Genomic DNA, 238,023 nt, shown 5'->3' with positions numbered 1-238,023 from the left:
CCCTATTACGATGGAAGAAATTGGGGAGGCAATGAAGGCCATGAGTAAAGGCAGGACCCTGGGACCGGATGGTCTACTGCTGTAGATCTATTGACAATACAGAGAGGAAATCGTGCCACGCTTGCTCTCTTTATGCAAATATATATTTGAGGAGGGCTGCCTCCCGGAATCCATGTTGGAGGCTAGCATCGTGCTTATTTTAAAGACCGATAAAGACCCGGTGGACTGTGGGTCATATAGGCCCGTTTTGATATTAAACATCGATTATAAGATCCTCACTAACATATTGGCCTGTTGCCTGAATCTAGCAATAAAAAAAGTCATACAACCCAACCAGCAGGTTTTATTCTGGGAATGTCTATCTCGGATAATATTAGAAGGACACAGGTAGTTATGCAGGTAGTACAGGAGGTGGGGGTCAGACTGGGCCTTGGGTTCATTAGATGCTGCCAAGGCATTTGATTCTGTTGAGTGGCTATATGTAATAGAGCAAGAGAACAGGACTAAAACTGGCAGTGGAGAAGGCGCAACATTCCAGCTAAAAGCAAGTAGGAAGTGACCAAAGGTGTAGAAAACTTCTCCTCTTATTTAATAAACCACGTAATCAGCTTATGAAAATATGTTTCGGGGATAACCCCTTGATCAGTTCAGCTGGTGTTTAAAATATACAAGCAAAGGGTGAGTCCCAAAAAGGGTTAATAATGAGATCCTGTTCAGTACTTCTCCTGCTCCTACCCTGGCTGCCCCTCACTACACAAGCAAACAGGATCTCAGGCAGCACCTCCACTATTGAAGTTACCACTCCACTCTCCTCACCACGTATGTAGTATCATTGTTCACAACAAACACCACTGTATGGGTTTTGCTCCAAACCTCTCTTTCCTCCTCGTCCATATTTAATAGAGGTACTTTGGAGATTCGAATTTGGAGAATCATTTATTAAGTTGATCTCTATTCTGTAAAGCTCTCCGGCAGGGTAACCATGGTCATGGTGAATGGTCTGGCTTCCACCTCCTTTTCCCTACATACTCGGCAGGGCTGGCCACTCTCCCGCCTCCTGTTGGCTATTGCAATAGAGCCTTTGGCTCTAATGATTCGGCGGCAAGGATCATACGAGGGCTTTGGGATTGGAGCTAGAGAGGATAGGATAAGCTTGTATTCTGATGTTTTAATACTGTATATGTCTGAACGTAGGAACACTTTGCCACTGGCTATCTCTCTAATAGATGGGTTTGGGAGATTTTCGGGCCTACGCATTAACTGGCAGGAGTCTGCTTTTATGTCCCTGAGACTTGAGGGCTGGCAGATAGAGGAGGTATTCTACAACCTGCAGATCACTTCCCAATTTAAATACTTCGGGATTTATATCTCTAGAGATCACGCACTGAGCTTTGCTTTAAATATTGCCCTCCTGTTAATGTCTATGCAACGAAAACTCAAAATATGGAGTACCCTACCATTATCTGTGGCCAGCAGAATAAATCTTATTAAAAAATGACTGTTCTCCCCAAATACCTATATTGCCTAGAACATGCAGACACAATCATACCCCAGAAATTTTTCAAAAAGACCAACTCGTCAGTGTTGTTCTTTGTTTGGGGGAAATCTAGAGCCAAGCTTTGCATGGAGACCCTACAGCGCCCTAAAGACATGGCGGGAATGGCACTACCAGACTCTATACTGTATTATTTGGCCGGATAAGTTAGGTATATTTTTGCCACTGGTTGTCAAATGCTTTCCTCCTAAACTCTGAACACCACCTAATGGTTTTTCTGTCCAAAATCTCCCTCTGGATTGTTCTGGAGAAACCAGAGCTATTGGCCAAGCAGATGCTGCCTATTCAAAAACTGGCAGTTATAGAGTGGAAGACATGTAAATCACTGACTAAATATGTAGGTACCCCTTTAGAAACTCCTTTGTGAATCTGGGAATCACTATATTGGAACATTTATATATTAATGGAGTACTGGCCTCTTTTGAACAGCTCCAGCAGCTGTAGCAAGTGCCTAGGACTGGATGCTATAGATATTTGAAACTACGGCACGTTCTTATGACAATTCCTAGAACCAAGACAACCATTTTTCTGTACCCTCTGACAGGCATAATGCGTACTCAAAACCCCAGGGGGTCTGATATTGGCATTGTACACCCAGCTGCTGCATTCTAAAATTTTTGATGCGCCAATGTCGGTGTTCGATAGATGGAAGGGACTTATCCCCTCCCTTACTGGTGGGCAATGGCATGTCGCGAAGTCATCATACACAATGGTATCATCAGCCGCAAACAATAAATTAACTCAACTATATATACTTCACCAGTGCTATCTAACCCCAACTAGGCTCTATAAAAAGAACAGGGTATCTACCAACCAATGTCATTGATGCCGAGTACCGGGTGCAAATTTCAACCATTTAATATGGAGTTGCCCAGATATTTACGCATACTGGAGGGAGGTTACAGAATTTCTAAGCCAGCTAATTGGCATGCCAATTCCACTTGACCTGATCATATGCTTGTTGGGTGTTTTGGATAAAGGGCTAGCAATTTCACGATCAGAAAATTCTTACTAAGGTGTTGTTCCTGGGCCGCAAAGCGATAGCCTTATGCCGTATGAGAACATAATCTATAAAAATGCCTGGGAAAGTTCCATAAGGTGTGGGGGAGATGGTGTGGCTCAATGGACACAACTTCCCCATAGGGTGTGCTCCAAAGTTTGTTGAATAGAGCTGTATCTAGGGCTATTCAGTAATGTGGGTGCTAACTGGCAAATTCTACGGACACCATAGTCTTAACACACATATATTGTACTTATATGTCGGTTGTAAACAATGTATCTGTGTAATTCTCCCTCAGCTTGGAACACTTATGATACACACCAAGTTTTCTTTTCATATACTATATGGTATATTTATTGTTCAATAAAGCAAGTTTAAAAAAAAATGTGAAAGAGCCTGGGGCCCAATGGATTGACTCCTAGATTCTACAAAGCATTTCATGAAAGTTTATCAGTAGAGATGAGCGAGTATACTCGATAAGGCACATTACTACAGGGAGTAGTGCCTTAGCTGAGTATCTCCCCGCTCGTCTCTAAAGATTCGAGGGCTGGCGCGGGTGACAGGTGAGTTGCGGCGGGGAGCGGGGGGGGGGGGGGAGAGGAAGAGAGAGATCTCCCCTCTGTTCCTCCCCGCTCTCCCCCGCCCCCTGCCGGCCCCCGAATCTTTAGAGACGAGCCGGGAGATACTTGGCTAAGGCACTACTCGCTCGAGTAATGTGCCTTTGCGAGTATACTCGCTCATCTCTATTTATCAGCCATGATACTGAACACATTTAATGCGGTCACTACAGGCTCCCATCATTGTGATCCCTAAGCCAAGCAAAGATCCATCATCATGCGGTAGTTATTGCCATATTTCATTAATAATGACATCAAATTGTTTTAAAAAATGCTAGAAATTAGACTCAACCCACATATGCCCCAGCTTATTAAGAAGAAACAAGTTGGCCTTGTCCCTGGAAGAGATGCCAGAGACAACACCGTTAGGAAGATGTCACTGGTTACAAGGTGCCATAAGCTAGGAGACCCACTATGCTTAATTTTAATTGATGCTGAAAAGGCATTTGATAGGGTCAGGTGGGAATTCATGGAGGCGACATTGGGGAAAATAGGCTTGGGACCTAAGACTGATCAAGTAGATTATGGCACTGTACTATGGCCCCTCGGCGCAAGTGAAATGAATGGGGCGACTGTCTCTGCCCTTTCAAATCAGAAATGGAACCTGGCAGGGCTGCCCCCTTTCTCCTTACCTGTACCTATTGGTGATGGAGTCTCTGGCTAACACCATCAGAAACAACCCTACCATTAGAGGGATCCATATTAATAACTGTTAGGTGCACTGTTCAGACACAATCCTCCGCTTCTGTGTCTGGCAAGCGAGGGCGTCATCCTGCTCTCCCTGTTCACTGAACTTACATTTATTCTCTTCCAGCATTCCTAGGGTTAATTGCTTCTAGGCCTTCTGCTCAGCTGATGCACCTTTTCTAATCACCTCCCTATATAGCTGCCCTGGGCCTTTCAGATAGTGCTGTAGTGTTGTTGTGTGATTCATGTCCATAACTCCATGTTTAGCTGCTGCTTCAGCAGTTTCCTTCTTACCTTGCTTTCTGCTTGTGTTCTGTGTCCTCAGTTTGTGTATCCAGCTCTCTGTTATCCTCGTGAGTGTGCTTCTCTGTATATCCTTGTCAGTCTGTGCCTCCTTTGTTCCTGTACTCCCCGGTATTGTTCTGTCATTTGTTTTATAGGTGTTCTGTCCTGTCAGGGTCAGTCAGCGCCTAGAAGAATACCGTGGGGTTGTCCTTATTGGGACGAGTGCTCTGCCTGTAGGCAGGGGTTCCCTCTCCTGGTCATTAGTTCAGAGCAAGATACTTTCCTTAGTTTCCATCTGCATATGGGGTTCATACATCTGGTATCTTACCTCCCATTCTGGGGTTGGCTGTCAACCATGCTGGATTGGATCATCACCTACCTGGTAGGTTGACACAGTGGCTCCACATCCACAGTAGTTAGAGTACACTACAGCCATGGATCCCACTGGCTCCAACCACGGAGCTCACCTGAATTATCTTCAGTGAGTACCCATCTTGGTAATATTTCCCCCACCATAGCGGTTCCACAGCCCTCCGCTGTTGCAGCAACTACTGCACTGTCCCCACTGGCAGCCTCTGTTTCTGGCTCAGCCCTTGCCTGGCGGCACCACCTCGAGATGATGGATCCCAGACCATGTCGCAGTTTTGTTAACCAATGTACCTTGCACTTTGAGCTTTTGCCACATTTTTTCCCGTCTGACCGCACTAAAATGGCATTCATAATGTCTCACCTTTCTGCCCAGGCTTTGGCTTGGATCAATCCTCTCTGAGAGTGCAGTGATCCACTGGTTATTAACCTCGGTCTGTTCATAGAGTCTTTTCGAAAGGTGTTTGATGATCCCGGTTGATCTTCTTCAGCTGCCTCTGTCCTGTTGCATCTCCATCAAAATAATCTCACTGTGGGCCAATATGCTATTTAGTTCCGAACATTGTCCTCAGAGCTAGGGTGGAACAATGAAGCTCTGGTAGCAGCATTTTGGGAGGGAGTAGCAGGGCACATCAAAGATGAGTTGGTGGGTCGTGAGGTCCCTACCTCTTTGGGCGCTCTGATTTCTCTGGCTACGAGGATTGATCTGCAGTTCCAAGAAAGATCTAAGTAGGTTATGCAAGAGAGGTGATCAATCCATCTGGCACCTTGGTTCCATAGACCACTTGTTCCCCTACCGACCTTTACTCAGTCTAGCAATCCTGAGGAGATTCAGGTGGATCGGCTTAGACTATCCGAGGAGGAGTGCGCACATAAATGTACTAAGAATCTTTGCATGTATTGCGGTTCTCCAGGTCACCTTGTTTGTGCTTGTCCCCTCAAACCGGGAAACTCCTCTACATAGGGCCAGTTGGAGAGGCTACCCTAGGTGAGGATTGCTCCTCTCCCAGGCTGAAATTACCTATAACCATGGTTATTTTCAGTTTCCAGGTTTCAGTGGCGGCTCTCTTCGATTCCGGCTCTGCTGCCAACTTCTAGGTTTGCCGTGGCTCCGATTACATTACATAACCTTACCTTGGACTGGAGTACAGGTGAGGTATTAAGTTGGGGTACCACCTGCTATACCAAGTGCTTTCATCCTGTTAACTGGGTCACCTTACCATCCAACCTCCAGGGCCTACCAGAGCCTTATCATAGTTTTGCAGACATCTTCGAAGAGAAAGTGGCTGAATGTCTGCCACCGCATCGCCCCTATGATTGTCCTATTGAACTTGTGCCTGGTTCAGTGCTTCCTCACGTTGGAGTATATCCTCTTTCTCTGCCCAAGCCCGAGGTCATGGCTAAATATGTTAAGGAGAACCTAAACAAAGGGTTCATCCATAAGTCCTCATCTCCTGCTGGAGCCGTTTTTTTCTCTATTAAAATGGAAGGGTCGCTACTGCCCTGTATCGACTATCGTGGCCTTAACACGATCACTGTAAAGAATAATTATCTGCTACCCTTGATCTCGGAGCTATTAGATCGCCTGCGTGGCGCTCAGATTTTCACCAAGCTTGACCTGTGTGGTGCTTATAATTTGATCCGCATCCGCAAGAGAGATGAGTGGAAGATGGCCTTCAATACTCAAGACGTACACTACAAATACTTGGAGATGCCATTTGGTCAAAAATTTGTTAACGATATTTTCGGAGATCTCCTTTAGCAATGCATTGTCGTGTACTTGGACGATATCCTGATTTTTTTTTTCCTGGATATACACTTGCATCAAAGACAGATTCCCATGATGCTTCGGCGATTAAGGGAGAATCCTCTGTTTACTAAATTGGAGAAATGTGTCTTTGAATGTGAGTCGCTTCCTTTATATTGGATATATTGTCTCCAGGTAGGGTTTGAAGATGGACCTTGAAAAAGTCTGCACTGCTGAATTGGTCTCGTCCCTCCAGCCTTCGGGCAATCCAACGATTCCTGGGCTTTGCGAACTATTATTGACAGTTTATTCCACATTTCTCCTCCCTGGCTCCTCCCATCTCTGCTCTCACACAAAAGGGAGCTGATGCCAAGCAATGGCCGTCAGAGGCAGAATCTGCTTTTCAAGCTCTAAAGGTAGTTTTCACATCTGTGTCCGTGTTGCAGCGTCCAGAGGGTACGAAGCAGTTCTTTCTAGAGGTTGATGCTTCCTCCTCAGGTGCAGGGGCAGTCCTACTGCAAAAAGGTGTATCTGGCAAGAGGGTGACATGCTTTTTTTCATCTAAGTCATTTTCCACAGCAGAGTAGAATTACTCTATTGGGGATCGCGAGCTACTGGCTATCAAGATGGCCCAGGAAATTTGGCAATATCTGCTGGAGGCAGCTTCTCATCCCATTGTAATCTACTATTAGCAGGGTGAGAAGTGAAGTGAGGGACGGAAGGTATATATCGTGGAGGTTACTAGCGTCCGTGATGTAGATCCAGTCCGTTCCTCACTCCGGTATGGCGTTCCACCTGAGCAGGACAGGTGGTGGACATAAATTGGTGTAGCTGACATCTTCAGAGAGAGATGTCCTGTGTGAACAGCAGAGGCTGAGAGTGAGAGCCCGAGCTGGAGACACCACACCACGCTGTAGGGAAGGTTTGCTGAGACTATGCCCTATTGAACTCTAAAAGACTTTTGTGTTTGCTTTTGCTCGACTGCTGATTTAAAAGGACTTTCCTTGCATGTTCTGTTATCTGGAGAATGCCAGTACTTTTTGTTATGTTCATCAAGTCTGAATAAAGACAAGGCGCTCAGCATTTGGTCGTGGCTTTGTGTGTTTCCACCTGCACTGCTACAATTGGTGGAGGATGCGGGCATTAAAAGACCCACGGTTATATGTCCTAGGAGAAAGCCGCAATAAGAATGCAAGCTGCCACGACCACTATGGAGGAATTGGTGAGCAGCTAATGCAAATGAATGTGCAGCAACAGCAAGCGATAGCTCAGCAGCAATAAGTGCAACAGGAGACAAACCTCCTGGTAAAGCAAATGACCATGCTGACTGAGACCATTCAGACTGAAGAGACTGTAGCTCTCTCCAGGCAACATGCCGGGAGGGACATTTTGAAGACAGTAAGAGGGGCATTGCAAAAAATGACCCCGCAAGATGATGTGGAAGCCTTCCTTGCCATTTTTTAACAGGTGGCGGAAAGGGATACGTTGCCTCCAGAGCAGTGGACTGAGGTGTTGGCCCTGTATTTAATCGGAGTAACCCCAGAAAGCACATAGAGATCTATCATGTAAACTTGTTAAAAGCCTGGAAGGAGCAAGACTCTCTGGTCTGTCCTTGTTTGGCTATGGAGTCAGGATGTGGCATCCAAGGCGCGATGATAGCCGAAACACTGTCAAGATCCCAGGCACAGCAAAGTAGAGAGTTTCTGCAGCGCAATAAGGATTTGTTCACTGAACTGCCTGGTTGCGCCAAGATCATTGAACTTGAGATCCTTACAGACCCTCAGGTAAAAGTCTGCCAGAAACCATACCGAATCCTGGAAGCCTGTAGGGAAATGGTGTCGGTAGAAGTCAAAAGAATGTTGGAACTAGGGGTTTTGTAATGACTACAGGAAACCCAACGAGGTCTCAAAATCAGATGCCTACCCCATGCCTAGGGTGGATGAGTTGCTTGAGAGGCTAGGGTCCGCCAGGTACATAACCACACTGGACTTAACAAAAGGATATTGGCAGATTCCTCTCTCAGCAGAAGCTAGGGAGAAGACGGCTTTTTCCATCCCAGGAGGCTGTTTTCAATATTAGAAAATGCCCTTTGCGTTGAAAGGTACCCCGGCTACATTTCAAAGGGCAATGGATAGGTTGTTAAGTCCCCACAAAAGATACGCAGCAGCTTCCCTGGATGACAATGTCATCTTTAGCCAAGATTGGGAGAGCCATCTGAGTAAAGTCCAGGCTGTACTGGATTCAGTGGCTGGGTTCACAATAAACCCCCAAAAATGTGCCTTAGGGATGGAACAGGTCAAGTATCTGGGCTTCATCGCGGAAAGGGGTTTTGTAAAGCCCCAACTCAATAGAGTAGAGGCTATACAGAACTGGCCCCGGCCCCTGACAAAGAAACGGGTGAAAGCTTTCTTGGGGTTAGTGGGCTATTACTGCTGTTTTATCCCCAAATTTGCTACAATGGCAGCCCCGTTAACAGAGCTAACAAAAGGGGGAAATCGGGAATGGCGCACTGGTCACCAGAAGCAGAAGAAGCATTCATGAATCTAAAACATGCGTTGTGTCAGCAGCCCGTGTTGGTGCCGCCTGACTTTACAAGAACATTTGTAGTCCATACGAATGCATCAGATGTAGGGCTAGGAGCAGTAATGTCGCAGGAGGTTAACGGCTAGGAACATTGTGTAATGTTTTTGAGCCGAAAACTTACGGCTATTACCTCCTGGGAAGAAAGTTCAAGCTGGTGTCGGATCATGCCCCCCTGAAATGGATGTACAAAAGGAAAGGGAACAACGTCAGGATAAAAAGGTGGTTCCTTGCCTTACAAGAGTTCGACTTTGAGGTTGAACACAGGCCAGGAAAGGCAAATGACAATGCGGATGCCCTGTCAAGGGTCAGTTGTTTGGTAGAGGTAGGTGCCCAGCCCCACGACTTGGGGCAGGAAGGGGGGGGGGTATGTAGCAGGTTGAGAGGTGAAGTGAGGGACGGAAGGTATATATCACAGAGGTTACTACCATCCGTGATGTAGATTCGGTCCGTTCCTCGCTCCGGTAGAGAGTTCCACCTGAACAGGACAGGTGGTGGACATAAATTGGTGCAGCTGACATGTTCAGCGAGAGATGTCCTGTATCAGCAGAGGCTGAAAGTGAGAGCCCTGTGCTGGAGACACCACACCACACCGCACGGAAGGCTTGCTGAGACTATGCCCTATTGAACTCTAAAAGACTTTTATGTTTGCTTTTGCTGGACTGCTAATTTACAAGGACCTTTCTTGCATGTTTTGTTGTCTGGAGAATGCCAGTACTTTTTGTATGTTCATCAAGTCTGAATAAAGACAAGATGCTCAGCATTTGGTTGTGGCCTGGTGTTTCCCCCTGCACTGCTACACTACACTGACTATAAAAATGTGGCGTATCTTCAGACTGCACAGCGGCTTAACCCCCACCAAGCTTAGTGGGCATTGTTTTTCGCACGGTTGGATTTTATGTTGTATTTTCAACCTGCCGACAAGAATATTAAAGCTGACGCGCTATGCAGAGCATTCGATTGTATTGACACTGAGGAGGTCCCGCAATTTATCATCAAACCTGCTAAATTGGTAGCAGTAGCTCCTGTTCGGGTCAAGGATATCCTGCCTGGGAAGACATTCGTGCCTGAGGCTAAGCAAAGAGGTGTCTTGTCCTGGGGGTCACTGCTCCAAATTCGCTGATCATTCTGGGCAACACAAGACTAGCAAGTTAATTCGCCATCGGTACTGGTGGCCATCCATGATGAAGGATATCCACGATTTCGTGTCTTACTGCACTTCCTGCACCCAGTATAAACCACAGAAACTGAGACTCGCAGGTATGTTGTGTCAATTGCCTATATCTGAGGCCCCATGGCAGCATATTGCCATGGACTTTATTACAGATTTACCTCCGTCCAGTGGCTGTACCATTATTTGGGAAGTACTGGACCGATCTTCTAAAATGGCTCATTTTGTGCTCTGCCTGGTTTGCCATCCACCAGTCAACTTGCGGAGAAATTCATTGATCACATTTTTCGTCTCCATGGTTTTCCTAAGCATATTGTATCGGATAGAGGGGTGCAATTTACATCTAAATTTTGGAGATGTCTTTGTAAATTGATGGATATATCATTACACCTCTCTTCGGCCTATCATCCACAGTCCAACAGACAGGTGGAGTACACCAACCAAATCCTGACCGGACACCTCTGCCTTTTTACCAATGCCCACCAGGATGATTGGGCCAGCCTACTGCCGTGGGCGGAGTTTTCTCATCACCAGCACGTCAGCGACTTCTCGAAGACTTCTCCCTTCTTCATAGTATATGAGCATCAACCCAAAGTTCCCCTGCCAGTCTCCACTACTTCCGAGGTTCCAGCAGCAGCCTCTTCAGCAGAGAGCTTTGCCAAGATTTGGCAGAAGACCAAGGTGAATCTGGAAAGGTTACCTGCTTCCATGAAGGGGTTTGCCAATTGCAGGCATCGGTCCTTTTTGCAATTGGTCCTAGGGGATAAAGTGTGGCTTTCCTCCAAACATATCACGATGAGAGTTCCGCCTTATAAGCTAGCCCCATGTTTTTTGGGTCTGTTTGAAGTGTTGGGGAGAATTAATTCTGTTTGTTACTGGCTGCGACTCCTTCCCCCCTCCGTATCCCCAACTCCTTCCATGTCTCTCTCCTCAAACCACTTGTGCTCAATAGGTTTTCCAAAAATCTCAGACCAGTTGCCACTCGGGTCAGTTCAGAGAACATCTTCGAGGTGAAGAATATTTTTGATTTAAGAAGGTTAGAAACAAAACCTTTTTCCTAAGGATTGGAAGGGTTAAGGACTGGAAAAAACCAAATGTCCATCCAGTTTAGCCTCTTTCCTTCCCCCTTGTTGATCCAGAGAAAGGCAAAAAAAATCCAATGAGGCAGAAGCCAATTTACCTCATTTTGGAGGAAAAATTTCTTCCCAACTCCATAATGGCAGGCAGAATAATTCCTGGATCAACTTTTGAAAGTTCCTAGCTGACTCCAAGACGGAAATCAACAACCCCGCTGGTTATTTAATGTCTATATCCTGCAGTGTTGCAGTTCTCTAAAAAGTTGTATAGTCCCATTTTAAATTCTTCCATTGATTTTGCAATCACCACGTCCGCAGGCAGAGAGTTCCATAATAAATAACCTCCTTCTGTGTTGTTGATCAAACCTTCTTTCCTCTAGACGTAGAGGATGCCCTCTTTTTAACGTTGCAGTCCTGGGTATAAACAGATCATGGGAGAGATCCCAATTATGGAATGGGAGGAAAGGGTATTCCAGTCCTACCTTTCTATTTATTAATTTAGTTGCCTGTCTTTGTACCCCCTCAAGCACTGCAATGTCTTTCCGGAGCACAGTATTCCATGTGAGGCCTACAAGAACCTTACATTTATCAATGTTGAACTTCATTAGCCATTTTTCTGGCCAAGCCCCCGGCTTATTTAGGTCCATTTGCAGCCGTATATTGTCGTCTGTTGTATTAATTATTTTGTAGAATTTTGTATCGTCTGCAGATATCAATATTTTACTGTGCAGTCCTTTTCTCAGGCCATTGATAAAAATATTGAACAGAAAAGGACGGAATACTGAGCCCTGCGGCACCCCACTAGCAATGGTGGCCAAATCAGAGTACAAACTATTACCACCCTCTGCTTTCTATCTTTGAGCCAGTTCTTTACCCAGCTCTACAAGTTAGTCCTTCCACCCTGTATTTCTACCCATAGAGATTCCACATGTTCATATCCTACACCTATATCTTCTTGTAGCCTTGGAATTAGGTAGGATTTAACATACAGACATATCCCCACCCCCCACCCTTTCTGGTTCCCATGGTCTCTTCTTAAGAGATTGTATCCTTGTAAGTTCACTACTCAGTTGCATTTTTCATCAAGCCATGTTTCCGTTGTTCCTACTATGCCGCAGTTTTCTTCAGACATTCTTGCTTCAAGCTCATGCACTTTATTGACCAGACTTCTTGTATTTGTAGCCATACAATATGCATGGTTGAGGTTATGGTTTGAATTTATTATACTACTTATAGTCCTATTTGCTGCTTTGTCAGTTCCATCTGTACTACACTACACTCCCCCCCCCCCCCCCCCCCCGCCCGTCCAACCCCCATTTCCATTCTTTAATCCTAGAACTCTGTCTACCTTTCTACTTCACTTGTTGCCTTCCCCCCAGTCCCTAGTTTACACACTCCTCCAACCTTCTAGCCATCTTCTGCCTCAGCACAGCTGCACCCATCCCATTAAAATGCACCCCGCCCCTACGGTAGAGTTTGTAGCCGACAGCAAAGTCAGCCAAGTTCTCCAGAAACCTAAACCCCTCTTGCTTACACCAACTCTGGAGCCACTTGTTTACCTCCCTAATCGCCCGTTACCTTTCTGCTGTGGCCTATGGTACAGGTAGTATTTCCAAGAAAACTACCTTGGAGGACCTTGCTCTGAGCTTAGATCCTAAATCCCTAAAATAATTTTTAAGAGTCTTCCATCGACCTCTGACTTTGTCATTGGTGCCCATGTGCACCATGACTGATGTATCTCCACCAGCCCCTCCCAGTAATCTGTCAACCCGATCTGTGATGTGTCGAACTCGAGTGCCAGGAAGGCAACACACCATTCAATGATCCTGGTCTTTGTGGCTGTCTGTCTGCTTAATAATTGAGTCCCTCACCACTAGGACCTGTCTAGCCTGCCCTGCGCTTCCCTTCCCCTTCTTATTGGAGCAGTCATCTCCATGACAGTCAGAGGCCATGTTGTGCTGCAGCACTGCTAATCTTGTAATTGCATCACCCTCATCTTCCAACTCTACAAACTTGTTGGGGTGTGCCAGTTCAAAACTAGCCTCCCTGGTTCTCTTCCCTCTACCCCTCCTGTCACCCAGCTAGCTGCCTGCTCATTCTGCATTCCTGAACTACCCTCCACCCCCACATCTACCCCAGCGAGTGCCTGGTCAGTGAGCAGCAAACTCCTTTCCATATTGCCACTGTGTTGCAGTGTTGTAAGTGGCTCATTTAGATCCAGGATCTGGGCTTCCAAATGCGCAACATATTCACATCTCGCACCGCAGTATGCACCCTTGAACTACTCGTCAAGGACTGCATACATTGCAAAAGATGTACACTGAACGGCATCGCCAAGCATGGAGCACATGCTAGTGCAGATCTAAAATTTAACCTAAAAAAAGAAACAAAAATCAACTAAATCACACTTCTCACGTGCCTCCGCCCATTTGCGCTTCCTCGCGTGCCTCCGCACCTCTTTTTGGGGTTATTGTAATTTTATTCCAGAACTTTTACCATCATGTTGTTTTCATGCTCACGTTTGAGCTTCACTACCCTGGGTTGAGTTTAGTGGATGCTCAATCAGTCTGCACATGAACATTTTTGCTCCTCCTATGTTGCAATCTGGCTTGCTGCCGCTACCAGGTTAAACGGCAATTGAGCCTTTCCTATAGTTTATATCATGCATCTGGCTTCATTTTCTGTAAGTCATGTATTTGAGCATTTTTTTCTCACCTCTGTAATTTTATGTAGTTAATTGTGAGATAGCATAGGTGGCCTTGCCGTGGGGCGCCAGCTTACATGTTCTGGGCCTAAAATACTAACACCCGCATTTATAAGTGTTTTTGTTATGCATGCGGTTTGCTATAGATGCTTGCGGAGCCCAGGCTGGCGTGCCTGTGTGACATACTTTTTTAATGCAGGGCAATCCACTGCTTAGTCAGTGTGGGTTGTATGCCTGTATGTGTGGTGCACCCATCTATGGCAATCATCTTGGTATCAGTTCATATTGTGCAGACTAGGTTTGTTAGTAGGCACCCCTCCCCTACCCTGGGTGAAGTTTACAGTCTGCACATAAACATTTTTGCTCCTCTATATTGCAATCTGGCTTGCTGCACCAGGTTAAACAGTGATTGAGCCTTTCCTGTAGTACATATCTTTTATCTGGCTTCATCTTCTGTGAGTTGTGTTTAAGCTCTGATGCAAAAATATAAAAGATGACTGAACCATATGAGGCAAATGTACAAGAGAGGTAGGTAGGATTCTATGTCCAAACTCTTCTTTATTTTCAGGGAAAAGACATCATGAAAGATAAGTTGTCAAGGAGCTGGACGCGTTTCGGCTAGTCCTGCAGTCTTTTTCAACAGCTCAGGTCTAGCCGAAACACGTCCAGCTCCTTGACAACTTATCTTTCATGATGTCTTTTCCTTGAAAATAAAGAAGAGTTTAGATGTAGAAGCCTACCTATGTCTCTTTTACATTTGCCTTGTTATCCACTAAAGCTGAGTTTTTTTCTGGTTTAGGCTTTGATTACCATCATCGCTCGGCTGTGGGGTCCCTGCTATAAAGGGTGAGCTCTATTTTTTCTTACTGAACCATATGAGTATTGATTCTGTAATAAATTGAACAGACGCTATTATTTATATAGAAAAAAAAGTTATATTGTGTCAATCTTCATATAAGGAAAATGTAACGACATACGTATGCTTATTGGATCTGTCTCAACATAGCGAGGATTTCAACATGGATTTTAGTACAGTTTTTGTCTAAAGAAAATCCACAGCACCTGTAAAAGTAGTTGTATAATTGTTCTGGCTAATGCTAAATAAACCCCTCCTATCTGACCTAATGGCTCACTCATTTATGTCACATTATTGTAATGCTGCTGGAATAATAACATTTTTTCAGTGGCAAACTTGTATTATCTGTCAATAAGACAAGTTTCGAAAAAAAATTCAAAATGGCTTCTTCCCTGTGTGAGTTCTCTGAAGATGCGAGTTTCTGAACATAAAAATGCCCATCAAAAATGTCAGAGAGGAAAAACAGTTAGAGCTGACTTATGGATAAATCACTTTCCTTAACAGTAAAAGAATATGGCTTCACACGTGTGTGAATTCTCTGATGTTTAACAAGAGTTGACTTTCGATTAAAACATTTCCCACATACTAAACATGAAAATGGCCTCTCCCCTGTGTGACTTCTCTGATGTCTAACAAGATGTGATTTCCGATTAAAACAACTCCCACAATCAGAACAAGAAAATGACTTCTCCCCTGTGTGACTTCTCTGATGGCTAACGAGAACTGATTTGTCTGCAAAACATTTCCCACACTCTGAACAAGAAAATGGCTTTTCTCCTGTGTGAATTCTCCGATGTCTAGCTAGATATGATTTTCGATTAAAACATTTCCCACATTCAGAACAAGAAAATGGCTTCTCACCTGTGTGAATTCTCTGATGTTTAACAAGATCCGATTTCCAAATAAAACACACGCCACATTCTGAACAAGAAAATGGCTTCTCTCCTGTGTGCGTTTTCTGATGTGCATGAAAATGAGATTTATCTGAAAAACGTTTCTCACATTCTGAACAAGAAAATGATTTCTCCCCTGTGTGAATTCTCTGATGTTTAACAAGAACTGATTTTAGAGTAAAACATATTCCACATTCAGAACATGAAAATGGCTTCTCTCCTGTGTGACTTCTCTGATGTGTAACAAGATATGATTTCTGGGCAAAACATTTCCCACATTCCGAACATGAAAATGGCTTCTCCCCTGTGTGACTTCTTTGATGAGCAGCTAGAGCTGAGTTTTGGTTAAAACACTTACCACAAACAGTACATGAATATGGTTTCTCTACTGTGTTCATTTTTTGTTGTCTAACAAGACCTGATTTCTGGTTGAAACATTTTACACATTCTAAGCATGGAAAGGACTTCTCTCCTGTGTGAATTTTCTGATCTATAACAAGTTGTGATTTCACACTAAAACATTCCCCACATTCTGAACATGAATATGGTCTCTCCCCTTTGTGAGGTCTTTGATGTTCTCCCCTTCTGTGACTTTTCTTCTGCATATGAGTCAGATATGAGTCAGAAGATGGGCCCTGTATAAGAGGATCAGATGATGGATCTTTGCTGTGAAGGGCTGAGGGGATATCTGGGATAATGGCAGGTTCTTCATATGTATCCTGTGAGATACCACAATCTTCTGCTTTACAACCTGCAACTATCAGACATCTCTTTGAGCTTCCAGTAACGCTATCTGCTGAGAACAAAACTGAATTACTTTTTTTGAATATAACTAAAGATCATATTGATATTTTAGAACATTGGTATATAAATTACAAGACATGTAGCAAAATGTAATTAGTAACCAAGACAAGTTTTAGGCCTAATTCCCATGGGCGGATTTCTGCTGCATATCATGCGGTGGAAATCCATGGCATTGCCCCGCAGCTATTAGGTTCTATTGAACCTAATAGCGCAATGCTCACGGTGCGGAATTCCACCTTGGAATTCCGCCCCGTGAAAGCACCCGTAATTAAGCGTATCATGTTCTATTTGCCGCGGACGTACGCGCGGACGGCTTCCATTGCAGTCAATGGAAGCACAGTGGAAGATATGCCACGGCCGACACGTCATGTGATGCTGTGGGCGTGTCCTATGACGCTGCTGGCGCATCACATAACACTGCCAGTGCACCATGCGCTGTACTGCGCATGTGCGCCGGCACAGGATGCGGGATGTCAGGCAGCGCATCCAGAGAGGAGTATGGGGTCTCTGGGGGGGGGGGGGGGCGCCGTGATGGACTCCGCTGCGGAATCCCGCTTGCGGAGCCCGTAACGGCCGTGAGCACTATGCCTTATTGTTCTCAGTAAGGTAATCTTGTAGATAGGATACCTTTTAATGGCTTTTAAGCACACTTTACTGGCTAACACAGTACCAAACCTTTTTCTTCATAGTAACCAAGACAGTGATAGCAAAACAGATCACAATCAGTAGACCTCATTCTGAGGACCAGCAGACCATATTAGGCCATTAGATGTGACATGGGACCAATGGAGTTCCAAATGGCCTCACCCCAAAGGTCTGGACAAGCAGCACAAGTCTCTGTGTTACCAACAGTCTTGTCCGTATAGATGCTGCTTTTCTCAGTGCAGAGGCTGTCCACTGCTCCCTTTTCCATTACTAAATATCCCATGAAGCAGGATTTTAGTAAAACATGGTGTACAACAAATATAGAACTTCTCATCTGTAAAACTTAGTACATACAATAATTGCATATGTCAGACCAAGAATATGGCCACTAAAGACATGTCAAAGTAAGACCCTTACATTAAGCTGACATCACATATATTGTGGCCCCATACAGTGAGAATGGTGAGAGCCCCAAAGCAGGGGTAGGGGATGGTATTGGAGTCCTTGGCAGGAGTTGTTGAGCAGAATGTTGAGCTTCTTAAAGGGTTTTCCCTGAGATATGATAACTATTATTAATCTGCAGAGTGCTCACTTACTTGACCCAGAATATCTTCATATCTTTACTGGCTGTCAATGCATGATGTCAGACCTGATTGACTGTGATCAATATAATATTGATTATATTTACAGATTCATAGCTTGCACCACAAGAACAGCATGCATGGAGAAATATTTTAGGATGCCATAAAACTTACTATATAAGGCATCTCTGAGGATGGAGGAGGCAGCAATAGAAATGTTTAACCAATGAAATATTCCCCACATTTACACTTCTTGGGATCCATCTTATCAACAGATCCTAATCTTTCCTTTAAGTTTTTTCAAGAAGAAAGGCAGAATGCTGGAAAATGCTTTATCCTATTTCTCATGTTCAAGGTTCAAATCCTTTATCTTATCATGGAATCATAGATTGGTAGAGTTGGAGGGGACCTCCAGGGTCATCGGGTCCAACCCCCTGCTCAGTGCAGGATCACTAAATCATCCCAGACAGATATTTGTCCAGCCTTTGTTTGAACACTTTCATTGAAGGAGAACTCACCATGTCCCGTGGTAACCTGTTCCACTTATTGATCACCCTCAATGTCAGAAAGTTTAATATCTAATCTATGTCTCCTCCCTTTCAGTTTAATCTCATTGCTTCTAGTCTTTCCTTATGCAGATGAGAATAGGGCTGATCCCTCTGCACTGTGACAGCCCTTCAGATATTTGTAGACAGCTATTAAGGCTCCTCTCAACCTTCTCTTCTGCAAGCTAAACATTCCCAGATCCTTCAACCGTTCCTCATAGGACATGATTTGCAGACCGCTCACCATCTTGGTAACTCTTCTCTGAACTTGCTCCAGTTTGTCTATGTCTTTTTTTAAAGTGGGTTGCCCAGAACTAGGCCCAGTATTCCAGATTAGGTCTGACTAAGGAAGAGTAGAGGGGGGTAATGACCTCATGTGATCTAGACTCTATGCTTCTCTTAATGCATCCCAGAATTGTGTTTGCCTTTTTGGCTGCTCCATCACATTCTTGACTCATGTTCAGTCTATGATCTATTAGTATACACAAGTCTTCTTCCACATGTGCTGCTGCTTAGCCCAATTCCTCCCATTCTGTATGTGCTTTTTTCATTTTTCTTGCCCAGATGTAGAACTTTGCATTTCTCCTTGTTAAATGCCATTCAGTTAGTTGCTGCCCACTGTGTAAGCTTTTCTAGATCGTTTTCAATACGCTCTCTCTCTTCCCTAGTGTTAGCCATCCCTTATTGCTTTGTGTTGTCGGCAAATTTGAAAAGTTTCCCATCAATTCCCTCCCCCAGAGCCTTGTGGTACCTCACTTGATACATTCTTCCACTTGGATGTGCAGCCATTTATGACCACTCTTTGACTACGATCACTCAGCCACTTGTGAATCCACCTAACAGTTGCCTTGTCAATCCCATATTTGATCATTTTTTTCAATAAGTATGGTATGAGATACTTTGTCAAATGCATTACTGAGGTCAAGATATAGTATATCCACCGCATTTTCCTGATCAACCCAGTCAGTGATACTATCATAGAAGGAAATTAGATTAGTCTGGCATGACTTGTTTGTTACAAACCCATGCCGGCTCTGGTTAATTACTCCATTCTCATCTAAGTACTTGCATATATGCTGTTTAATAAATCCTATCTTCACCTGATGAAATGGCTTCAACAGAACTCTCCTTCTGGATAACATCACCCCATCCAAAATTACATTGCTGGAACACAGACATCTTCTCAGGGCACAATAACTTCTAATTCATATACCAAGGAATTTACCTTAATCTGGGTCTACGTCTCCACGTTCCAGATCCCTTTCCCTGGGTCTACATCTGCACGTTCCGGATTCCGTTACCTGGGTCTATGTCACCACGTTCCGGATCCACGGACTCCACAATGCAGATTCTGTTGTCATCAGGTTCATGTCTCCACACTGCGGATTCTATTGTTATCCGGGGCCATGTCTCCACGCTGCGGATTCTATTGTTATTCGGGGCCATGTCTCCATACTGTGGATTCTGTTATCCGGAGCCATGTCTCCACACTGCGGATTCTGTTGTTATGCGGGGCCATGTCTCCACACTGCGGATTCTGTTGTTATTCGGGGCCATGTCCCCACACTGCGGATTCTGTTGTTATTCGGGGCCATGTCTCCACAGTGCGGATTCTGTTATCCGGAGCCATGTCTCCACACTGCGGATTCTGTTATCCGGGGCCATGTCTCCACACTGTGGATTCTGTTGTTATTCGGGGCCATGTCTCCACACTGTGGATTCTGTTATCCGGGGCCATGTCTCCACACTGTGGATTCTGTTGTTATTCGGGGCCATGTCTCCACACTGTGGATTCTGTTGTTATCCGGAGCCATGTCTCCACACTGCAGATTCTGTTGTTATTCGGGGCCATGTCTCCACACTGCAGATTCTGTTGTTATCCGGAGCCATGTCTCCACACTGCGGATTCTGTTGTTATCCGGAGCCATGTCTCCACAGTGCGGATTCTGTTGTTATCCGGGGCCATGTCTCCACAGTGCAGATTCTGTGTGTATCCGGAGCCATATCTCCACACTGCGGATTCTATTGTCATCCGGGTTCATGTCTCCACACTGCGGATTCTGTTGTTATCCGGGGCCATGTCTCCACACTGCGGATTCTGTTGTTATTCGGGTTCATGTCTCCACACTGCGGATTCTGTTGTTATCCGGGGCCATGTCTCCACAGTGCAGATTCTGTGTGTATCCGGGGCCATGTCTCCACAGTGCAGATTCTGTGTGTATCCGGAGCCATGTCTCCACAGTGCAGATTCTGTGTGTATCCGGGGCCATGTCTCCACACTGCGGATTCTGTGTGTATCCGGAGCCATGTCTCCACAGTGCAGATTCTGTGTGTATCCGGGGCCATGTCTCCACAGTGCAGATTCTGTGTGTATCCGGGGCCATGTCTCCACAGTGCGGATTCTGTTGTTATTTGGGGCCATGTCTCCACACTGCGGATTCTATTGTCATCCGGGTTCATGTCTCCACACTGCGGATTCTGTTGTTATCCGGAGCCATGTCTCCACAGTGCGGATTCCGTTACCTGGGTCTGTCACCACGTTCCGGATCCACGGACTCCACACTGCAGATTCTGTTGGCATCAGGTTCATGTCTCCACAATGCGGATTCTATTGTCATCCGGGTTCATGTCTCCACGCTGCGGATTCTGTTGTTATCCGGAGCCATGTCTCCACACTGCGGATTCTGTTGTTATCCGGAGCCATGTCTCCACGCTGCGGATTCTGTTGTTATCCGGGGCCATGTCTCCACACTGCAGATTCTGTTGTTATCCGGGGCCATGTTTCCACACTGCAGATTCTGTTGTTATCCGGGGCCATGTCTCCAAAGTGCGGATTCTGTTGTTATTTGGAGCCATGTCTCCACACTGCGGATTCTGTTGTCATCCGGGTTCATGTCTCCACAGTGCGGATTCTGTTGTTATTCGGGCCATATCTCCACAGTGCAGATTCTGTGTGTATCCGGGGCCATGTCTCCACACTGCGGATTCTGTTGTTATCCGGGGCCATGTCTCCACAGTGCAGATTCTGTGTGTATCCGGAGCCATGTCTCCACAGTGCGGATTCTGTTGTCATCCGGGTTCATGTCTCCACACTGCGGATTCTGTTGTTATCCGGGGCCATGTCTCCACACTGCGGATTCTGTTGTTATTCGGGTTCATGTCTCCACACTGCGGATTCTGTTGTTATCCGGGGCCATGTCTCCACAGTGCAGATTCTGTGTGTATCCGGAGCCATGTCTCCACACTGCGGATTCTGTGTGTATCCGGAGCCATGTCTCCACAGTGCAGATTCTGTGTGTATCCGGGGCCATGTCTCCACAGTGCGGATTCTGTTGTTACCCGGGGCCATGTCTCCACAGTGCGGATTCTGTTGTTACCCGGGGCCATGTCTCCACAGTGCGGATTCTGTTGTTATTTGGGGCCATGTCTCCACACTGCGGATTCTATTGTCATCCGGGTTCATGTCTCCACACTGCGGATTCTGTTGTTATCCGGGGCCATGTCTCCACAGTGCAGATTCTGTGTGTATCCGGAGCCATGTCTCCACAGTGCGGATTCCGTTACCTGGGTCTGTCACCACGTTCCGGATCCACGGACTCCACACTGCAGATTCTGTTGGCATCAGGTTCATATCTCCGCAATGCGGATTCTATTGTTATACAGGGCCATGTCTCCACGCTGCGGATTCTGTTGTTATCCGGAGCCATGTCTCCACACTGCGGATTCTGTTGTTATCCGCGGCCATGTCTCCACACTGCGGATTCTGTTGTCATCCGGGTTCATGTCTCCACGCTGCGGATTCTGTTGTTATCCGGGGCCATGTCTCCACACTGCAGATTCTGTTGTTATCCGGGGCCATGTCTCCACACTGCGGATTCTGTTGTTATTCGGGGCCATGTCTCCACACTGCGGATTCTGTGTGTATCCGGAGCCATGTCTCCACAGTGCAGATTCTGTTGTTATCCGGAGTCATGTCTCCACAGTGCGGATTCTGTTGTTATCCGGGGCCATGTCTCCACACTGCGGATTCTGTTGTCATCCGGGTTCATGTCTCCACAGTGCGGATTCTGTTGTTATTCGGGCCATGTCTCCACAGTGCAGATTCTGTGTGTATCCGGGGCCATGTCTCCACAGTGCGGATTCTGTTGTTCTCCGGGGCCATGTCTCCACAGTGCAGATTCTGTGTGTATCCGGAGCCATGTCTCCACACTGCGGATTCTATTGTCATCCGGGTTCATGTCTCCACACTGCGGATTCTATTGTCATCCGGGTTCATGTCTCCACACTGCGGATTCTGTTGTTATCCGGGTTCATGTCTCCACACTGCGGATTCTGTTGTTATCCGGGTTCATGTCTCCACACTGCGGATTCTGTTGTTATCCGGGGCCATGTCTCCACAGTGCAGATTCTGTGTGTATCCGGAGCCATGTCTCCACACTGCGGATTCTGTGTGTATCCGGAGCCATGTCTCCACAGTGCAGATTCTGTGTGTATCCGGGGCCATGTCTCCACAGTGCGGATTCTGTTGTTACCCGGGGCCATGTTTCCACAGTGCGGATTCTGTTGTTATTTGGGGCCATGTCTCCACAGTGCGGATTCTGTTGTCATCCGGGTTCATGTCTCCACACTGCAGATTCTGTGTTTATCCGGGGCCATGTCTCCACACTGCGGATTCTATTGTCATCCGGGTTCATGTCTCCACACTGCGGATTCTGTTGTTATCCGGGGGCCATGTCTCCACAGTGCAGATTCTGTGTGTATCCGGAGCCATGTCTCCACAGTGCGGATTCTGTTGTTACTCAGGGCCATGTCTCCACAGTGCAGATTCTGTGTGTATCCGGAGCCATGTCTCCACAGTGCGGATTCCGTTGTTATCCGGGGCCATGTCTCCACACTGTGGATTCTGTTACTCGGGGCCATGTCTCCACACTGCGGATTCTGTTGTTATCCGGGGCCATGTCTCCACAGTGCAGATTCTGTGTGTATCCGGAGCCATGTCTCCACAGTGCGGATTCTGTTGTTACTCAGGGCCATGTCTCCACAGTGCAGATTCTGTGTGTATCCGGAGCCATGTCTCCACAGTGCGGATTCTGTTGTTATCCGGGGCCATGTCTCCACACTGCGGATTCTGTTACCCGGGGCCATGTCTCCACACTGTGGATTCTGTTGTTATTCGGGGCCATGTCACCACACTGCAGATTCTGTTGTTATTCGGGGCCATGTCTCCACAGTGTGGATTCTGTTGTTATCCGGGGCCATGTCTCCACACTGCGGATTCTGTTGTTATCCGGGGGCCATGTCTCCACAGTGCAGATTCTGTGTGTATCCGGAGCCATGTCTCCACAGTGCGGATTCTGTTGTTACTCAGGGCCATGTCTCCACAGTGCAGATTCTGTGTGTATCCGGAGCCATGTCTCCACAGTGCGGATTCCGTTGTTATCCGGGGCCATGTCTCCACACTGTGGATTCTGTTACTCGGGGCCATGTCTCCACACTGCGGATTCTGTTGTTATCCGGGGCCATGTCTCCACAGTGCAGATTCTGTGTGTATCCGGAGCCATGTCTCCACAGTGCAGATTCTGTGTGTATCCGGAGCCATGTCTCCACAGTGCGGATTCTGTTGTTACTCAGGGCCATGTCTCCACAGTGCAGATTCTGTGTGTATCCGGAGCCATGTCTCCACAGTGCGGATTCCGTTGTTATCCGGGGCCATGTCTCCACACTGTGGATTCTGTTACTCGGGGCCATGTCTCCACACTGCGGATTCTGTTGTTATCCGGGGCCATGTCTCCACAGTGCAGATTCTGTGTGTATCCGGAGCCATGTCTCCACAGTGCGGATTCTGTTGTTACTCAGGGCCATGTCTCCACAGTGCAGATTCTGTGTGTATCCGGAGCCATGTCTCCACAGTGCGGATTCTGTTGTTATCCGGGGCCATGTCTCCACACTGCGGATTCTGTTACCCGGGGCCATGTCTCCACACTGTGGATTCTGTTGTTATTCGGGGCCATGTCACCACACTGCAGATTCTGTTGTTATTCGGGGCCATGTCTCCACAGTGTGGATTCTGTTGTTATCCGGGGCCATGTCTCCACACTGCGGATTCTGTTGTTATCCGGGGGCCATGTCTCCACAGTGCAGATTCTGTGTGTATCCGGAGCCATGTCTCCACAGTGCGGATTCTGTTGTTACTCAGGGCCATGTCTCCACAGTGCAGATTCTGTGTGTATCCGGAGCCATGTCTCCACAGTGCGGATTCCGTTGTTATCCGGGGCCATGTCTCCACACTGTGGATTCTGTTACTCGGGGCCATGTCTCCACACTGCGGATTCTGTTGTTATCCGGGGCCATGTCTCCACAGTGCAGATTCTGTGTGTATCCGGAGCCATGTCTCCACAGTGCAGATTCTGTGTGTATCCGGAGCCATGTCTCCACAGTGCGGATTCTGTTGTTACTCAGGGCCATGTCTCCACAGTGCAGATTCTGTGTGTATCCGGAGCCATGTCTCCACAGTGCGGATTCCGTTGTTATCCGGGGCCATGTCTCCACACTGTGGATTCTGTTACTCGGGGCCATGTCTCCACACTGCGGATTCTGTTGTTATCCGGGGCCATGTCTCCACAGTGCAGATTCTGTGTGTATCCGGAGCCATGTCTCCACAGTGCGGATTCTGTTGTTACTCAGGGCCATGTCTCCACAGTGCAGATTCTGTGTGTATCCGGAGCCATGTCTCCACAGTGCGGATTCTGTTGTTATCCGGGGCCATGTCTCCACACTGCGGATTCTGTTACCCGGGGCCATGTCTCCACACTGTGGATTCTGTTGTTATTCGGGGCCATGTCACCACACTGCAGATTCTGTTGTTATTCGGGGCCATGTCTCCACAGTGTGGATTCTGTTGTTATCCGGGGCCATGTCTCCACACTGCGGATTCTGTTGTTATCCGGGGGCCATGTCTCCACAGTGCAGATTCTGTGTGTATCCGGAGCCATGTCTCCACAGTGCGGATTCTGTTGTTACTCAGGGCCATGTCTCCACAGTGCAGATTCTGTGTGTATCCGGAGCCATGTCTCCACAGTGCGGATTCCGTTGTTATCCGGGGCCATGTCTCCACACTGTGGATTCTGTTACTCGGGGCCATGTCTCCACACTGCGGATTCTGTTGTTATCCGGGGCCATGTCTCCACAGTGCAGATTCTGTGTGTATCCGGAGCCATGTCTCCACAGTGCGGATTCTGTTGTTACTCAGGGCCATGTCTCCACAGTGCAGATTCTGTGTGTATCCGGAGCCATGTCTCCACAGTGCGGATTCTGTTGTTATCCGGGGCCATGTCTCCACACTGCGGATTCTGTTACCCGGGGCCATGTCTCCACACTGTGGATTCTGTTGTTATTCGGGGCCATGTCTCCACAGTGCGGATTCTATTGTCATCCGGGTTCATGTCTCCACAGTGCGGATTCTGTGGTTATCCGGGGCCATGTCTCCACACTGCGGATTCTGTTGTTATCCGGAGCCATGTCTCCACATTGCGGATTCTGTTGTTATCCGGAGCCATGTCTCCACAGTGCGGATTCTGTTGTTATTCGGGGCCATGTCTCCACACTGCGGATTCTGTTGTTATCGGGAGCCATGTCTCCACCCTGTGGATTCTGTTGTTATCCGGAGCCATGTCTCCACCCTGTGGATTCTGTTGTTATTCGGGGCCATGTCTCCACAGTGCGGATTCTGTTGTTATCCGGAGCCATGTCTCCACCCTGCGAATTCTGTTGTTATCCGGGGCCATGTCTCCACACTGCGGATTCTGTTGTTATCCGGAGCCATGTCTCCACACTGCGGATTCTGTTGTTATCCGGGGCCATGTCTCCACACTGCGGATTCTGTTACCCGGGGCCATGTCTCCACACTGTGGATTCTGTTGTTATTCGGGGCCATGTCACCACACTGCAGATTCTGTTGTTATTCGGGGCCATGTCTCCACAGTGCGGATTCCGTTGTTATCCGGGGCCATGTCTCCACACTGTGGATTCTGTTACTCGGGGCCATGTCTCCACACTGCGGATTCTGTTGTTATCCGGGGCCATGTCTCCACAGTGCAGATTCTGTGTGTATCCGGAGCCATGTCTCCACAGTGCGGATTCTGTTGTTACTCAGGGCCATGTCTCCACAGTGCAGATTCTGTGTGTATCCGGAGCCATGTCTCCACAGTGCGGATTCTGTTGTTATCCGGGGCCATGTCTCCACACTGCGGATTCTGTTACCCGGGGCCATGTCTCCACACTGTGGATTCTGTTGTTATTCGGGGCCATGTCTCCACAGTGCGGATTCTATTGTCATCCGGGTTCATGTCTCCACAGTGCGGATTCTGTGGTTATCCGGGGCCATGTCTCCACACTGCGGATTCTGTTGTTATCCGGAGCCATGTCTCCACATTGCGGATTCTGTTGTTATCCGGAGCCATGTCTCCACAGTGCGGATTCTGTTGTTATTCGGGGCCATGTCTCCACACTGCGGATTCTGTTGTTATCGGGAGCCATGTCTCCACCCTGTGGATTCTGTTGTTATCCGGAGCCATGTCTCCACCCTGTGGATTCTGTTGTTATTCGGGGCCATGTCTCCACAGTGCGGATTCTGTTGTTATCCGGAGCCATGTCTCCACCCTGCGAATTCTGTTGTTATCCGGGGCCATGTCTCCACACTGCGGATTCTGTTGTTATCCGGAGCCATGTCTCCACACTGCGGATTCTGTTGTTATCCGGGGCCATGTCTCCATACTACGGATTCTGTTGTTATCCGGGGCCATGTCTCCACACTGCGGATTCTGTTGTTATCCGGAGCCATGTCTCCACAGTGCGGATTCTGTTGTTATCCGGGGCCATGTCTCCACACTGCGGATTCTGTTACCCGGGGCCATGTCTCCACACTGTGGATTCTGTTGTTATTCGGGGCCATGTCTCCACAGTGCGGATTCTATTGTCATCCGGGTTCATGTCTCCACAGTGCGGATTCTGTGGTTATCCGGGGCCATGTCTCCACACTGCGGATTCTGTTGTTATCCGGAGCCATGTCTCCACATTGCGGATTCTGTTGTTATCCGGAGCCATGTCTCCACAGTGCGGATTCTGTTGTTATTCGGGGCCATGTCTCCACACTGCGGATTCTGTTGTTATCGGGAGCCATGTCTCCACCCTGTGGATTCTGTTGTTATCCGGAGCCATGTCTCCACCCTGTGGATTCTGTTGTTATTCGGGGCCATGTCTCCACAGTGCGGATTCTGTTGTTATCCGGAGCCATGTCTCCACCCTGCGAATTCTGTTGTTATCCGGGGCCATGTCTCCACACTGCGGATTCTGTTGTTATCCGGAGCCATGTCTCCACACTGCGGATTCTGTTGTTATCCGGGGCCATGTCTCCACACTGCGGATTCTGTTACCCGGGGCCATGTCTCCACACTGTGGATTCTGTTGTTATTCGGGGCCATGTCACCACACTGCAGATTCTGTTGTTATTCGGGGCCATGTCTCCACAGTGCGGATTCCGTTGTTATCCGGGGCCATGTCTCCACACTGTGGATTCTGTTACTCGGGGCCATGTCTCCACACTGCGGATTCTGTTGTTATCCGGGGCCATGTCTCCACAGTGCAGATTCTGTGTGTATCCGGAGCCATGTCTCCACAGTGCGGATTCTGTTGTTACTCAGGGCCATGTCTCCACAGTGCAGATTCTGTGTGTATCCGGAGCCATGTCTCCACAGTGCGGATTCTGTTGTTATCCGGGGCCATGTCTCCACACTGCGGATTCTGTTACCCGGGGCCATGTCTCCACACTGTGGATTCTGTTGTTATTCGGGGCCATGTCTCCACAGTGCGGATTCTATTGTCATCCGGGTTCATGTCTCCACAGTGCGGATTCTGTGGTTATCCGGGGCCATGTCTCCACACTGCGGATTCTGTTGTTATCCGGAGCCATGTCTCCACATTGCGGATTCTGTTGTTATCCGGAGCCATGTCTCCACAGTGCGGATTCTGTTGTTATTCGGGGCCATGTCTCCACACTGCGGATTCTGTTGTTATCGGGAGCCATGTCTCCACCCTGTGGATTCTGTTGTTATCCGGAGCCATGTCTCCACCCTGTGGATTCTGTTGTTATTCGGGGCCATGTCTCCACAGTGCGGATTCTGTTGTTATCCGGAGCCATGTCTCCACCCTGCGAATTCTGTTGTTATCCGGGGCCATGTCTCCACACTGCGGATTCTGTTGTTATCCGGAGCCATGTCTCCACACTGCGGATTCTGTTGTTATCCGGGGCCATGTCTCCATACTACGGATTCTGTTGTTATCCGGGGCCATGTCTCCACACTGCGGATTCTGTTGTTATCCGGAGCCATGTCTCCACACTGCAGATTCTGTTGTTATCCGGGGCCATGTCTCCACAGTGCGGATTCTGTTGTTATCCGGGACCATGTCTCCACACTGCAGATTCTGTTGTTATCCGGGGCCATGTCTCCACACTGCGGATTCTGTTAAATGGGTCTATGTCTCCACCCTGTGGATTCTGTTTATAAAAGTTTTCAGGTGTGGCCTAACAGGAGCCAATGGTTATCAAATCCTGAAATTGGAAAAATACTTCTCCCTCATCAGTACTAACAGCAGATGATGACGAAATTGGCCTTGCTCACATAGGTATATTTCATGTCTATATTCAGCCTGCATTTCCCATTCATAGTATAAATGCTCATGTGTTATCTCCTATAACAGTAGCACATTGTCAGACATTTTAGTTTGTACTCCGGCTGAATGGGGGGAATATACAGCGGAAAATCTGACAGATCCCAGAGCTTATAAATCTACATAACTATCTGCAGCCGGTGACCGAGGAGAATCTGTGACTCTTCTCTGCTGTATGTAGTGGTTACTACTCACCTGGGAAGTTACCTGTAGGAATCTCCTCTTTACACTCCTGTTTGATCCTCACATTTATCTCTGTAGTATTAATATTGGTCAGATCTTCATCCTCATATAAAGCCTGTGAGACAAATATTGTAAAAGTTAGTAGATAGTTGGAAACGTTATGAGGAATTAGAGGCATAGCAATAGGGGTCATAAGAGTCCCAAATGTGACCAGGCCCTTAAGCTAGGGGTCTCAAAGGCCCCTCTCACAACTAACATTGTGGGGCTTTGCTCCAGATGTTTCGCAACCTGCTCAGGACACTGACACAAAGCGATTATCATTCAGTTTATCGCTGGATCGTGTGCAGCAGAACAATCACTGTTCAATGTCAACACTGCCCACGACTGAACGATAAGTGATAATTGGATCGCTTATCATTCATCATTCAGTTTATGCAGGCATAAAACCAAGGACCAAAAATGGGGCTACGAGGAGCAGGTGCCGGTGAATACATGAATGTTCAAGATTTTTATATAAGGGGTGCAATAATTAAAAAAAAAAATTAACTAGGATATCCCCTTTAAGGGACACAAAAGGGACCACTACTACTTTGTGAGCATAAAGGGGTATTACTACTTTCCTGGGATAAAAATGGGCATTATTAATTTGTAGAACATAATAGGGTATTATTACAGTGTGGGGCACAAAGAAGGCACTATGGGGGAATTATTACTTTTTGTAAGCACTATTACTTTTACTACAGGATGCACTGAGAGAAGCATTGGTGGTAGCGCGAGGATGGGCAGAGTGCGCAGTTGAGTCATAGTCTTAAGAAATCTTCATGGCTATGTCGGCCAGATGGAGAAGAAAAGAGAAAGTTGACAACACCAATCAGAGGATTCACCTGTGATCACTGCAGATAACTGCACTGCAATCACTATCACTGTGTAAAACTGGTATATGACTATTATATGATGACTGCGTTATGTAAAGGTGACTACAGCTTATGTATCTAAACCGTTGTCATGAATGTTCTCTTAAGATAGATAGATATAGTTTTTGGGGGGTGGACCACCCCAGGTATCTATGCAGAGTAGCTGTGAGTGGGGCCAAGCTGAACATTTTGCACCAGGTCCAATGCGCCTTTAGCTATGCCGGTGTGGAATGTTTTACATGATCGGAAAAGATCAAAAATCATCATGACCAAAAATGACCTGACAGCAGTAGTTATCTGAGGTACATATCTGCCGGACATAGATATTAGATGGCGGCTCAATGACCCCTCAGGAACGTCATACACATGTATATCCGGCATGGCTAGACACGCTGCAAGTTGTCTCAGTGAAGATCAGTGTCTACCAGACACATCCGCTGCTTGTCTCGGGGAAATAAAGGAGCAGATAGATATAAATCCAACCTGTTGGCTCCTTATTCCCACCAGCAGTCTCCACTGCCAGAACACTGGGAGAAGATCCAGACAAGATGTTATGTCTCTGGTCAGCGGTAATCCTGCCATCTCCACCGGCCTCATCACACAAGGAGAAGACATCTAATAAGACTGAAGACAAGAGCTTCACAGCCTTCTACAGATCAGAGGGACATCTCCATCTACCTGATGGTCCTGTGGAAGAAGAGGACAGGGACATCTCTCTGGGGTTCTTCTCTTACTGGATGGAACTGCAGGAAACACAGATGGACACTGAAGTCATTCTTTATATACAGATAATACAGTCCCCGTGGATTTAGTCCTGTCTATTACCTGGTGATGGGAGCGGGTGGCGGGTCTCCATCATGGCCTCCTTGTACAGATCCTTGTGTCCTTCTAAATACTCCCACTCCTCCATGGAGAAATAAACAGCGACATCCTGACACCTTATAGGAACCTGACAACACAATATACAGTCATCACCCAGAAGCCTCCAGTGCTGTTACTGTATAATGTCCCAGCATTCCCTGCAGCGTCACCTCTCCAGTCAGCAGCTCAATCATCTTGTTGGTGAGTTCTAGAATCTCCTGTACATTGATGTCCTCATGTATCAGGGGGTGAGGTAGGGGCCCCGGGATTGGGCTCAGAGGTCTTCCCCATCCATCACACACAGGGGCCCGACAGCCATCACTAGAGATCTTCTTACCTACTGTGTAATTCTGCATTTGGGAAGACAATAAATATCACTACAGACATTTCCATCCCCTCTCCAGTGACATCATCTGTTGTTACCATAGATAGGAATGATGTAATGTGACATCATCAGAACCTCTCACCTCTCCAGTAAGCTGGAAGAATATCTCTAGGGTGAGATTAAATATACTTTCCACCACCTTAGTTCTGTCCTTCTCCATCCTTCACGAATTGGTCAGGAGAATTTTCTTGTGTAGTAGATATCAGAGGATTCTGTATTGTAGGACCTGAATGGAAAGAAGATGAGACAATAATAAAGCCACACAAAATCCATGTAAAAATAAAATTACTGGAGAGAATAAGGGGAAACATCTGAGGAGATAACCAATGACCCTGGAGGTCCCTTCCAACTCTACCATTCTATAAGATACTACATTGAATCCGTTAGGAGTTTTATGCTGCCTGATTGCTAGATATTGACAGCCAATCCGAGTGAGGAGAGATTAGCAACAATCCAACCGATAACTCTTCTCCATATTAATGGCTACTTTTTAAATATTTTTTGTAAAGCTAAAATTAATTTCTGTTACTAATAGGTTAAAAAATACACATAAGGTGACTAAATTTTATGCAAACTAGCTGATATACCCAGCTTTGCCTGAGTTAATTTGATACAGGTGTTTACATGTTGTTTGCATGGAAAGTGTTATGAAGTCAAGGTTACTTTAGAGGAACTAAGGAATAAAATACGTAAACACTTAGAGGAGCATTAGATTCTCCTCAGACTGCATGTACTGATGTCCCTCTGCTGAATGTGCCACCCCTCCTATTCTCCTCATTTAGGACCTAAAGAATGATTGCGCCAAATTTCACACTTGTACTATGCCGGAAGTTACATTACACAGGGGTGCACTTACTTTAGCAATTAGCATTGAATAATAGAGTTGTGACCCTATTACTTTTCTTATTTAGGACGTAAAGAATGGGTGTGCCAAATGTCATGTTTTTACGACACTGGGAAGTTAGAGAATTAGATTAGGTACATTACATAGGGGTGCCAATACTTTTGCACTTAGCATTGAATAATCGAGTTGTGACCACTTTACTTTTCCTATATAGGACATAAAAAATACTCCTGCCAAATTTCATGTTTGTACAATACTGGGAAGTTAAAAAATTAATGGCAAGTCAGTCAAGGGAGGGCTTTCACCTTTTTATATATACTGGCTGATATACCCATCTTCGCCCGAGTAAATTTAATACAGGTGTTTATGTGTTGATGGCACAGAAAATGTTATGAAGTCACGGTTACTGGAGAGTAACCGAGGAATAAAATATCTATACACATAGAGGAACGTTAAATTCCCCTCAGGCTGCATGTACCAATGTCCCTCTGCAGAATTTGCCACCCCTCCCACTCTCCTCATTTAGGACCTATAGAATGCTTGTGCCAAATTTCACGCTTGTACAACACCGGGAAGTTACATTACATAGGGGTGCACTTACTTTTGCATTTAGCATTGAATAATCGAGTTGTGACCCCTTTACTTTTCCTATTTAGGACCTAAAGAATGGTCATGCCAAATTTCATGTTTGTACGACTGTTAGGCGGTTAATATACAGATAACCTTATAGCAAATTATCTGTAGGGTGAATGAAAAAAGGACAAAACATAATTTCACTGCGAGGTAAAAATGACACTTTATTCCCCGGCTCTGTAAGATTATAAGGTTTCCAAATTTATATAGGTTTTTTGTTTCACTATTTTTTATTTTTTTTTGCTTTTGTGTTGCTAAATTATAAGACCCATAAATGTTTTGGCAGTTTTTTTGGAGCTACATGAGGTCTTGCTTTTTGCAGGTGCAGTAACTGCTGTTCTCCTCATCACTTAGCAATGCTTCTCTTCCTAATCCCTGAACCGCGTGCCCATAGACTTAAAGGGGTTGTCCCGCGAAAGCAAGTGGGGTTATACACTTCTGTATGGCCATATTAATGCACTTTGTAATATACATTGTGCATTAATTATGAGCCATACAGAAGTTATTCACTTACCTGCTCCGTTGCTAGCGTCCCCGTCTCCATGGTGCCGTCTAATTTCAGCGTCTAATCTCCCGATTAGACGCGCTTGCGCAGTCCGGTCTTCTCCCTTCTGAATGGGGCCGCTCGTGCTGGAGAGCTGCTCCTCGTAGCTCCGCCCCGTCACGTGTGCCGATTCCAGCCAATCAGGAGGCTGGAATCGGCAATGGACCGCACAGAGCCCACGGTGCACCATGGGAGAAGACCTGCGGTCCACCGTGGGTGAAGATCCCGGCGGCCATCTTCGCAAGGTAAGTAAGAAGTCACCGGAGCGCGGGGATTCGGGTAAGTACTATGCGGTTTTTTTTTAAACCCCTGCATCGGGTTTGTCTCGCGCCGAACGGGGGGGCTATAGAAAAAAAAAAAACCCGTTTCGGCGCGGGACAACCCCTTTAACATTGGGAACTTGAGCAACTCTAACAGGGTACTCACTGTATCAAACTTTAATTTTAGGATTTTAAGGTGGTGGTGCTAAGAATGGTACAAATCCACTGACACCAAAATCAGCCTCCAAAGGTCTCTCAAAGGGGGTGCAGGAAAGAGCCTGTAGGCTTATTTATATTAGATGTGAGAAATGGTTTCTAACATTTCTTTGTAGTTTCACTATAATTTCTGATACGATACACTAAAATACTTGTGTATTGCATTGCATTGTGATTGTGCCATCATCCTATTGAAGCAATTATACCACAAAAGCAACCATAGAACAGTGCTCCGATGCAGCCTGAAGTAGGGGCAGGGGCAGTCACACATGCATATTACTGCTACATTCATTTCATCTGGGCTGCTAGAGATTAAAGGGGTTGTCCTGCGCCGAAACGGGATCCTCTCACTCGGTGGACCGCAGGGCTTCTGTGCGGTCCATTGCCGATTCCAGCCTCCTGATTGGCTGGAATCGGCACGTGACGGGGCGGAGCTACACGGAGCCGGCATCCAGCACGAGCAGGCCCATTGAAAAAAGAAGAAGACCGGGACTGCGCAAGCGCGGCTAATTTGGCCATTAGACGGCGAAAATTAGTCGGCTCCATGGAAACAAGGACGCTAGCAACGGAACAGGTAAGTGAAAAACTTCTTATAACTTCTGTATGGCTCATAATTAATGCACGATGTACATTACAAAGTGCATTAATATGGCCATACAGAAGTGTATAGACCCACTTGCTTTCGCGGGACAACCCCTTTAAGTTCAAGCGCTTTGCAGTCTTATTGATATGAATAGAGTGACAGTCATAGGTGTAACCGCCACCGCTCTCCGCTCAGGACACACTCTAGAATAGTGGGGGATCCGACAGTCAGGCCCCTACCAATTAGCAGGTTATCCCCCATACTGTGAATAGCAGATAACTTGCTTTTGTTGGATAACTCCTGTAATGTTTTCTCTCTTTCTGATCATTCTGAAAATTGATGCCTAATTGCACGAGATTTTGTCCCCCTCTCCACCCTCACTGTCTAATATCTAATTTCTGTCTCCTCCCTTCCAGTTTCATCCCATTGCTTCTAGTCTTTCCTTGTGCAGATGAGAATAGGGCTGATCCCTCTGCACTGTGACAGCCCTTCAGATATTTGTAGACGGCTATTAAGTCTCCTCTCTTCTACAAGCTAAACATTCCCAGATCCTTTAACCGTTCCTCATAGGACATGATTTGCAGACCGCTCACCATCTTGGTAACTCTTCTCTGAACTTGCTCCAGTTTGTCTATGTCTTTCCTAAATTGGGGTGCCCAGAACTGGATACAGTATTCCAGATGAGGTCTGACTAAGGCCTCATGTCCACGGGTGGGTAGGATTCCGCATGTGGAAGCCAGCAGCTGAATCCCATCCTGTCCGTGGCAGGCGCATACCCCTCTTTTACCGGGACATCTTCACTGTGGGTGGTCCGCATGGCTCGCTAATGGACAAGCGCAAAAAAAAATCTTCTGCCGTCCAGCAGGATCAGCGGCCCATACGTGGGTGCCCTGCACGGATTCTGCAATTCATTTCCACCTGTGAACATTGGGCCTTAGGAAGAGTAGAAGGGGAAATTACCTGATGTGATTTAGACTCTATACTTCTCTTAACCCCTTGAGTGGCGGGTTTCCTACCTCCCTGTCTTGCCCATCAGGGCAGGTTTTTTAAATGGGCCAATCATTTAATTTCAACTGATTTTGCAGTCGCGCTCCAAGAACCATAACTTTTTCATTTTTCCATTGACACGGCCATGTGAGGGCTTGTTTTTTGCTGGAGAAGTTGTACTTTTTGATGGCATCATTTTGGGGTATATATAATGTATTGCATAACTTTTGTGAAAAAATTTGTAGGGAGATTAGGGAAAAAAAGTAATACAAGTTAAATCACCCCCCTTTGCCATATCTATAATAAAAAAATCTAAATCATGAAAGAAAAATACATATTTGGTATCACCGCGTCCATAAGTGTCTGATCTATCAAAGTAGTGCATTATTTACCCCCCCACGGTGAACGCAATCCGAAAAAAAAAATAGAGAACGCCAGAAATGCACTTTTTCAGTCACCCTGTCTCCCAGAAATAATTGCAATAAAAAGCGATCAAAAAGTCGTATGTATTCCAAAATGGTACCAACGTTAATAATAGGACGTCCCGCAAAAAACGAGCCCTTGCTCAAGTCTGTCGATGGAAAAATAAAAAAGTTATTGCGCGCAGGAGATGCAGCAGAAAATAATTTTAAAAAATTAAATGTCTTTGAAAAAAAAATACAAGTGCTATAGTAAAAAAAAGTATAGACATTTGGTATCGTAGTAATCGCACTGACCCGTAGAATAAAGTTATCAGGTCATTTTTGTTGCAGTTTGTGCGCCGTAGAAACAAAACGCACCGAAAGATGGTGGAATGTCATTTTTCTTTCATTTTACTCCACTTAGATTTTTGTAAAAGTTTTTCAGTACATTATATGGTACTTTAAATGGCACCATTGAAAAATATAACGCATTCCGCAAAAAACAAGCCCTCATACAGCGGCGGCGATGGAAAAATAAAGGAGTTATGATTTTTTTAAACGGGGGGAGGAAAAAAACAAATGGGGAAAGAAGAAAAAAAGGGACCGTGTCATTAAGGGGTTAAATAATGTACTAACTTCCTTCTCTGGGTTATTACGACACAGGGATACCACGTGGGTAATTTTATTTTTAATTTTTCACAAAGTAAAGGGAGACAAGTGTTTTTAATTTTATTTTTTTTATTTTTTTTAATAATTTTTTCCTTTTTTTTAATTTTTGTCCCTTTTAGGGGACTTCCACAGAGACCCATCAGGACTCCCTGATCACATTCTGGGGGGGGGGGGGGGGTCCCATGGTGGCAACCATTTACATGCTGCAGTCACATAGACTGCAGCATGTAAAGGGTTAACACAGCAGAGATCAGAGGTTTTCTCTGATCTCTGCTGTAAGAGCTGGTACCTAGCTGTCCTCTGACAGCCAAGCACCAAGCTCTCCCTGCAACAGAGACCATCGGCTTGCTTCTGACAAGCCGATGGTCTCTATGGCAACCTGTAAACAAAGCAGGACATTTGAAGCAGGAGATTGCCGGCATATCGGCAATATCTTCCTGCTTCTCAACGTTCTGCTTTGTTCTCTCTGTGGGACTGTGCAGGCAGAGCACAATGCCACAGCCTGTGGCATTGTGCTGTGCAGCTCCCATAGTGATACATAGCCAGGAAATCTTCCGGGCTATATCACTATCGGCAGTGGAGCTCGTCCCGGAAAATTTCCGGGCGTGCCATTCAAGCGGTTAATACATCCCAGAATTGTGTTTACCTTTTTGCTGCTGCATCACATTGTTGACTCATGTTCAGTCTATGATCTATTTTTTTCAATGATCTATAGTTTTTCAGTACATTATATGGTACATAAAATAGTACCATTGAAAAATACAACTCCCACAAAAGAAAAGCCCTCATACAGCAACGTCGTTGGATAAATAAAGGAGTTACAATTTTTTAAAAGGGGGGGGAGGGGGAGTGAAAATGGGAAAAAAGGTCCCTGTCATTAAGGGGTTAAGAGGACATGATAATGACATCTACTACGCTCTTACTGTCTGTCCAGAAAACTATGTGTTGATTTTTAAGTCTTGCTGTCTATAGCTGTACTGCAATTCTAATAGTGTCTGGTTGCGTCCTGGCCAGGTGGCCTGCAATGATTCTGGCCAGTTCTCTGCACACCACCACCCAGCATAATATACCATGAAGCTGTAGCATCCCAGGGTGTCTTGTTATGGAGTTTACTGCCATCTTATTGTAATCTTGGAGGAGGGTTTACCATACTTTCAGGTCCTTGGGACTATGAGTCTTGGGATTATGATTTTGTGGAATGGTTCTCACTCCAGCTTTGCTTCTTTGTAGTCTTTTGCAACCCCCCCCCCCCCCAAAAAAAAAATCATACCCATGGAAAGGACTCTGCATGGAAAGTTTTTAGTGAACCCATTAAGGACTGTATTTTTACAGCGCAATTTTTTTTACTGTCCGCTGCTTCTGCTACATTTTTAAACTATCGCACCCTATCCTCTGGCAGTCTGCACAAACTTACCCTGAGTCAGTTTCGACTCCCAAGCAAACTGACTTTGTTGTGGGTTCTACTGTCTTGTCATAGGCCAAGGTGACTCCAAAGTCCACGATGAGCACTAGGAATTGTTGTTTGAAGGACTTGCATCTGGGGGAGCCAGCTAGGCCTATGAGAAGGAAGTCAACCAAGTAGACGTGATGTGTCTCCCGGCTGAATACCTCTTCAAGGCACCAGTGTAGGAAGGAAATGAATGTTTTGAACAACTTGCCTGATACAGAACATCCCATTTGTCCATCTGATACCCTCCTTCAAAGAAGTAGTCTATGAGCTTAACGTTATCTTCTCGCAAAGGTAAAAGGCTGAAGGTGGATTCTATGTCAACTTTTGTCATCAATGCTCTTCTCCCAAGGAACTTAAAGGGGTTGTCTCGCGAAAGCAAGTGGGGTTCAGTACTTCTGTATGGCCATATTAATGCACTTTGTAATGTACATCGTGCATTAAATATGAGCCATACAGAAGTTATTCACTTACCTGCTCCGTTGCTGGCGTCCCCGTCTCCATGGCTCCGTCTAATTTCGGTGTCTTCTTGCTTTTTTAGACGCGCTTGCGCAGATGGGTCTTCTCCCTTCGGCTTGGCTCGGCAGCAGCGGCGTTTTGGCTCCGCCCCCTTGCACGCGTCATCGCGTAGCTCCGCCCCTGACACGGGCCGATTCCAGCCTCCTGATTGGCTGATGTCTCCCTTTAACGTAGAATAACTCCGTAAAGCTTTTGCATATCCCAGTGATTCTGAAATTGTTTTTTCACCACATGTTGTACTTCATTTAGGTGTAAACATAGATGCCAAAAATGGGGAAAGTTTGAAAAAAGTTATTTTTCCACATTTTCAACTGTAATATCTCAAATATGTGCAAACATACTGTACACATATTGATATGATATATTTCCATCTGTTTACTTTATTCTGGATGCACATTGGAGAAAAAAATATTTTTTTCAAGCATTTAGGAGACGTACAAATGTAAGATTACTGAACAACATTTTGAGGAACACTTTGTTTTCCTGCACCAAGCCAAGATTTCAAAGGCTCATAGGTGTCAGAATGATAGATACCCCCACAAGTGACCCCATTTTAAAAAGTACATCCCTTAATGTATTCACTGAGGGGGTCAGGAGGATTTTGACCCCCACTATTTTTTTTCAGTTGTTAATCCAATTTAGAGGAGAAAAAATGAAATGTCATAGTTTTGCAAATATGTCATTTTAAACACATTTTTTTTCCTATAGTGTGCATGAAAATGAGGATTTACACCCCAAAATGGATTCCCGTTTGTCCAGTGTTGAAAAACATACCCATTGTGGCCCTAATGTTATGTCTGTATGCACAACGGGGCCCAAACCAAAAGTAGCAGCCGGTGGCTTTCGGAACAGAAATGTTGCTTGAAGGCCTTTTATGCCCCATGTAGACGAGGAGTAAAAGAGAGGGGTGGAGCAAAACCCATACAAGAGAGTGAAGTGGTAACTTCAATAGTGGAGGTGCTGCCTGACCAGATGAAGTTGGGGAAAGGTCCCGTCAGGGAACATCACTGGAGGCCTTAGGTAATTAATTTCACCTCCCGTCTTGAATCAGATCCATGACGGGACATGAAATTTTAACTTTTTCTTACTTTGACGTGATCGCCATTATCCATTGGATAGCGGTGATCACGGACCCCCGTGAAATCTCCAGGCTCTTGGCTATGTTTGGTAGATGTGAACATGCGCAGAAGCCGGGGTAAGGTCTGCGGATAAATGCAGGGGCCTTAGGTATGTAATTTCATCCTCCCTCACGAATCATATAAAGATGAAGCTTTAACTTTTTTTTTACTTTACATGATCGCTGTTATTCAATGGATAACAGTGATCATGTGACCGGGAACCACTTACAGCGGTCCCCAGTGACATGTCTCTGCTCGCAGCTACACATGCCAGCCGGGAGCAGAGGGATTTTAAATCTCTCGATCCATGAGGAGAGGTGAAACTTTTTTAAATTTTTATTTTACTTTAACTTTTCCCCGGTGACATCTCCTGCTTCCCGGCTACCTTCAGTACCTGAGAGCCAGGAGATTTCAAATGTCCCACGCTGATCCGGTCTTCTGTGCATGCATCACCATATTTCCTCTGGCTTATATATGTAGAACATGGCTGAAGGTCCTTTTTGGACCACATCGTCACGGGACATCATGGAGGACCGGGGTGTGTAGTTTCAGCGCCCCTCATGGATGCGATCTGTGAGGGGAGCTGAAACTCTACGTTTTTTCACTTTTTATTTACTTTCATGCGATCGGTGCTACCCATTAAATAGTGCCAATTACATGACCGGGGTTGGATATCCCGGCCCCCCATGACAGGTCCAGACTGTTGGCTACCTCCTGTCACGTCCACAGCCTTTAATCCTCAGAGGATAGCTAGGACATAAAAAGGCAATGGGGCCATCACTAAGGGGTTAATATTACCAGTGACATAGCCGCTTGTTTTTTTGTAGGATGAGGCGTATTTTTTGATGGTTCCGTTTAATGTATGGAAAAACTTATTTTAAATTTTAGGTACGGGAAATGAAAAACAAAAATGCAATTGATACCAAAGTTCTGTCCAAGCCCTGGGTGCAGTGCTCATCTCAGTCTTGTCACACGTCTTATTCAGGGGGGTCCTTATTGATATGACGCTCTCTTTGTTGTGAGCTCGAGCGTCTAGAGTCGATCCAAAGGGCAGCTTCATCTTTATAAAGGCCAAATTTAACAATGAACCTGGAATAATCCTGTTATTATAATCCTCCTCCTGCTTCCATCTCTATACTGATGGAGGGCATTTCATTTGCGTCTACTTCACCCGAAGCATCTGTAATTTGTATGGGAGATATGGATATGATAGTAGACCCGGCCATGGATAGATTCGGGGGCAGTACTAGTTAGCGAGGAGCTGCGGGGTCAACCAGATTGACATCTGCAAAATCGGTTGTAGACTGGATTGATTTGTGGCGAGTATTCCATCCGAATTCACAGGAATTCTCATGCCACTCTGCTTATAATCACCCCCTTAGGCCTCCTTCCCACGAACGGATTTCCGCCGCGTAATTCGTAGCGAAAATCCGCTGCGGTGCCCGCAGCTATTAGGTTCTATTGAACCTAATAGCTCAGGGCACACGGTGCGGAATTCCACCGTGGAATTCCGCACCGTGAAATCTCCCGTTTTCACCCGCGGCATGCTCTATTTGCCGCGGGTGTACGCGCTGACGGCTTCCATTGCAGTCAATGGAAGCCGTCCGTTCACGCTATCTCCCGCTGTAACACAGCGGAAGATAGTGTGAAAACGCTTTCCCGCCTACCGCCGCGTCATATGATGCGTGTCATGTGACGTGGCGGCGGTGGGCGGGAAAACGTCATGCGGGACCCAGAACGGCGGATCCGCTGGTAAGTATGGGGTCTCTGGGGGGCGCCGTGATGGGCTCCCGTGTGCAGCCGGCCTTAGTCATATAGACTATATAATTGGGTCTCTATTCACAAAAGTTTGCTGCATCTTGTATCTCCAGAGAGGAGTTTTTGATCACTTCCCAATTTAGCTAGCTTTAAAATCCCCTGATCCGCCCCCACTGAAACAATGGAGGGTACATCCATTCTGGCCAGTGGTGTGCCCCGGCGCTCGGACCGGTGCGCGCCACCGGGGGGAGGCTGCTTTATAATTCCCTATGGTCGTCATATGACTTCACCCCACCCCTCTGGGTTCTGCATTTATACCTTGCTGGCCCAGACTCTGGTTGCCAGTGTTTGGTTTTGCCTTCTCTGCCTACACCCACAATTATTGACCTGACTTTTGTGCGTTCGACTTCGGCCTTTCATTTGACTTGCCCTCCTGTACTCCGCGCATATCTCTTTCTGTTTGACCCTGCTTGCTTCACGACTACTCTCTGGTCTGCACATTTGTTGCTTCCAGTCAGCTACGCTGTGCTCACCTGCCGGTCTCCCTGTCCCTCCTTTTTTGGGGTCCCTGTCAGTCCCAACTAGTGCAATGGGGGCAGGGTTGCAGTGAGTATTTGGTCCCAGTCCAGGTGCATTCCACTGAGTGTAATGTAAGGGGGTTACCTCCGTATATTAAGGATTTTTCTGACCTTTTTTCGAAACAACTTTCTGAGACGTTACCTCCGCACCGTGAATGGGATTGCAAGATTGGTCTTATTCCCAGGAGCAAGATCCCCAAGGTGGGAATATATACTGTAACAGTTCCTGAACGTGAAGCGATGGAGTATATTACGGAGAGTCTCACCAAGGGACAGATACTTCCTTCCGAATCACCCGCAGGGGCAGGGTTATTTTTCGTGGAGAAGAAGGATGCTGGCCTTCGGCCCTGTGTTGATTATAGAGCCTTGAACAGGATAACCATCAAGAATCAGAACGCTTTACCCCTGATTCCTGACCTCCGCAACCAGGTTGTAGGAGCCCGTTGGTTCTCCAAGCTTGATCTTCATGGTGCCTATAATCTCATCCGTATTAGAGAGGGGGACGAATGGAAAATGGCATTTAATACTCCTTTGGGGCATTTTGAATGTCTAGTCATGTCATTCGGATTATGTACCACGCCAGCTATTTTTCAAGGTTTTATGAGCACCATTTTCTATGACATTCTGGGCACGTTCTTCGTTGTATATTTGGATGACATTCTGATATTCTCTTCTGATTGGGAGAGCCATGTCAAGCATTTACGGACAGTTCTTTCCTGCCTTCCAGCTCATAATTTGTATGCTAAGTTAGAGAAATGCCTTTTCGGGGTACAGGAGATTGGGTTTCTTGAATGTCATTTCTCCATCAGCCATCCGGATGGACTTGGACAAGGTCAAGGCCATCACTGAATAGGTGCAACCCACTATCTTAAAGGCGTTACAATGCTTTTTGGGGTTCGCAAACTTTTATCGGAAATTTATTAAGAACTTTTCGGTGGTGGCCAAGCCCTTGACTGACCTGACCAAGAAGGGGGCTAGGGTTGATTCCTGGTCGCAGGAGGCTGTGAAGGCCTTTACACTTCCCAAAAGGGCTTTTTCCACAGCACAGGTTTTGGCTCAGCCAGATCTAGATCGCCCGTTCATCATTGAAGTGGATGCCTCTGAGCATGGTGTGGGGGCAGTCCTCTCGCAGGAATCTCCCGGCTGACCTGGTCTCCAACCCTGTGCGTTCTTTTCCAGGAAGTTTAATCAGGCAGAATGCAACTATGATATTAGCAACAGGGAATTACTGGCCATAAAATGGGCATTTAATGAATGGAGACATTTCTTAGAGGGCGCTCGTCATACTATTACTGTCCTCACGGACCATAAGAATTTGGTTTATCCAAAGTCCGCCAAGTGCTTGAACGCTCGTCAGGCAAGGTGGGCATTGTTTTTTTCGCGCTTCAATTTTGTAGTCACATATGTGCCTGGGTCCAAAAATGTCAAAGCTGATGCTTTGCCTCGCAGCTTCGGGGTACCCGAGGTAGAGGCGCCTCGGCCGGAGAGTATTCTGGGCCGGGGGTGGTGGTAGCCGCCTTATGTCCAACTCCTCTGCTTTACTCCTGGCAGCTCAACAGTCCATTCCCAAGGGCCTCCCTGAGGGGAGGTTATTTGTTTCCCATACCCTGCGGCTCCTCATATTGGAGGAAGTTCATTTGTCGGTCTTAGCAGGTAGTCCAGGAGTCGGAAGCACCCTGGAGCTGTGTGGCAATATGTATTAGTGGCCACAAATGTCTCAGGATGTCAGGGAATTTGTCAAGTCCTGCCCTATTTGTGCCCGAGGGAAGAGTGTACAGAGACGACTTGAAGGTCAGCTTTGTCCTCTTCCCGTTCTGGAGAGACTATGGACCCATCTGTGGATGGATTTTATTACCGACATGCCCAAGTCCCAGGGGTGCTCGGTCATCTTGGTAGTTGTCGACAGATTTTCCAAGATGGCGAATTTTACTGCTCTTAAGAAGCTTTAGTCCGCTCCTGAGTTAGCCACCATATTTATCAAGGAGGTTGTGCGCCTGCATGGGGTCCCCAAGGATATTGTTTCCGACCGGGGAGTCCAATTTGTTGCCCGGTTTTGGAGGGCCTTTTGTAAGAGTATCAGGTTGTCGTTTTCCTCTGCCTCCCACTCGAAGTCTAATGGGTAGACGGAATGTATGAACCAGGAACTAGTTCAGTTTTAATCGCAGAAGCAGTAGTCTAATCTCGATTAATTAGCCCTTCACAGTCTAGACTATTCTAAAATTAATATTTTATTAATAATTGATTAAAAACATATAGCACCATAGGGCACACCTGACAAACCAAAACACAAAACAAATAACGAACTGGAACTGTTGGCCGTCACTTATGTGTATTATTAGTGAGTCACCAAAAATAGGTTTCCATATTTTGACTGGTGTATTATTCGACTGAAATTGTTGGCCATCATTCATGAGTCACCAACAATAGTAGGAGGCAGCAAAGTTCATAGATGTTTATAGGATCTCTGCTCTCCAGATTAATATCTAATGTAATATCCTAGATCTTTTGAGGGAGGCTCAGTATGTAAACAGGAGCTTCTCCTCATACATCAGGTCAAGGATATAGAGAACAGCAAAATATCATTGATGTCATAAGGTCTTTGCTATCTCTACATTACATAGATTAGTGTGCATATTTCAACTTTTTTTCAACGTGTTTCCCCGTAAATGACACGGATCATCAGGAAGTAATTGTTCTTGAAATATCTACAACTCGATAAGCTGACAGAAGATAGTTGAGGCTGCTACCACACCTGTCAGCAAATTTTCATGAGGCTTTGGACAGACATATACGTACTTTGATAGCACTTGTGCAGTAAACCTTATAGAGAAAGGGGGCGGGGGGGGGGGACACCAATGGCAGTCGTTCAATTGGGGTGTCAGTATTACTGACAAAAATAGCAATTACTACAATGAAAATGTCAGTGCTTTTGACAACTAGTTTTGTAGTACACTATGAGGGTCACACAAGTATATTGCTAGACTGTAGTAGAATGGAGCAGATATAATCCACCCTCCACTTAGTAATAATGCTAAAGAACCCTCAGACTTATATCAGGTTCTATAATGACTGTTTGTTCCTGGTGTAACAGCATAAAACGGCATAGAGCAATAGCTGGTGTATCATGGTCACCATAATGATCACGTGTGTGTGACGGTACTGACACACACTGGTTCAGTACCTCAGAATGTGCGTGAGTGATTGTCAGAGTCTCTGGGTCAATTATTTAGCGTTGGCTGAATTTGCTATCAATACCCATACACATTAGGCATCTGGCGTGTCTCCCTTCTTATGTAATTTTGGTTTTAATCCCAGTTTCACAGTGTCTTTCCTCTCCTCCTCTAACAATCCTTCTGCAGACGCTCGGGTTCAGGACCTGCGGGAGGTGTGGGAGAAGGTGCGTGGCAACTTGGAGCAGTCCAGGGGTGCGGTGCTAAGGAGGAGTAGAGGTACACATACTATTTCTGAACCTTTTTCTGTGGGCCAGTTGGTATACTTGTATACTTCTAAGAATCTGAAGTTAAGAGTGCCTTCTTTGAAGCTGGCTCCCCGATTTGTGGGCCCTTTTCCAGTAACCAGAGTGATTAATCCTATGGCGTACAAGCTGGCACTGCCAGACACGTGGAGAATCCATAGAGTTTTCCACAAGTCGCTCCTTAAGAGGTACATCCCTCCAGTGGCTAATAAATTTCTGCGCAGGGGCTATCCGAACAGATTGGTTCAGCAATGTAGATCAAAGGCACGGTCGAAATTGATAAATGAGCTTTTACATCCTAAACAGGATAAATCGGCCACTAATCGGGTTCCATTTTGTTACCATGTACTGTATTGCAATCTCTGAAATTTCCAAAGTCCCGAGAAAGCATTGGAACATATTATTAAGCTGTCATCTGGATATTCAGGAATTTAAAAAAAACTCCCCTCATGTCTTATCGTCGAGACTACCACAGGGGAGTAACTTTGATAGTACCCTATTTGGGACCAAGAGAGGTTGTTATCCCTGTATGGCGTGCACCTCATGTGGGAACCTCCTTAAAGGAGAAAGTCTTACTCATCCAAGAACAGGTCATAAATACAACATAAAGGGTAGATTTTCAGGCAAATCTTCTTTCGTGGTCCACATGGTGGTCTGCCCCTGTGGTTTGTTGTATATAGGAGAGACCACGATGGAGATACGTCAGCGCACCTTCAAACACAAGAGTACAGTACGCACCAGAAACGCGGCAGTACTGGTGGTGAGGCATTTCTTGGAGGCCGGCCACTCTGTGAGCCAGCTTCACTATCGGGTTATCGATGAGGCGCCCAAACTATATAGAGGTGGGGATCGTGAGGGCAAGCTGAAATTACTCGAGCTTAGGTGGATACATGAATTGGATACACTGACGCCGGGAGGACTCAATCTCGAATATAATACTGCTCCATTTATTTAGGGGATATATTGTAGTTTTGTTTATGGGATTAGTTTAGGGTGAGTTATATACTGTAGTATATAATATTGGATGATTCAATTTTGGGTTATCATAATGCAGTCAATTCGTTATATTCCATATCTGTGATGTTTTTATAGTAATTTTATGTCATTTATGTTTTTGGTTCTCTGTATTTGGAACATGCAGCGCGGATGTTTCGTTCACCATGGATCTTTAAACCTCATTATGGATTTAATAATTATTAAGATGACTATTGCACAAATTGTAAAAAAAAGTCTTTTCGGTATTGGAACTGTATATAATAAAGTGTGGTTGAGCATATGTTCGGTCTTCCATTATATCGGAATATTTATGGTGTTACATTACTGTAATCCTTTGGATATTGCTAGCCTTCCCTACACAGATGGGGTTTAGATAGGCTTAGACATCAAAGGGGCTGCATTGCCTTGATTACAAGTGACATCTAAGGTGGTTCATATGGGCCATAAGGCCATTAGAGAGATAACATTGTTCTCATGTCAGTGATTGATCCATAAGGATTTATCTCAATCGGTGCATAGGTTTTATGTGGATGCGCACGAGCAGGGAGGTACACCTTTGGGGATTCTGGTGGGTCCAAACTGATTCCCACGCGTGCGCAGTGGCCTCTGTGATGCAACTACTGGCATGGGCTTAGACATGATTAGACATTCATTCCTATGAATGAATGGTCCTCCTTGTGTGTGTAGTGGCTCTGCATAGGCGCAATCCCATGTTTAGATACAGGGGGGTACAATCGCCGGAGCTGGAGAGGATCTCTCATGAGTTAAAGTCTCGCGCATGCGCGGTAAAGATCTCGAAGTGACTACTGGTATGGGCAGTGAATTGATTGGATGCCCGCTTGCACATGCACACTTGACATGAGGGGACGCCGGCTATTAACTACGGAATTACATAACATTCTCATGAACGCATATGCTGAGTATTGATCCAAGATGGTGAACATCTGTGCTGTGTGACTCCGGACCAATTGCAATCTGGTAGGTGGGGGTGTCTGTCTCTTGTTTGGTTTGTTGGTGTATGTTTTTATATATATAGCTGTATTATGTCCATGAGCTGCATGCTTGAAAAAGACCTAAGAGGGTCGAAACATCGCAGCCTATTCTCTTGCTGAGGAAGAAAGATTTATATATTTGGAAGAAACTCCGGAGTGCTGGTCCATCCGTGGGATATTTCTATTGCTGTGAAAATGGGTCTTTAAGTCCGGACCGACTACAGGACCGTGCACCAAATTCTGATTCCCCATTTTGCGACATTGGTTGTGCTGCTTTCCATTTACTTTTCATTCGGACCCAATTCCGGATAGACATTGGAGTCACCTCCTTGGAGCATGTATGCATTAATGGAGTGATGGCCTCCTTCGAGCAGCTGTAGCAGCTTTACTAGATCCCCAGAACCAGCTGTTACAGATCAAACTCAGACATGTGCTCAACGGCCAATTCCCAGAGCCACATCCATCCCTTTCAACCTATCCCATGATAGAAGTTTTGGGCACACAGAGACCTAGGGGGTTAATCTTGCAGATATATATGCACCTCATCCAAGCTGAATTTCATTCGTAGAGCTGGAAAAGCTAGAAAAAACTGTAGACCTGCGCTGCTTTACTTATCAGAGACCATTTTAGATCTCAGAGAAAGGCGTATAATACGCCGAAACGCGTCGCAAGGATTTATCAGGTGTTTTTTTCATTTTTATGAGGCTCTGACCTCTTATTGTATGTATAAATAAATTCTTTTGTCTCTAATTTGAGACTGATTATATATTTTTTTCTGAGATCTAAAACGGTCTCTGATAAGTAAAGCAGCGCAGGTCTACAGTTTTTTCTAGCTTTTACTGTACTTTGTATTATCCGACCTCTTATGAGGAGCAGAGTATTATTGTGACCGGCAGCTCTCCAGAGCTCTGGATTAAAGGGGTTGTCCCGCGCCGAAACGTTGTTTTTTTAATTCAATAGGCCCCCCGGTCGGCGCGAGACAAACCCGATGCATGTGTTAAAAAAAAAAACGTTTAGTACTTACCCGAATCCCCGCGCTGCGGCGACTTCTTCCTTACCTTACCAAGATGGCCGCCGGGATCTTCACCCACGATGCACCGCGGGTCTTCTCCCATGGTGCACCGTGGGCTCTGTGCGGTCCATTGCCGATTCCAGCCTCCTGATTGGCTGGAATCGGCACACGTGACGGGGTGGAGCTACAAGGACCAGCTCTCCGGCACGAGCGATTAGACGCTGAAATTAGACGGCACCATGGAGACGGGGACGCCAGCAACGGAACAGGTAAGTGAATAACTTCTGTATGGCTCATAATTAATGCACAATGTACATTACAAAGTGCATTGATATGGCCATACAGAAGTGTATAGACCCACTTGCTTTCGCGGGACAACCCCTTTAAGTCGTTCCAATGATCTAACGATTTGCTGATTACTGGATAAAGTAACTGCGATAAGCCTATCTGGACATCGGGTGCTGACATGATCACCTTAGGGTGACATGTCTGGCGCCAGGTGAGTGATTACATTTTATCACATTAACCACCGACTAAAAGGTGCTTGGCGCTCTCCTTGATTCTGATCTTTTTTCTATTCGTAGAGCTGGATGTCTTGGACAAATGGTGAGAAATGATCCCGTGGCTCTCTGAAGAGGAGTGTCGTACCGCAATGTCCTCCTACACTTCAGTCTCACCAGCAGCTACCAACAAGATGATCCAACTATACATTATACCCCAACGCTGTCTGACACCAAGCAGACTCTATAGGATGAATAGAACCCCCAACACACAATGTCATCGCCGTCAGACACCCACCGCTAACTGTAACATGTGATGTGGAGCTGCCCGGTGGTATACTCCTTCTGGACACAGGTTACAGACTATTGGGGGCGCCGCTCCCACCAAACCCTGCTGACTGTCTGCTAGGTATACTGGATGAAGAGCGGTGGCAACTCCATATCCGCATTTTTCTTAGCGAGGCGCTGTTTCTGGCCCGTAAGGCTGTAGCATTACGCTGGATGGACAGGAGCCCCCCGATGCCCCCCAATGGTGTAAACTAGTCAATCCTATTCTCCCATATGATAAAAAAAAGTATATAAAAATAGTGATAAATTCTATAAAATCTGGGGAATTTGGCGGCTCCCCAACCACGACCCACACGCAAAACGCATTCCAGCAATTGGTGACCAAATGAGGTTTTTGACCATCCAGGCGCCATTTAGCCCTTCGCAGGTATGATAATATCCTGACCTCAGCGAGCCACCGTTACCAATACGCTGTGATACAATGTACATTGTTTTAGGTCATTGTAGCCCATTTGTAGGCGTGAACCGCGTTACTCTCAGGTTTATCACTGAGTAACACAATTAGATATGTTCTATTATTACCAATAAAACAAGTTAATGAACATTCTGGGTGTCGCTGCGAGACGTGAGAACAAATTTATACAGTTTTTTTCTATTTTTGAAAAGTAACCTAAACTGAGGAGAGCGCAGCGGGGAGCTCAGCCGGGGAACCCTGCAAACCACGAGGGAGGGAGGATGAACATGCAGCACTGAGCTGGTATACAGCAGAGGGACAGATAGAATGTAGCCAGCAAACGGCCTGGGGACCCGTGTAACCCTGCAACCAACGGTTTCAGGGATGCCCCTCCATACAGACCCTCCTCCTCCTCCTCCTCTTCACCTCCTCCTCCTCACCTCTCTTAAAAGCTTCCAAAATTGCCTGGTCTTTAAGGGGTTAATCATCGCCTCCCCCAGCGGTCTTGACATGAGAGGACACAAACCTGCACAGCCATGGCGAGCAGCAGTATGCTTCTAGGACCTGTAATGATGTCATCATCATGTGATCACATGTGTGGGAGGAGTCAGGGATCACTTCACCAGAGGAAGTTCAGTATATGCAAGACATGCTGTGGTGCTTGTGATCCCTGCTGGAGGAGCTGAAGGGCATCAGGATATAGTAGAGCTGTGTGTCTAATGTGTGGGGGTCAGGATGGATGTAGGAGAGCTGTGTGTGATGTGTGGGGGTCAGGATGGAGTAGAGCTGTGTGTGATTTGTGGGGGTCAGGATGGATGGAGTAGAGCTGTGTGTGTGATGTGTGGGGGTCAGGATGGATGGAGTAGAGCTGTGTGTGATGTGTGGGGGTCAGGATGGATGGAGTAGAGCTGTGTGTGATGTGTGGGGGTCAGGATGGATGGAGTAGAGCTGTGTGTGTGATGTGTGGGGGTCAGGATGGATGGAGTAGAGCTGTGTATGATGTGTGGGGGTCAGGATGGATGGAGTAGAGCTGTGTATGATGTGTGGGGGTCAGGATGGATGGAGTAGAGCTGTGTATGATGTGTGGGGGTCAGGATGGATGGAGTAGAGCTGTGTATGATGTGTGGGGGTCAGGATGGATGGAGTAGAGCTGTGTGTGTGATGTGTAGGGGTCAGGATGGATGGAGTAGAGCTGTGTGTGATGTGTGGGGGTCAGGATTAGTGGAGTAGAGCTGTGTGTGTGATGTGTGGCGGTCAGGATGGATGGAGTAGAGCTGTGTGTGATGTGTGGGGGTCAGGATGGATGGAGTAGAGCTGTGTGTGTGATGTGTGGGGGTCAGGATGGATGGAGTAGAGCTGTGTGTGTGATGTGTGGGGGTCAGGATGGATGGAGTAGAGCTGTGTGTGTGATGTGTGGGGGTCAGGATGGATGGAGTAGAGCTGTGTGTGTGATGTGTGGGGTCAGGATGGATGGAGTAGAGCTGTGTGTGATGTGTGGGGGTCAGGATGGATGGAGTAGAGCTGTGTGTGTGATGTGTGGGGGTCAGGATGGATGGAGTAGAGCTGTGTGTGTGATGTGTGGGGGTCAGGATGGATGGAGTAGAGCTGTGTGTGTGATGTGTGGGGGTCAGGATGGATGGAGTAGAGCTGTGTGTGTGATGTGTGGGGGTCAGGATGGATGGAGTAGAGCTGTGTGTGTGATGTGTGGGGGTCAGGATGGATGGAGTAGAGCTGTGTGTGTGATGTGTGGGGGTCAGGATGGATGGAGTAGAGCTGTGTGTGTGATGTGTGGGGGTCAGGATGGATGGAGTAGAGCTGTGTGTGTGATGTGTGGGGGTCAGGATGGATGGAGTAGAGCTGTGTGTGTGATGTGTGGGGGTCAGGATGGATGGAGTAGAGCTGTGTGTGTGATGTGTGGGGGTCAGGATGGATGGAGTAGAGCTGTGTGTGTGATGTGTGGGGGTCAGGATGGATGGAGTAGAGCTGTGTGTGTGATGTGTGGGGGTCAGGATGGATGGAGTAGAGCTGTGTGTGTGATGTGTGGGGGGTCAGGATGGATGGAGTAGAGCTGTGTGTGTGATGTGTGGGGGTCAGGATGGATGGAGTAGAGCTGTGTGTGTGATGTGTGGGGGTCAGGATGGATGGAGTAGAGCTGTGTGTGTGATGTGTGGGGGTCAGGATGGATGGAGTAGAGCTGTGTGTGTGATGTGTGGGGGTCAGGATGGATGGAGTAGAGCTGTGTGTGTGATGTGTGGGGGTCCGGATGGATGGAGTAGAGCTGTGTGTGTGATGTGTGGGGGTCAGGATGGATGGAGTAGAGCTGTGTGTGATGTGTGGGGGTCAGGATGGATGGAGTAGAGCTGTGTGTGTGATGTGTGGGGGTGAGGATGGATGGAGTAGAGCTGTGTGTGTGATGTGTGGGGGTCAGGATGGATGGAGTAGAGCTGTGTGTCTAATGTGTGGGGGGTCAGGATGGATGGAGTAGAGCTGTGTGTGTGATGTGTGGGGGTCAGGATGGATGTAGGAGAGCTGTGTGTGTGATGTGTGGGGTCAGGATGGATGGAGTAGAGCTATGTGTGTGTGATGTGTGGGGGTCAGGATGGATGGAGTAGAGCTGTGTGTCTGATGTGTGGGGGGTCAGGATGGATGGAGTAGAGCTGTGTGTGTGATGTGTGGGGGTCAGGATGGATAGAGTAGAGCTGTGTGTGTGATGTGTGGGGGTCAGGATGGATAGAGTAGAGCTGTGTGTGATGTGTGGGGGTCAGGATGGATGGAGTAGAGCTGTGTGTGATGTGTGGGGTCAGGATGGATGGAGTAGAGCTGTGTGTGTGTGATGTGTGGGGGTCAGGATGGATGGAGTAGAGCTGTGTGTGTGTGATGTGTGGGGGTCAGGATGGATGGAGTAGAGCTGTGTGTGTGATGTGTGGGGGTCAGGATGGATGGAGTAGAGCTGGGTGTGTGATGTGTGGGGGTCAGGATGGATGGAGTAGAGCTGGGTGTCTAATGTGTGGGGGTCAGGATGGATGTAGGAGAGCTGTGTGTAATGTGTGGGGGTCAGGATGGATGGAGTAGAGCTGTGTGTGTGATGTGTGGGGGTCAGGATGGATGGAGTAGAGCTGTGTGTGTGATGTGTGGGGGTCAGGATGGATGGAGTAGAGCTGTGTGTGTGATGTGTGGGGGTCAGGATGGATGGAGTAGAGCTGTGTGTGTGATGTGTGGGGGTCAGGATGGATGGAGTAGAGCTGTGTGTGTGATGTGTGGGGGTCAGGATGGATGGAGTAGAGCTGTGTGTGTGATGTGTGGGGGTCAGGATGGATGGAGTAGAGCTGTGTGTGTGATGTGTGGGGGTCAGGATGGATGGAGTAGAGCTGTGTGTGTGATGTGTGGGGGTCAGGATGGATGGAGTAGAGCTGTGTGTGTGATGTGTGGGGGGTCAGGATGGATGGAGTAGAGCTGTGTGTGTGATGTGTGGGGGTCAGGATGGATGGAGTAGAGCTGTGTGTGTGATGTGTGGGGGTCAGGATGGATGGAGTAGAGCTGTGTGTGTGATGTGTGGGGGTCCGGATGGATGGAGTAGAGCTGTGTGTGTGATGTGTGGGGGTCCGGATGGATGGAGTAGAGCTGTGTGTGTGATGTGTGGGGGTCAGGATGGATGGAGTAGAGCTGTGTGTGATGTGTGGGGGTCAGGATGGATGGAGTAGAGCTGTGTGTGTGATGTGTGGGGGTGAGGATGGATGGAGTAGAGCTGTGTGTGTGATGTGTGGGGGTCAGGATGGATGGAGTAGAGCTGTGTGTCTAATGTGTGGGGGGTCAGGATGGATGGAGTAGAGCTGTGTGTGTGATGTGTGGGGGTCAGGATGGATGTAGGAGAGCTGTGTGTGTGATGTGTGGGGTCAGGATGGATGGAGTAGAGCTATGTGTGTGTGATGTGTGGGGGTCAGGATGGATGGAGTAGAGCTGTGTGTCTGATGTGTGGGGGGTCAGGATGGATGGAGTAGAGCTGTGTGTGTGATGTGTGGGGGTCAGGATGGATAGAGTAGAGCTGTGTGTGTGATGTGTGGGGGTCAGGATGGATAGAGTAGAGCTGTGTGTGTGATGTGTGGGGGTCAGGATGGATAGAGTAGAGCTGTGTGTGATGTGTGGGGGTCAGGATGGATGGAGTAGAGCTGTGTGTGATGTGTGGGGGTCAGGATGGATGGAGTAGAGCTGTGTGATGTGTGGGGTCAGGATGGATGGAGTAGAGCTGTGTGTGTGTGATGTGTGGGGGTCAGGATGGATGGAGTAGAGCTGTGTGTGTGTGATGTGTGGGGGTCAGGATGGATGGAGTAGAGCTGTGTGTGTGATGTGTGGGGGTCAGGATGGATGGAGTAGAGCTGGGTGTGTGATGTGTGGGGGTCAGGATGGATGGAGTAGAGCTGGGTGTCTAATGTGTGGGGGTCAGGATGGATGTAGGAGAGCTGTGTGTAATGTGTGGGGGTCAGGATGGATGGAGTAGAGCTGTGTGTGATGTGTGGGGGTCAGGATGGATGGAGTAGAGCTGTGTGTGATGTGTGGGGGTCAGGATGGATGGAGTAGAGCTGTATGTGTGATGTGTGTGGATCAGGATGGATGCAGTAGAGCTGTGTGTGATGCGTGGGGGTCAGGATGGATGGAGTAGAGCTGTGTGTGTGATGTGTGGGGGTCAGGATGGATGGAGTAGAGCTGTGTGTGTGATGTGTGGGGGTCAGGATGGATGGAGTAGAGCTGTGTGTGATGTGTGGGGGTCAGGATGGATGGAGTAGAGCTGTGTGTGTGATGTGTGGGGGTGAGGATGGATGGAGTAGAGCTGTGTGTGTGATGTGTGGGGGTCAGGATGGATGGAGTAGAGCTGTGTGTCTAATGTGTGGGGGGTCAGGATGGATGGAGTAGAGCTGTGTGTGTGATGTGTGGGGGTCAGGATGGATGTAGGAGAGCTGTGTGTGTGATGTGTGGGGTCAGGATGGATGGAGTAGAGCTATGTGTGTGTGATGTGTGGGGGTCAGGATGGATGGAGTAGAGCTGTGTGTCTGATGTGTGGGGGGTCAGGATGGATGGAGTAGAGCTGTGTGTGTGATGTGTGGGGGTCAGGATGGATAGAGTAGAGCTGTGTGTGTGATGTGTGGGGGTCAGGATGGATAGAGTAGAGCTGTGTGTGATGTGTGGGGGTCAGGATGGATGGAGTAGAGCTGTGTGTGATGTGTGGGGGTCAGGATGGATGGAGTAGAGCTGTGTGATGTGTGGGGTCAGGATGGATGGAGTAGAGCTGTGTGTGTGTGATGTGTGGGGGTCAGGATGGATGGAGTAGAGCTGTGTGTGTGTGATGTGTGGGGGTCAGGATGGATGGAGTAGAGCTGTGTGTGTGATGTGTGGGGGTCAGGATGGATGGAGTAGAGCTGGGTGTGTGATGTGTGGGGGTCAGGATGGATGGAGTAGAGCTGGGTGTCTAATGTGTGGGGGTCAGGATGGATGTAGGAGAGCTGTGTGTAATGTGTGGGGGTCAGGATGGATGGAGTAGAGCTGTGTGTGATGTGTGGGGGTCAGGATGGATGGAGTAGAGCTGTGTGTGATGTGTGGGGGTCAGGATGGATGGAGTAGAGCTGTATGTGTGATGTGTGTGGATCAGGATGGATGCAGTAGAGCTGTGTGTGATGCGTGGGGGTCAGGATGGATGGAGTAGAGCTGTGTGTGTGATGTGTGGGGGTCAGGATGGATGGAGTAGAGCTGTGTGTGTGATGTGTGGGGGTCAGGATGGATGGAGTAGAGCTGTGTGTGATGTGTGGGGGTCAGGATGGATGGAGTAGAGCTGTGTGTGTGATGTGTGGGGGTGAGGATGGATGGAGTAGAGCTGTGTGTGTGATGTGTGGGGGTCAGGATGGATGGAGTAGAGCTGTGTGTCTAATGTGTGGGGGGTCAGGATGGATGGAGTAGAGCTGTGTGTGTGATGTGTGGGGGTCAGGATGGATGTAGGAGAGCTGTGTGTGTGATGTGTGGGGTCAGGATGGATGGAGTAGAGCTATGTGTGTGTGATGTGTGGGGGTCAGGATGGATGGAGTAGAGCTGTGTGTCTGATGTGTGGGGGGTCAGGATGGATGGAGTAGAGCTGTGTGTGTGATGTGTGGGGGTCAGGATGGATAGAGTAGAGCTGTGTGTGTGATGTGTGGGGGTCAGGATGGATAGAGTAGAGCTGTGTGTGATGTGTGGGGGTCAGGATGGATGGAGTAGAGCTGTGTGTGATGTGTGGGGGTCAGGATGGATGGAGTAGAGCTGTGTGATGTGTGGGGTCAGGATGGATGGAGTAGAGCTGTGTGTGTGTGATGTGTGGGGGTTAGGATGGATGGAGTAGAGCTGTGTGTGTGTGATGTGTGGGGGTCAGGATGGATGGAGTAGAGCTGTGTGTGTGATGTGTGGGGGTCAGGATGGATGGAGTAGAGCTGGGTGTGTGATGTGTGGGGGTCAGGATGGATGGAGTAGAGCTGGGTGTCTAATGTGTGGGGGTCAGGATGGATGTAGGAGAGCTGTGTGTAATGTGTGGGGGTCAGGATGGATGGAGTAGAGCTGTGTGTGATGTGTGGGGGTCAGGATGGATGGAGTAGAGCTGTGTGTGATGTGTGGGGGTCAGGATGGATGGAGTAGAGCTGTATGTGTGATGTGTGTGGATCAGGATGGATGCAGTAGAGCTGTGTGTGATGCGTGGGGGTCAGGATGGATGGAGTAGAGCTGTGTGTGTGATGTGTGGGGGTCAGGATGGATGGAGTAGAGCTGTGTGTGTGATGTGTGGGGGTCAGGATGGATGTAGGAGAGCTGTGTGGGGGTCAGAATGGATGGAGTAGAGCTGTGTGTGTGATGTGTGGGGGTCAGAATGGATGGAGTAGAGCTGTGTGTCTGATGTGTGGGGGTCAGGGTGAATGAAGTAGAGCTGTGTGTGATGTGTGGAGGTCAGAATGGATGGAGTGGAGCTGTGAGAGTGATGTGTGGGGGTCAGGATGGATGGAGTAGAGCTGTGTGTCTGATGTGTGGGGGTCAGGATGGATGTAGGAGAGCTGTGTGTGATGTGTGGGGGTCAGAATGGATGGAGTAAAGCTGTGTGTGTGATGTGTGGGGGTCAAGATGGATGTAGGAGAGCTGTGTGTGTGATGTGTGGGGGTCAGGATGGATGTAGGAGAGCTGTGTGTGTGATGTGTGGGGGTCAGGATGGATGTAGGAGAGCTGTGTGTGTGATGTGTGGGGGTCAGGATGGATGTAGGAGAGATGTGTGTGATGTGTGGGGGTCAGGATGGATGTAGGAGAGCTGTGTGTGTGATGTGTGGGGGTCAGGATGGATGTAGGAGAGATGTGTGGGGGTCAGGATGGATGTAGGAGAGATGTGTGTGATGTGTGGGGGTCAGGATGGATGTAGGAGAGATGTGTGTGATGTGTGGGGGTCAGGATGGATGTAGGAGAGCTGTGTGTGATGTGTGGGGGTCAGGATGGATGTAGGAGAGCTGTGTGTGATGTGTGGGGGTCAGGATGGATGAAGGAGAGCTGTGTGTGATGTGTGGGGGTCAGGATGCATGGAGTCAAGCTGTGTGTGTGATGTGGGGGTCAGGATGCATGGAGTCGAGCTGTGTGTGTGATGTGTGGGGGTCAGGATGCATGGAGTCGAGCTGTGTGTGTGATGTGTGGGGGTCAGGATGCATGGAGTCGAGCTGTGTGTGTGATGTATGGGGGTCAGGATGCATGGAGTCGAGCTGTGTGTGTGATGTGTGGGGGTCAGGATGCATGGAGTCGAGCTGTGTGTGTGATGTGTGGGGGTCAGGATGCATGGAGTCGAGCTGTGTGTGTGATGTGTGGGGGTCAGGATGCATGGAGTCGAGCTGTGTGTGTGATGTGTGGGGGTCAGGATGGATGGAGTCGAGCTGTGTGTGTGATGTGTGGGGGTCAAGATGCATGGAGTCGAGCTGTGTGTGTGGTGTGTGGGGGTCAGGATGCATGGAGTCGAGCTGTGTGTGTGATGTGTGGGGGTCAGGATGCATGGAGTCGAGCTGTGTGTGATGTGTGTGTGTGTGGGGGGGGGGGGTCAGGATGCATGGAGTCGAGCTGTGTGTGTGATGTGTTGGGGTCAGGATGCATGGAGTCGAGCTGTGTGTGTGATGTGTGGGGGTCAGGATGCATGGAGTCGAACTGTGTGTGATGTGTGTGTGGGGGGGGGGTCAGGATGCATGGAGTCGAGCTGTGTGTGTGTGATGTGTGGGGGTCAGGATGGATGGAGTAGAGCTGTGTGTGTGATGTGTGGGGGTCAGGATGGATGGAGTAGAGCTGTGTGTGGTGTGGGGGTCAGGATGGATGGAGTAGAGCTGTGTGTGGTGGGGTAAGGATGGATGGAGTAGAGCTGTGTGTGTGGTGTGTGGGGGGTCAGGATGGATGGAGTAGAGCTGTGTGTGTGATGTGTGGGGGTCAGGATGGATGGAGTAGAGCTGTGTGTGTGATGTGTGGGGGTCAGGATGCATGGAGTAGAGCTGTGTGTGTGATGTGTGGGGGTCAGGATGGATGGAGTAGAGCTCTGTGGGATGTGTGGGGGTCAGGATGGATGGAGTAGAGCTGTGTGTGGGATGTGTGGGGGTCAGGATGGATGGAGTAGAGCTGTGTGTGATGTGTGGGGGTCAGGATGCATGGAGTAGAGCTGTGTGTGTGATGTGTGGGGGTCAGGATGCATGGAGTAGAGCTGTGTGTGTGATGTGTGGGGGTCAGGATGGATGGAGTAGAGCTGTGTGTGTGATGTGTGGGGGTCAGGATGGATGGAGTAGAGCTGTGTGTGTGATGTGTGGGGGTCAAGATGGATGTAGGAGAGCTGTGTGTGTGATGTGTGGGGGTCAGGATGGATGTAGGAGAGCTGTGTGTGTGATGTGTGGGGGTCAGGATGGATGTAGGAGAGCTGTGTGTGTGATGTGTGGGGGTCAGGATGGATGTAGGAGAGATGTGTGTGATGTGTGGGGGTCAGGATGGATGTAGGAGAGCTGTGTGTGTGATGTGTGGGGGTCAGGATGGATGTAGGAGAGATGTGTGGGGGTCAGGATGGATGTAGGAGAGATGTGTGTGATGTGTGGGGGTCAGGATGGATGTAGGAGAGATGTGTGTGATGTGTGGGGGTCAGGATGGATGTAGGAGAGATGTGTGTGATGTGTGGGGGTCAGGAGGGATGTAGGAGAGCTGTGTGTGATGTGTGGGGGTCAGGATGGATGTAGGAGAGCTGTGTGTGATGTGTGGGGGTCAGGATGGATGAAGGAGAGCTGTGTGTGATGTGTGGGGGTCAGGATGCATGGAGTCAAGCTGTGTGTGTGATGTGGGGGTCAGGATGCATGGAGTCGAGCTGTGTGTGTGATGTGTGGGGGTCAGGATGCATGGAGTCGAGCTGTGTGTGTGATGTGTGGGGGTCAGGATGCATGGAGTCGAGCTGTGTGTGTGATGTGTGGGGGTCAGGATGCATGGAGTCGAGCTGTGTGTGTGATGTGTGGGGGTCAGGATGCATGGAGTCGAGCTGTGTGTGTGATGTGTGGGGGTCAGGATGCATGGAGTCGAGCTGTGTGTGTGATGTGTGGGGGTCAGGATGCATGGAGTCGAGCTGTGTGTGTGATGTGTGGGGGTCAGGATGGATGGAGTCGAGCTGTGTGTGTGATGTGTGGGGGTCAAGATGCATGGAGTCGAGCTGTGTGTGTGGTGTGTGGGGGTCAGGATGCATGGAGTCGAGCTGTGTGTGTGATGTGTGGGGGTCAGGATGCATGGAGTCGAGCTGTGTGTGATGTGTGTGTGTGTGTGGGGGGGGGGGGGGGTCAGGATGCATGGAGTCGAGCTGTGTGTGTGATGTGTGGGGGTCAGGATGCATGGAGTCGAGCTGTGTGTGTGATGTGTGGGGGTCAGGATGCATGGAGTCGAACTGTGTGTGATGTGTGTGTGGGGGGGGTCAGGATGCATGGAGTCGAGCTGTGTGTGTGTGATGTGTGGGGGTCAGGATGGATGGAGTAGAGCTGTGTGTGTGATGTGTGGGGGTCAGGATGGATGGAGTAGAGCTGTGTGTGGTGTGGGGGTCAGGATGGATGGAGTAGAGCTGTGTGTGGTGGGGTAAGGATGGATGGAGTAGAGCTGTGTGTGTGGTGTGTGGGGGGTCAGGATGGATGGAGTAGAGCTGTGTGTGTGATGTGTGGGGGTCAGGATGGATGGAGTAGAGCTGTGTGTGTGATGTGTGGGGGTCAGGATGCATGGAGTAGAGCTGTGTGTGTGATGTGTGGGGGTCAGGATGGATGGAGTAGAGCTCTGTGGGATGTGTGGGGGTCAGGATGGATGGAGTAGAGCTGTGTGTGTGATGTGTGGGGGTCAGGATGGATGGAGTCGAGCTGTGTGTGTGATGTGTGGGGGTCAGGATGCATGGAGTCGAGCTGTGTGTGTGATGTGTGGGGGTCAGGATGCATGGAGTCGAGCTGTGTGTGTGATGTGTGGGGGTCAGGATGCATGGAGTCGAGCTGTGTGTGTGATGTGTGGGGGTCAGGATGGATGGAGTCGAGCTGTGTGTGTGATGTGTGGGGGTCAAGATGCATGGAGTCGAGCTGTGTGTGTGGTGTGTGGGGGTCAGGATGCATGGAGTCGAGCTGTGTGTGTGATGTGTGGGGGTCAGGATGCATGGAGTCGAGCTGTGTGTGATGTGTGTGTGTGTGGGGGGGGGGTCAGGATGCATGGAGTCGAGCTGTGTGTGTGATGTGTTGGGGTCAGGATGCATGGAGTCGAGCTGTGTGTGTGATGTGTGGGGGTCAGGATGCATGGAGTCGAACTGTGTGTGATGTGTGTGTGGGGGGGGTCAGGATGCATGGAGTCGAGCTGTGTGTGTGTGATGTGTGGGGGTCAGGATGGATGGAGTAGAGCTGTGTGTGTGATGTGTGGGGGTCAGGATGGATGGAGTAGAGCTGTGTGTGGTGTGGGGGTCAGGATGGATGGAGTAGAGCTGTGTGTGGTGGGGTAAGGATGGATGGAGTAGAGCTGTGTGTGTGGTGTGTGGGGGGTCAGGATGGATGGAGTAGAGCTGTGTGTGTGATGTGTGGGGGTCAGGATGGATGGAGTAGAGCTGTGTGTGTGATGTGTGGGGGTCAGGATGCATGGAGTAGAGCTGTGTGTGTGATGTGTGGGGGTCAGGATGGATGGAGTAGAGCTCTGTGGGATGTGTGGGGGTCAGGATGGATGGAGTAGAGCTGTGTGTGGGATGTGTGGGGGTCAGAATGGATGGAGTAGAGCTGTGTGTGATGTGTGGGGGTCAGGATGCATGGAGTAGAGCTGTGTGTGTGATGTGTGGGGGTCAGGATGCATGGAGTAGAGCTGTGTGTGTGATGTGTGGGGGTCAGGATGGATGGAGTAGAGCTGTGTGTGTGATGTGTGGGGGTCAGGATGGATGGAGTAGAGCTGTGTGTGTGATGTGTGGGGGTCAAGATGGATGTAGGAGAGCTGTGTGTGTGATGTGTGGGGGTCAGGATGGATGTAGGAGAGCTGTGTGTGTGATGTGTGGGGGTCAGGATGGATGTAGGAGAGCTGTGTGTGTGATGTGTGGGGGTCAGGATGGATGTAGGAGAGATGTGTGTGATGTGTGGGGGTCAGGATGGATGTAGGAGAGCTGTGTGTGTGATGTGTGGGGGTCAGGATGGATGTAGGAGAGATGTGTGGGGGTCAGGATGGATGTAGGAGAGATGTGTGTGATGTGTGGGGGTCAGGATGGATGTAGGAGAGATGTGTGTGATGTGTGGGGGTCAGGATGGATGTAGGAGAGCTGTGTGTGATGTGTGGGGGTCAGGATGGATGTAGGAGAGCTGTGTGTGATGTGTGGGGGTCAGGATGGATGAAGGAGAGCTGTGTGTGATGTGTGGGGGTCAGGATGCATGGAGTCAAGCTGTGTGTGTGATGTGGGGGTCAGGATGCATGGAGTCGAGCTGTGTGTGTGATGTGTGGGGGTCAGGATGCATGGAGTCGAGCTGTGTGTGTGATGTGTGGGGGTCAGGATGCATGGAGTCGAGCTGTGTGTGTGATGTGTGGGGGTCAGGATGCATGGAGTCGAGCTGTGTGTGTGATGTGTGGGGGTCAGGATGCATGGAGTCGAGCTGTGTGTGTGATGTGTGGGGGTCAGGATGCATGGAGTCGAGCTGTGTGTGTGATGTGTGGGGGTCAGGATGCATGGAGTCGAGCTGTGTGTGTGATGTGTGGGGGTCAGGATGGATGGAGTCGAGCTGTGTGTGTGATGTGTGGGGGTCAAGATGCATGGAGTCGAGCTGTGTGTGTGGTGTGTGGGGGTCAGGATGCATGGAGTCGAGCTGTGTGTGTGATGTGTGGGGGTCAGGATGCATGGAGTCGAGCTGTGTGTGATGTGTGTGTGTGTGTGTGGGGGGGGGGTCAGGATGCATGGAGTCGAGCTGTGTGTGTGATGTGTGGGGGTCAGGATGCATGGAGTCGAGCTGTGTGTGTGATGTGTGGGGGTCAGGATGCATGGAGTCGAACTGTGTGTGATGTGTGTGTGGGGGGGGTCAGGATGCATGGAGTCGAGCTGTGTGTGTGTGATGTGTGGGGGTCAGGATGGATGGAGTAGAGCTGTGTGTGTGATGTGTGGGGGTCAGGATGGATGGAGTAGAGCTGTGTGTGGTGTGGGGGTCAGGATGGATGGAGTAGAGCTGTGTGTGGTGGGGTAAGGATGGATGGAGTAGAGCTGTGTGTGTGGTGTGTGGGGGGTCAGGATGGATGGAGTAGAGCTGTGTGTGTGATGTGTGGGGGTCAGGATGGATGGAGTAGAGCTGTGTGTGTGATGTGTGGGGGTCAGGATGCATGGAGTAGAGCTGTGTGTGTGATGTGTGGGGGTCAGGATGGATGGAGTAGAGCTCTGTGGGATGTGTGGGGGTCAGGATGGATGGAGTAGAGCTGTGTGTGGGATGTGTGGGGGTCAGGATGGATGGAGTAGAGCTGTGTGTGATGTGTGGGGGTCAGGATGCATGGAGTAGAGCTGTGTGTGTGATGTGTGGGGGTCAGGATGCATGGAGTAGAGCTGTGTGTGTGATGTGTGGGGGTCAGGATGCATGGAGTAGAGCTGTGTGTGTGATGTGTGGGGGTCAGGATGGATGGAGTAGAGCTGTGTGTGTGATGTGTGGGGGTCAGGATGGATGGAGTAGAGCTGTGTGTGTGATGTGTGGGGGTCAGGATGGATGGAGTAGAGCTGTGTGTGTGATGTGTGGGGGTCAGGATGGATGGAGTCGAGCTGTGTGTGTGATGTGTGGGGGTCAGGATGGATGGAGTCGAGCTGTGTGTGTGATGTGTGGGGGTCAGGATGGATGGAGTCGAGCTGTGTGTGTGATGTGTCGGGGTCAGGATGCATGGAGTCGAACTGTGTGTGATGTGTGTGTGGGGGGGGGGGTCAGGATGCATGGAGTCGAGCTGTGTGTGTGATGTGTGGGGGGTCAGGATGGATGGATGGAGTAGAGCTGTGTGTGGGGGTCAGGATGGATGGATGGAGTAGAGCTGTGTGTGGGATGTGTGGGGGTCAGGATGGATGGAGTAGAGCTGTGTGTGATGTGTGGGGGTCAGGATGGATGGAGTAGAGCTGTGTGTGTGATGTGTGGGGGTCAGGATGGATGGAGTAGAGCTGTGTGTGATGTGTGGGGGTCAGGATGGATGGAGTAGAGCTGTGTGTGTGATGTGTGGTGTCAGGATGGATGGAGTAGAGCTGGGTGTGATGTGTGGGCATCAGGATGGATGGAGTAGAGCTGGGTGTGATGTGTGGGCATCAGGATGGATGGAGTAGAGCTGTGTGTGATGTGTGGGGGTCAGGATGGATGGAGTAGAGCTGTGTGTGTGATGTGTGGGGGTCAGGATGGATGGAGTAGAGCTGTGTGTGTGATGTGTGGTGTCAGGATGGATGGAGTAGAGCTGGGTGTGGTGTGTGGGCATCAGGATGGATGGAGTAGAGCTGGGTGTCATGTGTTGCCTTATGGGACCTACTTTCTGGTTAAGAAGGTCGATGAGTGCCCGAAAGTTAGTTGGGAAGGCAATATTACAGTGGCCCCCGAGGTCACTAAGATAACGGCGAAATTGTTAATTTTATTTTCAGTTCTCGCGAAGATCCCTTTTGTTTACTTTTGATCCCTTTTGTTTACTTTTGATCCCTTTTGTTTACTCTTTAATTAGGACAATTTCCTAGGCATATAATAGGATCCTATCTAAAATAATATTGTAACCAACAGGAATTACTATAACTCAGAAGCTGTGTACTTCGATAAAGTCATGTTACTTTATTTCAACTGAAAGAGCAAAATTGCATATATGTTCTTATCCGAATACAAACATGCAAGAATATGTTTGTAATTGCTCTGCAGAATGAAAATGTTTTGACTAAAAAGAGATTTAATAAAAACATTTTTTTAAAATAACAACAATATAGGGTAAATATAAATCTTTTCGATTTTGCAAAAATTGGGACAATTTATCGCCCAAGCAATCAAGATGAGCAACACTACTGCTTTACTTTTGCGTGCAAATATAAAATCTGTAAGGGACAATGAAGTATCATTTAGGATAAGCCGTTAACAGAGGTTGAGTTGGGAAGCATGGCAGACGCTTTTGATGAGCCATCATTCCCAAATTTGAGAGTTTCACCAATGGATTTGGTCCACAAGAAAGAGGTAGGCAAGTTTCAGTTTATTCGCCATTTGTCTTAGCCGCCAGGCACCGCAGTCAGCGGTGTTGTATGCATTGTTTGACCTGGCAATTGATTTGGTTGGGCAGGCAGTGGTCCAGGTCTTGCAAAATCATAGAATCGTCATTCCGCTTACTTCTTGTTCATCCTGCTTGTTTTCACCTGTTGGTTAGAAGGTAGTTTCTTCATGGGCATGTGCTTGCCCATAGCTATTCTATTTCATGTTATTTCTTTGAGCTATTTAGTTCCTTTTTAGGGCTCCTGTCCACGGACGATGATTCACCGGCGATAAACACTGTCTGAAACACTTTTTGTATAGCGTTTTTTTTTTTTTTTTTTTTTAAATTAGGTATTTTGGTAAATTTGGTATTTTGGTAAAGCGCTAGCGATATTTCGCCTCGGCCGTGGGCAGGGGGCCTTAGAGTGGTTAGTACGGTACATGACAGGGTCTTTGCCAGTAACACATTACTTTACAATTTTTTTATTTGTTGGTCTCAGACACAGCTATGTGATCACTTGTTGATGTTTCACAGTTTGCTGACAGAAATAGATGTTCTATTGTCAGAGAAAAGGACCATGGGGCCAACAAATATATTTGTAGTATGCCAGAGTGGGAGAAGCTAGTGTCACGGTGGCTACAGTCCATAACCCCTTTACGTAGCTGTACTACAGTCAATGAAGAGCGACTTAATGTTATGTGGTGGGCTCTGCTCCTGCGGTGCTGCCTACAAGGAGGAAGTAAGTATATGGATTGGGGGGCTATTGTTACTGGAGCTACTATGGGCTTAATATTACTGAGGGGGTTTAAATTACTGGGGCTACTTGGGGTTAATGTTACTACTGGGGCTACTGTGGGGTTAATATTACTAATAAGGCCACTGTGGGGTTATTATTATTACTTGGGCCACTGTGGGGAACACGATTACTAGTGAGGCCACTGTTGGGGTCGCTTTTACTAGTGAGGCCACTGTTGGGGTCGCTATTACTAGTGAGGACACTGTAGGGGTCGCTATTACTAGTGAGGCTACTGTGGGGGACACTATTACTAGTGACGCCACTGTGGGGCGCGCTATTGCTATTGGGGCCACTGTGGAGTACGCTATTGCTATTGGGGCCACTGTGGGGGATGCTATTGCTACTGGGACCACTGTGGGGGAAGCTATTGCTACTGGGACCACTGTGGGGGAAGCTATTGCTACTGGGACCACTGTGGGGGAAGCTATTGCTACTGGGACCACTGTGGGGGACGCTATTGCTACTGGGACCACTGTGGCGGACGCTATTGCTACTGGGACCACTGTGGCGGACGCTATTGCTACTGGGACCACTGTGGCGGACGCTATTGCTACTGGGACCACTGTGGCGGACGCTATTGCTACTGGGACCAGTGTGGGGGACGCTATTGCTACTGGGACCAGTGTGGGGGACGCTATTGCTACTGGGGCCACTGTGGGGGACGCTATTGCTACTGGGGCCACTGTGGGGAACGCTATTGCTACTGGGGCCACTGTGGGGGACGCTATTGCTACTGGGGCCACTGTGGGGGACGCTATTACTAGTGGGGCCACTGTGGGGGATGCTATTACTAGTGGGGCCACTGTGGGGGACGCTATTACTAGTGGGGCCACTGTGGGGGATGCTATTACTAGTGAGGCCACTCTACATGTGGCAGAATACCTCAAGGTGACTTAAGGTGTGTTTACATGTGGCAGAAATGTGGAATGTCCGCAGCAAAAATTTCCATGACCAATTCTGCAGCACTTCCGCATCCAAAAAACTGTCAAAATCCGTACCATTGGTGCAAATTTTGATTGGAAATTAACCACATAGCCATAGCTGATTTCATACTATTTGGTGCTCCCCCTAACCTGCTCCGAAGGCTTCCTGCCATCAGCGCCCCCGGCTTCCTGGTCCTAGCTTTTAGCTTAGTCGGGTGCGGTGCTGCCGCTGGTCTGGTGAACCAACTACAAGCCACTAGGAACCAGAAGCCGGGGAGCGCTGACAGCGGAAAGTCTTCGGAGGAGGTGAGAGGGAGTGCCACATAGTATGAAATTAGCTTCAGGAATAAAGGTTGATTTGCAGTCAAAATCTGCACCAACGGTACGCCAGTGGGGAAAAAAAACACCGGGCATATCTTCCTGCCTATTTTGAAGCGTCTTGTCCTTTTTTTTTTTTTTTAATGACGGACGTAAAAATCATACGTCATGATAAGCCCCGCCCCCTGATGTGTTGGCACTTTTCTATAAATATGTAGGTTTTGGGTTGCAATTTGAAACCTCGGTCTCTAAAAGGTTCGCCATCACTGGTGTAGATGTTTATGTAGTAGTACTAGTTCATGCTGCATTCGCCTTGGCTTTCTTTCAGCTTGTGTAGAAGTGATTTGGCCCCGTTAGTAAATGCCCCATTTACACGGAAAAAGCTGTCAGGCAAGTGATGTCCGACACTCGTCCTAGTGATGTTCGCTCATGTGCTGTTACACAGGAGCAAGTATCACGGGCATTGCTCATAGCACTACCGGCATGGAGGCAGAGCAGGCCGGGGAGCGTTTTCCCACCCGTCAAATTTTCAGGAAAGTAGTCAAGGTGGGATTGGAGGAAATGCACTTTCAAACTCATCAGGCAATCTAAAGCTTGAAATGCTTTCAGCGTTCGTCCGACGATCCTTTGTGTAGTCAGGATCTTTCTTATTGCCTAAAAATTTCTCTGCAACCTCTTTAGATGCAATCCACCCTTCTTTTTGAGAATCCATCATGGTATTGACAATTTCTTGATCAGCTATAAGCCTTCTAATGTCTGGTCCGACAAACACACCTTCCTTCAATTTTGCGTCAGAGAGGCCTGGAAACTTGGTGACCAAATATTTGAAGCATTGTCCATCTCTTGGAAGTGATTTCACAAATTGCTTCATCAATCCCAATTTTATATGGAGAGGTGGTAAAAGAACTTGATGTGGAGGTACCAAAGTTTCTCGGAGGACATTTTTTTGACTGATTGTGAGCACCCTTGGCTGCCAACTCTTCTTGATCCAGTGATTTTGTCGGTCTCGACTGTCCCATAGACACAGAAAACAAGGGTTTTTGTATATCCAGCTTGTTGCCTGAGCAGCAACAAGACCTTTAAATTCCCACACACTTGCCAATTGTGGTCTTCATATTTAAGTTTACGCAAAACCAATTCCAAGTTCTAGTAGGTTTCCTTCAAGTGTACGGAATGACCTGCAGGGATGGAAGCGTACAAACCGCCATTGTGGAGCAAAACTGCTTTGAGAATTCTTTTTGAAGAATCTATTAAAAGACGCCATTTCGTTGAATTATATTGGATTTTGAATTGACCCATCAAACCTTCGACATTGATGCTATAAACCAACTTGTCTTAGCAAAGTAAGAAACAAACAAACTTTTCACGATGTCTGAACCATGAAAAAGATACTCCTGGCAAAAATAAATCCCTGCTTTTGAGTCTTGAACCGAGTAGTTCAACGGCATCTTTGGGAAGATTCAAGTCTCTTACCAAATCATTCATCTCCTCCTGGGAAAAAAAATTTTGGTTTTGTATCCTCTTCAAAGTCAGAACTTGATTCGTCATCTGGTTTAGATATGACTCCACCTTCATCGGAGCCAGGTATCTCTTCCAAGGTAGCAGGGGGCTTGGGTACTGGTATATTTGTGCCATGGGAGATGGGACGATTGCTGAGTGAAGATTGGGGTATGAAATGGAAGGATTCCATTTGGAATTATACCCTTTCACATCACATGAACAAAAGTAACAGTCGTCATTTATGGTTCTTTTGCTCTCACCATACTATAGGAATCCTATAACAGAAAACTTTTTTCTTACCCTTGAACCAATTTTGGAGGTCCTCAACACATCGTTTGCACACTTTAGGAAGTGCCCAAACTTTATCTTGATCTCCAAGTTTGTTTGAGGTATGCAAAGTATGCTTTTTTTCACAAAGTCTGTAATATTCAGCTGTTGCTTCAACACTGTATATTCACCACTAACGAAACAGAAACTGTCAGGCGAATTAATACACTTCTGCAGAGCCATAACGCTAACTTAGGGAAACACGATTTAAGAATGAAGAGCTAACACAAAGAGATTGTGGGAGTTACTCCCTTTCTTTCCGTTTGTCAGTGGCCACAGCAGCAGAGAACCGGCATCACTGGCAGCGGTGGCAGACACTAAGCAGGAGAGCAAGCTGTTAACAGCGACACCAGCCGGCGTCTGGGACAGAGCTGAGGGGCGGCACAGACACGTCTGTGGAGGACGCTGTGAGGGAGCAGATATCCAGGGAAGATGCTCTGCCGCTTCGTAAGTCACAGCGCAAGGGCTTCGCCAGGGGAGATGGGAGGGCACAGCCTCAAGGCAGGGGAATTCCTAGAGTGGCTCCAGTATCACATTGTCAGCGCAGGTGCCGCCTAGCAGTTCACCATGGGAAGAAGGAAGGGAGACGGCTGCTCCAAGTGAGAGTGATTGCTGTGGCGTGCTAGGACCTTGCTCATGACAGCCAATCAGCTCCTAGGGGCGTCACCGCCCTGTCAAGCACCCTGTGTCTTGTCTTCACCCATACTTCTGCTGGCATCAAGATTCAATAGTACCAAAGGTGAGAAGCAAGAAAAATAAATTGAATCAAGCCTGTGCATGTCAGATCCTGCTCAGTCAGCTTGCAACATGTTGATGTTGGTTTCCATTAGCTCACTCTGGAAGTTCTTTTCTTTGAAAGTTATGTTTTTTTTGGCATTGTATATCTTAACTGCACTGATGGGAATTAATAAATAGTAATTTTGAATTTAAATTTAGTTAAAATTAGATTAAAAAAAATAAAAAATTTTAAAAAATGGGCAAAATTTGAAGAGAACTTTGCATTTTGTGGTCAATCCTGACGTCTAGGATTTTTTTCAAATTTATTTTCGTTTTCAGCACACCAAAATACATGGAAATTAGTTGAAAATAATCAAACAGCTTTTTAGTCGCAGATCTGTGTTATTGTTAAAATTCCTACTGGAGATTGAACGATTCTAAACAATAATCGTTCCGTGTAAAAGGGCCATAATCGTAAAAAAGGTTAGCTGGCAGCGGGTGATGTTTTAATATCAGCAGGAGGTAAGGGTTTGCATTAGAAAATCCAAAAACAGATCAGCTAAGCCTTGGTGTGCGGATTACAATTACAACATTGGGCTCCATTTTTTTGGCTCATGATTTTCAAAAAATGCGTGTAAAAAGTGAGAATTTTCTGGTGCAAAGTCATCCCTTTAAAACGATCAGTCTTCATCAGTTTTGTGCGTGTGCGAGGGAGTTGGGTCTTAATGCAGGGAAATTTGGAACATATTTATGTGAAAGAAGTGCAGCAACAATGGCAGATGTGTGCCATTTAAATGAGGGAGGGATAAAGAAACTAGGACGGTGGAAGTCTCAATGTTTCACGTCGTAGGTACGGTCGAACAGCACAAAGACCGTGAAGTTTGTTCTTGTGTTTTCTACTGTTTTGTATTTATTTTACAGATGCCAACCTGCCCAGTGTGTGGATAGTTGGACATCCATAGGTTTACTGGGAAGAGGAGAGGGCAGAAACGATTAGAGTCATATTGAACTGGGTGAGCTTATCACTATGATCAAACAGGACTTTTCACGTTTCGCTGATTTGTTCAACCAGCTATTCGTGGTTAGAGATCGTTCCTAGAAAAGTTTGGACAGCAAAAAGTAGTTCTGAGGCTGTTAAACGATGCAGGAGATTTTTAAAAGTTCAGATGTCAAAACCCGTCTGTGCAATCGGTGCAGTGGCCAAGGGTTGGGAGGTGACAACGCTGACCTATTGCTGCAAGATGGGGCACATCAAATTTAATCAGGCTAGATATTTTTCTGTCAGGGATTCAGAATGGCTTGATAAGGGCCTGCTGTTTGCTTGGCCTGTAGGGAGTTGGGGATGTAGTTCTACACTACCTCCAGTATTCACATGCCTCACATCAAAGTTAAGGAGATCGACATGCCTGCCGCCTTGAAATAGCGGTGACATTCGGGCCTGATTGGACAGATGTTTAATGAAGATTTGGACTTGAAAAAAACAGATGTGACAATGAAAGTTTGGAGTTCAACATGGCTTATGTTAACTGTGACCTACCCTACTTAACCACATAACCGTCTCTGTGTATTATGTTAATGGGTATGGGTGTCATTTAAAGGTTTTCATGCATCTTCACAAGGTAAAGGTCCTTTTACATACAACAATTATCACTCAAAACTTACTCAAAAGCCATCTTTTGAGCAATAATCATTGTGTGTGAATTTGTGCCCATTGTGCACTTATGCTGCACTTTTCGCCCATCGCTGACTTCAGGTCCTCATGAAATCCTCCTTCCTCAGGACAATAAGATAAGACGGGCCGCATGCTGAGTTTGCTGTGGGCAGTGCTGATAACGGCTGATAACATTCTTTTAACAGCTGCTGTTCTGCTGGAGAACAATAGCGATGTATTTAGAGAACAGACCACCCGCTGTTCTCTAAATAAAGGGCTAATTAGCCCATTAGTACCTATGCAAAATGAACACTCAAAACTGTCAGTTTTTGACAAATTTTGAACGCTCTTCTGTGTGTGTAAATGCACTTTAACGTGCTAATCATCCATGCAGTCTTTTTGGTTTGCAGAAATGAGGATTAACTTCTTTCCACAATTCCCTTTTAAGCAAGAATGTGAGGGTAGGGAAGGTCAGCTATTCATCTACAGATGTCATTGAGATTTAGAATGCCCATTGGAATTTAGGCCAATCCCAAATATCCAAAAGAGACAGCCAATTTGCCGTACTTCGCAATGAGCTCGATAGGATAGCCCCACGGGCAGGGAATGTCTTTCTTTCAACAGCATGAAAAGGTGGATGAACCACTCTGTGGAGTTGGAGTGTTTGGTGAGAGAGACATTTGTAAATTGGTGCACTCAACCTCAATGCTTTTTCTGTCTCACAGCTGTACACAGACTCTATGTGGTACCTTAAGTGTTGCAGCGTTCACTTAAAACCTCCATTTTTGACCGGTATTTGCCCCAGCCTTGAGTCACCCTTCCTACAAGAACTCCTCAATAGGCATTAGAAACTGGAAAGCAAGGGCTGCCAGAGTCCTTCTTAGGCAATAAGAAGTGTGCACTCGGAGATGACTCCAAGGTGGAAGACCCATTAGCCATCTTGAAAGCTGTACTTGAGTCATGCACAGTCTAGAAAAAAAATCTCTGGATTCCAGTATTTCATGACTTTTGGAGAAGGCAATGTTTGGTCTTGACTGTTTTGTGAACCATGGTGGATCACTGAGCAATGTTGGCTAAAGTTTTGACGATAGTGAGCACCCTGGGAGGGACAGAGCTAATCAGCAGCGCTCCTCACTCTTTCATAACAAAGTCACGCTGCTCCATGAATCTCCTTAGATGCTACATTATCTAAGGGTTTAACCCCTTAGTGACCACCAATATGCCTCACTAGATGGGCTTCAGGGCTCATGCCCACGAGCGTTGCAGGATACACCGCGGGAGTACTGCGATTAAAAATGTGATAGTGCCTCCAAGTAATTGGGAAATTCCGCAGTCTCCATTAATATGCTATATTAATGGAAACCTCCCGCAGCGTAAATCCGCGGCACATAGAGCATGCCACAATTTATTTGCCGTTGCGTAAATGCACGGCAGAATTCAGCAAGTGAGCATTGGCAGGCAGAAAGCTATTAGGTTCAATAGAACCTCATAGCTGCATAATTCACATGCGGATTTTGCAGTGGGAAACACAGTAGAAATCTGTCCGTGGGCATTCACCATTATTCCACACGGCTATCAATTGACGGCCTCACTGTGGACTGAAACCCCAGGGCCCATACGGGTGACCACTCCCTGCTATCGGCTGCCGGAGGTGAGCTATAGTTTTTATTGAAACCAATATGGGATACATACAACTTTCTGGAAGGGTTAAAAAAAAGCAATTCTGACATTGTGTATCATTTTTTTTCTTACAGTCCTCAACATTTGTGAAAAATAATGAAAAAAATAAATATTTTGGACCTTTTACAGATGCTGTGATATCAATTGTATTAGCTTTTTAGGTAGATTTTTTTAATGTGAAAACTGCGAAAAGTGTTTTATTTAACCATAGCAGCTAATTGGTTATAATCAATGGCAAGCCTAGAGGCAGAAGAATCCAGGCTGCCATAAAACCCCTCTACATGCCATGATTGTATTGTGCAGAGGCTGGCAGGATGCTGGAGGGCCCCTCCCCTTCCTGGCTAGCTGCTTAGTTATTGCTGGCCACGGGGGATAAAGTGAGCTCTAATCGCAATATCAATATCAATTTCGGAAGGGCTGCAGGTCGGACGGCTTCCATTGACTTTGATTTAAATAGAGCATGCTGCGATTTCTCCTCTGCTCGCGGAAATCGCAATTCGATTCCGCGAGAGTGTAGGAAAAAGCACTTTTACATAGCATGTAACGAACGGTATTTGCTGCGGATCTGCGGTGCGGACGCCGACTGTGGATTCCACAATTCAAATCCGTTCATGTGCCACTGGCCTAAGAAAATATGATTTCAAGAAGATGTGAGTTTCTGAACATGACGATGCTTTCCTCTGTGAAATCTTTAAATTAGAATGAGAGCTGCCCCATGGATAAATCACTTTCTTTAACACTACACAAATAGGGCTGTTCCCCTGTGTGAAATTTCTGATGATCAACAAGATGCGGTTTCCTATTTAAACATTTCCCTCTGAGGTCGGAGAAGAGCTGATTTATGTGTAAAGCATTTCCCACAGAATGAGCATTAGAATGGCTTCTCTCCTTCTGTGTATTTACTGATGTTTGACAACAGCTGATTTAGGCGTAAAACATTTCCCATATTATGAACATGAAAAAGTCTTCTCCACTGTGTGAGTTCTGTGATGGCTAATATGAGCTAATGCAGCAGTAGAGAATTTTCTACATAGTGAACGTGAATAAGGCTTCTCCCCTGCGTGAATTCTCTGATGTTTAACAAAAACTGCTTTCCGATTAAAACATTTCCCACATTCTGAACATGAAAATGGCTTCTCTCCCGTGTGAGTTCTCTGATGTTCAACAAGATATGATTTATCTGTGTAACATTTCCCACATTCTGAACATAAATATGGTTTCTCTCCTGTGTGACTTCTCTGATGCTTAACAAGATGCGGTTTTTGATTAAAACATTTCCCACATTCAGAACAAAAAAATGGTTTCTCCCCTGTGTGAATTCTCTGATGCTTAACAAGATGTGATTTTTGATTAAAACATTTCCAACATTCTGAACATGAATATGGTTTCTTCCTTGGGTGAGCTCTTTGATGGTCTCCCCTTCTGTAACTTTTATTTGGCTTATCAGTCTGTGATGAATCATAAGATGGGAACTGTATAAGAGGATCAGATGATGGATCTTTGCTGTGAAGGGCAGAGATGATATCTGGGATAATGGCAGGTTCTTCATATGTATCTTGTGTGATACCCCAATCTTCTGCTTTACAATCTGTGGCTAGCAGACGCGCCTTTGAGCTCCCGATACAGTCATCTGCCATGAATGAAATATATTATTTGTGAAGAATATAACATTAAGAATATCGATATTTTAGAAACTTTCTATAGATACATTTCCATTCCAATTACAAGTTGTATGGCCAAAATCAATTAATTACTAAGAAAGTGGCAAAACACAACACAATTTTAAAGTAGGCCTCAGAGCGCGGACCAGTTGATCATGATGTTCGGCCAGCAGGTGGTTCTCTTTCACTTCTCCCCTTCTGTGGTGAAGCCCCCATCTTCACAGGGTCATGCATTAGTGTACTTGCCACCACTCTACTGGTAAATGTTCAGTGGGGAACCATAAAGGTTCCTATGAGTCAGTCCCATTAGGTGTTGTCTGTATTCCCTGACTGCTACAGGCGCTTTCTAAACGAACAAGAAGCAGCGCAGCAGAAAAAAATCATTATGCTCTCATCTCAGATAAAAATCCTCATTTTTATTAGAACCATCAAAGATAAAAATGGCAGAACACAACGTTTCGGCCGACGCAGCGGCCTTTGTAAGCTTGACAAAGGCAACTGCGTTGTCCGAAATGTCGCGTTCTGCCATTTTTATCTTTGGAGGTTCCAATAAAAATGAGGATTTTTACCTATGAGGTGATACCATACGGACTTTTTTCTGCTGTGCTGCTTCCTATTCGTTTATGGATTGCTTGTATTGAGTCCACTGAAGTCTGGACCTTTAACGAAGCCTGCACGGACCCACAAGCCGCTCCCCCATTAACGTGGTATTCTCTTTTAGTGTGCTGCTGTCTCTCTTGCTTATTTTGCTACAGGCACTTTATGGCAGAGGGCAGGAGCAGTATGGTCATGTATGAAGAAGTCATAGGTTCCTGTCCCTGATAGACCAATGAGCTCAAGCTAAATAAATAGTATATTCCATACAGAAAGAGTTTAACTATTTCTGCACCAAGATTAGTTTCGGTTGTTCCATCAAAAGAAATCATAGAAAATCTCCAACGAGGCAGGATGGCAGTAGCACATGCTGTACAGCAAATATAAAACTGCTCATCTATGCAACAGCTTAATACATACAATAATTCCATATGCTGTTGTGTCTGACCAGGACTATGACCACTAATGTGCACCCTGATGTGTCAATAAGGGACCATTATATACAGTGGGTTTTGTTAGAACCTCAAGGGAGAGGTGGGGGATAATCTAGGAGTCTTTAGCCGGAAGGAGGAGGGAGTCAGAATGAGTGGGAAGCACAATAAGTTGTCTTTGACCCCTAGGGAAGCTTTTCATGAGATTTAATAACCATTCATAATGTGAAAAGATGAATCCACAAAACAAAGGTTGAACCAAGGAGATATTTCCCACATTGATATTCTGTGGGATCAATCCTATCAACATACCTGAATTTTTACCCTAAGTCTGTACACAGACAAAACTAGAATCCTGGGAGATAAATAATCTTTTTTCTTAGGTTTAAGGTTAATCTTCTGTACCCGATGAAATGGCTTCAGCAGAACTTTCCTTCTAGATAATATTACTTCATATTTCATAATTACATTGCTGGGACCCCAACACCCTCTCAGGACACCATGACTTCTAATTGACCCTTCAAAGAATTGTCTGTTATCTGGGTCTATGTCTCCACGTTCTGGATTCTATTAATTGGCTCTATGTCTCCATATATTCTATATATTCTGACCTTACCATGATATGAGCCTAATACATACAAGCCAACTCTCTGCAAAATTTCTGGTCTTCCTCCTGATAGCAGTAGCTCTTTTTCATTGGGCCTCGAAATCTCCACCTTTTTCCATACTTGTATTGCCACAGCAATACCCCAACTCTTTTCCCTCTCTCTGTAATTGTGTATCTAGACATCTCCCAAAATCAGAGCATCTGGACGCACACTTTTTGTGTAGTTACAGTGGAAGACATGTTTTTTTTCTCCTGCCACTTGATCAACCAGGTACCACTCAGCTTAGCCATTAGAGTGTGGATGGTAAGCAGAGGAGAAGTAAAGCTCAACATCAGGTTGATCCAGGGATTATTCTGATTGCCATTACGGAGTCGGGAAGGAATTTTTTCCCCGAATGGGCTAATTGGCTTCTGCCTCTTGTTTTTTTTTGCCTTTCTCTGGATCAACAGGGGGGTTGAAACAGGCTGAACTAGATAGACATTGTCTTCATTCAGCCTAACAAACTATGTTAGTCGTACTATGTATCTAACAGTTTGTACAGTGCCCTCCCAAGCCTGCAGATGGGCTGTACTTTTCGATTGTACACTACGTAGAGAGGCAAACCATGAAGCCTGAAGTCCAAGAAGAGGTGTGCAAGACAGGAAGCAGATGGTAGACCAGGAAACAAGAAACAAAATGTGAAATTTTTGAAAATCTGTCTTTGATCACTCAGATTACAGAATTTCCTGGGGAGGCAGGCAATTCCATGATAAAATCAATTGTTATATGGAGGCCAGAAGGACTCCAGGATTGACAAGGGCTTGAGAAGACTGGCAGGATGCTACAGTGAGGGTTTATATTGGGCTCAAATCTGGTAACCAGAAACGTGTTTCTTGACATCTTCCTCCAAGTAGGGCCACCAATAATGTCAATCAATGAATTCTAAAGTCCTCTTGACACCAGGATGGCCAGCAAATTTTTAGTTGTGACCCCAGGAGATAATCTAAGACCATTGGGTAGTTTGGATGAAATTCTTGCCAGGAGGAATAGCTACGTAACATTTACAGGAACATTTTTTTTCAGGTTTAACTACATGTTCATAGCAATCACCTGGCACATCACAGGATCTGGAAAAGGGAGCAGCCTTTATGTTTTTGTCTGCAAGCCAGAACTGTAGTAGAAAACTAGCTTTGTTTAGTGGTTACCACTCACCTGGGCAGATAACTATGGGACTCTCCTCTTTAAACTCCTGTTTGAGCCTCAAAGTTGTCCCTGTAGCATTAATATTGGCCAGATCTTTATCTGGAAAGAAAAGCTGTAAGACAAATATTGTAAAATTCAGCAGATGATTGGAGATGTCGTGTGTAATGTTTTATATGACCCTAAAAGATCATGAATCATCATGATGACCAAAAATGACCTGACAGGAGTAGATATCTGAGCCACATAGCTGCAGGTCTGGAATACGGACATAGATATTAGATGGCGGCTCAATGACCCCTCAGGAACCTCATACACATGTATATCCGGCATGGCTAGACACGCTGCACATTGTCTCAGTGGAGGAGATCAGCGTCTACCAGACACATCCGCTGCTTGTCTCGGGGAAATAAAGGAGCAGATGGATATAAATCCAACCTGTTGGCTTCTATTCCCACCAGCAGTTTCCACCGCCAGAAAACTGGGAGAAGATCCAGACAAAATGTAATGTCTCTGGTCAGCGGTAATCCTGCCATCTCCACCGGCCTCATCACACAAGAAGACATCTAATAAGACTGAAGACAAGAGCTTCACAGCCTTCTACAGATCAGAGGGACATCTCCATCTACCTGATGGTCCTGTGGAAGAAGACGACGGGGACATCTCTCTGGGGTTCTTCTCTTACTGGATGGAACTGCAGGAAACACAGACAGACACTGAAGTCATTCTTTGTATACAGATAATAAAGTCCCCGTGGATTTAGTCCTGTCTATTACCTAGTGATGGGAGCGGCTGGCGGGTCTCCATCATGGCCTCCTTGTACAGATCCTTGTGTCCTTCTAAATACTCCCACTCCTCCATGCAGAAATAGACAGCGACATCCTGACACCTTATAGGAACCTGACAACACAATATACAGTCATCACCCAGAAGCCTCCAGTGCTGTTACTGTATAATCTCCCAGCATCCCTTGCAGCATCACCTCTCCAGTCAGCAGCTCAATCATCTTGTTAGTGAGTTCTAGAATCTTCTGTACATTGATGTCCTCATGTATCAGGGGGTGAGGTGGGGGCCCCGGGATTGGTCTCAGAGGTCTTCCCCATCCATCACACACAGGAGCCCGACAGCCATCACTAGAAGTCTTCTTCACTATTTTGTATTCCTGTACACGGAGAGACATTAAAATATCACTACAGACATTTCCATCCCCTCCCCAGTGACATCATCTGTTATTACCATAGATGAAAATGATTTAATGTGACATTATCAGAATCTCTCCCCTCTCCAGTGACATCATCTGTTAGTCCCACAGATAATAATGACGTAATGTGACATCATCAGAATCTCTCCCCTTCAGAAACATGTTATTACCATAGATAATAATTATGTAATGTGACATCATCAGAATCTCTCACCTCTCCAGTAAGCTGGAAGAGTATCTCTAGGGTGAGATTTAATATACTTTCTGCCATCTTATTTCTGTCCTTCTCCATCCTTCACTGGTCAATCAGGAAAATTGTAAGTTATATAGAAGATATCAGAGGATCCAGTATTGTAGGACCTGAATTAAAAAAAAAAGATAATATAAAAAACACAAAATCCCATTTACTTGAGATAATATGGGGAAACATTTAAGGAGATATAAACAAGATGTACATTTATGTCCTGTGCGTTCTGCTCCATACAATGTGGGTGTTTCTTACAGCTGACACCCGCCAGCAACAGCTATGATGAGCAGTAATACTAATTGCAGCTGTAAATGCCGCTGTCAGTTCTGACAGTGGCATTTAAATCTCTGATCAGTTTTGAGGGACCCCGAATGCTGTCCCCAAATGATGAGATTGCAACTCCCGTGCTCATGTCCTGCCTCCTGGAGACAAGGTGGCACAGAGAAGCCCTAACTTTTCTGTGACCCGCCAGCAATGACCCTCTCGCTCAAGTTCCTTGGGCTCCACTCCACCACCAAAGGGAGGTTAGAAATGATGAGGAATCAAGCTGACCATGTATGCCACGACAAGTAGCTTTCACTCTTCAGGGAAAGTATATATCCATGGCCAACGACCCCTTTCTGTAGTCCCCCATGCTCCCTTGCCCATTCATCATCTTACCGTTAGCTGCCCAATGGTCCGATCAAGCCCTCTCATGATCTGGGTGGATACAATCTCTGCATGCTGCTGCCTGTCCAGGGGCGATCTCCTCCCATGGATGGGTGGCTTTATCTAGGCCATGCTAGTTCCTAAGAAATTTAGTCCGCTTGGACTTTCACGTTTTTTTCCTGTGGCGCCGGCCATGTGACAAAATTTGGGTGCCGTCTTATCTTCCAGTGCCCACGCTTCTTCATTCGTTCTCATTCTTCCAGCCTGTCCCCATTATGTCTGTTACTCATTTAAGGAAGAGTCAGAATCTGATACCTCACCCTCAGAGTGAGAGCTGTCCTTAGAGGGGATCTTGTGCCATAGTAGGTAATCTCATACAGCTGGTTAAAGAGATATTCCATGTCAAGATGAGGAGTTCTCTGCCAGCACAGACTCCGTCTCTTTCTGACACCCAAAACATTTGCATAAGACAAGCCCCACACACGTGGAATTTGAGGATATCACGTCCAACAGTTGGTCTGTTTCAGATAAGAATTTTCTCACCCCTAATCACCTTTACTTAATGCATCTATTCCCTAAAGAATCGGTTAAAAACTTATCCTCCTCCCCATTAGTAGATCCCACCATGTCTCGCCTTTTCAAATGCATGACTCTGCCCCTAGCAGATGCTTTATCTGTCAAGGACCAGTACAATAAGCGTATAGAATCCTTCGTCAAATCCTCCTTTGAGGTGACAGAATAGGGCCCCAGCCCTATGTTTAGATTTGAATGGGCAAAACAATTGCACACTCTCGGGCAGGCAAGGTATTCTACGAGGCCTTCTGGATGCTGCCAGGCTCCTAACTCGCTCCTCCACGCTTTCTGTGGCAGTTCGCCACACGCTGTGACTAAAATGTTGGTCTGCAGACTTCACCTCCAGAAGGTCATTAACCAGTCTGCCCTTTGCAGGATCTCTTGGCAGTCGCTTGGACAAAATTATTTTGGAAGCCCCAGGCAAAAACAGTTCTAATCTTCAACAGAATAGATCCACTCGATAGGATAGTGCTAATAAGAAAACCTAATTTTCATTCCTTTTGTCGCTTCTGCCCACCGCCCTTGGAGTCATGCACTTTCTTCAGTAAAAATGGTCATCTTGCAAACTCATCCCTTCCTGTTGCCCCCACATCCAGGCTACCAAATCCTCTCTGGCTAAATCATACTCCATATGAAGGCGGTCCTCACCCCACTCAAGGTTGAGGGCTGTCTCCTCTGTTTCAGAGATTTGTGGCTCTCTCACGTTCAAGATGTTGGGTGCGAAAGATAGTTTCTTTGGGGTAACCATCAATTTTCTTTCTGCTTCATGGATTGCTTTTCAGTTCTTCCCTGCCGCCCCATCTGTCCAGAATCTCTCAGTATTTTCAAGTGATTCAGAACTTACTCAACTATGAAGTCATTGCCCCAGTTCCTTCTCATGAATATTTTACTGACTTTTACTCTAACATTTTTGTCATCCTCGGGTTTGAATCTCTCCAAAAATCTGCATATAAATTTACCATAATTCGTGAACCCCAACAATCTTTGAAGTGCCTTTAAATTCTCAGGCTGAGCCCAATCCAAAACAGCATAGACCTTCCCAGGGTCCATCTTAAATCCATCTAGAGTTATAATATGCCCCAGAAAGGTAATCTTCTGTAAGGCAAAAGTACACTTTTCCCTCTTGGCAAATAGATCATTTTTACTCAGAGCTTGCAACACTTGTCGAACGTGCAAAATATGACAATCATAATCAGGGGGGAAAAAAAGAATGTCATCCAAATAAACCAACACAAAACGTCTAATGAACTTCTGAAGCACTTCATTTATGAAAGCCTGAAACACTGCATGAGCATTAATCAAACCAAAAGGCATAATAAGATTTTCAAAATGACCTTCGGGAGTGTTAAAGGCTGTCTTCCATTCATCCCCCTCTCTGATCCGTATTAAGTTGTATGCCCCCTGCATGTCCAAATTAGAAAACCAGCGGACAGCTGTTAACTGGTAAACAAATCAGGAATGAGAAGTAACGGTAAGGGTTGCATTTAGTGATCCTATTAAGTTCCTAAAAGTCCATGCATGGTTGCAGACCCCCATCTTTCTTCTTAACAAAGACAAAGCCGGCAGACACTGGCAAATTGGATGAACGTATATGTCAGTTTCTCAAGCTTGAGGGGCTGCCTCTCTGGACAAGACACGTTATACATGTGACTCTTCTGTAGCTTGCAACCTGGAATTAGATCAATAGTGCAATCCCCCACCCTATGAGGTGGTAACTTATCTACTCCCTCCTTAGAAAAGACGTCAGCGAAATCCTTGATGTACTCAGGTAATTCCTCAGTTTGTACTGAAGAGATATTAACTGACATGCAATTCTGTCTACAGGAAGGATTCCATTGCACAACATCTCCCTTTTCCCAGTCCACCACTGGGTTGTGCAACTTCAGCCTTGACAAACCCAACACCACCTGCGTAGGGAGAGACACCATGACAAAGAAAATTTTTTTCTCGGTATGGAATAACCGAATCTTTAAACAAACATCAGAAACAAAATTTTTTAAACACTTCTTGGACAGTGGGGTGGAATCAATGGCTGACACTAGTATCGGGCAGTCCAAAGGTCTAATATTAAGTCAGACATTTGGCCACCTCATCAGGAGCTAAATTGATTCTGACTTCACTATGTAAGAAAATCGTCACCAAACAACTATGCCCAGTAATAAGAATCTCTGTGGTAAGGACCAACCTGGAAGATGATATCCAGGCAATTTGCGAGCCCAAAGGGAACTTCCCCTTAACCTCCAGGCAGGCTAGTTTCCCGACTGAGACCCCCAAAAAGAACACTCTGTCCTGTACGGCTGCAAAAAAAAAACCAAAAAAAAAACAGCGACCTCTGCCCCCCTGCTTCTTCCTTCTCACAGCTCCACCAGGTAAAGAGCCCAATCGCATGGGTTCTTCAAGATCAGAGGGTTCTTCAGACAAGGCGAAAAATAGCTCACTTGCCCACTCTCCAATTTGCCGACCAATCCGTATGGCTAGAGACATGGCCTTGTCAAGAATTCTAGGTGCAGGATGTGAAACCATGAGATCTTTAATCTTGTCCCCTAGCACAAAGCAAAATTGACTCCGTAATGCAGAGTCATTCCACTGTAGTTCATTTGCCCAATGGCAAAACTCCGCACAAACGTCTTCAATGGGGGATTTCTCCTGATGTAAGCCTCTAATCTTCCCTGCTGCCAGAGGTACCCTATCGGGGTCCACCGACAATAAAGCCTCAGAGGTCTGTGGTAATGAAAAAGCTCAAGCCTGGGGGTCTCACTTCAACCTAGAAATCACCATCCCTACTCTTTGAGACTCATCACCTGATAAAAAAAGGGGCGCAGTTTAAAGTACAATTTGCACGATTCTTTAAATGCAAAAAACTCCTGTCCTTTAACAGAAAAATTATCTGGCAGGTCCAGGTTAGGTTCCTTTACCAAACCTATTCTGCCTAAACATTGTTGCTTCACCTCAGCAACCTCAATAGCCAGAGACCTAAGCTGGTTGGACAAGGCCTCAATGGGATCAATGACCACCCAGGGCAAAAACCAAAAACCCACTGAGGAAACGTCTGGCTAATTAATATGTCACGTCCGTGCAGCACAAGAGCGCCACGCCCAACATGGATGCCGGGTGGTGTTCACACAGAATGCAAAAAGCATGCACCAAACAATGCAGGACAGTGAGCACCACTCCAGGCACAATTAGATGGAAAAGACCTGTCCTTTATCTAACAGGGAAACCCTGTTAATTGTCCCAATAAGGACAGCCCCGCTGTCTTCACCTAGGCCCTAACTGTCCCTTGCAGGAACCCCTGGAGAGGTGCATTAACACAGTAAGCAAAACAATAGAAAGGAACACCAGTACTTAACTGAATAGGAAGCTTTTCACACAGGCTTGAGGCTCCTAACTGCACCAACCACTCCTCTAGAGAACTGAAATAAACAAAAGTGGAAGAGGGAGGGGTTGGAATATAAAGCTCTACACACCTGCTTATAGGTAAAGCAGCTAGGGAACCTCACTCAAACCCTCTCTCAAGGTATGACACATAGGTAGCATACTAGTATGCAGCATACTGAGAGATAGCAGCCAGAAACCTCTGCACAACGTACATTAACCTGTGTCTTGCATAGTAGCAGGATAACAGGACTGTTCCTGTATCATGGCCACCATGCCATGACGCCGTCGCGACCGACAAGCCATGACAGTTAGCTTGCGAGTGACCATAGGGGTGGTAGTATTCACAGGAAGGTCAGGAATGAACACTAGATGTAAGTCAAGGTTAGCAAAAAAGAACTTTGAGACGTAGAACTATGTCTGCAGTTGTTGTAGGTGAATTTTGCTGTAGGTAAGTAGTCCACCCTATCATCCTGGAGATAGGAAATGAACCAGCAGAAGTATTGCTCAAGAGTCTGGTTGGGCTAGCCATTGGACTGAGGATGGAACATGGAATACAGGTTGATAGTAATCCCTAGAGCAGCACAGAAGCTTTTGAAAATCTTGATTTAAACTGAACCCCTCTATCAGAAATTACATAATCGAGAATGCCATGCAGCCTAAATATCTCCTTGATCATTAATTCTGCAGTTTGTTCAGCAGTAGGAATCTCTTTGGTGGGAATAAAATGTGCCATTTTTGTGAGTCAGTCCACCAGAACAACGACGGCGGTTATTTCTTTAGAAGGGAAAAAAACCCCATTGATATTGATCCCGGAGGCCTGGATGGGACTGGAAGCGTTTCAAGATGTCCTAACAGAGGAGATTGTGTTGTCTTATTTCTCACACACATTACACAAGAGGTGATACATTTTTTCACATTGTTACTACAATTAGGCCAACAAAGTAAATGAACCAGTAATTATAGAGTTTTCCTGACTGCAGGATGTCCTGTAAGTTTAGAATCAGTTAAGGACTTCAAGTCAAAGAGGATCGGGAACATACAGTCTGTTTTTCTGCATCCAAAACGCCTTCTTAAAAGAGAAATCCGTATCCTTAGTAGGGTGATTGAAAAAGGGGTCATTTTGGTAAAGATCTTTGAACTTAAAAGGGGTTGTCCCGCGCCGAAACGGTTTTATTTTTTTTCAATAGCCCCCCCGTTCGGCGCGAGACAAACCCGATGCAGGGATAAAAAAAAAACCAGATAGTACTTACCTGAATCCCCGCGGTCCGGCGTCTTTATACTTACCTTGTGAAGATGGCCGCCGCCATCTTCACCCTCAGTGGACCGCAGGGCTTCTGTGCGGTCCATTGCCGATTCCAGCCTCCTGAATGGCTGGAATCGGCACACGTGACGGGGCGGAGCTACGAGGAGCCGCTCTCCGGCACGAGCGGCCCCATTCAGCAAAGGAGAAGACCGGACTGCGCAAGCGCGTCTAATCGGGTGATTAGACGCTGAAGATTAGACGGCACCATGGAGACGAGGACGCCAGCAACGGAACAGGTAAGTGAATAACTTCTGTATGGCTCATAATTAATGCACGATGTATATTACAAAGTGCATTAATATGGCCATACAGAAGTGCTTACCCCCACTTTGTTTCGCGGGACAACCCCTTTAGTTAGGAATTCTTTTGAGTCAAGTATTCCCAGAAAATGTTGGGGGGTCAAAATTGTACAGTCAGTATTAGACCCCTTCTCTGGTTCAGTAAGAATCCTGGACAAGGCATCAGCCTTGTTATTTCTTGAACCAGGCCAATAAGAAATGATACAATTAAATCTGGAGAAAAAACAGGTCAAAACATGCTTGTCTTGCTGATAGTCTTTTTAGCTGAGCGGATAAAATCTAGATTTTTATGGTCAGTAAGGACTACTACAGGTTAATTGGCCCCTTCCAAAATATGTCTCCATTCGGAGAGGGCAACTTTAATGGCTAACAGTTCTTTATTTCCAATGTCATAGTTTCTTTCAGCAGGTGACAGGATATGAGATAAAAATGCACATGGGTGCAGTTGTGCCTTGTATCCGATTAGTTGAGACAAGATAGCTCCCACAGCAGAATCGGAGCTGTCCATTTCCACAAAAAAGGCAGTTTCAGATTTGGATGAACCAGTTATGGTGCAGAAGAGCTTGTATTTTTCAAAGGCACCCTTTGCTTCTGAAGACCATGAATTTGTTTTGGCTGTCTTTGTGAGCTAAGTGATTGGAAAGATAATTTTTGAAGTCTTTAATGAATCTCCAGTAGAAGTTCACAAATCCTATAAAGTGCTGAACGTCTTTTAGGTTTCTTGGACTGAGCCAATCAACTACAGCTTTAACTTTAGTAGGGTCCATACTCTGACCATCTGGGGAGATGATATATCCATGGAATTGGATCCTGGTTTGTTCAAACTCACTTTTTTCCGGTTTGATATAAAAGTGATTCCCTTGGAGAGATTCCAAGATGAGCCGGACATGCCTGCGATGTTCCTCCAAGCTGTCACTAAACACAAGAATGTCATTGAGGTAAGCAACAACAAATTGATCCCAAAAATCTTGAAACAAAATCATTATTAAAATTCTGAAAGGTGGCAGGAGCAAGGCCAATAGACACCAGGTATTCAAAATGACTATATCTCATTCTAAAGAAAGTCTTCCATACATCCGCTTAGCGGTTCCATATGAAATTAAAAGCCCGCTCAGGCCTAGTTTGGTAAAAAGCTTGGCAGAATGGAGTCTTTCCAGCAATTCTGGGATTAAGGGAAGATAATAGTTAGTGATGAAGAGCATACTCTCTAAGGGCAATTGCTCGAGCGAGTACCTGCCCGCTCGAGAGAAAAGGTTCGGCTGCCGGCGGCGGGCAGGCAGCGGCGGGGGAGAGCGGGGAGGAACGGAGGGGAGATCTCTCTTTTCCTTTCTCTCCGCCTGCTCCCCCCTGCTGACTGCCGCAACTCACCTGTCACCCGCGCCAGCAGCCGAACCTTTTCTCTCGAGCGGGCAGGTACTCGCTAAGGGCAATGCTCGCTCGAGCAATTGCCCTTAGCGAGTATGCTCGCTCATCTCTAATAATAGTGATTTTTGACAGTAATTTTATTTAGTTTCCTATAATCAATGCATGGCCACAAGGTTAAGTCTTTTTTCTACAAAGAACAGAGGCGCTCCAGTTGGGGATTTTTGTCCAGGTATTCTCTGCGTACCTTTAACTCTTGTTTGGAAAGATTGTAAATTCTCCTGAAGGGGATGGTTATTCCAGGGAACAATTCGATTGGATAATCATATGGCCGGTGAGGGGGAAGTTGGTCAGATTTCTTCTTGCTGCAGACATCATTGAATTGCTGATACTGAGGCGCAAATTATCAGAATTCTGCTGACTATCCTGAGAGGTTTGGATATGTTGAAGGGTGGGTAGTAACATCTGACATCTTTATTTGCAGTACTCAGAGGGGAATTCAATGGTCCTTAAGTCCCAGTTGATAGACGGATTGCAAATAGAAAACTAAGGGATTCCTAGAATAACTGGAAACATGGTAGAAGAGATAAGATGGAAACAAATTGTTTCATGGTGATCAGGTTCAATAACTATTTTAAGTTTGATTGTCTCATGAGTTACAGGCCACGAAGACAACGGTGATCCATCCAAGGTTTCCATATCAATTGCTATGGGTTTGGTCCTACTTGCGATATTGTTGTTGAGAGTGTATTAAAGGTCCATGAAGGTCCCTCCAGATCCAAAATCTAACATATTTGAGCATTGTAATTTTGGCCACCATTTAGGATCTGTATGGGAATGACAAAGTGAAAAAATGGAGGAATGTATCTCATCTTTATCTTGAGTTATTGATGTGATGGCCTGTGACACCAAACCTGGCTGTTTGGGGACATCAGATTTGCCCTTGGTCTTAGCACTGGTAAAGGTAACAGTCTTTTGGAACTTGTTGGGGCAGTTAATAGCATATTGTCCCGAGCCACCACAAGAGAGACATACATGTTCTGTATGGCGCCTTTCCATTGCCTTTCCATCACTGCTAAGGAAAGGGTTTTGCAGATGACATCAGTCTGTATTGGTTCAGGGATTGCTTCAGTCCTTTGCTTAATATTAAATGCTGGTTGATTGAAAGAATAGGCAGGGAGGTTCTTAAATACCCGCAGCTTCTCTTTTTTATGTTCAGTAAGTCTCTGATCAATTCAAATATGTAACTGAATAAAGTCCTCCAAATTGTCAGGGATCTTGACAAACTCAACTTCCTGGAATTGACTCTTCTGAGCGGCTAGTTTCCATGTGGTATCAGTCACCCAGCGATACAATATTCAGCAACAGAGTGTCCCATTGTCGTAGGTTATGTAACTTACCCTCTGCTGTGGCACAGCGATTCAGGTCATTAAAGATGTGATCCATTCCTTCTTCAAACTACTGAAAACGCTCTTTATGGGCTTTGTATGGAGACAAAAAAGACCTAGACTAGCATATAGCCTAATGACGAGACGGAGGTCGAAGGGAGGGATGGACTTGCCAAGCGTCCAGGACTATTACCAAGCCATTCAACTTAGCTACTGGATGGACTTGACACACCCATCCAGAGATCCGCTATTACAGAAACTGGCGTTGGCCACATATGGCGATACCTTACTGGAAGATCTTTGGTTTCCGGCAAAACATCAGTATAGAGCAAAAGGGTTCAACACACTTCTCAGAAGCCCATGCGAGACCTGGGACAAACTTAAAAAAAAAACAAAAAAACGCTAGCGCCAGACCCCTCCCCGCTGACACCTCTTCGAGGTCTAAGCAGACTACTGGGTGTGCAACACGATCCTGACTCCTCGAGCGTGTGTAGGCAATTAGAGAATGGCAGGATAGAGGATATTCAGATCCTAGCGCACAAGACACCAGAAGAGATTCTGACGACACTGGCCCCTAATAACTCCCTCTCCTTTCTGCAAAAGGCACATGTTAAAAAAGTTCTCAGTGATTACCTGACTAAGATCACGTCCACCAGACCGAAGACAAACTTCGAAAACTCTCTGAAAACAAATACACCCAACCTCAGGAGAATCTCCAAGTTGAGAAAGAGCTTCATAGCACCTCCCATGTTGGCTAAACCTACCTTTCTAATGGGAGAGGGAACTGGGGATCTCCTTATCTACAGCAGATACCAAACTAATCCTGAGCCTGGCCTATCCCCATGCGTCCTTATGCAAGAAAGCCATTATAAATTACTAGTCATGTGGTATAAAACTCCCCAATGGCTTTTCAATTATAAATTAGCTCCACATAATAAATGCTGGAGATGTGGAGCTGAGGTGGGCTCTTTTCTCCACATCTGGTGGGAGTGCTCGGGCATCACTGGATTTTGGAAGGAAGTGGAGAGTGACCTGAGGGCCCTCTCCCCTGGTATGTCAATTACATCTAACATGGTCTTCCTGTGGAAGCCGTCCGCACATTTCCACCCCTGTAAAAATAAATTAATGGCATATTTGATTAAGCGGCCAAAGCATTGATACCGCTAAATTGGCTCCAGCAAACTCCGCCCTCCCCAAACCAGTGGAGGGAGAAAGCGGACTTAATTTGTAACCTGGAAGAACTAACGAGCTGGACAAGGGGCAACCAGGAGGACTTTATTCTCACCTGGCACCCTTGGAGGGATTTGAGAAGGAAAGCTAGCGATCAGCACCAACTCACCCCTGAACTAGCTAGAGAAGGCAGGACGACCTCTCCCCCCCCTCCTGAGCCCGCCGACTCACCACCGGGTGAAAGATGAGAGGCCAGCCTCAGGCCACAGACACCGGGTGGGGGAGTTGGCCTCGGGCGTTGGATGACGGCGAGCTGAGGACCTCAAACAAAAGACTCCTGTGTGTGAGGTAGGAGAGAGAGTAACTTCTAGAGATCGTGTGCACAGCACCCCCTCCATAACCTATCTACCTTACTCACCCCTTCCCCTCTCTCCTGGCCCCCCCTCATCCCCTACCCCTGTATCGTTCTCTATGTTCATACTTAATTGTTAATTCTCTCATTTTAGAAGCCACGAAGTATGACAATTTATGCTTCTGCATGTTCTTATTAAGTGTTCTGAAGATCCCCTCCCTCCAGTGGCCGATACATATGAAATGATCACCAACAGAAAAAAATTACAAGAAAATACGGCTTGCACTCTAGCCTTTGCATTAATAACTAAATACACTCCCCAGCTGGGTTTGCGCCGATGGGTGTGAGTGAATACTGTGGCACTCTGTTGGACGGCACACGGAGTGAGGGGACACAACTTATTAAACACAAGCTATATATGGACAATAATGATAACTCATCCTTGTAACATATTATTTCTTTTAGTATTGTGTGTATAACTTGAAAAATTTCAATAAAAATCTGATTAAAAAAAAAAAAGATGTGATCCATGACGGTGGTGAAGCTGTCGAAGAGATTAATGTTTGTTTCCAAATACTGCAAGGCCCATGCAAGCACCTCATCTGCGAGAAGGTTGTTGATAAATGATACCCTCTTTCTATCACTGGCAAACGAAGTAGGCTGCATCTACAAGTAGCTACAACATTGGTTAAGGAACTCTTTGTACTGGCGATGATCCCCACCGAACTTTGCTGGTAGTGGCATGAGGATATCAAAACCTGAATTGTGGACTTCCAGAAGTTGCCTCTATAAACCATCTATCTCTCTTTGTGGGTCAGCAACCTCTCCCTGCTAAGTGGCACAAAGCTCTTGGAGCTCAGTAACCTGTTTCCTCAGGGTGGCTACAATGGACTCCATTTTGGGCGTGATTATTTTGTATAAATCTGGTTCAGGTTCAGAGCCTCTCTATTGCAACCAGTGCAGGCTGGTAGAGTGGTCAGAGAAAGCCACAAGTCGTGAAGCATGAAGAAAAGGAGCTTGATTACAGGCCTGATTGTCTTTCCTTGGCTCTGTTTTCAATAAGACACACGCCCACCAAACAGACAGGTCTCAGTCCTTATGAGATTCTGTTTGGTTCGGCACCTCGTCTAGGTCTATACTTTCCTCAGCAATTACAGTTCCAATTTGATAACATGTCACAATACATGCAAGATGAACCTCTCAGTTAACCAAACTGCATAGAAAGGTCTATGCTTTCCTTCCAGACCTAGACTCTGTGGAAGGAACATACTGTCTCAAGCCAGGAGACTGGGTGGTAATTAAGCAGCATGTCAGGAGAAGCCTTGAGCCCAGATATGATGGTCCTTTCCAAGTCCTGCTAACCACTCCTACTTCTGTTAAGCTACAGGGGAAGGACAACTGGATACACTCTTCGCACTGCAAGAAAGTACTTGAGCCAAAGGAGAAATGAAGTCTTTCATCTATTTACTCTTATTTTGTTTCCTCATACCAATCTGTGTTGCGAATTCATGGCTAAACAATAGAAATGGGCAGAAACCAGTATACATATATGTTGATACTAGCTCTGACAGTGTCACTATTAAGTTTGATTATTGTGACATAGTTAAATGTGCTTCCGAGTCTCAGCTACAATCACTAAATGCTCAATATTATATTTGTGTAACCTCACCAGGTGATGGTTATTGTTCCTCCTAGTCTCAGGCAGCATGGAACACAGGTACATCTTGGGGTTACACCCTTGAGCAAGACACAGGTAAGCATGATAAGGAGGGTACCCCTCTCCTGTCCCATTTGCACCTTTCGTGTCCTAGAAGAGGGGCATTTTGTGAGTGGAAGAAAGGTAATTGTCGACCTCTAATGACAACAATCAAAAATCCCCTAAACTTTGACCTGGGACTATATATTCTCGGGAGATATGTAGGGTATGCCGCAGGGGGTGGTCATATAGAAGGCCAAGGCCAGTTTTTGCTGCATAATAATGAAACCCTGTTTAATATCCAACAAGCTAACAATCAAAAGAAGGCACAGTCCGTTAACCCCATGAGAACTTCTGACCTACCACAAGCATTAGAGGACTCAGGAGTCTATTTATCACTAGTGAGGAGCAGACTGCAGTAGAAATAGGGTATGGAGACTCCAATATTTGGCTACGTTGGGTTAGGTTTACAGCTTCTAGTAGCAATAAAACTGATTGTTTTGCCTGTGCAGCTCCCAGACCTCATCTCGGTACTGTTCCCCTTGCAGTTAATAATTTAACCCATCCAGGAGCCATAAAGTGTCTTGAGCACTTCTTTCAGAAACAAGTATATAATGACTCTGTATGTATACTTTTGGCTAATTTGTTCCCTTTTTCTAAAATAGCACATCCATTATAAGGTGTTAAATTTTATCCTGGGAATTACACCTGCTTCAAGTCTGAATATGGTGTCATTCACTTGAAGGATCTCCCAGAAGCATTTTGCCCTCCGGACCTAGAAATCACCATTACTAGTGGGTCAGGGTGGCAAGACATGTTAGATCCACTGCAGGATGTCTGGTGGATTTGTGGTGATGGTAGGATGCGTGCAATCCTGCCCAGATTTTGGAAAGGTAAGTGCGCACCTGCAAAAGTGCTCCTCCTTTTTCAGCTGTTCCCAGCTGGGTGGACAGGACACACAATCACACCCCACCAGGACATAAAGAATCTCTGCGTAGACTGCGATGTAGTCTACCAGGTGGATCTTTTGATGCAGTTATTTATATTGATGAAATAGGGGTACCCAGTGGAGTGCCAATGAGTTTAAAGCCAGAAACCAGATTACAGGAGGAATTGAATCATTCTTTTTTCCTTGTTGCACAATTAATAAAAATATTGATTGGATTAATTATATATATTATAATCAACAGAGATTTGTAAACGACACCAGAGATGTCATACCAGGATTAGTGGAACAGCCAGGCTCAACATCCTCTATGGCCTTCCAGAACCGTCTTGCTCTGGACATGTTCCTAGCAGCGAAAGGAGGAGTCTGCAAGATGATTGGTGATTCATGCTGCACCTACATCCCCAGCAACACGGCTCCGGACAGATCAGTGACTAATGCTTTGCACAGACTACTAAGTCTATCTATTGAACTTGCAGAAAATTCTAGTGTTTCTGATCCATTTACATCATGGTTGGAGGACATTTTTGGACAATGGAGTGCTTGGGTCCCATCTCTTTTTACCACTTTGATTATTATAGTAATTGCTTTTGTAGTAATATGTTGTTGTGAAGTATCTTGTATACGCCGTATATTGGCAAAATCTGCTGAAAAGGTGATGCCCACTATGATAGCACAAAATGGTATGTATGTCCAGCTCTTAAGCACACCCGGCTTTGAACATTCTTATATTGATCAGAACAATAGTGATTTTTCAGGAATCCAGTGAAGAAATGTAATTAAAAGGCTGGCAGACATCGCTAGGATGTACTGAGATATTTCAAATATTTACTGTTGTTCTGGGTGAAGATAAGAAACAAAAGGGGGATATGTCATGGAATATAAAGTGTTAAGTTTCAGAATGCAATTAGTGTATGTTTCTTATCTTGTATTGGACTATTGACCCTTAAATAGAAGACTAAAACCTATGTTTTGCAGTGCCGGTAACTAGGATTTTAAGATAAGAAGTCAACAGATATATTAAATAAGGCTAAGCTATGTTAACAGAGAAGACACAATTAGAGCAGAAATAGTGTCTAGAGCAATAACAATTTCCTGACTAGTCATTTTCATGTCTGAGAGGAGTCTTAAGAGCTTTGAGACTATTTGGTAGATGTCAATAAGTCTTATGATCAATAAGCATTTTCACCTTTGTAACAGTAAACTATGTAACAAGTAACTTTTGTATACACCCTCCTCTTTTTGTATAAGAGTTGGTAATGTTGATAATGAAGTAGAATTCATTGAGTTCTCATGGAGAAGTGTCTTGACTAGAGATGAGCGAACGTACTCGGTAAAGCACTACTCGTCCGAGTAATGTGCTTTATCCGAGTACCTCCCCGCTCGTCCTGAAAGATTCGGGGAGCGCCGCTGCTGACATGTGAGTTGCGGCGGGGAGCAGGGGAGACCGGGCGGGAGAGAAGGAGAGAGAGATCTCCCCTCCGTTCCTCCCCGCTCTCCCCTGCAGCTCCCCGCTCCGCGGCGCTCCCCGAATCTTTCAGGACGAGCGGGGAGGTACTCGGACGAGTAGTGCTTTACCGAGTACGTTCGCTCATCTCTAGTCTTGACATAACATGGAGTAATTTCATGCTATTGATAGATTTGCTAGCAAAATCTCCTCATCACGGGCTTCCATATCTACCAATTTGGCACCTGGCAACGAGGTAATCAAATCGGTACCGGTGTGGTCCGATAACAAGCCTGAGGAAGAACCCTGCGTAGGATCAAAAGCTCACTATAACATCATGTATTATTTTTAGCCATTAAAAGGTATCATATCTACAAGATTACTTGGTTTCTCTTATTGAGAACAATCACATTTTAGTCTTCACAAACTTGATGTCGTCAATGCATGCGGATCTATCTCTCTTGCACTGAATCCTTCTGGCATTCTGATTCTGTGTTCCTTAACCCTGAAGGCCCTTGTTGGGGTCTGGCGACCTCGAAATCCACAATCTAATGCATACCAGTGTATTACAAGAACAAGTTAACCATTTATATGCTAGCTATTCACTAAGAAGGAAGATATACTAATATCTATCTATCTATACACACGTGTTTGCATAGGCTGATGTGAAAAACATATGAAAAGATATATATGCAATAGAATACATTTAATGGATCAGGATGGTGATCACAGAAGCCTATCGCGCTAAGGGCAGGACTCGGTCCATTTGGGTCACAGCCCACTATATGTATTCTATTGTATATATATCTTTTCATATGTTTCTCACATCAGATTATGCAAACACATGTGTAGGTAGGTAGGTAGGTAGATAGGTAGATAGATAGATAGATATTTCTCCCTTCTTAGTGAATAGCTAGCATATAAATGGTTAACTTGTTCTTGTTATACACTGGTATGCATTAGATGCTGGCACATACTCCTATATATTTATCTCTGATTAAGGAATGTCCTGAGATAGCGGGTTCTGACCCCCTCAATTCGGAGAGGAGCAATTAGAACAATGAGCACAGAATAAGCCTATTCTCCCTCTTGAGTTTCCCTTCTTAGGAATCACATGTTTAGTAGTAACACACACCTTAAGGCGTTAACATATGTTAAACCATTAGCACCTAGAGCCAATCATGAGTTCTTATGATTACAGGGGGATCATGTATTTCTATCATTGTCGTATGATACTAGCTCGTGTCATGTGTCAGTGATTTGTGTATACAGACTTCTCATTTATAATTCAGAGCAGGCAATGAAACACTGTATGGAGTTCCTTTGAAGCTCCGACAACAAGCGGTAGCTGCATGCTGGGCGGTCTCATTAACGCTTCCACGCTTCAGGTTGGCAAGGCTGCAACCTAGCCTTTGCTTCACACATTCAAAACAGTTTACAGGATACACCTTGGCATCTTCTGATGCTGCTCGTGGTTGCAGCATTCTGCAGGTACACTGATCACATCACAGGTATCTGTGGACCACCCCTGGGGACTGCTTTTGAACATCCCGAGGTCTTCAGCTGTGTCCACCAATAACACAACCGAGAAAACAATATTTTGTGTTAACATAAAATCCTTTTCTCAGTTGTTCATAGGGGGACACAGCACCAACCCATTGTTGTTTACCTGTTCTGGTCTTACCCCTTCTCCTCTTTGTTTGGTTGTATGTTTTTTTTTCTAGTTCACATGATCAATTAGCCCTTAAGCTTCTATGCTTCTACTGCTTGCATGCAAATTGATACACCTTGTGGTCCATTTACACGGGACAAGCTGTTGGAAAAACAATGCCCAGCTGCTCGTCCCAGTAATGCTCGCTCCTGTGCTATTACACAGGAGTATTACTGGCTTTGCTCACAGCAATGCCAGCATAGAGGTGCAGTGGGCCGGGGAGCTCTCTCCCTCCACCTGCCTAAATTCACGGTAAGCAGAAAGTCGTTCAAAAGTGATCGACTGCTGTTAACACTGATTATTTATTTTCCTGCATTCATTTACATGGGACGAACATTGTGCAAATTCCCACAGGAGAGAGGGAAATTTAAGTATTCTGAACAGTAATCCTCCTATGTAAGGCCGCCTTCAAACGGCTGGGTCAGATCCTGCTGCGAGAATTCTCGCAGTGGGACCTGACCCACGCCCCTGCAGAGAGTAGCGCAGCACTCACCTGCTCCCGCAGCTCCGGATCTTTCATGTGCCGGCTGCCGGCGCATTTGCAAACCGGAGCCGGCGGCCGGGGAGTTACATTCCTGTGCAGGGCTTGCAGAGAAATAGAGCATGCCGCGATTTGTTTTCTGCTCGTGATTTCGCGCAGACAAATCGCGGCCGTCTGCATAGGATTGTGTATTGTAATGCAATCCTATGTAGGCATGTTCGGGAGGAAACTCTGCGGGAAATCCCGCCGCGGAATTTCCGCCCGTGTGCAGGGGGCCTAAAAGGGCCTTTAGGGGCTGCTGGAGGGGTATAGGCGGTAGACGGAATTAACTCTTCTTTTGCTCAGTGTCCACCCCCTAGTGACAGGAGCAACACCCAAGGTCTACAGCCGTGTTCCCCAGTGAACATCTCAGAAAAGGAATTTGCAGTGATTAATAAAAAATCCTTTTTTTAACTTGGCTCAATACAAAATGAGCCCATGAATATGAAAGGCACTTTATGTTATGGCCCATAGCAGATAGGGACTGATGAAAAAGGTATACAGCGCTGCAGAATATATAAGGCGCTATATAAGGAAGAGAAGTAGAACAAAATATTAAAAAAATGAAGTCGCTGGACACCCAAATCGAAGCTTCTCGCCCCCAATGACCAGAATGATATATCTCCTATATAAAATCAAGCAAGAGGAACACAAGAGGAGACAACATAAAAGGGTTCTTCCACCCCAGCACAATATCTGCTGCCCACAGGATGGCAAACGCTTGCTGATCAGTAAGAATCTGATTGACAGATCCCCCGCCGATCCTAAGGGCTCATGTCCACAGGCAAAAGAAGACTTAAAATCCACAGCGGATTTTAACTCTTCTCCCGCCCGCGGATCCGCACCCCATAGGGATGCATTGACCACCCGCGGGTAGATTAATACCCGCGGATGGTCAATAAAAAGGAATTTTAAAAAATGGAGCATGTAAAAAAACATGACATGCACCATTTTCGTGCGGGTCTCCCGTGGGGACGGCTCCCGCAGGCTTCTATTGAAGCCTATGGAAGCCGTCCGGATCCGCGAGACACCTAATATAAGAATAACTTACCCGCAGCGGACCGGGAAGTTCATCTCATCCTCACGGCCGGATCTTCTTGCTTCGGCCCGGCGGATGTGCACGGCACGCCGACGACGTGCCGAGTACATCCGCCGGCCGAAGAAAAAAGATCCGGCCGTGAGGAAGAGAAGAACTTACCGCTCCGCTGCGGGTGAGTCATTTCTTATTAATTCTTCTTTTCAGCGATCATGTCCACGGGGCAGGAGGGACCCGCTGCGGATTCTCCATGGAGAGAGAATCCGTAGCGGGCCTGATTTTCCCCGTGGACATGAGGCCTTAGATTGCAGCCCTGGCACATACTGAACAGTGGGCCGCAGAAGACGCAAATGCGCACCTGCACTCCAATCACATCAATGGGTCTGCCAGGGATTAGAGCTGTTCAAGTGCTGGAAAGAGGATAATGTGTCGTACAGAAAGAACTTACAATATCTTAAAAATTAACAAGAAATTCAAAAATCTACACGTGTTTCCACTGTTATTTATATTTAGCTGTTAAAACAGAAAGAATCGGAAACATAAATATGACCAAAGAATCACAAAAGACCAAAGTAACCCGAGGAACTGAATAATACAAAAGCCATATAGCTTTAAGACCTGCATTCCATGAGAAAAACTAAAATTCTCTGATCTTCAAAGGGTTAATCCTCCCCCAGGAGTCCAGACATGAGCCACACACTCACCTCCACCCGCAGAGCCGGACGGCAGCCTGGTGCTTTAAAGGACCTGTGATGATGTCACTGTCATGTGATCAGTCACCTGCTAGGGAGGAGTCAGGCATCACATGACCAGGGAGTGATCAGGGTTCGCAACTCTGCTGAGCTTCTGGTGATCTCTGCTTGATGAACTGTAATGATGTGTAGGGGGATCAGGATGTATGTAACAGAGCTGTGTGTGATGTGTCAGGAATCCTCTCCTCATGTCTGTCACCGTCTGTGGAGGAGCAGACATTATACAGTATTACTACAGCAGCGTCTCCTCATGTCTGTCAGTGTCTGTGGAGGAGCAGACATTATACAGTATTACTACAGCAGCGTCTCCTCATGTCTGTCAGTGTCTGTGGAGGAGGAGACATTATACAGTATTACTACAGCAGCGTCTCCCCATGTCTGTCAGTGTCTGTGGAGGAGACATTATACAGTATTACTACAGCAGCGTCTCCTCATGTCTGTCAGTGTCTGTGGAGGAGACATTATACAGTATTACTACAGCAGCGTCTCCTCATGTCTGTCAGTGTCTGTGAAGGAGGAGACATTATACAGTATTACTACAGCAGCGTCTCCTCATGTCTGTCAGTGTCTGTGGAGGAGGAGACATTAAACAGTATTACTACAGCAGCGTCTCCTCATGTCTGTCAGTGTCTGTGGAGGAGCACACATTATACAGTATTACTACAGCAGCGTCTCCTCATGTCTGTCAGTGTCTGTGGGGGAGCACACATTATACAGTATTACTACAGCAGCGTCTCCTCATGTCTGTCAGTGTCTGTGGGGGAGCAGACATTATACAGTATTACTACAGCAGCGTCTCCTCATGTCTGTCAGTGTCTGTGGGGGAGCAGACATTATACAGTATTACTACAGCAGCGTCTCCTCATGTCTGTCAGTGTCTGTGGAGAAGCAGACATTATACAGTATTACTACAGCAGCGTCTCCTCATGTCTGTCAGTGTCTGTGGAGGAGCAGACATTATACAGTATTACTACAGCAACGTCTCCTCATGTCTGTCAGTGTCTGTGGAGGAGCAGACATTATACAGTATTACTGCAGCAGCGTCTCCTCATGTCTGTCAGTGTCTGTGGAGGAGGAGACATTATACAGTATTACTACAGCAGCGTCTCCTCATGTCTGTCAGTGTCTGTGGAGGAGCAGACATTATACAGTATTACTACAGCAGCGTCTCCTCATGTCTGTCAGTGTCTGTGGAGGAGCAGACATTATACAGTATTACTACAGCAGCGTCTCCTCATGTCTGTCAGTGTCTGTGCAGCAGACATTATACAGTATTACTACAGCAGCGTCTCCTCATGTCTGTCAGTGTCTCTGGAGGAGACACTATGCAGTATTACTACAGCAGCCTCTCCTCATGTCTGTCAGTGTCTATGGAGGAGTAGACATTATACAGTATTACTACAGCAGCGTCTCCTCATGTCTGTCAGTGTCTGTGGGGGAGCAGACATTCTACAGTATTACTACAGCAACGTCTCCTCATGTCTGTCACTGTCTGTGGGGGAGCAGACATTATACAGTATTACTACAGCAGCGTCTCCTCATGTCTGTCAGTGTCTGTGGGGGAGCAGACATTATACAGTATTACTACAGCAACGTCTCCTCATGTCTGTCAGTGTCTGTGGGGGAGCAGACAATATACAGTATTACTAGAGCAGCGTCTCCTCATGTCTGTCAGTGTCTGTGGAGGAGGAGACATTATACAGTATTACTACAGCGGCGTCTCTTCATGTCTGTCAGTGTCTGTGGAGCAGGAGACATTATACAGTATTACTACAGCGGCGTCTCCTCATGTCTGTCAGTGTCTGTGGAGGAGTAGACATTATACAGTATTACTACAGCAGCGTCTCCTCATGTCTGTCAGTGTCTGTGGAGGAGCAGACATTATACAGTATTACTACAGCAGCGTCTCCTCATGTCTGTCAGTATCTGTGGGGGAGCAGACATCATACAGTATTACTACAGCAGCATCTCCTCATGTCTGTCAGTGTCTGTGGAGGAGAAGACATTATACAGTATTACTACAGCAGCGTCTCCTCATGTCTGTCAGTGTCTGTGGAGGAGACATTATACAGTATTACTACAGCAGTGTCTCCTCATGTCTGTCAGTGTCTGTGGAGGAGTAGACATTATACAGTATTACTACAGCAGCGTCTCCTCATGTCTGTCAGTGTCTGTGGGGGAGCAGACATTATACAGTATTACTACAGCAGTGTCTCCTCATGTCTGTCAGTGTCTGTGGAGGAGCAGACATTATACAGTATTACTACAGCAGCGTCTCCTCATGTCTGTCAGTGTCTGTGGAGGAGCAGACGTTATACAGTATTACTACAGCAGCGTCTCCTCATGTCTGTCAGTGTCTGTGGAGGAGCAGACATTATACAGTATTACTACAGCAGCGTCTCCTCGTGTCTGTCAGTGTCTGTGGAGGAGCAGACATTATACAGTATTACTACAGCAGCGTCTCCTCATGCCTGTCAGTGTCTGTGGAGGAGACATTATACAGTATTACTACAGCAGTGTCTCCTCATGTCTGTCAGTGTCTGTGGGGGAGCTGACATTATACAGTATTACTACAGCAGCGTCTCCTCATGTCTGTCAGTGTCTGTGGAGGAGCAGACATTATACTGTATTACTACAGCAGTGTCTCCTCATGTCTGTCAGTGTCTGTGGGGGAGCTGACATTATACAGTATTACTACAGCAGCGTCTCCTCATGTCTGTCAGTGTCTGTGGAGGAGACATTATACGGTATTACTACAGCAGCGTCTCCTCATGTCTGTCAGTGTCTGTGGAGGAGACATTATACAGTATTACTACAACAGCGTCTCCTCATGTCTGTCAGTGTCTGTGGAGGAGAAATTATACAGTATTACTGCAGCAGCGTCTCCTCATGTCTGTCAGTGTCTGTGGGGGAGCAGACATTATACAGTATTACTACAGCAGCGTCTCCTCATGTCTCTCAGTGTCTGTGGAGGAGCAGACATTATACAGTATTACTACAGCAGCGTCTCATGTTTGTCAGTGTCTTTGGAGGAGCAGACATTATACAGTATTACTACAGCAGCGTCTCCTCATGTCTGTCAGTGTCTGTGGAGGAGCAGACATTATACAGTATTACTACAGCAGCGTCTCCTCATGTCTGTCAGTGTCTGTGGAGGAGCAGACATTATACAGTATTACTACAGCAGCGTCTCCTCATGTCTGTCAGTGTCTGTGGAGGAGCAGACATTATACAGTATTACTAGAGCAGCGTCTCCTCATGTCTGTCAGTGTCTGTGGAGGAGGAGAAATTATACAGTATTACTACAGCAGCGTCTCCTCATGTCTGTCAGTGTCTGTGGGGGAGCAGACATTATACAGTATTAGTACAGCAGCGTCTCCTCATGTCTGTCAGTGTCTGTGGGGGAGCAGACATTATACAGTATTACTACAGCAACGTCTCCTCATGTCTGTCAGTGTCTGTGGGGGAGGAGACATTATACAGTATTACTACAGCAGCGTCTCCTCATGTCTGTCAGTGTCTGTGGAGGAGCAGACATTATACAGTATTACTACAGCAGCGTCTCCTCATGTCTGTCAGTGTCTGTGGAGGAGACACTATGCAGTATTACTACAGCAGCCTCTCCTCATGTCTGTCAGTGTCTATGGAGGAGTAGACATTATACAGTATTACTAGAGCAGCGTCTCCTCATGTCTGTCAGTGTCTGTGGAGGAGGAGAAATTATACAGTATTACTACAGCAGCGTCTCCTCATGTCTGTCAGTGTCTGTGGGGGAGCAGACATTATACAGTATTACTACAGCAGCGTCTCCTCATGTCTGTCAGTGTCTGTGGGGGAGCAGACATTATACAGTATTACTACAGCAACGTCTCCTCATGTCTGTCAGTGTCTGTGGGGGAGCAGACATTATACAGTATTACTAGAGCAGCGTCTCCTCATGTCTGTCAGTGTCTGTGGAGGAGTAGACATTATACAGTATTACTACAGCAGCGTCTCCTCATGTCTGTCAGTGTCTGTGGAGGAGCAGACATTATACAGTATTACTACAGCAGGGTCTCCTCATGTCTGTCAGTGTCTGTGGAGGAGCAGACATTATACAGTATTACTACAGCAGCGTCTCCTCATGTCTGTCAGTGTCTGTGCAGGAGACATTATACAGTATTAGGCCTCCTTCCCACGAACGGATTTCCGCCGCGTAATTCGCGGCGAAAATCCGCTGCGTTGCCCGCAGCTATTAGGTTCTATTGAACCTAATAGCACAATGCTCACGATGCGTAATTCCAGCGCGGAATTACGCACCGCGATTTCTCCCGTCCTCACCCGCAGCATGCTCTATTTTCTGTGGGTGAGGACGGGCTGTACGCACTGACGGCTTCCATTGCAGTCAATGGAAGCCGTCCGTTCACGCTATCTCCCGCTGTAACCAGCGGGAGATAGCGTGAAAAAACGCTTTCCCGCCCACCGCCGCGCGTCATCTTACGCCAAATGACGCGGCCGGCCGCGTCACGTGACACGGCCGGCCGCGTCACGTGACACGCTCGGTGACGCGGCGGTGGTGGGCGGTGACGGGCGGTGACGCGGCGGTGGTGGGCGGGGAAGCGATTTCACGCTATCTCCCGCAGGTAAGTATAGGGGCTCTGGGGGGCGCCGTGACGGGCTTCACTGCGTAATATTACGCGGCGGACCCCGTCACGCTCGTGGGAAGGAGGCCTTACTACAGCAGTGTCTCCTCATGTCTGTCAGTGTCTGTGGAGGAGTAGACATTATACAGTATTACTACAGCAGCGTCTCCTCATGTCTGTCAGTGTCTGTGGAGGAGCAGACATTATACAGTATTACTACAGCAGCGTCTCCTCATGTCTGTCAGTGTCTGTGGAGGAGCAGACATTATACAGTATTACTACAGCAGCGTCTCCTCATGTCTGTCAGTGTCTGTGGAGGAGCAGACATTATACAGTATTACTACAGCAGCGTCTCCTCATGTCTGTCAGTGTCTGTGGAGCAGACATTATACAGTATTACTACAGCAGCGTCTCCTCGTGTCTGTGGAGGAGACATTATACAGTATTACTACAGCAGCGTCTCCTCATGCCTGTCAGTGTCTGTGGAGGAGACATTATACAGTATTACTACAGCAGTGTCTCCTCATGTCTGCCAGTGTCTGTGGGGGAGCAGACATTATACAGTATTAACACAGCAGCGTCTCCTCATGTCTGTCAGTGTCTGTGGAGGAGCAGACATTATACAGTATTACTACAGCAGCGTCTCCTCATGTCTGTCAGTGTCTGTGGAGGAGCAGACATTATACTGTATTACTACAGCAGCGTCTCCTCATGTCTGTCAGTGTCTGTGGAGGAGACGTTATACGGTATTACTACAGCAGCTTCTCCTCATGTCTGTCAGTGTCTGTGGAGGAGACATTATACAGTATTACTACAACAGCGTCTCCTCATGTCTGTCAGTGTCTGTGGAGGAGCAGACATTATACAGTATTACTACAGCAGCGTCTCATGTTTGTCAGTGTCTTTGGAGGAGCAGACATTATACAGTATTACTACAGCAGCGTCTCCTCATGTCTCTCAGTGTCTGTGGAGGAGCAGACATTATACAGTATTACTACAGCAGCGTCTCATGTTTGTCAGTGTCTTTGGAGGAGCAGACATTATACAGTATTACTACAGCAGCGTCTCCTCATGTCTGTCAGTGTCTGTGGAGGAGACATTATACAGTATTACTACAGCAGCGTCTCCTCATGTCTGTCAGAGTCTGTGGAGGAGCAGACATTATACAGTATTACTACACTAACAGACATGAGGAGACGCTGCTCTAGTAATACTGTATAATGTCTGCTCCTCCACAAACACTGATAGACATGAGGAGACGCTGCTGTAGTAATACTGTATAATGTCTCCTCCACAGACACTGACAGACATGAGACATTGCTGTAGTAATACTGTATAATGTCTGTCAGTGTCTGTGGAGAAGAAGACATTATACAGTATTACTACAGCAGCGTCTCCTCATATCTGTCAGTATCTGTGGAGGAGCAGACATTATACAGTATTACTACAGCAGCGTCTCCTCATGCCTATCAGTATCTGTGGAGGAGCAGACACTATACGGTATTACTACAGCAGGCTCTCCTCACGTGTGTCAGTGTCTGCGGAGGAGTAGACATTATGCAGTATTACTACAGCAGCGTCTCCTCATGTCTGTCAGTGTCTGTGGAGGAGCAGACATTATACAGTATTATTACAGCAGGGTCTCCTCATGTCTGTCAGTGTCTGCGGAGGAGTAGACATTATACAGTATTACTACAGCAGGGTCTCCTCATGTCTGTCAGTGTCTGTGGAGGAGACGTTATACAGTATTACTAAAACAGCGTCTCCTCATGTCTGTCAGTGTCTGTGGAGGAGCAACCATTATACAGTATTACTACAGCAGCGTCTCCTCATGTCTGTCAGTGTCTGTGGAAGAACATTATACAGTATTACTACAGCAGCGTCTCCTCATGTCTGTCAGTGTCTGTGGAGGAGCAGACATTATACAGTATTACTACAGCAGCGTCTCCTCATGTCTGTTAGTGTCTGTGGAGGAGACAATATACAGTATTACTACAGCAGCGTCTCCTCATGTCTGTCAGTGTCTGTGGAGGAGCAGACATTATACAGTATTACTACAGCAGCGTCTCCTCATGTCTATCAGTATCTGTGGAGGAGCTGACACCAGGGACGAGTGTGAGAGGGGACGGGGCGTGAGGGAAGGGGACGAGTGTGAGGAAAGACGGGGCCGTAATGGAAGGGGACGCGTGTCAGAGGAGACGGGGCCGTGAGGGGAAGGCGACGAGTGTGAGAGGAGGCGGGGCCGTGAGGGGAAGGGGACGAGTGTGAGAGGAGACGGGGCCGTGAGGGAAAGGGGACGAGTGTGAGAGGAGACGGGGCAGTGAGGGGAAGGGGACGAGTGTGAGAGGAGACGGGGCCGTGAGGGGAAGGGGACGAGTGTGAGAGAGGACGGGGCCGTGAGGGAAAGGGGACGAGTGTGAGAGAGGACGGGGCCGTGAGGGAAAGGGGACGAGTGTGAGAGGAGACGGGGCCGTGAGGGAAAGGGGACGAGTGTGAGAGGAGACGGGGCCGTGAGGGAAAGGGGACGAGTGTGAGAGGAGACGGGGCCGTGAGGGAAAGGGGACGAGTGTGAGAGGAGACGGGGCCGTGAGGGAAAGGGGACGAGTGTGAGAGGAGACGGGGCCGTGAGGGAAAGGGGACGAGTGTGAGAGGAGACGGGGCCGTGAGGGAAAGGGGACGAGTGTGAGAGGAGACGGGGCCGTGAGGGAAAGGGGACGAGTGTGAGAGGAGACGGGGCCGTGAGGGAAAGGGGACGAGTGTGAGAGGAGACGGGGCCGTGAGGGAAAGGGGACGAGTGTGAGAGGAGACGGGGCCGTGAGGGAAAGGGGACGAGTGTGAGAGGAGACGGGGCCGTGAGGGAAAGGGGACGAGTGTGAGAGGAGACGGGGCCGTGAGGGGAAGGGGACGAGTGTGAGAGGGGACGGGGCCGTGAGGGGAAGGGGACGAGTCTGAGAGGAGACGGGGCCGTGAGGGGAAGGGGACGAGTGTGAGGAGACGGGGCCGTGAGAGGAAGGGAACGAGTGTGAGAGGAGACGGGGCCGTGAGGGAAAGGGGACGAGTGTGAGAAGAGACGGGGCCGTGAGGGAAAGGGGACGAGTGTGAGAGGAGACGGGGCTGTGAGGGAAAGGGGACGAGTGTGAGAGGAGACGGGGCCGTGAGGGAAAGGGGACGAGTGTGAGAGGAGACGGGGCCGTGAGGGAAAGGGGACGAGTGTGAGAGGAGACGGGGCCGTGAGGGAAAGGGGACGAGTGTGAGAGGAGACGGGGCCGTGAGGGGAAGGGGACGAGTGTGAGAGAGGACGGGGCCGTGAGGGAAAGGGGACGAGTGTGAGAGAGGACGGGGCCGTGAGGGAAAGGGGACGAGTGTGAGAGAGGACGGGGCCGTGAGGGAAAGGGGACGAGTGTGAGAGGAGACGGGGCCGTGAGGGAAAAGGGACGAGTGTCAGAGGAGACGGGGCCGTGAGGGAAAGGGGACGAGTATGAGAGGAGACGGGTCCGTGAGGGAAGGGGACGAGTGTGAGAGGAGACGGGGCCGTGAGGGAAGGGGACGAGTGTGAGAGGAAACGGGGCCGCGAGGAAAGGGGACGAGTGTGAGAGGAAACGGGGCCGCGAGGAAAGGGGACGAGTGTGAGAGGAGACGGGCCGTGAGGGAAGAGGACGGGGCCGTGAGGGAAGGGGACAAGTGTGAGGAAAGACGGGGCCGTGAGGGAAGGGGACGAGTGTGAGGAAAGACGGGGCCGTGAGGGAAGGGGACGAGTGTGAGGAAAGACGGGGCCGTGAGGGAAGGGGACGAGTGTGAGGAAAGACGGGGCCGTGAGGGAAGGGGACGAGTGTGAGGAAAGACGGGGCCGTGAGGGAAGGGGACGAGTGTGAGGAAAGACGGGGCCGTGAGGGAAGGGGACGAGTGTGAGGAAAGACGGGGCCGTGAGGGAAGGGGACGAGTGTGAGGAAAGACGGGGCCGTGAGGGAAAGGGGACGAGTGTGAGAGGAGACGCGGCCGTGAGGGAAAGGGGACGAGTGTGAGAGGAGACGGGGCCGTGAGGGAAAGGGGACGAGTGTGAGAGGAGACGGGGCAGTGAGGGGAAGGGGACGAGTGTGAGAGGAGACGGGGCCGTGAGGGGAAGGGGACGAGTGTGAGGAGACGGGGCCGTGAGGGGAAGGGGACGAGTGTGAGAGGAGACGGGGCCGTGAGGGAAAGGGGACGAGTGTGAGAGGAGACGGGGCCGTGAGGGATAGGGGACGAGTGTGAGAGGAGACGGGGCCGTGAGGGGAGGGGACGAGTTTAAGGAGAGACGGGGCCGTGAGGGGAGGGGACGAGTGTGAGAGGAAACGGGGCGGCGAGGAAAGAGGACGAGTGTGAGAGGAGGCGGGGTCGGGAGGGAAGGGGACGAGTGTGAGGAAAGACGGGGCCGTGAGGGAAGGGGACGAGTGTGAGAGGAGACGGGGCCGTGAGGGGAACGGGACGAGTGTGAGAGGAGACGGGGCCGTGAGGGATAGGGGACAAGTGTGAGAGGAGACGGGGCCGTGAGGGAAGGGGACGAGTGTGAGAGGAGACAGGGCCGTGAGGGGAGGGGACGAGTGTGAGAGGAAACGGGGCCGCAAGGAAAGAGGACGAGTGTGAGAGGAGACGGGGCCGGGAGGGAAGGGGACGAGTGTGAGGAAAGACGGGGCCGTGAGGGAAGGGGACGAGTGTGAGAGGAGACGGGGCCGTGAGGGGAACGGGACGAGTGTGAGAGGAGACGGGGCCGTGAGGGGAAGGGGACGAGTGTGAGAGGAAACGGGGCCGTGAGGGGAAGGGGACGAGTGTGAGAGGAGACAGGGCCGTGAGAGGAAGGGGAAGAGTGTGAGAGCAGACGGGGCCGTGAGGGAAAGGGGACGAGTGTGAGAGGAGACGGGGCCGTGAGGGAAAGGGGACGAGTGTGAGAGGAGACGGGGCCGTGAGGGAAAGGGGACGAGTGTCAGAGGAGACGGGGCCGTGAGGGACGAGTGTGAGAGGAGACGGGGCCGTGAGGGGAGGGGAAGAGCGTGAGGCGAGACCGGGCCATGAGGGAAGGGGACGAGTGTGAGAGGAGACGGGGCCGTAAGGGAAAGGGGACGAGTGTGAGAGGAGACGGGGCTGTGAGGGACGAGTGTGAGAGGAGACGGGGCCGGGTGTGAGAGGAGACGGGGCCGTGAGGGAAAGGGGACGAGTGTGAGAGGAGACGGGGCCGTGAGGGAAAGGGGACGAGTGTGAGAGGAGACGGGGCCGTGAGGGAAAGGGGACGAGTGTGAGAGGAGACGGGGCCGTGAGGGAAGGGGACGAGTGTGAGAGGAGACGGGGCCATGAGGGGAGGGGACGAGTGTGAGAGGAGACGGGGCCGTGAGGGGAGGGGACGAGCGTGAGGGGAGACGGGCGGGGAGGGGACGAGCGTGAGGGGAGACGGGGCCGTGAGGGGAGGGGACGAGCGTGAGGGGAGGGGACGAGCGTGAGGGGAGGGGACGAGCGTGAGGGGAGGGGACGGGGCCGTGAGGGGAGGGGACGGGGCCATGAGGGGAGGGGACGGAGTCGTGAGGGGACGGGGCATTGAGGGGACGGGGCCGTGAGGGGACGGGGCTGTGAGGGGAGGGGAAGAGCGTGAGGGGAGGGGAAGAGCGTGAGGGGAGGGGAAGAGCGTGAGGGGAGAACGGGCCATGAGGGGAGGGGACGAGCGTGAGAGGAGACGGGGCCGGGAGGGAAGGGGACGAGCGGGAGAGGAGACGGGGCCGGGAGGGAAGGGGACGAGCGGGAGAGGAGACGGGGCCGTGAGGGAAGGGGATGAGCGTGAGAGCGGACGGGGCCGTGAGGGAAAGGGGACGAGTGTCAGAGGAGCGGGGGCCGTGAGGGAAAGGGGACGAGTGTGAGAGGAGACGGGGCCGTGAGGGTAAGGGGACGAGTGTGAGAGGAGACGGGGCCGTGAGGGAAAGGGGACGAGCGTCAGAGGAGACGGGGCCGTGAGGGAAGGGGACGAGCGTAAGAGGAGACGGGGCCGTGAGGGAAGGGGACGAGCGTGAGGGGAGACGGGGCCGTGAGTGGAGGGGACGAGCGTGAGGGGAGATGGTGCTGTGAGGGGAGGGGACGGGGCCGTGAGGGGACGAGCGTGAGGGGACGGGGCCATGAGGGGACGGGGCCGTGAGGGGACGGGGCCGTGAGGGGACGGGGCCGTGAGGGGACGGGGCAATGAGGGCACGGGGCCGTGAGGGGACTGGGCCGTGAGGGGAGGGGAAGAGCGTGAGGGGAGGGGAAGAGCGTGAGGGGAGGGGAAGAGCGTGAGGGGAGAACGGGCCATGAGGGGAGGGGACGAGCGGGAGAGGAGACGGGGCCGGGAGGGAAGGGGACGAGCGGGAGAGGAGACGGGGCCGGGAGGGAAGGGGACGAGCGGGAGAGGAGACGGGGCCGTGAGGGAAGGGGACGAGCGTGAGAGGAGACGGGGCCGTGAGGGAAGGGGACGAGCGTGAGAGAGGACGGGGCCGTGAGGGAAGGGGACGAGTGTGAGAGGAGACGGGGCCGTGAGGGAAAGGGGACGAGTGTGAGGGGAGGGGGACGAGCGTGAGGGGAGTGGACTGGGCCGTGAGGGGAGGGGACTAGCGTGAGGGGAGAAGACGGGGCCGTGAGGGAAAGGGGCCGTGAGGGGAGGGGAAGAGCGTGAGGGGAGACCGGGCCATGAGGGGAGGGGACGAGCGTGAGAGGAGACGGGGCCGGGAGGGAAGGGGACGAGCGGGAGAGGAGACGGGGCCAGGAGGGAAGGGGACGAGCGGGAGAGGAGACGGGGCCGGGAGGGAAGGGGACGAGCGGGAGAGGAGACGGGGCCAGGAGGGAAGGGGACGAGCGGGAGAGGAGACGGGGCCTGGAGGGAAGGGGACGAGCGGGAGAGGAGACGGGGCCGGGAGGGAAGGGGACGAGCGGGAGAGGAGACGGGGCCGGGAGGGAAGGGGACGAGCGGGAGAGGAGACGGGGCCGGGAGGGAAGGGGACGAGCGGGAGAGGAGACGGGGCCGGGAGGGAAGGGGACGAGCGGGAGAGGAGACGGGGCCGGGAGGGAAGGGGACGAGCGGGAGAGGAGACGGGGCCGGGAGGGAAGGGGACGAGCATGAGAGGAGACGGGGCCGGGAGGGAAGGGGACGAGCGGGAGAGGAGACGGGGCCGTGAGGGGAGGGGAAGAGCGTGAGGGGAGACCGGGCCATGAGGGAAGGGGACGAGTGTGAGAGGAGACGGGGCCGTAAGGGAAAGGGGACGAGTGTGAGAGGAGACGGGGCTGTGAGGGACGAGTGTGAGAGGAGACGGGGCCGGGTGTGAGAGGAGACGGGGCCGTGAGGGAAAGGGGACGAGTGTGAGAGGAGATGGGGCCGTGAGGGAAAGGGGACGAGTGTGAGAGGAGACGGGGCCGTGAGGGAAAGGGGACGAGTGTGAGAGGAGACGGGGCAGTGTGGGAAAGGGGACGAGTGTGAGAGGAGACGGGTCCGTGGGGAAGGGGACGAGTGTGAGAGGAGATGGGGCCGTGAGGGAAGGGGACGAGTGTGAGAGGAGACGGGGCCGTGAGGGGAGGGGACGAGTGTGAGAGGAGACGGGGCCGTGTGGGGAGGGGACGAGCGTGAGGGGAGACGGGCGGGGAGGGGACGAGCGTGAGGGGAGACGGGGCCGTGAGGGGAGGGGACGAGCGTGAGGGGAGGGGACGAGCGTGAGGGGAGGGGACGGGGCCGTGAGGGGACGAGCGTAAGGGGAGGGGACGGGGCCGTGAGGGGAGGGGACGGGGCCATGAGGGGAGGGGATGGAGTCGTGAGGGGACGGGGTCGTGAGGGGACGGGGCATTGAGGGGACGGGGCTGTGAGGGGAGGGGAAGAGCGTGAGGGGAGGGGAAGAGCGTAAGGGGAGGGGAAGAGCGTGAGGGGAGGGGAAGAGCGTGAGGGGAGGGGAAGAGCGTGAGGGGAGGGGAAGAGCGTGAGGGGAGAACGGGCCATGAGGGGAGGGGACGAGCGTGAGAGGAGACGGGGCCGGGAGGGAAGGGGACGAGCGGGAGAGGAGACGGGGCCAGGAGGGAAGGGGACGAGCGGGAGAGGAGACGGGGACGGGAGGGAAGGGGACGAGCGGGAGAGGAGACGGGGCCAGGAGGGAAGGGGACGAGCGGGAGAGGAGACGGGGCCTGGAGGGAAGGGGACGAGCGGGAGAGGAGACGGGGCCGGGAGGGAAGGGGACGAGCGGGAGAGGAGACGGGGCCGGGAGGGACGGGGACGAGCGGGAGAGGAGACGGGGCCGGGAGGGAAGGGGACGAGCGGGAGAGGAGACGGGGCCGGGAGGGAAGGGGACGAGCGGGAGAGGAGACGGGGCCGGGAGGGAAGGGGACGAGCATGAGAGGAGACGGGGCCGGGAGGGAAGGGGACGAGCGGGAGAGGAGACGGGGCCAGGAGGGAAGGGGACGAGCGGGAGAGGAGACGGGGACGGGAGGGAAGGGGACGAGCGGGAGAGGAGACGGGGCCAGGAGGGAAGGGGACGAGCGGGAGAGGAGACGGGGCCTGGAGGGAAGGGGACGAGCGGGAGAGGAGACGGGGCCGGGAGGGAAGGGGACGAGCGGGAGAGGAGACGGGGCCGGGAGGGACGGGGACGAGCGGGAGAGGAGACGGGGCCGGGAGGGAAGGGGACGAGCGGGAGAGGAGACGGGGCCGGGAGGGAAGGGGACGAGCGGGAGAGGAGACGGGGCCGGGAGGGAAGGGGACGAGCATGAGAGGAGACGGGGCCGGGAGGGAAGGGGACGAGCGGGAGAGGAGACGGGGCCGTGAGGGGAGGGGAAGAGCGTGAGGGGAGACCGGGCCATGAGGGAAGGGGACGAGTGTGAGAGGAGACGGGGCCGTAAGGGAAAGGGGACGAGTGTGAGAGGAGACGGGGCTGTGAGGGACGAGTGTGAGAGGAGACGGGGCCGGGTGTGAGAGGAGACGGGGCCGTGAGGGAAAGGGGACGAGTGTGAGAGGAGATGGGGCCGTGAGGGAAAGGGGACGAGTGTGAGAGGAGACGGGGCCGTGAGGGAAAGGGGACGAGTGTGAGAGGAGACGGGGCAGTGTGGGAAAGGGGACGAGTGTGAGAGGAGACGGGTCCGTGGGGAAGGGGACGAGTGTGAGAGGAGACGGGGCCGTGAGGGAAGGGGACGAGTGTGAGAGGAGACGGGGCCGTGAGGGGAGGGGACGAGTGTGAGAGGAGACGGGGCCGTGTGGGGAGGGGACGAGCGTGAGGGGAGACGGGCGGGGAGGGGACGAGCGTGAGGGGAGACGGGGCCGTGAGGGGAGGGGACGAGCGTGAGGGGAGGGGACGAGCGTGAGGGGAGGGGACGGGGCCGTGAGGGGACGAGCGTAAGGGGAGGGGACGGGGCCGTGAGGGGAGGGGACGGGGCCATGAGGGGAGGGGACGGAGTCGTGAGGGGACGGGGTCGTGAGGGGACGGGGCATTGAGGGGACGGGGCCGTGAGGGGACGGGGCTGTGAGGGGAGGGGAAGAGCGTGAGGGGAGGGGAAGAGCGTAAGGGGAGGGGAAGAGCGTGAGGGGAGGGGAAGAGCGTGAGGGGAGGGGAAGAGCGTGAGGGGAGGGGAAGAGCGTGAGGGGACGAGCGTGAGAGGAGACGGGGCCGGGAGGGAAGGGGACGAGCGGGAGAGGAGACGGGGCCGGGAGGGAAGGGGACGAGCGGGAGAGGAGACGGGGCCGTGAGGGAAGGGGACGAGCGTGAGAGCGGACGGGGCCGTGAGGGAAAGGGGACGAGTGTCAGAGGAGCGGGGGCCGTGAGGGAAAGGGGACGAGTGTGAGAGGAGACGGGGCCGTGAGGGAAAGGGGACGAGCGTCAGAGGAGACGGGGCCGTGAGGGAAGGGGACGAGCGTAAGAGGAGACGGAGCCGTGAGGGAAGGGGACGAGCGTGAGGGGAGACGGGGCCGGGAGGGGAGGGGACGAGCGTGAGGGGAGACGGGGCTGTGAGGGGAGGGGACGGGGCCGTGAGGGGACGAGCGTGAGGGGACGGGGCCATGAGGGGAGGGGACGGGGCCGTGAGGGGACGGGGCAATGAAGGCACGGGGCCATGAGGGGACGGGGCCGTGAGGGGAAGAGCGTGAGGGGAGGGGAAGAGCGTGAGGGGAGGGGAAGAGCGTGAGGGGAGAACGGGCCATGAGGGGAGGGGACGAGCGTGAGAGGAGACGGGGCCGGGAGGGAAGGGGACGAGCGGGAGAGGAGACGGGGCCGGGAGGGAAGGGGACGAGCGTGAGAGGAGACGGGGCCGGGAGGGAAGGGGACGAGCGGGAGAGGAGACGGGGCCGGGAGGGAAGGGGACGAGCGGGAGAGGAGACGGGGCCGTGAGGGAAAGGGGACGAGTGTGAGGGGAGGGGGACGAGCGTGAGGGGAGTGGACTGGGCCGTCAGGGGAGGGGACGAGCGTGAGGGGAGAAGACGGGGCCGTGAGGGGACGGGGCCGTGAGGGGAGGGGAAGAGCGTGAGGGGAGACCGGGCCATGAGGGGAGGGGACGAGCGTGAGAGGAGCCGGGGTCGGGAGGGAAGGGGACGAGCGGGAGAGGAGACGGGGCCGGGAGGGAAGGGGACGAGCGGGAGAGGAGACGGGGCCGGGAGGGAAGGGGACGAGCGGGAGAGGAGACGGGGCCGGGAGGGAAGGGGACGAGCGGGAGAGGAGACGGGGCCGGGAGGGAAGGGGACGAGCGGGAGAGGAGACGGGGCCGGGAGGGAAGGGGACGAGCGGGAGAGGAGACGGAGCCGGGAGGGAAGGGGACGAGCGGGAGAGGAGACGGGGCCGGGAGGGAAGGGGACGAGCGGGAGAGGAGACGGGGCCGGGACGGAAGGGGACGAGCGGGAGAGGAGACGGGGCCGGGAGGGAAGGGGACGAGCGGGTGAGGAGACGGGGCCGGGAGGGAAGGGGACGAGCGGGAGAGGAGACGGGGCCGGGAGGGAAGGGGACGAGCGGGAGAGGAGACGGGGCCGAGAGGGAAGGGGACGAGCGGGAGAGGAGACGGGGCCGAGAGGGAAGGGGACGAGCGGGAGAGGAGACGGGGCCGTGAGGGAAGGGGACGAGCGGGAGAGGAGACGGGGCCGTGAGGGAAGGGGACGAGCGGGAGAGGAGACGGGGCCGTGAGGGAAGGGGACGAGCGGGAGAGGAGACGGGGCCGTGAGGGATGGGGACGAGCGGGAGAGGAGACGGGGCCGTGAGGGATGGGGACGAGCGGGAGAGGAGACGGGGCCGTGAGGGAAGGGGACGAGCGGGAGAGGAGACGGGGCCGTGAGGGAAGGGGACGAGCGGGAGAGGAGACGGGGCCGTGAGGGAAGGGGACGAGCGGGAGAGGAGACGGGGCCGTGAGGGAAGGGGACGAGCGGGAGAGGAGACGGGGCCGTGAGGGAAGGGGACGAGCGGGAGAGGAGACGGGGCCGTGAGGGAAGGGGACGAGCGGGAGAGGAGACGGGGCCGTGAGGGAAGGGGCCGAGCGTGAGGGGAGACGGGACGGTGGGGGAAGGGAACGAGCGTGAGGGGAGACGGGACGGTGGGGGAAGGGAACGAGCGTGAGGAGAGACGGGACGGTGGGGGATGGGAACGAGCGTGAGGGGAGACGGGACGGTGGGGGAAGGGGACGAGCGTGAGGGGAGACGGGACGGTGGGGGAAGGGGACGAGTGTGAGGGGAAAGGGACGAGTGTGAGGGAAGGGGACAAGTGGAGACAGGACTGTGAGGGAAGGGGACCGTTGGAACATCTTGTACCCAGTACCCCTGGTTTTTAAAAACTCCTCTGGATTGAACGACCGATCGGACCTACCTACAGTGGGCTGGCCGAGTCGGGTTGAGTTTATTGCTTTATCTTCATTATAATTCCATATACCCTTTACAGTACACCACTGGAGTTTCGCTTCTGATTGTTGCTTCCCCTATATATATATATAGAGAGAGAGAGAGAGAGAGAGAAAGGAGAGGAAAAAAAGGGCACCCAGTGTATGTGGTACGTCAAGTAAGGTGAACTAACAGTGGACCTAAAGCTTGTGCCAAACTACAAAGTAGGGAGCATCCCTGTACACTGAGCAAATGTTATAAGGTAAAGTAAAAAACAAATGGGATCAGAAACAGGGCTAACTGCGTTCTAAACTACTGTACAGTATCAAAATAACATACATACTTACACACCTAGAAAGGGCCCATCCACAACCCCCACCTCCAGCGTCACAGAGGCCACTGACTCCACCACTGTACCACCATCATTATGCTAGAGCTGGACAATCCTTTGCAGAGTCTGCAAACATGGGACTCTCAGCCATGCACTCTCAATATATGCCAGTTGGAAGTGCTATGCAGCCTGGGGCGGACACTGGCCCGCATTACCAGCAGCTGGGGTAAGGGCCATTCCATTTCATGTTTTTTAAGTTAGTTTTAAAAACTTTGTTGGGTTGTCAGTTTAATTTTTTGGGTATTGAATAACCAACCAAAAGCAGATAAATGCAATATGTTGTTGTTTGTTTTTTTTTCGTTTTTTTTTAAATGCACAGTTAATTTATAGTGTTTTTATTTTTATAATCTGTTAAATGTTCATGTTTTTTAATTTTTTTGTATGTTTAATAAAATGTTTAATTTTGCACTTGCTGTGTGTCACTTTTACAATGCACCACACCGATTATAGGGGTTGAATGTCCGCACCAAAAAGGACTTCGCCCCAAAAAGGCTGACAGTCTTCCTGTGTAATTGGACTAAGTCGATTAAACGGCGGAATGTCAGTCTAATTACACGGGAAGACTGTCAGCCTTTTTGGGGCTAAGTCCATTACACGGGCTGAATGTCAACCCCAAAAAGGCTGCCACTCTTCACGTGTAATTCGACAAAGTCCATTACACATGCGTAATGTGAGGGTGATAACGGCTGAATAAAAAGACAGTAGACAAGAAGTTTTTCAAAAATAAAATTATAATTATTTTATGAATCCAACTTTAATGAGGTATTAGTCTATAATATTGCCGAATATAGCAAGCAGCGATCGTCTTCCACTGTTCAACGGAGGGCGGCGCCATGAAGGAGCCCTTCAGACGCATCCAGATTAAGCTGCAGGTCATCCTGAGGATCCGGCTGATGGTAACGTGGCCAATCAGGAATTCAAACAGGAAACCATATTTGATGTAGTGGTGGTGGGGTGATTTGGGAAGATTATGGAAACACAAAGAGAACGTAAAAAAAAGATTTACGGCATTTAATATACAGTATGACGACATGGATAACACATGGATTTTACACAACAATACACAATCAAAATTAAAGGGGTTGTTCCGCGCCGAAACGTCTTTTTTGTTTTTCAATAGGCCCCCCGTTCGGCGCGAGACAAACGCAAGGGATGGGTTAAAAAAAAAAAAAAAAAAAAAGTTTAGTACTTACCCGAATCCCCGCTCTGCGGCGACTTCTTACTTACCTTACCAAGATGGCCGCCGGGATCTTCACCCACGATGCACCGCGGGTCTTCTCCCATGGTGCACCGTGGGCTCTGTGCGGTCCATTGCCGATTCCAGCCTCCTGATTGGCTGGAATCGGCACACGTGACGGGGCGGAGCTACGCGATGACGCTTAGAAGGGGGCGGAGCCAGAACACCGCTCGTGCCGAGACCCAAGAGAAGGGAGAAGACCCTTCTGCGCAAGCGCGTCTAATCGGGAGATTAGACGCTGAAATTAGACGGCACCATGGAGACGAGGACGCTAGCAACGGAGCAGGTAAGTGAATAACTTCTGTATGGCTCATAATTAATGCACGATGTACATTACAAAGTGCATTAATATGGCCATACAGAAGTGTATAGACCCACTTGCTTTCTCGGGACAACCCCTTTAACCCCTTCATGACATGGCCTATTTTGGGCTTAAGGACGCAACAATTTTTGGCGGATTTTCTTCTCCGTTTATCAAAAGCCATAACTTTTTTATTTTTCCATCGACGCGGCCGTATAAGGGCTTGTTTTTTGCGTGGCGAACTGTAGTTTTTATCGATGCCAATTTTGGGTACATAGACTATATTGTAAAATTTTTTTATTTTTTTTTAATGATAGCAGAGAGAGAAGACGCATCAATTCTGCCATAGATTTTTTTTTTTTTTTTACACCGTTAATCATGCAGCATAAATGAGACTTTCCATTTTTTCTGCAGACCGGTACGGTTACAACGATACCAAAATTCTAACATTTTTTTTAGGTTTTCCCACTTTTCTGCAATAAAAACCCTTTTTTTTGGAAATCTTTTTTCTATTCTAAATTGCTGCATTCAAAGTCACGTAACTTTTTTATTTTTTGATGTATGGAGCTCTATGAGGGCTTATTTTTTGCGAGACAAGCTGTAGATTTTATTGGTACCATTTTGGCATACATACGACTTTTTTGATCACTTTTATTGTGTTTTAAGTGAGGCAAAATGCTAAAAATGAGCATTTTGCCTCAGTTTTTTAGCTTTTTTTTTAGCGTTTTTTTCCGTGCACAGTCAAAAGCATGTGCAACTTATTGTACGCATCGTTACGGACGCGACAATACCAAATATGTGGGGTTTTATATTTTTTTTACCTTTTTTTATGCTAATATGAGAAAAAGCATAAAAAAATGGTTTTTTTACTCTTTTTTTTTACATTTTTTTAAATTCATTTTTTAAATCTTTCTTTTTTTTACACTGTTTGTGTCCCTCTGAGGGACTTTAACCACTGCCCTGATGATTGCTGTCATAAGGCATGGCAGAGCTACTGCTCTCCCATGCCTTATCGCTCATACAGCGATCTCAGGCATAGGCAATACAGGACGCCAGTGTCTGGCGTCCTGTTGCCATGGTGACAGGCCGGGCTCTCGCGATGACATCGCGAGTTCCGGCCGGAGACACAGAGGGAGCCGCGCTCCCGCTGTGAACTCTTTCCCTGCCGCGATCTACTTAGATCGCGGCAGGGAAGGGGTTAACAGTGGCGGGCGCATCTCTGATGTCCCCCCGCTGCTGCAGCGAGATGCCGGCTGTGACTGACAGCCGGCTCCCGCTGCGGGATAGCACTGGATCATATGTGATCCTGTGCTATCTCCAGGACGTAAGTTTACGCCCTGTTGCGGGAATGGGTTAAAAAGCAAAAAAGAAAGTGATAAAACGTGCATGCACAAAACAGCATAAAATTACGTCAGGGTAACCAGCAGATGCTCCTCAGGTGATATGCAGCGCCTCATGTTGGTATTGGAAAACGTGAGTCCAGGACGCAACAGATGCAGCAGTTGGTCAAACGCTTCAACAGACATGCATGTGAAGGCTGCACATTTTTCTGGGCTAGCACACAGATTGCCATACGGGGTGTGAAAGTGACCCTTTGACTGCCGCTGAGAAATTAGGGGGTGCACCCAGTACCTCCTCCTTTTCGTGTGGTTGTTCCTCCTCCTCAACCACTCTTTGCGGCAAATTAGAAAATAAAGGCAGCATATATCAGCCAACGTTTGTTCGTCTCCAAAAGGCATCTTGTTCACGGCACACAGAAGAGCAAAGACAATAATGGGCCTTGTTCCCTCTTTCTTATAACTTCTGCTCCAGAGGGATTGTCTAGGGGTAGAACTATGGGAAAAGGTGTGGGTTCGCGTTTTTCCGCAATGAAAAAGCGCACCGTAATTGTGTTTTTTCGCGAGGGAAAAATGCGATTCCGCACTGCATCGCAATTACATTTTTGTTGAAAATGCAGCCATTTTGCAGCAGTAAAACACTGGCGAAAAACACATCGCCCGTGGACAGGCAGCCTAACTAAAAAAACTCTCAATTAGATATTTCTATATTCATATTGACCGCACAGTAAGGCTAGATTCACATGAATAGAACCCATTGATTTCGGTGGGCTCGTTCACATGCTCTATTTTCCTGCGCATTTGCCCACCAAAAGTCCCCATAGAAGTCAATGCGGATACGCAACTTTGTGCAAAATACACTAGGAGATGCATGAAACACTGCATAATTGCACAAGAAAAAACACATGGGAGAACTCAGACTAATTAGCACTTGCAGAAAACGTACAGTAAAACACACCGATGCGCACACCAAAATGCATCGTCACACAAAAAAGCTACACTTGGGGGGCGTGGCCTGGAGTGAACCCGAGACGGCAGCACTTGTGTAGGCTCCGCTCGGCGGTGACTCGTAGCGACAACCACAGCTATCGGTGGACAACAAAACCTTACCTTCTGCTAGGGGAACGTTGTGGGATCATGGCAGCGGCAAAAAGAAAAGCTTCCAAAGCGGTCCCGGCGCGCCTGGAGGAGTTTTTCGCTCCGCGCGGCTCTCCTCCTGAAATGGCGGCGGAGGGAGTTCCGGAGCCAGCAACGGGAACCCCGGTAAGAGACTCTCGCAAATCCCTAATCCCGAGACCCACTAGTAGAGAGGAAGAGGAAAGAGGTGGGGAAGAGGCAGCGGGCTCGGGACAAGCAGAGAAAGGAGCTGCAACAGGGAATAAGCAGAAACCCGGGGTTCCCACAAACCGTAGTACAAAAAACAAGATGGCGCCGACGGCAGCGCAGGGAGCAGGTTCTGCATCAAGCAGCCCTGCTAAACACAAGCAAAAAATGTCAGAGGCGGCAGAGGAAGAAATCACTGAGACTTCCAGTTTCCAACCAGCAACAGAGGGGGAAATAAACAACTTGGCTGCGACTGACAGACCGGCTTCAGAATCTTATATTAAGGAAGCAATGTTGGCTTTGAGAAACACCATACAAGCTGATCTGAGGGGTCTGTCCCAACATGTAGATGCATCAATTTCAGAAGTCACCAACAGACTAAACACCACTGAAAATAAAATGGAGGAGATCGTAAAATCACATAATGAGCTTATTGATGCCCATTACGACTTAGAAGGGACCGTTATTGCGCTACAAAAAAAGATAGTCGATATGGAGGACAGAAATAGGCGTAATAATGTTAAGATCCGGGGTGTCCCTGAAAAGATACCCAACGCGGAAATCTTCGATTATGTCACGGGTCTGATCCAGAAAATCCTCCCGAACCTCCCTGAACACGAGGGGAAGATCGACAGAGCGCATCGGCTCCCCCTCCCGAAATTCTTGAAGGATGGCACCCCCAGGGATATCATTGTGCGGCTTCACTATTATAGCACGAAAGAGGCCCTCATGGCAGCAGCGAGAAATTCGAAGGCTCTGCCCGAGCCCCTACGCAGACATTCGCCTGTATATCGACCTCTCTCAGGCCACGATGTCGGCGTGGCGCAACTTCGCAGGCGTCACCTCTGCCTTGAGAGAGGCAAATATTCCATATAGATGGGGATTTCCCACGAAGATTATCGTCTTCAAAGACAATACACCACACGTGTTCCTGGACCCTGCGTCTGCTAAAACCTCCCTATCCGCGTGGGGGCTAAAAATTGTAGACCCCCCCTCTGTCCGCCCAGGAGAAGCGTCAGGAGGCCCTCGAGATAGAAGACTTCTTCCGAAATTTTCTTAAGGACTTAAAAGTGAGTTTTTTTTTCTTTCCCATTCCTGCCTAACAAGGTCCACCAAAACAAGAAAGGCCACACTTGAGAGTCCGGCCAGTCATCACCACGAACTTTTTCACCCCCCCAAATGTTTCAGCAAGCTTTAGCTTGCCACTCTTTTTTCTACTGCTTCTTCGTTGTATACTATATGGTTATGCTACCCGTCTTAGCAATTCATACTTGCTTAATTTTCTGCAAAACAATCTGTTGTTGTTTTTTGCTTAGTTATGTGTTTCTAGGCTTCATCACTTTCCTGGGACCCCTGTCTCTTAGCTCCAGAATGCTCGCTTCTTTGATATGGCTGTGAGAATTATGTCGCTGAACGCTAACGGGCTCAACCTCCCACAGAAACGAAGCTTCGCTTGGAAGGAGGCCCTTCACTACAACAGCGATATAGTATGTATCCAGGAGTCACACCTATTAGCCACAGACACACACCGCATGTCTCATAGGAAATTTCCACACACCGTGTTTGCCTGCGCCTTAAAAAAACAGGCCGGAGTCATGGTTGCTTTCCGAGACTCCGTCTCATTCACGCCCACACATCAATTATGTGATCCGGATGGTCGATATATAGTTCTGGTAGGGGAACTGAATGGTTCCCCAATCACCTTAGTAAACGCCTATGTCCCGAACTGCAAACAAATAAACTTTCTAAACAAACTTATGAAAAAAATCAGGAAAATAGCGATAGGACCATTGCTCCTATGTGGAGACTTTAATTTATGCCCCGAGAAATCTATTGACTCCTCCCAACATTCGAAGCATACAATAGGCAAGGGTCTGAACCGTTGGCTGCGCAGTCACTCGCTCTATGATACTTTTCGTTGCCTCAACGCCACGTCTAGGGAATTTACGTTCTACTCCCCCCGTCACAAAACGTTCTCTCGTATAGACCTGTGTCTGGTTGATAGGCAGCTCATAACAATGGCGACGAGTGCGGAGGTGGGCACGGCCACGTGGTCTGACCACGCGCCAATAATTACATCGATAGCCCTGGGTAGACCCAGACATCCCTCCAGGTTGTGGAGAAATAACGCTTACCTTATGAAAATTCCCGAATATAGAACCGAAATCTCGAAAAACATAAAAGAATTTTTCGCAATAAACGACTCCCCAGATATAGACCCTGGTACTCTGTGGAATGCCCACAAAGCGTTCATGAGAGGGGTGCTTATCAAACTAGGTGCTAGATTTAAAAGGAAAAAACTAGAAAAAACCGACGCGCTGGTGCGGGAAATTCGGCGACTAGAAGAAGAATTGCAAAAGAGACCTCCCCTGGTTACCCACGAAGAACTATTTAAACTTAGACTGGAATTACGCAAAACACTACACTGTGATTTTGATAGGGAAACCAGAGCCCGGAAAGCTAATGTCTATTCCTCGTTGAATAAATCCTCCAGATGGATGGCCAAATTAATTAAAAAACAGTCGGTTAAAGCCTCGATTCCATTTTTATGTGATTCGAGGCGTAAAGAATTCAAAATAACACATCCAAAGCAGATTGCAGACAAATTTCGCTCCTACTATAGTGATTTATACAACCTGAAGGACGACTTGTCCACGGCACAACCGAACAAAAACGTGATAGAAAACTTCTTAAATAATTTAAATCTCCCTAGCATTTCCAACGCACAAGCGAAGGAACTAGACAAGGAAATATCTGGCCTTGAAATTTCCGAGACAATTTTAAGCATGAAAAATTTTAAAGCCCCCGGCCCTGACGGGTATTCTTCTGAGTACTATAAACTATTCTCGCCCCTTTTGTCCCCATATTTAGTTAAATACTTTAATTCCGCCATGTACAAAGGCTCCTTCCCAGATGAAGCCCTACAAGCTATCATTGTAGTCCTGCCCAAAGCGGGCAAGCCCCCCGACGATCCATCGAATTTTCGTCCAATATCGCTGTTAAATACGGACATAAAAATTTACTCCAAAACGCTGGCGAATCGGCTGCTTGGGGTCTTGCCCGGGATTATACATTCAGACCAGGTGGGATTTGTGAGGGGGAGGCAGGCCCCGGATGGCACCCGTAAAGTTCTGAACCTTCTACATTCTCTAAAAGCTTCCCGCACCCCGGCGGTCATGCTGGCCCTTGATGCTGAAAAAGCTTTTGACCGGATTACGCATTCCAGACGTTGGCTAGGTTTGGATTCGGGGGGGGGACTGCGGAGTGCCATCCGGGCTCTGTACTCTGTCCCGTCGGCGAGGATACTGGTGGATGGTACGCTGTCCGAATCGTTTAGAATATCCAATGGAACGAGACAAGGCTGCCCCCTTTCCCCAATACTATACGTTTTAGCTATAGAACCTCTGGCTGAGGCCATTAGGTCTTCTCCTGAGGTTGGGGGCATCCCACTAAATTTTCGGCAATATAAGGTTGGGTTGTTTGCGGATGATGTCATTCTCGCCTTGACGAATCCTCTCAACTCTCTGACGGCAGCTCAGCAAATCCTGCAGGTATTCGGCAAAGTGTCGTACTACAAACTCAACACAAATAAATCACTGGTCTTGGGGATTAACATCCCTGCAGAACTAAAGAACGCAATAAAAATGGAGTTTCCATATGAATGGAGGGATACAGACTTACCGTATTTGGGCGTTTACTTAACGCCTAATGAAAACGACTTAGAGAAAGCAAATTTCCCCCCACTACTGGAAGACATGCAGAGAGAGTTAGATCGAATGGCTCGTCTCAATCTGTCATGGTATGGCAGAATCATGTCATACAAAATGAAAATCTTACCTATGATTCTCTATGTTTTTAGAGTTCTGCCAATTCCCCTTTCTAAAACTACACTAATTAAACTCCAAAGGCAGGTGTCCCTCTTTGTGTGGGGCGGCAAGAGGTCCCGTTTGGCTCTATCCATCCTAGCTATGCGCAGACTTAAAGGTGGAGCAGATCTACCTGACATAGAAAAGTATTACAAAGCCTCTCTTTTGAATCAGGCGAGATATTTGCTCCAGAAAGATGACGCGGTGTGCTGGGCGAATATGGAGAGAGGCTTCGCTAGATTCTCCTCGGGTGGCAATTTACTATTAGCAACATCACTGGAAACAATGCTAAATGTGAAGGACATGAAAGCGAACATAAAAATAATCTCTGACCCTCTGGCCCCTACCACACTAGCAGCCCTTGCAGCCTGGAGAGATTTTACAAAAAAAGCTGCTCAACATGACAGGCTTGTGACCCCTATTGTTCCCCTGGAAGCCTTGTCAGCTTTCATTCCCGACCTGGATGTGAAAGGGTGGGTGGAGAGGGGTCTGCGGTCAGTGTCAGATCTAGAAATAGGGGGAGTTTTAAAAAAGTTCAATGAGCTCCGCTCTCGGTACAGCCTGAACCCCCAGGATATATACAAATTCTCTAGAATTAACTACTTTTTGTCTAGGTCCAAATTACACACAACAAAGATCCCACACTCTACGGTTAATATAATCAATTCCCCACCTAATCTAAAGAAATCAGAAACCAGGTATTTTTATGACATATTGACGGGCAATGATACTCTCTCCAAAAAAATCCACATGTTGAACTGGGAGAGAGAATTGGAGACGGTCATTTCCTTAGAATCCTGGAAGAGCGCCTTCGGTCTTACGGGGAAATCAACCAAAGGACTGGGTATCTTAGAGGTTCAAACGAAGATCTTCACTAGATGGTACTACTCTCCTGCCTTGTTGCATAGCAGATTTGGGAGGGGCGATGGTTTGTGTTGGAGAAGTTGCGGCCATAGAGGTTCCCTCTCGCACATTTTTTACTCCTGTCCCAAACTAGACTCCTATTGGAAGAGTGTGCTTGATTCTTTAGATGTTAACCTATGTACCCGGGTTCCAAGGGGAGCAAAACATGTTTTACTACTGGTGGGCTTAGAAAATCTTCACCCGCCAGCTAGACACCTAACCCGCCATGCCCTGATGACGGCAAAAGCTCTCATAGCGCAACATTGGAGAGGCCCGGACCCCCCACACTTCAAAGAATTTAAAAATAAGATGGCGGAGCAGAAGCTATTTGAAAGATGGTTGGCGTTCAGGGAAAACACGCTAGCGAAGCATGAGGAGATGTGGAGCAGTTGGAGGGAGTCACCATAACTGTATTACAAAGTGCTCCTATCGTAGCCTAGTCTGTTTGTTGGTTTTCTACCCCTAGTTTATGTTCCTTCCCCCCCCCCCCTCTTTGGAATACAAAGCTGATTCGCACAGAGGCGATGGGGAAGCAGTAATTTCCGCTTCAAGCTCTCTAAATTTACATGTTTCTCTACTGCTTTTACTTATATGTGTTGTGTACTCACCATAATATACTATGTTTCCCATTGCAAATTGTACTTACATTTACAAAATAAAAAATTTAATGATGAAAAAAAAAAAAAGCTACACTTATATGCACAAATGTGCGAACATTCATGTAAATCTGGCCTAAGTCCAATTATAAAAAAGAATGCCAAAATTGCTATTTTTCGTGTCTTGCAAAAAAAATAAAAAAACGAAATATAAAACAGGGCTTACCCAAAATGGTACCAAGGGAAAGTCATCCCGCAAAAATCATTACCACACCCAACTACATTGGTGGAAAATTACAAATGTTATGGATCTTGGAATGCCGCGCTGCATATACAATTATTAGCTTTTAAAGTGTGACTTGTAGAAAAATATGTAAAGTATGTAAATTTGGTATTACCATAATCGTATCGACTCACAGAATAAAAAAATCCTGTAAAAAAAAATGTAACAAAAGTTAAACATTATATTTACCTCAAAGTAGTACCAATAGAAGATTTAACTTGTCCCTCAAAAAACAAGGCCACATCTAGATATGTCTCCCATGATCTATTTATACCCAGGACTGTAACAAGGGGGCGCTCTAATAACTATGTGTAGATATATCAGGGGTCAGTACAGAGATCTCTCCCATCATCTATTATACCCAGGACTGTAACAAGGGGGCGCTCTAATAACTATGTATAGATATATCAGGGGTCAGTACAGAGATCTCTCCCATCATCTATGATACCCAGGACTGTAACAAGGGGGCACTCTAATAACTATGTATAATATATCAGGGGTCAGTACAGAGATCTCTCCCATCATCTATTTATACCCAGGACTGTAACAAGGGGGCGCTCTAATAACTATGTATAGATATATCAGTGGTCAGTACAGAGATCTCTCCCATCATCTATTATACCCAGGACTGTAACAAGGGGGTGCTCTAATAACGATGTATAGATATATCAAGGTCAGTACAGAGATCTCTCCCATCATCTATTATACCCAGGACTGTAACAAGGGAACGCTCTAATAACTATATATAATATATCAGGGGTCAGTACAGAGATCTCTCCCATCATCTATTATACCCAGGACTGTAACAAGGGGACGCTCTAATAACTATGTATGGATTTATCAGGGAACAATACAGAGATCTCTCCAGTCATCTATTTATACCCAGGACTGTAACAAGGGGGTGCTCTAATAACTATGTATAGATATATCAGGGGTCAGTACAGAGATCTCTCCCATCATCTATTATACCCAGGACTGTAACAAGGGAACGCTCTAATAACTATATATAATATATCAGGGGTCAGTACAGAGATCTCTCCCATCATCTATTATACCCAGGACTGTAACAAGGGGACGCTCTAATAACTATGTATGGATTTATCAGGGAACAATACAGAGATCTCTCCAGTCATCTATTTATACCCAGGACTGTAACAAGGGGGCGCTCTAATAACTATGTATAGATATATCAGGGGTGAGTACAGAGATCTCTTCCATCATCTTTTATACCCAGGACTGTAACAAGGGGGCGCTCTAATAACTATGTATGGATTTATCAGAGGACAGTACAGAGATCTCTCCCATCATCTATTTATACCCAGGACTGTGACTATAACAAGGGGGCACCCTCTACATCTAGAAGAAAGAAGGTTTCTACACCAACATAGAAGGGGGTTCTTTACTATAAGAGCAGTGAGACTATGGAACACTCTGCCTGAGGACGTGGTGATGGGAAACTCTCTAAAACAGTACAAGAGAGGAACTAGAGGCCAGTGATCCGGGAATTATTCTGATTGCCAGATTGGAGTCAGGAAGGAACCTTTTTCCTTAAATGAGGAAAATTGTTTTCTACCTCACTGGGGTTTTTGTCTTCTTATAGATCAACATTGGGGGGGTAATAGGCTGAGTTGGATGGACAAGGGGCTTTTTTCAGTCTTACATACTATGTTACTTAACCTGTCTCTTCTGCATAACTAGAAATAAGAATATTCCCCATCCCTTAGGATGACAAGAAACCTCCCATCTCTGAGAACCTCCAGACACATTTCTCTACGTGTGGATAATACTGGATGTCTCACTATTGTCAGCTTCGCATTGTACTCTTTGTACTCGTTTTCTCTTTCAATGCCAGAAATTTGCACAATCGGAAAACAGGTTCTTAGTAGTTTTCTCCTATTTTCTGTGCAGATTATAAGGGGATTGGAAGTAAAGTGAGATGTTTCTGCAAAGTGTTGTAAATTGTATCACTATGATTAGTCAAACGGCCAAAATAAAGGAGAAGGAGCGTCCCCCATGCGATGGCAATCAGGTTCATTAGTTGGGAAAACAACACATTTCTGTACATATACACACGTGCATGTGCCTTCTCTCTTCCCAAGACGGTTCAAGGGTACCACTTAAAGGGGTGGTCGCGCGAAAGCAAGTGGGGTTATACACTTCTGTATGGCCATATTAATGCACTTTGTAATATACATCGTGCATTAATTATGAGCCATACAGAAGTTATTCACTTACCTGTTCCGTTGCTAGCGTCCTCGTCTCCATGGTGCCGTCTAATTTTCAGCGTCTAATCGCCCGATTAGACGCGCTTGCGCAGTCCGGTCTTCTCCCTTCTGAATGGGGCCGCTCGTGCCGGAGAGCTGCTCCTCGTAGCTCCGCCCCGTCACGTGTGCCGATTCCAGCCAATCAGGAGGCAATGGAACGCACAGAGCCCACGGTGCACCATGGGAGAAGACCTGCGGTCCACCGTGGGTGAAGATCCCGGCGGCCATCTTCGCAAGGTAAGTAAGAAGTCACCGGAGCGCGGGGATTCGGGTAAGTACTATCCGTTTTGTTTTTTTTAAACCCCTGCATCGGGTTTGTCTCGCGCCGAACGGGGGGGCTATTGAAAAAAAAAAACCCCGTTTCGGCGCGGGTGCAGCCAACCCAATGATCGTCTCAGCTCAAAGGGGAGACAAGTGTAAGGTGTATTTTGCAATGGAAAGGAACGTCTGTAGACGCAACCTTTTTGTAATAAAGAGGCACAAACCATCAAGACAGTAAGCTCAACTTCTCGGTTTTATTAAACCAGCATGACACACGTATTTCGGGACTTTGGAGCGCCTTCCTCAGTATTTGGTGGGAACACATTATACCAAAACACAGAACATGGGGGATGAAATAATATGCAAATACACTTTATGGAACTCCAAGAAAAAACATGATTAGAAGCAGTATGAAATCACAAACATACTTTCTGAATACAAACTTGTATTATTAATTTTCCAGACGCTGGTATATGATCAGCGTGAAACATTCTCTGCACACGGTTGATATACAGATGTTTTTTCTAAATTGTTTTTGCTGTCTGGATAACATATGTTTATCGGTAATTACATACACTTCTTACCCTGTTTCCCTGAAAATAAGACATACCCGGAGAAAAAGGCATAGCATGATTTTTCAGAATTTTTGAGGATGCAAAATGATTTTTCAGGCTTTTTGAGGATGCTTGAAATATAAGCCCTACTCCAAAATTAAGCCCTGCTAACAGTTAATTAAAAAAGTCAATTTAAATAGTGTGCAGGCAGCTATACATGTAAAAAAGTTAAACCTTTTTGAACAAAAATTAATATAAGACACTGTCTTATTTTCGGGGAAACACTGTATTTATCATCATTCAGTGCATTAAATAGCTTTTCCTTTCACTTCTATGACATGTGACTTTACTTTTTTTCTTTTCCTGTATGGCCTGTAATAAAAACATTTTAAAAAATAAATGGTTTCTTTCCCGTGTGACTTCTTTCATGTTTCAGTAGATTTGATTTGTAGTTAAAACTTTTCCCACATTCTGAACATGAAAATGGCTTCTCTCCTGTGTGAATTCTCTGATGTGTTACAAGAGTTATTTTTTGATTGAAACGTTTCCCACAATCTGGGCATGAAAACGGCTTCTCCCCTGTGTGAGTTTTCTGATGTGAAACAAGACTTATTTTCAGGTTAAAACATTTCCCGCAATCTGTGCATGAAAACGGCTTCTCCCCTGTGTGAATTCTCTGATGTATAATAAGATCTGATTCAACGGTAAAACATTTGCTACAGTCTGAACATGAAAATGGCTTCTCCCCTGTGTGAATTCTCTGATGTGAAACAAGATGTGATTTGTGGTTAAAACATTTCCCGCAATCTGGGCATGAAAATGGCTTCTCCCCTGTGTGAATTCTCTGATGTACAATAAGACTTGATTTCCGGTTAAAACATTTTCTACATTCTGAACATGAAAACGGCTTCTCCCCTGTGTGAATTTTCTGATGTATCATAAGATTTGATTTCCTGTTAAAGGATTCCCCACATTCTGAACATGAAAATGGTTTTACTCCTGTGTGAATTCTCTGATGTGTAACAAGAGCTATTTTCTGGGTAAAACATTTCCCACAATCTGGGCATGAAAATGGCTTCTCCCCTGTGTGAATTCTCTCATGTCTGATAAGATGTGATTTCACAGTAAAATCTTTCCCACATTCTGAACATGAATACGGCTTCTCCCCTGTATGGATTTTCTGATGTACAATAAGATAAGGTTTCCGGTTAAAACATTTCCCACATTCTAGACACGAATACTGCTCCTCTCCTGTGTGAGTGCTTTGGTGTTCTCCTCTTATGTGACTTTTGTTCTTCTCAGTCTGTGATGACTCATAAGATGGGCCCTGTATAAGAGGATCAGATGATGGATCTTTGCTGTGAAGGGCTGAGAGGACATCTGGGATAATGGCAGGTTCTTCATATGTATCTTGTGTGATATCACAATCTTCTGCTTTATAAGCTACACATACTAGATGTCCCTCTGAGCTCCAGCTACCGTCATCTGCCAAGAATAAAATGGATTTTACCATTTGTGAATAATAAAATGTTAAAAAAGATTCTGAGCCTTTATAATATTTCTGGCGGCCATATTACTTCCTGATACAAGAGGACAGGTATATACACCACTTATCCCTCAACATGCAGAAAGTCAGATGTAGGAGCGAGTAGTACATGTAAATGGCACCAACAAGACAACCATCACAAACCCTCTTTAAGACCTTGCTCACACAAGTGCAAAAATTCGCCGTGCCAAAAAAAAAAATCACAGCTAACTGCGCAAAACATGGAGTGAATGTATGATTTTCCACAAGTGTCATTTGCGTAAAAATCACCCATTCACACAATCTGGAGCTGTGTGTTGCAGGAAAAAAGCACTGCTGTTCAGAATTTCCTTGGTTGGTAGAAATCCTCTTAATGACCTCTAATGACATAAAACACACCTGTCTTCTTTTTCCAGCCTTGGAAGCAGCAAAACTCACTCCCTTTTTTCAAGCTCCCATTTAAAGGGGTTGTCCCGCGCCGAATCGTTTTTTTTTTTTTTTCAATAGCCCCCCCCGTTCGGCGCGAGACAAACCCGATGCAGGGTTTAAAAAAAAAACGGATAGTACTTACCCGAATCCCCGCGCTCCGGTGACTTCTTACTTACCTTGCGAAGATGGCCGCCGGGATCTTCACCCTCGGTGGACCACAGGTCTTCTGTGCGGTCCATTGCCGATTCCAGCCTCCTGATTGGCTGGAATCGGCACACGTGATGGGGCGGAGCTACGAGGAGCAGCTCTCTGGCACGAGCAGCCCCATTCAGAAGGGAGAAGACCGGACTGCGCAAGCGCGTCTAATCGGGCGATTAGACGCTGAAAATTAGACGGCACCATGGAGACGAGGACGCCAGCAACGGAGCAGGTAAGTGAATAATTTCTGTATGGCTCATAATTAATGCACAATGTACATTACAAAGTGCATTAATATGGCCATACAGAAGTGTATAACCCCACTTTGTTTCGCGGGACAACCCCTTTAAGTCTATGGAAACTCCTGCACATCATGCACCAAAGAAAGGTTAGGTCCTATCTTTTTACGCAGCAGGGAATTTGAGTTGCGGGATTTCACTCGCTGATGTCCTGTCTTTTTAGTTGCGGTTTTTGTGCATCCATAGGAATTCATTGGTTCTAATCATAGACACAAATTTTTTGCGCATGTAAGTTAGCTGCGTTAACATGCTCATGTGAATGAGGCCTTATACTGAGGTGGATAGCTGCTTAGTGCTTATTCCTACACACAAGAGTAAATACAGGGTATCAGGCCACATGATATGTGTAGTGTCCCATACAAGCTTACAACCTAATAGTGACACCATATTTGAATCCAGCAAGCTGCCCTGCACCCCAAAGCTTAACCATACTGGCAATAGCACCCCGGGCTCTCCCAGCGTTTAAAGCCACACTCCATGCTACTGATAAATACGAGGTATTAGCTAATATTTTGGCCAAAATACGTGAGCCTACAATCCAATGTCACGGGTCCACGCTTATTGTGGGTCCTTAGTCTAACATTAGTTAAAAATCGCAGAAAGGGAAATATAAAACAGACCAAAAAAACACAACACAGAAAGCGGCCATATACTTACTGATATCCTGATATAAGAGAGCAGACATATATACCACTAATCCCTCAACATGCAGAGAGCCAAATGGAGGAGCGAGTAACATGTAAAGGATCTCAATGAGACAGCCACTCACACACCCTCCTTATACTGAGGGGGGCGGCTGTTTAGTGCCTATTCCTGCACAAAAGAGTAAATACAGGGTGTCAGACCACATGATACATGTAGTGCACCATGCAGGCTTACAACCTATTAATGATGCCGTATTTAAATCCAGCGGGCTGCCCTGCCCCCTACAGATGAGCCACACTGGCACTGGAACCCTGGGCTCCACCAGTATTCAAAACTGCACTGCATGTTACCGCTGGATTGAAATATGGCACCATTAATAGGAATAAGCACTAATCAGCCGCCCCCTCAATATAAAGAGGGTTTGTGGGTGCCTGTTTACCAGTGCCCTTCACACGTGTTACTCGCTCCTCCATTTAGCAGTATGGCGGTCTGCACATTGAGGGATAAGTGATGTACATACCTGCCCTCTTGTATCAGTAAGCATACGGCCACTTTCTGGGATTTTATTTGTCTGTTTTTTATTTCCCTTTCTGTGATTTTTTAAAATATTTCTATATCAACATTTCCATAAAAATTACACGTTATGTCGCAAAATGAAATAAACAGACTAAGGGCCCTTTTACATGGTATAACTGCCAGATTCAGCAGCTCCTGACAGGCGTCCTGGCGATGATCTGTGCTTTTACACGGGAGCTATCATCACTCTGTAAATTCTAGGTGGAGCGGGGGCAGGGACCCTTCTGGCCCACCTCCCTGCATTGATAGTAAACAGGCAGCCATTCATAGATGAAGAACTGCCTGTTTACACTGGCAGATCCTTTGACTTCTTTCTATGTCTGCACGATCTGAATGGTAAATGAATTCTCATTCGTCATTCAGATCATGCAGACATTTACGCTGAACAATTCATTCAGATTCCCTCGATCCAGCAAGAAACGGAACCATAATTGTTTAATGTAAAACGGCCCTTATAATAATGATGGCAAAAGAGATAATCGAGCAGTAAACCTCAATGTGAGGACCAGCAGGTCAGGATGTTCGATCACCAGGCTGTGCTTTTGCAGTTTTCCCCTTCGGTAGTGAAGCCCCCATCTTCATAGGTTGTGATTTTTTTCTATTTCCCATCAGTCTTTCAGTACATTATATGGAACATTAAAGGGGTTGTCTCGCGGCAGCAAGTGGGGGTATACACTTCTGTATGGCCATATTAATGCACTTTGTAATGTACATTGTGCATTAATTATGAGCCATACAGAAGTTATTCACTTACCTGTTCCGTTGCTAGCGTCCCCGTCTCCATGGTGCCGTCTAATTTTCAGCGTCTAATCGCCCGATTAGACGCGCTTGCGCAGTCCTGTCTTCTGAATGGGGCCGCTCGTGCCGGAGAGCGGCTCCTCGTAGCTCCGCCCCGTCACGTGTGCCGATTCCAGCCAATCAGGAGGCTGGAATCGGCAATGGACCGCACAGAAGACCTGCGGTCCACCGAGGGTGAAGATCCCGGCGGCCATCTTCACAAGGTAAGTCAGAAGTCACCGGAGCGCGGGGATTCGGGTAAGTACTGGACGGTTTGTTTTTTTTATGCCTGCATCGGGTTTGTCTCGCGCCGATAGGGGGGGGGGGGGCTATTGAAAAAAAATAAAACCCGTTTCGGCGCGGGACAACCCCTTTAAATAGTATCATTGGGGGGCGTGGCCAGCTAATGGAGGAGTAAGACGTGCCTCAGCTCGGCTCCCGCATCCAGCCCCATCTAGCCGACACGTGGAGGACCCAGACCCGGCAATCCGCAACAATGGCGAAGGGGAAGAAGAGAGGAGTCACACCAACCTCCTCAGACGAATCCAGGAGAAGCATCGCGACCCTGCTGCGAAGAACAGCGGGCGCAGAGTCCCGGGAGCGTGCATCCAAGATGGCGCCCGCTCCACTTCCGGAGCGGCAACACAGCCCGGCATCGGACAGCAATCAGCCGGCTGGAGCCCGGGGGGAATCCCGAAGCCTGGGCGGCCCAGCGGGAGACCCCGATCACCACCACATGCCGCAGAGAGGAGGTGACGGCACGACACTACCGGCGGACGGCGGACCGCCGGTACCCGCCGGCAGCAGCAGCTCAACGGAGGGGGGAGGAGGAGCAGCAAGCGCTGAGGGCGCTACAGCAGAGGAGGAGGTGAGAGCGGCAGGGGGGATTAATGAGCCAGCCCCAGGGATAAGGGGAGACTCCACCAGCCCAGAAACAGAGCCACCTGCGGCCCAGATAGCCCCCCTACAGCACCCAGCAGGGGAAAAGGGGCCAGGAATAGCAGCCCAGGAAAAGGGGAGAGCCCGTCAACCACCCCCAGCAGAAGAGCCCCCAGTTGAGCAGGGGAAAAGGGCAACGACCCACACAGGCAACAAGCCCAGCAAGGGGGTACAGCCAAATGAAAGGGATGTACAGCACCCAGTGAGGCAGGACGAGTCCCCCCAGCAAGATGCAGGACAGGCTGGCAAGCACCCCTCACAGGAAATCAGCCTCTCAAGGCAGAACAGCTCCCCACCAACATCCAGCTCCCCAGAGCCGTCCTCCCGGCAAGGAGACATCCCTAAGGGCCTTACGCACAGCCCGCACACAAACATGCCGGACACAGACACAAGTCAGCCAAGACCGAGCTCTCCTTGGCAACAAAAAAGAGCAGCACAAGGAAAGACCAGGCTGGCCGACGAGCAGGCCACAACAACAACTAAGCCATCACAGAGGCCAAGCGTGCAGAACGAGTCCAGTAACCGGGCCAAGAATGCATCAACACCCCCTGTACCGCAACCGGATCGGGCTCTCCCGCGGTCCAGCCTCCCTCTGATACACGGCTCGCCAGAGCAACTTCTAGGACCCAGAGCCCTTTCCAAAGAACCCACAGACGACTACCAGCCCGAGACAGAGACTGGCCCACCAGTACAACCATATCACAGCGCCCCGCTACCACAAAGAAGTGCGGGACAGAGAAGATACACACAGACTGATGTGCAAAGCGCAGCCAAACCCAAGACTACCGAGCCGCAAGCCAGCAAACAGAATATTGTGACAGGCAGCGCAGACAACGCCGGTAACAGAACAGGACGATCAAACTTCAGATACCTAGCCCAGAGCGAACCCAACAACCAAACCCTTGAACCAGAAGTGAGTGAGGACTGGGACTGGAAAAGTCATCTAAGGGCCCTACCGACGCAGAATCACATTGATACCCTTTTCCAGCAACTCGAGGCCGCACGTAAGAAGGACGTAGCGTCTCTCCAGCAGGAGATCCGACAAATAGGCCAGAGAGTAGAGGCAGTAGAGGAGACCCAGGAGAAGGTCACAGAAACGCTTGAGGCGCATGATCAAGAGCTACACCTACACTCCCAGCAGATCCTAGATCTCTACACGCACCTCGATGACCTAGAAAACCGGCATCGGAGAAATAACTTACGGATAAGAGGCCTCACGGAAGAAGTTGAACCACCACAGCTTGAAAGCTGGGCCCAGTCATTCTTCAATAATATATTAAAGCGACCGGAGTCCGCCCTACTGGAAATAGATAGAATTCATAGGTCACTCGGCCCGAAATCCTCAGACCCTAGCAGACCCAGAGATGTGATCTGCCGAATACATTTCTACAGGGATAAGGACTTAATCCTACAAAAAATACGAGCCATCAAGGATTTGTCCTTCAAGGGTACCCAGATCCTGATTCTTCCAGACCTTTCACGCCGAACTCTGCAGCTGCGCAGAGCATTGAAACCGCTGCTGACCATCCTCCAGGATAGGGGGATTACCTATCGCTGGGGTTTCCCCTTCCAGCTACATGCTTCTAAGAATGGCAAGGCAGCAACATTCCGAGGACTGGGAGACTTACCACATTTCTTGGGAACTCTGGAACTACCCCCAGTCCGACTACCAGACTGGCCAACATCGTGCTCCCTTCCAGTGCCACCCCCAAGAAACACGTGGATACCGGTACCCCCGAGATCCAGACGACGACGCAGAGACCAACGCCAGGGGGGAAATGAAGACGCCAGAAGCGGAGCGGCAGAGTGACCGGGACGCAGCCACTTCTATTCTATAATCTCATACTGTCTTGTTTCTCCTCTTTTCACGCATATACTTCTACTATACCTATAACTCCTTTCCCTCCCTCCCCAAATGCGCCTGTACAGGATGAACATGCCACAAGACCTTACTAGCAGGGGGGACGAATTTGACGTAGCCGGGTCTGGGAACGCCCACTCATATGCTTAACGACCCCGGTTTCTTCACCCGGGATACACTCTCGACGGGGTTGAGAGGCGGGAGGGAGCCCACCCTTCCTTGGCCTCCACACTCCCACATAGGGCTGACAGCTAATTTAAGCTGTTGTTTTCTGCCTTGTATAGGCGGACCACTAGTTCTAAGGGACCGCTAGCGGCCCTCTACCAGATGTTGTTTGTTCTTAAGTTACGTGTCTATTCCCTATTTGGTTTTTCCCGATGTGTCGCTCCCTTTTGTGTCACCCCTCTCTACCTTTCCCCGCCCCTAACCCACCTGAGGAGAGATGGGAGATACGCACCCACCCCGGTCTCCAGGCTTAAATGGCGAATTTAACGTTTTGCACCCACAATACCAAGGGGCTAAACAGCCCACAGAAGAGACGACAGCTCCTATATCACCTCCACAGAAAAAGAGTAATGGTAGCTATGATACAGGAGACGCATTTCAGGGAGGGGAGCGTGCCAACATGCTCCTCATCGTACTACCCCAAGTGGCTCCATAGTCCCGACCCTCTGAGAAAGGCGGGAGGGGTTTCCATTGCTCTACATAGGACGCTTCAATACCAGCCAGTTGATTCCTTTATTGACCCAGGGGGCAGATATATTTTTCTCAAGGTTGAAATAATGGGTACAGTGACCACCTTTGCTAATATCTATCTCCCCAACCAGAACCAAGTTCCTGCGGCGATGAGAGTGCTGACCGCCCTAGCCAAATTCGCGGACGGATCGAGAATAATCCTAGGCGGAGACCTTAACGTGGCAATGGACCCCGCGGTGGACACTTCATCGGGTAAGTCCTCCGTCTCCCGGGCAGCAATCAGGGCACTCAAAAAAAAGCTAGATGCATTACACTTAATAGATCTCTGGAGAACACTACATCCAGACACCCGGGATTACACGTTCCACTCAGCGGCTCACAACTCCTACAGTAGGATAGATTACCTTATGATCTCACACAGCCTCTTAGATAGTTCCCCTTCATGTTCACATGGGGACCTGCTGTGGTCGGACCATGCCCCGGTCTTTGGGGGTTTAGCGGGATGGGGATCTACACCTAGATGTCAGTCCTGGAGACTCAACGACAACCTCCTAAAAGACCCCTTATGCGTATCAATACTCAGAAAAGAAATTGAAACTTTTAAGGAAACCCACCAAGCAGACCAGACCCCGGCACCAATAAAATGGGAAGCCCTCAAGTGTTTACTAAGGGGCGTGCTGATTTCCCAGGGAACCAGGATTAAAAAAGAGAGAGCAGCCACTTTGACAGGGCTACTGGCTACCCTGAGGGCCAAAGAGAACGCTAACAAAAGACAGCAAAACGAAACACTGCGGGCGGAAATCTCGCTGGTCCGCCAACAGATCTTAGAGATACTGGACCAGCGCTCCCTGGCCCTCAGGGACAAAATCAGAAAAGGGTCCTTTGAATACGGGGACAAATGTGGTGCGCACCTGGCTAGGACCCTCCATCCCAGGTCCCCCCAAACATATATCCCTAAAATTCAATCCGCCAGAGGCCAAGTAGTACACAACACCAAGGATATACTGGAGGAATTTAAATCCTTCTACGATAAACTCTACAACATCCCGATAGAGACACATACTTCACATCAGACCCTCAAAAACGAGATTGATACCTACCTCTCTGAATATGCACCTAAGAGCCTGGCACCAACAGAGGCCGAGGCCCTGGAGCAGGACTTCTCACCCCCAGAACTGACCAATATAATCCAAAACCTGAAAGTAAGTAAGAGCCCGGGCCCAGATGGATATACAGCCAGATTCTATAAATTATTTGCGGAAGAACTTGTCCCAATAGTTTTAGACGCATTTAACGCGGTAAACAAAGGCCACCCGTTTCCCAAGCAGGCTCTGCAGGCCCACATCACAGTTATACTTAAACCGGGTAAGGACCCCTCGGCCTGCGGGAGTTACAGGCCAATCTCGCTGATAAACGTCGACCTCAAGATGTTTGCTAAATTAATAGCAATCAGACTACAAAACCAAATCCCTAAGCTGATTCACTTGGAGCAGGTTGGCTTTGTCCCTGGCAGAGAGGCAAGGGACAACACTATCAAAACAATGTCCCTAATAGCTAGGGCCAAATCGACTAACACCCCACTATGCCTTCTGTCGATTGATGCAGAGAAGGCTTTTGACAGGGTGAGTTGGACCTTCCTCTCTGCCACACTAGAGAAAATCGGACTGGGCCCACGGATGCTCCAGTGGATCATGGCACTTTATCAGGACCCGACCGCGAGAATCAGGGTGAACGGGACGTTGTCCGGCACGCTCAGAGTGAGCAACGGGACGAGACAGGGGTGCCCCCTCTCCCCCTTTCTCTATATTCTTACTATGGAGACCCTAGCGAACGCTATCCGCAGCAACGACTCAATAAAGGGCTTCAGGGTTAGCACCTCAGAACATAAAATGGCATTATTCGCCGATGATCTGCTGCTATACCTGTCCAACCCCCGAATCGGCATGCCTGTGCTCTTAAAGGAATTCGAGAAATTCGGGAGAATTAATAACTACAAAATCAATGCACAGAAATCAGAGGCCCTGAACATATCAGTCCCGCAGGCCGAGGTCTCCCATCTGAAGTCAGTACTCCCCTTTCGGTGGGTCGACTCGCACTTAAAATATCTAGGAATAAATATTTCAGCAGAGCCTACGGCAGCCTATAAATTAAACTTCATCCCATTCGTCGAGGGCCTGGAGAAGGATTTGGGTAAATGGAACCCCCTCTACATCTCATGGAATGGGCGAATTAATGCGGTAAAAATGGACGTACTACCCAGATTTCTATACATTTGCCAAACCATTCCAATAGGCCTCCCAAGAGTATTTTTCAAAAAAATTAGATCCCTGATCATTAACTTTGTATGGAAGGGGTGCAAACCACGACTGCGCCACTCCATACTGACGAGGGAAAAAGAAAAGGGAGGCCTGGGCCTACCAGACTTCTCGTTATACCATAAAGCTAACATAGCAAACTGTGCCCTTGACATCATTAAAAACAGGAGTTCAAGGCTATGGGTGGAAGTGGAGCACGCAGGGGAGACGGATGGCCTATACGGAGCCCCCTGGATACCAACCAGGTGGATAAAATATATTCCTAATATTTCCCCCTTCAGTCTCCAATTGTTTACGACATGGGCGGGCTTCGCGTCTCGCACCGGCCTGGTCACGGTTCCCGGGCCGTTAACACCGCTTACTGCAAATCCCTTATTTGAAACCACCAAAAATAGGACGGGTCTCCTGTCCCTCCCGGCTACACCAACCCCCAGACTAAGAGACGTAGTGACAGAGTCAGGATTGAAATCTTTGACAGAGATTCTAGACCAGGCTCCACCACAGCCAGGTTTTTGGCTGCAATACCTACAGTTAAGGGGTTTTGTGAGCTCGCTGACGCCGAAAGTGAATTTAACAGCGTCCCTTACGGAGTTCGAACAAATATGTCTTTCAGGCACAACCCAAAGGCACATGATTTCTAAGCTATACAAGATGCTGCTGGGTCGGGAGACGGGGGACGAGGCCCTGAGGTATAGGGAGTCCTGGGAGCGGGAGTTGGGGGACAACCTCACAGAGGAGGACTGGGGAAGGATCTGGAATCTGACCCATAAGGTCTCCACGGCAGGTAGAATTCAAGACCTTAACTATAAGATAGTTTCAAGGTGGTACAGAACCCCTGACCAACTGCAGAGGATCTTTCCCCAGGTTTCCTCGGAATGCTGGAGATGCAGCGGGAGCAGAGGCAACATGATACATATTTGGTGGGAATGTCAGCCAGTAGCCGAGCTCTGGAAAGAAGTGACAACCCTGTACAACCAAGTCAATCACTCGGACATTACGATGACACCCAAGCTTGCCCTGCTCTCACTGTTCCCGGGCTCCGTGAGGGAGGCGAAAGCAAGTCTATTAAGACATTTTATAATAGCAATGAGAAGACTCATTCCAAGACTGTGGCGCTCAGCCGCCGCCCCAACCAGGGGCATGTGGGTGGAAGAATTACATACCCTCATGAGATTCGACGAGCTGGGGGCAGACGAGCCCAAACTATGGGAAGCCTACTACAAGCTTTGGCAGCCGTGGGTTGCGTTCAGGGGAACGGACAATCTCAGAAAATGGATAGAGCAAGGCTCTACAGACCAGTGAGATCGTAAGAAAGACCCCCTGGGCGTAACACACATGGCCATACCTACCTTTAACTCCACACACCTCTCCTCCCCCCCCCCCCCCCCTTCTTTCCTCCTCCCTCCTTCCCTACCCTACCCCCCCCCCCACCCACTGTGTGTCATAGAATAAGTAAAACTAATGTCGACAGCAAAAGAAAGGTCCAAATCAGAAATACAGGACGAGACGAGACTGGAGACTGTCCCAGTCCTGCAACATAGACCAAGACAGAGAAGGGAGAAGGGGAAAATACTCAACAAGGAGTTAATGCAAACCAGTTGTCTTAGGATTACTGGGGGAAGCGCAACGTTAATCCCCCATGTTACCCTGTTTTCTGTCCCCTCGTCTCTGCTAACCTTCTGCTCAATAATAAGTCTCTGAAGCAGACATATCTAACGGTGTACCAAGTTTATTTCACTGCTTGTTTTGATAAGGTTGAAGTGATTTACAAGTGAGACCAAGCTGTCGATGTGTAATAAAATTTATTTGAACATAAATAGTATCATTGAAAAAAACAAAAAGCCCCCAGACAGCTACACAGGCGGAAAAATTTAGAGTTATGATCTTTTTAAAGTGGGGAGAAGGAACCGAAAATCCCCCAAAAATCTGCATCCTTCAGTTTTTAATTAATTAGCAGATATTATCCGGCATGAATGTTTTTTTCTCTCTATTGCCAGACTATGTAAAAGGTGAGAACCATGAATTGAAGTCCGAGTGAACCCTTGTTTGTTTGTCAGCTTAAGGGCGCCTGCACACGAGCGGAAATTCTGCGGCGGGATTTCCGCTGCTGGAAGCCTGCATAGGATTGCGTTAGCAAACACAATCCTATGCAGACGGATGCGGTTTGGCCACGCGAAACCTCGCGCGGCATACAAACCGCGCAACGTCTTGCGCAGCAAACAAACCGCGGTATGTTCTATTTCTGTGCGGCTCCGGTCTGCGCATGCGCCAGCAAATCAAACGGCTGGGGCCACGGGTGCGGGTGAGTACGTGCTGGTCCCTGCAGGTGCTCGTGTCGGGCCCCTCGGCGAGAATTCTCGCCGCCAGATCCGACCCATCTGTCTGCAGGCGGCCTAACATTGATTTTTTTATCAAGCATAAAAATGCCTGATGTGCAGTTGTACATCCCCCCATGTTAACAGGGCGATGAATAGCTGGTTTATGGGAATGAACAATCCCAAAACATAAGAAACAATTCAAACATACATGGCATAACAGTAGGCCCAACAGCACAGAAAATCAACCCATTTCCAGGCGATGTCATACTGACTATTACAAAAACAGAATCCTCAGTACCAGCCATCTTGGAAATACTCAACCAATTTGGATCTTTGCCCTACCACAAAATTAACCCCACAAAATCTCAAATGATAGGAATTAACCTAGTACAAAAAAGACAAACTACCTAAATACTAATTTCCCATTTCACTGGAGCCCGAGGTCGATTCCTAGGCATTCCGGGAATCCGACTCGCCTCCAAAACCAGTGACTTGGTGGACACCAACTCACCCCTCCTTTTAAAGGGGTTGTCCCGCGAAAGCAAGTGGGTCTATACACTTCTGTATGGCCATATTAATGCACTTTGTAATATACATTGTGCATTAATTATGAGCCATACAGAAGTTATTCACTTACCTGTTCCGTTGCTAGCGTCCTCGTCTCCATGGTGCCGTCTAATCTTCAGCGTCTAATCGCCCGATTAGATGCGCTTGCGCAGTCCGGTCTTCTCCCTTCTGAATGGGGCCGCTCGTGCCGGAGAGCGGCTCCTCGTAGCTCCGCCCCGTCACGTGTGCCGATTCCAGCCAATCAGGAGGCTGGAATCGGCAATGGACCGCACAGAAGACCTGCGGTCCACCAAGGGTGAAGATCCTGGCGGCCATCTTCACAAGGTAAGTAAGAAGTCACCGGAGTGCGGGGATTCGGGTAAGTACTATGCGTTTTTTTTTTTTAAACCCTGCATCGGGTTTGTCTCGCGCCGAACGGGGGGGGGCTGTTGAAAAAAAAACAAACCCATTTCGGCGCGGGACAACCCCTTTAAGGTCAATACAAAAAGTACTAAACAGACTAGCCAATCAAGAACTAAGTTGGATGGGAAGAATCACGATATACAAAATGTTAGTGCTCCCCAAGATCCTGCATCACTTAGGATCGCTGCTAATTCCTATCCCATTAACAATCTTTTCCTCGTTCTACAAAGAAATGAATGCATCAACATGGCACAAATCAAAAACCCGGGTCGCTTTCCATGCAATGACTAAATTCAGGAAACGCGGAGGATTAAGCCTTCCTAACCTGGAAAAGTACTACAGTGCATTCCTAAGAGACCAATCCAAATTGTTATGCACCCCCCACCCCGACCAAACGTGGCCTCCCATTTTTTAATAGAATCCCGTTTAACACAATTTGTGGATTGGAAGACATATCTAGACATTCCAGAATTATTTTTCTGCACTTGGTGAGAGGAGATGAAACTTCTGAGTAGAGGCCTCCATATTTGAACCCCAACGCAATCATCTTCCACAGATCTTCCCCGGCTTCTGTACATGCACCCGCAGGCAAAATGACAGACACATGCGCAGGAGCCAGGGAGGGCCCGGGGAATTTAAAATCTCCTTGCTCCCAGCTACCGAAGGTTACGAAGCTTCACAGAGCTCCACTTTTTACACCCTATTCCTGCTACCGAGGTCAAGAAATACACCCCAAACGAGTGTGGGGTTTGCAGCAAGCATGGGAGGAGGAATACCCAGTTTTATTGCCCCATGTGCCCATCCAAACCAGGGGTTATGGGCGGTATTTTTTTAGGGAGCCATTTTTCTTTTTTTTTTGCACAAGCATGCCTGAAATTCATTCAGTTGTGCCCTGAAATCCAATAGGTGTTCCCTCCATTATAGGCCTAGTGATGTGTCCAGTAAGCAGATTGGGACTACAATGGGTATGTTTCTGAACACAGGACAAATGGGGGTATACATTTTATAAATTATCATTTTTAAAAAGTTTATGGCATCAGCCTTAAGGGTTGTCCCGCGAAACAAAGTGGGGTTATACACTTCTGTATGGCCATATTAATGCACTTTGTAATGTACATTGTGCATTAATTATGAGCCATACAGAAGTTATTCACTTACCTGCTCCGTTGCTGGCGTCCTTGTCTCCATGGTGCCGTCCAATCTTCAGCGTCTAATCGCCCAATTAGACGCGCTTGCGCAGTCCAGTCTTCTCCCTTCTGAATGGGGCCGCTCGTGCCAGAGAGCGGCTCCTCGTAGCTCCGCCCCGTCACGTGTGCCGATTCCAGCCAATCAGGAGGCTGGAATCGGCAATGGACCGCACAGAAGACCTGCGGTCCACCGAGGGTGAAGATCCCGGCGGCCATCTTCACAAGGTAAGTCAGAAGTCGCCGGAGCGCGGGGATTCGGGTAAGTACTGGACGGTTTGTTTTTTTTATGCCTGCATCGGGTTTGTCTCGCGCCGAACAGGGGGGCTATTGAAAAAAAAAAAACCCGTTTCGGCGCGGGACAACCCCTTTAACCGAGCGTTATTAAAAATACCAATAAAATTCATTGGAAAGAGCAATCCGGCTAACTATCATTTATCTCCATAACATCGGATTTTAGCCCATGTAAAAGAGTAAATGAGCATCAATTGACACACCTATTGCTTTGGGCTGATTACAAGAGTTAGCCAGTGTAAAGAGACCATCAGTCCTAGAATTGGAAAATATTTCTCCCTCTTTAGTATTCATATAAGATGATGAGAAGTAGTCCTCATTCACGTAGGTAAGTTTTATGTCTACGTTATAGAGGATCCCAGAGCTTATAAATCCACATAGATATCTGGGACTCCTTCCTGCTGTAGTCAGTGGTTACTACTCACCTGGGCGGTTACCTGCAGGCATCTCCTCCTTACACTCCTGTTTGATCACCACGTTTATCTCTGTAGTATTAATATTGGTCCGATCTTCATCCTCATAGAAAGCCTGTGAGACAAATATTGTAAAAGTCAGCAGACGGTTGGAGACGTGGTGTGGTTCTACATGACCGGAAAGCATCATTAATTTTCATGTCAACCAAAAATGACCAGAAAGCTGGACATACCGGTAGATATTAGATTACAGATCAACAAGAACCTCACATACCTCATATACATGCAGAGGCAGGCAAGAGTGCAGAGGGCCCCTGTGCAAATAATGTGCACCCCCCGCAAAAAAATATATAATATACACATGCTATTAAGAAACCTTTATAACATGGACTGTGAGATACAGCGGCTTCATTTTAGCATGCCTCTTGTTACATGATACTCCGATACCAGTTCTACACAGAAAGAAGTGATTACCGTGCAGATACCATCAGTGATCACACCAGGAGCTTTTCTTCCAGTAATGACTAATTTCTGCATTGTTTCCATCCCCCTCAGTGCAGGCAACAAAGTGATGGTGTGCCCTCTGTACGCCCCACAGGGTAATAATCTCTCTCCAGTGTTCTCTGAGCTAATTCACTCTCCGGTAATCTCTGATGTAATTCTCTCTCTCAGGTAATCTCTGATGTAATTCTCACTCTCCGGTAATCTCTGATGTAATTCTCTCTCAGGTAGTCTCTGATGTAATTCTCTCTCTCAGGTAGTCTCTGATGTAATTCTCTCTCTCAGGTAGTCTCTGATGTAATTCTCTCTCTCAGGTAGTCTCTGATGTATTTCTCTCTCTCAGGTAGTCTCTGATGTATTTCTCTCTCAGGTAATCTCTGATGTAATTCTCTCTCAGGTAATCTCTGATGTAATTCTCTCTCTAAGGTAATCTCTGATGTAATTCTCTCTCTCCGGTAATCTCTGATGTAATTCTCTCTCTCAGGTAGTCTCTGATGTAATTCTCTCTCTCAGGTAGTCTCTGATGTAATTCTCTCTCAGGTAATCTCTGAGGTAACTGTCTCTCTCTCGGGTAATCTCTGAGGTAACTGTCTCTCAGGTAATCTCTGATGTAATTCTCTCTACGGTAATCTCTGATGTAATTCTCTCTCAGGTAATCTCTGATGTAATTCTCTCTCAGGTAATCTCTGATGTAAGTCTCTCTCAGGTAATCTCTGATGTAAATCTCTCTCTCAGGTAGTCTCTGATGTAATTCTCTCTCTCCGGTAATCTCTGATGTAATTCTCTCTCTCAGGTAATCTCTGATGTAATTCTCTCTCAGGTAATCTCTGATGTAATTCTCTCTCAGGTAATCTCTGATGTAATTCTCTCTCAGGTAATCTCTGATGTAATTCTCTCTCAGGTAATCTCTGATGTAATTCTCTCTCAGGTAATCTCTGATGTAAGTCTCTCTCAGGTAATCTCTGATGTAATTCTCTCTCTCAGGTAGTCTCTGATGTAATTCTCTCTCTCCGGTAATCTCTGATGTAATTCTCTCTCTCAGGTAATCTCTGATGTAATTCTCTCTCTCAGGTAATCTCTGATGTAAATCTCTCTCTCAGGTAATCTCTGATGTAAATCTCTCTCTCAGGTAGTCTCTGATGTAATTCTCTCTCTCAGGTAGTCTCTGATGTAATTCTCTCTCAGGTAGTCTCTGATGTAATTCTCTCTCAGGTAATCTCTGATGTAATTCTCTCTCAGGTAGTCTCTGATGTAATTCTCTCTCTCAGGTAGTCTCTGATGTAATTTTCTCTCAGGTAATCTCTGATGTAATTCTCTCTCTCAGGTAATCTCTGATGTAATTCTCTCTCTCAGGTAGTCTCTGATGTAATTCTCTCTCTCAGGTAATCTCTGATGTAAGTCTCTCTCTCAGGTAATCTCTGATGTAATTCTCTCTCTCAGGTAGTCTCTGATGTAATTCTCTCTCTCAGGTAATCTCTGATGTAATTCTCTCTCTCAGGTAATCTCTGATGTAATTCTCTCTCTCAGGTAATCTCTGATGTAATTCTCTCTCTCAGGTAGTCTCTGATGTAATTTTCTCTCAGGTAATCTCTGATGTAATTCTCTCTCTCAGGTAATCTCTGATGTAATTCTCTCTCTCAGGTAATCTCTGATGTAAGTCTCTCTCTCAGGTAGTCTCTGATGTAATTCTCTCTCTCAGGTAGTCTCTGATGTAATTCTCTCTCTCAGGTAGTCTCTGGTGTAATTCTCTCTCTCAGGTAGTCTCTGATGTATTTCTCTCTCTCAGGTAGTCTCTGATGTAATTCTCTCTCTCAGGTAGTCTCTGATGTAATTCTCTCTCAGGTAATCTCTGATGTAATTCTCTCTCAGGTAATCTCTGATGTAATTCTCTCTCAGGTAGTCTCTGATGTAATTCTCTCTCAGGTAATCTCTGATGTAATTCTCTCTCAGGTAATCTCTGATGTAATTCTCTCTCAGGTAGTCTCTGATGTAATTCTCTCTCAGGTAATCTCTGATGTAATTCTCTCTCTCAGGTAATCTCTGATGTAATTCTCTCTCTCAGGTAATCTCTGATGTAATTCTCTCTCTGGTAATCTCTGAGGTAACTGTCTCTCTCTCGGGTAATCTCTGAGGTAACTGTCTCTCTGGTAATCTCTGATGTAATTCTCTCTCAGGTAATCTCTGATGTAATTCTCTCTCAGGTAATCTCTGAGCTAATTCTCTCTCGGGTAATCTCTGATGTAATTCTCTCTCTCTCTGGTAATCTCTGATGTAATTCCCTCTCTCTCTGGTAATCTCTGATGTAATTCTCTCAGGTAATCTCTGATGTAATTCTCTCTCAGGTAATCTCTGATGTAATTCTCTCTCAGGTAATCTCTGATGTAATTCTCTCTCAGGTAATCTCTGATGTAATTCTCTCTCTCCGGTAATCTCTGATGTAATTCTCTCTCAGGTAATCTCTGATGTAATTCTCTCTCTCTCTGGTAATCTCTGATGTAATTCTCTCTCTCTCTGGTAATCTCTGATGTAATTCTCTCTCAGGTAATCTCTGAGCTAATTCTCTCTCCGGTAATCTCTGATGTAATTCTCTCTCTCTCAGGTAATCTCTGATGTAATTCTCTCTCTCTGGTAATCTCTGAGGTAAATGTCTCTCCCTCAGGTAATCTCTGAGGTAACTGTCTCTCTCCAGTACTCTCTGAGGTAACTGTCTCTCTCTCTGGTAACTGTCTCTCAGGTAATCTCTGAGGTAACTGTCTCTCTCAGGTAATCTCTGAGGTAACGGTCTCTCTCTCTGGTAATCTCTGAGGTAACTGTCTCTCTCTCTGGTAATCTCTGAGGTAACTGTCTCTCTCTCTGGTAATCTCTGAGGTAACTGTCTCTCTCTCTGGTAATCTCTGAGGTAACCGTCTCTCTCTCAGGTAATCTCTGAGGTAACTGTCTCTATCTCTCTGGTAATCTCTGAGGTAATTCTCTCTCTCTCTGGTAATCTCTGAGGTAACTGTCCCTCTGGTAATCTCTGAGGTAATTCTCTCTCTCCGGTAATCCCTGAAATAACTGTCTCTCAGGTAATCTCTGAGTTAAAGGGGTTCTGACACAAATAATGTTTTTATGCTTTAGCAGCCATTGTTACCTGGTCTGCCTAATGGACCCAGAGAACCCAGGGTTCATTGGCTGCTAAAGCATAAAAAGATAATACTTACCTGTTCTTCTGTTGTTGTTGACATCGGAGGGGTCATCTCCCGGCAGGCGCTGTTCCTCCTCTTCTGTCTGCACGAGCCGCGCCGCTCCGGGATCGCGCGCATGCGCAGTGGAGAGGTGCCCTCTGACAGGAGTCAGGATGGGCTGCGTCTCCACTGCACATGCGCAGCACTCCGGAGTTCAGCCGGACGGACGGGCCGCCCACAGCAAGCACTGCTTGTGACGTGCTTGCTGTGGGCGGTCCGTCCGTTCACCTCGGAAGTGCCTGACGGACGGACCAGAGCAGGAAGGGGTCTTTTTGACCGCTCCTGCTCTGCTTTAAAGGCACAGAAGAAGATGCTGGCTGGAGGGGACATGCCTGGCGATCGGGCCAGGCCAGGCAAGGTGAGTACAATTTTTTTTTTTTTAATGTCAGAACCCCTTTAACTGTCTCTCTCTCCAGTAATCCCTGAAGTACCTGTCTCTCAGGTAATCTCTCAGGTAACTGTCTCTCTGGTAATCTCTGAGGTAACTGTCTCTCTCTCAGGTAATCTCTCAGGTAACTGTCTCTCTGGTAATCTCTGAGGTAACTGTCTCTCTGGTAATCTCTGAGGTAATTCTCTCTCTCCGGTAATCTCTGAGGTAACTGTCTCTCTGGTAATCTCTGAGGTAACTGTCTCTCTGGTAATCTCTGAGGTAACTGTCTCTGATAATCTCTGAGGTAACTGTCTCTCTGGTAATCTCTGAGGTAACTGTCTCTCTGGTAATCTCTGAGGTAACTGTCTCTCTGGTAATCTCTGAGGTAACTGTCTCTCTGGTAATCTCTGAGGTAACTGTCTCTCTCTCTGGTAATCTCTGAGGTAATTCTCTCTCTCCAGTAATCCCTGAAGTACCTGTCTCTCAGGTAATCTCTGAGGTAACTGTCTCTCTCTGGTAGTCCCTGAGGTAACTGTCTCTCTCTCTCTGGTAATCTCTGAGGTAACTGTCTCTCTCTCTGGTAATCTCTGAGGTAACTGTCTCTCTCTCTGGTAATCTCTGAGGTAACCGTCTCTCTCTCAGGTAATCTCTGAGGTAACTGTCTCTATCTCTCTGGTAATCTCTGAGGTAATTCTCTCTCTGGTAATCTCTGAGGTAACTGTCCCTCTGGTAATCTCTGAGGTAATTCTCTCTCTCCGGTAATCCCTGAAATATCTGTCTCTCAGGTAATCTCTGAGTTAAAGGGGTTCTGACACAAATAATGTTTTTATGCTTTAGCAGCCATTGTTCCCTGGTCTGCCTAATGGACCCAGAGAACCCAGGGTTCATTGGCTGCTAAAGCATAAAAAGATAATACTTACCTGTTCTTCTGTTGTTGTTGACATCGGAGGGGTCATCTCCCGGCAGGCGCTGTTCCTCCTCTTCTGTCTGCACGAGCCGCGCCGCTCCGGGATCGCGCGCATGCGCAGTGGAGAGGTGCCCTCTGACAGGAGTCAGGATGGGCTGCGTCTCCACTGCATATGCGCAGCACTCCGGAGTTCAGCCGGACGGACGGGCCGCCCACAGCAAGCACTGCTTGTGACGTGCTTGCTGTGGGCGGTCCGTCCGTTCACCTCGGAAGTGCCTGACGGACGGACCAGAGCAGGAAGGGGTCTTTTTGACCGCTCCTGCTCTGCTTTAAAGGCACAGAAGAAGATGCTGGCTGGAGGGGACATGCCTGGCGATCGGGCCAGGCCAGGCAAGGTGAGTACAATTTTTTTTTTTTTTATGTCAGAACCCCTTTAACTGTCTCTCTCTCCAGTAATCCCTGAAGTACCTGTCTCTCAGGTAATCTCTCAGGTAACTGTCTCTCTGGTAATCTCTGAGGTAACTGTCTCTCTCTCAGGTAATCTCTCAGGTAACTGTCTCTCTGGTAATCTCTGAGGTAACTGTCTCTCTGGTAATCTCTGAGGTAACTGTCTCTCTGGTAATCTCTGAGGTAATTCTCTCTCTCCGGTAATCTCTGAGGTAATTCTCTCTCTCCGGTAATCTCTGAGGTAACTGTCTCTCTGGTAATCTCTGAGGTAACTGTCTCTCTGGTAATCTCTGAGGTAACTGTCTCTCTGGTAATCTCTGAGGTAACTGTCTCTCTGGTAATCTCTGAGGTAACTGTCTCTGGTAATCTCTGAGGTAACTGTCTCTCTGGTAATCTCTGAGGTAACTGTCTCTCTGGTAATCTCTGAGGTAACTGTCTCTCTCTCTGGTAATCTCTGAGGTAATTCTCTCTCTCCAGTAATCCCTTAAGTACCTGTCGCTCAGGTAATCTCTGAGGTAACTGTCTCTCTCTGGTAGTCCCTGAGGTAACTGTCTCTCTCTCTGGTAATCTCTGAGGTAACTGTCTCTCTCTGGTAATCCCTGAAGTAACTGTCTCTCTCTCTGGTAATCCCTGAAGTAACTGTCTCTCTCTCTCTGGTAATCTCTGAGGTAACTGTCTCTCTGGTAATCTCTGAGGTAATTCTCTCTCTCCGGTAATCTCTGAGGTAACTGTCTCTCTCTCAGGTAATCTCTGAGGTAACTGTCTCTCTCTGGTAATCTCTGAGGTAACTGTCTCTCTCTGGTAATCCCTGAAGTAACTGTCTCTCTCTCTGGTAATCTCTGAGGTAACTGTCTCTCTCTCTGGTAACTGTCTCTCAGGTAATCTCTGAGGTAACTGTCTCTCTCCGGTAATCTCTGAGGTAACTGTCTCTCTCTGGTAATCCCTGAAGTAACTGTCTCTCTCTCTGGTAATCTCTGAGGTAACTGTCTCTCTCTCTGGTAACTGTCTCTCAGGTAATCTCTGAGGTAACTGTCTCTCTCAGGTAATCTCTGAGGTAACTGTCTCTCTCTCCGGTAATCTCTGAGGTAACTGTCTCTCTCTCCGGTAATCTCTGAGGTAACTGTCTCTCTCTGGTAATCTCTGAGGTAACTGTCTCTCTCTGGTAATCTCTGAGGTAACTGTCTCTCTGGTAATCTCTGAGGTAACTGTCTCTCTCTCTGGTAATCTCTGATGTAACTGTCTCTCTCCAGTAATGCCTGAAGTAACTGTCTCTCCCAGGTAATCTATAAATTGCACTAACCGATCTCCACTGTACATGTCATAGAATTAGCCTCAGCTCCTCCCACTTGCCTAGCTTTCATTGGCTGGATGTGAGAGGAGCACAAAATGGCTAATTAACCCCTTAATTAGGAAGCCGTCATGTATATCATAAAATACAACAATACGTGTTTACATTACATCATGTAACCATTTCAATATCACAATGGGACATAATGTTGGGGTCCCAACCCTTGTTTCTGGGGTTGGAGCGTCGTTCTCTCCACTGGCTGCAGCCACAGAGGTGAAGTTAAGGGGAGGAGGAAGGGACTTGTTATTTGTACAGCGCAGCACGTTCAGGTAATTTGCTTATTACCCCCCCAGCAAGGGTACTCATTTTCCCAACTCGTAAGTCAACCTTGAGTCGGCTACCTGAAGCATGCAGGGATTGAACTCACAACCTTCAGGGATTGAACTCGCAACCTTGTACAGATCCTTGTGTCCTTCTAAATACTCCCAATCCTCCATGGAGAAATGAGTGAAAGCTTAGGAGTGCATTCTGCTACCTTAACACTCTGCGCCACGCGAGGCCCTAGTAAGTTATTAGCACAGCACAAAAGTAGACGGCTCCGCCCCTTGGACGGACTACTGCCATTTTTGCTGCAATTCTGCATGAATTGCTTTACGTCTTAAAATGTTGAAATGAGCCAGCGCTCCCCACGTCCGCCCCAGCAATGGAGCACAAAATGTCTCGTGGTTCTCCTGGTCATTGCTTAACAGTGGGCAGCATAGGACCGCTTCAGCCAATTAGTGGCGCAAATGGCCACATGCTGTACTACTAACATCACTACTTAACGATGGGAGCCATGATACAGGGAGTGCAGCATGTGACTATTGCGGCAACTGAGCAAGTGCTCAAAAACTTTTTTTTTTTTACTTCATATTTTTGTTACCATCTTTAATTCGCTTTTTTTGAACAAGACATGTAAGGGGTTAACAGGAGAGAGTGAAGTAATAATGTGGGGGCGTAGTCTCTAAAAAGAGGCTGCGTATGAGTCCATAACAGTTTTGGGCTGTCTTTGATTTTTAGTTCGGTTGTCCAAAAATAAAAATTGAGGTGGAGGTTTTCAAGCCTGTTCTCATTGCACAGAGTATAACCCAACTCCATCCCCTCCCTCTCAGAACTGTATATGCTGTATATGAGGGAGAGGGGTTGGGTTGCGCTCTAGATGCACGGCATACCACATCACACAGGACTTATGAGGAAAGAAGATCATTATGGATGATGTTGCTGCTTGAGGTTCTGGATCAGGGCCTGGTGTGTCAGCAAGGGTTAGGGACATTCAGCACAGTGTCACCTTACCCCTCTGGATCCCCGTGAAGCTAAATCAACCAAAGAGGCAGTATATCCACCTCTAGGCACATGTATATCCGGCATGGCTAGACACGCTGCACGTTGTCTCAGTGGAGGAGATCAGCGTCTACCAGACACATCCGCTGCTTGTCTTGGGGAAATAAAGGAGCAGATAGATATAAATCCAACCTGTTGGCTCCTTATTCCCACCAGCAGTCTCCACAACCAGAACACTGGGAGAAGATCCAGACAAGATGTAATGTCTCTGGTCAGCGGTAATCCTGCCATCTCCACCGGCCTCATCACACAAGGAGAAGACATCTAATAAGACTGAAGGCAAGAGCTTCACAGCCTTCTACAGATCAGAAGGACATCTCCATCTACCTGATGGTCCTGTGGAAGAAGAGGACGGGGACATCTCTCTGGGGTTCTTCTCTTACTGGATGGAACTGCAGGAAACACAGACGGACACTGAAGTCATTCTTTATATACAGATAATACAGTCCCCGTGGATTTAGTCCTGTCTATTACCTGGTGATGGGAGCGGCTGGTGGGTCTCCATCATGGCCTCCTTGTACAGATCCCTGTGTCCTTCCAAATACTCCCACTCCTCCATGGAAAAATAGACAGCGACATCCTGACACCTTATAGGAACCTGACAACACAATATACAGTCATCACCCAGAAGCCTCCAGTGCTGTTACTGTATAATGCCCCAGCATTCCTTGCAGCATCACCTCTCCAGTCAGCAGCTCAATCATCTTGTTGGTGAGTTCTAGAATCTTCTGTACATTGATGTCCTCATGTATCAGGGGGCGAGGTGCATGCCCCGGGATTGGGCTCAGGGGTCTCCCCCATCCATCACACACAGGGGCCCGACAGCCATCACTAGACGTCTTCTTCACTACTGAGTAATCCTGTATATGGGGAGACAATAAAGAGAACCTGTCACCAATATTTTACCGTATATACTAATCTTGGCCATTCATGGGGGATATAACTATAAGTAATGCACTTACGACTCCTTTTTAAGACAGAGCAGCATTTACCCTCCAAAACTCTATTTTGCAATAGCACACATTGTAAGCACGTTACTTGCCTTTCTGAATCTGACCAATTTGGCTGATGCATCTTTGGGATACGATGTAGTTGCTTTAAAGAGGTTCTGTAATTAAAAAGAACAATTCTATACTTACCTATTTTTCCCCCGTCACTCTACTTACCAGATCTTCACCTCACCTATCTTCTCCTGTCTCCTGCAGCCTGGGGTGGGTCACTTCACCTCCAGCTGGCTGATTCCTCTCCTTCCTGTGAGGTTACGTACATTGGCTGGCAGTCTTCTTCCTGCCAGCCAGTGTACATTATGTTATAGTTCACAGGCCAGCAGGGGGAGTGCCAGTCTACTTAAGAGGTTGCTTATGCGAGCTGTCTCTGAAATAGATTAGAATTCCTTCCTAGCCAGTGAAGCTACAGCTCAGGGAAGTGACCATTACTGACCCAGCCGGAAGGAATGTGAGGAATTCTAGCTCCACAACAAGTCGGCCAGCGGCGTGCGGTGAGCTGACCTGGGCACTGCAGAAGCTCAGCCAGGAGATGTGGTAAGGAGACTGATGGGGTAGGAATAGGTGAATGTAGAATTTTTTTCTTAACGACAAACCCCCTTTAAGTATTGGAAGAGATTCAAATAGATCTTCCCTGGGGGGTATTTTTGAGGCACATTTCGAACTCGTTTATCCAGATGCTCATAAATCTGCCTGCTGGAGTAGCTGCAGTGTTTGCCTTATAGACAGCTGAATATCCATTTTGGGGGTTTCATTAAAAACCTTAACATCTTATGGATTGAGTACATGTGGTTTTAGAATTCTTCGTATTTTTTTGGTTCTAACCATTCTTTCATTATCATTTCTTTGATTTTAGAATTTTTTGTAAAAACTTGTTCCTCTCTAGTTCCCCAAACATTTCATCTTGAACTTTACGTAGTTTATGTCCTTTTTCTGTTCTCACGGTAGTTCTAACTGTTCCAAGAAGAAAGTCTTATCTTTAGAGACAAAATACATTTTTTTGTCATCATTATCGGACATGACTATTCCCTTTTCTTCATGAGAAACTGCATCTATACCGGGGGTGACCTTATCCTCTGACTCAAGAGAGGAACAGATCCTAAAACATAGATCTCTGGTGGAAAGCTAGGATTTGGATCTGACTGTGACACAGATGCCATGGATGATGCCTTTTCCCTTTAATGATGGTTCTTTTTCCTTTAGGCCCCCTGTCCACGGCCGTGACGGAATATCGCTAGCCACGTTCCGCCAAGGGGGAGCAAGGGTGGGAGAGCGGACAAGTCTCCGCGCTGAGCCCCTCTCATAGAGAGGCTCACCACGTAGAATGGCGGCAAATCGCAGCATGCCGCGATTTGAATCCTGTGAGCGGAGAATCGCAATGATTCTCCGCTCTTGGACGTCCGGCTTTGCTTTCCATAGTAAGTCTATGGAAAGTGTTCGCTGCGGTACCTACGACCGGATTATCGTTGTGGATAACGCAATGAACTAGCACCCGTGGACAGGAGCACTTACGGTTTTATTAATACAGTTCTTACTTAGTGGCTTCTTATAGGAATCAGTCACTTTCTTAGTACATAGTACACATTTACCTTTTTTTTGCCTACTGGTTTAGATTTTTGAGATCCAATTTTTTCCTAAGGAGAAGGGAAAATAACCATCAGAATATTTATATAGACAAAAAGATCCCATGGTCCCATCCCATGTATCCCCGGTGCCTGAGGATGGATAGATCACATCTGAGAGAGAACTCAAGCCTTCGCGGATAGTAGATGCCATTCTACAAGACCCTAACGCAGCAACAACAGACCTCAGATCAGCAGCTATCCTGCGGCACGCTCAGCATTTTATAGTGCTGACTGCTGAAAGGGGTTCCGATACGAATAATGTTTTTATGCTTTAGCAGCCATTGCTCCCTGGTCTGCCCAATGGACACAGGGAACCCACGATTAATGGCTGCTAAAGCATAAAAAGATCATACTTACCTAATACTTACCTTGTCTTCTGTTGTTGTTCTCATCATGGGGGTCATCTCCCGGCAGGCAGTCTTCTTCTTCTTCCTTCGATAAGCCGCCCCGCCCCGGGATCGCGTGCATGCGCAGTGGAGAGGTGCCCTCTGACAGGAGTCAGGACGGGCCGCGTCTCCACTGCGCATGCGCAGAACTCTGAATTCAGCCAGGACGGCCGTCCGCCCACAGCAAGCACTGCTTGTGATTTGCTTGCTGTTGGCAACCCATCCGTTCACCTCGGAAGTGGCTGACGGACGGAGCAGATCAGGAAGCAATCAGTTAGACCGCTCCTGATCTGCTTCTACAAGCCACAGATGAAGAAGCCGGATGGAGGGGACATGCCTGGCGATTTTTTAAGAGCGGTGTGTGGTATCGCCCACATTACTTCACCATGTGACCGGAAGGAGGTCATCTTGTAATCACTACAGAGTTGCTGACATCCCACAAGAAGTCACATTGCAAGTGAAGTTACTTAGGCCTCATGTCCACAGCCGTATTGGTAAAATGCTGCAGGTCCCCCCAACAGCATTTTACCGATATTTGTAAATACCCGATCTCCCAGCAGAGAGCTGGCAGATACCTGTATAGCTGCGAGTGTATTGCGCATGCTCGCGTATTAAATGCACACAGTTATGTGCGGTGGACTTTTTTCTAATTTCCTGCACTGTTTCATAGTGGAGTATGCATATGAAAACGCCGCCCATACGCAATGTATTAGGCATTGACAGCATTGCATACCCTGCGTATACAAATGTATAGGGCTCATGCTGCGCAGAGAAATAGACGATGCTCCTATAATAATCGTGCGGATCTACACGCACATGTGCATTGATAAATGAAAGTCCATTGCCTTTCATCGACTCCATTCACCAGGTATTACGCGTCTGTGCATCGCACACATGGAAAAAATGCCCATGGACAGGAGCGCTTATATGCTGGAACCAGAAGTCCAGTCACTCGCAAAAGCTAGAAGAACCTTTGCTCAGCATTGGCTTCCCAGAGCTGCAGGAAAGCAGGATGTTACTGGCCGCAGTAAGGCCCACAGACTATTGGACCTGAAGAGATAGTTGTCACTGCTAAAACGGAAAGGACAGCCCTCCCAATCTGAATGTATCGAAAATCCTCATCCCCCAGAGAACCAACCAGGGAACTCTTTCTCTCTGACGCTGTTGTCTTCTCACAACTTCAGCTACCATTTCCTGAACTTAATCCAGCAGCTCTACCTACTGAGCCATCAGCCCCTTGGACAGCTCCTCTGCATGACCTTAGTCTTGTTCGCTTTTCCTGCAATCCAGTCTTTGTCTAAGCTCCGCCCCGCTTCCTTATTGGACATGCTATAAAAGCTTGGCCATTCCACTTCCTCTTTGAGTGATTATTGTGCTTCCTGCCTTTAGTCTAGCTCTGCTACTACCACATTACCTACCTGCTCCCTTAGTACTTCAACAGATACAACCTGTTACTGACCTCTGGCTTTCCTCTGACCTGCTCTTCTCTATTTCTCTCTCTATCGTTAGCACATATTCAGATATTATGATTGTTTCTATCACAGGAATGCAAGGCCATTTATGGCGGTCTCATGAGAAACAGCTTCAATCGGTCTGAGAGAAGTCCTGCCTCTAAAGAGACGTCACTGCACTTGTTTTTAACAACCAATTATAAGAAAGTATAATTATTTACAAGTGATGCGTCTCCTGTACTCATTTTAAATGCCTTTGTATTAATGCCTCTGCGGATTAACTAATAACGGAGACAATTTCCTATCACATTCAATGCTGTGTGTGATTTGTAAGCTTCCTTGAGCTCAAGCATTAACTCTAACAAATTTGGCCACCTGAAAACACACCAAGTAGCAAATATTTGTGCTAACAAATTTGGTTCCCAATGTAAAGCATGGCCGGAATCTCACTGCAGATCCCAGTGAAAAATTCAGGGACTTTCTCTTTTTCAGGAAGGACAGACAGAGAACTCTATAGGCAAAAGGCAAGAAATCTTATTTTCTACAAAATGATCTATCCTTTCCTGAGGCTGTGATTGTCCCTCTTCGCTGGCTAAGGAGGGCACAACTGTTATGAATTGAGATCCATGTCAAAGAATCCAATAGATGGTATGTTTTTGGGTAAGAAATCTATATGTAAATAGTGAACTGGTGTCTGGAGTGTGTGAAGTGTGATCGCGTCACGAAAGGAAATTTTTGAGCATTATTGTCCGGACCCTGTAAATGTGCATGATCTTCAGGCTACCACAAAGAAAGAATACTAGGATGAATGGACTGCACCTATTGTGGAATGGCTTCAATAGCAATTGAATAAATCTGACAGAAATGGAGATGTTTGGTAAAAATAATTGTTTATATTGCTGTTTAACCCCTTAGTGACGGAGCTTTTTTGCTTTTTTCCATTTTTGTTTTTTCCTACTCCCTTTTAAAAAATCGTAGCTCCTTTATTTATCCATCGCCGTCGCTGTATGAGGGCTTGTTGTTTTTTGCGGGACGAGTTGTATTTTTCAATGGCACTATTTATTGTACCATATAATTTACTGAAAAACTTTTAAAAAATTCTTAGCGGAGAGAAATGGAAAAAAAACGACATTCCACCATCTTTCGGTGCATCCTGTTTCTACAGCACACAAATTGCAACAAAAACGGCCTGATATTTTTATTCTATGGGTCAGTACGATTACTACGATACCAAACTTGTATAGTATTTTTTTAGCTGTAGTACTTTTATTTTTTTTTTAAGATATTTAATTTTTTTCAATTATTTTCTGCGGTCATTTTGTGCGCGCGATACCTTTTTTATTTTTTCGTCGACGTAGTTGAGCAATGGCTCATTTTTTGCGGGATGTCCTGAGGTTTCCAATAGTATCAATTTGGAATACATACGACTTTTTGATCACTTTTTATTGCGTTTTTTCTGGGAGACAGGGTAACTAAAAAAGTGTATTTCTGGCGTTCTTTATTTTTTTTTTTCACACGACGTTCACCGTGCAGGAAAAATAATGCACTACTTTGATAGATCGGAGTTTTACGGACGCGGCGATATCAAATACATATTTTTATTTTAGGATTTAGATTTTTTAATAATTGATATGGCCAAAGGGGGGTGATTGAAACTTTTATAACTTTTTTTTTTTAACAATTAAAAAAAGTTTATTGATCTTTTTTTTAACTTTACTTTGAAGTCCCCCTGGGGGACTTTAACATGCGATGCTTTGATCGCTCCTGCAGTATGACGTAATGCTATAGCATTACGTCATACTGCTTTTTTACAGGCAGTCTATCAAGCCACCCTGTGTGGATAGCTTGATAGGCAGTCTGCTAAGGCAGCCCTGGGGCCATTCATTAGGCCCCCGGCTGCCGTGACACCTGCACGGCTCCCCCGATCTCACCGCGGTGGGGCCGTGCGGGACCCCTGAACAGCGTTCGGGGGATTTAAATGCCGCTGTCAGAATTGACAGCGGCATTTAAAGGAATAATAGCCGCGATCGGCCGAACGGCCGAGTGCAGCTATTGCCCGCGGGTGTCAGCTGTAATAAACAGCTGACGCCCGCGCTGTATGGAGGGAGATAGCGGCGCTACCTCCCTCCATACACGTCCTGCAACAGCAGAACGTAGTTTCCCGATGGGGCGGTCGTTAAGGGGTTAAAGGTAGGAAATCAATATTGCTCATCACAGTTTAAGTGTACTAAATCTATGTTAAGATTATTGAATCTATGTTTTATGTTGTTTTGAAAATAGTTTAAAAGTTTGTTTCTTTGGCTTTTTTTTTTCTTCAAGAGAGGGTGGAAGTGAGGGCGGTAGTTTGTTCTTTGTTCCACCCAAGAGATATTGATGTCTCTCTGATCCCTCCTTCCCTCCTTTGACATTCCTGAGGTGGAGGCTGAGTGCACTGAGTTCTGCTCATTGTCCGAAGAGTCATTTGGCAGATAAGAGCTTTGTCAGGACAGTGTCCGGGATATGGGGGTCCCTGAGAAATCCCGCAACCCTTGTCCCTGCCTACTTGCCCCTCTGGGCTAACCTCCAGGGCGACAACTGGGCGGCGGTCCCTACCCTCACTAGGGAAGCCAGACATGGGAAGACAAACAGACACTGAAGATAAACGGTAGAATGGTCAGACAATCCGGGTCGGCAACAGGAGGGTACGCGGTACAGAGGGGAAGGCAAAAACGTAGTCAAAGTCCAAGAGCAGAAGATGACAGTTATTGTTCTGACTGCTGAGGAATGAGTTTGGAGTTGAAGACTGCACTGCTGATAACTAAAGTGTTGTGGTTTGTGTTTCTGTGATCTGGGTAACTTGTAGCATTATTGCCAGTTTGAGGGTGGGCACCCAACAGCTCATTTCCTGGAATAAGTACACTGCCAAGGGTACAGTGTAATATTACCAAGGGTGTACTGTTGAGAAGTGTGCCTGCATTAACCCCTTGAGTGGCACGCCCGGAAATTTTACGGGACGAGCTCCACTGCCGATAGTGATATAGTCTGGAAGATTTCCGGGCTATGTATCACTATGGGAGCTGCAGAGCACAATGCCACAAGCTGTGACAGTGTGCTCTGCCTGCATTGTCCCACAGAGAACAAAGCAAGGGCTTTGAAAAACCAGCAGAAGATATTGCCGATATGCCGGTAATCTCCTGCTTCTAAGTCTCCTGCTTTGTTTACAGGTTGCCATAGAGACCATCGGCTTGTCAGAAGCAAGCCGATGGTCTCTGTGACAGGGAGAGCTAGTGCTTGGCTGTCAGAGGACAGCTAGGTACCAGCTCTTACAGCAGAGATCAGAGAAAACCTCAGATCTCTGCTGTGTTAACCCTTTACATGCTGCAGTCTATGTGACTGCAGCATGTAAAGGGCTGTCACTGCAGCATGTAAAGGGCTGTCACCATCGGACCCCCGGAATGTGATCAGGGGGTCCTGATGGGTCCCTGTGGAAGTCCCATAAAGGGACAAAAACAAAAAAAAACTAAAGTAAAAAAATTTTTTTTTTAAATAACAACACTTCTCTCCCTTTACTTTGTAAAAAATCAAAAATACAATCACACATGTGGTATCCATGCGTCGTAATGACCCAGAGAAGGAAGTTAATACATTATTTAACCCCTTAATGACATGGCCCCTTTTTTTCTTTTTTCCCCATTTCTTTTTTTCCTCCCCCCTGTTTAAAAAAATCACAACTTGTCCCGCAAAAAACAAGCCCTCATATGGCCGTGTCAATGGAAAAATGAAAAAGTTATGGCTCTTGGGACACAACTGCAAAATTTGTTGAAATTCAATGATTAGACCATTTTAAAAAACCTGCCCTGGTGGGCACGACAGGGTGGTAGGAAACCCGCCACTCAAGGGGTTAATGAACCAGCAGTTAAACACCATTTGTGCAGCTCTTAGGGGGAAGAATTTACAATCTATAACCATATCTGCAGCAAGTTTTTGAGCAGGTCCCAGAGGTGTAGCGGGCCCCTTACTGTCATGGTCCCCCCTGCAGGTATAGAAAAACTGCATTGAGCACAAACTAAAAATACTTCAGCTACCAGATTCACCAAGTGTAAGACCGCCCTGCGGGCCCCCCAGATGACGATCAAAATAATTCTAAATACAGCTTCATTATGTCTGCTGAATTTAGAAAAAGGGAAGGTAGGGCAGCAGGGGCAGACCGTGACATTGAATTACAAGCGCACGATTGCCTAGAATCAATGAAAGTGAAACCAGGGCTCTTGAAAATGTGGTTTCAATTCTCATTCCTAATGCAGTTATCAACTGGGGTCACAAAATTGTCTTCCACATGCATAAGATTCTTACTAGAGATGAGTAGTGCCTTATCCGAGTATCTTCCCGCTCGTCTCTAAAGATTCGGGGGCCGTTGGGGCGGCGGGGAGAGCGGGGAGGAACGATGGGGAGATCTCTCTCTCTCCCTCTCTCCCCCCCACTCCCCGCTGCAACTCACCTGTCACCCGCGTCGGCCCCCGAATCTTTAGAGACGAGCGGGGAGATACTCGGCTAAGGCACTACTCGCTCGAGTAATGTGCCTTAGCGAATATACTCGCTCATCTCTAATTCTTACACAATCCCTAGTCAGCAACTGTGCACCTGCACATCTGATTGGGCAGATGTGCTACAAGCCTTGCAAGCAACTATCCACTTCTCACCCGATGGTAGAGTAACCCTCGGTTCTGAGGTGGATGAACAGTTCATCTGCTTGTTAATAGCTTTTGTCTTCTTGAACAAGTCCACGTCCGCTGCAGATACAGCCCAGCTTACTCAGATCCTACAGACGCCATGGGCAATTAGCAAGACAGATATTGGGAAGCTCCCCATCCTACCCGTCTTGGACAAGCTAAAGAAAGGGGCTGTGCTTCCTCGCATGCCTCAGTGTCCCCTGAGTCCCACACGAGAGGCAGCCATTGAAGTAACAACTCATACCTTCCTATAGACCAGGGCCAGAAAAGAATCTACATGGAAGCCTGCTGCATTGTTTTCGCTTGGATTCAAAGGGGACCAAAGGTCGCAGTACCCACCGAGCAGCCTGCAGATACCTTGTATTTTAAATCCCTTGAGCCCACAGAACAAAATGATGTCCGAGGTCAACATGGTTGCATTTGAGCATGCTAAAGATGAACCAATTGCTAATGCAGTTTTTGAGGCTTTTTTGTCGATTGTTCAAGATATCATGAAGATGGACAAGTAGAACAGGTTACGCATCGATTCAATATTGGGATTGGACTGAATAAACCACTCCCGTTCTGGGACTATACTCAGGAGGCCGGAGTTGATGGTCTTGTTACAATGTAGTTCAACACTGCTGCAACCCGGTTTGTACATAGCTGCATGGTATGCGCCCATCACAACCCAGGCCAATTGGTCAAATTACCTCCTCACTGTTACTTTAAGGCCAGACTATCTGTTTCAGAGACTGCAAATTGACTGCATGCAGCCACTAAAAAGAGTTTATGTCGGCGTGCATAGACCTCTTCTCACATCAGCTGGAGGTGTGGCTTATAAAAAAATAAATACTAGAGATGAGCGAGCCTATTCGGCCACGCCCCTTTTTCGCCCGAGTACCGCGATTTTTGAGTACTTCCGTACTCGGGCGAAAAGCTTCGGGGGGCGGAGAAGGAGAGAGAGAGGGCTCCCCCCTGTTCCTCGCTGCTACCCCCCGCTCCGTCACGCCTCCCCCCGCCCCACCCGAATCTTTGCACCCGAGTACTGAAGTACTCGAAAATCGCGGTGCTCGATCGAGTAATTACTCGAAACGAGTAGGTTCGCGCATCTCTAATAAATACATAAAATGCCATAGAAAATAATAAAATGTACACAAGTTTTATTAGCCCTCTACTCAATCAGAACTGTGCCTAATCGTAAGACCAATTGGTGGGGCGCCCCTATGAAGCTTTGTTTGGTAGGGCCCTTGTGACAGGCCTATACTTTCTTCAGTCCCAGCATGAGGACCTCACTTTCCACATAAGTGTTTCATATCAGGAGGTAACTGTCACTTATAAATGTGTATTTTCCTTGATTCTAGATTCAGGTCCAAAAAATAGTTGCGTAGTTTTGCTTTCAGGTGACCGGGTTATACTCAAAATGATTTATGAGAAAAAAAGTTTGGAACACAGATTTGATGGACCAAACCAGATCCAGTTGGCCACTGCCACTTTGATCAAACTGGAAGGTAAAGACAACTGGATACACACTAGCCGCTACAAGAGAGTCGTCACTCCTCAACCAGAAAAAGTGCTGCCCTACACACACGGACCCAATAATGTGTTGGGCAATAAGTTTGTTAAACATCCTGAAATACTTGTAATATTTGATGATGCAGAAAACTGATTAATGGTTGAATGTGTACTCATGCCCCTACAGCATCCTCTTTTATGCCATTTCCAGCTATACCCCTCGTTGTGGAGAAGATCAGGTCATGGTTTAATACAATTCTTGTTATCCCTGTGTTGTCACAAAAACACCGAAGCGCAACTGCCCCATTAATAGTTAGAGCGTGGCTCGGTGACGCCTGGTTGGTTCTTAATTGCTCATGGGCAGGGGATCATCATGTCATCTCATTTGCCCAGGAAAATGCCATCATAGATTGTTATCCCTCCTGGACAAAGTGTGCGTGTGTGGAGGTTCAAAATGATGGGACAACTCTGTTTCCCAAACATAACTTGTATATTGGGATTCCAATGGGTTACATAATAAATGTTTACAATGTGTCGGGCAATATAGCACAGTGGGAAATCAGGCCAGAGTGTAGAATGTCCTGGTCTTTTGATGACAAGTTGTCTGGAGTCCCAGATCACATGGTAGTAGGCATGCCCATTCATACCACAAATCAGGGATTAGTTAATGAAAGTTTCAGATTATCAGATTATCAAGATGATCAAATATCACAGTATTAGGGCTGGCTAATCAAAGCAAGGCAATTCAAGGTTAATTGATTGTTGTTACTAACCAATACACAATAATGCTGCCCAAGAGTGGCATATGCCAGTATGTTTTGTACTATGTCACACGTGGGTATTCACATGCATTTAACAGCCCACTACAATTTACACAAAAAGGGAATCCTGTCAGCTAGATGAAACCTGTGAGAAACCTCCCACGCGTCTGAGTAATAGTGAAGTAACAGCTCTGTGAGCATCACTAGTGGAGGTCTGGGGATTGCAATATTTAATGGCAGGGTGATAAATGGTATATAGCATGTGATATAGCAAGAGCCCTTAGCACTACATCACAGGTAGTAATTGTGATGATTTAGCAGGGGGTTTAACCCGATGACACTGGAGGTCCCTTCCAACTCTACATTCTATGATTCTAAGCTCTTGTTACTGTTGGATGTATAAGGTACTCAGAGAGCTGCTCTACAGAACAGATCTACAATTCATGGTTTTCAATCATAGATTTGAGGAATGTGTTGTTTCAACCTAATATTTCAAAATCTATTCATAAAAATATTCAAGATATCAAAAAGTGTAAAGCAAAATAAGGACCAGGGATGATTTGATTGACTTTCTGGTTCAGTGCATCTTGGCTTTGTCGGCTTTTCGGTATACATTGTGGTGTAGTGGTAAGTTGTATACTAGAGATGAGCGAGCATACTCAATAAGGCAAACTACTCGAGCGAGTAGTGCCTTATTCGAGTACCTGCCCACTCGTCTCTAAAGATTCGGGTGTCGGCAGGGGGCGGGGAGCAGCGGGGGAGAGTGGGGAGGAACGGAGGGGAGGTCTCTCTCTCGCTCTCTCCCCCCCCGCTCCCCCCTGCTCACCGCCGCAACTCACCTCTCACCCGCGCCGGCACCCGAATCTGTAGAGACGAGCGGGCAGGTAATCGAATAAGGCACTACTCACTCGAGTAGTTTGCCTTATCGAGTATGCTCACTCATCTCTATCGTATACTCTTTTGTTGTTGCATTCAGTGCATACCTAATATAATAAGGTTTTTGTAATAATTGATCCACAGGTCCAATTATTGGGGGGGGGGGGGAGGGGGTTCAGCTGCAAACCACACCAGGACTACTCAAGGAGGTAGCGGCCTGGTTGGTTTTCCGCAGCGGAGGCCAGATCCCTGTACACGGGTTAAAGGGTGAATACTGGGGAACCACCAGGATAACACCCTTAGGATTAGCTCAAAGTCAAACTGCTTGGTTGGCACAGTGGGTCCACACTTGCTGTCCATAAGAGTTCCTCAGTGGTTAGCTCAAGTTTCTGGCATGAGAATGGAAATCATGCTTACTGTGGGGGCTATGTAATGTGAGGAAACAGTCGCAAAAGGGTGGACTGCCGGTTATACTTCAGTGTTCCTGATCAGGTAAGCTTGCTCAGGTCTCCTGCCTGTTGTCTGGCTCCTGTGTTCTGATTTGTCCCCCATGTTTCTGTTTGTCTTGCATTCTGTGTTCTCGTCTTTTATGTATTGTCATTTTCTGTTTGTCCCTGGTTTTCTGTACTCTGGTTCCCCTCTGACTTTGGACCTATCCTTGTGGAAGTAGGGAGGTCATCCCTTTCAGGACAAGTGCTCCGCTGTGAGGTGGGTTCGGTCGGAGGGGTTCAGAGTGCCCCACTCTGATTGCTACCTCTTGTTTCTGTCTGCTCCTATGTCTAGCCACTTCTGTAGCAAGCTAACCTGTCAGTCCTGACTGTTCCAGTACCAAGTCATCTCAGTTTTGTCAGCAATCCAGAACGAATGTAACACATTCGGATATTATGATTATTTGTTATCACAGGAATGCAAGGCTGTTTTCCAAGGCCATTTACTGAGGTCTCATGAGAAACAGTTTCAATCGGTCTGAGAGAAGTCCTGCCTCTGTTGATTTTTTAATAACCAATGAAAATAAATGAATCAGAATAAATTTCAATTCTTTACAGGTGAGGAATCTTCTAGCATTGTTTCAAATGTCTTTGTATAAATACCTCTGTAAATTAACTAATAAATCAAGCGTCTTTCTATCACATTCAACGCAGTGTGTGATTTGAAAGCTTGCTGCAGAAATAACTCTAATAAATTTGGCCACCTGAAAACACACCAAGTAGCAAATATTTGCGCTAACACCATAGTTAGGAATGATGTAATGCGACATCATCAGAATCTCTCCCCCCTCCAGTGACATCATCTGTTATTACCATAGATAAGAATGATGTAATGTGACATCATCAGAATCTCTCACCTCTCCAGTAAGCTGGAACAGTATCTCTAGAGTGAGATTTAAAATACTCTCTGCCATCTTGTTCCTTTCATACTCCATCCTTCACGGGTCAACAAGGAGAATTCTCTTACAGACAGATCTCAGCAGAGGATTCTAGGCCCTGAATGGAAAGAAGATGGGACATCATCAGAACCACACACATCTATGCTCTACTATGAAATGCTGCGGTATGTTAGAGAAAACATACTTGAAAACATCAGCCTGAAATGATGAGGAGTCATTGGGACGCCCCCCTTCCCACTGGCTTCTCCCCACACAAATCTGCCAGTCTGAAAGAATGATTACGGAATACTACATTTATATATCTTTATTAATCCTAAATAGTCTTTTACGAGGCCTGAGAATCGGACCAGAACAAACATTCTTTTGCCCGACAGTTGGCTCATGTTAACGGGAAAACAATCAGCTAATGATCCAATGCTCGTCTGTCAGCGGTATGGCTCTGTACTGCAGGCATGAAAACACTTCTGTTTGGTGGTAAATTACTGAGGTATATTATCTGTCTGTGTATTACTGAGGAGCACTGACCGACATGCTATCTCTCAGGTGTATTATCTGTCTGTGTATTACTGAGGAGCACTGACCGACATGCTATCTCTCAGGTATATTACCTGTCTGTGTATTACTGAGGAGCACTGACCGACATGCTATCTCTCAGGTGTATTATCTGTCTGTGTATTACTGAGGAGCGCTGACCGACATGCTATCTCTCAGGTATATTATCTGTCCGTGTATTACTGAGGAGCACTGACCGACATGCTATCTCTCAGATGTATTATCTGTCTGTGTATTACTGAGGAGCACTGACCGACATGCTATCACTCAGGAGTATTATCTGTCTGTGTATTACTGAGGAGCACTGACCGACATGCTATCTCTCAGGTGTAGTATCTGTCTGTGTATTACTGAGGAGCACTGACCGACATGCTATCACTCAGGTGTATTATCTGTCTGTGTATTACTGAGGAGCACTGACCGACATGCTATCTCTCAGGAGTATTATCTGTCTGTGTATTACTGAGGAGCACTGACCGACATGCTATCTCTCAGGAGTATTATCTGTCTGTGTATTACTGAGGAGCACTGACCGACATGCTATCTCTCAGGAGTATTATCTGTCCGTGTATTACTGAGGAGCACTTACCAACATGCTATCTCTCAGGAGTATTATCTGTGTATTACGGAGGAGCACTGACCGACATGCTTTCTCTCAGGTATATTATCTGTCCGTGTATTACTGAGTAGCACTGACCGACATGCTATCTCTCAGGAGTATTATCTGTCTGTGTATTACTGAGGAGCACTGACCGACATGCTATCTCTCAGGAGTATTATCTGTCTGTGTATTACTGAGGAGCACTGACCGACATGCTATCTCTCAGGAGTATTATCTGTCTGTGTATTACTGAGGAGCACTGACCGACATGCTATCTCTCAGGAGTATTATCTGTCCGTGTATTACTGAGGAGCACTGACCAACATGCTATCTCTCAGGAGTATTATCTGTGTATTACGGAGGAGCACTGACCGACATGCTATCTCTCAGGTATATTATCTGTCTGTGTATTACGGAGGAGCACTGACCGACATTCTATCACTCAGGTATATTATCTGTCTGTGTATTACTGAGGAGCACTGACCGACATGCTATCACTCAGGTATATTATCTGTCTGTGTATTACTGAGGAGCACTGACCGACATGCTATCTCTCAGTAGTATTATCTGTCTGTGTATTACTGAGGAGCACTGACCGACACGCTATCTCTCAGGAGTATTATCTGTCTGTGTATGACTGAGGAGCACTGACCGACACGCTATCTCTCAGGAGTATTATCTGTCTGTGTATGACTGAGGAGCACTGACCGACATGCTATCTCTCAGGAGTATTATCTGTCTGTGTATTACTGAGGAGCACTGACCGACACGCTATCTCTCAGGAGTATTATCTGTCTGTGTATTACTGAGGAGCACTGACCGACATGCTATCTCTCAGGTATATTATCTGTCTGTGTATTACTGAGGAGCACTGACCGACATGCTATCTCTCAGGAGTATTATCTGTCTGTGTATTACTGAGGAGCACTGACCGACATGCTATCTCTCAGGAGTATTACCTGTCTGTGTATTACTGAGGAGCACTGACCGACATGCTATCTCTCAGGAGTATTACCTGTCTGTGTATTACTGAGGAGCACTGACCGACATGCTATCTCTCAGGAGTATTACCTGTCTGTGTATTACTGAGGAGCACTGACCGACATGCTATCTCTTAGGTGTATTATCTGTCTGTGTATGACTGAGGAGCACTGACCGACATGCTATCTCTCAGGAGTATTATCTGTCTGTGTATTACTGAGGAGCACTGACCGACATACTATCTCTTAGGTGTATTATCTGTCTGTGTATTACTGAGGAGCACTGACCGACATGCTATCTCTTAGGTGTATTATCTGTCTGTGTATTACTGAGGAGCACTGACCGACATGCTATCTCTTAGGTGTATTATCTGTCTGTGTATGACTGAGGAGCACTGACCGACATGCTATCTCTCAGGAGTATTATCTGTCTGTGTATTACTGAGGAGCACTGACCGACATACTATCTCTTAGGTGTATTATCTGTCTGTGTATTACTGAGGAGCACTGACCGACATACTATCTCTTAGGTGTATTATCTGTCTGTGTATGACTGAGGAGCACTGACCGACATGCTATCTCTCAGGAGTATTATCTGTCTGTGTATTACTGAGGAGCACTGACCGACATGCTATCTCTCAGATGTATTATCTGTCTGTGTATTACTGAGGAGCACTGACCGACATGCTATCTCTCAGATGTATTATCTGTCTGTGTATTACTGAGGAGCACTGACCGACATGCTATCTCTCAGATGTATTATCTGTCTGTGTATTACTGGGGAGCACTGACCGACATGCTATCTCTCAGGAGTATTATCTGTCTGTGTATTACTGAGGAGCACTGACCGACATGCTATCTCTCAGGTGTATTATCTGTCTGTGTATTACTGAGGAGCACTGACCGACATGCTATCTCTCAGGAGTATTATCTGTCTGTGTATTACTGAGGAGCACTGACCGACATACTATCTCTTAGGTGTATTATCTGTCTGTGTATTACTGAGGAGCACTGACCGACATGCTATCTCTTAGGTCTATTATCTATCTGTGTATTACTGAGGAGCACTGACCGACACGCTATCTCTCAGGTGTATTATCTGTCTGTGTATTACTGAGGAGCACTGACCGACATGCTATCTCTCAGGTGTATTATCTGTCTGTGTATTACTGAGGAGCAGCTTGTTTTTTGTGGATGGTACATAAAGGCTCTTTTATCACTTTCTTTTTTGTTTCTTAGGTAGCAGGAGGTAAGATGGAACAATACCTCTGCAGCGCCACCCATTGGAAGGCAGCATTCCTGCAAGTCACAGACTCTTTATACAAGCCTTGTAGCAATGACTGTGATTTATAAGCCAAGCCAGAGCCCATCCACAGACAGCTTTTTTGGGTTGTTTGCTCCTCATCAGTGTGCAGTAGGTTTCCGGCTCGGCAAGTGAGAAGCCTCTGATGTGGGTCAGGAGGAGTGTCATAACTCCTCAAGGAGACACCCAGATGGGAGCAGCTGAAGGTCTTGTATTACACTGGTAGGGGGGAATTTAGTGCTACTAAAATCAGTGTTTAACATGTCAGCAACGAATGTGTGTGGATGTAGCAGAGCTGTGTGAGTGATGTGTGGGGGTCAGGATGGATGTAGCAGAGCTGTGTTAGTGATGTGTGGGGGTCAGGATGGATGTAGTAGAGCTATGTGCGAGATGTGTGGGGGTCAAGATGGACGGAGTAGAGCTATGTGCGTGATGTGTGGGGGTCAAGATGGATGGAGTAGAGCTATGTGCGTGATGTGTGGGGGTCAAGATGGATGGAGTAGAGCTATGTGCGTGATGTGTGGGGGTCAAGATGGATGGAGTAGAGCTATGTGCGTGAAGTGTGGGGGTCAAGATGGATGGAGTAGAGCTATGTGCGTGAAGTGTGGGGGTCAAGATGGATGGAGTAGAGCTATGTGCGTGATGTGTGGGGGTCAAGATGGATGGAGTAGAGCTATGTGCGTGATGTGTGGGGGTCAAGATGGATGGATTACAGCTATGTGTGTGATGTGTGGGGGTCAGGATGGATAGAGTAGAGCTGTGTGTGATGTGTGGGGGTCAGGATGGATGGAGTAGAGCTGTGTGTGATGTGTGGGGGTAAGGATGGATGGAGTAGAGCTGTGTGTGTGATGTGTGGGGGTCAGGATGGATGGAGTAGAGCTGTGTGTGTGATGTGTGGGGGTCAGGATGGATGGAGTAGAGCTGTGTGTGTGATGTGTGAGGGTCAGGATGGATGGAGTAGAGCTGTGTGTGTGATGTGTGGGGGTCAGGATGGATGGAGTAGAGCTGTGTGTGTGATGTGTGGGGGTCAGGATGGATGGAGTAGAGCTGTGTGTGTGATGTGTGGGGGTCAGGATGGATGGAGTAGAGCTGTGTGTGTGATGTGTGGGGGTCAGGATAGATGGAGTAGAGCTGTGTGTGTGATGTGTGGGGGTCAGGATGGATGGAGTAGAGCTGTGTGTGTGATGTGTGGGGGTCAGGATGGATGGAGTAGAGCTGTGTGTGTGATGTGTGGGGGTCAGGATGGATGGAGTAGAGCTGTGTGTGATGTGTGGGGGTCAGGATGGATGGAGTAGAGCTGTGTGTGATGTGTGGAGGTCAGGATGGATGGAGTAGAGCTGTGTGTGATGTGTGGGGGTCAGGATGGATGGAGTAGAGCTGTGTGTGATGTGTGGGATCAGGATGGATGGAGTAGAGCTGTGTGTGTGATGTGTGGGGGTCAGGATGGATGGAGTAGAGCTGTGTGTGTGATGTGTGGGGGTCAGGATGGATGGAGTAGAGCTGTGTGTGTGATGTGTGGGGGTCAGGATGGATGGAGTAGAGCTGTGTGTGATGTGTGGGGGTCAGGATGGATGGAGTAGAGCTGTGTGTGATGTGTGGGGGTCAGGATGGATGGAGTAGAGCTGTGTGTGATGTGTGGGGTCAGGATGGATGGAGTAGAGCTGTGTGTGTTATGTGTGGGGGTCAGGATGGATGGAGTAGAGCTGTGTGTGTGATGTGTGGGGGTCAGGATGGATGGAGTAGAGCTGTGTGTGATGTGTGGGGGTCAGGATGGATGTAGTAGAGCTGTGTGTGTGATGTGTGGGGATCAGGATGGATGGAGTAGAGCTGTGTGTGTGATGTGTGGGGGTCAGGATGGATGGAGTAGAGCTGTGTGTGTGATGTGTGGGGGTCAGGATGGATGGAGTAGAGCTGTGTGTGTGATGTGTGGGGGTCAGGATGGATGGAGTAGAGCTGTGAGTGATGTGTGGGGATCAGGATGGATGGAGTAGAGCTGTGTGTGTGATGTGTGGGGGTCAGGATGGATGGAGTAGAGCTGTGTGTGTGATGTGTGAGGGTCAGGATGGATGGAGTAGAGCTGTGTGTGTGATGTGTGGGGGTCAGGATGGATGGAGTAGAGCTGTGTGTGTGATGTGTGGGGGTCAGGATGGATGGAGTAGAGCTGTGTGTGTGATGTGTGGGGGTCAGGATGGATGGAGTAGAGCTGTGTGTGTGATGTGTGGGGGTCAGGATAGATGGAGTAGAGCTGTGTGTGTGATGTGTGGGGGTCAGGATGGATGGAGTAGAGCTGTGTGTGTGATGTGTGGGGGTCAGGATGGATGGAGTAGAGCTGTGTGTGTGATGTGTGGGGGTCAGGATGGATGGAGTAGAGCTGTGTGTGATGTGTGGGGGTCAGGATGGATGGAGTAGAGCTGTGTGTGATGTGTGGAGGTCAGGATGGATGGAGTAGAGCTGTGTGTGATGTGTGGGGGTCAGGATGGATGGAGTAGAGCTGTGTGTGATGTGTGGGATCAGGATGGATGGAGTAGAGCTGTGTGTGTGATGTGTGGGGGTCAGGATGGATGGAGTAGAGCTGTGTGTGTGATGTGTGGGGGTCAGGATGGATGGAGTAGAGCTGTGTGTGTGATGTGTGGGGGTCAGGATGGATGGAGTAGAGCTGTGTGTGATGTGTGGGGGTCAGGATGGATGGAGTAGAGCTGTGTGTGATGTGTGGGGGTCAGGATGGATGGAGTAGAGCTGTGTGTGATGTGTGGGGTCAGGATGGATGGAGTAGAGCTGTGTGTGTTATGTGTGGGGGTCAGGATGGATGGAGTAGAGCTGTGTGTGTGATGTGTGGGGGTCAGGATGGATGGAGTAGAGCTGTGTGTGATGTGTGGGGGTCAGGATGGATGTAGTAGAGCTGTGTGTGTGATGTGTGGGGATCAGGATGGATGGAGTAGAGCTGTGTGTGTGATGTGTGGGGGTCAGGATGGATGGAGTAGAGCTGTGTGTGTGATGTGTGGGGGTCAGGATGGATGGAGTAGAGCTGTGTGTGTGATGTGTGGGGGTCAGGATGGATGGAGTAGAGCTGTGAGTGATGTGTGGGGATCAGGATGGATGGAGTAGAGCTGTGTGTGTGATGTGTGGGGGTCAGGATGGATGGAGTAGAGCTGTGTGTGATGTGTGGGGGGTCAGGATGGATGGAGTAGAGCTGTGAGTGATGTGTGGGGATCAGGATGGATGGAGTAGAGCTGTGTGTGATGTGTGGGGGTCAGGATGGATGGAGTAGAGCTGTGTGTGATGTGTGGGGGTCAGGATGGATGGAGTAGAGCGGTGTGTGTGATGTGTGGGGGTCAGGATGGATGGAGTAGAGCGGTGTGTGTGATGTGTGGGGGTCAGGATGGATGGAGTAGAGCGGTGTGTGTGATGTGTGGGGGTCAGGATGGATGGAGTAGAGCTGTGTGTGTGATGTGTGGGGGTCAGGATGGATGGAGTAGAGCTGTGAGTGATGTGTGGGGGTCAGGATGGATGGAGTAGAGCTGTGTGTGTGATGTGTGGGGGTCAGGATGGATGGAGTAGAGCTGTATGTGTGATGTGTGGGGGTCAGGATGGATGGAGTAGAGCTGTGTGTGATGTGTGGGGTCAGGTTGGATGGAGTAGAGCTGTGTGTGTGATGTGTAGGGGTCAGGATGGATGAAGTAGAGCGGTGTGTGTGATGTGTGGGGGTCAGGATGGATGGAGTAGAGCGGTGTGTGTGATGTGTGGGGGTCAGGATGGATGGAGTAGAGCTGTGTGTGATGTGTGGGGGTCAGGATGGATGGAGTAGAGCTGTGTGTGTGATGTGTGGGGGTCAGGATGGATGGAGTAGAGCTGTGTGTGTGATGTGTGGGGGTCAGGATGGATGGAGTAGAGCTGTGTGTGTGATGTGTGGGGGTCAGGATGGATGGAGTAGAGCTGTGTGTGATGTGTGGGGGTCAGGATGGATGGAGTAGAGCTGTGCGTGTGATGTGTGGGGGTCAGGATGGATGGAGTAGAGCTGTGTGTGTGATGTGTGGGGGTCAGGATGGATGGAGTAGAGCTGTGTGTGATGTGTGGGGGTCAGGATGGATGGAGTAGAGCTGTGTGTGTGATGTGTGGGGGGTCAGGATGGATGGAGTAGAGCTGTGTGTGTGATGTGTGGGGGTCAGGATGGATGGAGTAGAGCTGTGTGTGTGATGTGTGGGGGTCAGGATGGATGTAGCAGAGCTGTGTGTGTTGTGGTGAGGTACAATGTGTGTGCAGCCAGGCTGTGTACATGTATAATGGTGACTAATGTCCGTGCGCCATTGTTTGCATGGACACTGGGGTTACTAGCAGCTGACTCTGACTGTCCGCCCTTTTCTATACAAGACCCCCAGTTACTGCTGGCAGCCCATCCATGTAGTAGGAGCTGGAGGATGAGTGCAGTAACTAAGCAGCACCAGCAGGGGGTGGAACAGAAGTCATGTCGGAGGGATCTAATGTCCCCGTATGACAGAACCAGCGCCACGGGCGTAACTATAGGGGATGCGGTTGCACCCGGGCCCTGGAGCCTCAGGGGGCCCATAAGGCCTCTCTTTTCCATACCGGGAGCCCAGTACTATGGATAAAGCATTATAGTTGGGGGCCCCGTTACAGGTTTGCATTGGGGCCCAGGAGCTTCAAGTTACGCCTCTGCCCCCGACTGTACGTCTACGACAGTGGCGGCGACTAAAGCCAGCGGCACACAGACGGGTGGGATTCCGCATGTAGCTGGCAGTAGTGTCTGTCCCCGGCCGGCAGCCCCCCCGTACCTGGGCTGTACAGTGTTGGGATGACCGTGGACGCTCGCCGTCGGACAGCCGCAGTACAGACTATTATAAGTCCTTGTTTCCCCGCGCCGATAGGCGATGACAGCGGTATCTGTGCCCGATCCACAATGTCAGATACGGGAATCGTACGGATACAGATCAGGCTGCAGGTCTATTCCTAGTTGTGTGATGGATGTTCCATCCTTTATACGGATGCGGATCGCCCATCCGGAGACAAGAACGGAGTCTGCAATTCACATCCAGCCATGTGCCACCGGATAATAGGGCAGTATGGGCAGGGAGAACACTGCAGGTCCGCCATGTCTGGTGCAATGTACCTGCCAGTCACAAGGGGCGCTGCAGCACGGCTACTGATCCCAGACGGAAGGGAGCAGCTACTATCAGTCACATAACAGCCAGGACATCTTATCTCACACGGGGACGGAAGGGTTAACAATACCAAGACAGGACAGACAAACCTGCAAATCCAGACAGCAGCCGTGAGCTTTCAGGACCTGTGATGATGTAAATGTCATGTGATCAGTTGTGTGGGAGGAGTCAGGAATCACATGACATGGGGGTGTCATCATATGTCCTGGGGAGATAGCAAAGCTGTGTGTGATGTGTGGGGATCAGAATGGATGTAGTAGAGCTGTGTGTGTGATGTGTGGGGGTCAGGATGGATGGAGTAGAGCTGTGTGTGTGATGTGTGGGGGTCAGGATGGATGGAGTAGAGCTGTGTGTGATGTGTGGGGGTCAGGATGGATGGAGTAGAGCTGTGTGTGTGATGTGTGGGGGTCAGGATGGATGGAGTAGAGCTGTGTGTGTGATGTGTGGGGGTCAGGATGGATGGAGTAGAGCTGTGTGTGTGATGTGTGGGGGTCAGGATGGATGGAGTAGAGCTGTGTGTGTGATGTGTGGGGTCAGGATGGATGGAGTAGAGCTGTGTGTGATGTGTGGGGGTCAGGATGGATGGAGTAGAGCTATGTGTGATGTGTGGGGGTCAGGATGGATGGAGTAGAGCTGTGTGTGATGTGTGGGGGTCAGGATGGATGGAGTAGAGCTGTGTGTGTGATGTGTGGGGGTCAGGATGGATGGAGTAGAGCTGTGTGTGATGTGTGGGGGTCAGGATGGATGGAGTAGAGCTGTGTGTGATGTGTGGGGGTCAGGATGGATGGAGTAGAGCTGTGTGTGATGTGTGGGGGTCAGGATGGATGGAGTAGAGCTGTGTGTGTGATGTGTGGGGGTCAGGATGGATGGAGTAGAGCTGTGTGTGTGATGTGTGGGGGTCAGGATGGATGGAGTAGAGCTGTGTGTGTGATGTGTGGGGGTCAGGATGGATGGAGTAGAGCTGTGTGTGTGATGTGTGGGGGTCAGGATGGATGGAGTAGAGCTGTGTGTGTGATGTGTGGGGGTCAGGATGGATGGAGTAGAGCTGTGTGTGATGTGTGGGGGTCAGGATGGATGGAGTAGAGCTGTGTGTGATGTGTGGGGTCAGGATGGATGGAGTAGAGCTGTGTGTGTGATGTGTGGCGTCAGGATGGATGGAGTAGAGCTGTGTGTGTGATGTGTGGGGGTCATTATGGATGGAGTAGAGCTGTGTGTGTGATGTGTGGGGGTCAGGATGGATGGAGTAGAGGTGTGTGTGTGATGTGTGGGGGTCAGGATGGATGGAGTAGAGCTGTGTGTGATGTGTGGGGGTCAGGATGGATGGAGTAGAGCTGTGTGTGATGTGTGGGGGTCAGGATGGATGGAGTAGAGCTGTGAGTGTGATGTGTGGGGGTCAGGATGGATGGAGTAGAGCTGTGTGTGTGATGTGTGGGGGTCAGGATGGATGGAGTAGAGCTGTGTGTGTGATGTGTGGGGGTCAGGATGGATGGAGTAGAGCTGTGTGTGTGATGTGTGGGGGTCAGGATGGATGGAGTAGAGCTGTGTGTGATGTGTGGGGGTCAGGATGGATGGAGTAGAGCTGTGTATGTGATGTGTGGGGGTCAGGATGGATGGAGTAGAGCTGTGTGTGATGTGTGGGGGTCAGGATGGATGGAGTAGAGCTGTGTGTGATGTGTAGGGGTCAGGATGGATGGAGTAGAGCTGTGTATGTGTGATGTGTGGGGGTCAGGATGGATGGAGTAGAGCTGTGTGTGTGATGTGTGGGGGTCAGGATGGATGGAGTAGAGCTGTGTGTGATGTGTGGGGGTCAGGATGGATGGAGTAGAGCTGTGTGTGATGTGTAGGGGTCAGGATGGATGGAGTAGAGCTGTGTGTGTGATGTGTGGAGGTCAGGATGGATGGAGTAGAGCTGTGTGTGATGTGTGGGGGTCAGGATGGATGGAGTAGAGCTGTGTGTGTGATGTGTGGGGGTCAGGATGGATGGAGTAGAGCTGTGTGTGTGATGTGTGGGGGTCAGGATGGATGGAGTAGAGCTGTGTGTGTGATGTGTGGGGGTCAGGATGGATGGAGTAGAGCTGTGTGTGTGATGTGTGGGGGTCAGGATGGATGGAGTAGAGCTGTGTGTGATGTGTAGGGGTCAGGATGGATGGAGTAGAGCCATGTGTGTGTGATGTGTGGGGGTCAGGATGAATTTAGATCATCTGAGGTAATTGTTCCCTTCTACTCTTCCTTGCTCAGACCGTATCTGGAATACTAGTTCCAGTTCTGTACACCCTAATTTTAAAAAAAAAGACATCAACAAACTGGAAGAAGTTCAGAGAAGAGCTACCAGAAGGGTGAGAGGTCCGCATACCATGTCCTATGAGGAACAGTTAAATAAATGACCTGGGAATGTTTTGCTTACAAAAAAGAAGGCTGAGAGGAGACTTAATAGCTGTCTACAAATATCTGAAGGGTTGTCACACTGCAGAGGGATCAGCCCTATTCTCATCTGCACAAGGAAAGACTAGAAGCAATGGGATGAAACTGAAAGGGAGAAGACACAAATTAGATATTAGACAGTGAGAGGGGATCAATGAGTGGAACAAGTGGTCACAGGAGGTGGCGAGTTGTCATTCAATGAAAGTCTTCAAAACTGAGGCCGGAGAGACATCTGTTTGGGATAATTTAGTGATCCTGCTCTGAGCAGGGGGTTGGACTCGATGACCCTGGAGGTCCCTTCCAACTCTACCATTCTATGAAATCTAACCATATTTGGTAACTATCTAGGACATTCTTTGATACCCCAATTCTACCTTTGTTATTTTCACTATGGGTATTTGCCAAGTTGGTTCTGAATGTCTTGTTTACCCGTCTCTATTCCTCTGTGTAGTGTGATTTATCTCTAACTGCAGTCTACCAAATACTCTCCCATTGGAGAAGAAAAAATTTGAGGGAAAAGATTGAGCTGTTCATCTCTACCTCTCCCTTTCCCTCCTTCCTAGCTTGGTTTTCCTCTTAATGATCAGACCAGTCTTTATGTTTGGTTTTTCATTTTTCAATACATATCGACCTATACTTGTATGTGATGTCACTGTGCACAGATTGAGCCTTTATTACATTTCATTATTTTACTGTTAATTAAAAATCGATAACATTTTGAAAACAAAAAAAGTCATCAAATGTACCATTTTTAGAGATGAGCGAGCACCCAAATGCTCGGGTGCTCGTTACTCGAGCTGAACTTTTTGTAATGCTCGAGAGCTCGTTTCGAGTAACAAACCCGATTGTAGTCAATGGGAGACTTGAGCATTTTTCAAGGTGACCCATGCTCAGCATAGGGGAGAGTGTGTGATTCACCAGAAAACATCAGAAAGTGATGGAAAGACCACAGAAATAGATAGGGAACAGCAGGGGCAGCATGCATGGATGCACCTGAGGCTCCCAGGTCACACTATTAAGCCAATTGTGGGCAAGAGCCTAGTGGTCACCCCACTAACAATTTAGTTGGGCCAGACCGTAATCAGCAAGACACATCTTAGCTAAGCACCACACTAAGTGGAACAAAAGCCAATCGCCGCCTGCGTGTGACACCAGTGCCTCTTCTTCTGTGTTACATGCTGGCATTGCTGTCCAATCCCCCCCCCCCCCTTCCCCCAGGATGCAGGCATGAGCTTGCATCCACAGAGTACTGAAATTTTTCCCAACGCAGTGTCCAGCTGTCCCCATCCCAGATGGGGTAAGGCGCACCCCTTCGCCTACTCGGTAGTCCACAGCATACTGAAATTTTTCCCAGAGCAGCGTTCAGCTGTCCTCATGCCACACGATCGCTTGATAGCCACACCACCCTCATTTCTATTTATAAGTGCGTATTGGATGAGGAGGAACAGGAGACACACACTGCAGTGTTGGCAGGGCCTGGCAGTGACCCTCTTTGAAATTGTGGGCGATAGCCCACAATGCTGATGAGAATTGCTGATAAATTAACGTATGATCATAATTCCAATCCCATGCCACCTCCGTCACAAAATTTCATGAGCCACAAACGTGGGCATAAAGGGGACTCAGAGGCCAGTACTTCTACACATCTCAACAATTCGACAACCCATTCTAAAACAAAAGATTTTTTTTGCCAAGACTATAGGTGAACCCCTAAAAGGATTTGTTAACCAAGAGTATAGCCACACCCTTGAAAGATTTGTTTACCAAGAGTGCAGGTAAAAACCTGAAAGATTTTTTGAGCGACAGCTCGTACTTGCTTAATGGGATTCAGGTGGCGGTCTACTAACAGGCAAGCTACCGCCTGTCCCAGCCCCTGCCTCTCCCTGAGGGGCTTGTTAACCAGTGCCCCAGGGAAAGACAGCATGAACTCTAAAGAAATTAGTGGCCAAAGATTGTCACCGCGCTGGGATATGTTTCTGTACGCCGTGTGACCCTCTTAAAATTGTGTTTCATAGCTGAGAAATCATAGACAAATTAATGCATGATTGTAAGTGCCATCCCATGCCACCTCCGTCGCAGCATTTCATTAGCCACAAATGCCAGCATGGGGGGGGGGGGGGGGGGGGACTCAGAGGACAGTACTTCTACATTTTTAGTTTCAACGGTTTTTATTACAATATCAAAATTGACACGTGTCATTCATGCTTTCACATTACTCCGCGCAGGGGCCGAATGATGGTTATTAGAAATAACAATAATGTATTCATTAACATTTTAAATACATCCTAAGGGCATTTTCTCATGTTCAGCAAATTTTGCAGTTTCAAATAATTCTGAATATTGAACAAAATTTTATGTTTCAAAAGGTTTTATTGAATTTAAAGGGGTTGTCCCGCGCTGAAACGGGTTGTTTTTTTTTTCAATAGCCCCCCCGTTCGGCGCAAGACAAACCCGATGCAGGGGTTTAAAAAAAAAAAACGGATAGTACTTACCCGAATCCCCGCGCTCCGGTGACTTCTTACTTACCTTGCGAAGATGGCCGCCGGGATCTTCACCCACGGTGGACCGCAGGTCTTCTCCCATGGTGCACCGTGGGCTCTGTGCGTTCCATTGCCGATTCCAGCCTCCTGATTGGCTGGAATCGGCACACGTGACGGGGCGGAGCTACGAGGAGCAGCTCTCCGGCACAAGCGGCCCCATTCAGAAGGGAGAAGACCGGACTGCGCAAGCGCGTCTAATCGGGCGATTAGACGCTGAAATTAGACGGCTCCATGGAGACGAGGACGCTAGCAAAGGGACAGGTAAGTGAATAACTTCTGTATGGCTCATAATTAATGCACGATGTACATTACAAAGTGCATTAATATGGCCATACAGAAGTGTATAACCCTACTTGCTTTCGCGGGACAACCCCTTTAAATTTACAGTTGGCAACACTCTGCCTCGGAGTCTCCACGCAGGGGGCTAAGGATATTTTGCAGTACAGAGCTCTCACAATTCAGACGAATGTGCATTATTAATATTGGGAAGGTGTTCGGGTGGAGAGGGGGGTGGGGGAAAGGTTGAGGTTTCTTGATAGTATAGCGATCTTGTCAGCAGGGGAGGGGGGGTGATAAGGTGGGGGGGGGCTGGGAAAGGGAGGAAGGGGAAACAATAAACATTAACAAAGCAAAATATATACAGGGTACAGTTTTTAGGTATATATTCATGTTTAACGCCATCTCATTTTGCCTTGTTTTTAGAGAGGGGGGGAGCTGACCTCGATGTCGTCCACCCGTTGTTGTGTTGTGTCTTAATGGCTGAATGGGTATGCGGGGTGGGACTGGGGTCGATTTTATTGTTTTTGAGGTGTGACCTTTCCATTTTTCATTTACAATCTTACCACGTAGGTTATGTTTGGTATTTTAATATGTGTTATTCATGGATTCCACACCTTTTCAAATTGCTGGACCATGTCCTGTCGTATGGCAATGAGCCTCTCGTTTATGAGGGTTTTGTTGATGCGGTTTTCCAGCCGCTCGTATGGGAGTGTCGGTTTGCGCCACTGTTGTGCTATAAGGATTCGTGTTGCCATTGTAATATATTGAAGAAGTTTAAAGGGGGCGTTACGCATTCCAACCGGTTTGTCTCCCAACAGCAGCACAAAAGGGTTGGGTCTAAAGGAGGTGCCGCTCACTGTGGCTATAAGATGGGAGACTCTTTTCCAGAGTTCCTGCGCTACTGGGCATGTCCACCAAATGTGGATTGAACAAAATTTTAACGAAACAAATAAACTAAAACATAGGTCTTCGCTTTTTTCAGCCAATCACTATTCATAGTAGACAACAACCTATTGAATTGTCACCAGGATAACTCTAGGTTGAAAGCAGATTGTGTCTAAGGCCTGGGATATCTATTAACTCAAGCCAGGGTCCCCACTGCTCACCATATTTCACTAGGTTGGCCGATTATATGGCATGTAGCCTCTCGTAGAAGGCGATTTGTGAGATTCGGTTCTGAACTTCACTAAATGACAGGGTGGGTTGCTTCCATCTAGCCGCTATATGGATCCTGGTTGCCATGCATATATGTTGGATTAACTTGTGGGCTTGATACTTAACTCCTGGAGGACGGTCTCCCACTAGAAACAATGTTGGTGATTTTGGTATTGGACCTATAAACATCCTATGCAATATCCTGTGAACCTGAGACCAGAGTCTGGCTGCCACCGGGAACCTTCACCATATATGTGCTTGGGATCCCAACTCTGCACAACCTCTGAAACACAAGGGCGAAACTGAAGGGAAGAATTCATTTATCCTGACTGGTACTAGGTGCGTTCGATGTAGCATCTTGATAGATGTTTCCATTAGGGTGACTTGATGACTCCCTTTAGTAATAGTTTCGCAGCAGTGGTGCCATCTTTCCTCTGACACGTGGATTTGCAACTCTGTTTCCCATTTTTGCATGAGCGGAAGCTTACCCTCAATATTTGGATTATTTAGTAGTTTATAAAGCAAGGACAGGGTTATTTTTGCATAGGCCTTCAAGCATTGTCCTCTCGGTAATTGCCCGTGGTAAGTTCAGTGAATGCAGAAAGTGGAAAACCTGGTTGATTCGATAGATTTACACTGCGGGGGGATTAAATTTAGCCTGAAATTGGACTACGGTTAACAGGTTGGACCCCGTTAGAAAATGGCAGAGGTTTGTCAGATCATTAATCTTCCACCATTGGAAATGGACCAGATCTTGGCTTGGTGGGAATCTCATATTCGGAATGATAGGAAGCAACCTAGAGGGTCTAGCAGATTATATTCAAACCAGATATTTCTCCATATTCTCAAGGACTAATAAGTGAGTGGACTTTTATCAATTAAATGTGGGCTCATGGGGTTATCTGACCACATCAGGTTAGGGAAGGTCTGCGGGGTTATTCTGGATGACTATTTCTACCCACAGTGGGGCTCTAACCCCCCCTAATGTAGGTATCCATTGGGCTGACTGTGCCGCCATATATTATTTCCATAAATTAGGTACGGAGAGACCACCCTTACTTTTATGATAATGCATGAGGTTATTCTTAATTCTGGGGCGTTTTGAAGACCAGATAAACTGAAATATGCGTCGCTGTAGGTTTGCTAGAACTGGGCGCGAGACAGGGATGGGTAGTGTCCAGAACAGGAATAATATACGCGGTAGTAGATTCATCTTTACGGCATGAATTCTCCCCACCCATGATAATAAAGGATCATCCCATCTAGTCAGTTCTGATGTCAGTTTTTGTATCAAAGGGGGCTAATTCCATTTATAAAGGTTGGCTATCGAAGTAGTTAGGTTGATTCTCAGATAGGGAATATATTGGGGTTGATGCTGGAAACCAAAGTTTAAGTGAATTAGTTTTGTTAGGGAGGGCGCAGAGTTTATGTAAGCAATGTCGCATTTGTCTGAGTTTATTTTAAGTCCCGTAAGTGACGCCCATCTATCCAGTAGTCCCATCAGGTTGGGTAGGGAAGTTAACGGCTGGGTTAATGTGAGCAGTAAATCATCCGTGAATAAACTTAATTTGTATTCCACTCCCCCCACTGTAACTCCTTTTATATTGAGATTTTGGCGGATAGCAAGCGGTTCAATCGCCAACACGAATAACGCTGGTGAGAGGGGACAGCCTTATCGTGTGCCTCTCCTAATTGAGATAGGAGCCTCCTTGCTTGAAGGCAGCTTTAATAGGGTGGAGGGAGTGCAATAGAGGGCCCTAATAGCATGTGTGAAAGTGCCATCAAAGCCCATTTGCTGCAAGATGAAAAACAAATTGTCCCAGGACAGGGAGTCAAAAGCTTTTTGAATGTCAAGGGCTAATAACGTGACAGGGATTTTTATATCTTTAGAATAATCAATAATATTTAGCACCTTTCTTATGTTATCTGGGGCCTGTCTACCTGGGATGAACCCCACCTGGTCTTTATGGATAAGGTTTGGAAAAAACTGGATCAGACGGGCCGCTAAAATTGATGTACAAATTTTGTCATCTATGTTTAGCAATGAGATAGGCCTATAGTTCTTGGGAGAGAGAGGGTCCCTGTTGGCCTTAGGGATAACCGTTAAGTTGGAATTCAAGAATTCCTGAGGTGGAGTGTCGCCTTTCAGTAGAGTTTGAAACAAATTTTGTAATGGTCCTGCCAAAATATCTTTGTATTTTTTTATAGTATAGAGCTATATAGCCATCAGGGCCCGGAGCCTTCCCCATCTTCAGATTATCTATGGCCTCATTTATTTCCTCTACAGTGACATCCCCATTTAGGTAGTCTCGTTGGTCCTGAGTCAGAGTAGGTGTCGAAAGGGATTCTAGGAAAGTAGGTCCCATGCCTCCCACCTTCCCCTTATGCTCTTTATATAGGGCCGAGTAGTATGTGGTGAACGCATTATATATCTTGTCTGGGTTGGTGGTGGTTGTATTATGGGGGGTATATAACTTGAAGACTGTGTTCATCCTCTGCCTCTCTCTCAATTTTGTTGCTAGTAGCCTGTCTGGACTTGTTAGCATATTTATAATATTTGTATCCCGTCCACTGGAGTGCTCGTTCAACCCTTTCGGACAGCAAGGCGTTCAGCTGAATCCAAATATCCCTAATTTTTTTGGTTGTGGCCCTCTAGGGAATACGCTGATTATAGGTTTCAAATAGGAGCAGCCTTCTCTCTAGAGTCATATAAGCTTGCGACTTCTCTTTTTTTCTCTACGAGGCTAGACGAATTAGCTGTCTTTGGATACAGGCCTTATGAGCAAGCCAGACCCAGTGAGGATACGTTTCCTGAGTAGAATTTCGACCAAAAAAATCTGAGATCTGGTTAGAGATCTGTACTGAGATATTTGGGTCTCGTATGAGGGCTTCATTTAATCTCCATTTATATGTGGACTTGGGGATCTCGTCACAATGGATCACCGAGAGAACCAAATCATGGTCTGACCACAAGTATGGGTAATGTCTGGTTGTTACAAGAACCGGTAGGAGGGATGTGGACAACAATATATAATCTAATCTAGAATACACCTGACTAGCTGATGAAAAGAAAGTGTAACCCTTCTTATTGCCATGTATCTCCCTCCAGTTATCCGTCAACGCCAAAAAGGATAGTTTGTTTCCCTATTCCTTCCTCTGGGTAACCGAAAATCTATCTGGATTATTATTAGATCTGTCCAGGGTCGCTGAGAAAGTGAAGTTAAAGTCTCCTGCCCATAAAATTTTATATTGAGAGAATTTAAGAAGCTTACGGGTAATCACCTGGATGGTGGGTAGAGGGTTTTCTGAGGGAACATAAATGTTGACTATGGCTATCGGTTGAGTATACAGTTTGCCCAATAGGATACAGAACCTACCCTCTTGGTCAATGTCCGTCTTTTCTACTGGAAAGGGAAAAGAGTTATGCAACAAAGTGAGAACTCCTCTATGCTTTTTAGGTGCAGTGGCTGTGAAAAATCTAGAGTATAGTTGGTGAAAATACCTGGGAATAGATGTGTGAGAAAAATGAGTCTGCTGAAGACAAATGATGTCAGGTTTATGTTTTAAGTACGATAGGAGAGCCATTTTTCTTTTGTTGGGCAAAATGAACCCCTTTACATAATGGGAAATTATATATACCATGGGATTTTTCGGATACGACGCTCTACATTTCTATCCCTCCAATATCCTGGTATTGCTAGGATGGTTTGTCTACTATATTCATTGTGAAGCCGAAGACCTAAAATTCTGGAAAAACAACAAAAAAAACACAACAAACATACATATGATGCCCCCCTCCCCCACAAGGAGCATCACAAGTGAAACAAAATATGAACCATAAAAGGTCCTAGGACCATAGTAGTCAAGATTAGGAACAACATCCCTTAAAGGAGGGCTGCCAATCATTGAAAGTAAGGGCAGTTATCCATCCTTCTCGGATTTACATCTCTATTCTTATATTTATCACATTGCAACAACCTGTAACTACACATCAAGCAGCTCTCAAACCTTCGTCTGCATATTTTATATTTCCTCCATAATCTACATAATAGCAGTTTTATTTTGCTGCCTTGGTAATGAAGACCTCAGCGACTTCTGTACCCACCTCACCCTCAGTCGCTTACATTCCCATATTTGTTTAGCAGTGAGAAGATCTTCACAGCAAGGTCTTTTATAAGGAGCTGGAAAGTCCCGCACCAGAATCTTAAGGGAGGGGTCTTGTCGAACATCTCGGGGAACAAGGCCTACTCCAGGTCCTCCCAGGCCGGGGCCCAAGGAGCCCTTCTCCCTTGATCTCTCCACTGGAATTTGTGCTCTCTCTAGGGCCCCAAATGCCTCCTCCATAGACTTGGCAGTATATGCCCTGCCATGATGCTGAAAATGGAGCGCAAATGGAAAGCCCCATTTGTATCTTATATTAGCTGAACTCAGAGCCTGTGTGATCAGCCGGAAGGCTCTGCGCTTCGCCAAGGTCGATGGTTCCACATCTGCATACAGCTGGACTGTGGTGGGCAGTCCCGGTAGCGAGGACAGATTTCTGGCGGCTGATCACAGCTGATCTCTGACGTCGTAATAGTTCAATTTAAGGACCACATCTCTTGGGAGATCCGGGTTAGGCGGACAGGCCAGTGCCCTATGTATCCTGTCAATCCTAAAGGACGTCTGATCGATCTGTGGGAGAATAGCTAAGAATAAATTAATTGCCGTTCCTTTTAGAGCTGTAATAGATTCGGGCAGACCTCTGATGCGAATATTGGAGCGACGAGACCTGTTCTCTAGGTCCTCATATATAGACTCCAGGAGCTCAATTTTAGCTTCTAGGTCAGCCACATGTTGGCGATCTGCTTCAATAGTGTCCACAATATTGTCGTTTTTCTTTTCCAGCTCATGCGTCCTTTGGCCTAAGTCTCGGATTTGCTCAGAGAATTCCCTCACAGCGGCAGAGAGTTCAGATTTAAAGATCGCTTTCATCTGATCTAACAAGTAGGATTGGTCAAAGTTGGCATAGTTAGTTTCCAAAATCGGTTCTTCTTGTGATCTTGGCGGGGAAGCCTCTGCTGTAGAAGGAGTTTGGAGATTTGTTGGGGATGGAGGGTCAGTTTGAGATTGTGAAGCAAACATGCTAGGTAGAGTAGCTCTAGAGAAGGTCTGAGAGAACTGCGATGCTTTGCCTTTGCTTTTAACCATTGTTATATGAAGATTCGAAAAATCGCCAAAGGGTGCTAGTTTATGTTGAGTAGGTTGTTACTGCATATCAGGGTGCGATAATCCAGAAGGAGCAGAAGTTAGGGATGCATTCTCCAATCCATCCCGCCCTGCACAAACGCCCTTATATTTTAATGAATTACATCATATTCATAGAGAAGCTGAAAATCTGTTAATCTCAGGAGGGGCAGTAGGTGGCAGAAGAGTAGTATGTGACTGAATTGTATCCTTTAGGTCGTTTATAGGAAGCCTTTACAGTCCAGCTCTTATCTCCTGTAAGACACCTCTTTTATCAGGGCAAGCCTGTTGCCCTGTCCCTTTCTGATGGCAATGGGGTTGTTGTGAGAGTCCTGTTTGCCCGGCCCTTTAAATATATTGTCTGCAGGAGCTGAGGAGGGCGCTTTCTCCCTCCTCCAGGGCCTCCCTGGGTCTTAGACTCCTCTTCTCACTCCTTATTTTATTGGGGGCCACTTTAGGGGCCTGAGAGTGTCTCTGTTATCCCCCTTAGCTTTAGGGGGGGTACTGTGGCCCTAAAGGAGCACTGCCTTCCAGTATGTTGTGTCCTGGGACTTTCCCGCCACCAGCAACCTTTCAAATGGCCTCCTCACCTCTCTCCTGCCGGCGTCTCTTCACCGCTTTTCCTGGTAGCGGCAGCAGTGTGCAGCTTTCCCCTGTCAGATCGCGGGTCTCCTGGCTCTGGCGGCCGCAAGAACCAGCCTCCACCAGTCTCCCTCCGCACTTTCAGTCGGCAGCCTCCGGCGCTGCAGGCTGCGGCTTCTCCAGGGCAGGTAGGTCGCACTTTTCGCCGTCGCCCACTGGACTGTGTGAGGGCTTGATCTTTTCCCCTCAGTCCAGGGAAGCCACTGTCGTGGTTTCGGGCTCCTAAGGGCAGCTCAGTTTGTAGGGGCTCGCTCCAAACTTTCCCCTGCAGAGGAACTCCTCGGGCTGCGTCCGCTCCCGCTGCTAGCCAGGCCATGCCCCCTCTGAACGATGTTTTCTACTTTTAAAAAGAAGACTTTTTTTTTACCAAGATTGTAGGTGGGAACCTAAAAGATTTTTTGAGCGAGAGTGCAGGGTATTTGTTTACCTAGAGTATAGGCAAACCCCTGAAACATTTGTGTACCAACAGTATAGGCAAACCCCTGAAAAATTTCTGTACCAAGAGTATAGGTGTACCTCTGAAAGATTTGTTTACCCAGAGTGCAGGTGAACCCCTGAAATATTTTTTTAACATAGAGCTCGTACTTAATGGGATGTGGGTGGTGGTCCACCGACAGGCAAGCTACTGCCTGTCCCAGCCCCTGCCTCTCCCCGGGGGGGCTTTTTAACCAGTGCCCCAGGGAAAGACAGCATGTACTATGAAGAAATTAGAGTGGCCAAACCAGGACAGTTCATTCTGTCTCGGTGTCAGATAGCTGGACACTGCGCTGAGATACATTTGTGCACTCTGTGAGCGTATGAAGCTGGAACCAGCCCGTTTGCTGAACTCTAGTGGTGAACCTCTTCAAAATTGGGGATGAGAATCTAGAGGCAATCTAAAAATAATTTTTACAGAGCCTTTTGGCCCTCTGAAAAATTGGCTGTTCAGTGTGCTGACATGCTAGTTTTGGAGGAGGAGGAAGATCAGAGAAGGATAGACCAAGCTACTTCTACCTTTTTTGGGGGTGATAGAGGGTGCATGGTTCTCCAGTTCCAGCTTAAAGATACTTTATGTTAAGCTGCTTTCCACCGGTGGAGAAGTCTGGGGAAATCCAGGCTTTGTTCATCTTAATAAGTGTAAGCCTGTCGGCCCTGTCAGTTGGCAGGCGGGTACGCTTATCTGTGATAATCCCCCCCAGCAGCACTAAACATCCTCTCTGATAACACGCTAGCGGCAGGGCAGGCCAGCACCTCCAAGGCATACAGCGCAAGTTCGTGCCACGTGTCCAACTTTGACACCCAATAGTATGTAGCAGAGGGATCACAGATGATGTTGGTACGGTCACTTATGTACTCCCTCACCATCTTTTTACACTGTTCCCTCCTAATCAGCCTAGACTGGGGAGCGGTGACACAGTCTGGCTGGGGTGCCATAAAACTGGCAAAGGCCTTGGACAGTGTTCCCCTGCCTGCGCTGGACATGCTGCCTGTTCCCCTCATCTCCCCTGCTGGTTGGCCCACTGAACTACGTCCTCTACCGCTAGCGTTGTCAGATGGGAAGTTTAGTATCCGATTTTCCACCAGAACCTTGTGGTATTGCATCACTCTCATACTCCTTTCCTCTTCGGTAATGAGAGTGGAAAGGTTCTCCTTATACCGTGGGTCAAGAAGGGTGAACACCCAGTAATCCGTGTTGGCCAGAATGTGTCTAACACGAGGGTCACAGGAAAGGCAGCTTAACATGAAGTCAGCCATGTGTTCCAGTCCCAGTACGCAACACATCGCTGTCCTCACTGGGAGGATGACTCTCAGTCTCTTCCTCCTCTTCAGCCCATACACGCTGAACAAATGTGAAAGTAGCGTGGGTACGCTCTGCAGCGTGGGCAGCAGTCTCTTCCCCTTCCTCTTCCTCCAATACGTGCTGAGAAACAGACCTGAGGGTGGTCTGGCTATTAAGCGACGTATTGTCATCCCCCATCTTCTGCTCTATCCGCAAAGCATCGGCCTTAATGCTTAGCAGCGACCTTCTCAGTGGGCAAAGCAGCGGGATGGTTACGCTGATAATGGAGGCATCGCCGCTCACGAATTGTGTTGATTCCTTAAAGTTTCTTAACACCTGACAGATGTCAAACATCCCTGCCCACTCCTCTGTGAAGAAGTGTGAAGGTTGACTACCACTCCGATGGGGATGTTGCAGCTGGTATTCAACAATAACTCTATGCTGCTCGTAAATCCTGGCCAACATGTGCAAAGTTGAATTCCAGCGCGTGGGTACGTCCCACAACAGTCGGTGAACTGGCAGCTGGAAGCGCTATTGCAGTGTCCTGAGGGCAGCAGCACCTGTGGTGGACTTTCTGAAATGTGCTAACACACACGACACACCTTGCTGAGCAGCTTGGACAAATTGGGGTAGTTTTTAAGGAAGCGCTGAACTACCAGATTGAACACATGGGCCAGGCATGCACGTGTATTAGTCTGCCAAGCTGCAGAGCCGCTACCAGGTTACGCCCATTGTCACACATGACCATGTCTGGTTGGAGATTCAGCGTCAAAAGCCACAGATCTGTCGGCTCCGTCAAACCCTGTAACAGCTCTTGGGCAGTGTGCCTCTTGTCACCTCAGCTCAGGAGTTTCAGCACGGCTTGTGGACGCTTCTCCTCGGCAGTGCTGCAGCGCCTTGAGCTACTGACTGAAGGCGACGTGCTCACAGATGGTAATTGAGAGGTGGAGGAGGTGGCATAATAAGCCAGAGAAACCATGACCGACGTAGGACCTGCAATCCTCGGTGTGGGTAACATGTGAGCGGACCCAAGGTCAGACTCGGTCCCAGACTCCACCAGATTAGCCCAATGTGGCTTCAGGGGGATGTAGTGTCCGTGCCCGCCAGCACTTGTCCACATGTCGGTGGTTAGGTGGACCTACGCAGTGACTGCGTCGGTGAGGGCATGGTTGATTTCCTTTGACACGTGCTGGTGTAGGACGGGGAGGGCACAGTGGGAAAAATAGTGGCGACTGGGCCATGAGGTTGTGGAAAGCCTCAGTTTCTACCAGCCTATATGGCCGCATCTCCAGGCTCAGCAGTTTGGAGATATGCACGTTTAGCGATTGTGCATTCGGGTGGGTGGCTGCATATTTGCGCCTGCACTCTAATGTTTGTATTATGGACGGCTGAACGCTGCACTGGGACACATTGGTGGAGGCAGTGGAAGACCATGCAGGTGAATGGGTGGGTGCAGGGCGGTAGACACTCGCGCCTGCGTCCTGGGACGGGAATTGCATCTGAGTGCCAGCATGTGACACAGGAAGAGGCAGTGGTGCGACTCACAGGTGGTGAATAGCCTTCGTTCCACCTCGTCGGGTGCTTAGCCATCATATGGCTGTGCATGCTGGTGGTGATAAGGCTGGTAGTGGTGGCTCCCCTGCTGATCTTGGTGAGGCAGCGGTTGCACACCACTGTTTGTCGGTCGTCGTCGCTCTCATTAAAAAAACTCCTGATCTTCGAACACCTAGCGCTCTACACTGGAGCTTGACGTGAGGAGGTGCTGTGGGGAACACTTGGGGGATTACTTGCTCTGGCCCTGCTTCTCCCTCTGGCCACCCCACTGCCTCTTCCAACTTGTTCTGGTGCTGCACTTCCATCGCCCTCTGAAGCGCTGTCTTCAGTAGTCTTACCAACCCAGGTCGGGTCAGTCACCTCATCATCCACCAGCTCTTCCTCTGAATCCTCAGTCTGCTCCTCCCTCAGACTTACTGCCCTAACAACAACCTCACTGACAGACAACTGTGTCTCATCATCATCAACAAATACCTCTTGAGACACTACTTGGAAGTCTCCACCCTCATCACTCTGAGACTGTGAAAGGTCCAAATTTTGAGCATCAGTCATGGCAAACTCCTCAGGTGGCTCATGAACCGTTGTGTATGACTCAGAGAAGGGACCTGAGAACAGTTCCTGTTGGGTATGCCTGTTCTGAATCTGTCAGGGTCGGTTAGAAACGGAAGACTGGAAGTTCCTAACAACCAACCCGCTCCCCTGTCCCTATCTACTTGCCCCCCTGGGCTAAACCCCAGGGCGACAACTGGGCGGCGGTCCCTACTCTGCACTGATGGGGACCCCAGGACAAGGACAGGAGAGACCAACTAACCAGAGAGAAAAATGAACCAATAACAGCGGACTAAAACGCCTAGTAACCAACAAAGAACAAAACAAGGAAAAAGACTAAATCCAAGCCAGAGCAAAACCGGGTCACCAGACTGGAACAGAAACCTGAGCAGGTGTTGGCTGGACAACAAGCAAACACTGGTAGGGACTGACAGTGTCTGTGGAGCTAAATACCAAAAGCCCCGCCTAGGTCGGGGTGGGACTTGGTGACACACTGGCCGGTAATGCATATAGACCGGCCCTCCTCCGGCCGTGCTCCCTAACAGGGGAACTCCAAACCCGGCCGCAGAGGCCCCGCCCAGCAGCGCCGCGGACCCAACGCCCGACCCTAGACCAGACACCAACCTGACTGGGCGACACCACTGCGGCCCCCCGCGGTCCCGGGCACGCCCGCGCCATGCGCCCCCGGCAACTGCAGGTCTCCTAACAGAATCTCTCCTTTTCCTGGAATGACCAGGCTGGGAGGAAGGAGGATCAGCGTGAGGATTCACAGGTCCAGTCCCTTGGCTAACATGAGTGGACTGCGTGGAAGACTGGGTGGTGAATAAATTACTGGATGCGTTCTCCGCTATCCATGTCATCACCTCATCATATAGTTGTGGTTTTAATAATGGTGTACCATGCAGACCTGCAAACTGTGAGATGAAGGTATGGAGTGTAGATACGCGGCGTTCTACTTTTCCCTCAGCAGTAGGCACTGTTTTACCCCGCCCAGGACCTCGGTCTCTGCCCACACCCTCATTCGGACGCCCACGTCCTTGTCCTCGACCCTTACCCCGTGTTGATCATGTTGTATAATGCACTGCATCAAAATGCTACGCAAACTACAAGGTATTTTGTGTATGCTTTAAGCCAAAAATAGACAGTGTAAAATGTGTACAGTCTTGTTATATAGTGTGGATCAACAGGACACACACTGGGGCCTATTATGTAAATGCTTTCAGCCAAAAACAATTTAGAAAAATTAGGAGTTTTGTCAGTTCCTATATAGTCTGTGTACACCAGTAACAGTATGCAGTATACAGCCGGGATGCTTGTGAATGTTTTGTGCGCACTACTGGTCCCAGGCAGCCAAACTGATGATGCTCAAAATGTACTGTTGGGTTCTTTGAAGATGAATGCCTGCCTAAAATGCTCCTTCTAACCTACACTAACACTCTCCCTCATTCACAGCTGCTCTGTCCCTCAGCTAATCCAGCCTCCGTGTGAGGCGAGCATCGGGTGACCTGAGTTTTTATGATCCTAGGTCACCTGATCTGGCCAGCCAATCACTGCTAAACACGTGCAGGAGGTGCCAAAGCCTTCCCTGCATGTTCATTGGCTAAAAAAGCTGCTAAACATATGGGAAAGAGAGGGTGAAATTTTCTCGAACACCGCGTGGTGCTCGCTCAAGTAATGAGTACTTTCGAGTATGCTAATGCTTGAACGAGCATCAAGCTCGAACGAGCATGCTCGCTCATCTCTAACCATTTTATCTTTATGCATTTTTTTAAAACATAAAAGCAGACATAAATGGAATTACCGAATTTGTGAATGCAATGAAAGTCAAAATAAAAATCATGCCACGAGCGGTTTTATTTAATCACTTTTTCTCCAAAAATTGAAATAAAAAGGATCATACAATTGTATGTGTCCAACACATGGTAACAATGAAAAAAATCTTGCTCCACGAGACGCCCACAGTCACTCAGCTCGTCATTGAAAACATTCTGATTTACTATCATATATTAATGCAAAAACAATTTTTAATGAAAAAAACTTATTTTAGAAAAGTGGAAAAGAAAGTAATTTGTACATAAATTTATTTAACAATGTGGAATTTCTGTAATCATACTGATCTGCAGAATGAAAGCAATTATTTATGCCACATAGTGAAGAGCCCAAAATGTAAGGAGTTCTATGTACCCCAAAATGGTGCAATAAAGAAAAAACAACTCATTTAGCAAAAAAAACAAGCCCTCACAGGGTTTTGGAGCCAAAACAAAGAACATGGGCTTCATTTAGAACAAAACTTTCACTGTTCTTTTATCCATGTGCTCTAAATTAATTCCCTTCTAGAGATGAGCGAGCATACTCGCTAAGGACAATTACTCGATTGAGCATTGTCCTCAGCGAGTATCTCCCCGCTCGGGAGAAAAGGTTCGGCTGCCGGCGTGGGTGACAGGTGAGTAGCGGCACTCACCTGAGGGGAGCGGGGGGGGGGAGAGAGGGAGAGATCTCCCCTCCGTTCCTCCCCGCTCTCCCTGCCCGCCGCCGTCAGCCGAATCTTTGCTCCTGAGCGGGCAGGTACTCGCTAAGGGCAATGCTCGATCGAGCAATTGCCCATAGTGAGTATGCTCGCTCATCTCTATTCCCTTCCTTTTGTATAGCATGGAATACTTTGGCCTGTCAGGGTGAGTTTACAACTGCAGATTTGCTGCGTAATTTCACCCACTGAATATACAGTAACACAAAAATGAATGACGTTTTAACAAACACCATAAAAGTATCATGTCTATAAGATTACGTAGTTTCTCTTGCTGGGAACAATCACAACAAACATCATTCAGCACCAAAATCGGCAACAAAGTCAAGTGTGGATTTCAATGTGGATTTTGGAATGGCTGTACTTGTAGAGGCTTCCTTCACTCACCATGAATTTCAGGGACCTTTCACACGGGTGGAAGTTGATCACAGGACGAATCACAACACAGAAAATTGCGCACAAAATCTACATGTCCATGTGGATTTTGAGGTGGAATTGAAAAGGCATTAATTCTGCTGACAATTCCGCATCAATATTTGCGCCTAGCGGTGCAGGTTCAGCTCTGTGTTGCAGTACGTCCTGCATGTGAAGCCGAGGGTTTCCAATGGGTTCTTTCAGGCTACAAAACCTCACTCGTAAACCCACTGGAAACCATGAGCTTCACATGAATGCGACTCTGTAGCCTGTGTGAAACAGGCCTTAAGAAATATATGCCTATGGGAATATGTCAGAAAAAAATGCAGAATCTGAAGCTCACTGGGGTTTTTTTTTAAATCCATAGAAAGCAAGTAAAAAGTTAAACATGCCTGCAAAAACACCACAAACAAAAAAAACGTGTTTGTAGTACGTTTTATATTTCACTAATAGCTTTCAGCTAACAGCTTACTCACATGGGCGTAGGAGTTTTTACGTTCGCCTGCCGGTGCTGTAAGAACGCGTGAACAGGCGCAGACGTCTGGCATTTGTGCATCTGTTCAAACGCAATGCCGTCGGGCGGGGGAAGACAGTTTAGATCTGCTAAACTGCCTCCCCCCTTTCCGCTCTCTCGCTGGCTCTCGGCAAGGGGAGGAGGTGGGACGAGGCGGGAGCTAGTGTGCTAAGCTCCCGCCTCCTCTCCCTCCCTTGTCAGCAGCCAGCAATGGGAGGGGATGGGGCGGGTGTTTAGCAACTAGCTCCTGCCCTATCTCGCCCCCTCTCATTACAAACAGCCAGCAAGGGGCAGAGAGCAGGAGAGAAGGGGGAGGGAGTTTAGCAATCACCCTGCTAAACTTCTTCCCACCTCCGCAAGCTGTCATAGGCTCCCATAGGAGTCTATGCAGCGGCAACGTATTCCAGCCAGGAAAATCCTGAACTATCTTTCCTGGTCACCTGGCCGAAATGTGCTATCACGTGGTGGAAAAAAAATCGCCCTTCTGATCTGATGCATTGGAATTCAATGCATCAGATTGTAGTGTATATTGAGCAGTCATGAAAACAGCGGCCAATATAAGCCCATGTGAATAAGGCCTGTGATCCGGTCTCAGCATGTATTAAGAAAAAAAAAAGGATGAAAAGATGGCAGGAAAATAAAGCAGCATTTCTCCTGCAAACGACCTTGATTTCCTTCACATACACACTTTGTGAGCGTTTTATGGTTTTTTTTAGCAAAAAAAACACATATTAGAAAAAGTCCATTGTTTTTTCAATGGCTCAACGCATTTTTAAATGGAGGATTGCAGAATGCACAGAGATGGACCTCCCATCTTACCAAACGCAACTTCAGATGCATTGTATTGGATGGACTTTTTTATTCACACATTAACAATTTAGCAGGTTTTTTTATGCCATCTTTATTGTCCAATAGGAAAACCATCAGAAAAAAGCCAGAATAAAATTGCCAAAGCCGCACTCCGTTGTGATTGCAAAACACTGTTTACAGTGCAGTTAAAGGGGTTGTCCCGCGCCGAAACGGGTTTTCTTTTTTTTCAATAGCCCCCCCCCCCCCCCCCCCGTTCGGCGCGAGACAAACCCGATGCAGGGATAAAAAAAACCAAAACGGGTAGTACTTACCCGAATCCCCGCGCTCCGGTGACTTTTTACTTACCTTGTGAAGATGGCCGCCGGGATCTTCACCCTCGGTGGACCGCAGGTCTTCTGTGCGGTCCATTGCCGATTCCAGCCTCCTGATTGACTGGAATCGGCACACGTGACGGGGCGGAGCTACGAGGAGCCGCTCTCTGGCACGAGCGGCCCCATTCAGAAGACAGAAGACAGGACTGCGCAAGCGCGTCTAATCGGGCGATTAGACGCTGAAGATTAGACGGCACCATGGAGACGGGGACGCTAGCAACGGAACAGGTAAGTGAATAACTTCTGTATGGCTCATATTTAATGCACGATGTACATTACAAAGTGCATTAATATGGCCATACAGAAGTGTATACCCCCACTTGCTTTCGCGGGACAACCCCTTTAATACCTTCCTACCTACAGTTAACATCTGGATGAAGCAAATCCCCCGAAAAATAGCAACAAACAGTAGCATTTATCAAAAAATGCTGCGCATGAAGCAACCTTGTTTTGTTTTTTTCTTACACGAATTGTTAATTAAACGAGTTTAACCCTTTCCAATCCAATTTGTATCCTGGTTTTCCTAGGGGACTTCATTTTTTTTCTGCCATTATACAACAGAGCTATATGCTGGCTAAAGCCAGTACTGCATGAGGTGACACGTTGGATAGGCTCCGACAGCAGAGAGGCTGGCAGTATACAGTATGAGAACCCCGACGGATGTCTTTCAGCATCGAAGCTGTACAGCCTTAAATCATAATGTCTTCAGAGGTCAGACAGTGGATTGGAAAGGGTTAAAAAATAAGAGAATGGCTACTTCCCTGTGTGAATTCTTTGATAGAGTGAAGAAGTTGTAACACTTCCCACATTCTGAACATAAAATTATTTCTCTGATGTACAAGATCTGATTCCTGCTTAAAACAAATCTCACATTCTTGGCAAGAAAATGCCTTCTCTCTGTGTGACTTCTCTGATGTGTAACAAGTCCAGATTCTAATCAAAACATTTCCCACCTTTTGAATATGAAAATGGCTTCCCACCTGTGTGAGTTCTCTGATGATTTAACAAAATCTTATTTCATGGTAAGAGATTTCTCACATTCTGAATTTGGAAATGGCTTCTCTCCTGTGTGAATTCTCTGATGTGAATTCTTTGATGTGAAACAAGATTTGGTTTCTGGGCAAAAGATTTGCCACAATCAGAACATGAATATGGTTTCTCTCCTGTGTGAATTCTCTGATGTAAAGCAAGATTTGATTTCTTAGTAAAACCTTTCCCACATTCTGAACATGCAAATGGCTTCTCCCCTGTGTGAATTACCTGATGTTTAACAAGAGAGGATTTCGCAGTAAAACGTTTCCCACATTCTGAACATGAAAATGGTTGCCCCTCCGCGTGAATTCTCTGGTGATTAACAAAATGTGATCTCCAAATGAAAAATTTCCCACATTCTGAACATGAAAATGGCCTTTCACCTGTGTGGATTTTCTGATGTGTCACAAGATTTGGTTTCTGGGAAAAACGTTTGCCACAATCTGAACATGAATACGGCTTTTCCCCTGTGTGAATTCTCTGGTGTAAAACCAGATTTGATTTCTTAGCAAAACATTTGCCACATTCGAAACATGAATATGGCCTGTCACTTGAGATAACACTTTGCTCTATACCACCCCTTCTCTGACTTTCATTCTGCTCATCAGTCTGTGATGAATCAGTAGATGGGACCTGTATAAGAGGATCAGATGATGGATCTTTGCTGTGAAGGGCTGGGGAGATATTTGGGATAATGGTAGGTTCTTCATATGTAACTTGTGTGATACCACAATCTTCTGCTTTACAATCCACAAATAGTAAACATCCCTCTGAGCTCCCAATACTGTCATCTGCAAAGAATAAAACTGGTTTTATCTTAAAAATTATATTGATATTTCATAACACAAACATTTCTATGCAAATTACAAGACATGCAGCAAAATACAATTAGTAACTACTAGCGATGTCCTTGACTCCACCCATATTTAAGTTGAATGTAATGGAAGGTAGCTGTGCTCATAGTTTTGATCATGTTTTTTTTTTTATATATATACCGCATTCCTTGTTTGGGTGAGAAGATAAAGGTTATTTTTAGAGCTTACTCATCATCACATAAAGTTGACTGTGAAAACCACAAAGGGGCACACTGTGTGGCAAACAAAAAATATTTTTGAAGCATCCTCAAGGTGTTGCTTTGGTTAGTATTGCTGCCTTGCAGTGGCGCGGTTCTAGGTTCGAATCCCATCAAAGATATTATCTGCATGGACTTGAAAAATTACATACAGATGTTGCCCTTGGTCATATTCAAACCTAGAACTCAAGTACAGGTAAGGCAGCAGTGCTAACCACTGAGCCACCTCATCTGTCTTTTCTGCTCCAAGCCGAAAGCTAACATTTTGGCGATTTTTGCTAAAAATCAGATCCATGTTGATCAGAACTGATTTAGCAAAAACAGCCAGATTTTATTGTGCAGACGATCATGAACTCCGTTAAGGTGGCCACCAGTTGTCCACCTTATAAGCACAGCAAGGTCATAAAATCGTAGAATGGTAGAGTTGAAAGGGTCCTCCAGGGTCATCGGGTCCAACCCCCTGCTCAGTGCAGGATTCTCTAAATCATCCCAGACAGATATTTGTCCAGCCTTTGTTTGAAGACTTCCATTGAAGGATAACCCACCACCTCCCATGGTAACCTGTTTCACTCATTGGTCACCCTGTCAGAAAGTTTTTTCTAATATCTAATTTGTGTCTCCTCCCTTTCAGTTTCATCCCATTGCTTCTAGTCTTTCCTTGTGCAAATGAGAATAGGGCTGATCCCTCTGCAGTGTGACAGCCCTTCAGATAGTTGTAGACAGCTATTAAGTCTCCTCTCAGCCTTCTCTTTTGCAAGCTAAACATTCCCAGACCCTTTAACCGTTCCTCATAGGACATAATTTGCAGACCGCTCACCTTCTTGGTAACTCTTCTCTGAACTTGCTCCAGTTTGTCTATGTCTTTTTTTAAAGTGGGGTGCCCAGAACTGGACATAGTATTCCATATGAGGTCTGACTAAGGAAGAGGAGTAGAGGGGATAATTATCTCATGTGATCTAGACTCTAGGCTTATCTTAATACATTCCAGAATTGTGTTTGCCTTTTTGGCTGCTGCATCACATTGTTGACTCATGTTCAGTCTGTGATCTATTAGTATACCCAAGTCTTTTTCACATGTGCTGCTGCTTAGCTCAATTCCTCCCATTTTGTATGGGTTTTCATTTTTCTTCCCCAGATGTAGGACTTTGCATTTATCCTTGTTAAATACCATTCTGTTAGTTGCTGCCCACTGTGCAAGCTTTTCTAGATCTTTTTGAATCCTCTCTCTCTCTTTCCTAGTGTTAGCTATCCCTCCTAGCTTTGTGTCATCTGTAAATTTGATCAGTTTCCCATCAATTCCCTCCTCCAGATCATTTATAGCAATGTTGACCAACACTGGGCCCAGGACAGAGCCTTGTGGTACCCCACTTGATACATTCTTCCACTTGGATGTGCAGCCATTTATGACCACTCTTTGATTGCCTTGTCAATCCCATATTTGGTGATTTTTTTTCAATAAGCATGGTATGAGATACTTTGTCAAATGCTTTACTAAAGTCAAGATAAACTATATCCACCGCATTTCCTTGATCCCAGTCGGTGATTTTGTCATAGAAGGAAATTAGATTAGTCTGGCATGACTTGTTTGTTACAAACCCATGCCGGCTCTGGTTAATTACTCCATTCTCATCCAAGTACTTGCATACATGCTGTTTAATAATTTGTTAAAAGATCTTTCCTGGTATAGAAGTCAGACTCACAGGCTTGCAGTTTCTTGGATCCACTTTCTTCCCCTTTTTGAAGATAGGGACAACATTTGCCCTTTTCCAGTCTTCTGGGACTGCTCCTGTTCTCCAGGAATTTTCAAAAATAATGGTGAGCGGTTCAGCAATTACCTCCGCTGCTTCCTTTAGTATCCTAGGACGTAATTCATCTGGACCTTGAGGCTTGAATTCATTTAGGTTAGCTAAGAGTGCCCTCACCATCTCTCGGCTTATAGTTAGCCTGCAATCTTTTATTCCCCCAATAGCACAGGGAAGATCAGTTGATCAGTTTGCTATAGGCAGGTGGCCTATAGTAAATGCCTAAAATAGTGTCCTTTCTGTTGTTCTCTCCTTGTATTCTTACCCAAACAGTTTCTACAGAGCTCCCAGCTCTGAAGCTTGAATCTCTGTGGAGATGAATGTTTTCTAACATACAACACCTCCTCCCCTTTTGTAGGTCTGTTTCTTATAAATAAATTTTATCCTTCAAGCCTTATATTTTAATCGTGTATCATTTCACACAGTTTCCATGATGCCTATGATACCTGTGCTATTTCTTTCACCTTCTTTCCGAGGTCTTCAAAGTCTCCACACATAGTTGCAAGGTCCTTTTTTGCAGTGTCATTTGTCCCTACATGTATTAGTAGGAATGGGTGGTGTTCTGTAGGACTAAAGAGTCTTGACAGCCTATCAGACAGAGTCCTTTCTTTCTGTATCTTTCTCCGCTGCTCTGCTCTCTGTGGGTAGTGTCATTTCTTGCTGTAACTTTCTTGTCCGCTCTGTTCTTTGTGGGTAGAGTCATTTCTTGCTGTACCTCTTTTTCCTCTGCTCTTTGTGGGTAGAGTCATTTCTAGCTGTACCTCTTTTTCCTCTGCTCTTTGTGGGTAGAGTCATTTCTTGCTGTACCTTTTTCTCCTCTGCTCTGTTCTTTGTGGGTGGAGTCATATCTTGCTGTGCCTCTTTCTCCTCTGCTCTGTTCTTTGTGGGTGGAGTCCTTTCTAGCTGTACCTCTTTCTCCTCTGCTCTTTGTGGGTAGAGTCATTTCTTGCTGTACCTCTTTTTCCTCTGCTCTTTGTGGGTAGAGTCATTTCTAGCTGTACCTTTTTCTCCTCTGCTCTGTTCTTTGTGGGTGGAGTCCTTTCTAGCTGTACCTCTTTCTCCTCTGCTCTTTGTGGGTAGAGTCATTTCTTGCTGTACCTCTTTCTCCTCTGCTCTGTTCTTTGTGGGTGGAGTCATTTCTAGCTGTACCTCCTTCTCCTCTGCTCTTTGTGGGTAGAGTCATTTCATGCTGTACCTCTTTCTCCTCTGCTCTGTTCTTTGTGGGTAGAGTCATTTCTTGCTGTACCTCTTTCTCCTCTGCTATGTTCTTTGTGGGTAGAGTCATTTCTTGCTGTACCTCTTTCTCCTCTGCTCTGTTCTTTATGGGTAGAGTCATTTCTTGCTGTACCTCTTTCTCCTCTGCTCTGTTCTTTGTGGGTAGAGTCATTTCTTGCTGTACCTCTTTCTCCTCTGCTCTGTTCTTTGTGGGTAGAGTCATTTCTTGCTGTACCTCTTTTTCCTCTGCTCTTTGTGGGTAGAGTCATTTCTAGCTGTACCTTTTTTTCCTCTGCTCTGTTCTTTGTGGGTGGAGTCATTTCTTGCTGTACCTCTTTCTCCTCTGCTCTGTTCTTTGTGGGTGGAGTCCTTTCTAGCTGTACCTCTTTCTCCTCTGCTCTTTGTGGGTAGAGTCATTTCTTGCTGTACCTCTTTCTCCTCTGCTCTGTTCTTTGTGGGTAGAGTCATTTCTTGCTGTACCTCTTTCTCCTCTGCTCTGTTCTTTGTGGGTAGAGTCATTTCTTGCTGTACCTCTTTCTCCTCTGCTCTGTTCTTTGTGGGTAGAGTCATTTCTTGCTGTACCTCTTTCTCCTCTGCTCTGTTCTTTGTGGGTAGAGTCATTTCTTGCTGTACCTCTTTCTCCTCTGTTCTTTGTGGGTAGAGTCATTTCTTGCTGTACCTCTTTCTCCTCTGCTCTGTTCTTTGTGGGTGGAGTCATTTCTAGCTGTACCTCCTTCTCCTCTGCTCTTTGTGGGTAGAGTCATTTCATGCTGTACCTCTTTCTCCTCTGCTCTTTGTGGGTAGAGTCATTTCTTGCTGTACCTCTTTCTCCTCTGCTATGTTCTTTGTGGGTAGAGTCATTTCTTGCTGTACCTCTTTCTCCTCTGCTCTGTTCTTTGTGGGTGGAGTCATTTCTTGCTGTACCTCTTTCTCCTCTGCTCTGTTCTTTGTGGGTAGAGTCATTTCTTGCTGTACCTCTTTCTCCTCTGCTCTGTTCTTTATGGGTAGAGTCATTTCTTGCTGTACCTCTTTCTCCTCTGCTCTGTTCTTTGTGGGTAGAGTCATTTCTTGCTGTACCCCTTTCTCCTCTGCTCTGGTCTTTGTGGGTAGAGTCATTTCTTGCTGCACCTCTTTCTGCTCTGCTCTGTTCTTTGTGGGTAGAGTCATTTCTTGCTGTACCTCTTTCTCCTCTGCTCTGTTCTTTATGGGTAGAGTCATTTCTTGCTGTACCTCTTTCTCCTCTGCTCTGTTCTTTGTGGGTAGAGTCATTTCTTGCTGTACCTCTTTCTCCTCTGCTCTGTTCTTTGTGGGTAGAGTCATTTCTTGCTGTACCTCTTTTTCCTCTGCTCTTTGTGGGTAGAGTCATTTCTAGCTGTACCTTTTTTTCCTCTGCTCTGCTCTTTGTGGGTAGAGTCATTTCTTGCTGTACCTCTTTCTCCTCTGCTCTGTTCTTTGTGGGTGGAGTCATTTCTAGCTGTACCTCCTTCTCCTCTGCTCTTTGTGGGTAGAGTCATTTCATGCTGTACCTCTTTCTCCTCTGCTCTGTTCTTTGTGGGTAGAGTCATTTCTTGCTGTACCTCTTTCTCCTCTGCTCTGTTCTTTGTGGGTAGAGTCATTTCTTGCTGTACCTCTTTCTCCTCTGCTCTGTTCTTTATGGGTAGAGTCATTTCTTGCTGTACCTCTTTCTCCTCTGCTCTGTTCTTTGTGGGTAGAGTCATTTCTTGCTGTACCTCTTTCTCCTCTGCTCTGTTCTTTGTGGGTAGAGTCATTTCTTGCTGTACCTCTTTTTCCTCTGCTCTTTGTGGGTAGAGTCATTTCTAGCTGTACCTTTTTTTCCTCTGCTCTGTTCTTTGTGGGTGGAGTCATTTCTTGCTGTACCTCTTTCTCCTCTGCTCTGTTCTTTGTGGGTGGAGTCCTTTCTAGCTGTACCTCTTTCTCCTCTGCTCTTTGTGGGTAGAGTCATTTCTTGCTGTACCTCTTTCTCCTCTGCTCTGTTCTTTGTGGGTAGAGTCATTTCTTGCTGTACCTCTTTCTCCTCTGCTCTGTTCTTTGTGGGTAGAGTCATTTCTTGCTGTACCTCTTTCTCCTCTGCTCTGTTCTTTGTGGGTAGAGTCATTTCTTGCTGTACCTCTTTCTCCTCTGCTCTGTTCTTTGTGGGTAGAGTCATTTCTTGCTGTACCTCTTTCTCCTCTGTTCTTTGTGGGTAGAGTCATTTCTTGCTGTACCTCTTTCTCCTCTGCTCTGTTCTTTGTGGGTGGAGTCATTTCTAGCTGTACCTCCTTCTCCTCTGCTCTTTGTGGGTAGAGTCATTTCATGCTGTACCTCTTTCTCCTCTGCTCTTTGTGGGTAGAGTCATTTCTTGCTGTACCTCTTTCTCCTCTGCTATGTTCTTTGTGGGTAGAGTCATTTCTTGCTGTACCTCTTTCTCCTCTGCTCTGTTCTTTGTGGGTGGAGTCATTTCTTGCTGTACCTCTTTCTCCTCTGCTCTGTTCTTTGTGGGTAGAGTCATTTCTTGCTGTACCTCTTTCTCCTCTGCTCTGTTCTTTATGGGTAGAGTCATTTCTTGCTGTACCTCTTTCTCCTCTGCTCTGTTCTTTGTGGGTAGAGTCATTTCTTGCTGTACCTCTTTCTCCTCTGCTCTGGTCTTTGTGGGTAGAGTCATTTCTTGCTGCACCTCTTTCTGCTCTGCTCTGTTCTTTGTGGGTAGAGTCATTTCTTGCTGTACCTCTTTCTCCTCTGCTCTGTTCTTTATGGGTAGAGTCATTTCTTGCTGTACCTCTTTCTCCTCTGCTCTGTTCTTTATGGGTAGAGTCATTTCTTGCTGTACCTCTTTCTCCTCTGCTCTGTTCTTTGTGGGTAGAGTCATTTCTTGCTGTACCTCTTTCTCCTCTGCTCTGTTCTTTGTGGGTAGAGTCATTTCTTGCCGTACCTCTTTTTCCTCTGCTCTTTGTGGGTAGAGTCATTTCTAGCTGTACCTTTTTTTCCTCTGCTCTGTTCTTTGTGGGTGGAGTCATTTCTTGCTGTACCTCTTTCTCCTCTGCTCTGTTCTTTGTGGGTGGAGTCCTTTCTAGCTGTACCTCTTTCTCCTCTGCTCTTTGTGGGTAGAGTCATTTCTTGCTGTACCTCTTTCTCCTCTGCTCTGTTCTTTGTGGGTAGAGTCATTTCTTGCTGTACCTCTTTCTCCTCTGCTCTGTTCTTTGTGGGTAGAGTCATTTCTTGCTGTACCTCTTTCTCCTCTGCTCTGTTCTTTGTGGGTAGAGTCATTTCTTGCTGTACCTCTTTCTCCTCTGCTCTGTTCTTTGTGGGTAGAGTCATTTCTTGCTGTACCTCTTTCTCCTCTGTTCTTTGTGGGTAGAGTCATTTCTTGCTGTACCTCTTTCTCCTCTGCTCTGTTCTTTGTGGGTGGAGTCATTTCTAGCTGTACCTCCTTCTCCTCTGCTCTTTGTGGGTAGAGTCATTTCATGCTGTACCTCTTTCTCCTCTGCTCTTTGTGGGTAGAGTCATTTCTTGCTGTACCTCTTTCTCCTCTGCTATGTTCTTTGTGGGTAGAGTCATTTCTTGCTGTACCTCTTTCTCCTCTGCTCTGTTCTTTGTGGGTGGAGTCATTTCTTGCTGTACCTCTTTCTCCTCTGCTCTGTTCTTTGTGGGTAGAGTCATTTCTTGCTGTACCTCTTTCTCCTCTGCTCTGTTCTTTATGGGTAGAGTCATTTCTTGCTGTACCTCTTTCTCCTCTGCTCTGTTCTTTGTGGGTAGAGTCATTTCTTGCTGTACCTCTTTCTCCTCTGCTCTGGTCTTTGTGGGTAGAGTCATTTCTTGCTGCACCTCTTTCTGCTCTGCTCTGTTCTTTGTGGGTAGAGTCATTTCTTGCTGTACCTCTTTCTCCTCTGCTCTGTTCTTTATGGGTAGAGTCATTTCTTGCTGTACCTCTTTCTCCTCTGCTCTGTTCTTTATGGGTAGAGTCATTTCTTGCTGTACCTCTTTCTCCTCTGCTCTGTTCTTTGTGGGTAGAGTCATTTCTTGCTGTACCTCTTTCTCCTCTGCTCTGTTCTTTGTGGGTAGAGTCATTTCTTGCCGTACCTCTTTTTCCTCTGCTCTTTGTGGGTAGAGTCATTTCTAGCTGTACCTTTTTTTCCTCTGCTCTGTTCTTTGTGGGTGGAGTCATTTCTTGCTGTACCTCTTTCTCCTCTGCTCTGTTCTTTGTGGGTGGAGTCCTTTCTAGCTGTACCTCTTTCTCCTCTGCTCTTTGTGGGTAGAGTCATTTCTTGCTGTACCTCTTTCTCCTCTGCTCTGTTCTTTGTGGGTAGAGTCATTTCTTGCTGTACCTCTTTCTCCTCTGCTCTGTTCTTTGTGGGTAGAGTCATTTCTTGCTGTACCTCTTTCTCCTCTGCTCTGTTCTTTGTGGGTAGAGTCATTTCTTGCTGTACCTCTTTCTCCTCTGCTCTGTTCTTTGTGGGTAGAGTCATTTCTTGCTGTACCTCTTTCTCCTCTGTTCTTTGTGGGTAGAGTCATTTCATGCTGTACCTCTTTCTCCTCTGCTCTGTTCTTTGTGGGTGGAGTCATTTCTAGCTGTACCTCCTTCTCCTCTGCTCTTTGTGGGTAGAGTCATTTCATGCTGTACCTCTTTCTCCTCTGCTCTTTGTGGGTAGAGTCATTTCTTGCTGTACCTCTTTCTCCTCTGCTATGTTCTTTGTGGGTAGAGTCATTTCTTGCTGTACCTCTTTCTCCTCTGCTCTGTTCTTTGTGGGTGGAGTCATTTCTTGCTGTACCTCTTTCTCCTCTGCTCTGTTCTTTGTGGGTAGAGTCATTTCTTGCTGTACCTCTTTCTCCTCTGCTCTGTTCTTTATGGGTAGAGTCATTTCTTGCTGTACCTCTTTCTCCTCTGCTCTGTTCTTTGTGGGTAGAGTCATTTCTTGCTGTACCTCTTTCTCCTCTGCTCTGTTCTTTGTGGGTAGAGTCATTTCTTGCTGTACCTCTTTCTCCTCTGCTCTGTTCTTTGTGGGTAGAGTCATTTCTTGCTGTACCTCTTTCTCCTCTGCTCTGTTCTTTGTGGGTAGAGTCATTTCTTGCTGTACCTCTTTCTCCTCTGCTCTGTTCTTTGTGGGTAGAGTCATTTCTTGCTGTACCTCTTTCTCCTCTGCTCTGTTCTTTGTGGGTAGAGTCATTTCTTGCTGTACCTCTTTCTCCTCTGTTCTTTGTGGGTAGAGTCATTTCTTGCTGTACCTCTTTCTCCTCTGCTCTGTTCTTTGTGGGTAGAGTCATTTCTTGCTGTACCTCTTTTTCCTCTGCTCTGTTCTTTGTGGGTAGAGTCATTTCTTGCTGTACCTCTTTCTCCTCTGTTCTTTGTGGGTAGAGTCATTTCTTGCTGTACCTCTTTCTCCTCTGCTCTGTTCTTTGTGGGTAGAGTCATTTCTTGCTGTACCTCTTTCTCCTCTGCTCTGTTCTTTATGGGTAGAGTCATTTCTTGCTGTACCTCTTTCTCCTCTGCTCTGGTCTTTGTGGGTAGAGTCATTTCTTGCTGTACCTCTTTCTGCTCTGCTCTGTTCTTTGTGGGTAGAGTCATTTCTTGCTGTACCTCTTTCTCCTCTTTGTGGGTAGAGTCATTTCTTGCTGTACCTCTTTCTCCTCTGCTCTTTGTGGGTAGAGTCATTTCTTGCTGTACCTCTTTCTCCTCTGCTCTTTGTGGGTAGAGTCATTTCTTGCTGTACCTCTTTCTCCTCTGCTCTGTTCTTTGTGGGTAGAGTCATTTCTTGCTGTACCTCTTTCTCCTCTGCTCTGTTCTTTGTGGGTGGAGTCATTTCTTGCTGTACCTCTTTTTCCTCTGCTCTTTGTGGGTAGAGTCATTTCTAGCTGTACCTTTTTTTCCTCTGCTCTGTTCTTTGTGGGTGGAGTCATTTCTTGCTGTACCTCTTTCTCCTCTGCTCTGTTCTTTGTGGGTGGAGTCCTTTCTAGCTGTACCTCTTTCTCCTCTGCTCTTTGTGGGTAGAGTCATTTCTTGCTGTACCTCTTTCTCCTCTGCTCTGTTCTTTGTGGGTAGAGTCATTTCTTGCTGTACCTCTTTCTCCTCTGCTCTGTTCTTTATGGGTAGAGTCATTTCTTGCTGTACCTCTTTCTCCTCTGCTCTGGTCTTTGTGGGTAGAGTCATTTCTTGCTGTACCTCTTTCTGCTCTGCTCTGTTCTTTGTGGGTAGAGTCATTTCTTGCTGTACCTCTTTCTCCTCTTTGTGGGTAGAGTCATTTCTTGCTGTACCTCTTTCTCCTCTGCTCTTTGTGGGTAGAGTCATTTCTTGCTGTACCTCTTTCTCCTCTGCTCTTTGTGGGTAGAGTCATTTCTTGCTGTACCTCTTTCTCCTCTGCTCTGTTCTTTGTGGGTAGAGTCATTTCTTGCTGTACCTCTTTCTCCTCTGCTCTGTTCTTTGTGGGTGGAGTCATTTCTTGCTGTACCTCTTTTTCCTCTGCTCTTTGTGGGTAGAGTCATTTCTAGCTGTACCTTTTTTTCCTCTGCTCTGTTCTTTGTGGGTGGAGTCATTTCTTGCTGTACCTCTTTCTCCTCTGCTCTGTTCTTTGTGGGTGGAGTCCTTTCTAGCTGTACCTCTTTCTCCTCTGCTCTTTGTGGGTAGAGTCATTTCTTGCTGTACCTCTTTCTCCTCTGCTCTGTTCTTTGTGGGTAGAGTCATTTCTTGCTGTACCTCTTTCTCCTCTGCTCTGTTCTTTGTGGGTAGAGTCATTTCTTGCTGTACCTCTTTCTCCTCTGCTCTGTTCTTTGTGGGTAGAGTCATTTCTTGCTGTACCTCTTTCTCCTCTGTTCTTTGTGGGTAGAGTCATTTCTTGCTGTACCTCTTTCTCCTCTGCTCTGTTCTTTGTGGGTGGAGTCATTTCTAGCTGTACCTCCTTCTCCTCTGCTCTTTGTGGGTAGAGTCATTTCATGCTGTACCTCTTTCTCCTCTGCTCTTTGTGGGTAGAGTCATTTCTTGCTGTACCTCTTTCTCCTCTGCTATGTTCTTTGTGGGTAGAGTCATTTCTTGCTGTACCTCTTTCTCCTCTGCTCTGTTCTTTGTGGGTGGAGTCATTTCTTGCTGTACCTCTTTCTCCTCTGCTCTGTTCTTTGTGGGTAGAGTCATTTCTTGCTGTACCTCTTTCTCCTCTGCTCTGTTCTTTATGGGTAGAGTCATTTCTTGCTGTACCTCTTTCTCCTCTGCTCTGTTCTTTGTGGGTAGAGTCATTTCTTGCTGTACCTCTTTCTCCTCTGCTCTGTTCTTTGTGGGTAGAGTCATTTCTTGCTGTACCTCTTTCTCCTCTGCTCTGTTCTTTGTGGGTAGAGTCATTTCTTGCTGTACCTCTTTCTCCTCTGCTCTGTTCTTTGTGGGTAGAGTAATTTCTTGCTGTACCTCTTTCTCCTCTGCTCTGTTCTTTGTGGGTAGAGTCATTTCTTGCTGTACCTCTTTCTCCTCTGCTCTGTTCTTTGTGGGTAGAGTCATTTCTTGCTGTACCTCTTTCTCCTCTGTTCTTTGTGGGTAGAGTCATTTCTTGCTGTACCTCTTTCTCCTCTGCTCTGTTCTTTGTGGGTAGAGTCATTTCTTGCTGTACCTCTTTCTCCTCTGCTCTGTTCTTTATGGGTAGAGTCATTTCTTGCTGTACCTCTTTCTCCTCTGCTCTGGTCTTTGTGGGTAGAGTCATTTCTTGCTGTACCTCTTTCTCCTCTGCTCTGGTCTTTGTGGGTAGAGTCATTTCTTGCTGTACCTCTTTCTCCTCTGCTCTGTTCTTTATGGGTAGAGTCATTTCTTGCTGTACCTCTTTCTGCTCTGCTCTGGTCTTTGTGGGTAGAGTCATTTCTTGCTGTACCTCTTTCTCCTCTTTGTGGGTAGAGTCATTTCTTGCTGTACCTCTTTCTCCTCTGCTCTTTGTGGGTAGAGTCATTTCTTGCTGTACCTCTTTCTCCTCTGCTCTTTGTGGGTAGAGTCATTTCTTGCTGTACCTCTTTCTCCTCTGCTCTGGTCTTTGTGGGTAAAGTCATTTCTGGCTGTACCTCTTTCTGCTTTGCTCTGTTCTTTGTGGTTAGAGTCATTTCTTGCTGTACCTCTTTCTCCTCTCCTCTTTTCTTTGTGGTTAGAGTCATTTCTTGCTGTACCTCTTTCTCCTCTGCTCTGTTCTTTGTGGGTAGAGTCATTTCTTGCTGTACCTCTTTTTCCTCTGCTCTTTGTGGGTAGAGTCATTTCTAGCTGTACCTCTTTTTCCTCTGCTCTTTGTGGGTAGAGTCATTTCTTGCTGTACCTTTTTCTCCTCTGCTCTGTTCTTTGTGGGTGGAGTCATTTCTTGCTGTGCCTCTTTCTCCTCTGCTCTGTTCTTTGTGGGTAGAGTCATTTCTTGCTGTACCTCTTTTTCCTCTGCTCTTTGTGGGTAGAGTCATTTCTAGCTGTACCTCTTTTTCCTCTGCTCTTTGTGGGTAGAGTCATTTCTTGCTGTACCTCTTTTTCCTCTGCTCTTTGTGGGTAGAGTCATTTCTAGCTGTACCTTTTTCTCCTCTGCTCTGTTCTTTGTGGGTGGAGTCCTTTCTAGCTGTACCTCTTTCTCCTCTGCTCTTTGTGGGTAGAGTCATTTCTTGCTGTACCTCTTTCTCCTCTGCTCTGTTCTTTGTGGGTGGAGTCATTTCTAGCTGTACCTCCTTCTCCTCTGCTCTTTGTGGGTAGAGTCATTTCATGCTGTACCTCTTTCTCCTCTGCTCTGTTCTTTGTGGGTAGAGTCATTTCTTGCTGTACCTCTTTCTCCTCTGCTATGTTCTTTGTGGGTGGAGTCATTTCTTGCTGTACCTCTTTCTCCTCTGCTCTGTTCTTTATGGGTAGAGTCATTTCTTGCTGTACCTCTTTCTCCTCTGCTCTGTTCTTTGTGGGTAGAGTCATTTCTTGCTGTACCTCTTTCTCCTCTGCTCTGTTTTTTGTGGGTAGAGTCATTTCTTGCTGTACCTCTTTTTCCTCTGCTCTTTGTGGGTAGAGTCATTTCTAGCTGTACCTTTTTCTCCTCTGCTCTGTTCTTTGTGGGTGGAGTCATTTCTTGCTGTACCTCTTTCTCCTCTGCTCTTCGTGGGTAGAGTCATTTCTTGCTGTACCTCTTTCTCCTCTGCTCTGTTCTTTGTGGGTAGAGTCATTTCTTGCTGTACCTCTTTCTCCTCTGCTCTGTTCTTTGTGGGTAGAGTCATTTCTTGCTGTACCTCTTTCTCCTCTGCTCTGTTCTTTGTGGGTGGAGTCATTTCTTGCTGTACCTCCTTCTCCTCTGCTCTTTGTGGGTAGAGTCATTTCATGCTGTACCTCTTTCTCCTCTGCTCTTTGTGGGTAGAGTCATTTCTTGCTGTACCTCTTTCTCCTCTGCTATGTTCTTTGTGGGTAGAGTCATTTCTTGCTGTACCTCTTTCTCCTCTGCTCTGTTCTTTATGGGTAGAGTCATTTCTTGCTGTACCTCTTTCTCCTCTGCTCTGTTCTTTGTGGGTAGAGTCATTTCTTGCTGCACCTCTTTCTCCTCTGCTCTGTTCTTTGTGGGTAGAGTCATTTCTTGCTGTACCTCTTTCTCCTCTGCTCTGTTCTTTGTGGGTAGAGTCATTTCTTGCTGTACCTCTTTCTCCTCTGCTCTGTTCTTTGTGGGTAGAGTCATTTCTTGCTGTACCTCTTTCTCCTCTGCTCTGTTCTTTGTGGGTAGAGTCATTTCTTGCTGTACCTCTTTCTCCTCTGCTCTGTTCTTTGTGGGTAGAGTCATTTCTTGCTGTACCTCTTTCTCCTCTGCTCTGTTCTTTGTGGGTAGAGTCATTTCTTGCTGTACCTCTTTCTCCTCTGTTCTTTGTGGGTAGAGTCATTTCTTGCTGTACCTCTTTCTCCTCTGCTCTGTTCTTTGTGGGTAGAGTCATTTCTTGCTGTACCTCTTTCTCCTCTGCTCTGTTCTTTATGGGTAGAGTCATTTCTTGCTGTACCTCTTTCTCCTCTGCTCTGGTCTTTGTGGGTAGAGTCATTTCTTGCTGCACCTCTTTCTGCTCTGCTCTGTTCTTTGTGGGTAGAGTCATTTCTTGCTGTACCTCTTTCTCCTCTGCTCTGGTCTTTGTGGGTAGAGTCATTTCTTGCTGCACCTCTTTCTGCTCTGCTCTGTTCTTTGTGGGTAGAGTCATTTCTTGCTGTACCTCTTTCTCCTCTGCTCTGTTCTTTGTGGGTAGAGTCATTTCTTGCTGTACCTCTTTCTCCTCTGCTCTGTTCTTTATGGGTAGAGTCATTTCTTGCTGTACCTCTTTCTGCTCTGCTCTGTTCTTTGTGGGTAGAGTCATTTCTTGCTGTACCTCTTTCTCCTCTTTGTGGGTAGAGTCATTTCTTGCTGTACCTCTTTCTCCTCTGCTCTTTGTGGGTAGAGTCATTTCTTGCTGTACCTCTTTCTCCTCTGCTCTTTGTGGGTAGAGTCATTTCTTGCTGTACCTCTTTCTCCTCTGCTCTGGTCTTTGTGGGTAAAGTCATTTCTGGCTGTACCTCTTTCTGCTTTGCTCTGTTCTTTGTGGGTAGAGTCATTTCTTGCTGTACCTCTTTCTCCTCTCCTCTTTTCTTTGTGGTTAGAGTCATTTCTTGCTGTACCTCTTTCTCCTCTGCTCTGTTCTTTGTGGGTAGAGTCATTTCTTGCTGTACCTCTTTCTCCTCTGCTCTGTTCTTTGTGGGTAGAGTCATTTCTTGCTGTACCTCTTTCTCCTCTGCTCTGTTCTTTATGGGTAGAGTCATTTCTTGCTGTACCTTTTTCTCCTCTGGTCTGTTCTTTGTGGGTAGAGTCATTTCTTGCTGTACCTCTTTCTCCTCTGCTCTGTTCTTTGTGGGTAGAGTCATTTCTTGCTGTACCTCTTTCTCCTCTGCTCTGTTCTTTATAGGTCGAGTCATTTCTTGCTTTACCTTTTTCTCCTCTGGTCTGTTCTTTGTGGGTAGAGTCATTTCTTGCTGAACCTCTTTCTCCCCTACTCTGTTCTTTGTGGGTAGTTATTTCTTGCTGTACCTCTTTCTCCTTCTGCTACGGAACTAGTACTAGACAACCATGCGTGAGAACCTGGTTCCGGTTCCCGAGCAGTATGGGTGCTGGCTGACTCCTTATCCTTCTACTTCTTTGGGTCACATGCTTACATTCCTCTGCTTCTACAGGTACACTGGACATTTCTTTTCCTTCTTCTACTCTGTCAAGGAAATCCTCACCTTTCTTAGGGTGGCTTCACAAGACTGTGTTTTTGTGCGTACATAGGTGCGCACCCCTGTACGTACAAAAACACGCGTGTATGAAGGTCCATACATTGCCTTCAATGGAGCCGCGGCTGCTGCAGGTGGCACCGTTGCAGGCAATGGTCTGCCGTCACCCCTGAATTGTTTTTCAGGGAAGGGCTTTACATATAAGCCCTTCCCTGAAAAACAAGAATTTTAGTGTAAGAAGAAAAAAAAATACTTACCTGTCGCCGCTGCTGTGTCCCCCGTGTGGGATGAAGAACACATGTTTCTTTCATCCCTGCGAGGAAAAAGAATTCCCTGCTGCACCTGCCACATCTGTGACAGATGCATCAAAGGAATTCTTCATTCCTACGGGGAATAAAGAATTCCCTACCACAGCTGTCACACATAACAGCTGCGGTAAGGGATCCAGCTGACGGCATCCTGTAATTGTTTTTCAGAGAAGGGCTTTAAATTAAAGCCCTTCCCTGAAAAACAAGCAAAAGTTGTGTTGAAAATTAAAAAAAAAAAAAATCATACTCACCTTCCTTCAGCTGCCAGGGCTCAGCAGTGTCCTCTTTGTGCTGTCCCGGGCTCTGTAATGCAGTTCTTTCAGCAGGCAGGGATTTTAAATCCCCAGCTGCTGAAAGAGCTGCTTCTGATTGGCTGATGCGCTCACCCAATTACAGCCAGCTCTCACCTGTCAGTGGCTGAGTGCCTCAGCCAATCAGAAGCGGCTCTTTCAGCAGGCGGGAATTTATTGCATTTTGGACAAAAAAGTGTGCATTTCACGGATGAACATATGCCAGTGTGGACGGCCCCAAAAGCCTTTTTTAACGGTGCGGTTTATAGAACTGTACCTCCATTTTGCATGCTCTGTAACCTCCAAGCATATTAAAAAGGTAAACGTAAATTTAAAACCTTTTACTGATTCTCTGGATTATTCTTAAGGTTTGCATCATCATTACAAAAGAGCAGAATATCCTCCGTGGGCTTCACCATCATCCCAGTTATATATACCATGTTGACAAAAGTATGGGACACCCGCCAATCCTGTGCTGTCAGGCAAAGGGTATATGCAAATTGGATGGGAAGGACTAGGACCATTGGTTATAGTGAAGTCCACCCTCACCACCAATGGGTACACCTGTGGTAATACTCTGGTACAGCTCCGTGTCTCCACCAACATGACGAGCGCCATGTCATACGGCACGCAGGGTGGGGAAGCAGAACGTGCCCAACACATCCGATAGCCTCTGCATCGTTACCTGAAGCTACTGAACCAGCTACTTGCAGGACACCACAGACCTACTCCACAAACTATTACCCCTAGATCCCCTTCCTATGGCACAGTCCTGGCCACCATGGATGTGGAGTCATTATACTCCTACATCTCACACGAAGATGGTCTGACCGCCTACAAGTCGTACCTTGGGGCCAATGGCGTTGCCTCTGAATCAGTGTTACAGCTCACAAGATTCATCCTCACACACAATTATTTCTTTGGCAGAGAGATATTCCTGCAAATCACTAGAACCGCCATCCGTAGTAAAATAGCACCGCAATATGCTAAAAACTGTTCATGGCAAAACTGGAGTGTGACGTTCTAGCCTCCTGCTCCAGCAAACCATTGGCCTACTTCTACTACATTGATGACATTAAGCTACTCCTGTACCTAAATCAACTTTTCGGACACCATAAAAATCAGTCACATGGCAGCTAGTATTGCTGTCTCGCTCACAGAGTGGCTAGTAGGAGGGGCAAGGAGGCTGTAGGAGACTTCTGTCCTTCTGCCCCCCTCCATTGACTTAACATAGTGTCCGTTCAGTACTGAACGGCTGCTATTTACACAGAACGATCAGACTTCAGCTCATCGTCCATCGTAGACATGCAGCATAACATCCTGAATGATGAGCATTCAGTGTACATAGCAGCCGTTCAGTACTTCAATGGAGAGGGACGGGGGTGGGGGGGTGGGAGAACTGAAATCTCCTCTTGCTGCCCTGCTGTGAGCAGGCCATACAAGCTCCCGTGTATGAGTATGTGCGGGGACGAGTGTCGGCATCATTTGCCCAGCATCCGTCCCATCTAATAGGGGCAACCCTACTGATAGTATTAACCTATCCTAATAAGTGCTATGATTCCTTAGCAGATAATGATGAAATCAGCCTGACTTTCACCCCCGTGTTAGGGCTCAGTTCAGAGTTTCTGCTCCATTTTTGAAGAACAGAAACTAAAATTAAATGCAAAAAAACCCCTTTTTTTTTGCCCATTGATTTTAATGGGGTTACGAAAAAATGGAAAGGTTTCAGTTTTCTTCCATTCCGTTCGGTATCCGTTTTTAGGGTGGGAGAATAGCGCAGTCTGCAGTGTTATTTCACGGGTCCCAAAAAACGGGAACTTGATGGAACAGAAGCAAATGGAAGCCTTTTCTCTGCTGTAGTCAGTGGTTAGCACTCACCTGGATAGTCATCTGTAGGTATCTCCTCCTTAAACTCCTGTTTGACCCTCACATCCATCTCTGTGGCATTAATATCGGTCAGATCTTTTTGTGGATACAAAAGCTGGAAGACAAATATTGTAAAAGTCAGCAGACGGTTGGAGAAGTCGTGTGGAAGGTTTTATATGACCGGAAATGAACACAAAAAAACAGGAAGGGAGAAGAAAAATCTCTCTCTAACGGCAGTACTGAAGTAGCAAACCGGTACAGTAGAAAAACTAGATTTGGAACATTTCTATTGACAATGGAATAGACAAGGGACATTGCAAAACTGCCAAACGAGCAAATAAAGAGTGGAAGATTAACCCCCGACATGTTTGCTGGACAGACCAGCGTCATCAGGGGATTGGGGCAGAATGAAGATACTTTGGAGGCCCTTACAAACCATCCAAGTATAATGTGTAATGACATCACTTCAATTCAAGCCAATCAACTAGTTTGTTGATAAGATGTCATGATTGACAGTTCAATATTACCAGTTAAGAGAATCCTAAAGCATCCTGATTCACCAATGGGAAGAGGAAGGTGGATAGAACAAACTGCTGTCACTTTAGAGGGAAGAAAACATGTGCATGACTCCATCAATGGTGGACCGCCTACCATGCAGTAGACCGATTGAGCAGATTTCCTGTCGTACTGAGGAATACAACATTAGATGGATATCAGCAACCTAGCTGGGAACTGCACATAAGTTCCAAGGTCCTCCGACCATCTGTCAGGTCAGCCAACGCATGCACACCAAGGTCCCACTGTCATCAAGCAGAATGAACACTCCTGCAAATGAGCGTTCGTCCGTGAGGACAACAGAGCGGAGGCCCATATGTGAAAACAGCCCTTCTCCCCCTATCTATCAAGACTGATGGATATTTATATGGAGCCGCTGCACTCCTTAATGCCACATGACATAAGTTTATGTCCTGGCTGGGTGGCACTTAACACAATAGGACGTAAACTAACGTCCTGTGGATGGCACAGGCTCTGCTTCTGTGACTGGCAGCCGGCCTCCTGCTACAACAGCTGTTAACCCCTTAGATGTAATCAATGAACATTGCGGCATGTAAAATGGTTCACAGAGGGAGCTCTTCCTCTGACGTCATTGGCCCTCCACTATATAACCGCGGAGGGCCAATGGGTCGCCATGGCAGCCGGATGCCAGACAATTGCATGCGGGCCTGCCATTGGTCTGTGATCACTATTGCAAGTGATAGTGTATTGCAGTACAGAAGTACTGAAATGCATTACCATAGCGATCATTAGCTTTTCTGGTCCCTACAGGGAAAAAAAAGAAAACGTAACAGAAAAAAAAAAAAAATAGTACTTTAAAAAAAAATTTTTAAAAAAACACACCTTTTTTGCGCACTTTCCCCTCTTTCTATAAAAAAGATTTTAAAATGTTAATTTCGCCTTCCAAAAAAAGGGATCAAAAAAGCCTTCCGTATCCCTACATGGTACTGAAAAAAACTATAGCTCGTCACACAAAAAAGTGGAAAACCCATAAAAAAAAAGATCTCATACAAACACTTGCGATTTAACCCTTCTAAAGCTGCAACTGGTCCAAAATTTAGACTACAAGACAGTGAAATGCAACTTGAGTTTTGTCGGAATCTGCAGGCATTAATGGAAAATGATGACCTGCTGTCAAAGATCATTTTCCGCGATGAGGTGACCTTCCACATAAGTTCAAAGGTCAATGGGCACAATGTGAAGACACAGAGGGGTGCCACCCTGGAGGTTTGGCTCTCAAAAAAAGTATGCGTTTTGTGCCACTCACTGGATCATGCCAGATACGACGCAGAAGAGTTTGGTTCAAACTAGATTATTGCATTGATGTTTGCCGAGTACCGAGTGGGTGTGATACCAACCGAAGCCACATGAAACTTTATACCAACGTGTAAGAATATTCCACTACGGTTACATTCTAGATCTGTTGTGTAGAGTAGTAGTGGATCACCAGCAAGTACTGAGGAAGAGGGCCACCAGCTTCGAAACGTGTATACATGCTGGTTTCACTCTCATGTGATTATATTACGTCTGGAGGTCGCGTCACACCCAAAACATTTTTTTTTGTTTTAGTTGGAAATCAAGGACTGTTTTTGTGCTAACCTTGTACAGATTTGCATAATTTTTTTTTTGAGGGGGGGGGGGGTTGGTTTTAAAAAGCTCAGAAGTGGCAAAAATAGCGTTATCTTTATTCTTCAGATCAGTACGATTACGTCTAAACCACATTGATATAGTTTCATTTTTTAGGCTACACAAAAAAAATATATATATATATATATATATCTTTAAACAAAATTGCTTTGACCCCCATTACTTTGAGTTTTTCCATTGATGCATCTGTGGGAAGGTTCATTTTTTTGGCAGTGATTTGTAGTTCAGGCTATTTTTGTTCAGTTTTTTTCTGGCGCTACGTTTTCTTTTCTGACGGTATTCAGCAAGTGGGATAAATAATGTAATATTTTAATAATCTTACAAATGCAGCAACATGTGATGACTTAGAAAAAAAGGGAGGTGTGAACTTTTAATAATAAAACTTAATAATTAAAAAAGAAAAAAAAAATTGTAAATTTTATATTTCCTTTCTTTTTGGCTCCATGGGGGACTAGAACTAGAATTTGTTCGTTATCCCAGTCCTGGCAGTTAAAAATACAATTCGTCCCGCAAACGTTAGACCCTATAGTGCTGCAGTACATTGTACAAATGATCAGACGATTGCAAGTTCAATTCCCTATTTAGGCCGAATGCCGTAATGCTCGTTCCGATATCGCACTCAAGAACATGCGATGTCCCCACGGATGTGAGGCGTGGGAAGCAGTGATGCTCCGGCATGGCTGAAAGTAAGGATCGGCAAAGGTTTCCCACTGATTTCCATGGGAAACTTCACATCACACTCACGTCCATCTCGCACATCATTCAATGTTTTTTCAGGCCCATTAAAAACAAAAAGCAAGGCTTTACGAGGGAACGCCCAAAGATAGGACATGTCGCAATTTTTTTACTGCATTGCGATGCGGGTAACAAATCCATCCATCATGTACATGACCGCATTTTACAACGCTCAAATCCTGCATGGTTTTCTCGCCCGTGTGACAGTGAGCTTAAAGGTCTGTAATTTTGTTTCAGTGTACAGCACAGATGACAAAAAACTTTCTCTATCATCTATAGGCATTTGTGCGTATTATTTGTATGGCTGTCACGTGCTCTCTCTCTTCTTGTGTTTGGTTGGTTCTCCTCATATTAGTGCAAAGTAGTCATTACAGCTGCTATCAGGCAGTTCCACCCAAAATCTTTATGTGGCAATGCCAGGATCTAGTTCTTCTACTACACCAGCCTAATACTTTAGTACTGCTGGCAAAGTACTGTATACTGTGATGTGTGGGAATAAGCATGGACGTAGTAAAGCTGTGAGTATGATGTGTGGGAATCAGCATGGACGAAGTAAAGCTGTGTGTTTAATGTGTAGGAATCAGCATGGACGAAGTAAAACTGTGTGTGTAATGTGTGGGAATCAGCATGGACGAAGTAAAGCTGTGTGTGTAATGTGTGGGAATTAAGATGCATGTAGTAGAACTGTGTGTGTAATGTCTGGGCATCAATATGGATGTAGTAGCGCTGTGTGTGTGATAATCAGCATAGATGTAGTAGAGCTGTGTGTGTAACGTGTGGGAATCCGGATAGATGTAGTAGAGCTGTGTGTATAAAGTCTGCGAATCAGGATAGATGTAGCAGAGCTGTGTGTGATGTCTGGAAATTAGGATGGATGTAGGATGTAGCATGTAGCAGAGTTGTGTGGTGCATTGCACCAACAGAAACACTGGTACTATACTCTCCTAATAATTAATGGTATATACACTCATTGTTAGTAACATCCTGCCTTGGAAGTTGTAAGAATGAAACTTTCTCTGTGCGATTGTAACATTGTTATTAGTAAGTGATTACAATATAAGAGCAAAAGGGTTATTGTGGAGAACCGAAGACTTGTAGGGAGGCTCTAGTACCCTGTTGTACCACCTCTAGCTTGGATACAAGATGTGACATGGGTGGGCATGGAGATATACTGGTTCCTTATGGTATACTGCAGCATATCGCTTCCCATTTGCTGTAACTGAGCCTTTAGATTATATAAACTCGTCGGCTGTGGAAGTTGGCATCCTAGATGGTCCCATACATGTTCTACTGGCAATAAAACTGGAGACTGGGCAGTCATGGAAGTGTGACAATGTTGAGGGGGCTTCCTGTGACTTTTTTTTGTGTGCGGTCGAGCATTATCCTGCTGCCTCTTGGAAACTGTCGTGAGAGGAACACATGTGGCTGCAGGATGTCCTGAACATATCGCTGAGCTGTCATTGTCCCTCATACCACTACTAGGGGTGACCGACTGTCGTATGCGACAGCCTCTAGACCATCACACCAGCAGGGGGCAGTGTGCCACTCCACAGCAAAGGCAGGTTTAAGGCGCTCACCTGGAGGTCTCCAAACACGAACACGGCCATCATCAGTGCCCAAACTAAACCTGAATTGTCACTGAAGACAACCCGGTTCCACTCTGTAGCAGTCCAGTTTGACAGTGAAACCAAATGTGCTTCAGCCATGCATCCGGAAATGCTTCTGACAAACCCAGGTTTAATGATAGTGCCATATGGCGGACAACAAAATTACTGGAGCTGCTCGTGCTTGTTAGAAGATCCTCTCTACAGGTGGTCTGTAGGGGGCGTCCAGAGCCCGGTCACCTCGTGCACCTTCACACATCCACTGCTCCCAACACCTCCTAACAGTCTGGTCAGACGCCCCTCTCTACTAGTGGTCTGTAGGGGGCATCCTGAGCCTAGTCAGCTTGTTGGCCCTCACACATCCACTGGTCCCAACACCTCATACCAGTACAGTCAGAACGGTCTGGTGGGGGAAAATTTGTCGATACGACCATCCAGCTTCTCACATCCCAATAATGCGCCCTCTCTCAGACCCTGGTAACGGGGTGAAATCTCTTCTCTGTGTTATAGAGGCGTCTAGTGGCCAACAATCTCTACACAAGCGGAAGAAAAGGTCACTACACACAAGGAGCCTCTGAGAGCCTCTTACAGGGGGAAACCAGTTTTAGGGCCTCCGGTGACAAGACTGTTCATCTAATCACCACAACTCTCATCATCTACAGATCTGTCTGAGATGGAACTGAATGACGGATTTTGCAGTAAAATGACAACTTCTTCTGGGGGCCGGAGTGTTTGTGACAGAGTGTAATAAAGGTTGTTTTATATGTGACTGGTGCTTTATGCATAAAAGAGTGCTAAATACTCCCACTTCTCTATGGAGAAATACACAGCAACATCCTGACACCTTATAGGAACCTGACAACACAATATACAGTCATCACCCAGAAGCCTCCAGTGCTGTTACTGTATAATGTCCCAGCATTCCCTGCAGCGTCACCTCTCCAGTCAGCAGCTCAATCATCTTGTTGGTGAGTTCTAGAATCTTCTGTACATTGATGTCCTCATGTATCAGGGGGTGAGGTGGTGGCCCCGAGATTGGGCTCAGGGGTCTTCCCCATCCATCACACACAGGGGCCCGACAGCCAGCACTAGAGGTCTTCTTCACTACTGTGTAATCCTGTATATGGGGAGACATTAATAAATATCACTACAGACATTTCTAGAGTCCATCACCTCTCCAGTGACATCATCTGTTATTACCATAGATAAGAATGATGTAATGTGAAATCACTAGAATCTCTCCAGTGACATCATCTGTTATTGCCATAGATATGAATTGAGTAATGTGAAATCACTAGAACCTCTCCAGTGACATCATCAGATTCTCTCCCCTCCAGTTGTACAGAAAGAGTGTAGTCCTAGGTTATATCTGGCTAATTGTCAAAGACAAAAAGATGGCCTAATGGTTATACCCTGCTGAAAGAGAATAATAAAAAATTATAAACTTTATTGACATATATCCAAAACAGACAAAGACACTTTACAAATTAAGGAATAGGTGGCTGAACTAAATCCTTACCGAGTCCATAAAAAAACTAAAAATATGTATTGCTAATCAGGCTGTGAGGACAATTGTCTTAAGCCACTAATATAAATCAGACAGCATGCAGGGTTTGGGGAAATGATGTTGGCAACCAATAATGGGGTGCACAGGGTGTCAGTTACTAGAGGCGCTATAAAAGCAGGAGACTTCTAGGCTTCCAGTGAACTGCTATGCCGATTATGCATCAATCACATTAGTGACAGAGGCTGGAGACGTCAGAGAGGTCTTTGCTAGACAACAAAAGATGGCCTCAATACCTAGCTACCTATAATCATTATTTGCCTACTAGAGTGATCCCTAGACCTATTCTAAATTATTTTCTTTTACCTCCTTTTCCTGTCATGTCGAATTTGTACACCTTGCCCAAAATTCATAAGAACTTACAACGCCCACTGGGTCGGCCTACAGTCTCGAGTAGGGGTTAGTAGCACAACAACGTTTCGCGGTTTCTGAATAAGGTGTTACGTCAATATGCGGCGGAGGCGACATCATGTATTAAAGATACGTCTGACTTTTTAGTCAAGTTACGACAAATAACTATTGACGAGGGGGCAATTTTGGGATCATTCGATGTCTCCTCTTTGTACACAATGATTCATCACAAGAGAGGGTTGATGGCTGCCACTACCTCTCTGTTTCTGATTTATCTAATGGATGTGTGGAATTTATTCTAACTTTGCTTTCTTTGGTACTTACTAACAATTTTTTCATGTATGGGGACCGTTATTTTAGGCAAAAACAACGCACAGCGATGTGATCGAACATGGCCCCAACCTATGCAAATATATTCATGCGACACTTTGAGAAAATGCTTCTGTGTACCTCCCCATCCTGGACTAAGGTCCAGGTACGGTGGAGGTACATAGATGACGTTTTTGTCATTTGGAAGGGTTCTATGAATGAATTGAGGGAGTTCCACAGGGAACTCAACGGTTTTTTACCGGAGTTACAATTTACATTAGTAGCCTCTGAAGTTTCGATACAGTTTTTGGACGTTTTGGTGATGAAGCAGGATAAGGGTTTAAAGACAGATCTTTTTTCAAAACCCACAGACCGAAATAATCTCTTACACCATACTAGTTGTCATCCGCCAGCCATGATACAATCACTGCCCAGGAACCAGATGCTCAGGGTAAGACGGGTGGTAGATGAGGAATTTCTAGACCATCGCCTTGACCTTATTTGTAAGAAATTTACTCAAAGGGGTTACCCTAGCGAGTTGATTACTCAACACAGAATTAGGGCCAAACAGTTAGATCGTGAGTCGATATTGACTCCCACTCCGAAGACACGATCTAATCCGCGTATTCTGGTCGTGTCGACATATGGACCACACTGTAACAGAATTAAACAAATCATCAATAAATATTGGTATTTGTTGGCTGGGTGCCACCCTGAGATTGGTGAATATATAATTCCCCACCATGATGGCATACAGAAGGGGACAGAGTCTCAAAGATCAGTTAGTACGAACAATGGGACATGTGGAGTCATCTAACGTCCACTCACTCCTGTGAGGAATGGCAACTTTCCCTGTTTAGGTTGTGCGGTATGCAATAATGTCACCAAAGGGGACAGTTTTACACAGCCACGTACAGGGAAACAATACCCAATAAGAGGATGGTTCAGCTATTGGTCTACATATGTTCTTTATATTATCAGTTGCCCGTGTGACCTTCTATATGTGGGCGAGTCCACGACTGAAATCCGCAAAAGAATCGTGAATCATAAGAGTAACATCAGAACGCGAAAATTGGATCTGCCGATCCCTAAGCATTTCATTGATCAAGGCCACACGGTGAGCCAATTGCGCTTTAGAGTAATCAATACAGTGGGAGCGAATCGGAGGGGTGGTGATAGAGAACGTCAGTTGAAGCTATTAGAAGCCAGGTGGATCTTTGAACTCGATGCACTGGCTCCTAAAGGGTTGAATATTGAGTACAACCCTCTTTTATACATCCCTTAATGATACTGATAATGGGTAGTTTTTGAGTGTAAGTGGTTCTAAGTTATTCATATTGGTATATGTACGTACTTGCATTTTGTTTTTGTTTTTAACCCTAATATTTGTGTTATTTGTTTTTATTTTAGATAAAAAGGGCGTGGACCAGAGGGCGTGGATGCAGGGATTACTATCCTCTTATGGAATAATGTTATTGAATTTCACGATGAAAATTATATACTGATAATTTGTTGGATTGGATAGTGATGTGATCCAGTATATATGTTCAATCTTTTGGTTGACATTAATAAACGACACTTTCGAAATGCATTTCGCTTGTAGCATGTCTGAGGTGCCGCGTTGATTTACTCTGGACAATATAAAAAAAGAGGGTCTTTACAACAATATGGTTAATCTAGGTCTAAATTGCCATCAGATTGAAATATAGATATGCAGCACTGGGCTGGGTCCCTGCGGGATGAGTGAATAAGTATTAATTTGTGAGTGGCTAAGATTTCTGGAAATTCAAAACCCCTAATATGCATGGTTTTACAAAGAGTTGGTTATGGTGCAGAGTCTATTGGGTCAAATTAATGGGCATGCAATAGTTAGCCTACACCCATTTCAACTGACGTTGGGGGAGGTCGGGTCGGCCTGAGTGACCTCGGAGGGGGGTGTGATTTAGATGGATGGTTCGCGCATGCACAAATGATGGAGAGCCGGTGTGACTCCGGTGAGGATCACAAAAACTATGGGAAGTCTCATGCTGAGGTGAGTAACCCACGCATGCGCCTGAGCGGTAGCACGCCTGAAATGGATCCCCCGATGACGTAGCAGAGGGATATGTCGCGCGAGGTGAGGCGAATCCCGCGCATGCGCCCTGGGGTCCCATGAACGCCGATACCAGGTGGCACGCTATGCTACAGTGGAATGCGATTAGTAAACCATGGTATTACACCTATATCCCTCTCCTGGCTCCACCAATCGTTGTGGTTGGTTTATTGCTGACCTAATAGTATGTTGATTGTTATGTGTATCATATGGGGGTGGGCTTGGTGTACTTATAAGGAAGTGATGATGTGTACGTTGTATGGACTTGACAAAGACCACTGTTTTACGTGGTCGAAACGTTGTCTGCTATGTTCTGGGCACAATAAAGTTTTTTGCTTAAAGAATATCCCTGAATGTTGCTCCATAGCATAGATAAGAATGATGTAATGTGACATCAGAATCCCACCCCCTCCAGTGAGATCATCTGTTATCACCATAGATAAGAATGATGTAATGTGAAATCATCAGAATCTCTCCCCTCTCCAGTGACATCATCTGTTATTACCATAGATAAGAATGATGTAATGTGAAATCATCAGAATCTCTCCCCTCTCCAGTGACATCATCTGTTATTACCATACAAAAGAATGATGTAATATTACATCAGAATCACCCCCTTCCAGTGACTTCTACTGTTATTAGCATAGATAAGAATGATGTAACTTGACATCATCAGAATCTCTCTCCTCTCCAGTGACATCATCTGTTATTACCATAGATAAGATTGATGTAATGTGACATCATCAGAATCTCTTACCTCTCCAGTAAGCTGGAAGAGTATCTCTAGGGTGAGATCTAATACACTTTCTGCCATCTTGCTTCTCTCCTTCTCCATCCTTAACAAGTTAATCAGTTTTTTTTTTATATTGCAGGGACCTGAATGGAAAGACAAGGTAATGTGAAAAGAACATAAAAATCGCATGTAAAAATTAGTATAATACAATTCTTGGAGTCGAGGCAAACATGCTCTATGCCACACAGTCTAAGCCAAACAATATAAAAGCAGATGCCACCAATCATGGAAACATCACTTGTGATCGCTTAGACTGCACTGTAATCACTATTGCTGGAGATGACTGCATCCAAAACTGGTATCCATAACATGGTGGCTGCATTACTTATAGGTATACTAGAGCTGAGCTGCTGTATCTAAGTCCACTGTGTCTGAGAAGACTGTTAGAAAGGTTGCTTTACAGAATATGTACAAATTCTCTTGGTGGGGCATACTCTGAGTTTTGCTCTGGGGCCCCCAAGTTCTATGTACACCCCTGATATAGGAAGTCATTTCCCAGAGAACACTTTTTATAAAACGTGTAACTTTATTATTTATTCCTAAAAGACATAGAACGTAGGGCACAAGTTTGTGACGTAGGGCATTACGACAAACAGTCAAACACCTTATCCCGGCGACAAAACTTAGGCAGACCTAAAGACATAACACAAAAATATTGCTGAGACCAATCATCAGTTGGACCTCTGCCGTGTAGATGCCTCACTACAGTAGACGATAGATGGCTGTATATAGATAGATAGAGAGCGAGAGATAAGAAACGGAGAGAGCGAGAGCTAAAAACCGGAGAGAGCGAGAGCTAAAAACCGGAGAGAGCGAGAGCTAAAAACCGGAGAGAGCGAGAGCTAAAAACCGGAGAGAGCGAGAGCTAAAAACCAGAGAGAGCGAGAGCTAAAAACCAGAGAGAGCGAGAGCTAAGAACCAGAGAGAGCGAGAGCTAAGAACCAGAGAGAGCGAGAGCTAAGAACCAGAGAGAGCGAGAGCTAAGAACCAGAGAGAGCGAGAGCTAAGAACCAGAGAGAGCGAGAGCTAAGAACCAGAGAGAGCGAGAGCTAAGAACCAGAGAGAGCGAGAGCTAAGAACCAGAGAGAGCGAGAGCTAAGAACCAGAGAGAGCGAGAGCTAAGAACCAGAGAGAGCGAGAGCTAAGAACCAGAGAGAGCGAGAGCTAAGAACCAGAGAGAGCGAGAGCTAAGAACCAGAGAGAGCGAGAGCTAAGAACCAGAGAGAGCGAGAGCTAAGAACCAGAGAGAGCGAGAGCTAAGAACCAGAGAGAGCGAGAGCTAAGAACCAGAGAGAGCGAGAGCTAAGAACCAGAGAGAGCGAGAGCTAAGAACCAGAGAGAGCGAGAGCTAAGAACCAGAGAGAGCGAGAGCTAAGAACCAGAGAGAGCGAGAGCTAAGAACCAGAGAGAGCGAGAGCTAAGAACCAGAGAGAGCGAGAGCTAAGAACCAGAGAGAGCGAGAGCTAAGAACCAGAGAGAGCGAGAGCTAAGAACCAGAGAGAGCGAGAGCTAAGAACCAGAGAGAGCGAGAGCTAAGAACCAGAGAGAGCGAGAGCTAAGAACCAGAGAGAGCGAGAGCTAAGAACCAGAGAGAGCGAGAGCTAAGAACCAGAGAGAGCGAGAGCTAAGAACCAGAGAGAGCGAGAGCTAAGAACCAGAGAGAGCGAGAGCTAAGAACCAGAGAGAGCGAGAGCTAAGAACCAGAGAGAGCGAGAGCTAAGAACCAGAGAGAGCGAGAGCTAAGAACCAGAGAGAGCGAGAGCTAAGAACCAGAGAGAGCGAGAGCTAAGAACCAGAGAGAGCGAGAGCTAAGAACCAGAGAGAGCGAGAGCTAAGAACCAGAGAGAGCGAGAGCTAAGAACCAGAGAGAGCGAGAGCTAAGAACCAGAGAGAGCGAGAGCTAAGAACCAGAGAGAGCGAGAGCTAAGAACCAGAGAGAGCGAGAGCTAAAAACCAGAGAGAGCGAGAGATAAAAACCAGAGAGAGCGAGAGATAAGAACCAGAGAGAGCGAGAGATAAGAACCAGAGAGAGCGAGAGATAAGAACCAGAGAGAGCGAGAGATAAGAACCAGAGAGAGCGAGAGATAAGAACCAGAGAGAGCGAGAGATAAGAACCAGAGAGAGCGAGAGATAAGAACCAGAGAGAGCGAGAGATAAGAACCAGAGAGAGCGAGAGATAAGAACCAGAGAGAGCGAGAGATAAGAACCAGAGAGAGCGAGAGATAAGAAACAGAGAGAGCGAGAGATAAGAAACAGAGAGAGCGAGAGATAAGAAACAGAGAGAGCGAGAGATAGAAAGAACTCTTATAACTTCCAGCCCAAGGTAGATCATTATCTGAGTATCGGCTTATTATTTGAGGGAATCAAAGGAAGAGAGTCCTGTTAGGGACCTTACAAGTAGTTATACTGGGTGAACAATACTTGTCAATAGCTTGAGTTGATAGCTCTCCACGCGTTTCACCACGTAGGGATGTGGATCTTCAGAATGTTTTTAGAGCTAATTGCAAGAAGAGGAGGGTTATAAATGACGGGTCTCTTACGTAACAGACTGTCAAGATAAAGTCCAGGTACTTCAGTAAGTGGGACAATGGTCCGTCAGATGCAATCCTCGCCCTCTAGTAAATCCTCAAGAGGATAAAAGATGACCCTCTGATGAGTTATTAAGCATCGGCAGATTTTTAAAGTTCCACGGGCGGTTCCATGGATAACCATATAGACTTTAATCGCCACTTCTGTGAAATATGATATAGTTAGTCATGATTAACCCCCAAAGCACCTGTGCATATTTCTAGCATTAGCAGCCAGTGCCACAGCTATGACCGTTGCCCCATTACAGGCCGTCGCCGGATGTCCTACAATAACGGAGGCGCTGACAGCTCGCAGCGCCACAATATAAGAGTATCAGTTTATCCATACACTTCGAGGTGGAAACTGGAGGTAAAACTATACATTGTCGGAAGCCACGCCCCTAAACCACACCCTCTACCTAAACCACACCCTCTTAGCTTTGGGCTGCATTTGTTGGGGACAAAGTTGGCAATCCTAGCCCAAGGTGAGTTGCTACTGAAGGGGTTAACCCTTAGCTCACTCTGCTATGTCTGCAATTACAACTGACTTTATAGGGTGCAGATGGTCCTCCCCCTCCCCCCCCCCCCCCCGTCATGTGACTGACCGGTTTAACTTTCACTCAAGTAAATTTAGTTGGTTTTTTTTTCAGATTTTTCTGTAAAACAGAATGTAATCCGGTAGAAACAGACTTTTTTAAGAACAGTCTCCAAAGTAGAACAAATCACGTCACAAGTTCTTTGCGGCATTGCACTTAGGGGGGGGGGGGGAACCTGCGATCGTGATCCACGGCAAAACACAGGCATTAGAGGGCATGAACTTTCGATTTTTCATTCCCACTCATGGATACGGAATTGTGTAATCTGCGAGCAGAAAAAAAAATTGCAGCTTGTTCCATTTTGCTGCGGACAGCCTCCATTGAAGTCAATGGAGGAGGCCACCCCGCAGCCCATCTGCAATTAACATTACTTATGGGCTGCGGATACCCGGGTCATCGCTATGTGACAGTGCGGAAAATACAAACAGTGGAAATAAAACCTTACTGTGTATGACCACCGGCGAGCCGCCGCACTCCTCTCTGCTAAATCTGCACCATTGATACATTATTGTTGCTTTCAACTGTTCTATGTCTATGGCCGGCTGACGCCCCCTACACTCAACAGACACCGCTCCCTACTGATCCACCTCGATCTCTTTGCAGCGTTTGACACTGTTGACCATAAATTCCTCCTCAGTATGCTTTGCTCCTTAGGCCTAAAGGACACTGCTCTCTCCTGGCTCTGCTTCTACCTATCCGACCGCCCGTTCAGTATATTCTTTGCTGGCTCTACCTCCCTGTCCCCTTGCTGTTGGGATCCCCTAGGACTTGGTCCTCGGCCCTCTCCTCTTCCCCTTGCTGTTGGGATCCCCCAGGGCTTGGTCCTTGGCCCCCTCCTCTTCCCCTTGCTGTTAGGGTCCCCCAGGGCTCAGTCCTCGGCCCCCTCCTCTTCCCCTTGCTGTTGGGGTCCCCCAGGGCTTGGTCCTCGGCCCCCTCCTCTTCCACTTGCTGTTAGGGTCCTCCAGGGCTCAGTCCTCGGCCCCCTCCTCTTTCCCTCACTGTTGGGGTCCCCTATGGCTTGGTCCTCGGCCCCTTCCTCTTCCCCTTGCTGTTGGGGTCCCCCAGGGCTCGGTCCTCGCCCCCTCCTCTTCCCCTTGCTGTTGGGGTCCCCTATGGCTCGTTCCTTGGCCCCCTCCTCTTCTCCATGTACACAGCCCCTATTGGACAAACCATCAGGAGATTTGGCTTTCAGTACCACCTCTACATTGATGATACCCAGTTATACACCTCTTCCAGTGACATCACAGTGCCGGTCCTCCAAAATGCCACCGACTGTCTGCCCGCTATCTCTAACACTATGTCCTCTCTCTACCTAAAAGTGAACGTCTCAAAAACTGACCTCCTGGTGTTTCTGCCCTCCACTAACCGACCTCCTCCTGACATCTCCATCTCAGTGTGTGGCACCATAACTCCTAGACAACACGCCCGCTGCCTTGGGGTCATATTTGACTCCGATCTCTCCTTTACCCCCTACATCCAATCTCTCACCCGGACATGTCAGCTGCAGCTCAAAAACATCGCTAGAATCCACCCTTTCCTCACCGTTGACACGCTAAAAACCCTCACTGTTGCCCTCATCCACTCTCGGCTCGATTATTACAACTCGCTGCTGATCGTTACATCCCCCCCCCCCCCCCCCGCACCAGACTCTACCCCCTTCAATCCATCCTGAATGTGGCAGCCAGGCTCATCTTCCTGTCCAACCGCTACTCGGATGCCTCTGCCCTGTGCCGGTCACTGCACTGGCTGCCCGTCAAATACACACTCACTACCCTCATCCATAAAGCCCTCCACAGTGCAGCGCCGCCCTACATTGCCTCCATCTCAATCCATCACCCAGTCCAGGCTCTTCGCTCTGCAAACGAAACCAGACTGAGCGCCCCTTTAATTCGAACTTCTCATTCCCACCTCCAAGACTTCTCCAGAGCAGCACCGGTCCTCTGGATGGCGCTACCCAAAACTTCAGGTGTGCTCTAAAAACGCATCTCTTCAGGGAGGCATACCACATCCCCTAAACTAAACCCCTCTTTATTCCCCCTGACAACATGCTCCCTGTCCTACCGACTGCAATCCCTGCCAGCTGCCATAACCACCCCCTGCAATCACACCGATTTAACTGCTATACAGCCTGACCATTGTCTGTGTCTATAGCATCCCTCACTCTCCAGCCCGCCATACCGGGGGCGCATCTCCAGCCCCTTTACCTTCTGTATCCCCCTATTATCTGTAGTATGTAAGCCTGTTGGAGTCTTTCCCAACACCCCCCCCCCCCCACCGTCTCCATCAGCTGATTACTACATGGAACCGTGGTGTTATTTCTGTCCCCCCTGCAAGCGCTGCGGAATATGTTGGCGCCATATAAGTAAAGATGATTATCCGCAATACAGAGAAATCGGGAATGCAGGGTGGCCGGCCAGGAATCCCACCCCCGTGTGAGCCTGGGTTGAGGGTCTAATATCCCAAAACTACAGCGTTGCGCCAAATAAGCAAAAAGACGTATTTCTAGAAAAACCAAAGTAAAACTCACGACGTTACACAAGAGTCAGACGCCCCCTACAGGCGGCAGCACACGCGTGTATGTGGGGACGTCCGTGTTAGAGGGGTTGGAACAACATTGCACAGGATAGGGTATAACTACCGGAAAGTTGGGGGTCTTATTGATGAGACCCCCGCAGGTCTCCAGAATGTCCCCATGTGCCCGTCACTGTAACACTGCACGAGCGTATGGCGGGGGGGGGGGTCTCCACACAGCGAGCCGTAACACCATTTAGGGTCCATCTAACATATGACGTGTTTCTGGAGGGCCTGAGGACATCAGCCCTGCCATCTGTAACCACGGCGCTCGTCATACATAACCGACGGCATATTTGTCTGCAGATCGATACAATTACACCGCCTATGACCGGAAGGTTGCAAGTTCGATCCCCGCTTGATTCAGGTAGCCGGCTCAAGGTTGACTCAGCCTTCCATCATTCCGAGGTCGGTAAAATGAGAACCCAGCTTGGTGGCGGTGGGGGGGGGGGGGTAATAAATAATAATTACCTGAAAGCGGTGCGGAATAAGTTGGCGCTATACAAATAACAAGATTTTTATTTTAGGGAGTTAAGTGCTCCTGTCCCCCACCCCCGGGCCAGATAAACGGGCGACCGGGATCAAGGGAACCGCCAAGCGACTGCACCACGTCCACAGAGACTTGAGATACAGGAGCAGTCCGACCGCCTCACCGTCAGCGCCGGGAGCCCAACACACAGCCGCAGGACAGCCACTTATCACCCCGACGGGAGGACAGCCAGACCAGCCGGACAGCAGCCGTGTGCTTCCAGGACCTGTGATGACATCACCATCATGTGACCACCAGTGTGGGAGGAGTCAGCGATCACATGACAGGGAGGGGAAGATCTCTGGATTCACAACTCAGCTCTGCTGTGCTGGAGAAGCTAAAAGGAACAGAATGTAGCAGAGCTGTGTGTGTGATGTGCGGGGGTCAGGATTAGAGATGAGCGAACGTACTCGGTAAGGGCGATTTCGCAATCGAGCACCGCGATTTTCGAGTACTTCACTACTCGGGTGAAAAGTACTCGGGGGCGCTGTGGGTGAGCGGGGGGTTGCAGAGGGGAGTGGGGGGGAGAGAGAGCTCCCACCTGTTCCGCGCTGCTACCCCCTGCTACACCACGCCCCGCCCCACAGCGCCCCCGAGTACTTTTCACCCGAGTAGTGAGGTACTCGAAAATCGCAATGCTCGATTGCGAAATCGGCCTTACCGAGTATGTTCGCTCATCTCTAGTCAGGATGAATGGAGTAGAGCTGGGTGTGTGATGTGTGGGGTCAGGATGGATGGAGTAGAGTTGTGTGTGTGATGTGTGGGGGTCAGGATGGATGGAGTAGAGCTGTGTGTGTGATGTGTGGGGGTCAGGATGGATGCAGTAGAGCTGTGTGTACGTGATATGTGGGGGTCAGGATGGATGGAGTAGAGCTGTGTGTGCGTGATGTGTGGGGGGTCAGGATGGATGGAGTAGAGCTGTGTGTGCGTGATGTGTGGGGGGTCAGGATGGATGGAGTAGAGCTGTGTGTGTGATGTGTGGGGGTCAGGATGGATGGAGTAGAGCTGTGTGTGTGATGTGTGGGGTCAGGATGGATGGAGTAGAGCTGTGTGTGTGATGTGGAGGGGGCAGGATGGATGGAGTAGAGCTGTGTGTGATGTGTGGGGGTCAGGATGGATGGAGTAGAGCTGTGTGTGTGATGTGTGGGGGTCAGGATGGATGGAGTAGAGCTGTGTGTGATGTGTGGGGTCAGGATGGATGGAGTAGAGCTGTGTGTGTGATGTGTGGGGTCAGGATGGATGGAGTAGAGCTGTGTGTGTGATGTGTGGGGGGTCAGGATGGATGGAGTAGAGCTGTGTATGTGATGTGCGGGGGTCAGGATGGATGGAGTAGAGCTGTGTGTGATGTGTGGGGGTCAGGATGGATGCAGTAGAGCTGTGTGTGATGTGTGGGGGTCAGGATGGATGGAGTAGAGCTGTGTGTGTGATGTGTGGGGGTCAGGATGGATGGAGTAGAGCTGTGTGTGTGTGATGTGTGGGGGTCAGGATGGATGGAGTAGAGCTGTGTGTGATGTGTGGGGGTCAGGATGGATGCAGTAGAGCTGTGTGTTTGATGTGTGGGGGTCAGGATGGATGCAGTAGAGCTGTGTGTTTGATGTGTGGGGGTCAGGATGGATGCAGTAGAGCTGTGTGTGTGTGTGATGTGTGGGGGTCAGGATGGATGCAGTAGAGCTGTGTGTGTGATGTGTGGGGGTCAGGATGGATGGAGTAGAGCTGTGTATGTGATGTGTGGGGGTCAGGATGGATGGAGTAGAGCTGTGTGTGATGTGTGGGGGTCAGGATGGATGGAGTAGAGCTATGTGTTTGATGTGTGGGGGTCAGGATGGATGCAGTAGAGTTGTGTGTGTGTGTGTGACGTGTGGGGGTCAGGATGGATGCAGTAGAGTTGTGTGTGTGTGATGTGTGGGGGTCAAGATGGATGGAGTAGAGCTGTGTGTGTGATGTGTGGGGGTCAGGATGGATGGAGTAGAGCTGTGTGTGTGATGTGTGGGGGTCAGAATGGATGGAGCAGAGCTGTGTGTGTGTGATGTATGGGGGTCAGGATGGATGGAGTAGAGCTGTGTGTGTGATGTGTGGGGGTCAGGATGGATGGAGTAGAGCTGTGTGTGTGATGTGTGGGGGTCAGGATGGATGGAGTAGAGCTGTGTGTGTGATGTGTGGGGGATCAGGATGGATGGAGTAGAGCTGTGTGTGTGATGTGTGTGGGGTCAGGATGGATGGAGTAGACCTGTGTGTGTGATGTGTGGGGGTCAGGATGGATGGAGTAGACCTGTGTGTGTGATGTGTGGGGGTCAGGATGGATGGAGTAGACCTGTGTCTGTGATGTGTGGGGGTCAGGATGGATGGAGTAGACCTGTGTGTGTGATGTGTGGGGATCAGGATGGATGGAGTAGAGCTGTGTGTGTGATGTCTGGGGGTCAGGATGGATGCAGTAGAGCTGTGTGTGTGATGTCTGGGGGTCAGGATGGATGCAGTAGAGCTGTGTGTGTGATGTCTGGGGGTCAGGATGGATGCAGTAGAGCTGTGTGTGTGATGTCTGGGGGTCAGGATGGATGCAGTAGAGCTGTGTGTGTGATGTCTGGGGGTCAGGATGGATGCAGTAGAGCTGTGTGTGTGATGTCTGGGGGTCAGGATGGATGCAGTAGAGCTGTGTGTGTGATGTGTGGGGGTCAGGATGGATGCAGTAGAGCTGTGTGTGTGATGTGTGGGGGTCAGGATGGATGCAGTAGAGCTGTGTGTGTGATGTGTAGGGGTCAGGATGGATGCAGTAGAGCTGTGTGTGCGTGATGTGTGGGGGTCAAGATGGATGGAGTAGAGCTGTGTGTGTGATGTGGGGGGGGGGGGTCAGGATGGATGGAGTATAGTAACAACCTAGCCTTGGGGCTAGCCCAAACAATCTCGTAGGGAGATAATGCATGATCCCCCCTGGGTTCATATCTAACACTGTATAAGGCTATTGGATGACAGTCTTTCCAAAGTGGCGTCATTTTTAAGTATCTTACTTTTAGCGTGCCACTACGTCTCTCCACCTTTCCACTACTCTAAAGATGGTAGAGTATGTAAAAGGCCTGGGATACACCCAGAGCAGACATGACATGTTACATTCACCTGCGAAGTTTATACCTCTGGTGACTCTGAATCACTTCTGGTACCCCATATTCACAGTTTACCTCGTTCATGAGCTTCTTTGCGGTTACCTACTTGTTTGCCTTGGTAACAGGGTCGGCCTCCAACCTGCAAAAGACATAAACAACAACAAGCACGTATTCATACTTCCCAACAAGTGGGAGCTTAACGTAGTCAATTTGCAATCCCTGAAATGGGTAGAGTGGTCCTGGCAAGTGTGATGTGGCAAATTTACTTCTGCCCTGACTCACCTATGGCATAGATCATGCTAAACTGGACAAATGATGCAGCAGCTACAGAGAACCCAGAAGTCGCCCGTCCTCTTTCAAGCGTCATCGTCATTGCTGCTTTACTAGGTGGGTCTTTCCTTCCTTGCTGGCTTGTAACTGTAAAAGTCTTTAGCATATCAAAGTCCACGTTTTTGTCAATGTCCAAAGTTTTTACCACTGACTCATGCTGTCAGTATCTTTCTTCCACGGCTTGAGGGCCGCTGCCTTTGCTGTGCTGTTGGCGAGGGTGTCGTCTCTCGCTTCTCCAGTGTAGGAATCGGTGCGAACTCTCAACTTTGTCAGGTAGAAGTAGGGCCTCCATGCGACTCTGTACCGCTGCACCATTCTCAATTGGTTGTCCTGCTAAGGTAAAAACTGTCTGGCCTTCCATATTGGGCCGTAATCATGAGCTATGTCAGATGCATACCAGGAGTCAGTGTAAATGGTTGCCGTCTTACCTCTCGCCACTCTACTCGCCTCAGTGAGGGCCTTCCATTCCGCTTCTTGTGCTGAGACATGCGGATGCAGAGTTTCTGCTTCTAGGACATCTTGTTGTGTGACCACTGCATATCCGATGTGGAGTCATCAATCCTCACCCTGGTACCATCTGCAAAAAGCTCAACATATGCATTATCAACTGAGGTTCCGGTAACTGTTTGCATACCTGCAGTTTCTTACTGTATTAGTACTAAATAATCGTTTTTGTTTTTTTTTGTTTTTTTTTTTAAACCCAATAGCTGATCTACAACACCTAGATCATCTATGACCCAGATCACCTATGCCTCCCCCCTTTTGAACCGGAATACTCAATGGAAAAAAGAGTAATCGCGGTCAAAACTAGTACAACGTTGAAAGAGGAAACCAAGAGGCACAAAAACAAGCACTTTGTAGGTCAAGGTGACATTGTATGCAGCGAAGTCTGCGCGAAAATTTTTTTTCCAGGTCGCAGTTAGCATTTTTTTAACACAAGGGGGCGCAGCACAAGTAAAATGTTACGTCACCCAGTGTAATAGTATTTCAGGGAACGTCCAGCGTTTAACTTTCACTCTCCTGTCGGAATATAATTATAGCTTCAGTGTAGACTGACACTAGAATATACAAAAGACTTAGGGAAAAAACTAAAGAATACGGATGAATTAACATCCTACTCTGGGCAATTCAGTCCCTCTTTCTTCACATAAAAAGTAAAATTACTTCATCAAATTGCGTGAAAAAGTTTGCTGGGTGACTATAGTGAAATTATTCTATCTGTAGGAGCCTTCCGTAACATCATCTGTCTGAACATCCATTGGAGAAGCGGGCAGTGGAGAACAGAGCCCCTGGGAACACACCATGACAGGGCATCCCCTGTCATGGATCCCTGGCCTCGGTCCCCCATGCATCAACTCTAATCTTCCATACACTATAAACCAGCTTAGTGAATTCTCAGAGGGTAGGCAGTTATAGTCAAACTAATAGAATAAAGCCCAATTCACAGACGTGACTTATACTAAAACTATAATTTTATTAATATAAGATTAAAAAATGCGGAATAAGGGCACAACACTGACAAACATACATAGACCAGGTATAGTAGACCACTTATTGATCGTCGTGGTACCTGTGGTAACCTGGATTATGACACTCAATGGGTAATTTTTGTCTAAAATAACAGACACTCCACTGAGACAAAGATCAAAAAAGAACCCAGAGGTACAAGAAAGAAAATTATGAAGGCTCTTTTGATTATAATTATGTATGAGCCTATTAAGATCCTTTGGGTTCTTTAATTCCCAAACGGCCCCTATACAAATCGTGTCTGGTGAGTATCTATTTTATGATCCACATCGGACAATTGTAGTTTGATGTGAATACATAAATTCTGTAGGTCCTATATGGATGATCTTTAATAAGGTGCTGTAACACAATACTAGGCACCGATACTTTATGGAACACCCAAAATACACGATTTATGACAGAGCTACTACGGGTCGGTTAGAACTCGATATATTATAGTAGGAGTGTATTTTCTCCAGGTATCAGATTCAAAACTGTAGGTAGCCAGGAGAGAATATATATACAGTTGTACTTTCTCCTCTATTTGCTGAAAACAGCTGTAGGGTAATGGTGCAGTGATGGTATCTGCTTTTAATAGTTGATACGAAAAAATAGTACTTTAGACTCTACGCGTTTCACCACACGGTCATTGTGGATCATCAGGAGATATAGTACTCAAGGACTTAAGATGACAAGGTTGGATATAATGCCAGAGTATCATAATAGGTTTACAAACTAAAGTAAACGGTGGGATCTCAGCTTTGATTATAAAGCAAAACAGGTCACCCAAGATAACTCGGTGACCTATTTTAAAAGTCCAAGGAGATAAATCCTAGCTATAAATGCAAATAACTCCTGCTCTTCTAGTGAAGCTCAGCGGGCTACTTCTAGATCTGAGGGACTATGACACAATAGTCATGCGGTTAGAAGTATGCAGCAACCTGACACTAACATAAAGAAAATTGCAGCACTATGGGGGAAGACAGCAATGTGTGTCTTTTAACCCCAGTCTTAGTTGTATGCCAACAAGACAAGTGCTTCTTCTTTATAAAAATGGACCAAGGGAATGCAGCGAAGTCTGTATCCCAAATCTCAATAATAGATTTTAAGGCCAACAAGTTAGTTCAGAGCGCCCTCAGATAGTGGTTAGTGCCCTAATCCAGAAAAAAAGAGAGCTCCAACAGGAGCATAGTGGAGAGAATAACCCGTCGCCTTGATGGTAGGCTAGGGAATGAAGGTGGTCATTTCCTGAGTCAGTTATATATAAGGTAACCCCTCCCATTATGGGTTGGTCTTAGCAAGAGCCTCCAATTAGGTCGCTGAAGTCTATAAACAGTAGCCATGTGCTATAGAATGATCATCCTAATGATGCTTAATTGCATCTATGTACATCAAAGGGTAAGTATTATGTCACTATATGTTGGTACCTGGTCGCAATGGAGCGATCCTTTATTGCCGATTGTAGATCGTAGCAGATAGGTGCAAGGACGAAGATTATGGGCGTACCAGAAGCGCATGACGTTGCCAGAGGGGCGGCAATCATGCGTGTGGTGTAACCACGTAATGGAGCGTGCTTGCAGTTCAATCCAGTCCGTAGGGGGCGTGGCTGGAGCACGTCTCTCTGACGGCACGACGTACATGACGTAATGAACGTGCTTGCGGCTCAATCCCGTCCATAAGGGGCGTGGTTGCGGTGCGTCTCAATACCGGCATGGTGGAGGGGTGCCTGTGACGCCATTACGTCAGTAGACGTGCCTATGTTACTGCGCTACTGCCAGGACTTGATATACGTCAGGACTATTGCCGATAGTGCGACATAATAGTGTAGAATAACTACGGAACCAGATATAAATGGCTATTTGATTCTAGTGACATATTAGCTTTGAATTGTACATAAGGTGTATAGATAGCAACCTTCAAGGTAGGCATTTGTTTTGCTAAAGTAGCTTGTAAAAGCCCCCTAGGGGGAGAATTGATAGAGAGTATATACTGATGAAAAAAGTTCATATCTTTATATAGTGTATAAAGACTCAGTCATCATTGAAACAACGAATCGTTAGCACACTGAGATCTCATATTAAAACAATAATTATGAGTATGTTCTAGTGTCTTGCCTTTTTCTATAGACAGATATTGTACACACATATTTAAATTTGCTTAAGGATGCACATTGATACATGATGAAGGATAAAGGCTCAATTAGAGCATATGATGTTATGATGCACCGATAATGAAACATTTGCACATGCATGAGTGGAATATATAGGCCGAAGCTACGCAATATAGCGACACATAATACGTCTAGTTTAGTACAAATCGATAGACATTTTACACTGACTAATCATCATGTCTATCACAACCCTTGCACAAACGTTGAACTGTCGGAGCCAAAAAGAATATTAACTAGTTCATGCGCAAATACGCTCCGTAGCAGCGGGAGTATTTTTGCATTTAAATGCCCTGATTGATTTTCAGAGGACCCGAACGGTGGCCCACGAGATCACAGGGTGCCGTCCGTTTGCCAAGGCAGCTGGGGGCCTTCTGAAAGCCCCCAGGACTGTCACTGCTGAGTGCCTATCAAGCCATGCCTGTGGTGTGGCTTTATAGATTGCCTGTCAGATCACGGTATAATGTATTACATTATACTGCAGGAGTGATCAAACCATCGCAAGTTCTTGTCACCTATGGGAACTAAAAGAAATGAAGAATCAGTTAGAAAAAAGTTTTATAAATTATTAAGAAAAATAAAAAGTCGTACAAGTTTTAAAAAAAACAAAAACATTTTGCCATATTTACAATAAAAGACATATTTGGTGTTGCTGCATCCATAAAAATCTGATCTATCAAAGTAACGCATTATTTACCCCGCGCGGGGAATGTCGTCACCCCGGCTCCAAGAAAAAATGCAATAAAAAGCGATCAAAAAGTCATATGTACTCCAAAATAGACACTACATGACGTCCAGCAGAAAATTAGCCCTTGCACAATTTTGTTGACGCAACAATAAAAAAGGTATGGTGGTCAGAGGGTGGCGGTCAGAGGGTGGCGGTCAGAGGGTGGCGGTCAGAGGGTGGCGGCAGAAAATTATTTTATTTTTCCCACAGATATTTTATAGTTTAAAAGCAGTGCAGTAAAATAATCCATAAAGATTTGGCATCGCAGCAATCGTACCGACTCAGAATAAAGTTATCAGATCATTTTCCCCACCGTGTGGACACCGTAGAAGCAAGAGAAGCCGGCGAAGGGGAAGAACTTCCCCTCACTGAGGCGCAACTACGGTCCGTGCTGACGAGCATAGTTGCGCCTACGCTCGTCTAAAACCACCCCTAAGGGGTTAAATTCAGTAGGATCTTGTACACAGGCAGTGAATACGTATGATATATGCATAATCATTGTGTATTAGAGATGAGCGAGTATACTCGCTAAGGCACATTACTCGAGCGAGTAGTACCTTAGCCGAGTATCTCCCCGCTCGTCTCTAAAGATTCGGGGGCGGGGAGGAACGGAGGGGAGATCTCTCTCTCCCCCCCACTCCCCGCCGAAACTCACCTGTCACCCGCACCAGTCCCCGAATCTTTAGAGAGGATCGGGGAGATACTCAGCTAAGGCACTACTCGCTCATCTCTATTGTGTATTTAAGCATGAAATCAATGGGACCTTCTCGTCTTTTTTTGCACATGTGAGAAGCGCAATGAACACGTGTGCAAAAATATGCAATACTCAGCGAATACGCAGATGTGGTCTGTGAAGATACTGCATATTCCAAAGGCCAAAACAGCATACGCCCGACTGAGTGAGGCCTGTCTATTTAGGTAGGATTAGGACTTAAACACACGGGCGCATGCACAAATACGCTTTGCGCATGAACCAGTGAAAAGTTCTTTATTTTTACGGTTTACATTTTGCGCTATTGTGTGGGCAAATAAAAAAAAAAAAAGCCTAAAGATGGGTCGGGCCTTATCTGTTCTCACGGGTGTAAAAAAAATTACGTGCGAGAAATCAGCGGTTTTAATTCGTCACATTTTGTGAGCGTCAGTTGAAAATAACGCCCGCAACATGTGACAAAAACACGGACGTGTGTTGGAGGCCATCTTTACACACCTAAAGAAAATAAATGCACCCGATTCGTACGCTATCACACTCAGCAGCAGGGGGCGTATGTGTGCGTGCACCAGTCTGTTGTAGCCCTCATAAAGCAAATACGTTGTGCTGAGGCGTACGCAAAAAGGCATACGCTCGTATGAAGCCGGCCTAATTCTAAATGCTTTTGCAGTTCCGTGCGGATGATTGCTGGATTAGCAGACTTTTCAGACTATCAGATTGAAGGAATTTACTGGTACTGAAGAAATCACAAAGAATTTGGAAACAGTCAAATTTACTGAAGAGACGGAGCTGTAAGGCTGGGTTCACACGGGGCAGATTCCCGACAGAAATGTTGCGGTTTGGCCGCAGCAAAAACTGCGACATTTCCACCGCGGAAAAAGCCGTGGCGACTTTGAAGCGGCCCAGCCGCTCGCTCTTCCGCTGCGGCCGGCGCTCCCATAGAGGAGAGCGCAGCTGCAGTGTAAAAAAAAAAATAGACATGCTGCATTCGGCAACTCCGCGCCGCAGCAGCGGCTTCTGCCGGCTTAGCTGCAGCGGATTTGCCGTCCCGTGTGGTCGAGATATTTGATAAATCTCGTCCACATGGCTGGCTAATCCCAGAATAAGCGGCCGCATGCGGATTTGCCGCGGCGAAATTCTGCACAGAATTTCCGCGGCAAATCCGCCCCGTGTGAACCCAGCCTTAGTATAATTCAGGCTGGTGGTCTATCAGCCGGGCGTAAACACACGGGCGCTAATACGCTCGCCGCTACTAGTGCGTGAGCCGGGCTCATTGTTCTTTGACTATTCAAACTCTGCGCTATTGCGCAACAAGTTTTGGAAAAAAGCGTGAAGATCCGTCCTGCCCGATCTGTCCATTACGTAGAAAAACTAAGGAAAGAGAGGGCAGTCCTACGTTTTGTGGCGGGTCGTTCTAACGAGCGAGAATTCCGAGAGGGAAAACAAAACCGTTCAAATCAACAGCAGAAGCGCATCCCGGCGCTCAGACGTCTCATCAGCAACGCTGCCATCTTGCCGTGATTTTCTTGCGATATCGCGGTCGCCAGTGCGAGGGCACCCTGACTGGCACATACAGCCCGCCACAAAGTGGGTTACATGGCTGTGTATGCGTCCTCCATGCCTGAGTGGGGCCGGAATCACAAGTTTGGCGCATGTGCCTAAATTGTGGCCCTCACAGCTTTACATCGGGCTTCACTTCAGCAGCGCTGGCCAATAGTAAAGCAGCGTCTGACTACCGAAGAGTGATAGGAGGAAGACGCCATCTTGGAACACCCCGGAGGAGGTCTGTGACAGCGCAGGGAGAAAGAGCGGCAGAGTCACATGACCGCATCAAAACCAATGAGGGGAAACGGAGGGTTTTTTTCTGCTTCATTT

The 238,023-nt window shown here is 47.4% G+C and overlaps 3 protein-coding genes across 5 annotated transcripts; all 3 read right to left on the bottom strand.

The window, feature by feature from the left end:
• Positions 1 to 14,709: 14,709 nt before the first annotated feature.
• On the bottom strand, positions 14,710 to 172,296 carry LOC136629013 (zinc finger protein 300-like). 3 transcript variants are annotated; one of them, XM_066605118.1, is made up of 8 exons: positions 172,266 to 172,296; positions 163,522 to 163,660; positions 152,464 to 152,508; positions 150,551 to 150,730; positions 150,345 to 150,468; positions 150,198 to 150,262; positions 29,033 to 29,135; positions 14,710 to 16,330 (listed from the first exon to the last, which is right to left on the bottom strand). In XM_066605118.1, exons 2-8 carry the CDS (start codon positions 163,597 to 163,599, stop codon positions 15,111 to 15,113), a joined length of 1,815 nt encoding a protein of 604 aa, XP_066461215.1. In that variant the 5' UTR covers positions 163,600 to 163,660; positions 172,266 to 172,296; the 3' UTR covers positions 14,710 to 15,110. The 3 variants fall into 3 exon arrangements, with proteins under 3 accessions (XP_066461215.1, XP_066461218.1, XP_066461217.1); XM_066605121.1 differs by lacking the exons at positions 29,033 to 29,135; positions 150,198 to 150,262; positions 150,345 to 150,468; ... (2 more) ...; positions 163,522 to 163,660; positions 172,266 to 172,296 and adding an exon at positions 17,583 to 17,605; XM_066605120.1 differs by lacking the exons at positions 14,710 to 16,330; positions 29,033 to 29,135; positions 150,198 to 150,262; ... (3 more) ...; positions 163,522 to 163,660; positions 172,266 to 172,296 and adding exons at positions 125,997 to 127,800; positions 141,766 to 141,865.
• On the bottom strand, positions 72,047 to 78,144 carry LOC136629039 (oocyte zinc finger protein XlCOF8.4-like). Its single transcript, XM_066605161.1, has 6 exons — positions 77,958 to 78,144; positions 77,525 to 77,704; positions 77,319 to 77,442; positions 77,172 to 77,236; positions 76,555 to 76,657; positions 72,047 to 73,699 (listed from the first exon to the last, which is right to left on the bottom strand). The coding sequence occupies exons 1-6, from the start codon at positions 78,033 to 78,035 to the stop codon at positions 73,017 to 73,019; spliced, it is 1,233 nt and encodes a 410-aa protein (XP_066461258.1). The 5' UTR covers positions 78,036 to 78,144; the 3' UTR covers positions 72,047 to 73,016.
• Positions 172,297 to 193,105: 20,809 nt separating the features above from the next.
• LOC136629043 (uncharacterized) lies at positions 193,106 to 227,844 on the bottom strand. The gene is made up of 5 exons (XM_066605164.1): positions 227,739 to 227,844; positions 221,316 to 221,434; positions 217,180 to 217,359; positions 211,714 to 211,816; positions 193,106 to 194,754 (listed from the first exon to the last, which is right to left on the bottom strand). Exons 2-5 carry the CDS (start codon positions 221,391 to 221,393, stop codon positions 193,949 to 193,951), a joined length of 1,167 nt encoding a protein of 388 aa, XP_066461261.1. The 5' UTR covers positions 221,394 to 221,434; positions 227,739 to 227,844; the 3' UTR covers positions 193,106 to 193,948.
• Positions 227,845 to 238,023: the final 10,179 nt, after the last annotated feature.

Source organism: Eleutherodactylus coqui, chromosome 5 (genome assembly GCF_035609145.1).
Source record: "Eleutherodactylus coqui strain aEleCoq1 chromosome 5, aEleCoq1.hap1, whole genome shotgun sequence".
Taxonomy (NCBI): domain Eukaryota; kingdom Metazoa; phylum Chordata; class Amphibia; order Anura; family Eleutherodactylidae; genus Eleutherodactylus; species Eleutherodactylus coqui.
Note: the sequence above shows the minus strand (reverse complement) of the source record. Positions and strands in the feature narration are given on the sequence as shown.

Coding starts and splice junctions, on each gene's coding strand:
- LOC136629039 (XM_066605161.1), bottom strand. CDS start 78,035: ATGGAGAAGGACAGAAATAAGATGGCAGAAAGTATATTAAATCTCACC. Junction 77,443..77,524: donor TTGAGCTGCTGACTGGAGAG/GTGATGCTGCAA, acceptor TTGTGTTGTCAG/GTTCCTATAAGGTGTCAGGA. Junction 76,658..77,171: donor TTCTTCCACAGGACCATCAG/GTAGATGGAGAT, acceptor TTTGTCTTACAG/CTTTTCTTTCCAGATAAAGA.
- LOC136629013 (XM_066605118.1), bottom strand. CDS start 163,599: ATGGAGTATGAAAGGAACAAGATGGCAGAGAGTATTTTAAATCTCACT. Junction 150,731..152,463: donor AACCAGTAGGCAAAAAAAAG/GTAAATGTGTAC, acceptor CCCCATATACAG/GATTACTCAGTAGTGAAGAA. Junction 150,469..150,550: donor TTGAGCTGCTGACTGGAGAG/GTGATGCTGCAA, acceptor TTGTGTTGTCAG/GTTCCTATAAGGTGTCAGGA.
- LOC136629043 (XM_066605164.1), bottom strand. CDS start 221,393: ATGGAGAAGGAGAGAAGCAAGATGGCAGAAAGTGTATTAGATCTCACC. Junction 217,360..221,315: donor TCTTCCAGCTTACTGGAGAG/GTAAGAGATTCT, acceptor CCCCATATACAG/GATTACACAGTAGTGAAGAA. Junction 194,755..211,713: donor ACCTACAGATGACTATCCAG/GTGAGTGCTAAC, acceptor TATTCTTTGCAG/ATGACAGTATTGGGAGCTCA.